This window comes from Chelon labrosus, assembly GCF_963514085.1.
Source record: "Chelon labrosus genome assembly, chromosome: 21".
In the NCBI taxonomy this organism is placed as follows: Eukaryota; Metazoa; Chordata; class Actinopteri; order Mugiliformes; family Mugilidae; genus Chelon; species Chelon labrosus.
The window spans coordinates 8,750,062-9,009,122 of NC_140354.1; the positions used below are offsets into that span (position 1 = coordinate 8,750,062).

General features: G+C 42.0%; 15 protein-coding genes across 23 annotated transcripts; 8 read left to right on the top strand and 7 right to left on the bottom strand.

The window, feature by feature from the left end:
* Positions 1-28,623: 28,623 nt before the first annotated feature.
* elac2 (elaC ribonuclease Z 2) lies at positions 28,624-36,984 on the bottom strand. 2 transcript variants are annotated; one of them, XM_084571155.1, is made up of 24 exons: positions 36,491-36,984; positions 35,833-35,883; positions 35,670-35,740; positions 35,274-35,338; positions 35,117-35,174; positions 34,955-35,023; positions 34,746-34,847; positions 34,320-34,375; positions 34,151-34,209; positions 33,969-34,041; positions 33,768-33,880; positions 33,557-33,655; positions 33,319-33,457; positions 33,017-33,102; positions 32,603-32,724; positions 32,398-32,494; positions 32,046-32,184; positions 31,922-31,960; positions 31,713-31,822; positions 30,574-30,673; positions 30,372-30,492; positions 29,843-29,921; positions 29,437-29,581; positions 28,624-29,059 (listed from the first exon to the last, which is right to left on the bottom strand). In XM_084571155.1, the coding sequence occupies exons 1-24, from the start codon at positions 36,829-36,831 to the stop codon at positions 28,793-28,795; spliced, it is 2,601 nt and encodes an 866-aa protein (XP_084427281.1). In that variant the 5' UTR covers positions 36,832-36,984; the 3' UTR covers positions 28,624-28,792. The 2 variants fall into 2 exon arrangements, with proteins under 2 accessions (XP_084427281.1, XP_084427280.1); XM_084571154.1 differs by having other exon boundaries at positions 34,734-34,847.
* A 1,009-nt stretch (positions 36,985-37,993) lies between these two features.
* On the bottom strand, positions 37,994-48,908 carry map2k4a (mitogen-activated protein kinase kinase 4a). Of its 2 annotated transcripts, XM_084571351.1 has the most exons (13): positions 48,397-48,908; positions 47,499-47,534; positions 46,662-46,694; positions 44,161-44,263; positions 43,897-44,071; positions 43,689-43,808; positions 43,488-43,607; positions 43,335-43,386; positions 43,126-43,253; positions 40,872-40,949; positions 39,024-39,172; positions 38,858-38,903; positions 37,994-38,774 (listed from the first exon to the last, which is right to left on the bottom strand). In XM_084571351.1, the coding sequence occupies exons 1-13, from the start codon at positions 48,533-48,535 to the stop codon at positions 38,661-38,663; spliced, it is 1,293 nt and encodes a 430-aa protein (XP_084427477.1). In that variant the 5' UTR covers positions 48,536-48,908; the 3' UTR covers positions 37,994-38,660. The 2 variants fall into 2 exon arrangements, with proteins under 2 accessions (XP_084427477.1, XP_084427478.1); XM_084571352.1 differs by lacking the exon at positions 46,662-46,694 and having other exon boundaries at positions 48,397-48,906.
* Positions 48,909-49,543: 635 nt separating this feature from the next.
* tmem220 (transmembrane protein 220) lies at positions 49,544-51,120 on the top strand. The gene is made up of 6 exons (XM_084570152.1): positions 49,544-49,714; positions 49,791-49,820; positions 49,902-49,962; positions 50,262-50,385; positions 50,546-50,605; positions 50,740-51,120. Exons 1-6 carry the CDS (start codon positions 49,613-49,615, stop codon positions 50,870-50,872), a joined length of 510 nt encoding a protein of 169 aa, XP_084426278.1. The 5' UTR covers positions 49,544-49,612; the 3' UTR covers positions 50,873-51,120.
* Positions 51,121-51,132: 12 nt separating this feature from the next.
* On the top strand, positions 51,133-54,265 carry sco1 (synthesis of cytochrome C oxidase 1). The gene is made up of 7 exons (XM_084570151.1): positions 51,133-51,597; positions 52,080-52,190; positions 52,473-52,563; positions 52,701-52,898; positions 52,980-53,072; positions 53,161-53,276; positions 53,370-54,265. Exons 1-7 carry the CDS (start codon positions 51,445-51,447, stop codon positions 53,502-53,504), a joined length of 897 nt encoding a protein of 298 aa, XP_084426277.1. The 5' UTR covers positions 51,133-51,444; the 3' UTR covers positions 53,505-54,265.
* Positions 54,266-58,720: 4,455 nt separating this feature from the next.
* LOC311506703 (myosin heavy chain, fast skeletal muscle-like) lies at positions 58,721-90,085 on the top strand. Of its 3 annotated transcripts, XM_084570764.1 has the most exons (39): positions 77,570-77,826; positions 78,039-78,182; positions 78,254-78,410; positions 79,039-79,066; positions 79,163-79,265; positions 79,360-79,452; positions 79,571-79,634; positions 79,713-79,811; positions 79,892-79,995; positions 80,072-80,210; positions 80,285-80,403; positions 81,278-81,427; positions 81,516-81,686; positions 81,772-82,081; positions 82,176-82,264; positions 82,401-82,488; positions 82,584-82,701; positions 82,795-82,918; positions 83,006-83,142; positions 83,231-83,486; positions 83,561-83,803; positions 84,602-84,778; positions 84,855-85,000; positions 85,084-85,174; positions 85,258-85,647; positions 85,726-85,852; positions 85,954-86,072; positions 86,163-86,359; positions 86,761-86,944; positions 87,035-87,200; positions 87,279-87,403; positions 87,490-87,798; positions 87,931-88,134; positions 88,209-88,334; positions 88,415-88,585; positions 89,333-89,437; positions 89,525-89,620; positions 89,700-89,834; positions 90,011-90,085. In XM_084570764.1, exons 1-39 carry the CDS (start codon positions 77,623-77,625, stop codon positions 90,032-90,034), a joined length of 5,832 nt encoding a protein of 1,943 aa, XP_084426890.1. In that variant the 5' UTR covers positions 77,570-77,622; the 3' UTR covers positions 90,035-90,085. The 3 variants fall into 3 exon arrangements, with proteins under 3 accessions (XP_084426888.1, XP_084426889.1, XP_084426890.1); XM_084570762.1 differs by lacking the exons at positions 77,570-77,826; positions 78,039-78,182; positions 78,254-78,410; ... (34 more) ...; positions 89,700-89,834; positions 90,011-90,085 and adding exons at positions 58,721-59,483; positions 59,570-59,713; positions 59,806-59,962; ... (33 more) ...; positions 73,273-73,368; positions 73,448-73,654; XM_084570763.1 differs by lacking the exons at positions 77,570-77,826; positions 78,039-78,182; positions 78,254-78,410; ... (34 more) ...; positions 89,700-89,834; positions 90,011-90,085 and adding exons at positions 58,721-59,483; positions 59,570-59,713; positions 59,806-59,962; ... (33 more) ...; positions 73,273-73,368; positions 73,448-73,654.
* Positions 90,086-104,788: 14,703 nt separating this feature from the next.
* Positions 104,789-125,960, top strand: gas7a (growth arrest-specific 7a). Of its 4 annotated transcripts, XM_084570898.1 has the most exons (11): positions 104,789-105,117; positions 107,224-107,286; positions 111,500-111,589; positions 113,175-113,290; positions 115,260-115,334; positions 116,628-116,706; positions 118,204-118,335; positions 119,756-119,879; positions 122,081-122,160; positions 122,265-122,363; positions 124,188-125,960. In XM_084570898.1, exons 1-11 carry the CDS (start codon positions 104,974-104,976, stop codon positions 124,299-124,301), a joined length of 1,116 nt encoding a protein of 371 aa, XP_084427024.1. In that variant the 5' UTR covers positions 104,789-104,973; the 3' UTR covers positions 124,302-125,960. The 4 variants fall into 4 exon arrangements, with proteins under 4 accessions (XP_084427024.1, XP_084427023.1, XP_084427021.1 ...); XM_084570897.1 differs by having other exon boundaries at positions 122,081-122,363; XM_084570895.1 differs by lacking the exon at positions 124,188-125,960 and having other exon boundaries at positions 122,265-122,959.
* Positions 125,961-128,455: 2,495 nt separating this feature from the next.
* On the bottom strand, positions 128,456-129,778 carry rcvrna (recoverin a). The gene is made up of 3 exons (XM_084570381.1): positions 129,385-129,778; positions 128,799-128,910; positions 128,456-128,690 (listed from the first exon to the last, which is right to left on the bottom strand). The coding sequence occupies exons 1-3, from the start codon at positions 129,763-129,765 to the stop codon at positions 128,572-128,574; spliced, it is 612 nt and encodes a 203-aa protein (XP_084426507.1). The 5' UTR covers positions 129,766-129,778; the 3' UTR covers positions 128,456-128,571.
* Positions 129,779-133,396: 3,618 nt separating this feature from the next.
* gsg1l2a (gsg1-like 2a) lies at positions 133,397-138,133 on the top strand (the record flags this gene model as incomplete). Its single annotated transcript, XM_084571434.1, has 5 exons — positions 133,397-133,700; positions 134,915-134,962; positions 135,825-135,977; positions 137,321-137,432; positions 137,736-138,133. The coding sequence occupies 5 exons, from the start codon at positions 133,397-133,399 to the stop codon at positions 138,037-138,039; spliced, it is 921 nt and encodes a 306-aa protein (XP_084427560.1). The 3' UTR covers positions 138,040-138,133.
* A 1,494-nt stretch (positions 138,134-139,627) lies between these two features.
* LOC311507282 (protein NATD1-like) lies at positions 139,628-141,420 on the bottom strand. Its single transcript, XM_084571574.1, has 3 exons — positions 141,218-141,420; positions 140,413-140,531; positions 139,628-140,328 (listed from the first exon to the last, which is right to left on the bottom strand). The coding sequence occupies exons 1-3, from the start codon at positions 141,363-141,365 to the stop codon at positions 140,203-140,205; spliced, it is 393 nt and encodes a 130-aa protein (XP_084427700.1). The 5' UTR covers positions 141,366-141,420; the 3' UTR covers positions 139,628-140,202.
* Positions 141,421-160,157: 18,737 nt separating this feature from the next.
* LOC311506768 (dehydrogenase/reductase SDR family member 7C-B-like) lies at positions 160,158-163,355 on the bottom strand. The gene is made up of 7 exons (XM_084570834.1): positions 163,201-163,355; positions 162,456-162,630; positions 162,267-162,379; positions 161,634-161,844; positions 161,462-161,554; positions 160,510-160,659; positions 160,158-160,429 (listed from the first exon to the last, which is right to left on the bottom strand). The coding sequence occupies exons 1-7, from the start codon at positions 163,252-163,254 to the stop codon at positions 160,224-160,226; spliced, it is 1,002 nt and encodes a 333-aa protein (XP_084426960.1). The 5' UTR covers positions 163,255-163,355; the 3' UTR covers positions 160,158-160,223.
* Positions 163,356-166,998: 3,643 nt separating this feature from the next.
* On the top strand, positions 166,999-175,772 carry LOC311507078 (splicing factor U2AF 65 kDa subunit-like; the record flags this gene model as incomplete). Its single annotated transcript, XM_084571282.1, is given in 14 exon segments — positions 166,999-167,047; positions 168,596-168,770; positions 168,963-169,066; positions 169,452-169,603; positions 169,687-169,803; positions 170,778-170,916; positions 171,006-171,085; positions 172,505-172,526; positions 172,529-172,570; positions 172,573-172,595; positions 173,236-173,358; positions 173,444-173,530; positions 175,016-175,258; positions 175,341-175,772. Coding segments are annotated over 14 exon segments (1,488 nt in total). The 3' UTR covers positions 175,473-175,772.
* A 2,381-nt stretch (positions 175,773-178,153) lies between these two features.
* Positions 178,154-190,946, top strand: iqck (IQ motif containing K; the record flags this gene model as incomplete). Its single annotated transcript, XM_084570022.1, has 9 exons — positions 178,154-178,208; positions 178,300-178,382; positions 178,470-178,620; positions 178,702-178,799; positions 179,341-179,393; positions 179,490-179,567; positions 179,866-179,950; positions 186,616-186,727; positions 190,726-190,946. 9 exons carry the CDS (start codon positions 178,154-178,156, stop codon positions 190,944-190,946), a joined length of 936 nt encoding a protein of 311 aa, XP_084426148.1.
* Positions 190,947-199,091: 8,145 nt separating this feature from the next.
* gprc5ba (G protein-coupled receptor, class C, group 5, member Ba) lies at positions 199,092-210,997 on the bottom strand. Of its 2 annotated transcripts, XM_084571184.1 has the most exons (4): positions 210,110-210,997; positions 201,444-202,478; positions 201,099-201,220; positions 199,092-199,391 (listed from the first exon to the last, which is right to left on the bottom strand). In XM_084571184.1, the coding sequence occupies exons 2-4, from the start codon at positions 202,474-202,476 to the stop codon at positions 199,347-199,349; spliced, it is 1,200 nt and encodes a 399-aa protein (XP_084427310.1). In that variant the 5' UTR covers positions 202,477-202,478; positions 210,110-210,997; the 3' UTR covers positions 199,092-199,346. The 2 variants fall into 2 exon arrangements, with proteins under 2 accessions (XP_084427310.1, XP_084427309.1); XM_084571183.1 differs by lacking the exon at positions 199,092-199,391 and having other exon boundaries at positions 200,138-201,220.
* Positions 210,998-219,375: 8,378 nt separating this feature from the next.
* proza (protein Z, vitamin K-dependent plasma glycoprotein a) lies at positions 219,376-224,638 on the bottom strand. Its single transcript, XM_084571156.1, has 9 exons — positions 224,334-224,638; positions 222,934-223,079; positions 222,645-222,802; positions 222,515-222,539; positions 222,321-222,434; positions 222,093-222,227; positions 221,194-221,309; positions 220,978-221,095; positions 219,376-220,708 (listed from the first exon to the last, which is right to left on the bottom strand). The coding sequence occupies exons 2-9, from the start codon at positions 223,010-223,012 to the stop codon at positions 220,170-220,172; spliced, it is 1,284 nt and encodes a 427-aa protein (XP_084427282.1). The 5' UTR covers positions 223,013-223,079; positions 224,334-224,638; the 3' UTR covers positions 219,376-220,169.
* An 11,599-nt stretch (positions 224,639-236,237) lies between these two features.
* gpr139 (G protein-coupled receptor 139) lies at positions 236,238-247,634 on the top strand (the record flags this gene model as incomplete). Its single annotated transcript, XM_084571157.1, has 2 exons — positions 236,238-236,385; positions 246,553-247,634. The coding sequence occupies 2 exons, from the start codon at positions 236,238-236,240 to the stop codon at positions 247,536-247,538; spliced, it is 1,134 nt and encodes a 377-aa protein (XP_084427283.1). The 3' UTR covers positions 247,539-247,634.
* Between the last annotated feature and the right edge of the window lie 11,427 nt (positions 247,635-259,061).

Sequence of the window (259,061 nt, forward strand, 5' to 3'; positions counted from 1 at the left end):
AATTCACTAGATCCCACTAACAACATTCTGTTGCCAGACACCACAGGACACCCTCAGAAGGCCTATGTCCATTCTCTGGTGAGTCGCAACCGTTTTGGAGGCACAATATTAGGAAGGTGGTCATAATGTTATGCCTTATCAGTGTATTTTATATCATTATACTCAAGAACATTTGGTTGTTTCTGTTTCTTTAAACTCTGAAGTGACATAAGGACATCACAACATGATTTGTCAGTCACTGGGGGTAAACATCGGTAGAGGGGTGTGGAAGTGGTGGGTCAGAAGTGGCTCAGACACCCTGGACAGATCGCCACTTCATCACGTGGCTAACAACAGAGATGATTGTGGGAAGAAGCCATGGTGGAAACCCATGTAGGAAGAGGGAGAACTTGAAACAGCAAACTCCTCACACAAAGGCCCCAGCCAGCCTGCAGGTTCAAACCCTGACCAGAAACGAATATTAATGTTTTAAATATAATGCAATATAAATTAACTCTGACAAATGTTTAATTATACAGTTCAAAGCACAATAACTGTACATATGCTCAGATATGTGTTATGTGTTTGCACAAATAACTGTATTAATTCAGTATTGGATTGCCCTGCAGGGCATCATGCACACCCTGACTTTAACGAACTTTAATAAATTAATACACTTCACAGTGTAAGACTAAATACTTTAAAGTTGTCCTGTATAATGTTTAAGACTGAGTGGGAAAATGTAAGTCAGAAGATTTGTTTGTGTTGTTTTCTATTACAGCCATATTTCCCATTAACGTCATATAATTAAACCATTTCTTTACACGCCTGTTGACTGTGCTTTTTTATTTCTACAACCATTTGCTGATAACCCTGTGTAATGAGTTGCTTCAGTGGATCACTTTATTTCCTTATCCTCTTGTAGCATTTACAACACTTTATTTGTTGAAATTTCATGTTCCTCCATGCAGCCTGGCATGTCTCCATGTAGTTAATTGCTTTAAAACCACAGAGAGCCGAACGACTTTCCTTGCCAGCAATTCGTTTTACATTCCTACAGTTTCAGCACCTCTTGTCTGCACTCCCGTTGTTCTCCTCCTCCTCCTCCTTCTCCTCCTCCTCCTCTTGTTCCGACGGCTTGCATGATGAAGTTAAACCTGAGAATCTGGGTAATAAATCAAGGCACCTTGGTTGTCCACTTGATAACAGCTGATACTCAGCAATTATCTGCTGAATCCGACTGGTCACCGGTCAAGTCTAGGGAGCCATAAATCTGCGACACCTTCTGATCCCTCAGATAGATCCAAGGGAAATGAGTGCAGAGAGGAAGCTGCTGACTTGTCACTGTTTTTTTTTTTCCATTCAGGAGTGAACACCTAAAGGAAATTCCAGCTGAATCAAAAGTTAAAGGTGGCTTCCCGAAAAGTCAGAGTAGAAAGTTTCCACATTGAGGATCGCCACAAAATGTTACACCTTCAGGTAACACGTTAATTAAAACCACTGTGTGCAAATTGGTCTCATTTAGGAGCAGTAACATTGGGGCCAAGGTGTTAACTAGGATATTAAGGTTCTTTTTTCTGGAGTAAAATAATAGACGACAGTAGAAAATCCCACCGTTTCCTTAACAGCGCAATTAACTAAGAACCTGTTCTTCAAATTACAGTGACAGTTCAGCCAGCTCTTCCATTACCCCCACGTCTGACTCATAACCTCCATTTGAATTGCAAGTCACAGTTCCCCCCGTAGCCGAGCACTTCAGAGCACCGGCCCGGTGCAGTTGTTTTTGTGACAAAGCGCTCCCGAGCCCACCTCCTCTATTTCACCACTGCATGGCTCAGTGGTGCAGTTAGAGGTGATAAATGATTTATTTTCTTCGGCGTTCACCACAGTTGCTCAACTTTGCCCGAGTTGTTTCCACCCATAACGCTGTGTGATTTATGTGGGAACATTCAACCTTCTAACTTTTCTATAATGCTCTGCTGCGTGGACTGGAGCAGATGGTACAATATAAATCTGCAGAAGTCACACAAAAACAAGGCCGCAGTGAATGCGTCGCGCCTCATGAATAATGCAGGTCTACTCTAGAGGTCAATCTAACAAGTGCTGAACCTTGATTTCTGATGGACAACCGGTACAATCAGAGTGATTCTTGAAGTATTAGGCTGCCATGGAAGGATTATTTCATTATCTTTGGTGAAAACTGGAACAGGAAATTGGACTATAAATATATATATTAAAAAAAAAAAATCCAACTGAGCTAGCAGAAGATCAATGGCGTCTTCTAAAGCGCAGTTTATACTTCTGCGGGATATAGACGCCGTAACCTGCGCACGTAGCCTGACACAGAGGTATTAACCTCTTCACCTCGGCTAGGGTAACTTTGACATGTTAGCATGCTGCTAATGCTGTCAACACAAAGTTAGGAATCATTTATTAAGACAACATGTACCGGAGGACTGACCATCAAATTTCGGCCGCAAAACAACAACAGATCATTCATAGGTGCTGCAGTGCAGACATGGAACTGACCATTAAGTTCAAATGGTTATCGAGTTTCCAGCACAGGCTCCGTTCTTTGATTGAGCTGACAAAGAATCTGAGGAGCAGCGAGGATTATGTTGGAAAACTAATCAATCCCTCTAACACATCATGGTACAGGAGACATCGATTGTGTTTCAGTCATTTGTACTCATGAAAAGTGAAGAGTGAGGAAAGAATGAGAGAGAGAGAGAGAGAGAGAGAGAGAGAAGTCAATCCCCGTTTCCAGTCTCGACTCCTCACACCTGCCCAGTCACAGCTGAGGTGGATGAGCTTGACTCCATTTTTGGCACTGAGAAAGGTTTCCCCTAGTCAGGATAATGATGAGGCAACCACATGTTTAAAGTTAGGTTAGCTTAAAACAAGTAGAGCAGTATAACAACAAGCTGCTGTTAAGGTTAGAAAATGAATAGTATGTTTTTGTTTTTTATCATTAAATGACATTTATTGTTGAAGTATGCCCATCTATCAGCCCCGACCTCCTCCCTCCCTTGGCACCACTGACTTTGCTCCTATAATTCAAATCACCTGACTGTGGTCAACCGAAATCTGCAGTTTACTTGATGCGACCATGGTCTTGTGCTAAACCAGGAAAAACGTTAGGCCCTTTACAGTCTGCTTTTTTTACTGGATTTGTGAATCAGTCACACACAAGATCTGTCCCTTGTTGTCCGTACACAGATAAAATCCCTGGTGGGACCGTGTGTGGATTGTGGCGGCCAAATATCCCAAACTTCCTGCAGTGTAGTACTTGAATACAGGGTTATCGTAAAGCTAACATACTGTATTTAATACTTTGATATAATAATTTGGTGTCAGCGGTAGAGTTGGTTTAATGTGTATTCAGTGCTGCCTCTGTGGACTTTCCCTTTATTATATATATGCGGATATCACAGTCTTTGTGTCTAACAGTATTTTGTCACAGCACACTCAGGTGCAGCTCTATTGTGTAATTATCAAGGCTGAGTTAAGCTGCTTCTGTCAGCAGGAACGCTGCCGTTCAATTGCAAATGTTCCTCCCCGAGCTCCAGAGTGTGAAGTTGCCAGGTTTGAGCTCGCCCAGTACAGTTAGTCTGGACTCTCTAATGAAAATATAATGTTTCTGAATGAGCAAATATATTACACTGGCGCAATTTCTACTAATACGTTGACCAGCTGGAGTGGGAAAATTATGCACAATCCACAGAACAGTTGCTGTGCCTGTGCGTTCCTCCAGTCTGGAGTCTATTAAACTGGTGTGCAGCTGAGACAAGACGTTAGTTTCCTCAGTTAGCTCCTATTACAGATCAGCGAGAATCAAAACCAGACAGGATATTCCTGCTGCAAGTTTCATTTCCCTTCTCTCCACACAAACACAATCTCTCTGATGAAGCTGACGCCGCCTCCTCCTCCTCCTCCTCCTCGTGACATTTGTTTCTTGTGTTTCTGCCTGAACTCCACAAATCTTGTTGCTGTCAGCGTCGATGTTCTCTTTGGTTCTTGTCTTCTCCTCATTATGCATGACCTCCTCCCCGTTCGCCTGCACCTGCCCTTGCATCCTGCCCTCCTCTGGCTGTCACACAGCATAATCATATTCACACAGTGGAAATCACATTACATATTAGCTGCCACTGTGGAAGGGTTCAGGGCGGCCGCTGGACAAGCCTAATGAATGCCTAACCATCAAAATGACAGCGATAATGGCATGAAAGGAGTTACCCAAAATATCCACAGCTCCCCTCTACCTGTCCTCCCTTTTTTTCCCCCGCTCCTGTGGGTGGTGGCTAACACACACTTGCGGTCACACTATTACCCTCGTCCCACGTAGTCACTACAGAGTTGAAACTGTACATCACTCAGAGTCTGATGCTATGTGATTAGACCTTTACGATGACATGTGATAATTGCAGTTTGCTTTTTTCCATTCAAGCAAATTCTTAGCTTGCGAGTTTGTGAGTTTATACACGTTTTTCCTTCTATCAGGTATTTGCTTGACAAATGCAACAGGTCCTCTGCACACACTATTTGCTTGCACGCAACCAAAGCCTGCAGAAATGAGATTAGTCAGTACTACTCAGAATACAAACAGACATCTGAAATTCCTGGAACTCTCGTCCTTTGTCTTCTGATTTTGCTTACCTACACAAAACCAAAGCTCATAAGCAACTACTGTCATGTCATCATGGCATGCACATTGGCTTTTTTCCTCTGAACACTTTCCATCACTTCTGAGTCCTCAACACCAATCAGCCACAACATTAAAGTTGTAGTGACAGGAAAAGTAAATAAAAGTTTTGTACCTGGCATTCGTGTGGATGTTACTTAGACATGTACCACCCACCTAGACCAGACCAGGCACCCCCACCCCATAGCAATGACACTCCTTGATGGCAGCAGCCATCCCCAGCAGGATGCAGCCTGACACAGGCACACACAGGCCTGGCATAGGCTGCATCCTGCTCGCCTCCAAGTTCACTAGATCCCAAACTGATCAAGTATCTGTGGGATGATCCACAGAGGCCCCTCCCCTCAACCCATAGGACCCAAAGGCCCCCACTAACAACATTCTGTTGGCAGACACCACAGGACACCCTCAGAAGGCCCATGTCCATTCTCTGATGAGTCACAACTGTTTTGGAGGCACAAGGGAAATATATAGAATATTAGGAAAGCGGTCATAATGTTATGCCTTATCAGTGTATTTTATATCATTATACTCAAGAACATTTGATTGATTCTGTTTCTATAAACTCTGAAGTGACATCAGGACATCACAACATGATTTGTCAGTCATTGAGGGTAAACATCGGTATCTTTTAATCAAACCTGGCAAATCACCTAAAAGGCTTTTCATTTCAGAAAAGGCACACACACAGAATGGTTTAGGAAGAACTCAAAAAACATGACAAGATGTTGATCTGGCCTCCAAATTCACCAGATCCCAAACTGATCAAGTATTTGTGAGATGCACTGGAACAAGCCAGATCCACAGAGGCTCCTCCCCTCAACCCATTAACAACAAGCACCCAATAACAACATCCTGTTGGCAGACACCACAGGACACCCTCAGAAGGCCCATGTCCATTCTCTGATGACTCACAACTGTTTTGGAGGCACAAGGGAGACCTACACAATATTAGGACGGTGGTCATAATGTTATGCCTCTGTATGTTTTCACATGAAAAAAAAATATCTTATATCTGCATAAATGAAAAGCTTATTCAGGTGGAATTTCTCACCGTCACAGAATCACATTGCAATAAATACGATTCCGATTTTTGGCTCCTGGATCTAGACTAAGCTGCTAATCTGAGAACACTTTTCATAACAAATGCTCAAGCATAGAGGAACAACGTTCATCTGTTTGTTCCAAACACACTTAATGAGAGCAGCATTTGTTTTGCCAAGTAGACCAACTTGTCGTTATGGCAAAAAGAGAGAAATGCTGGCTGCTGCTACGAGACAGTGTACAAGCTGTGGAGTCCTATGTGAAAACAAAACTAACTATCCACCCAAACATCTTCCCATGAGATGTTTTGCTATTTCTTCATCCTCCCCTGCTTAGAGAGCAGAGGTGCTCTCAAGAGGTCATAAACAAGTCTGAACAAGAAACCAAATCAGCTTCATAGCTAAACAAGATTTCACCAGAAATGTCTTTGCCTTTAAGATGTCGATGTTTGGTGCTCAATACCACTGCATTGATCCGTTTTGAAGGTAAACTTACTCCGCGTCGGCCTCCTGAAACTCACATTAGTCTGAATCAAAGTGTCAGTACGGTGCAGATCAATTAAGTCAAAAGGTCTTCGGTGTGTGCTGAGCTGATGAGCAAAGGGAAGTCGGAGTCTGATGGGGTCAGTGTGATAACTAAAGCAAAGCTCACATCACCCAGACGATCCAAAGCCAAGTGAATATTCATTAAATCCCCCACAATAAGAGAGAATTTAATCTGCCATTTTAATTATGAGGCCAGCGCACAGGAAGGCTGTGGTCTAGATTCTGTTTCCTCAGGAGATTCGCCCTCTATCCCCGACTCCCACAATGAAAAAGAGATAGAGAGGAAGAAGGTGCAGCCTTTTGACCGGCAATGAAGGGAGACCTGGCCCTTAATGGTGCTGCACATACCCAAGGAGGAATAATGAGGATGAGAGGAGAATGAATGCAACTATACAGCAGTGTGGCCATTATTCCTCTGCAAGGCCTATTATACTGAGAAAACAAGCAATATCCCCACACCCCAAATTAGGACACCAGAGAAGAGGGAGTCACTGAGGATGATGTCTCTGAGCAGGATGCAGCATCAGTAATAGCTTTCAAATAGACTTTTTGCAACACGGCTTCCCAGCTCCTCTTTTCTTACTCTGTAATGTGGAGTGAATGATTCTGATAAGAAGCAGGGCTGAATCTGAGGCCGGGACCAGCGGGGACTGAAATACTGATATTTGAGAACATGAGGACAAACAGATTTGCACCACAGCAGTCTGTTTTGTTAAGTTTTCTGCACATAAAACCAACGTAACAAGAGTCAACACTTGGAACTTTAGGAAATATCTGGCGGATCAGACTAAATGGAACTGGGGTTAGCTTTGTAAACACAGCTGAAACATGGAGGGAAACTACAGCCTTCTTCCACGTACAGCCCCTCTGAAGTCATTAAATCACTTTGTGGAGAGATTTCAGTTGGTAGAATACGCAACGTTGAGTGATACGTCACCAGATGTTGTTGTAACATTTTACAGGGCATTTACTGAGATTGCAGGACAAAAATAGAAAAGGTGAACAAGCTGAAAATGCCACTAAAATAAGAAAGCAATGGTAATTCACCCAAAAAATTACTCAGCCCCTGTTTCATGCATCCTAATAAAATACAAAAAGAATCCCCAATGGCAATGAGGTGATGCCTGCGGCGACTCGAAGATTATGGATAGATAGATAGACAGATAGATAGATAGATAGATAGATAGATAGATAGATAGATACTTTATTAATCCCGAGGGAAATTCAAGCATCCAGTAGCAGTTACAAACATTGAACATAAAATACAAAAGCTATATAAAAAATAGAAAGTGACTAGAAATAAAATGTTTATACAACTATAAACTATGTTAAAAATATAAAGTGACCTGTTAGAAATATAAATATAAAGTGACCTGTTAGAAATATAAAGTGACCAGTAGAAGTAGAAGGTTTTTTTTTTTTTTTTTTTTTTATAAATATGAGAGCTACAAATGGGAAAAAATGAATGAAAATCACAGTCACCAGATGTAGCAGAGGTAGACAGACATGGTAAATGACAGAGTGTCCAGTAAGTAGGTGCAAAAGATTTGTCCATTGTCTATTGTGTCTCCTGCCATCACTGAGGCCATAAATGTAAAGCAGTAGTGATGTTCTTTCATTCATTCATTCATTTTCTGTAACCACTTGTCATCTGGAGGGTTGCGGGGGGAGGCTGGAGCCCAGCTGTCACTGGGCGAGAGGGACCCTGGACAGGTAGTGATGTTCTTCTTAATCCTAATAAAGAAATGTTTCCTCAGTAAAGTCAGATTATAAATGAGAAAATTCTGAAACTCTAAAGCAACCCCCCCCCCCCCCACCATTTAAATGACTCCACAAGAGAGAAACGCAGTAAATTAACTGTAAACACCTCTCCTGTTGTGTAAACCATCTGAGTAACTGTAGGAAAGGCTGAGCACATCAATCACACGCATGGGAACTGAAACTGAAATATAATTTTCTGTGACTTTGTACTTCCTTACATCATCATCACACCATTTAGTGAGCTTGACATGAATTTGAAATACGCAGAAGATACATTTGTCGAGGTGCTAATGTTAGTTTAAGATTGTATTTGAATAACATAGCTGTGGATTTTGATATTTTGCTTTAGAGATTAGTTGTGAGAATACAAGGGAATATTGACATAGCTCTCCGAGGCTTTCATTTAGTCTCATTTTGTCAATGCCGGGGGAAAACAGAAAACCTTCAGCACATCAGCTTTATCCTTCCACGGTCATTTTATATATTTAAAAGAATATATAGTATATATTCAGTTCTCTAATGTACAAGCGACTGATATTTTATACATTTTTCAACAGAAAATACCTCTCTAGGTATGTCTGGGGTATTGTAGCCTAAGGCATCAACTAACACACACAAGTGTTATTTGACTGTCTTCCCAGTTGTTCACGATTGGACACACAGCAGCGTGTTACACCCAATAAACATCCCCATCTGCCAGGAGGCCAGTAAGTACAAACAGCCAAACTTTGTTCAAACTCGGAGTACTGTATTTTAAATTATAGCCCAAAGTTCTAAAAGAAACTTTATAATGCCAGGCAGGCTGCTGGAGAAATTCTAATAAATACATTTACAGTGTTTATTTATATGGCGCAGCCATAAAAAAACAGTCCAGAGCGTTTGGGATTTACATGAATAATGATCTCAAGACAAAACAGATCTTTTAGTGTCACAAAGCTACCTTAAAAAGGCCAGTCAACGCACAAACGCATCTCTCTTTTTCTGTTTATCTGTAATGCACCTGTCATATTCAGCCTCCAGTGCACAACTGGGCTTCTTGTGCTTTAAGACAGCTGCGATTACACTGGACAGGCAATACTCTGTGTGTCCCCAGCTCTGGATTGTGAGAGGAGAGAAGGAGACGTTTGCTGAGGGTGATGTACTTCAGTTGTCTGTATCTAGATTTATGAGGAACTCTGCCTTTGACTTGGCTGTGTACAGTATGCACTCTGCAGGAGCTCAGTGATTTTCATCAAAATCAAACACGTTGCATTGTTCTGTATAAGCATCCTCTTATCACAAGTATGCATCAAGCGGGGAATTTAAGTTGGGCCGAACTGCAGTGCTCAAGAAAGGTTGAACCGAGTAAAATTGCAGAGCACATTTAACAACTGACAAGTCCTTATACAGCAGCGAAGATAGAAATGTCGTATGTAGAAACACTTAAAAGCCCAAGGGTGGGGCATCTTTGACTGAACTTATCAGGTTCAGGTGAACTTCGGTGAAAGTCAAGAGACAATATACAGCTACATATTCTTTGTCGGGAGGAGGTTGGGGTGGATGGATGGGTGAAACATTGAGCTTTATTAAGGGTTGCAAGAAAACTGGAAACAGACAGCAGTGAAAATGATGCAAAATCTTGCCTTTTGTGTTTGTGATTATGTCAATGAAATTGTTGCCCTATTTTAAAGGGAAATTACAAATAATATCCTGGAACTAGGATGACTTGTTGCTACCCCTGTCAGATTCAGTTGCACACAAGCTTAAAAAGGGTGCCCTGTATAGTTTGACAATTCACTTCCTACACTGGATTCATACAACTGACGGACAGCCAACAAAGGAAGTCAATTATGACATCGTAGACGCACAGGGAGAGACAAGAAGCGATGTGGTGGCAGAGAGTTGTAGCGGTGACACGTGTACAAAAAGAAAAAAATTGCGATTTGAAATAGGCGGGTACCCAGTTGAAATAATCTCATCTTTGAGGTGACAACCTCAGCCTCCTTTGGGAGCGGCTGATGCAGCTGATTGACGTGATGCAAGCAGAGTTTCCTAAACCTTTACCGCAAGGAAACGCTGTTGACAGCTTTGGTTCCTACCCCCAAAGTCACCATGGTGACAGAGGGCTTGGAGCGCCGGGTGAACTCAGATGGAGTGGCAGTGCCGTTGAAAGCATTTTCTTTTCAAATAGAAAGCGGAGACAACGAGAAGAGCTAGCTCAGTCCGCACGCTTTTTGTTGCTGCTATTTTCACTTGGAAACATTTGGAGTGGGCAATATACAAGAATGTTACCTAAGCAACCAGCCTAGGAACACCCAGCAGTGACTAGGAGTCATCTACAAAGAGATGAACGACGATAGAATGACTTTATATGTAGACGGGGCTTTAGTGAGTAATTGACCAGTTAAATAAATGGACAGTGATTTAAGATGAAAATAGCGTTGCCACTTCTTTGGCTAAAAGCCAAACCCAGATTTAATATTTTACACAGCATCAAAAATCTGTGAGATATTACTTCTGTTTTGGAGACTGAATCCGGCCCATCTCATTCAAAATAAATCATTTAATCCGTCTTGTGCGTGTGAGAGGCCAGAGCTTTAAGAGAGTCTATTTCAGCTCATTTTAAGTCTTTACCGAACCTAAGCAGGGCAGCAGAGGAGCTAACGAGAAAAAAAGGAGCTCAGATCCCAAGACGCCCATGCTTCAAACTCAATGAGCACAAAACTGCAACGCTGCTGCTGTTGTACATCGGGGCTGTGATCCTGTGGTATATTTACAAGTGAGGGTGTTTTTTGCGTTGTGGTGGAAGATTTCGACAACCTCCAGTGCAGTCTGTGGCTCTGAGATCAAATGTAAAGATCTAATCCGGTGTCACAGAAGTATAAATAGAGCAACTGCGAGCTATGTAGGCCTACTGCAGGGAAATTAATGTCTCTGCTCGGACAGGCTCAGGTCCCCCAGGTCTCCGTCCACAGCGGAAAAGACCCGAAATAATTCAGAATAAAAGAAACTATACCAGATCTACACTTCACACTGATAGAATCCCGCTTAGAGGAAAGTAACAGTATGACCTACTGTGTCTTCTGGCTGTCTCGAGGGGGGATTACACAGATGAATCTCTCCTTAGTGTTATTTTTCCTCAATTTTAACAGCAAGAGTCGGATTTTGTTGCCAGCAGCTGAAAACAACTTCCTTCAAGAAGCTGGTGTCAGGCATCAGAGAGGAGGAAGAGTCAGTCCAAAGTTCAGGTCATCTCGCTTTCCTGGTTTTTAAAGGGATTCTGCTGCGCAGTGGATGTGCGATACGCCGCTTCAGGGGCAGCGAGGCCGTGGTTGCATCAGGAAGAAAAACAAAAACAAACAGGAGTGCAATATTAAGGCCCCGTGATTCGATTTGGATTGTGAGGCCGATGAGGCAAAACCGTTGTATTCACTCTGCAGGCTGTAGGGAAGAGTTTAATCAAATGAAAGGCAAGGAAAACAAGGAAAACATTTTTATAAAGCCTCAGAAAAGAACAAATATATACAGAACGGGAAAAAAAAGCCAATTTAAGGAATATCAATACTATATATAATATAATCTGATGTACTTCTCCTCCCATCCAGAAGGTTAAAATGTCTGTGTGTGATAATGTAAGTCAGGAGCTACCTCAACAAAAAGAGAGACACGGATGGTGGGTATGCAAAACACACGGCAACAACAACAGAGACTTTTGAGATCTTTGCAACTTGCTGAATACAAAAACTAATTTACTGTTGCAGTGATGTTCTACATAAAATATACTACATGTACATTTTGTCAAGGAAACCCAGTTGCAAGGTTTTCACCACAGTATGCACTGCAGTGTTACGCAACGCTTATCCCTGAGGTCATAGGTCAGGTTTTAATGAGCAGAGGAGGTGAAGTGGAGGGAGTTACAGTAGATTTCTGAGAGAACCCAGCAGAGAGGACAGAGAGCTCTGGATTGTGTTCAGACAGAGCAGCAAAGGTTTATGGACCTTCAGGTGGAAGACATTGATTGAGGACATACATGCTTGTAACATGTGACTACTGTAACATGACATCTGTGTCAGTTTGAGCCTTTGGGGGACAAAAGAAAAGAAGTTGTTGGACTTTGTCTCATTACAGAGTGACTGACGCGGCCTCAGGTGTCAGATGTCCAGAACATCTGGTTTCAAATACCGACACTTTTCTTCAAAACGTCAATTCTCAAGACAATTTTCAAAAACCAAGATAAGCCTTGTTGATTGCCCGGAGAAGGATCCATTATTTGACTTGACCACTGACCCCAGCAAATAAAGTGCAACTTCACAGATTAAAGCTGATGCTGGGCAACATTCTCAGCATTTCCAACCTGATCCAGTATCTCTTCATATCTGATTATATTCAGATATACATATATACATCTTCAGTATATAACTTTCCACATCTTAAGTCCAAATTGCTAATTTATACAATATATTGTGACAGTTGCGATGGTCTTTTTTCAGAGAATATTTCTGAGCTCTTCTGGTGTCATTACTGCTGCTCCTGGATGTTTTTGATCTCCCCTATTTAGCAGGATCGTCAGGTTTGATTTGAGTCAGTACTTCCCGTCAATCACACAAGCTAGTCCTGACAGCAGTGTTACGGCTGTGCGTACAATAGAAAATGAAGTGAATTCGGCGAAAAAAGACACACACACACACACTGCTTTTCTCATTAGTTCGGTGAAGTCATGCAGTAGAGTCCCACGTCACTTCGACTTGAGCAGAGATCAGAAGAACAAATAAAAACAATTGTTTGTGAGGCAGTTGTTTCAATTGAATAACTTAAGATAATACTGTAATTTGAGTGCTGCTATTTAACTTTACTGCATGATGCAAAATCGAGAATATACCAGAAAATGAGAATTAAGATGTCCATCATAAAATGCTGAAATAAAAAAGTTTGGTTAAAAAACAAAATTCTTATTCCCAGAGCACACATGGCAATTTTTGGAGTTCATCATTGTGCTCGAGGGCATTTAACAGATACTGCAGGCAGGTGAAATAACCAGACTGCCTCCATCTACGAGCCCACAGCTGAAGTAAAGTTGCCTGTTTGCCCCGGGGGCCTAAAGGTCTGTCAGGGTTTTGGTTGGCTGCATCTGCAGGTCATCCGGCAGCAGCGAGCAGATTAGAGCCAAACCTAATTTATATTTAAACAGCTCCGAGGTTTAGCTGAAACTTTGTACCTGGAAAAAAAAAAAAAAAAAAAAACATACTTCACATGGAGATGGTGTTATTTGAGAAACATGCAAATGTAAGGCCATGTCAGAGAAGTGGGTGCCGCGGTGATCAGAGGTGGAGACGGCGGTGACCGTTGTGGAAGGACGCTGTACACTTGTCAATTTCTAGACTCATTTTGTGGTCGGTTAAGGAAAAGTATAACTCCTGTTCTGTAGGTGCCTCCATGACAGCTTTGTACAGAGCAACTGTCAATCATGACAACATCCATCCATCCTCTTTATATCTAATCAAAAAACTCAAGTACTCATGGTGAAAAACATTTGGAGAATATTTGACGTGTACTCCTTCTAAGTCTCGATGTCACAGCATCCATTCATAAGAGATTTTATAAGAGATTTCCCTTTGTGGGAGTGCTCTTGTTGCTCGTCTTTATGTGCTATGGATGCAGGTATTCCATTAAGAATTTGAAAGGTCCTCATGAAACCACCTTAATCAGAACAGACTGGCCTGGTCAGAAGGTCACACTGAGAGGAGGTGTTTGAGAAGATGAACACGGCCAGAATCCATCTGGACAGCATTGCTAAAAACATCTTCAGTCATCCTCTTCTGTGGAATTAACTCAGTATTTTCAATAAAGGTGGGGAGAAAACTTCTGCTATATTTCCATAAAAATTAAGCCTCCACAGCAGTTATAAAAATTTCTATTGGGCATTTTTTATTATTATCTACTGGGCATCGTATCATTTCCAGAAGTAACAGTTACATCAAACTCTCTAATATGAATTATTTAAATTTGAAGAGAAATTCCAGTTGGAAATTTCACTTTAAAACAATGCCACGTTAGAAAAACCTCACCAACCGTGACCTCAACATTTAAGTCAGCAACTTCTGTCTGCTGACTGTCGTTGAGGTATTTATGTGTGCAAAATACGCAGTAATGGAAACAGCCTATGTGTCTAACATGTCTAATAGCAGCACCTTGACTTTTCAACTTTACCTGGAATGAAGTCCGTGCAAGATAAAAGCTGAACTCGTGGAGAAATTGCTGCACTTCCCATCCAGATCTCAGAACCACCTTGTGTCTCTGAGCCGCAGTAAAGTTTTTGTTGCATATAGTAAAATTTAAACCAAGGACACGGGCGGGGATTTATGGAAAGGCTGAGATTACATCACCGAGACTGTTCGATGATAATAAGCCCCCGCCAATTCATCACCACAGCCAAGAACCCTTACCTCAGCTAAAGTCCCCATTCATTTCTCCTGAATAGAAACAATCTCACATCCGATTTTTTTTTTATACATTCCAGATTCTTCCTCATGATAAATGAAAACTTCCCCGGCTCAGAAACAATTGGCCTCCCCTGTGGATTTGTGTGTCTGCTCAGAAGCATTTGACTCATTCATTTGTACCGTGAGCTGCCATTTCTTATTCAGCAGACTCGAGAAGCAAGCTTTGCAGTTTGTATCCATTTGTAAAAAATAAATAAAAATCTGAATGCGGTCTTCTGTGTATATTGAGTTCAGTGGACAGAGCATGGAGTTCAGCTTGTTATGTGAAGGTGAAGGCTGGAAGATGGGCTTCGGAAAACAGCTACGGTGCAGAATTTTCCTCAATCGCTGAGCAATATATTGTGGTGCCGTATCACAGCTCAGGGTGAGGACGAACAGCAGGCTGTATTATATTGATTTGAAAATAACATGAACAGATAACGTGAAGTCTGAGAGCTTGCCATTTGCAGATAGTTGAAAAGAAGAAATGCAACAGAGGTCGAACTGAGGCTAGCGAACTGAGAGGGCCTGTGAAACGGGCTGAGCATCAGTCAGGACAGGTGTCAGCTGTTCCCACTGATTTCACAATGACCAAGGTGAAAAATGTGTTCAGTACAAGTTGTTTTCCAGCAAAATCGTAGCTTGGCATTCACTAAATTTATTTTTATTGATGTCTCCATTTTTGTGTTCATTTTATGTCTCTCTGACCTTTTCAGTTCACGTTGAGTCCCTTTATGATTATGTTAAATCTCTTATTTTCCACCTTAAAGGGGAATTACTGTTTTTTACAACCTGGACCTTATTTCTGGCATAAAATATGATCGTTTACTCACCCGTATAACTTTGGTGTCATTTGGAGTCGTTCGGATGATATTGAGATCCACGTATATCCATATAGTGGGAGTGACTGGGGCACCGAAACGCAGCCTCTAAATAACGCATTATCTGCCGCGAAACTTGTTCATGTCACCAATATTGTGTTATGATACGCTAGTGCTATTCCCCGTTGAGTCCAGAGTTACCTGTTATCTATTCGGCGGACGTGCAGCGGTTTGTTGTTCTTTGGCCAGCTGTTCCTCTCTCTGCCTCCGCATCCTCCTTTTAACGAGCTCCTCATCCGTATACTCTGGCTCAAAACAGTAAGGACGTCCATCATAAACAAAGTCGTCGTCCACAACTTCAGAATCGGAAAAATATTCAGCCATGTTGCAAAAAACTAGCAGTAGCAAATTACAGGTAAACAAGTCGCACAGGGTGCATATGGAGCTCAGAGATGACATTATCTAGGTCAGAGGTTAGTAGGTCAATCTACAGACCCTGGAAGATGACAACAGGTAACTCTGGACTCAACGGGGAATAGCACTAGCGTATCATAAAATTTTTTTGCTGAAATGAACGAGTTTCGCGTTACTTAGAGGCTGCGTTTCGGTGCCCCAGTCACTCCCACTATATGGATATACACAGATCTAAATATCGTCCGAACAACTTCAAATGACACCAAAGTTATATGGGTGAGTAAACGATCGTATTTTATGCCAGAAATAAGGTCCAGGTTGTAAAAAACGGTAATTCCCCTTTAACGTCTATTGCCACTGGTCTTTATCTGATGAAGCTGTCTTTTGTGGTTGTTTTGCAAAGCTTTGTGGTCATACGTCTTTTTGCAGTTGTTTTACATTGGGATCATTAACGATTTTTTGCTATTACATTTATTGTTGTCACTTTGTTCTATATGTTACTTACTTTGCCATTTATTTTCACCCATTTATGTCACTGTACCTTTATGGGGTTGTTTTGCAAAGATTGTTCATTTTGTGTGTCTTTGTTGTCATTTTGTGCCTTTTCCCGGTCATTTTCTATTTCTTTGTGCTTGTTTGTGTTTTTTTTTTGTTTTTTTTACACTTTTATGTGATAAATCTTTATGCATTTGTCATTGGTCTTGTTCTGTTCTGGCCATTTTACATCCGTTTGCGGCCTTGTGATCATTTTACAGCTCTTTCTGATTGTTTTGAAAAGGTTTATGTCTCTCTTTGTGGTCACTTTGTGCTTCTACATGGTCACGCTGTGATCATTCCATATCTATTTGTGATCTCTGTGAGTTTTTGTGATGTTTCTTTGTCTTGTTTTATATCACTTTATGCTCCCTTGGAGCTTAGTTTTAGATTGTTTCACACATTTTCATGGTGGTTGTAAACATTTTGGGGTCACTTTGCATCTCTTGGCTATTTTGTATCCCGTTGTCATTTTGCACTTTTTTTCTGGCCATGTTTTGTCTCTTTTTTTTCTTACTCTGTGGCTGTTTTACGCTGCTTTCTGGTCTTTCTATGTGATTCTGTGGCTACGTTACGTGTCTTTGTGGCCACCATGCTTGTCTTTGTGGTTGTTGTGCACCTTTTTTTTGGGATTCTGAACAGCTCTGAATATTTTAAAGGTGGTAAACATGTCTTCATACCTTATTTCATGCTTTTTTACTTTAATCCATGCTGATTCGTGTCTTTTGTTATTGTACTGGATACTAAATTTTCAGGGGATCAACCTCTCAACCTACAAATAGTGATGCACACTGCGGAAATCTCTTTTAGCTTAAATACCGGCACAGAACCACAGATTTTATTTTGAAAGGGTGTGTCAAAGCAGATTTGCAGACCCACTCAAAACAAATTAAGCTGCAGAGAAGTGATCCAGAAGATAGGCATGCTACTTCACAGCGAATCAGAGGAAATCTATAAAGGTGGTGATGTTCAGTATTCTGGGACTCTGCTCTTTAATGTCCTGTCTGACACCAGGCTGAGGTCTTAATGATTTCAGGACTTCTTAAGTCAACCTTTCACGTATGTCACTGTTTAAGAAGATAAAGCAAATCCGTCTTTGTCTGCCTGCCGTTCCCCCAGAGGGGCCTGTGTTTATCTCCTCACAGCATCTCCATCCAGAAGCCACCGCAGAGTGTGATTATCCTTTTCTTCTCTGCACAGCGGTAAAGAAATGTTGTCACTCTCTTTCCCCGGCTTTACAGGCGACGAAAGGTTTGAGCTGCTCACTTCACCGCTGATTAGCATTTGTGAAAGAGAACGTGAATTCTCACAGTTCTCTTTCCGGAGAGCTTATTACCCAAGGACAGCATTTCATCTTGATTCATCAAAACAGAAGAATTCACAATCACGGCCCTCTTATTTCAGAGAGGTGGCGATGTTCCAGCACCTCAGGATAACAAGGACCCAGTGTGATGAGGCATGGGTTCCCTTTCAGCTTATTACAGGTGTGAAGCGACATCAAGAAGCGAGGGAAGCCTGCCTCTGAAGCTCAAATGCAGCAGGACTGCACTGTGGCCTGCAGAGAAATCAAAGCTGCGTAGGTGGACGTGGACGACGAGGAGATGCTTAGTGTGGGACCACCAGCGTGGGGTAATTGGAGCTCCTTAACAGACGTTCTGAAGGAAAGATGTCTACACCTGCTGATAGTGTTAATGACACCAACGATACTTGCTCCTCACGCAGAGTCTTGTCTGATTTATTTCAAAGATATGTTCGTTCTTCTCTTTGATACAGTTCAATATTTGATCTACAGATGCATCTTTTGATGTGTAATCCACTTGAATTTAACAGCACATCTCAAATAATGGATGGATTTATTTGAGATTGTTTTAATTACAATGACTTTTTAGAGCCATAATGACAGAAATTTGATTATTTAACCATGAAATTATGACAAAAATACAGTTCAATCCAACCTAATCACTGAAGTTTTTCTGAGCATGATAAGATTTTTGCAGGCCTAAAACAATTCATGTCGTGTAAAAATAGTTTTATCCTCAGTGTTATCCTCCTGTCTTCTCAATCGAGAAGAAGAGCAGGAAAACCTCCGTCTTTCTGCCTCCTACACACGCCATCAACTCAGACATCTTAAATCTTTTCTGCATTGCAGTGATTTCAGTAAGAGCAACTCTTGTTCAGCTTTCATCAGCTCCAACGTGAGCTGCTCAGTTGAAGCTGCCACAGTTTGAAGTACAACAGAGCAACTCTCGACTAGCCACGGACCAGAATTTTTCTGAAAACACGGACACACGGCGTAGGCACGGCATAGATCTCTTGCTGAAGTACACTGCCTGGCCAAAAAGAAGTCGCCACCTGGATTTAACTAAGCAAATAGGTAGGAGCCTCCTATTGGATAATTACTGCATGGGCAATTATCTTTCAGCTGGCAGCAAGTTATTTAACCCCAACTGATGCAAGTAGCTTCTCATTTCTCAAACAACCATGTTGAAAGACACATCCTGTGGTCGTGGAAAAGATGTTAGTCTGTTTGCATCAAGCAGAGACAACATCTAAGGAGCTTGTAGAAACTACTAAAACTGTGTTAAGAACTGTCCAATACATTATTAAAAACTGGAAGGATAGTGGGGACCATCGTCTTCTAGGAAGAAAAAAAAAAACCTGATTGATCGTGATCTGCCATCACTTAAATGTTTGGTGAAATCAAATCGAAGAAAAACAACATTAGAACTCAGGGCAGGGAAGTAAGAGCATTTCCACACGTACAATGTGAAGGGAACTCAAGGGATTGGGACTGAACAGCTGTGTAGCCTTAAGAAAACCACTAGTCAGTGAGGCTAACTGGACAAAAAGGCTTCAATTTGCTAGGGAGCATAAAGATTGGACTCTGGAGCAATGGAAGAAGGTCATGTGGTCTGATGAGTCCAGATTTTTAAGAAGAGAGGCAGATAAAGTGATGTACCCATCATGCCTAGTGCCTACTGTCCAAGCCTGTGGGGGCAGTGCTATGATCTGGGGTTGCTGCAGTTGCTCAGGTCTAGGTTCAGCAACATTATGTGCCCAAAGAATGAGGTCAGCTGACTACGTGAATACACTGAATGATCAGGTTATTCCATCAATAGATTTTTTTCTTCCCTGATTGCACGGGCATATTCCAAGATGACAATGCTAGGATTCATGGGGTTCAAATTGTGAAAGAGAGGTTCAGGGAGCATGAGACATCATTTTCACACATGGATTGGCCACCACAGAGTCCAGACCTTAACCCCATTGAGAATCTTTGGGATGTGCTGGAGAAGGCTTTGCGCAGTGGTCAGACTCTCCCATCATCAATACAAGATCTTGGTGAAAAATTAATACGACACTGGATGGAAATAAATCTGGTGACATTGCAGAAGCTTATTGGAACATAATGACACAGCGAATGAGTGCTGTAATCAAAGCTAAAGGCGGTCCAACAAAATATTAAAGTGTGTGACCCAGTGTATAAACCGAATGTTTGTTCCATGATCAGCGGATAAAAACTGCAGCACCCAACTGAACCGCGATGGTTACCATAATTACACAAACAGTCAAGCTGCGTGATGTCTAGATATCTTAGGTAGCTTAGTGTCATGTGAAACACGTCTCAAAGTGCTTAAGTCTTGGGCCAAATTCGATTCATTTAAAACACCTGTGTTAGTTCTTGCTAGCGAGACTGTGCACACACTGCCGGAGGCTGCTAGAGCAATGTCAAACAGTGAAACCAAACTGTTTAGAATACGAGATAATCTCATTTCGTTTGTCTGAAAACAGCAGAAGGTGCTGCATCCTGTCTCTGCTGACATGCCTGTTAAAGAACAAGCTTCTCTCCATGCTTATTCTCTGTTTGGATTATATTACAGAGTGTGGTGCAGTGAAGAAAACAGCAAGTTCTTTATTTATTTATTATTTTTAAACAAGCCCTGACAAAATTCTTACAGTCTCATCTGGGTTTTCCCTGCTGATCGGTTTACCTCCATGCACACAGCCCCACACAGACACAGTTATTTTTTATTATTTTTTAAAAAAAACAGCACACAAACACAAAATACCTCCCATATGACTCATTGCTGCCTGAGAGAACACAAAACTCAGGTGTTTCCTAATGAGTACAAAAGAAAAGCAATTCAGCTATTTGTCAGGCTAATAATACACAATGAAAAAGAAGGTGCTATTAAGAACACACAGAGGAATTGGTCACAAAACGTTTAGAAAACAGCAAAACTGTTTACTGCTACTCTCTCTTAGCGTGTGAACAAAGGCAGCAGTTAACCCTGTTTCCGCAGCACAGGGTGGGTTTGCTGTTCCTCGACTAACGAGAGCGATTTCAAGCACCTGCGTCGGTCCTCGAGAGCCCGGGCATGCGAGTTAATAAAAAGCACAGGAGAAAAGTTGGCGTCATTTTTTTTTGCTCCTGTCGGAAAGTGTTTGCACTCATAACCTTTCTGTTTGCAGGCTTAACATTTAGCGTTAACATTTAGTCCTGCTGCAGCTCTAATCTTCTTCAATGTGTCACCAACATGGACACATTTGGCTCTGTTTGAATAGTTTGTCACTAATATTAGAGTGAACACACATAACCACCGGAAACTGGATTTTTTAATTGTAGTATTTGAATTTGTATATTTCAAAAGCTGTATTTGGCACAGCAACTGTTTTCATAAGGAAGCCACAGAGGCTACCATCTTAGCAAACTAGCGAACAGGTACGAGATACCAGGGTATTTTGACAGACTTTTTCCTAGATAAATCGTAAACCAAAATTATCTTAGCATTCACTGCATATCAGCAAACACATCACATCATGTGAACTTGGACCTCACCGAAACATTCTGTTGGAGCCATTATATATTTTGCACTTCTCGTTCATTTAAATCACTGCGTTCATGTATTTACATGCAGTTCCGGGGTTTTACCTAGGGGGCGCACCAGTGTGGAAGTTACAGGTGGGGGAAATCAGGTGTGTGCGTTTGTGGGGGAAGCAAACTGTTTGTGGATTTGGGACAGTGCTGTGGTATTTTCAACGCATATTTCAACGAGAATTTTTTGTGACTGAAAATAAATCAATTTCAAGAATCTGAATATATGAAACGCATTGAACTCTGTTTATTGTTTATTGTCCCAGAACACGCGTCCAAACAAGTTCACCCGCACACCACCCCAGTGGCTTATTTAAGTTTGTTTAGCTTTTAGTTTTTAAGTCACTACACATTCCACTTACAAAGCAGCGAAAATAACAAGAGGGGGCCATTCGTATGACCTTTCCTCACGAACGCGGTAAACACAACCTCATTAAGTTGTGTCTGGAAAGCCAACGGGCGGAAAATCTGTAACTAAACCCTAAATGTTATGCAGTCATCGTATTGTTTTTCATTAGTTAAGCATGTGCTCTTCTTCCTTTGACAAGTCGTCATCTGCGCTGCAGAAAAAAAAAGCCCCATTCTCAAGTAATGTTTTTGCTCTGCAGATGCTTTCTCCGTTTTCCCTTCACTGGTGCCAGCAGCTCCCCTGAGACGGACATACTGACGTCTTTTGTTTTTCAGAACACCTGGATGGAGCGGAGATTGACTGAAGGTTTTGATGTGCAATTTGTTGTTATTCTTCTCCTGTCTCATTTCGGTTCACAGACACTCATCCACAATGCTCCAGTTAATTGCTACAAGCCAGTAGGCAGTCAGTCACGGGCAGCTGTGTGCAGCAATGTCTTCAACCCGGTGTCTGCTTCTGTGAAGCCGCAGCAACAAAATGCATCTCAGTCTGTTTTGTGTGTTCCGTATTCATTCCCTGTTCTCATAAGCGGTAACAAAAGACGTGAGTGAGGAGCAGCTGTCCTGAAGGAAGCTGCTGTTTCTCCATCACAGTGGTCAACTTTAGTTTTCAACTCACAGCCAACAGGGTGTGACGAAGATGTCACACATGACGGGACGACCTTCACACATACGCACCGCTGATTGTGACGCATGACATGACATCTTTTTGCTATATTTTCTTATTGCAGTTGTCTTTCGCTACCCTCTGATACCAGGAGACATGCCGTAAACAAAAACAAAGCAGCAGTCCTCCATGTTAAAGTGCAGTGTTTTGTTGACCCATCCATCCACCCCAGTCCATTCCAGCACAGACTTTGTGGCGCCATAAAAACACCACCTGACATCTGTCAGCTTGCGTTGTTGCGTGTTGTTTTCCATTTTATTTTGAAGAAACGGGAAACACACTTCTCTTTTTACTTCCCGTCTTCGTTCCTGCCTGTGTGATTGACTCTCATTAGTTTCACCTGATTCTCATTTCCCAGTTAGTTCTGAGTGATTTTCTTGTCCGTTTGTCTTCGTACCTTATTTTAGCCTTCAGGTTTTTTCAGTTTAGGCCTCATTTAGTCTCTTATACTTTTACTTTAACAGTCTGACTGTGAACTTCCTGCTTCAGAATTCATTAAAGCTTGCGTTTTGTTTTCTCTGCCCACCTGTGTGCCGCATTTTGGTTCCTCATTTTCCTGCGTACCAACTTGGTCTTGGGCTACAAACCTTCAACTTCCGCCACCATCTCATTATCCCTTTGAAGACATGTTGCCTGAGGATTATAATCCAGTATGATCCATTTATGCTATTCGTTTTGCTTTATTGATACAGATAATGGAGGCAAACAGGGAAAGAAGGTCAGCAAAGATCCTTGGTTTGTCTAAAGATAGATGGAGGGCCGACATGCTAATTCTATGGAACATGTGATATTATTATTATTATGGAAATTTGGACTGATGCACTAAACAAACCGGCTTTTAATTGCTCTTGAATGAGCCCGTATTCATTCAGTTCATTTAATGGGATTAACAAAGGACTTTATAATTCACTCTTACAGATTTTCATTAACAGATAAAGGAGTCCCACGTAGTTGTGAGGGTTTCCTGCAACAACATAGTGGCGCTAAAGCGATGAGTCACTGCAGTCAGGCTTAAATAGCATTTTACAGCAATTAAAATCTGACTGAGTGGCTGCAGGAGTATGTCACTGACGTCTTGTTTTTGAATAAACATCAATGCACGATACTCATTATAGTACAGATGGCTCAATGAATACAGTAAATGCAATCAAATGGATCAGCAGGGAGATTATATATGGTTTTGTTGTGAGGCACTCTGTAGGAAGGCTGTGGATAATACTGCAAAACCACTAAAACAGACTTAATGAAGGATGTGAGTATGTGCGTTTGAGGAGCGTAATGCACATAATATAATGATGACTTATAATCTGTTAAATGATTCCAGTCCCAACAGAAGTGGTCTCTTCTCCTCCATCTGCAGGGCAGGAGCAGCCGCTTATGGTTTGGTTTAAGACTCTAAAGTGTGCCATTAAATTAAAAAGTTTTTGTATCATACAGGACAGCCCGCAGTTGTCTTCTAACACTTGAAACGTGAAGCAGCACCTCACCTTCCCATCCCCTCTGTGGAGATGTTAAAGTATAATGCTCAAATTCACGAGTACTCCCCACAGACCGGACCACATACCACATCTGCGTCAGTCCTCAGATACTAAACCCGAGTGATGTTTCCCTTCTACGAACAAAGCATCCAAACATAAGAGGCTTGACCCAATAAATCTCCCGTATAATCCTCGGCTTGAGTGATATTTCAGGGAGAATTTCCCTCGATCCACACAATTCACACAAGAAACTCTCATGGGAACTTTATTTGAAAAGTGAGGAATAATGCATGGTGAGCATCTTTTACTGTTTCGGGCTCTGTAATCCTCAGCGAGTCTTTATCTGAATGTCAAAATCACAAACAAGCGAGAGAAAAAAAAAAAAAAGAAAGCCAAATCAATGTGTGTTTATCCAGCTCGCCGCGTTGAAACAAAGATTTTCAATGCCTCTTCGTTTCTGAACGAAGCAGCAAGCAGGTGTGATCTGCGCGGCGAGTGCTCGCGAATATCAAAACGGCTGATTGTTTTCTCGACTCACTTTATTCACATGCTGGACCAGGTGAGTGCCGGCGCTTTCCAAGCCTCCCGAGGTTTCTCTCTTCTCAGACACTCTGTTAATGCTGAGCTGCCACGCTGGGGCGGGGAGTGGGGCCAGCCCAGGCAGAACTACATGGAATATTAATGCCTTGTGTCGCCTCCGCTTTCCATGCACAAAAGATGTGTTTTTAAAAAAGAAAAAAGAAAAAAAAATTATTTTATTCTAAAAGTTATCAAAGCTCTGCCTTGGATCTTTGATCTCAATTTTGTTCTCGGTGGGTGATGATCTGGGCTTGTCCCCTCTGGCTTTGGAGCGCTTTAAAGGTGTCTGGATGAAGACCTAGATGTGAGATGACAGCTGATGGACAGTAAGGCGAGAATAGCCGGTCTGATCAGCAGGAATAGATCGTCTGCCCACAATTACCGACCTGTCCGTGTGACTGTGGTGTGCCGGCCATAGCCGTGACCTCCAATCTGAGCGGCTCCTGGCCCCGGTGGCTCCTCTTCTCTTTTTTTTCCCCCCCTGTTTCACAAGTCCCCTCAGATTACCTCACACTTTGATTTCTACCAGAGCAGAACGGGGCTCCTCTCTGAATCAGCAGCCAGGCAGAAAATGCGAGGAGAGGCGAGCAGGCTGCATAATTGACTTTGTATAGAAGCGGAGGATTCAGGTGGAGGAGGTGTATCTGATTGGTGGCGTCCCGCTCTGTTCAGTTCTGTCTCCCTCCATTCTACAGCAAATAAACGATGACAAACGTGAATAACGCAGGTGCCTCTTGGTTTGATGTTATATTTTAATGACTTCCACTCTCTCACATAAGCCGCGGGGCTAGGAGGTGAATCCAGGCATGGTTGTTAGGTTCCTACTGACTTTTATTAGCCTTAATTTCTTTTAAAAATGATCCCCTCAGGGACGCATAAATATCTGAAACCACCCAAAGTCCTGCAAGTGTGGCTTTTCCCAGGGAAAGATAATTCACCCTCATAGGGTTGGCTGCCTGCAGAGGCGACACGGGTGGTTCTCCCAAATTACAAAAACCATGAGTCACCTCAGTTGGTATGCAGCCAGGCAAATAGTTTAGGTTTTATTTGTCCAGGTTTTAAGATTTGCAGCACTCCGATACAATGGAGGTTAATAGAGTTTAATTTGTGGTGTGCAGGATAGAAAATTAACATTTTGTAAGGCACTTTTTTTTTGGATTTACTTTCTGTTGTAGTGATGTTCTCTGTGCTACACGTAGGAGTGAATCTTTAAGCCACTGAATCTGTGTTTTTTCTGATCAGAGATCGGTGGCTGGTGAATAAAAGCTGCAGTGTCAGCTCAGCTGTGACACACAACATCTTACTTTCCTCTTAAAAACGACTTAGAAACATCAGGATGTGACAGGTCTGCGAACACATGGAGCCAACATAAATATTACTGAAAAATCAAACCAATAAAAGACTGAACTTACCTATGAATTAAAGTGGAACATCATTGCAACATCCATCTATCATCTATAGCTGCTTATCCTGTAGGGGGTGGAGCTTATCCCAGCTGGCGTCGGGACAGGTCAGCAGTGTTAGCATCATCGTCATAGGGCTAACACAGAAATACAACCTACAAACTATGTAGAATCAGACATTAGCCTATCATGCATGAATTGGGACTGTGGGAGAAGAAAATGCAAACTTCTTTTACAGAAAGGGGTTCAAACCTTCTCACAGCGAGGCGACACCGCTAACCGCTGCACCACCGTGACGCCCTATGTGCACCTGATCTGCAAGAGATTAGAGAAAACTATTCCACATGGATATTCTCATTCAGTTACTTTCGTTGGTTGGACTCAGAAAGCAAACACTTAAAATGATTGATGTAATAATCAGGCTGTTTGAAAAGCTGCAGCGAGCTACAGCCACCCTGTTTTTTGTATTTTTCCCGGATCTCTGCAACGGAGATGGAGAGTGCAGTTCTGCATGGCTAGATATGCTAAGTGAGTTTGCATAGGTAAACCAAGCACACGTCCGTGTATGTAATCTAAAGCATTGTATGGAAAGCCCACGGACAGCGGTTGATGAATGGGAGACTGACTGAGACGCATCATTGAGAAATGGGCGTCTAGGGAGACTGGAAAACAGTTTCTGCTTCCACTTGGCCACCGTGGAGGGGGAGCCTTTGATGCCAGAAAGCTTCATTAACCGCCTACAAAATGCCTCCACGATCTTTGTTACTGATCTTTAAAATCCAAGGGAAGGTGGTGACATTGCTAGGGAGAGGTTTTAACGCATCCAAAATAACTGCTAATATCAGCCGAACACATGTTGTCACTCATCCGAGTAGCTTCGGCAGTTTTAAAAGACTGGTTTAGGTTTAAATAGGAACATCTGTGGGTGTTGCCAGTGGTAATCTTATGACCCATTAAAGGCCAGGGACTCCAGTCCAAAGAAAGAGGGTGAAACTTTTTGGAGACAGATGTAAATATTAAAAGTAAATGGTACCACTTCACTTCTTCAGAGAAGGATTATCCAATTTTACATAGATGGTTTCCTTTACTCCTTTTGGCTAAAATGTGGATGTTGTCCTTAATGGAAATTCCTTTGTCCTTCAGGTGTAGGTGGACAGCTGAATCCTGTCCTGAAGAGCTGGCTCTCCTACAAACACATTGCTTGCAAGTGGTTTTCTTAAATTTGTCAAGATGAATCCATTGAAACTGTGCCTTAAATACTCATCTGTGGTGGTCAGGAGATGATTAGCTCCATCCATCCTCCATGCTTATGTCAAAACCCATTTCTGCTTATCGCCCTGGTAAAAAAAAAAAAAACGGCCTCTGTGGCAAAGGCCTCTGAATGGACTCGGGAGCAATGCATCTTCATCTCAGAGCTTCACACTCCAGAAAACAGGCTAATCGCAGACCCACCGCATCTCTCACTAATCTCCGAACAACTCACATTTACTTCAGAGTTCTGCCACGTGTCTTGTCCGAGCAGAGAGGAGGGGATCCTCAGTGGGTGTTAGCTGTTCCGAATTCAACCTTGAATTTCGAGCAGAGCTCCGCTAATACTAAATTTGACCTTTCAAATCTAGACACAGAGTTAAAATGGAGAACAACAAGGTAAATGTTTACTCTGAGGGCGTCTCTGTAACCGAAAGGTCAAGTTTCTGACATCAAAGTTCACTCATGCCCGAAGATTGCATGCGGATGTGGCACGTGTCAAATCCAAAAGGCTTTTAAGACACCGAGCCAGTGAGTCAATATCTCCTAATGGTTTTTAACAATACACCTGACCCTTCTGATGGCTGCAGCCTTCTCGTCATTGTTGCTGTGAGCAGAGGAGTTTCCTGCAGCCACCACTCCCTCAAGTGGTAAACCAAACTCTTCATGAGCTCCATTACCGTGGTGGCTGATTTCTTTTCATTTGGGTAACAGGTTGGTGTAGTTCTGATGGCTCACTGGAGCCCCCTAGTGGAGCAGAGTGGACATGTTAGAATCACATCTCCAACCGGTCAGTTTTAGTTGAGTTTTATGTGTCCAAATAATGAAAAAAGATCATATTTAAATTTTGTAAGACAGTAAAGAAAGAGTTTTTGGAGCTCATCCTGAGGGATGTTACTCTGTCCTTATTTTATAGCCAATAGAGTGAAAATCTGATAAATCTGATTTGAAATTCATTGTGATAACAGAAGGAATATTATCTCCTACAATGTGGAGGTAACAAAACAGCCAGTTGTTCTAAAGTGTCTGAAGAGAGGAACAAAGCTGGAATCTACACCGATCAGGCATAACATTATGACCTAATATTGTGTAGGTCTCCCTTGTAACTCCGAAACAGTTCATAGACTCATCAGAGAATGGACATGGGTCTTCTGAGGGTGTCCTGTGGTGTCTGGCAACAGTATGTTGTTAGTGGGGGCCTCTGGGTTGAGGGGAGGGGCAGCTGTGGATCAGGCTTGTTCCAGTGCATCCCACAGATCAGTTTGGGATCTAGTGAATTTGGAGGCCAGGTCAACACCTTGTGCTGTTCTTCATGTTTTCTGAGTCGGTCCTAAAGTGTTTTTGTGTGTGTGCCTGTGTCAGGCTGCATCCTGCTGGGGATGGCTGCTGCCATCAAGGAGTGTCATTGCTATGGAGTAGGGGTGCCTGGTCTGGTCTAGGTGGGTGGTACATGTCTAAGTAACATCCACATGAATGCCAGGTCTAAAAGTTTCCCAGGAGAACATTGCATTGTCACAATGTTATGCTTGATCGGTGTGTATGGACAGCAAAGTTGAAAATAAGGCTCCATTTTGGTCATCTGTATTGTGATTGATGTTTTGGGGCTGTTGTAAAAGTTTGTAAAAGTCCTGATCAGAACGATTTCAGTCAAGTTGAAGAAATACTATGTAAATGTATTTCACAGATAACATGCATTAAACTACAGCCACTGTGGTATTTCTTTATTTTTGTTAAATGAAAAACAAACTATATTCAGAGCACAGTGCAATGCAAGATTCATCAATCAAACCATATGATCCAAATAAAAATCTCATGCTCATTTAAATAAAATAACTCAGGATGCCGTCATGTATGTTTTAACGAATCGCAGGTGAATCAGCTGCTTTTCAGTCTCTTCGTTCCTAGGTTTTGTGTCGCTGCCTCCTCCGTCTGTTCTCTCTTGGCACCCCGGCCATCCACAGGCCCCCCCGCCGCCGCCGCCGCCGTCGTCTTCAGCTCGTCAGCCACCTCGAAGCCGCTTCCTCTGGGATTTCTCAGCTCCCTCCTCTCCTTTCTTCCCTCCATCTCATCGAGCTCGTCGGCAAAGAGGGTTTTGAGTACGGGGATGAGTTTGGGAAGAATTTTAAAATCTCCAAAGCGAATCTGGAAGAAGGGGGAATTGACCCGACATCAACTTTTGCCGGAGCTTTGAAATCTGTTAATGTGACGTGTTTACAGATCTGCCTTTACTCGCTCATAGACTCATCAAAGTGTCTATAAGGACATGCAGGAGCTGACGGTGTTGTTGTTGAGTATTTTTAAACCTTGTAGGTTAACATTAGCTAGGATACTACTGACAGATAAAATCTTAATTTTCAGAAATCCTTTTCCTAATCTGCCTCAACAACCTAAGTCTTATCCAGTAGTGTATGTTGAATTATTTATTTTTGTAATATGTACAAGCTTGACATTAGAAAGAAGAGCATCTTTCCAATGTGGCTTCTGAATGACTGGACATCTTTACGTGGATTCCAACTCACTCTCATGTGGTCGAACGATATTCCCACTCTGTCGGTGAACTCTTCGTTGAAGAGAGGGATCTTGGCGTAACGCTGGCTGAAGTGGTTCAGCACGATGAAGTCGGCGTTCATTTCCATGCCGACGCCGATGGCCTGGGAGGTCGTGCTGTCAGAAAACAAGGAGCCAGAGATTTATATTCCTCTGCTTTTCCGAGAGTTTTTTTTTGAGGATCTAAAAGATGCTTTTGTGAAGACAGATGCCATAGAAAAGATGCAAAAAATCAATGTCAGTATCTGTGGAGAGTGAACAGTGCAATCATCAGAGAAAGAGTCTGAGCTGTGGTTTTCTTTTTTTCCCCCACAATCAATCTGTAAATGGGATTTACAGATTCCAGGAGTGCTTGAGGTCACGGCTTGTTGTACTAACCTATGCCTTTTCTCTACAGCTTCCTCTTCCAGCTCATCCTCCAGCGTGGCTTCGTGGATCACTAAGGTTGCATTCTTTCCTGCAACCAAAAAAAGATCAGAAGCCTGAATCGCAGAAACACCCTTCCTGTCTCTTAGGAAATCAATCAAGTCGTCGGCGTAATCAAGAACCGGCACGCCCTGTTTGTCCGGTGAGCTGAGCCATCTATAATGAACAGGCATGGGATATACACTCGCTGTCTCTAGGAGGCTGTGCTTGGACAGAATCCAGTCAAGCAATTTAAGGAGAGTCAATGAAGTGGGATCCCTTGGGAAGCATTAGAAGAAGCTGCCAGCTATGAGAGTGATCGAAAGCATTAAGAAATATCTGATAAATTATTCAGAGCAACCCGTGTAGTCAAGCCACAGTTAAGATGACCTTATAGGAGTCACTGAAATATTGAAAGCGTGCGCTCAGTTTGCTCTTGTGCGCATCTGTCTGGACACACTTCAGCGACACGTGGACTTTAATCACTGTGAGTGGTACTAACCGATGTTTACGAACGCGTCGCAGGGCATGGTGTCTCCGGAAAAGGCCAGTTTCCAGCCTGACTGATGGGTGAAGCTGCAGGCGTAGGCGTTCTTGCAGTGATACACCACGCAGGTCAGAAACTGGGAGCGAACAAGGAAACTAAATGAGTGACATTAAAAGCTCCATTAATGAAGAATGTGACGGTCAAGGCAGCTGCAGACCTTCTCTAGATCGTTCTTCTTCAGCATCCCTTGGATGAATGAGCTCGTCTGCTGCTTGGTCACCTCGGCGCCGTCACACAGAAATCTATTAGGGATGAGGCTGAAAAAGAACAACAGCTGTTATGAAGAGGAACGCCAGGCTCAGGGTACACGAAGGAAGGAGCTCCTCTTACTGGGTTTCTGGAGCATATCGTGGTCTTTAAAGTGGCTGGAGGCTCTAAAATAAAGTTCATGTCTGCAGTTTATTTCAGATAACATGTACCACAGTCAGCATCCTCTTTGTTAACTGAGAGCTGATTGTTAAAAATCTAAATTTGGCTGCTATGGCGCTTCCTGCAGCGCCCCCTGCTGTGTGGACGCCCGTACCTACACTTTGTTCACAAGTTGCTCTTTAATAAAAACTAAAAAAAATTTAAAAAAAAAAAACACATGAAAATCAAAATCACAGACAACTTTTAACTTACAAATATTTAGAAGTTTAAATTTGATATTATTGTTTTTCTAACTGTAATGAATTATAGCCAAGTACTCTCCAACCCCCTTCTGCTTCAATTACAACCAAATTCAACACATTACAAACCTTACAACTAGTATTGTTGTCGAGATATGTGATGTTTCTGTAAAGTAAAATGTGCATTTAGTGTTCTGCAGTATTGTTGATATATTGAGTATATTATGTAATTTATGCTCATGGGTTTTTAAATTATAATGGTCTACAATTCAAGCCCTAAACAGCCACTACAGGAAGGTCAACATGTCTACTATTAGCTATCTGGATGTTATTGCATCCTATTGGATACCAATTTTGTGGGTCAGAATCCATTTTGAATGACGGACCAATAAGTAGTTAAAGAAGCATCACTATAACCTTCTAACAACTAGCGAAAAAATGTTATTGTAAAAGAAAAAAAAAACAGATAACTTTAACAGTTGCACTTTTCATTTAAGACTAGGATCTAAGAAGGGTAATACAAAACATATGTCATATCATAAATATAACTATAAATACAAGAAAAAAAAAACAAGCCAAACCTGCTGCTTTTTCAACAACAGGCTAAACACCACTAACTAAAGTAGAGAGACTATTCGACTTGGTGCACAGAGGTGGTCCTTATGAGAAGAAGACTGTGTCCACATACTTGACGTGGCTGAGGATCTCCTCACAGTAGTCGTGATACTGGTTGAGCCAGGTCATAAGGTTCACCGGAGCGACGAGGTAGATGGGAGCGAACGGTTTTCCTAAAGTGGACTGGAGACACAAAAAAATTACACGAGTCATTTTGTAGTTCATGCACACGTAGCACATGCTGCTGTGTGCAAGAGCAAGCGCTATTTTTCTCTGACGTACCAGCGCCCTTTTCCTCTGGTACAGCAGCTGTAGCAGCCCCTAACACAAAAGGTTGAACATTTGGATTAGTATTTATCAAGTTGAGTTTGTTTCGATAAGTTAAACGTGGCGTATGGGTGCTTACTGTGTGATGGTCGGCATGCAGGTGTGAGATGAAGACTGTGGAGATCTTGGACAAAGCCTTATCCACGTCATCTCCGTAGTGTCTGCAGAGCTGCCCGAAGGTTCCCTCTCCACAGTCCAGCAGTAGAGACTGACTCGGGCTTCAAACACAAGACAGTTCATTAGAAACCAGCTCGACAGGAGGAAGACATGCACGGCAGAACAGAAAGCTACAGTTTGTTTTTGTTTCTCAGCATCATATTACAAGCTCTGACTGAAAACTGAAATTCCCTCTTTAGAAAGAAGACGTTTTCTTGTTACATTCTTGAGAAATCGTGCAAATATTGTTAATCTGTTGCGGTGATCAGTTGTACCTGATATTAACTAAAGTGCCGCTGACGTTTCTGATCTTCATGGGAAGAGCTGATCCTGTTCCCAGGAAAATCACCTCAGGGTGTTTTTCTCCTCGACCTGCAGCGGAAATCAAATTTGCACAATCAATGAGACTCCTGACGTGTGAAATGGCTGTTGACTTTACAGAAGCATCACCCTTCTGTGCGCCCGGTTCCCAGAACTGACCAGAAAGCACTGCAGCGTCAGTGGAGCAAATCTTCCTGCACTCGTCCACTTGTGCCAGAAAGTTCGGGACCTCAGAAGCTTCTTTCACGAACTCCTCAGAGTTGCAGGCGGGGATAGCATCCCTAACAAATGAGACACACACAGTCAAGAAGACACACACCGCTGCCTGCACAAAACGCTGCAGGGAAGAAGAGGCATTTCTTTCCACATCTGACCTTGATGCGCCGCTACAGTATTTGACAGAAACAGCGTAGACAAAGAAAAAAAAACCTGACACTTGGAAGACGAGGTTAAAAAAGAAGAAGAAAGCGTTTGAGAGCAGTCGTCCGTTCCAGATTGTTTTCTGTGACGAGGCAGCGCTCGGAGCTGCAGAGTAATGTCGGTTAAATTGGGGGGATTGAAGGACAAACTAACCTCTGCCACTCCATTACGGGTCTGAGCTGGAACTTGAGCAAACACTCGGCTCTGACGTTCGGGGTGTGTAAGGGGGCCTGAGGCTCCTGAGAGAAAACGCCAAAAGAAGAGCATGTTCAGGACGTTTTCTTAAAAATGCTACAGTGTATTAGTGAAAGACACTAGTGCGCGTAATTAGAGGTGAATGCAGACTTTTTGAATGATGGACTCCAGCAGCGAGTTTAATTTCATAAGCAGGTCCAGTCAGATTTCTCACCACGTAAATACGACGTATGTTTGACCAGACAATGTTTCGGTGTTACCTTTGTTTGGTAAGCCTTTAGCTGTGGAAAGATCTCCGGGTGGATCATGTTGAGCTGGGTCTGAATCTTGTGACTTCTGACGTTGTGGACTGTGCACGCTTGTTCGTTGATGATCAGGTGTTCTGTCGTGGATGGAAACCTGCAGGAACGCAAGCAGCCTTTAGCTTTAACGCATCCAACTCAACGGCAACAGGAGCAGTTTTACGGGAGTCTGGATTCAGAGTAAGAAAATGCCAACCTCCCCATCCACTCCCGGTATTCATCTGTTTTCAAAACAGACTCTGGAGTAATGTGGACCACCAGAGCAGCGGGAGCTTCTGACCCTCCTGTCTGGCACCTGAACGGGACGACAGGCTCAATTTAAATGCAGACTTTTCCCTTGTTAATACAAGTTAATATTCTTCATCTCTTTAAGTGTACACTAAAATCTCTGGTGTTTAAACTCCTACCTTCTCAGCTGCTGATTGCGGCAAACAGCTTCGGCGAACTCCTCAGACGGACACTCAACGATAATAAAGACGGGTCCTGGGTCAGTGGGAGTACAGACCTGCTCAGGTCGGATCTGCAAGTACGGTACACAACGACAGTAGCATCAGCAGGTATACGACCAGAGCTTCAGCCTTAGAATTGACAGGGAATTCTCACAGCACCTCTTTTCCTTCATACACGATGCTTTTCCCATTTTTCAGATCTGCAATGAGTGGGCCGATTTGTGCTGTGCCTCTGTGGGGGAACAGACCATAACATGTGAGTTGTAGAATTACTGTGAAAAAATAAAAATACTGCAAAAGAATCCAGATATAGGAGAGCTCTATGAGCACATAGCTCTTACATGGGCAGTCCAAGTTCCTTGGCTTGAGCCACTAAGAAGTTTCCTTTCCTGGGGTGAAGCTGCAAAAGCGTTTGACAGGTGGAGAAGAAAAATGTCAGAAACAATCCTCATTCAGACATTACACAAGCACACACACACAGGATGACAGATCGTTCTTACAGCGTCTTACCTTGCACACAAAGGCAACCACCAAAGACGTATCTCTAGTCGGTGCTTGTCTTTCACCTGAAAGATATTTGACACGTATAACTGAAGCGCAAGGCTGCACAATTAAACTCTGGTGTATAGAGCTGGTTATCGCTACAGATTCCTGAATCGGTTCAGTTCAGTTCAGTTAAATATCAATTAATTTAGAGATAATTCAGACGACGTCACATCATGAGGAGGATGCAGGAAAGAGCCGAGGGACACAAAATTAGTACACGCCCCCAAGTGCAGGATGAGTCGTCAAGATTTTTAAATCACTTTCCAGGAAGTCATCAAATTTAAAACAATTTATTTCATATTATTCATTTGTTTTTGTCATTCAGTTTTATTTCATTATTATTATGTTATTATTATTACATTAAGTTCCTCTGCTGACCTGCAGCCTCACCTGAATCTTCTCCATTGCTGTTGTCTCTCTTTGGGGAACTCTGAGAGGGGCTTCTTCGTCCCTGCCTGGGAGAGAGTTTTCCACCATCGTCGCTAGTTTTGGCTGCCCATACATATATATATAAAAAAAGAAAAAAAGTCAGTTTACAATAAAATCCCTTTGAGGAGCTGAGGAATCACAAAAAGCACAAATAACTCCTCCGAACTCACCGAAAATTGGCACCTGATAAACCGTCATGGTGTCGTCCGAGTGCATCTGTTCGGTGTACGGGCGAACCGCTGGGAGCACACGATACGGTGAATATCACGCATAAAGCAAAACCAAAAGCAATGAGCAACTTGTAATTCACCAATTGTAGAAATTCAACGTACACAGCTTGATGTCGTCCAGTGGTCCAGAAAAGGACTTGATGGCACACAGGTAGTTCTCCTGCGATCAGAAAAAGACAGACGGCAGATGTGCAATGTGTCCTTGTCACATTAAAAGCTCCTGCAGGCGTGTTTGTGTTGTGCAATTCAGTTTCCTCACCAGCTGTGGAGGTCCAAAGAGAACACATTCAGGGACGCCAGTGTCCCTCAAGGTTAAGATCATCCCTACAGCAGAGAGAGAAGTTCAGAAAAGAGCTTTGAGAAATGAATCACTGCCAGTTTTTAGAGCCCTTCTCTTTGGAATATTATTGAAGTTTCTGGTTTGCAGAGATGAACACATGCAGACGATTAGTGATTGATGATGACATTTAATTCCCATTAAGACTTCTGATTGTAAGAACATTACCGTGCAAATTAACTTGATGCGATATTAGGAGCGTAGACAGTGCTACTGTAGAGAATCAACGTGAGTGGCGCTAATTATTTTGGCAATAAGCCTCCCAATAACATTTCTTCCTGTGTAAAAAAAAAAAAAATAAAAAAATAAAAATTGGACCTGATAAACCGCCCACATTCTCCCAGCTCAGTCTGGTCAGGAAGATGTTGTCCAGTCGGGCGGCTTTCAGTCTGCCAGAATGAAAAATGTTCACGTTAATGGTGTTCTAATCTGAGACGGTGACAACGGGTTGCACAACGCTGCCATGCTCGAACCGGCTTACTTGTGTTCCTGCATGAGTCTCTGCGTTCCTTCGCCGCAGTTGAACAGGTACCTGGGGCAGGGAGGAGGGAAATGTAAGGAATTAAACTGTGCAAAAACAAAAAATACTTAGAGGAAGTATAATTAATTAATTAATAATTTAGAGGAACAGCCAAAAACAACAACAACAACAAAAATAATCTACGCTTCTACCAGACAGAGAAAGTTTGGCTCCACATACCAAAAGAGAAAATGGACTTCCCTATACAGTTTGCATTTTTTGATTTTTCTCTCAGTTTAAACAACCTTATGAATAAAGACTTACAGAAGAGTTGGGGCAAGATGATACTGTCCGCAAATATGATTTTAACATCCGTTTTCTACAATAGTGAGCTAAATATCTTCTGGTTTTGGACTACTTGTCTTGCAAAACTAAACTATTTTCTGATATTTTCTTTGTTAATAATTTAAACCCACCAGTGTTTAATTGAGTCATAAAGAAGCCAAACAACAGATGGATTTATAAAGATAATGAAAACACTGTCTGGGCCACTCCTGCTGTTCAGGGTGCATATATTATGATGCAATGTTTAAATACCTGTGTAAATGTATAACATGTTCAGCTGGATTTACAACACTATTCTTCTAAAAACAACATGTAACATGTCTGTATTCTGTACCTGTTGTACTCGGAGAAGACAAAAACGGACGAAGGACTGTCTCTGGTCCCAGCACCGACCACCTGCAGGTACACAGTGGACGGTCCGAGGCTATCTCCACGTTTGTTCCTGTTCTCTTTGTTTTTTACTTTCCGAAGCGGCTCCTTATGCTTCTTCGGTCCCAGCTGCTGCCTCGGCTCCGGGAAATTGTTTCTATTGGTCGCCATTGTCCTGAAAAACTGCAACACAGTCCTGTGGAGGCGAAAGTCACAGCGTGCGACTGTCGGAGGACCAGCAGAGAGAGCTCCGCTCTTCTTCAACAGCAAAGTAATGCTCCTGAGCTTGACATGCACCGTATTCATAATAAATACGCCACCCAAGCGATTAAATAAAAAAGAGCCAATCGACAAATCGAACCTGAACGCGCTCAGTTAATGTTACCCAAACATTTCATCATGCCGTTTTATTGATTCATTAGCTGTGTGCTCATTCCGTAGGACTTTAAAGGTTGGTTGACACATGTGACATTTCTTCCGGCATCTAATGATGACGTTGCCGGTTCTTAACGCTCATTGGTCTTTACGATTGCCTAACGGGTCTGTGGACCAATCACATCGACGCTCTCAGAAAGGGAGGCGGGGACAGAACGTAAACAAACTGCTACGAAATAAAAGTTACATTCTTATGAAATATGTGTAAAATAACCCAAAAACCTATTTCTCACTCAGTTTGGTGGTCAGTTAGTTTCAAAACATGTTTATTACTTTGAACATTTTTTGTTTTTATTACTGTATATATTTTATTTCTGTGAGCACCTTGGGTCAATTACATTGCGTTTAAGTGTGCTATATAAATAAAAGTGACTTGACTTGACTTATAATAATTAATACAAATAATATTTTTTTTCTTAATATTTGTAATATTATCAGAAAATACACAGTCACACCGGAAATTGTGCAATATGATGACTTGGGCAGGCAGTTACCGAATTAATGTGATAAACTGCAATAAAAACAAAACATCTTTATAGAATGTGCACCAAAAGTGACAATAATGTGATATAAGAAAACACCATTGTCATCTTACTATGTTAAAAAATTAGGTATGTACCCTGCAATACCAAATATCACACCCTTATGCTCACATACCGGCTTGTTTGTGTGTGCGCTTGTGTCCTGCCTTCCGTGGATTTCACTCGGCCCCTTGAAGTTGCAAATTGCAGTTTCTGTTTGGCCATTTTCTCTTTCAACACTATGCTCCCCATGTACAATGCCAGATCCACGAGGACAGGACTGGCATGCACAGACCACTAAATCATTAAAAAACTGGTGGGCTGTCTTATCACATTGGATGCAATAAATCCCTGTGGCCAAGAACTGAAACCATTAGAGCTGAGATTGTGTCCTCTGCAGATTCATAGTTTTTGTCTCGTTCATACTTATGTCTTTCCAATCCAGTTTAGGGCTGGTTTATCTTCTCTATGAAATTAGTTTTCATAATTAAATGGATTTTCTATATGAGTGATACATTTTCCACAAAGAATTATCAGAATCCACACATTCTGTATTTCGGTTCAGAAATAAAGTGACACAACACGCCTTTTCTCTTCTCTTTCTCTCTCTTTATTCATACAACAGCAAAGAGTCCACTGCAGTGAGGGCTGACTGCACTGCGGGTAACGACTCTGACGACCTACACTTAGCTCTAAACCCAGAGAAGCACACTTCCATTAAGATACCAAACACAATGCTTTCATTCACGTACATGGAAGAGGTGGGACAATTCACAAAGAGCATGATTCCAGTAGGTCTCCAAATCAAACATGATTCTGGTTCTATAAATACAAGTTCCAGGTTATTTTTTTTTTTCCTCTTTAAATCACTGTTACTAATCACTGAGATGCATTATGATTGATAGATTCAGCTGCTATTATACTTAAGTGACTGTGCGTCTGTGAACAAGAGAGAAACAGAAGTGTGTTAATATACTACACAGACATGACTGAAATGAACACCACGTTTACTGCAAGTGGTGTTTTTTTTCTTCTTTTTTTTTTTTCAGGCTTTACAATTCTCTTTTAACACGGCAATAAGGGGACCAAGCAAATTTACACAAGGATTCGTTTTGCTTATTTAGTTGTCTTTTGTTGTTGCAGAGTGGTGTATATTCAGTGATGGGTTTTGCCCTGCTATCAGTCCATATACATGGGGGAGCTGGGAGAAGCAGGCATCTGATCCATGATCCTGCAGACGTAACTGGCGACGTCGACCGAGCGCTCCTCGTACATCTGAATGAACGGGTCTCTCTGTAGAGAAAAAAAAGTGGCGCATCAATACAAACTCAAAATGAAACGTGAGAAGCCTTCGCCGTGTAGCAGCGTGAACTCACCAGTAGCTCTTTGTACTTTGGCCTTTTTGATTCATCCTTTGTAAGGCTGGAGAAAAGATGAAGAGTGCAGTTCAGCCATTTGTCCACCAAGGGGCAGAATAGCACACATAAAAAAACAAGCCTAATACTCTGGCATGAGTGAAATCATGGAAATATCTGCACTTACCACACGTTGACAAAGGCGATGAATTTGGGGGAAAAGCGCCTCTCCTCTGAGTTGCTGAGTTGCGGCGGGTCTCCTCTCACCACCTGCGTCAACTGGTCAAACACACTGTTCCACTTCGGGTAGGGAAACCGTCCTGTGGCCAGCTCGTACTGAAATAACATGATGTGTTTAAGGCAAACTGACAGATCAGGAGTGAAGAAGTAGAATGGATAGCTTTGTGCAGTGTTTTTAAAGTCTATACTGTAAACATTTTCAGAAAACAAATCCTTAATCTTCTTTACAAGAAACAGCAACTACTGCACACTTGTAATATTTATTCATTGATGTACTTCTGGTTTAACGCCATCTGCCACAAAGTAAAGTAAAGGGGCCTGAAGGTGGTTTACTGCATGTCTCTCTGAGCAAGATGCTTTCTAATAAATAAAACAGTAAACCTTCACTCTGCTATAATACAGGTTGAGTCAGCTCTGTAAGTTTTCTTCTTTGTCAGAGTCTGACACACTTTGCCTTTTGAGCACTTCAATGTGGTTACAGTATGCACATGTTTTAGTCCTATAGTTTATTTAAGATGGCATTTACAATATGTTGCACCAGCGAAATTGGCCGTGTTTCATCGTCAAAGCTCCAAATCAGCCGTCGGTGGATAAAACAGTCAAGTCAGGATAAACATGACATAGAGAAGATGTTGTGTAGGAAAGCAGCACAGCAGATTTGCAGTCAAGATGAATAGAGATCGTAAACATAAAGAGAATATAATATGGGAAGGCATCAAGCAATTTTCAGGTGCAGCCAACCAGATTAAAGGATCGTATTAGTCATAGACGACATTTGGTTCTAGACACGCTGAGAACCAACCTTCCCTTCCCTGCAGCTTTTCAGAAAATTGGTAGGTCTTAAACAACTGATTTCTATATTCTTTTTACTGAAAATGCAGGTTAGGCAAAACTAATTAAGATGGCAGCCATCATGCTGTTGCAAACTTTTAGTATGTTACTGTAAATATTTACTTCAGTCCAACAAAATTACATGAAGACGATAAGTGCATGCAAGACAAATGAGCGTTAAGTGTTTAGTAGCTTTTCACGTTTTGATGAAATGATGTGGTCACAGTTCAGGTTAAATTCTCAGTTCTTGAACCAGAATAGAAGCATCTGCTCTTGCAGCGACTACACGGCCAATGCTTCGGAGTGACAACCAAAGATTTTACCTGACATAACAACAGGGACTTACGTTTCAGACAGCTCAACATGACTGAGCGTAAAGGGGCCGTAAACTGATCGATGGGAATCAGGATCTGGAAGTCTCAGCTGCGGGATATGACACCTCACTTACCTGCTGAGGAAGCTTCTCGCAAGATTACAAGATCAGACTGGATTTGTTTTTTTTAGGGGTGAGAACAGCGAGAAGCAACGTTTTCCTTTTGCAGGCACATGACACATTGATAGCTAGCTTGTTGAATTTAGCCTCTAGCACTTGTCAAGCATTCTGTTTTTTGTTTTTTTAAAGGACCAACCCTTTTCCAAATACTTTCCAAGAACAACTTCTTAGGTGTTATTAGAAACCATCTGGTGTACCAGGTTGATAAATCTAGTAGAAAAAAAAAAAAAACACTGCAGCACTCCCACAATGTTTTATTAACTATTGCTCTGCCGTGTTTTGATCAATCAGATCGACTTCAGGTACACGCATGTACACACAACTTGAGATTTGCGAATTCTGTTTGCGCTTGCAGACGATCTGATCGACTGAAAGGTTGCAAAGCAAAATACTTAATAAAACATTGTGGGAGAACGTTCTCTCTACATCATTTCAGGATCTACAGAGAGCGAAGCAAAGTTAAAAACTCACCAGTGTGATTCCCAAGCTCCAAACATCTGAGCGGACGTCGTAACCTTGTCTGGACGCGCTGGGGTCTATTCTCTCCGGCTGAAAAGTAAACGGGCAACACATAAAAATCAGTAAACATGAATAAAACAGGCCTTAATAAGACGTTTATAGGTTTGCAGATAAAGAGAAAATATGGAAAAGGTGTTTTGGGTTCTGTCTTAAAGGGCTGCTGTGGATTTTACAAACCACCAGGGGTCACTGTGCTCGCTCCGTTTAAAGCCCCACAGCCTCAAATCTTTATGCAGCACGAACAGTAAGAAGCCCCCAAAGCTCTAAAAGGATATAACTGGGATTTTATGGTGAAATAAAAAAGGTTAAGCCAAAATTGATTCTAGTTTGTAAGATACAGGTGTTGCCTACGGAACAAGTTTGCCACTGAGAATATCAAAGCAGCTCATCACCTCTGGGCATGTTTTCACCTGCACAACAAGATGCCATCAGCTAACACCACACTCATTCCTGCCCCTCCAGGGCCACATCCGTCATTCACAACCTCCCTTCCCGCTTCATCGCAAAGCCTCGGAGGAGATGTGGTAACGAAGTGTGTCATAGTGCTGCAGCAGTCTCTCGCTGCTGCGCTGAGAGGAGGGAGCACCTCGCTGGCCCATTTACAGGCCCGAATTAGAGGCTGATGTCACCCAGCGGAGTGGGACTGCAGTTCTGACGGGGTTTTAGGGAGCAGCAGCTGACTGCTGCACAGAGCCGGCTCACATCTGCCAAGACTGGAAGAGTTTAGTCTCTAAAATCACCGCACATATAAACACCATTACTGAGGAAATGATTAATAACGTGTCAACTGTGACTGAATGAATAATATGTCAAATATTTAGCCTCCACAATGGGAAGAATTGCGCATCTTTTTAAAACGCCATGGAACAAAATAAGCAAGTTAAACCCTGAGGAAGCTTATGAGTTTGATCAACTACTAATGAATGAATAATTGTTATATAAGTTGTTACTTTAAGCCCTAAAAAAAGCCCTATTTATGCTCTGTTTTGCACATATTAAAAAAAATGAGCATAAATCACAGTAAATGAGACTGAAATTTACAACAAAAAATAAAAAGACTTCTGGAAAGTCTGAATTCCACATGCATCCAGCACCTGACTGCAGCCTGAGCTAAAGAGCATGTCGTCTGCACATATCTAAACAGTAAGTCAGGGCACCCAGCTGCACCGAGAGCCGTCCATCTACGTCACTGAGCCTGCAGGAACCAGCAGCACGCCGATCACGCACACCTGGAGCGCGCGCCAGCTGGAAACAAGAAACGGGAGCCGAGATTCCTGCACTCTGAGCTCACGGCAGCGGGAAGCTCCCGCTTCAAAGCCGAGAGTCATGAATGAAGCGCCCGGCCCCAGCCTTTGCAGAGGGCAGAGTGTGGGTGCTGATAGTGCCTAACCAAATTTAGAATGGAAAATGCACTGGAGACACCGAGGGGGGAGGGGGAGGAGGTGGGAGACGTGGGGGAGAAGGTGCTCCCAACTGATGTAACCACGCGACAAAAAATAACCTCGAGTGATGACGCCGCCGCAATGAGATCACTGCTTTCCACGGCCAAACGTTTGGCTGCTTACCAATACTACAGTCTCACGGAGAAGGAGGAAAGACGGTGAGAACCAATGCATCAGTGATGGTTTTCTAGATTAAATCATTGAGTGTTTGGTCTATTAAATGTTCAATTAACACGTTTGCATTATTTTTTTCCTTGTAAATGATCTATATATAATGTAAAAATGGCAAAATGACAAGAAAACCTGTGAATGTGTTTGTCCAAGTAGCTGGAACTGCAATGTAACTACATTTTTTATTGCTGCACAGAAAAATAAATAGTCAATCTGAAATTATATAAAACCATATACAGGACCTTTTATGGTCAAACACAACTTTTTATGCCAGGTCTTACTCAGTTCATTTGCATTGCTTCATCATGAGTCAGGAAACCCATCCTGATTCTTATCTGCCTCCTCTTTTACTGAATTATGTGATTCACTATGTAGAACAGTTGTAATCTATGACTCTCTCGCTCTCTCTCTCTGAGGTCATTTATGGTCAGGATACAAAAAAGGGAGGGACAAGACAGTCTTTTATTTTGGAGACTGATAAATATGTGATCTCAAATAAATGGAGCCTAACAACGAACCCTAAGTACAGTCACAACGCTGGGCTGAAGGCCGGCGGTCGGCGGACCGCGCTAAACTCCGACCGTGTGACTTACTGCCATGTATGGTCTGCAGCCGGCATCTCTGGTTTTGGCGATAGAGTCCACCAGCTGACCGCTGATGCCAAAGTCGCACAGCTTTATGTTGCCGTTCCTGTCCAGGAGGATGTTTGACGGTTTAATGTCTGGGCGAAGAGTGAAGAGACACAGCCGGTGAGTTGAGAGCACGCAAGCAATAAAATGTAAAGCGGCCGGTATCCACTTACCTCTGTGTATTATTTTCAAGTTTTCTTTTAAGTGGTTAAGTGCCTTCACAGTCTGTAAAAAAACAAAAAACAAGAAGGTTTAGAAATGGAAGTCGTCAATCAGACTTCTTTTATTTCTGAATGAAATTTGATAAAAACAAAAAACAAACTTACAGCTAATGTTATTTTTCCTAATATTTCCTCTGGAATCACGTCGTCTAGTGAGCAATATACAAATTTGTAAAATTTGTCAAACGAGGTAGCCATAAGTTCCATACAAATCCAACAGTCGCCCTGAAACACAAAGAAGTCAGTCACTTGCTGGGGCAACAACACCAACACAACATATGAAGTATTAATGTGACCAGGTTTCACCTCTCTGAACAGAGCACCATAAAACTGCACGATGTAAGGACAATCACTACTCCTCATGACCACGTCCAGGTCCATCAGCAGCTGCTTCTGCTCCTTCTCATCAACTGTAGAACGGATCCGCTGGAGAAAAGAAAAGAAAATGTTCTAGTGTAATGGACAATGTTCCCGTGTTTGTTTTGATCCCAGACAAGCACAGGTAAATGATCACCTTGACGGCCATGATCTGGTTACTTGGCTTGTGCACCATCTTGTTCACGGAGCCGTAAGCCCCTCGTCCGATCTCGCCCAGGTCTTTGAGATCTTCGGCCGTGAAGTCCCAGTGCTGCTCCGGGGAGATCTTCAGCTTTCCTGATGACTCGATGCTGTGCGTTCTCAGCCTCTCTCTATTGATAAAAAAGAAAAAAAGAAAAAGCTGAATACAAAGAAAATGGCCGGTTGTAGATTTGATTCGAACCCGGGAAAGCTCACTCACATGTGCGGGTTCTGAAAGGGCGGCCCGGCCGTGTTCAGCGTGAATCTAGTCGTGGGTTTGATCGGAGGGTTCGCAAAGTTCAGCTTCAGAGCTTTGCGTTTACCTGAGCGGGGGGAGAAACGTTAATCAGGTTAGAAAAACAACGGCGAGAGACGGAGCCAGTGCAAACTGATCCCACGTGAAAGGTCAGAATGATAAGTGAAAGCAACACAAACCATAAAATGGGACAACAAAGGGATTGAGGAGGAGACGAGCAGATGGATCCAAATTTACTCAAACTCATCTATGTCATGCTTTCCACTGAACAAGGGAAATGTCTGCATCGCCAAACGTCCGTCATATTTCCAACAAATACTCACCTACGAGCTTTAAGACATTTTGAAGGTCTATTAAAAGAATGAGGCGGTTGTTACTGTAAAGTTGTTTCACTGTCAGCAAATCTCATGAAGTACTATGAGTCTTATTCCTCCGTGCCATAGAGATCCACTGTGAGTTTAAAACACACCGTCCCGCTGCTACAGACGCTTACACCAGCACTAAATCAGGATTAATACGGCAGTCAAATTAGTCTACGACAAATGCACTCCAGTTCGAGTGAGATACAGTGGTCAGCTGTTTTTAGGACTTTTTTTTTTTTAAAGCAGTACTCATCATTCAAGAGGGAAAGCAGGAAGAGAAGCCATTAACCGGCAGGCCAGGAAGGTGGGACGTCCCAACACTGGAAAACGACCAACAATCAGCTTGGTGCGTCACGGCCTTACATGATGAACCATGGTCAGTTTAGGTGTTTATAAGGGATTTGATGGCAGTGAAAAAACAAACACATCTGTATTCTGCAACACCAACTCATCCTCAATGAGAAGATGATGTTACAGTACTCATCATTCAGTGATACAGTAGGTACACCTATATTATGTTATGACTACGTTCGATAAGCCAGTTAATTACAATACATATATGGACGACAGTACTAGATTGTCCATTTTAGCTCCTTTCGACCACCTTAAAGACAAACCTACTTCATCAAACTAGTGTAGGAAAGGTATTTAACGCTCAATTACCAGTTTATATACAACTATAACCTCCTGCTGTGAATTCCTCTAAATTAAGGTTATACTACCGGTTTATATTTTTGAGCTTCGGTACTGTGCTAAAGTTTCAGGCGCTCGAATTGAAGTAGTGATGCTTTAAGAGCGTACTAATGCCATAAGTAGTTTTCATTTATCACCTCCACTCAAAGTGCGTTTAAGGGCAGGTATGTTGTTGCAGCATCTTGGAGAACTTCCCACAGTTCTTCGGTGGATTTATTCTCTCAGCGTCTTCTCTCTCTCTTCTCTCTGCAGGACTCTTTGTTCATTTAGTGACTGACTATAAGGTCTTAAAGACTCAAGATCTGACGCATTGTCTTGGACACAAAGAGTTGCTTTTCAGCCGTTCCTGTCAATACGATGTAATACAAAGATACACAACCTTTGTTGTATTATGCAGGGTGCAGGCTTTTTCACATTTTTACAATCTCTATGGAGTTTGCAGCTCTGGTTCTTTAGTCAACACACGTTTGCCGTTGCAGAGAATGGTTATAGCTCTTACTTCAAAACATTCGTATGCAAAAGATGTATAAAGGAAGTTAAAAATACCCAAAGGTATGTTAACAGCGGACTCAAATTCCACCGTACTGTCAACATACTCCTCTCATTCTGATGCAGACACAAGATACGTAGCATGCTGCTGGAAACACCTACATTCATGATGCAGACACACAAACCCAAAGCTAAACACAACACAGGGAGGTAAAAAAAAAAAAAATGAAAAAAAGAAAGAAAGTATATATGTGGATGGAAACATGCTGCTCCTCGGGGCCAACTGCTTTGATTTCACCTTGAATCGAAGGACAGGCTCGCTCCACCCACAAACACCACAAGAATGCGCTGGAATTCCAAATAGGCTTCCGCGGAAAAAAGGCTCTTGAAATGACAACTTAAGTGTGTGTGTGTGTGTGTGTGTGTGCCTTGTCTCGACAAGAAAGTGCTACGCTAAAGTGCACCCATGCCAAAAAAACAAAAGACACACCAAGTGGGGAACAAAAGGCAATGTGATAACACTACAGGCACTACTTTTGATTGTTAGTTTCACACTGAAAAACGCCGAGGTAGAGCTTCCATTATTAATTCTTTACACAACGAGAAAGGGCAAGACGGAGTGACATCTGCTGAGAGGCTCTCGTGCCAAAACATCAATGGAAGCTCTGAATTTTTGGGCTTGTGCCGATGGGAACAGATACGCCTGCCTTTTAGCGCGGCACAGAAATGATAAACAAATGCGTATCCTGGCATCCGAGCGCCTTAAAAACGTCAGCTAGCGGCACAAGCCTCCTCAAACCCGTCAGAAGTTTTGACTTGGATTAGTTGAGAACAGCAGGACAGACTCCCCCATACCAGACTGTCAGGCGGAAACAAAGGGATGAGAACTGTTGGTGCTGAAGCAAAAGAGGTTTGGCTTACTTGGGGGAGCTCCAGACAGGTTTATCTGAAACCCTAGAGGTGAGAAGACAGCTTTTACTATTTTGTTATATTTCACCTTGTTAGGCCCTTCCTCAAGAGACTGCCCTGTCAGTTTGACTTCACTGACCCCCTCCCCCTCAAAAAAAAAAAAAAAAAAAAAAAAAAAGATCACAGAAATTGGCCTCGCTTTGCTGAGCTGTCAAATAACCTGGTGCATTCTATCACAGGTTAAATGCATTTCCCGGAGGTCAATGCATCAGCATGCACGCGCGTTTATGAAACAGCTACAAGCATGATGAAGTGTGAATCAATGGAAAATGACACGAAGGTTTAAAAATAAAAAGGGGGAATATAGATGTATGAATAACCATCATTACGAAAAGGCTGTGACGGAAAAACAGGTAAATGCTTATTGTTCTTAGGATAGCTCACCATCGATCAGCACCATGTCAGGAGTTAGGGATCATTAGTTAGAAGCATTAAAGGTAAAAGATGAAATACGGTCAGGGAAATGTGAATTAAAACATGGATACTATCAGAAAATTCTAAATATAAAGGCTAGGTGATCACTAATGTTGTGCTGGATCAAAACAGCATCTACTTCATTTAACCAGAAGTTACCAGGGATACATAATCAACATGCAACTTAGTTATATTGATTATTTGAATCTATTTCCAATACAAGTTATATTCTACATCATCATTCAGGACCTAAAACAGTAGCTTTAAAAAAATCACCAGAATCATAAGACAAGTGTGGAGATTGTGTTTCCTTTAGTACTTCAATTTGTCATAGAATCTGTTTAACTCTATTAAATCAATGAAGTGTGTAGCTACCTGTTTCACTCTGACATCTCCAGCAGGTGTTGGACTCTGAAAGTTGAAACGAGAAGAGCGTTTGTACAAAAACACAGCACTGTCATGAGCATTTGGTTCCGCTGGACGCCTGATTTAGACGTTTGGAGACAAAGCAGCTTCAGGTTTCACTACTCTACACAAACAGGAGGGTGATCTGCAACACCCCGTGCATATACAGATTTACTGCTAACAAGTGTATGGAAATGCACTGAAATACAAAGTTAAGCTTCGCCATTTAATTCGTTTTTCCACATTTCTAACCACCTACAGCCAATGTAATGTGACGTGATACAAATTCTTAATTGTGGAGGTGTCAACGTGAATTCGGCGTATATCTCATTAACGTGTCAAGTGTGAAATGGCTGTATTTACGTGGAAAACCTCTTGAATGAAAAGGGTGCTGCAATTCACATACACGAAGAGACAGTGAATTAATTAATATATGCGGAAAGGTGCGTCTTTTCGGTCAGTTCCTATTTAGGAAAAGACATTTTAAATCGGCTTCTCTGAGAAACTGAAACATTGCAGCGACCTAAAATTGACAGATTTCTGAATGGATTTTGGCGAGATTTTAGCAGGGCAACAGCGAAGGATAACGGGCTACAAAATGACAAACTGGTAACAATGACATTCAATGCGTTTCTCAAATTTATAAGAGGATAATTATTTTTCACAACTGATGAAAAACCGGACAATGAACGAGCCGTACGCCCCTCTTGGGAAATAGGGGAGTGCTGGTCCGTTCTCTTGGGAGTATTTTTCGGTCCTGGGAGTAGCCTGAGCCTCCCACGGCTAGCCCTGCTAACATTAACCTTCACTGCAGCAGACTGCGAGCCTCCAGATTCATGCGGATATTTTCTCTTGGCCTTCCACTTACCCTGCATGCTGCTCATCGTTGTGATGTGCTGGGACTGGGACTGGTGGTGGAGGAGCGCTGCAGACCCTGCGTTATTGCTGCCAGGTGTTGTTGGGTTGTTAGGGCTGGGAGTCGCCATTGTTGTGTGTTTGAATTCCATCAGCAGCGCCGGGCTGCAATGCAGAGACGCGGAGAGCAACTTCACTCCTTCCCTCCCTGCTGCAATAATTGCTACGGTTTCACTGACGGCAGGTTCGCGCCGCCAAACAAGCAGACAGCGACTGTAAAAAGATTTAAAATACGTTAAATGATTTACAGTTTTTAAAACGTCTGCGCCGCGTTAACAGCCGCCTGTGTAGTAACGCTGACAAAAACAAACATCCAGCTAAGCTAGGCTAACTAAACTGGCTAGCCAAGAGGCTTTACGACCCGCAATCAGCTGACCAAGTGACACTGACATGTCAACACCCACAGCGTCCCAAACAGCGACATGCTAGCAGCTGTTAGCCGAGGCTGAACCGGATGTTTTGCGGTGTTTATTTCAAAGTAAAAGAAAATACAGTTAGCTAGTTAATTAACTACGGCGTCTAGCTTTGTCAGCTGAGGTTTAGCTCTTTCTAAAAGACAAAAATCCATCATAGGCTATCTCCAGACCATCATGCATTTCGCAATTAATCTATTTGAGAGATTACAGCGATATGGATTTTATTTTTTAAAAAAATATATCGGAAGTTATGTCGCTGCCTTGTGCTCTTCTTCTGCAGTCTTTAGAATGTGCGCTCGTTTCATTGACCGAGGCGTCCATTGAAGAAATCAAACCAATATATCTTATTCACATACACGTTTATAAGCTTTTTTCAGCAACAGAAGATAACGATATCAAATAAAATATTAAAAGCATGACTGTAATAACATGACTGTGCCCTTGTTGACAATTAATCAACATTAAAGTGCAAAACTAATAGGAATCCTAATATAATGATGGTTTGCGGCCGTAAATCAATCCAAAATGGGCTTGTGGTGTTTTTATATGATAATAGTTTTAACAATAATAACATTAATCTGATAATAGTTGTTGATTCTTAAACAATTCAGTGAATCTTTAGGCTGACTTTGTTTATACCGAGCAAACTCTCACTGTTTTGTCAGACTAAAAGCTGATGGGTGAGTGCGCCTGCTTTCTGGAGTCTTGACGTCCCGCTGACACGGGCGGGGAAGTGAAAGGTTACAACCAACCATGGGAGAAGTTTGTAACGAGAAGAAGTCATGGCTTTGTGTCGTTTGGCAAATCTGCAACGTTTTAATGTCTTTGTTCTTCGCTCTCGCATCATATGTCCAGGTGAAGGTTTTATCTGCAAACACGTTCACGGCACACACTTGAACTCTGATCAGTAATTGTATGTATCTCATTGTAGATAAATGATCCAGACGCAGGTTTATGGATGGTAAGCTTGCGCTCATTTGACAAGTGATTTTCTAATCGGAGGTTGTGTTTTTGCATTAGTAACACCACGTTTCTGTTCCAGGTTGGCTATGGTGTTCCTGCAGTCCTGTGTGTATTTATTGGCTTGAAACCTCATGTGACTGGTAGGGAGACACGTGTGGCTCTGCATTGGTAGTTGATCAATGTCATTTTAGCAGATAATTAGCCTTTTAACAATTAAAAAATAATTGCAAGAAGGGATTCTTAACGTTTTAACTTGCATTGAGTTTACTTTCCTGTTTTCCACACTCCCTATAAAGTCGTTGAACTCACCTCCTGTGTATTTTAGCCAGTATTAATAGCGCCATCAAGTGGCTCTATCGTACATGTGCAGCTCACTTTAGTGCATTGCTTCCACATTTGACTAATTTGCATTGTTTGTTTGTTTAATTCAATTAAACAGAGACTTTGCCCTGGAGGCGTGTTGCTGATCTCCATGTGATGATTTCCAGCGCGTTTGTTTCCATGTTAGGATGGACACTTTACAAAGAGCGAATCACGCAGATCTTTCAGCAAGAGGAGGGCAGGTACACTACATCTCACCTGATCTGAAAAAAAAATATCTTTAATTTTAACAGATTTACCATCATATTTCAATTTTATTAAATTAATCTTTTTCTATTATAATGGAAGCGATAAAAGCGAAATGGAAAGTATTGTAAAAACATTTCTGTCAACTTTCTGCAGAGAATTTTCTGGTCTCTTGTTGACTGTTGTTTGGCTTCTCCTGTGTCGCCACTCTGGAAGGTAAGGTTAAAAATAAAACCAGAAAACTAATTTTATTTTTACGACCTTTTCCATTATAACCATTCCTTATTTATTTGATAAAATAGTTTTTATGTGTTATTTTTATTTATTTTATATTTTTACTTGTCAATCAGAGCTCCTGTTGGGATGCTCCGAGTCTCCACAGCTGTTGCCATCACGGTCTTCCCCTTTGTGGCCTGGCTTTACTACTACATCAATAAGGAGCTGAGATCAAACTGGCCTTCACATTGTAAAACTGCTATTTAAATGTCCACTTCCTGCCAGATAAAATGTCCATTTTTCTTTTGTTTTTTGACTGAAAATCTTCAACCGAGAATGCTGCCTTTGAAGAATTAATGAATTCATGTCATGTGCACTACAATTTGTCTGTTTTTTTTTTGTACATTATTTTCCGTACAATCAGTGTTATAAACTTTATTTTGGTATAAGTTGATCAAATGTGTAATTCTGAACTGTATTCTCCTATTGAATGTTTAAATGATGTAAAATATAATAAACAGACTGAATCATAAAACATTCTTGTTTTTATGTGTAATAAGATTTACTGCTCTCCAGGTGGCAGCAGAGAGCACACAAATGAATAGACAAGAGAAGAAGATGCTTTTGACGTCATTTCCTGTGTTTAACTGCGGCTTCTGCTTGACAGATCTGAGATCAGCCGTTTCAGTTTGAAATGGGCCATATTAACTACTGATGAATGTGGAGAACTGACCCCAGACCAGTAGTTTGTATGCCGTAGTTTCACTGAGTTATCACGTTTAGTAACCGAACTTGCGGCAGCTTCCTTGTTGCTGCACCGGTTCTGTCAAGGTCCGAAGATGTCTCTGTGTGTCTCATATCTCAGACCGGGTTGCCGGTTGTTTCATAAACAGGTCCTTCAGGCACAAAGCGTCAGACTCACACACAATGTTGTACGGAGAGAAACTGGCCTGACACACACGCTGTCACCGCGGAGAGTCCACTGCTACCTGGTAGGTCAAAGCTAGCAGCTACATCTCCACCAAACTCCATTTAGAAATTTGGCAAATTAAGAGTTCTCAGTATGTAACCCTTAGCTAGCTTAAATCCGACACGTGTAATGCTCAGTCGTCCGTTCAGCATACTTTTTAATTATCTTTTAAACACAATTTTATTATTTTTATCTCAATTATTTCATTTTTCGTGTACCACTGCACATTTTACAACTGAAGTCAACAACTAAACATTAATTACAGCCAATGACGTGGGTTGCTAATCGAAAAATACTTAATAATTTAAAAGCCATCTCTAGTTAGCCTACTCCAGCTGTCTCTCCACCTAACATCGCCTTTCTAAATTTCCAAATATGTGAATGGAGTTTGGCCTGATAACCATCAATTAGTTGTTGTACTGTTTTACAGAGAATAGAGGATAAACATTGTGATGTATTTATGTGTGAGTGCATGTCTTTTTTTCTGTGATCGCTCATCAACAGGCGAATGAAAGTCACACCTGCAGAACAACACAATGGCTGAACCAACACTGCTCCAGAACGCTCTCCTCAATGCCTCCACCGCCATCATCGGAGCAACCCAAGAAGTCAGGGGTAAGTGTCCAAACCATCCAAAGTACTGAAACTGTAACCTGCCATATCAGCTTGCACAAATTCTGTTTTAAGGTTTTCAGACTGTGTAAAGCATCTTGCACAGGCATCATCAGATAGAAATTTGAGGTGCGAGAAGCACTTCAGTGCAGCTATTAGTAGCATGAGAACATGATAACTAAAAGGTCTTGTTCAGGAAAATTCAATCAGTCACATAAAATCACACCGCTTATATAAAATATACATGACTGCCTGTTGTATACTTTGTTTTTCTTATCTCTAAAGCCTGTGACATGGAAATCTTTAGCAGTAACATTTACTATCGGAGGTGCTCTGCTGGGAGGGATGAAATATTTCAAGAAAGAAAAGGAAGAATGTGAGTATTCACTCTTTAATACGAGTACACAAGACAAGTTAGTGAATAAGGACATGTTTTCTATAAAATCTTTTGCGTTACATCGGGCGATAAAGTTGCTAAATAATAATAATAATAATGATGATTGTGAATTTTAGTGATTGAAAAAGAGAGGATCAAGTCGATCGGAAAGCCAGCGCTGGGCGGTCCGTTCTCTCTTGTCGATCACAACAAGAAGCCCACCAAGAGCGAGGACTTCCTCGGCCAGTGGATCCTCATCTACTTTGGGTTCACTCACTGCCCAGACATCTGTCCAGATGAACTGGAGAAAATGATTGAAGTGGTGGACGAAATAGGTGATAAACCCAGCTTTGTTATAAAATGCGTTAAATGTCCTCATTTGTCTAATCACCTGGTCTGTGTTTGTCTTTCCACAGACAACATAAAGACTCTTCCTAACCTGACTCCCCTGCTCATCACCATCGATCCTGACAGGGACACGCCAGAGGCCATGGCTGAATATGTGAAAGGTACGACCATGTCTGAATACACGTTTTGAGTTTATATATATATCACATTTGTATTTTATCTTGTCTAGACTAATTGCATGTCTTTCAGAGTTTTCCCCGAAGCTGATTGGTCTGACAGGGACTCTGGATCAGATTGAGCAGGTTTCCAGAGCTTACAGAGTTTATTACAGTCAAGGACCAAAGGATGAGGACAACGACTACATTGTGAGTTAAAACCTGCAAATCTCAACAATGGGAGGATGAGAAATCCAGAATTTCGAAATGTGTTCGTCCTAATCCTCCCTCTCTTGCCTTTAGGTCGACCACACGATCATCATGTACCTCGTGGGGCCCGATGGAGAGTTTGTGGACTATTTTGGGCAGAACAAGAGAAGCGCGGAGATCTCCGGCTCAATAGCAGCACACATGAGGAAGTTCAAGATGGGAAAATGAGCAGCAGCCCGTTGAACTCCCATCATGGACTGACAGATTCTCTCCTCAGGTGTTTCTGTTCACCACTGACCTCTTATATTGGCCTTTTATTTATTTTGGATATACTATCATATGAAGATGTATGTCTGCAGTGCACATTCCTTCTGCAGCTTATTGTTTCATATTCACTTCTCCTCGATTATACATAAGAATCATCACACTGCAGCTAAATGGACAGAAGTGCTTCTGGCTTGAAAACATTTTAAACAAACTCTAATCAGCTCAATATTTCTGATTTTGTGATAAAAGTCAAAAAACATTTATGGTATCCATGGGATTTATTTTGTGCTTTACAGGCATCCAAGTTTCGTTGAAATAATATAATTCTTTGTCTAAATGCACTAGCGATAAACGAAGAGTTAAGAATTTCAAAAAGGTCGTACTCTGGAGACCCCTAGTGGTAGGATCATAAGTGACACCACAGCTGACGGCACCAACATCCACCAGGATTCTTTAATTAGTCGAAAAGTAAATGACTCTTATGTTTGTATAATAATGTGACCGAGGCTCCCCATTCTGGCCACATTATTGGCTACATCTGTATATTAATACAAATATCTAATCAGCCATTCGCAATGCAGGGACTCGGTGCACAGTCTGCTGAAGTTAAAACCAAGTATCTGAATGCTCGGGGGGGAAAAAAAGTTGGGATTTTCACATCTCTAGGTTATCCAGAGAAAAAAATTGTCAGCACCAGTCAAATGTTTGGACACTACTATTCAATCTTAAGGGTTTTCCAATATTTTTATAAATTTTCCACTACTATAAAAGAAAAGGGCGGCTACAAGCTTTTTTTTTTTTCATGCTACGTGAATAATTCTCCTTTGGACTGATTAATTGCTGATGAAGATTTTCTTTCAAATGCTTCTGTTTTATCTTATTAGTCATCTGAATGAAAACTGAGCTCCTCCATAATGAGGAAGTGCTTTCAGACAGATACTATCATTATAAGCGTCGCTGCTCATTTCTGGTTGGTCCGGTCTGCCTGGTTATTTCCAGTGTATTTTAACAAAACTCTGATTATACAATTATTATTTAATGTAAAACACAGAGGCGCTGTGATCTTGCCAACAGCCAGAATTGATTCATAAATATATTTTCCGCCTGCGCACCTGTTTTGTTCCTCCGTTAGAAGTCGGATTAGAAAAGCAAACACGGCAGTCGGCAAGCTCTCCGCGGCCAGACATAGGGCTCATTCGTGGAGGAGCGAACCGATTTCTGGATTGATTTATTTAAAAAAAGAAACCTTAAAGAGTTTTTTTTTTGGTTCATTCCCAACTATTTTAGTCGCCTGGTGTGAATTTCACTTTCATGAACATTTCCAGATAATACTGATAATTTAATAGCTTTCTGCCACACTTTACATTTGGATCAGACAACATGTTCGACCACGTTAGTGATAAACCCTGGACTAAGGACATGGGGGCTGAACACGAATCAGAAATTCTAAAAAGGGATTTGAGGATTCATTGTACTAAAAAAAGGTGACAGAATCTAAGAAATTAACATTTATTCAGAGACTTACCACTTTAACATCTGAAAACCGGCAGTAAAGTAGCTTAGCTTAGCATAAAGTCTGGAATCAGTGCAAATAACACTAACAAAATCCTCTTTCCAACACCTCTAAAGCATGTTAAATCTAATTTCATTAGTCTGCGCAAAACCTGAAGACTAAAAGTGACAGATATGTAGATTTTGTAGGATATGTAGGTTTTATATCGTGAAACAGGCGACAGAGAGTCCGATACAGGCTATAACTCCACAGCCTTTGTATTGCAATAACACATGATTTTGACATTGAACAGAACTCGTCATTACTTGTACACGCTTTTATGTTTACTGCTATACCTAAACTGCAGCAACCATGAAAGTGCCTGTGGATTGACGGCGCGATTGATCTGCGAGGCCTCCAGACGCCTGCAGCTCCTGCCTCAGGCGGCCCACTCGCGGGCGGATCGATCACGCTGTCAATCTAAGCGTAGCTCGCCGCTTGCTTTCGCTGTTGTTGCAGCAGCAGCTTTGCCTCAGAAATGACACACGTAGGTGGATCTGCGAGGACTGCTGGGTTTATAACGGACAACGCTGACACATTAATCATCTTTCTCGTTTAACACATCCGCCTTTTGACTTGAAGACACATGACGAGATTGTTTTTTTTTGTACGTTCACCCTGTCTGTGGTTTGCAGTAGCTGTGCTCTCTTGTCTGGTCTCTCCTCCTGACCCCTCTAATCCTGTGTGGACGCACCTGTCGTCAGATCTATTTTCCACCAAAGTGAGTCTTCGGTCTCTGTCACACACAAGCAGCTGAAAGGGATTTTCTCCCTGGTTCGTCTTTCTTCTCCTGCGACCCAAGAATTGACATGTCGTTGCCTCATCACCGACGAACTTGCACACACACACACACACACACACACACACACACACACACACACACACACTTGCTGCTGTGTTGAAACACAACAGAGGGGTCCGTTTAATCTAAGTCCCCTGGCTGGTCGGCCTGCTCGGGCCGCACTCGTCTCCCCACAGACAATTATTCTTGCAGCTGTTGCCAGACCTTCAAGTGACATTACGAGGCTATTAAATCAGCACCAATTAGACTGTCTGCAATGCACTGCCTGACAAAATAACCCAGATTATACACATAATTCCTTGCTGTATTACCATAATTTCCACTGTGAGGAGGAGAAGATGTGGAAATTACAATTTGAGGTTTTATCCAAGGAACTATTTATTATGAAAAAGGAAGAGAAGGGATAGGCAAAATAAAAATACTTTTTTATTTTTTTTTTTATTTTACTTAGGTGAATCTGACATAGAAGAATAAATAAGGGTCTGTTTTCATGATCAAGATTTATGATCAAAAAGTCAAAATTAGGACATGGGAAACGTTTTCACAACATGATTGCACCTGAACCATGTCACAGTTCTTCAGAGTTATGTGTTACTGTGGAAAAGCTGACACCCTGTGTGACTCAAGACTATGAAAACAGAACCTCTGGGTCACTCATGCTGGACAGATTAAATGCCATAGTTTAAGTTCTGTTAACCAAATAGAAAAGGTGATACGTGGATAAAAGTAGTTCTTCAATAATCAGTTTTCTGTGGTTGCTTATTAATGAGAAAAAGAAATAAGGCAGCAGAACAAGAACAATCCCCGATAGTAAATCAGAATAAATGTGTTGTAACTGATTAGTCCAGTGATTAGTTCAGTGAATTGTGAATAATTTGCCATGGTGCAAGCTGACCTCTTCAAATGCCTTATTCTGTGTGACCAGAACGGTCCAAAAAGCCAGAGATAATCCATTTGTGCCGCTAGAAATAGAAGAAAAATCAAAGCTTCCAGTAAACCCTGTCTCCACGCTGCAGTCACACTCTTAACTAAACCACATATTGACTTTGGCGCTGGAGACACGCTAATAGAAACCCACTGTAAGGATCATAAAGTGTAGGACATCTTTCTACAGTCTATGATAAGGATTTAAAAATGGATTTATCATTAGTCTCGTTAGCCGGGATCTGGCTTCTCGTTGGCTTTGTGATTATGTGTCACATGTACTAAAGTCATGCGTCCTATTCAGCGGTTTATTAATTCTTCTTAATGGTTTAAATCCAGAGTCAGTGAGACATAACACAGAAAATAGAATATACAAAACATGCTACAAAGATGAAATATACTCCTTACACCTCAGATAATATACACTCAAAGCATGCATGAATCTGGCCAGAGGACAGCCATGATGAAAGATTAATTTTAGACATATGCATTATCACTATCCAAATTAAAGGGTTTGCTCAAAAGTATGGCGTACGTGTTGGACACGGAGATGCAGTTTGTCAGTGACAGCTATACCAAGTTTGGTTTAGGGTTAAGTCCGCCGTGGTTCTGCCAGTTTCTGCAGTGGTTTAGGGGGTCATTTGAATTTTCTTATCCCAGAATTAATTATTCAGAGTATTCAGTCATCACGTGAATGCATAATCCCATGTAGTGTATCGTAGTGGACGATTACGGACGACACCTTGCAACGTCCTGGCGTTTCTAGTATTTTTACCTTTTAGCATTTTTGCTTTTTAGCTATAAAAATTTTGCCGGACCCACATGTTTAACATGGCATATGTTGAGAAACCCAGACCTTCTCTTTTATCAACTATCGTCTTTATTAACTAATTTTTTTGTTTTTAGGTCAGGTCAGGTAGCCAGTATTTGGACTCTCTGGACATTATCTCATTTATTTTGTCTGTTTGGTGCGCAGCCGTGGCTTCTCTTATCAAGTTACGATTGGTTGGGGATCAACATTTGGTCGGATCGCCTAATATGGCACACTGAAAATAAGCAATCTGAACCTGGCATGGGTCTACAGCCATGCTAGCTGCTAGCCGTGTGCTAGTCAGCAAGCGAATATGCTCACTGGGAAAATGCTAATATGGTCATTTAGCTGAATTGTGCAAAAGAGTAGAAGAGATGTTTTAGAACTAACCCTAACCAACATGCTATGTGGATAGAAGATTATCAAAAGTCACTGCCATATGTTGTGGTTGTGGTTAAATCCAGTTAAGCCGGGGATACACTGCGATATTTTAAATCCTTTGATTCAGCTCCATCTCAAACTGCACGACTAGATCGCTAAGTTCAAAAGTTCGCAGCCCACGAATCATGTTCTCACACTATACGGCCCGATGCTCTGATGCGACTGACGATTTGTGATTGGGAGCTCGTCTTGAGGTGTTAATCTCTCCTCGTTACCCCACGTATACTGCACGAAGCACAACATGCGATTGAGCCGAAATTCAGCCCGATTCAAAAAATAGTCGCACGAGTGGCAAATCGGTTCAAAATGAGCCGACAATCGCACAGTGTATACCCGGCTTTAAACAATGTAGTTTGTTGCATTCCAGTGATTGTTTCAAATGTAGTCACGGTTCAGTCAAATACCTCATTTTATAGGAAGCTAAGCAGCCTATAAGAGGCACAGAAGAGTAAAACAATACATCAGACTACAGGTTTGTGGATCAAAATCATGTCCAGTTCATGTTATACCCGACAAACAAAGGTGAACTCAACATGTCCAGTTGCCTTTATTTTAGCTTTGTTTTTTTATACATATTTTTAGACAAATACCATTGCCTCATCTTTGGGTTAATTGATACAGGCCTCTGTCTGGAATGTGCTAAATGTTACCCACCAACCCCTGCTGCTCCACAACAACACAAACCCAAACGTCGGCTCCACTCTCCAGACAGCCAGTGTCAGAATTTCAGCGACGGCCTAACCAACCTAATCTCTGCCTGATCCCAGAAAATGAGGCCCGTCATGTCGGGGGCCTTAAGCCTTCTAAGCTGTCGCCCTTTGCGTTCATTGCTTTTTAATGGACCGTCTTAAGGATTACAATTGAAACCGTTTAAAAGTGACACAATACAGCTATACATAGTTTGAAATACAAAATGGACATGACTTTTACAACGTAGCGTAGAAGTCCAAATATAGGAGAAGACAGCTGTGAAGCAGGATAGAGCATACATATATATAAAGCTTCTAAAAGCTGTCACAGTCTTGTTAGGGTGAGGTATGTTAGCGGTGTAGAGTTGGGGAGTTTTATTCAAACACTTGAGAATCTTTTGACTTTTCTTCTACGGGTAAGTTTGATGCTATGAGCAGTTTATCAGTTCTCTTTTGCAGTTTTTTATTTAATGTGATCTTTGTAGTACATCTGGTTGTCCTTCTCATCCGGCCCAACAAAATGACTGACGCCGAGATGGAAGTGTTTGGGGTGGCAGCTCCGTACCTCCGCAAATCAAAGTGGGAAAGGATCGCAGCCCAGAATATGCCGTTTGATGCCAAAACGGCCGTCTTCGTGCCCGACCCGAGGCAGGAGTATGTCAAAGGCAAAATCAAAAGTCAGGACGGCTCCCAGGTCACTGTGGAGACCGAAGGGGGAAAGGTGGGCGTCGTTCGCAACATGTGTTTAATCCCGATGCTGTTCTTTGTCAATATCAATACACCTGATGATTTGAAATGAAACTACAGGTGGTCACAGTGCATCTGGACGACGTTCAGCCCATGAACCCTCCGAAGTTTGACAAAATCGAGGACATGGCCCTTCTGACGCATCTCCACGAACCAGCAGTGCTCTTTAACCTTAAGGAGCGCTACGCTGCCTGGATGATTTATGTAAGGACAAGAGTGTAATGTAGACATTTTTGACATCCAAAACCAACCATTTCCTCATTAACATTCATACGGATTCATTTGTTTCCTCACAGACGTACTCGGGACTCTTCTGTGTGACGGTGAATCCTTACAAGTGGCTTCCAGTCTACAACCCAGAGGTGGTGGCCGGCTACAAGGGAAAGAAACGTCAGGAGTCCCCTCCACACATCTACTCCATCTCTGATAACGCTTACCAGTACATGCTCACAGGTCTGGCCTGACTAATTTCAGTTGGCTCACGTTGGTAGTTTGTGTTTTTAAATTTGTTCCTTGACGTTATTCATTCAGCATGATCACATTTAGTTAAAACTGCTAATAATACAACTTGACATAAAAATTTCTATCAAAAATCAAATCAAATTTCGCAGCACTTCACAGCTGTCAGCTGTTAGTGGAAGGTTGTATAAATTTAGCATACTGTGTAACAGAAATGAAAATGAAAAAGGAACAAAGAAGATTATTAGGATTTTTTTTTATTTATTTAAACCGGACCAAGTTTGGTTCTTTCTTCGAAAAGTAAAAATAGAAAAAACATGTGTGAAACCAATCATTATCCAGAAATGAATGTCTTTAGTTTTTACCAGAATGACACTAAAATAATGGTGAAAAACACCTAAAACTAAGAGTTTTGTCAACAAAATAAGGCACAAATAATAATTAATAAAAATGTGGACCCTGGCAAATAAAATTAAAAGAAAAAGTAGATTAAAAAAAAAACAATTACAAACCTGAATTTACTTATTTTCTGCCTAAAACTACACCAGATTAAGATTTCGTCCAAAACAAAGCCAAATGATAAAGCCATGATTTAGAAAACTGAAACGACAAATGACAAATATTGTAACCCATAAATTGGCAAGATAAGTTTATTACACATTATTTTCTGAATCACAGTTTTGTTTTTGACCAAAACGGCACAAAAAGACAGAAAGTTTTGTCTCAACGAAGCAAAAGGCACAATTCTAAAAGTGCGTAGTGAGAAACTGGTTGTAATTCACCTTGACAAAAAATATAAATAAATAAAAGTGGGGCTAATATTTACATGAATTCTTCTGACTAAAACTAAACCAGATTTTTTTTTTTTTTTTTGATTAAAATAAAACATAATGAAATTGCTAAATACGCCACTAAAAGTAATAGTAAATGTAAGTGTGATTAAAAACCAAGACTGAAAACTAACCCAGATTAAGGTAACCCAGGTTGTTTCCTTTGAACAGATCGAGAGAACCAGTCCATCCTGATCACGTAAGTACATCTTTATTATTCGGTCAGACTGATTTTCACCCTCTGCCATAAATTGTATCCCCTCCTTATAACCAACTCTCTCTGTCCTACTGTCAAGTGTTTTAGTTTTTACATACTTCTGTTAATGTCTAATAACTCTGGACATTATGGAGAACCTTCTTCAATCATAGCAAAAGTTATAAATGCACCATTTATTTTATTTGGAATTTTATATGTTCTGTCATCATCATGCTTTTTTTTTTTGGTATTTAAATCAGTGGTGAATCTGGTGCCGGGAAGACAGTCAACACAAAGCGAGTCATCCAGTACTTTGCAATAATTGCATCGTTCGGAGACCTGAGCAAGAAAGAGCAGCTTTGCGGCAAAATGCAGGTTCAAAATCAAATCATCTGGAGATCAGAAACAAACTGACTGCCCATATTAAGAAAAAAAAAAACAACTCTTTCTACATGAGTTATGCGGCTTTGTTTCTTTAGGGGACTCTGGAGGATCAAATCATCCAAGCCAACCCGCTGCTGGAAGCTTTTGGCAATGCCAAGACCGTGCGGAATGACAACTCCTCTCGATTTGTGAGTTTAGTTCAGTCATGTCCCCATAGGTGTGGCCATGGTTGACACTCTAAAATGGCTACAGTGACAATAAACTACATCATTATATCTACTGTGTATAACAGTAGTAAGGATAAATAGATTTTCTGTGTTTTTCTGGTTGTCTTCAAATCCCATTTAAAGACCAAATTCAGCAATGAACCGTTATTTTCACTTTCCACTTCCTCTTTGGACAACTATGGTGCTCTGACTTTAAGGTTCAACAATGACACAAAAATAGACCGAGCTGAAAGATGTCTGGATAGAAAATGAGCTTTGGGCATGGCAGTTGATAAATAATTAACGAAAACGAATATAGAAGAATTTTCACTCGTTCAAAGCCATAAATTCACTGAATCATACTGGAATTGCCCAAAACAGACCTCCTGTTTCATTATTTTATCCATAAACTCACTGTTAAAGAAATAGCTACATAAAATTTCAAAACAAAAACAATTTTGTGACAGAAAACAGCAGAGGTATTTGAATTGCTGGCAGAGAAATAACACCTTTTTTACGACGGTAAAGTGTTTTTCTTGTAACCTGAAAGGGATAAAAGTCATTTTTCTGACATTCACTGTTCCGGAGAAGCAAACAAATACATAAAAGGAACTTTAGTTATTAATTCCTGACTTAATTTGTGACTTCAGTCTCCTAATTTGAACCAGTGTGCTTCCCATCAGACATAAATAATATATTGGCTGAACCTGTAGGATCAGTGCATACAGAAAATAGCATATTATACTAAAGTTATGCTTTAAAAGAGTAGGATTTTCAAATTAGCATTCTGTTCATTTGTTGCACTATTATTTACGAGCTGAACTTTTTCAGGGAAAATTCATCCGCATCCACTTTGGAACCAAGGGGAAGTTGGCGTCAGCTGATATTGAAACTTGTAAGTTTGCTTTCTCAGTATCCACATCATTAGCTATTAAAAAAAATTCTGCCGTATATAATATATAATATATAATTCATTATCTTATTTTATTCCAATATATTCTTAGACCTTTTGGAAAAATCCAGAGTGACTTTTCAGCTGCCGGCTGAGAGGAGCTACCACATCTTCTATCAGATCCTGTCCAACAAGAAGCCTGATTTAATTGGTGACCAGGCCGATCAGTGAGCTCTAAATGATTAAGATGAGCCCGCGCAGAGCTCTCAACAGTTTCTCTGCGTTTCATTTCAGAGATGCTGCTGATCACCAACAATCCTTACGACTACCCGTTCATCAGCCAGGGTGAAATCACTGTGCTGAGCATCAATGATACAGAAGAGCTGATGGCCACAGACGTAAGTGCTCATGGGTCGGAATACCGGTTGAAATCATTGTGAGCCTTTGCTTATCATTAATCTGGACTACAAAGTAACGCACAATTGAGGCAGCATTAATCCCAATATTTCTGTGTTTGTTGTTCAGAGTGCCATTGACATTCTGGGGTTTAACACGGAGGAAAAGGTGGGCATCTACAAGCTGACGGGCGCTGTGATGCATTTTGGGAATATGAAGTTCAAGCAGAAGCAGCGCGAGGAGCAGGCGGAGCCCGATGGCACTGAGGGTGAGATATCTGCAGTGGTGACTTAAGGGTTCCAAAAGTCTGAGTAAATTTCGTGATTATTTTATGATGAAAATATGTTACATTTTTAATTTGACCTGTCCCCCTGTTTAATACATACCACAGTGGCAGACAAAGTCGCCTATCTGATGGGTCTAAACTCTGCTGATTTGCTAAAAGCGCTGTGTAACCCTCGAGTGAAGGTCGGGAACGAGTATGTCACCAAAAGTCAGACCCCACAGCAGGTACAATACGCTTCTACAACTTTATTGGCTTCAGCATGGGCTTGTCTTTATCGCTCTCTGTTTGGAAGGGATTTAGGTGAATGCTATGTCGATTTTCAGGTGAACAATGCCATTGGCGCCCTGTCTAAAGCCGTGTACGAGAAGCTCTTCCTGTGGATGGTCACGAGGATCAACCAGCAGCTCGACACCAAACTTCCCCGGCAGCATTTCATCGGCGTCCTGGACATCGCGGGGTTTGAAATCTTTGAGGTGAGCGAGATATAAAATCTGATAAAGTGCTTTAAATCTCTTTCGTAGTTTAACGAGGGAAAGTTTGCTGTTTGATTCAGATGAACAGCCTGGAGCAGCTGTGCATCAACTTCACAAATGAGAAGCTTCAGCAGTTTTTCAACCACCACATGTTCGTGCTGGAGCAAGAGGAGTACAAAAAGGAAGGGATCGCGTGGGAGTTTATTGACTTTGGCATGGACTTGGCAGCGTGCATTGAGCTCATCGAGAAGGTCCATTAGCTTTTTATAACCTTAAATATTCATATAACCAGTTGCTGATGTGAACAAAACTCTAATCAGCTTTCCGTCCTGCAGCCGATGGGTATTTTGTCCATTCTTGAAGAGGAGTGCATGTTCCCAAAGGCGACAGACGCCTCCTTTAAAAACAAGCTGTACGACCAACACCTGGGGAAGAACAGCATCTTTCAGAAGCCCAAACCATCCAAAGGAAAGGCGGAGGCCCACTTCTCCCTGATGCACTACGCCGGCACCGTCGACTACAACATAAGCGGCTGGCTGGAGAAAAACAAAGACCCGCTGAATGACACCGTGGTGGCGCTTTTCCAAAAGGCTTCCATCAAACTGCTCTCTCACCTCTTCGCCACGTATTCTACCGCCGACGGTGAGGCCACACTTAAAGACAGATGTCAAACTATTCGAAGTTAGAATGAGATTATGTTTGTTTGCTTCACAATTTCACTGTTTATCTCATGCTTTTATCAGCTGCTGATAGAAGTAAGAAAAGTTCAAAAAGAAAGGGATCTTCTTTCCAAACAGTTTCTGCACTTTTTAGGGTAAGAGCCAATCTGTTATTTCATTTATTAATCTGTTCTGTAAACCTTTTTGATGCAGTAACCTTCACTAACATTCACCTAGATTTTTTTCCTCTTCTCAGATGGGACGAATGTGTCATTACTGATTCAAATATTTGCTTTTAAAATATTCTTTGGGCCTCAAATAATAGAGCAAACCAGTGACAAGGGTTTATAGGCTAAAATAAAATTTCCAGCTCACGAAAAAGTCTCATTAAAGGACACATAAACTTTGAATTATAGTATTGTCATCTGCACAAATGAGGCTACTTACTGACGTTCCAGACACCATATTAAAAGGAAAAAGGCAAAAGCTGCAATATTTTTTAAGCCACAATATGAACAAAGTTGTTATTTCTCATTTATTTCTGTTGAATGAACAAATGTAAGTGGTCACAACATTACCTGACCGACACTTTTCAGTTTCATCAGTGTCATCCTTGACCAGCGTCGGCAGTCGTTCTAACAAATCTTATTAGTCAGACCTGAAAGTAGTATCAATACATCTAACATGAGAAAAATATAACCTGTCCATTGCCTGCAGGATAACTTGAACAAACTGATGGCCAACCTCAGGTCCACACATCCACACTTTGTCAGATGCATCATCCCAAATGAAACCAAGACACCGGGTAAGAAATAAACAAACAAACAACATGTTGATAAATTTTTTTTCTTTTTGGTTAAGCTGAGAAGATATATTTCTCCATGTGCTGTAGGATCCATGGATCATCATCTGGTTCTTCACCAGCTGCGGTGTAACGGCGTGCTAGAAGGTATCCGGATCTGCAGGAAGGGATTCCCCAGTAGAATTCTTTACGGAGATTTCAGGCAGAGGTAACGCACCCCGCGTTTCTTTCTTTGTTTCTGTTGTACACCAAAAGTTTGAAACTAAATTTCTTTATGTGGGTGGCAGATACAGGATTCTGAACACAACTGCGATCCCTGAGGGGCAGTTTATCGACAGCAAGAAGGCCTCAGAGAAGCTACTGTCCTCCATTGACGTGGACCATACACAGTACAGATTTGGATACACAAAGGTATTCTTACTTTCTGCAAAACTAATGGCTGAATTTTGGCACAAACCATTTATGATGTCCGAAAGAATTTAAAAAAGGAGTTATCAATCAGCATCTACCAACGCAAATACAGGTGTTTTTCAAAGCCGGCCTTCTGGGTGTTCTGGAGGAGATGAGGGACGAGCGTCTAGCTGTGCTGATGACTCGAATCCAGGCTGTGGCCCGAGGTTACGTCAGCAGGCTAAGATTCAAGGAGATGTCGAAGAACAGGTCCTTCTATTCTATATAATAACTATGTTAAAAAATATCTTCTTAAAAGAGATCCTTCTTCCTTTCTTGATCTTGTCTTTTGTCTACACTATGCACAGCAAAAAAACTTGAATTCTTCATTCCATTCAAAGTTTAATCAAAAACTTTCACTGTTTGTCACTTCATCTCTGCAGAGAGTCCATTTTCATCATCCAGTACAACATCCGTTCATTCATGAATGTGAAGAACTGGCCTTGGATGAGGCTCTTCTTCAAGATAAAGCCTCTGCTGCGAAGTGCAGAGGCTGAAAAAGCAATGCAGACCATGAAAGAGGAGTTCTCCCGGCTCAAAGAGGAGCTGGCAAAGTCGGAAGCCAGGAGGAAGGAGCTGGAGGAGAAGATGGTCGCTCTTGTCCAGGAGAAAAATGACCTTTACCTTCAAATCCAAGCAGTATGTAAACACAAAGTGGTCTGTTTGTATTGATTTTGATGCGTTTGGCATAAAAAGATCAGATTAAAAGGCACTACATTATCAATAATGAGGAAAGATAAGCGGAAACATTATTGATCCCTGTGGGGAAACAGGACAACAACAAATACGAAGCTAGAAGACAAAGGCATTATACCAAACACTGAATATATTAATAGCAGAACAGATTCAAGAAAGACAAAAACCTGGACAAACCTTCTGATTCAAAGTTTTTCTGAAGACACTAAAACCATGAAATAGCACATGTGGGATCATGTGGTGAAAACTTTTAAACAAACCAAAATATATTTCAGATACAGGAAACTATTCAGTTACTGTACTAATCTATATTATGGCAAGAAGAGAGACAACAGTCCGTTTTTACTATAAGACATGAAGATTGGGCAGCCCAGATCATTTCAAGAAAGCCTCTTCTTTGTCTGTGATGAAAGTGTGTGGTGTTGAGGAACGCTCCAGGAAATGAAGACCAAGAGTTCCCTTTTGCTGCAGAGAATAAGTTTATTAGAAATCAACAAGATTAGAGCTCACATCAGTGCTTCCTAGAGTTAATTTAAACATCGATTGTTGGAGGAGACTATGTCAATAGAGAAGAGAGCAGCTCAGACCAAGAGACACAAGGAAGGTACATTAGACCACTGGAAATGTGGCTACTCCGACATCCTACAGAGACATTGGATCCCATATAGTTTCTCAGTAAGGAAATGAGCCATTACGCACCTCCAGGCTCTGTAAAGGCTATTGAACAAAGAGGCAGAGTGAACGAGTTCTGCCTCAGATGACCTGGCCTCCACAATCACCCACGTAAACCCAGATGAGATTATTTGGGATGAAGAAAAGCAACAAGTGCTTATTTATGTGGTGATGACTTCATGAGAGGATGCCCTCACTGAACTAGTTGAAATAAAAACAATAAAAAGAAAGAAAACTCCTTAGTAGAGAATGTTGTCCAAGCTTTTGATCTGTTTTTGCTGTTATCTAATAATCAACCATATGTCCTTGCTCCTTAGGAGAGGGAGAACCTGTGCGACGCCGAGGAGAGGTACGAAGGATTGATAAAGAGCAAGATCCACCTGGAGGCCAAAATCAAAGAGTTGTCCGAGAGGATGGAGGAAGAGGAGGAGATCAATGCTGAAATCACAGCCAAGAAGAGGAAGCTGGAGGATGAGTGTTCGGAGCTGAAACGAGATATTGACGACCTGGAACTTACCATCGCTAAAGTGGAAAAAGAGAAATATGCCACAGAACATAAGGTGAATCTGATGATTTGTCATGTCGAGCCCTTCACATTGGATGAGTATTTAACACATGCATTTAAAAATGCTTCTGTCCTTAGGTTAAGAATTTGGTAGAGGAGCTAACCACTGTGGAGGAAAACCTGTTGAAGTCAGCAAAGGAGATCAAAGCTTTGCAGGAGGCGCACCAGCAGACTTTAGACGACCTCCAGGCCGAGGAGGACAAAGTGAACTCTCTAATGAAAACGAAAGTCAAGTTGGAGCAACAGGTCGACGATGTGAGTATGGAACGGCCTAATGCGTCACAAAACAGAGTTGTCATGTCTCGATTTAAGTGATTTCCCACTCTTCTGTGGTTTACATTGACATGTGTTGCAGCTGGAGGGCTCGCTGGAGCAGGAGAAGAAGCTGCGTGCTGATACTGAGAGATTAAGAAGGAAGCTGGAGGGAGATCTGAAGCTGTCTCAGGAGACCATCATGGACCTGGAGAATGAAAGACAACAGGCGGAGGAACGACTGAAAAAGTAAGCTGATGTATCATAAAACATGGGACACAGTTAGGTTTAGGGTGACGAACAACACGTACATGAATTTGGATCAACTTGTTTAAAGGAATAGTTAAGGGATAGTTCTGCATTTTGGCTTTTTTTGTTTGTTTGTTGAACAACACAAGAAGGTTGCAGGCAGTTGGATTCCCCAGTGGCTAATTTATCTTAACATAACTACCACAAACATGGGCCTGGATCTATCCCAATTTCTGTTTATCTGTTCTTCTGAAGCTTGTGATTATTCTGTACAAAAACTAAAGAGCGAAAACAACCAGCCTCTAAAAATTCTATGCAATGTAATGCTCATAAAACAGAAAACTGTAAAGACTACATTTCAGCTAGCAAGATATAGCATATTAACCAGTGAGCTTCAAAGGTGCTTTCAGACACCAGCTTTGTAAGTGAGGAGGAAAAGCTTTTTATAGCTTTATGATTATTTGTAGTTTCGATTGAAAGCCACGATGATTTATTTTTAGTTTAACACTTCTTGGTGAGAGTTAGATGATTAATACCGCTCTCATGTGAGTAGCCTACTGTAATTGTGAATACACCTAATAACAGTTAGCTTAACTTAAGTTAGCTTAGCTCCTCCAATTTTCACTTATTAATTTGCTATTGTTTCTTTAATACTTACAAAAACGGTGGTGTAAAAGTGTTCTTAGGCTCTGCTTTTGTTTGGAATATACAAATACAATTTACAGATTTGAAATGTGTAGGTACATTTATTTTATTCAGTCTAGCAGTTTCCACCTGTTACTAGTGTTTCCGCTTCGCTAAGTAGCTGTTAGCCTAACTTAGCATAAAGACTGGAAACAGTGAGCCTGGTGCCTAGCAGCACAACGAAAGCTCACAAATGAACATTTCAACATGTTGTTGGTTGAAGAGTAAGTTGCTGTTTTCAGTGTTATGTTACAGACTACTTTGTTAAGTCATATTATCAACATATGGGTTGTTCAGGTTTTATCCAGAATAAACTCAATATAGCACATGCTTTAGAAGCGCTAATGAACAGACTTTATTGCGTCTAGTTCCAGGAGTTGTTTCCTAGCGTTTCCTCTCTTTATGAGCCTACTTATCTTTCTGCGCAGATATCAAAAAGTCTTGTACATTTTGCAGAAAAGTTATAATTATACCTTTTAAATAAAAAAATAAAATGCAAATGGAAATGACTGTTTACATCTTAACCAAAATGTTTCTGTTTTCAGAAAGGACTTTGAAATCAGCAGCCTGCAGTGCAAAATGGATGACGAACAAGCTCTGAGCATTCAGCTTCAAAAAAAGATTAAAGAGCTTCAGGTATAATAATCATAGGGTACCTTTGTGGCAGTGTTTTAGTTGATGTTCTGTAATATAATTTTATCTTATTTTTAATTAAACTGCACTGCAGGCTCACAGCGAAGAACTGGAGGAGCAGACTGAAGCCGAGCGCTCTGCCCGGGCGAAAGTGGAGATGCAGAGGTCAGATCTGTCCAGAGAGCTAGATGAGATCACAGAGAGGCTGGAGGAGGCCGGAGGAGACACCGCTGCACAGGCTGAGCTCAATAAGAAGCGCGAGGCAGAGTATCAGAGGCTGCGTCGTGACCTGGAAGAGGCCACCCTGCAGCATGAATCCATAACTGCCACTTTACGTAAGAAGCAGGCGGACAGCATTGCAGAACTTAGCGATCAGATCGACAACCTTCAGAGAGTCAAGCAGAAACTGGAGAAAGAGAAGAGCGAGCTGAAGATGGAGATCGATGACATGGCGTGCAACGTGGAGAGTGCTGTGAGAAGCAAGGTAAATGCCCACCATCAGAGCGGAATAAATGTCTTAAAATGTTAGTGCTTGATAACCGATCATCAATAATATTTCAGGCTAATCTGGAAAAACTGTGTAGAAGCTTTGAAGACCAAGTGAATGAATACAAGACGAAAGCAGAGGAAGCACAGAGATCTCTCAGTGATCACACAGCCCTCAGTGCTCGTCTACAAACGGAAAATGGTACGTCTCTCATTCTAAAAACTGAAAAAGAACATTTAGTGACAGATGAATACATTTATCTCCTGTTTGTCCGGAATAGGTGAACTTACACGTCAGCTGGAAGAGAAGGAGATGACTCTCTCCCAGCTGAACAGAGGGAAATCTGCGGGGAGTCAACAAATTGATGAGCTGAAGAGACTTTTGGACGAGGAAATTAAGGTCTGGAGGGCTCAGTAAGGCCTGATATGCAGCAGTGATTTAAACCTGAGCTAAAGAACGAAAAGCAGAACTTGATGTTAGAAGGCCTGAGGATGATTAGTTGATTGATAGAAAAGTTTGCTGTTTGGATGATCAGTTAAAACTAAACTTCTCCAAAAAGAGAATGTGATTATTTTATTTTCTACATCGCTTATAAATGAATTAGAAATTAGAAATTGCTCCGTACCTGCTGAACATGTAAAATTCTCTGTTTGCCAGCAGCGTGATAGTGTGGTCATATGTTAGTGTTATCCTGCAGCTTGTTTCTGTTGCTTCCAAGTGATAAAAAAAAAAAAATATTGTTTGCCTCATCAGACAAGAAACGCCTTCGCTCACAGTTTTCAGTCATCTCGTCACGACTGCGAGCTGCTCAGAGAGCAGTACGAGGAGGAACAGGAGGCGAAGGCTGAGCTGCACCGCTGCCTGTCCAAGGCCAACAGCGAGGTGGCACAGTGGAGAACCAAATACGAGACGGACGGCATCCAACGCACGGAGGAGCTCGAGGAGGCCAAGTAAATGCAGCACAGCATGTTTCTCAAGTCAGCAGCACCGACGGGCTTCTTCTGCTTTAACCCGGTTTATCTCTGGTTCAAAGGAAGAAGCTGGCCCAGCGGCTGCAGGAGTCTGAGGAGATGACAGAGGCCGCAAATGTCAAGTGTGCATCACTGGAGAAAACCAAGCATAGGCTGCAGGCGGAGGTTGAGGATCTCATGGTTGAGCTGGAAAGGTCAAATGCAGCCAGTGCCACCTTAGACAAGAAACAGAGGAACTTTGACAAGGTGGTTTTTTATTTATTCTCAGACCTCATGCCCTCATTTGCATCATGCTGAGGCTGATTTTCCACTGCTTTTAGGTTCTGGCTGAATGGAAACAGAAATATGAGGAGAGTCAGTCAGATCTTGAAGCCTCCCAGAGGGAGGCTAGACTGCTGAGTACAGAACTCTTCAAGCTGAAAAATTCATACGAAGAAGCCCTGGATCACCTTGAGACAATGAAAAGAGAGAATAAAAATCTCCAGCGTAAGTTTTCTGCTGGTCACAGTTTTGATGGTAAAAGACAGCAATTAATGTGTTATACCTATGAACATCACGCTTTTCTGTTAATTTCCAGAGGAGATCACAGATATTACTGAGCAAGTTGGACAGTCTTCTAAAATTATCCACGAGCTGGAAAAAGTCTCAAAGCAAGCTGAACAAGACAAGAGAGACGCCCAGGCAGCTCTAGAGGAAGTAGAGGTTTGTATAATTTTCATTATCTTTAAAATCCTATAAAATAAAACCAACTTTAAATGCCAATTTCTGTCTCTGAAGTCTTCCCTGGAACACGAGGAGGCCAAAATCCTGCACCTTCAGCTGGAGCTGAACCAGATCAAGTCGGAGGTGGACAGGAAGGTGGCGGAGAAAGACGAAGAAATCGAGCAGCTCAAGAGGAACCACCAGAGGACTGTGGACACTCTCCAGGGCGCGCTTGACGCCGAGACGCGCAGCAGAAACGACACCGTCCGTGCGAAGAAAAAGTTAGAGGGAGACCTTAATGAGATGGAAATCCAGCTGGGTCGCACCAGTCGGCAGGCGGCCGAGGCCACCAAACAACTGAGAAACCTGCAGACCCAGCTGAAGGTTTGTGTGTTCACGTACACAAAGGTTAGACCAGAACACTGTGATGATGTTCATGCTTTTAAAACCTCTCGCCTTCTGCCTCAGGACACGCAGGTCCATCTGGACGAGGCCCTCCACAGTCAGGAGGACCTGAAGGAGGAGCTTGCTATCTTAGAGCGCCGCAACAACCTGATGGCGGCCGAGACTGAGGAGGTAAGGGCGGCGCTGGAGCAGTCTGAGAGAAGTCGAAAGGTCTCTGAGCAGGAGCTGATGGACGTCAGCGACAGGATTCAGCTGCTGCACACTCAGGTGAGCACACACTTTAGAGGACATGCGTATGCAAACAATGCAGTTTGCATTTGTACCTAATATAATTTTACTGTACCAAGTGCAAATTGAAGGTATTTAAGTTGTTTTTCAGGTAAAATAACAATAATCAATAACTCATAACTCCAGCTTGATAATAATTCTGTGTGTCTTTTTAACTTTTTGATTCTTGATCAGCAAGATTATTGGCAATTATCGCAATTTTGTGAATGTTTCCTAAGCAAATTATCAATTAGTTAATCATTAAAACTAATATTGTTTAATAAAATGTATCATTAGTGACAGTTCAGTAAGACATAGAGAAAACTGGCTCCATTTCAACTGCTCCAATAGTCATAATTGTACTTTTACTTGTGTATTTACATTTTCATTTACACCTGAATACTTCCTCCACCTCTTCTTTTAATTAACATGTCATATTTAAATGTCACTTAACCACCAGAACACCAGCCTCTTGAACACTAAAAAGAAGGCGGAGGCTGATTTGACTCAGCTGCAGTCAGATATGGAGGAAACCATCCAGGAGGCGAGGAACGCCGATGAGAAGGCCAAGAAAGCCATTATGGACGTGAGTCTCCCCCTAAATCTAATTTACTGCATGTGAGTCAGCACTGCTGGGCTTTGAGGTTGGGTTCAGATCTCACCGTGACTTTGCATTTGCATACAGGCTGCCATGATGGTTGAGGAGCTGAAGAAGGAGCAGGACACCAACTCTCACTTGGAGAGGATGAAGAAGAACCTGGAGGCCTCTGTGAAGGACCTGCAGCAGCGCCTGAATGAAGCAGAGCAGTTGGCTCTGAAAGGAGGAAGGAAGGAGTTGCAGAAACTGGAGAAAAGGGTATAAATCAATACAGAATAAAGACAAATAAATGTGTGAAAAGAAACCTAAACTAAGGTTGTTTTTAAGGTCCGGGAGCTGGAAAATGAATTAGAGGCCGAACAGAAACGCAGCAGCGAGGCTACGAAAGGTGTGAGGAAATATGAAAGAAGAATGAAAGAGCTCACTTATCAGGTAACAAGTACATCCTATTATTTAACAACAGAGCTGCTATTTGACTATATATATATATATATATATATATATATATATTCAAAAAGAGAGACGTGAAAGTCACATATTAAATTCTAGGGTGAAGAAGAAAAGAAGAATGCCTCGAGACTGCAGGATCTGGTCAACAAGCTGCAGCTGAAAGTCAAAGCGTATAAGCGGCAGTGTGAGGAGGCGGTGAGTGAAAATACTTCAATGCTGTTTGCACTGTGTCTGAAATAGGCGTATTTTCTATACTGTTTCATGTGGCACACAGGAGGAAGAAACCGGGAGCCATTTGGCCAAAGTCCGGAAGCTGCAGCACGAGCTGGAGGAAGCTGAGGAGCGAGCTGACATCGCCGAGTCTCAGTTGAATAAATTAAGAGCAAAGAGCCGCGACGTTGTCGGTAAAGGGGAGTAAAAGTCTTCACAGGTTCACTCCAGTTTAGGAAAGGTAGCATTGTCACTGCCTGCTTAAAAACATGTACTTGGCTTTGTTTTCAACTTTGCATATTTCATATTATTAAAATTACTTAATTCCTCTAAAACTGACATTTCAGTAAAAAAAAAAAAAAGAATTGGAAAAAAATTGAACATTTGGACAAAATCCAATAATGGAATTTCACTCTTTACTCAATTTTGTACTGAAGTGTCATTTATCTGTTTTATTTTCATCCCACTACACGTCCCACAACATTTCTCATAACAAATGTCCATAAACTATTAAATGGTCGACAGCAGAAGCAAGTAGAGCTGACACAATTGATGCTAAAATATGCCAAATCAGATGGTTTCTCATTCTCAAATATGAACATTCGCTGTTGGTCCTATTGAATAATATCAGTTGATTGTTCATCATTTTGAAGTTTTGACCCAGAACTGCAGGCAACACTTTCCAGGTTATACTTACATACTTTACTTAACATAATACAGCTTGTAATTAAGGTTTTTACTACATGTTATCGGTACTTTAACTTAAATAAAAGATCTGAAGCCTATTATAATCTATATTAACATATTATATGGTTTGGCCAGAGGAACAAGTGGAATAAACCACCACAGCAAACATGTAACAGACCTTTCATTAACAAATGCTTGTAGATGATTTAAACTCATCATTTCGATACATGAAGTGGACGCTCTGACAGATCAGTTTACTCATCATTAACAGGTTGACTCAACCTGTGAAAAGAGTTGTAAAAAATCTTCCGTCATTTTGGAAGTAGCTTTCTAAAACCCAAAAGAGACTACACATTTACATATAAAAATAACAGTCAAGCCAGGGAAGGCTGAATGAAATATGTGATTAGTTTGCATCATGGGAAATGCAGGACTCACGTCCATATGTGTCATCCTTTACTGCTTTATGGATGTAGCATATTAATGTATCTCCAGAGTAGCCTAATAAGTGATAACATATTTAATCAATATAAAAGGATATCATGCAATTTATTGCATTTTATCACAGTATTTGTTCTTTGGTTTTACCTTTTCTCTTTTAAAAGCTTTTGTTTCTGTTCTCTGTGACTTGATTTTAGTATTAAAGGACAACATCTTTAATATAACTATGGTGCTAGACTAAGACACCACTAAACTCATGCCGATTCATCATCCAACCATTGTAAAGTCAACCTAAGACTAATCTTCGATCAATGAATGTCTAGCTGAGATGCTTCTGTTAGACAAATGGGTCCACTGATGAACATCGCCATTAACAGAGCTGCACAACTTAATCTATGACTTTGTGGTTTTTTATGACAATTGTATGTTTAAAAGGAAGAGCCTGGTCTCCATTCTGTTAGTTCGGGGATTAGACGGAGCTAGGTAAGCAGTGACAGCTTAACGTGTTCCAGGAATAATGTCTTCATCGCAGTTATTTATGACCTGAACTAAAACCCCATTATTAACAAGACACAAAATTGATCATGAGAAGATGACGACACATTATTAATGTTCATCAACTATTGTTTAGTCTCTACAACCAATAAACCAATCTGATGAATATTTCTTTTTTTCTTTTACTAACAAAAAAACAGATGGTGATTGTATTCTGAAGACATCATCAGATTATCACTTGTAACAGCACTATACACACAAGATAAAATTACGAAAAATTAAGGCATTAAAACAGCGTGGTTTCACTCAGATGCTGCAGACAGATTTTCCGTTTTAACTGAGGCACATGGCTGATAATGAAATCTTACTCATTAACACTACATTCAGTCACCAACCATATTCAGTGCTTGTACCCCTAACAGTGATTATAATAAAAATCTGAACACAAACAATAGGTTTCCAGCCATTTTCAGACCTTGCAGCCATAAAAATCCACATTAGTAGAAGCTCACAGCTTCAGCTGAACGCCCCAGGGATGAGACGAAATACTTAAATGAGTTGGCCTGTCATTGAGGCGTTGTAGAAAAGCATGCCACTTAAAATGAACCTAAGGAAAATCCACCTTACCCTCCTGTCAGCGCGCCATTAATCAGCAGCAGCTGGTATGTTTGTGACATGTGTTGAAGTCCTTATGGAGCAGGGTTAGAGTTACCCAACTGTTTGTGTGGCTGTCAGCAGGGTTACTACAAGTGCTGAAGGTAACCCCCAAGAGAGGAGAGAGTACATGGAGTCGAAGGTCTGGAGGAGCTGACAGGTTCTTGTTTGCATTAACAGAAACAGGACACCAAGTGACAGGGGACAAACTAGACATCATCTTGTCATTTTAAGTCACATTTCAGGGTCGTTCCCTCACCTCACATATGGTCGGATTACTAAGCAGACCTACATGGGACAGGCACAGTCATAGGGCTCTGGACCAGAGCCTCTGTATGAAGTGAGTGGTACACATTTCTTATTGGAAAGTCAATTATGTTGACGTTATTCTAATTGTTAAAACAGACACTATAGCCATACACTCTTCCATATTGATGGTACATTAAGAGACAATGTGATGTATTTCCAAGCGGACAAGCTGCTGTTCACACTTGCTTCCGTGCACATCTCTCCCTAATATGATTAGATATCAAGTTACAGACACTCTCCCAAGCTCATTCTAAATGTGGCACAAAGTGCTTGCTGTGTGTTTCCACCTGCCTGCCATGCTCACACAGCCTTGGGTGTAGCACAAACTGAACAACAGTTATGTGTTAATGTGCAAACAATGCAGACAAACCAGACAACTTTCCTCAAGGTGGCTGGCTATCACTGAAGCCCGGCATATATTATGAATATAATATATATTTAAATTCAAAAGCAGGATTGATAGTATATTCAAACATACCACAAGAAACTTCCTCTGACCAAAAAAAATTAAAATATCTAAATCCGTCTCTATTAGTTGTTTCACATTTTTTGTCCATCATATTTAATGGATGGAGTCCCACAGGGTTCAATTCTAGGCCCAGTTCTGTTCTCTCTTTTAGAAAAAGCCAGCCGTCGTTTAAACCTAAAATCAGGGAATAGTTAAAAGAATAAAACTGCCGAGCCTCATTTGAGATCAAAGTTAACTGTCAGGGAGAGCTTAAACAATAATATATGTAGCTGACTATTTTCTACACATGCAATAATAGGTCATAATTTACCTTAAGGAATTAAATTATTATTAATCCTAATTAAACAATAAAAGTTGGGCAAAGTCATAAGTTTTTGTTTCCAGTACAGAACAATTCCATGGATATTACTCGATTCTGTATTGATTCGTATGATATCTGACAAGTAGAAATAATAGTATTTTCATAATTATGTAATATTAACATTGTACTGACATCTGTCTCCAGTTTAAGCCCATTAATCCAAACAAAGTGCCTTGGAGGTGAATGAGCAGATGGTTCTTATGTCCGGGGGGGATGTAAAGGTCGTTAAGCATCAGTGTTTATATATGTCGTATACACATAAGAAAACACACAATAACAGATTCTGTCATTGTTAATCAACACTTTTACACTCAATGGATCAATTAAGTCATTCGTCATGCATTAAATGTGAGAGGTCGTCCTGCAGGAACATCATCAGCTCAAGACAGTTCTTGACATTGTGGAAGGCATGTAAAAATAGTGCTTGAGGATCATCACCTGTCGCTGCTGACATGTTTCTAAGACCACAGCGAGATCCCGTGCCAAATTTAAGTGTCAAGCGAGAGATCGATAATGCAGCTTGACTGACTTTTGAGCAGAGTGACATTGCCAAGTTTGGAGCATCCGGTTTTCCTCGTCTTGATAAAAGGATCGTCAGCCAGCTGCCGGTGTTCACTTAGAAGATCTGTACTTATGGTGTCGGTCAGCATTTGTGGCGGGAAGTTCCATTTTTTCTCTCTTTGTGACCTGCAGCACTGTGCATCCTTTAGTTCATCTGAACTGGGATCTGTAAGTAAAATGTTGTTGTTGTTGTTTTTTAAACCACATTCATTTGATAATTTGACTTGAATTTAAATGTGCTTTTTTATCTTGAGATATCAGCATGAGCTCTGATGCCGAGATGGCCCAGTTTGGGCCTGCGGCCATCTTTCTCCGCAAACCTGAGAGGGAGCGGGTCGAGGCCCAAAACCGGCCGTTCGATGCAAGAACAGCGTGCTTTGTGCCTGATGTCAAGGAGCTGTACATCAAAGGTGTCGTCCAGGCAAGAGAAGGTGACCAAGCCACCGTGAAGACTGAAGCGAATGAGGTCAGCTCCTTTACGGTGCAATACATACGACACAACCCGGGCAATATTTGATATAAATGGGCTTTAACACGCTCTTGTTTGTTGTTTAACTTTGCAGTATTTTGATTTCATATTCTAGTTGGTTCTCGCCACTTTTCTTCCCTTGTTGCTGAATCCCATCACTCATGTTCTACTATCCCCAATCGATATCTTCTCTCATTTCACTCTTCCAGGTCGTAACCGTTAAGGAGGAAGACTGCCATCCGATGAATCCCCCGAAGTACGACAAGATTGAAGATATGGCCATGATGACGCACCTCAACGAGCCCTCTGTGCTGTTTAACCTCAAAGATCGTTATGCAGCGTGGATGATTTATGTGAGTAATGATTCTCTCTGTTTGTCTCAGTGGTTCTTCCTCTTATGGCTCACATATATTCACCTCTGCAGACCTACTCCGGGCTCTTCTGTGTCACTGTAAACCCTTACAAGTGGCTGCCGGTTTACGAACCGCAAGTGGTGGCGGCCTACAGAGGGAAGAAGCGCATGGAGGCCCCGCCACATATTTTCTCTGTGTCTGATAATGCATACCAAAATATGCTTACAGGTTTGTACAGATAAGGTCGCAGTGAATGGTATACTAGGTAATACTAGCCACTTCTTAGACTAAGATCAGTCGTACATAATCTCAGTTTGCCCTAAATTTATCCATCAAATGTGGAGATTTGGGGACATAAAGCTTATAGTATTGCACAAAATGAATGACGCACCTCATTTTTTAATTATTTTCTACATGGAGTGATTTTTAGATTTGTTCAGCCTTCACCTCTGTCTATTTTTAACTTTAATTTGTTACATTTTATCTTATTTATCTCATCATACATTAAATTTCCCCTTGCAGATTTATAATAGTAGTCTAATAAAAGTCTTATAAAAGTCTTATCCTATCTTGTCTTATCTAAAAATTCAAAACTAAAATTTCTCACAGCTTCCTAACATGGGCGTCCCCATATCTAAATAATTAAAAAGTAGTTCAGATTATAAATGTATGTTTTCAGAAGGAATTGACCGAATCTTTGCATGGAAAATCCTACAAGCAAATGTTGCTTGTGCGAAGTTAAGAGCTTTAATTTAAAAACATTTTCTATGATAAATCTGGTAAAGTATGTTGAAGAAGTTGACTGACAAGAAAATAATGAAGCTGCAGCTTCTGCATATGTCTTTGTCATCACCAGATCGTGAGAACCAGTCTGTCCTGATCACGTGAGTCTGTCGCATCTAAACTAAAAACTGGTCCATGTAATTTAAAACCATAGATTATAAAATGTTTATGGTTTATCTTGTGGTCTGCATTCACAGTGGAGAATCTGGTGCAGGAAAGACCGTCAACACCAAGCGCGTCATCCAGTACTTTGCGACAATCGCAGTGGCTGGTGGTGACAAGAAGGAGCAGTCTGGAAAAGTACAGTTAATCTAAACATGAAAAGACTCAACTCCAACTTACAGTGTGACCCCTTTAACATATGATTCTGATGGAGCTGGGTTTGTTTTTCCAGGGTACGCTGGAAGATCAAATAATTTCTGCAAACCCTCTGCTGGAGGCCTTCGGGAATGCCAAGACCGTGAGGAATGACAACTCCTCCAGATTTGTGAGTCTTAAAATGGGAAAACTCCTTTAAAAGCCCACAAAATGCTACAAGAGGTAAACTTGCTTATTAATTCTCATCACATAGTGGTTTTCTTGATTTTTTTTGTCTCTTTTTACAGGGTAAATTCATCAGAATTCATTTTGGGACCTCAGGAAAACTGGCTTCTGCTGATATTGAGACTTGTAAGTTTGTATTTATTAGTGTTTATAATATCCATTATGAACTTGAAATTCTAAATCATTACTTGTACTTTCGTGTAGATTTGCTAGAAAAGTCAAGAGTGACTTTCCAGCTGTCTGAGGAGAGGAGCTACCACATCTTTTATCAGATACAGACGGGGCACAAGCCTGAGCTGATAGGTAAACTATATCTCCTAAAGCATAATGTATCTTTAAGACTACACTGAAATAAGATTGGTTCTGATTTTGCTCCTCTGCAGAAATGCTCCTCATAACGACAAACCCGTATGACTTCCCCATGATAAGTCAGGGGCAGATCACTGTGGCCAGCATCGACGACAAAGAAGAGCTGGTGGCCACCGACGTGAGCTAACTCTTTATTTCTAATCGCTTTTAAAAGCATACACACAAAGCTGATTATTGTTTTTCCTGTTTAACAGACGGCTACTGATGTCCTGGGCTTCACCAATGAAGAAAAACTCTCCATCTACAAGCTGACCGGCGCTGTGATGCATTACGGGAACATGAAGTTCAAGCAGAAGCAGCGGGAGGAGCAGGCCGAGCCTGACGGCACTGAGGGTGAGTCCTTCAGTCTTTACATTATCATTAGACATTCAGGTGATATTAATTAAGGAATCCTGTTTGTCTCTCAGTGGCAGACAAAGTCGCTTTCCTCATGGGGCTGAACTCTGCTGACTTGCTGAAAGGCCTTTGCTACCCCAGAGTGAAAGTAGGGAATGAGTACGTCACCAAGGGACAGACAGTTCCCCAGGTACAGTAACAGCTCAAAGGTTTCTGGATGAAAATAATGCACAAGCTGGATGAAGTGATACTCACTGCAGTTACAGTCTATGAAGACAGTTACCAAAGTTTTATTTGATTCATCGAGCTTCTAGGAAATTCTCACATTACCTGAAAACACCTCCAACCTCAATGATCTGTTGGTAAAATCCACAAGAACTTGAAAGCAGAGTCCAAGATGACACCCAGTCACTTTAACATAAATGAACATGATTGAAAATATATTGATAAAGAGTCATAATACAGAGTAATAACCGACTTTGCTTGCAGTTCAGTGTGTCCTGTCAACAGTTTTACACACCTGTTTATATATGTATTTTCTGTTTTTGTTGTTGCAATACCACTAGTGTCCACAGGGACAAAGTGTCAGTAAAGCTGAGTCTGTGCAGCTCGGTAAATACATTCATTACAATGTATGTCCTGGCTTCACCGCTTTTATCTATTCAGATGGTGTCTGTTGTGCCTAATGACAATTGTTTCCACTGGTATTAACAATCAGAGCTTAGCTGCAGAACTAAAAACAAACAAAAAATAATAGTAATTGCTGGCATTTTGCTTGTATTTTGGCGTAGAGAGAGGATGCTTAAACCATAAGCTACCAGGTGCCATTAAAAATGTAGACAATATCTATCTATGTAGCTTGCTAGCCACTTAAGTTGTAAAATTTAGCTTGGATAGTGGTAAGTATCAGTGACAGTCACAAGCCTGATGGATTTGGCATTGGTGATCTTTGTGCGTAGCTAGCTTACTATTATCATGAAAATAAGGTGTAAAGAAGTCACAAAAATGCCAACAAGCGTGGTTGAGATGGACGATAAGGATCTGTCTTTCAACTTTTTACGCAGGTCGCCAATGCAGTTGGCGCTCTGGCCAAATCCGTCTACGAGAAGATGTTCTTGTGGATGGTGGTTCGAATCAATGAGATGCTGGACACAAAGCAGCCGAGGCAGTTCTTCATCGGCGTGTTGGACATCGCCGGATTTGAGATATTTGACGTGAGTTTTAGTTAGTTTCTAACAGTCAGATAAACAGTTTTATGTTGTTTTTTGTTAGTTTTGTCCTGAGTTATTGTTCTTGTTGTAGTACAACAGCATGGAGCAACTCTGCATTAACTTCACCAACGAGAAGCTGCAACAGTTTTTCAACCACCACATGTTCGTACTGGAGCAAGAGGAGTACAAAAAGGAAGGGATTCAATGGGAATTTATCGACTTTGGTATGGATCTGGCAGCCTGCATTGAGCTCATTGAAAAGGTTAGATAAATCTACTGAACTCTGAATGGTCCTAACGTCGGTTTAGACATTGTGTCTCAAATGTTCACATGATGCATTCCAACAGCCAATGGGCATCTTCTCCATCCTTGAAGAGGAGTGTATGTTCCCCAAGGCCTCAGACACTTCTTTTAAGAACAAACTCTACGACCAGCATCTGGGAAAAACAAATGCTTTCCAGAAGCCAAAGGTTGTCAAAGGCAAGCCTGAGGCTCATTTCTCATTGGTGCACTATGCCGGCACCGTGGACTACAACATCAGCGGCTGGCTGGAGAAGAACAAAGACCCGCTGAACGAGTCGGTGGTGCAGCTTTACCAGAAGTCATCAATGAAACTGTTGGCTTTTTTGTATGCCTCATTTTCTGGTGCAGAAGCAGGTACCCTATTTACCGTTGAGTTTAAAATGATAAGCATCCAATAATGGACGCAGCAAAAGCTAATGTCAGCTATAACTCTGTTTCCTCTTTGTAGAATCAGGTGGTGATGCTGGAGGCAAAGGTGGAAAGAAAGCAGGGAAGAAGAAAGGCGGTTCGTTTCAGACAGTGTCTGCAGTTTTCAGGGTACAGACATGATAATCATCTGTCGCTTTATAATGATCCTTCGAGGTCATTTTAGATTATTACTCCAATAATCTCAGCCTATTCCAGCCTGTTATTCATTTCACATAAACTATGCCATCTTTTATTCTCTTTGTAGGAAAATCTTGGAAAACTAATGACCAACTTGAGGAGCACACATCCTCACTTTGTGCGATGCCTTATTCCAAATGAGGTTAAAACACCAGGTGCGCGCAAAAGCTTGTTGGTCCAATTCAAAATGGCTATGCCGAAATGTGCTCCTTTGTCTGATGCCAACCAATTTGTGTGGACCTTTCTGCAGGAATCATGGAAAACCACCTGGTTATCCACCAGCTCCGCTGTAATGGTGTGCTGGAGGGTATCAGGATCTGCACCAAGGGATTTCCCAGCAGGATTATTTATGCTGACTTCAAGCAGAGGTCAGACCATTAACATTCACACACTATATATCAAAGTAATTTATCAAATATATTTCATTTAGAGATAACCTATGTTTATCCCCATTCAAACAGATATAGAATCCTAAATGCGAGTGCCATCCCAGAGGGACAGTTCATCGATGGAAAGAAAGCCTCTGAGAAGCTTCTTGGTTCTATTGACATTGATCACACACAGTATCGATTTGGTGCTACAAAGGTGTGCAAGTGTCCCAGTGCTTCATAGAGTGGGGAAAAGTTCTGAAAGTGAAAATCCTTTACAAGCAGCATACTGATTTTGTTGCAGGTCTTCTTTAAAGCGGGCTTACTCGGCACCCTGGAAGAGCTGCGAGATGAAAAACTAGCCTCTCTCGTGACCCAGACTCAGGCTCTGTGTCGGGGTTATCTGATGAGGACAGAAATGTCCAAATTAACTGCACAAAAGTACGGCCATAATCAGTATCACTCCCCAAAGATGATTAAAAATGAATCTAATTAAACAGACTACAAACCTTTGCTGTGTGTCTTTCAGAGATTGCATCTGGATCCTGCAGTATAACCTGCGCTCGTTCATGAGTGTCAAACACTGGCCGTGGATGAAGCTGTTCTTTAAAATAAAGCCACTTCTAAAGAGCGCAGAAACTGAAAAGGAGATGGCGACCATGAAAGAGGACTTCATCAAAAGTAAAGACGATCTGGCAAAGTCAGAGGCCAAGAGGAAGGATCTTGAAGAGAAAATGGTCACTCTGTTGCAGGAGAAAAATAACCTCCTCCTGCAAGTCCAGTCTGTGAGTGTCGTGGCAACTTATTGTAATAAATGTCCAGGTGATCTTACGTTAAGGATGTCCTGTCGGTTTCCTAGGACTCAGAAAATCTGTGCGACACAGAGGAGAAATGTGAAGGCTTGATCAAAAGCAAAATCCTGCTCGAGGCCAAACTCAAAGAGGTGACCGAGAGACTGGAGGACGAGGAGGAAATTAACGCAGAGTTGACGGCTAGGAAGCGGAAGCTGGAAGACGAATGCTCTGAGCTCAAAAAAGACATTGATGACCTGGAGATTACTTTGGCCAAAGTGGAGAAGGAGAAACATGCCACTGAAAACAAGGTCTGTGGTGACAAAAGGACATTTTAGGACATATAGGAATATATGTGTTTTCAGCCTATCAGTTCTGTTTTAATGCAGATTAGGGTTAGCAGCCATGCTAACAGCTCTGTGCAGCTTACCGTAGGTGCAGTGGAGCTTAAAGCTAATAGCTAATGCTGATGTTAATTTATCTCAGTGCTAAACTTCTCATCCAAACGGCATCTCCATTTGATTCCTTTTTAAGAGGTCAAATTAGTGTTTTGGTGGTATACAACACAACTTATCAGCTACTTTCAATGCAGCCTTAAGATGTCTCATCAGACAGCTCAACACACATGACCCAACCCACTCAGCAAACCAAAGCACTAACAAGTAAGGAACCCTTTCAGAGGAGAGGGAAAACATTTTACAGACACTCATGCATGTTCAGTTACCTTGTTGTAGCACTTAGATCTACAACAACCCAGATGATAGAGGGTATTCACACATACCCTGAGCTTTAGAAGATATGGTGTTTACCATGTTCACCACATGCAAACATTTGTTAACCGAAGAACTGGAATTATTTTAGGTAACTGTGCAGCACATATAAATGTCTGTGGCACAGTTTACGTCAGTCCAATTATGTCAACCCCAGGCTGGTGCTACATCATCAGTCATTGGGATAAATGGGTTTGATAACATTTCTTGGCAGTCCATCAAAGATTTAAGCGTGGACCGGTGTGGAGGACCGGCCGACCAGCCTTTTCCCCGAGTATGTGTGTGTTCGATTATTTTCATTTTCATTCGAAATGTGTTTATTCGTATAACCTGCTGCAGGTTAAAAATGTAATGGAAGAGCTGGCTGCTCAGGACGAAAACATTGTCAAACTGAGCAAGGAGAAGAAAGCCCTTCAAGAGGCCCATCAGCAAACACTGGACGACCTTCAAGCAGAGGAGGACAAAGTCAACTCTCTGACCAAAGCCAAGTCGAAGCTTGAGCAGCAAGTGGATGACGTGAGTTCCTGTAATGCAGGCAATCGCTGTTGTTATTTAACGTCTCAATTAACTCGGTGCAATTTCCCTTTTAAAGCTTGAGGGTTCATTGGAGCAAGAAAAGAAGATCCGCATGGACCTGGAGAGGGCCAAGAGGAAGCTCGAGGGGGATTTGAAGCTGACGCAGGAGTCCCTGATGGATCTGGAAAATGACAAGCAGCAATCTGAGGAGAAAATTAAGAAGTAAGCTCATGCACTGAGCTTGTGGAATAAGGATGAGAGAACTCAAATTAACGTTAATTAAATATATCTTCTTGTCTTCACAGAAAAGAATTTGAAAACAACCAACTGCTCAGCAAAATCATGGATGAGCAAACAATAAACAACCAGCTTCAGAAGAAGATGAAGGAACTCCATGTAATAAAACTTGAAATCCTTAATAAATGAGATTGACAGTAATCAGCTGTCCTCTTGTGAGAGAAATGTTTTTCTGTTTTCAGGCGCGAATCGAAGAACTGGAGGAAGAAGTCGAGGCCGAGCGAGCAGTCCGCGCCAAGATCGAGAAGCAGCGCTCCGACCTCACCAGGGAGATCGAGGAGATCAGCGAGAGGCTGGAAGAGGCCGGAGGAGCCACCGCCGTTCAGATCGAGATGAACAAGAAGCGGGAGGCTGAGTTCCTCAAACTGCGGCGCGACCTGGAAGAGTCCACGCTGCACCACGAGGCCACGACCGCCGCGCTGCGCAAGAAGCAGGCGGACGGCATGGCCGAGCTGGGAGAGCAGATAGACAACCTCCAGAGAATCAAGCAGAAGCTGGAGAAGGAGAAGAGTGAACTGAAGATGGAGATTGATGACTTGTCCAGCAATATGGAAACAGTTGCAAAAGCAAAGGTGATATTTATAAAACTGTAATTAGATGCCGAGTAAATCAAACATTTCTTTATATAATGGAATTGTGTTGATTTGTAGGTAAACCTGGAGAAGACATGTCGCTCGCTTGAAGATCAGCTCATGGAGCTGAAGACGAAAAATGATGAAAACATGAGGCAAATCTCAGATGTCACCAATCAGAGAGCTCGTTTTCAAACTGAGAACGGTAATTCTCCTCATCCTTTTATTACATTTATTTTACTTTTATTATTATAAGGCTATAGAATGGTTGATAAAAATATATTTTCTCATTTTTCACTGTTGTAGCTGAATTTTCCCGACAAATGGAAGAGAGAGAAAGTCTCATTTCCCAGCTGACCAGAGGAAAGCAGGGATACACAACACAGATTGACGAGTTAAAGCGACTGATCGAGGAGGAGTCAAAGGTCATCAAAGTTCACGCTTATAAACACCATCACTTTTCCTCTTTATTTTTTTTATTGGTTCATGTTTCATATTCATATCCTCATCCACAGGCTAAGAATGCCTTGGCTCACAGTTTGCAGTCAGCTCGCCACGACTGCGATCTCCTTCGCGAGCACTATGAAGAGGAACAGGAGGCCAAAGCTGAGCTGCAGCGCAGTTTGTCAAAGGCGAACACTGAAGTGGCTCTCTGGAGGAACAAATACGAGACGGATGCCATCCAACGCACTGAAGAGCTGGAGGAGGCAAAGTTAGCTTTTTCACATTATATTACACACTTTACTTTGGTCAATATGAACAAAAGCAACAAAAAAAATGCAGTAACAAGAATTCAGTTCCACTTTATATAGGAATTTCCAATAATAATCAACAGCAGGTTACAATATGTACAATATATTTTTAAATGCTTCTCAAGAAATGCAAATGACTTGCCTTGGTATAATAATGCATTTTCATTCCAATGCAGAGGTCTGCATGTGAATTACTCGACTCTATGAATGAATAACTGAGTAACTGAGCTAGATGCTTTCATGCTAAGGAAGGCAGAGCATCTCTAAACATGTCTGCACAGTGAGCTGGAGAAGCCCTTGTGTTCCCACAAGTGTAAGGTTGTTTGTTGTTTACTCAAAAAGCGCTTTTCACCTGCGGCAGGAAGAAGCTCGTCCAGCGTCTCCAGGAGGCCGAAGAACAAATCGAAGCAGTGAATTCAAAGTGCGCCTCGCTGGAGAAAACTAAACTACGACTTCAGAATGAAATGGAGGACAAGATGGTTGACGTGGAAAGGTCCAACAGCATAGCTGCCACCCTTGATAAAAAGCAGAGAAACTTCGACAAGGTATTTTCTTTAATTGTTATTTTTAATAACACATACATTTCTTTATATGATGCCATTAGTCGTGACTAGTGGATGTGCCACTGAGTTCAGATTCTAGCCGAATGGAAGCAGAAGTACGAGGAGTGCCAGGCTGAGCTTGATGGGACTCAGAAAGAGTCTCGATCTCTGAGCACCGAGCTGTTCAAGCTAAAGAACTCGTACGAAGAAGCCCTGGATCACCTGGAGACGATGAAAAGGGAAAATAAAAACCTGCAACGTGAGCGGAATCTTATTTAGATATTTCAAATAACTTGTATTAAACCCTCCTTGTAATACCATTTTTTGAAATACACAGAGGAGATCTCAGATCTGACGGAACAACTCGGAGAGAGCGGAAAGACAATTCATGAACTGGAGAAATTCAAGAAGCAAGTGGAGACAGAGAAATATGACATGCAGACAGCACTGGAAGAAGCTGAGGTACCACTTATAAAATATTATTATATTAACACCGGAAAAACAAGACATCGAAGTAACCGTTTAAATGGAGCAAAAATGTTTTCAAGGCCTCTCGAGAGCAAGAGGAGTCAAAGATCCTGCGTGTACAAATGGACCTGAACCAGATGAAGGGTGATGTTGACCGAAGAGTAGCGGAGAGAGACGAGGAGATTGACCAGATGAAGAGGAACCACCAGAGAGTCATGGAGTCCATGCAGGCCATGCTGGATGCGGAGGTGCGGAGCAGAAATGACGCCCTGCGAGTGAAGAAGAAGATGGAAGCAGACCTGAATGAGATGGAGATCCAAATGAGCCACGCTAACCGGCAGGCGGCCGAGGCTCAGAAACAACTGAGGAACGTTCAGGGACAACTCAAGGTACAAACATGTATTGCTGATTTACACTTAACGTTCTTCATGTTAACCTGTTTTTATAAGCATTTTCAAATTGCAAAACATATTATTTTATGGAAAAAATAGTGTATTTACTCCAAATTATGGATTATCTAGGATGTCCAAATCCACCTGGACGACTCTGAGAGAGCACAGGATGATATGAAGGAGCAGGTAGCCATGATGGAGCGCAGAACGGCCCTGATCCAGGCTGAGATTGAAGAGCTCAGAGAAGCCGTAGAGCAGACAGAGCGTAGCCGCAAAACGGCCGAGCAGGAACTGGTTGATGCCAGCGAGCGCGCAGGACTTCTGCATTCTCAGGTAAGCCACATACCAGCGTCAACGCATCGAACAATCAATAATTTACAAGTCACGTCTTTTTTTATGTTTGGCAGAACACCAGTCTTCTGAACACCAAGAAGAAGCTGGAGGCGGATGTAACTCAACTTCAGAGTGAAATAGAGGAAGCTGTTCAAGAGGCTAGGAACGCAGATGAGAGGGCCAAGAAAGCCATTACTGATGTAAGGCACTCTTAGAGGTCTCTCATTGTTGTTGTCACAAGCTTGATGACATTAAAAGAATGCTGTTGTTGCACCTGTAGGCTGCCATGATGGTTGAAGAGCTAAGGAAGGAGCAGGACACAAGCGCTCACCTGGAGAGGATGAAGAAGAACCTGGAGGTCACGGTGAAAGACCTACAGCACCGCTTGGATGAGGCCGAAAACCTGGCCATGAAGGGCGGGAAGAGACAACTTCAGAAACTGGAGACCAGGGTGAGTATACTGGAACTGGCTTAACGGACATCCATATTTGGATTAGCTTTAAGAGCTTCAAAACCACTCTTTGGCAATGGTGTGGGTGAAGTCATGGACCGTTTGTCCATCTTTATATAAACTCACTGTTACTCCACACGGAAGAGTGTGCCGCAAAAAAAGGTTAAATCCATTTAAACACCTGTCAAACAAAAGATAGAATAATTATATTCAGCCTGGCGCGTCGGGGGGCCATGAAAGCTTTTCTGTATCATAATTTACATAGAGGATCTTGCAGTCAAACCTAATGTAGATAACCAGATACTTGAGATTCGCTGTTTTCATGGCATCATTTTTGACCAAAATAGGCAGCTGCTTTCAGTATAGAGCCTCTATACACATTTATTTAGTATCAGACGGCAGGCCGCAACAATTAAAGACCAACTGCTAGCGTATTTAGCAGCTAAAGTGTCATATATTTAACTTTGGAGGTGGTGGAGACCAAAAACAGAGCTAAAAGCAACCAGATTCTGGTACCCCATGGACAAAAACAATTGTTATTGTTAAAGTAACCACTAGAATACATACATTTACACCAACATGTATTTTAGGTGAAGAGGGATTGGCCACATTTACCAAATATACTGGACATGACACCATGCTAATATGCCTTCAAAGGCAGAATAAAATCAACTGTAGTTTCATAGAAGACTCACTGACACATTGAAATGCTTCAAAATCCTAAAAAGTCTCCTGACTTGTGGTCAGGTCCGCGAGCTGGAGAACGAGCTCGAAGCCGAGCAGAAACGTTCTTCCGAGGCAATCAAAGGAGTCCGTAAATATGAGAGGAAGATCAAAGAGCTGACCTATCAGGTAACTTTTTTTTTTAAACTTGTTGATTAAACCAGCATGCTTTTCTGCATCACATTATCCGACTGGGAGGTATTTGTCTCCTCACAGTCCGAGGAAGACAAGAAGAACAATGTCCGACTGCAGGATTTGGTGGACAAGCTCCAGATCAAAATGAAAGCCTACAAACAGCATGCTGAGGATGCTGTGAGTGAACTGCTGTCAGCACAAAAGAATTCAGGGATAGAGTGAAGTCACCAGTGCACTGACATCAAATGATTTCCAGGAGGAGCAGGCGAATGTGCACATGGCCAGACTGAGGAAGGTCCAGCACGAGTTGGAAGAGGCTGAGGAGAAAGCGGATATGGCTGAATCTCAGGCCAACAAGATGCGAGCCAAGAGCAGAGAAACAGGCACAAAGGTACTGAATTCTACAGAAACTATATTTACTGGTTTAACATTTACTGCCTACGTGTTTAGCATGCACATAGTGGTTGATAATAAAAAGGAGTTTTTTCAGTGAGTAGTCGTAATGTTTTGGCTTGTTGTAAAGTTATATATTAAAATAATTTTTGCATGAATACATTTGTTTTCCAGGCACAAGATGGACAGGGCGAGTAGGATGCACTTTACTGGTGGACACAAACATGTTGAGCTCAAAAATACAGATTGTAGTAGTTTATAGATTCTCCTATCAACATCACAGAGTGTTAAATCATAGTAAATCAAGTCAATTATAACGAAATACATGTTATACAATACAAGTTTCTGATGTGTATCTACATAACAATCTCAAAATAAAACTACTATTAACTACATTAATTGGAGTTAATGACTTAAGCTGAAGATTTAAACATTAAATATATAAATTTCTTTATTACAGTTTATTTACCTATCTGCACACTTGATGGCAATAAAAATAAAAGGGAGGCTGAAGTAACACCTATAAACTTCAGATTTTACACATTTGTAGCTCATAAGTTGCTAATAATAGCTTCTATGATACAGACATTAGTTTTGTTTAACGAGCAACTTGTTTCTCGTGTGAACAAACTGTAGATACTGGTGTCCACACAGCAGAGGGCACTGCAGAAACAGTTTGGGTGCACTTTAAATGTAGGGACACATCGAAGAACTACTGATGATGAAGACCGACTATGACGTTGCCTGTGTCTGGACCAAAAAGTTGCACTTGAACACACCACAACGACTGTAGCTTATGGCCAGCCTAGGGGCAGTAGTCTGTACTTGTCATTCAAAAGGGAAAACAGGATCCAACAAACCATCGTAAAGAGCTGTCCTGTTCTGAATCATGCCGATCAGTTGGTCTATAGTTAATTTATCCTAGATGATAGTATTTTTGCAAAAATATTTGTGTATTTGAATGTTCAGATTAGATTAAAATGAAAAACCGCATTCTCTGTGTGTTTTCTTGACTGAGCCAATGAGAGTGATCTCAGCGTGTTGTACTAACGGGCGTCTGACCAGTGTATGGTGGGGACACATAGCGTCAGATAACTAACTAAAACAAAACTTCTCCAAAAAATAGAAACTTGAACATGCATCAGCATTACAAACTACTTAAAATGCCAAAAATCATTCTTGAATTTTATTTATTTATATATATTTTTTTTAAATGTGTAATTGTGCTTGTACTTGTGTTTTAGTTTGGCTCAAGTCCCATCCACTAACATGGAAGGGTGTGGCTTATGACCTATACTGCAGCCAGCCACCAGGTGGAGCTCCACACTCTTTGGCTTCAATTTTGAGGAGCAGTCATGGCGTCCACTTTTACTACAGTCTGTGGTCACAGCCCTGACACCCATGACAGATAAGATTAAAAATTTATATGATAATGATCTTGTGCATTATGTTTTAGAAAGGCTGCGGAAACTCCCTCAGGGGCTTTACAGAGCAGGTATGTTTGCTATAGCAGACAAAAATACATGTGCATTCATGTGTTTGGTATGAATATCAACGTCATCCAAAAAGACATATTTCATCTAATAAAGAAGAAATCTTATCCTCTCCATTGTGAAACAGCACTAAATAATCTCACTTCAGTTTTTCCCACATTTTTTAATAAAATTATTGAGTCTAACATTGAACGTTTATTGAGTCCAAATTTCCTGTATGACAAACATAGATCATCCATGCTGCATATCGCTCCTTGAGGTTGAAGAGCACTGCAAGCTCATGGAGGTGTTCATTACCACGTCCTCAATCTTATCAAACTTGGGAGGGTTCATGAGAAACACTTGATCCTCCCTGATGGTTAAAATCTGGAAAACAGAAACATAAGCTTGAGTATTATCCTTAAAGTTTAGATCATTTTTCTGAGGCCAAGTAGCTGCATGGCGTCCATTGCCTTCACAAATTTAATAATGTGAACTCAGATTTTCGTGCATGGCATTACTTACTGTGGAAACTGAAGCAGCACTTAAGACCTTCAAGGGAATTTAAATGTCTGTGTTAAAAGCCAGACTGATAAAATACTGCAGGTTCTTTATTGCAGGTTTCAGGGCACCCTGAGCCTGCTTAAAACCCTTATACACCACAGATGAATTAAGTCCTCATCAGACAGCCAATATAGCGCAAAAGCAATATCCACTGACTGTGTTCAGTGTCTAATAAATTACTAGTTTACTAGTTCACTGAAACCCTTCAGTCCACCCACTCTGAGCCTTGACATATAGCTCTTTCTCTTTGTTGACTAGGCACACTGTCTCACTCAAACGGGCGGGGCCGAGCGTCTGTCCTCTTCTTTTCAGGCTTGCAAGGTACTGGATAGGCGGCCCAAAAGTTGACATTTCCACGTCTGACCTCACCTCCCCCCGAATCAAAAAAGAAAACACCTTCGGTCTTAACCTTCTTGTTAATTCTTTTACATCTGCGTAATGTTTGATATTGTATCCATCCCACTCACCTACTTTACCACACTGAAGAGCTGTTTCTGAAAAAATCCAAACACCAAAGGCCTCAACTTTAATCGAAATCCTGCGCAGAAGCTGTCACACACTGAGGGATTGTTACCCTGCAATAAAAAAACATAACCAGTCATTTTTTTTTTTGCTCAACTGTCCTTGGTGTGAAGCATTCTTTCTGCACATGGGCATGCACTGGTAGAGTTACAGACCTGCTGCTCATCATGGATGAGACAGATGGATAGATCATAAACCAAACAGTATTTAATACACTTTATGCAACACATGCATAAATCAACCAAGTTTATTTTGAGCAACTCTTGACAAAAGAAGATTAAATGGGCTTTAAGAGATAATGGGAACACAATCTGGAAACCCCATTCTCCATTGTATGGATGCTGGTTTCAACAATGAATCGCTGTTCAATAACACACACAAATACTTAAAGTCATAAGTGTTTTATAAGCTACTAATATGTGAAACTTTTGCCTCAATAACCGCCACTGTCGTTTTGTGTGAAAGCACTTTCAAAAAACATCTAAGCAATTATGTGACTGTTAAAAAATAAACGGAAAAATAGAAAAATCTTATGCATTACACTTTAAGTCATCTCAAGTAATGTTGTCAATAATTGCACTTGCACTTTTTTCTTTTTAACAGAAGAAAACATTTCGTAAATGGCTTTAAATAAGATACTCTGCTCCCTGAAATTTTGATTGTGTAGTTTTTTTTAAAAGAATAAGTGTCAACCAGACAACCAAGTCTTTTTTTTTTTCATCAAATTATGTTTTTAGGGCAGAATGTACTCTATTTTTTAAGTTGTCTTGAAAATGCAGAGATAATTATAGATAATTTAAAAAGTTAACACTATTAGACTCCACTGCAGCGTGCATTGTTCTATTGTATTTCATCTCACCAGCTTAACAAACATCAATACTTATACTATCTGTACAAGAAGTAAGCTGATTATTCCCCCCTTAAACTGCTATTTTGGTGGATAAAGCAGACTGAGGTGATTTGTGTCCGAACACGAGCAGGCAGACTACCTTTAATGGTGGATTTGAAGAGGATTGATTATCCTTTTAGAGGATTATTGCAGGCAGCTGGTGTGGAAATAAAGGCCATCAAAGCCTGAGTGGGATACAGTTGTTTTAACAATGGGACTCTGGATTTGGTCCAAACTAAACAATCCAGTGTGAAATGTGCATTGTTACTCTAGTCTGTGAGGGCACTCTGTGATCTTCAGTCAGCAGAAGGTGTAAGGTCACAGCAAGGTGAGGCAAGGGACAGAAAGGATTTTAGCATTGCATCTGGTTTCACTTCGACTGTATACTTGATGTCGGCTTGTTTTTGTTTTTCTTAGCAAAATGTCTAAAACTCATTTAACACCAAGGAACTCCTAAACCTTATAAACCATTAAAGGTTGAACATCACATAAAATCTCGATCATGTGTGGATGCGTTTTATTCAAGAAAGTGAAGAAGGAGGAAGGAAAGTTCTCTCTGATCTGCAAAATAAACCACGGATTAGACACGACCATGCTGGTTTGTGGTTATTTGGAGCCATTAGAGGGGATGTGGGATCCAAATGTCAAACATAAATGTGGGATGAAAGATGTGTAACTGAGGCATTTTGCATGGACACCCATGAATTAGGGAGATGAAATCCTTATTTTGTTTGAGTGACTGTTTATATTTTCCAAAACAGATTACAGTGTTATATTCATGAGGGATTTTCTGATGCAAAACAGCTGCAGTGTGGAATCTGATGAGGCCAAATACATCCAAAGTAACCGGTATTCCATGCATGCCAGTAAATTACGTGTTTCTTATTACAAATTTAAACTAAACTGAATCTAAACTAAGACCTAGTTAGAGCTAAGGTAGTAAACTAGCTGCTAATTTCTCCTGCCATTATTTTTTTTTTTACTTATGTAGCATTTAGCATAAATAATTGGAGCTAGCCTCTTTTGTACATTTTTTAGTAGTTTCAAACCTATGAAAAGAAGTCTTCATCTATGCTAGTATCTCTTTGAGGTAGGGTATTGCTTGAAGTTAAACACCAACTCATGCTAACTTTCGTGCAAGGATAACGCTAACAAGCATGTTGTTGTTTAGCAGGTCTAACTTTTAGCATGTTGGTTGTTGGTAACGAATCAAAGTATTGACTAATTAGAAGCAGTTGTCTTCACTCCCTGTATGTATTCTCACAATATGTCATTAAAGTCTGTACTGAATTGGGGAGAACTGCATTAAAGTATCCCCTTCCCTGAAGTGAGTAGCAAAATGTCCTTACGCGAATTTAAAGTGAAATTTAGCATGCTAGCAATTTTACCGTTAGCATCATGACGTTAGCATTTTGGTAAAAGCGGTTCAATCCGGTTTGGTTGAAGGTTAAGATGAAAGTTAATTTATCTTCTCATGGGAATTTGGGTGTAGTGGCCACAGTATATATCTCAAATTCTAGCTGCCGACTTTAACTTCAAAAGTTGTGTTTCTAGATGGTAACATGTGATAAGTAAATCCTTTTTCACCATAGTTTGCGGGACGATAGCCGTGACACTGAGCCTGAGTGGAAATCACAACCTCCTCGCTAACCCCTCATCTCCTCCAGTGCAAAGGTAAATGTTTTTCTCTCAATACTTTAAACTGTACCGTAAACTAAAACAAAATAAAACCATTCTGTATCCAAACCTGTACTGCAACATGCTAATCTTTAGCGTTTCAAACGTTCCATGTGTTCATTTAGCTTGCTAGCATGCTGACATTTGCTAATTAGCACTATGTTTAGATTAGGCTAAAAAATTTTTTTGAAAAAGTTAAATTCATACAGAGGGGAACATGAATATCATAAGGTTTATTTTCTGAATGTTTAGGCCAAATATTATCTTTCAGTGTGGACCAAAGTGGTGGACTAATCAACCAACAGACCAGCATTGCCATTAGAGCCGTCACTAGCACGTTTTAAAACAGCAAATTGGGCTTATGTATGGTATGGCAATAACATTATTATTGTTGCATAGCAGGTTATTATTTCATGTGACAGCTAGGGTGTGTACCAAAGAGGAAAAAGTTGGTTCCTCGATTTTGGTTTCAATAAAAAATAAATATATTATTATGATATGACTGCAAAATTGTCTTGCAGATGTACATCATCAACATATGCAATTTGCACTAAATCCATTTTATCAAATAAACAATGGTAAACATGGTAAACAATACAATCTGCCGTGCTGCTGTTTTTTCCCTGACCTGCAATTTATTCTGTGGTGAAAAGCTGTTACAGACCTGCACTCATGACAGCAGTTAATGTTCTTGCACATTTTCCTGATACACCCAAGAGAAAAGACCTTTGACCCTCATCATTTCACCATCAATGATGAGTGCTGTATGGCCTTGCTGTCAGTAGTGCCTGGTATAACAATGCAGTCTATTCAGCACTCTGAATTAATTTAATTTGGACCACTGAGCATGTAAAACCGTATGTTCTTCAAGATCTAATTCCCTCGCCTCACTTGTTTGTGTCTTGAAGATGTAAAAGACATGAGACATATCTTTTTAGATTTGGCTTTCGTTCTTCGGGCCTTTGATCTGCAATAACAAATGGACAATGTAATAAAAATAGCAATTGTTTTTCCCTTTTTTTCACTCGTTTATGTTAGATGAAGCTGCTCTGTACTCCAGTGACAGAATGAGGTGACAACAACCATTAGACAAATATGGTGAGTAAATTGTTTTTTTTTTTAAAAATGACTACAGGGAGGCGTTGCATAGTCTTATGGCCTGGGGTACAAACGACGTCCTCAACCTGTCTGTGGAGCAGCATGGAGACAGCAGCCTGTCACTGAACGAACTGAACGAACTTCTCTGCCTGAATATGCGTTCCTTTGTGACCTCTCAGACCACTATTATGCGGGTTGCTTTTAAATTGGATGAAATTGTTCCAGAATTTGGCGTTTGTGACATCTATAATACAAGTTATACACAGAAAGGCTACATTATATTAAATTTGGGGGCACCTTCGCAAAACAAGGACAAATGTGAGAAGTATAATTTCATCAGAAGGGGAGCAAAGATGATAGATCACGCACATTTCAAATTAAACTTCCTAAAATCTTGCCAGCTCTGAGCTGCACTTGTCCACAAGTGTCTTCATTCTCCTGAAAGAGACAGACCTTGACTGTGTTCACTGAGTATGAGCAGGCTGGCAATATATGCAGAGTCAATTTAATTTAACAGAAGAGAACAAGCTGGCAGGACAGAAAAGTCCTTGTTGTGTCCCAGCACTTCACGACTCTGTCTGACAGTGTCCGCTTTTGTGTTTCCTGACACAGACTGACAACTGCTGGACTTTTTTCTGCTCAACAAAGACTCATAGAAAATGTCTTGCACTGATCAACACCAAAGCATGTCTCTCTGCCAGGCCTTTTATTTCGTGCAAATGGAAAAAATACACTTAGTCTGAAAGATTTTCAGTGTCTCTTTCTGTTCCCTCTGTGTCCTGAGCTGTGACCCTGCAGGCTTTGGGTCATTTTGGACAGTAATGAGATCGTATAATCCTTTCTGTCTCTTCATTCATGTTTCCAGTGGCTGGTCGACTGACTACTGTTCGGCGTAACAGCATGGTAGGAACTTTATTTTAATTGTTATATATTCTGTATGCAGCAGATTTTAACATATAAGAGGAGATAAATTATGTAAGACTTTGTGTATAGTTTGCATCCTCACCATTGAATGAAGCCGAGATAAAACTGATGATTGCTTCTTTAAATATTTTCTGGATGTATTCATTTATTTATTTACAGAGAAGAAATGTAGATCTACTCTTGTATTACAACAGAAAACTCTGCTAATTAACCACACAGCTAAAGTCTGAGAGATATCTACAGCTAGCGTTTGTGCAGTTATTCAGCTAAGCTAATGCTGGCGGTTGCTATCTTAGCACAGCTAAGCAGCTGCCATCTTATTTTTTTCTAAACTATAGTGCATTAGATTTCATTTAGCAGTTAAGCTACATTGAAATGACATATTTAAAAGTATTCATTTGTAAATTAATACTTCAAGTTAGATATAGTATAAATATTCATAGCTCAGCGACATGGCAGCGTCACTTTAAATTTTAGTACATTCATTGCTTTTTAAGCTACCGAATTTGTCCAGTCTCGATGGGGCTTTAAAGCAGAGAGTTTGGGGAACTTTAGAGGAAAGCTCCCACACTTCTTGAGATTGTTGATGTGAATTTGCGTTTTCCACTTTCAGTTGAGCTGCACTTTGATTTTATATTGATTCGATTTATTCCAATTAGAACTATTGTCCCTAGCTGTAATTTGTTTTTCAGTGCTGATATGGAAAATGTTAGCATGCTAACTCGTTTAACAAAAATGGCGAGCCTTCAGTCAGTATAGCCATTAAGTGTGAGCATTGTACCTCTAAGCATGCAAGTAGACTGATGCCTTCATTTCACAAACAGCAACTTCTCATAAAATGTTCATATTCATAAAATATCCCATTGCAAAAGATGCCACAGGAATATAATTCAGCCTGACTAATACACCGCTATACTCATTTAGCCTCTGACAGAAAAAAAAAAGGTCTTATTGCTTTTTCTATGCCCTCTACTGCTTTTCTTTGATTCTTTTTTTTTTAATCAGCATCCTGTGTGGAGCGATGCTGACTCTTCTCCAAGGCTTCCTCTTGTGTTTTGTAATTGCTGCTGTTTGAAACTCTCTGCAGCTGCCTCAGGGCACGGAAACAAACCATGTGAAAAATGTATATTTTGTCGGAGCGGTCTAAAATTACAAGCAGACCTTTTTCCTTTTGATAATTTAAGATTGCACTGCCTTCAGATTAAGTGCCCAAAATAGATTTATGATTCTTCAAGCTTTTTGTGATAAGATGTCCTAATTTCATCTTATTTCTCCCCACATTTCCTGGGGAAGCTTTCCATAATATATTGCAGAAATGGTACACAAAAAAATGGCAATTGTCAGCATTAGCTCCTCTCTTTCACCGCTATAAGAAAGTTAAGATTCTTTAATCTCATTTTCCAGGTATAAAGGGCTCTAAATGCTGTCTTTCTTCCCCCTGTCAGTCCTCATCAGCCAGCAGAAGCTCAAGAAAGCAGTGAGAGGTCTAACACAGCCCGTCTTGTCAGTTTCTTCCTGAGAAAATTGTCCTAGCATGAGTGGAGTTCAAGTTCTAGTTTCAGGTTTGAAGTATCCCAGAGGCTTGCAGAATTTGGTAGGGATATCTTAAAGATCTGTGTGTGTATATTTTAAAGGGTTTCCATAAAAGCTGACATTTCATCGGGCCAGCCGGAGGACGTGTGAAATCGCTGCGAAAAGGAGATCAGTGTTTGATATCGTGATAAGAGTCTATCTTTAAACCTTGGGTTCGTTCAGTAACAATGCAGGGATTCTTTGATTCTGATCGCTCGTATCAGCATGCTTTTGAACTTGAGATTCATGTCTAATTTGTACACAGATACATGAATTGTTTGACATTCAAGTGAGCAAAATGTGCATGGGCTTATTACTCTAATTTACAGTTCTGATTAAGCTTAAAAATGTCAGTTTTTTAAATCTCACTCCGGCTTTGCAATGAGGACACAGAAAGGTATTGTATTTCCAAAGCACCCTGCACTCTTTATTTGAAAGGTCGTTTCTCAGGGGTTGTTTTTTTACGGGAGGACAGTCTTTACACTGCACGGGTCGCTGTTAACTGCCAGGAGGGATGTCACTTATCTTGTGTGTGCAGTAAACATCCGCTTGCTGTGAATTCAGCATCTTAAAAGCTGCGGAAAGCCACAGCAGAATCTATGTGCTTCTCTCGAGTCGAGGCAGAGATAGAAAAGAGCCAATGAGCCCCTTTAATATTACACATCAATCGACTTTATCCTCCCACTCTGCCCTGCTACCCATGTGAGCAAAGGAACATGATATGACTCCTTTATCATTCCGGTAATAATCTCCCCATTTATATTTCTGTCCGATCGCATCCGCCCACCTCCCCTCAGATGTCTGATTGGAGCGCACCATCTTGAAGTGCAGCAGTCCGTCTGTCAGATTCGGCAAACAGATGTGAGCAGGCCACGCACCGCTGCATCTGAAAATGAACAGCCAGCCAGCGATCTCTGCAGATTAAAAACGACTTTTCCCTTGTAAAGCACACTGCAGTCATTTCTGCGCTCAGAGTGTACCCTGAATAAAATGGCTTCGCTGTTGTAGAGACTCCTGGGGACTGCTGATAAGGTGGACCGAGCATTTCTCACTATTTATCCATTTAGTAGATCATATTTCACCATATGAATAACACCATTATTTAGCAAGTGAGAACTGCTGGAAGGCAAAATGGGAGTTTGATGATGATAACGTTGCATATGGCAGAGGCTGTCATATATCTGGTGTATGCAAGCTGGTGGAAATGTTGAAACTCTACGTAAATTTTAACGATGCAGCAGTAGCATCTCATTATAGAGTTTACTCAGTGTTCCCTTACTCAGGGTAAATTCAGCTATCCATTTGCACAGCCTTCAGGATCACCAACTGTTAATGCTCATGGTGTTATACCGAAGTGTAGGAGTTACTTCTTCTTCATTTGTGGACGCAGCTGCACGTGTTCTGAATTAATCTAGTAAATGAAGCTGTAACTGATAAGAACAGATTGTTCCCATTCAACACTCCTTCAAGGACGCAATTTGTAAGTTGATTGAAATTAAGGAGAGAAACCTGTTAATTATTTAAAATATTGTGTAATTAAATAGCTGGAGATACAGTGATCTAAAAGTTTAATTATAGCTTTGATTTCATGAAGTTTTTATGCCCCTATTTTAATGATACACCAGGGCATGTGCAGTAAAATGGATATTTCTCTGATGTAGAAGCCAGCGGCTGTTAGCTCTGCTGCACCCAGACAGGAGACTGACAGACGACCTCTTCCCCCTGGATGGAGTAGCTACAAGTCACCTGAGGGACTGAGGTATTACGTCAACAGCTGCAGTAAAGGTAAGAGACATGCTTGAAAACAAAGAGCAACACCAGCATGTGAGCTGGCAGTGGTAGTAATATTCTTCGGAATTCATGATCTGTAAATAAGCTTGTGTCAAACGGTTGCAGCTCTCTTGCGTTAAAGTTAAATTTCAGCTAGTTTTAATCGGATGCATTTCCCATTAATGGTTGTACTGTGTCTCTGGGTTATGCTAACCTCCCACAAACAGACAGGGAGACAGGAGTTGCACAAAAGACTGGGGTGAAAAGTGCAAACCCTGACTACATGTAAGCAGAGATGCATACAAGTAGAGCTTCATACAAGTTAACCTAATCACTGTCATATTTAATATATATGTAACTAAAACACAGGGCCCATAACCAGTAACAAATGGTTGGCAGTCAGTACTCAATGAGAAGGAACATAACTATTGTTCTTTGTTTTCACATATTGATCATCACTTCAAACAATCAAACTCTATTGTTATTGCCTTTGAGGAGTTCAATACGGTTTAGCTTAGACGTCACAGCCCTCAGCTCTCACCACCTTAACACTGTGAACTATGAGGACTCATTATCATTCCTCTCCATCGTCGCATCTCAGCCGTCCATTCAAGTGGAGACAGGCCTGCAGATTCGATCCACTTTAATCTGATTATCTTAAACGTGTGGCACTTCAGGCCGAGCAGCGCAGCCAGAATCTCAGCAATGAGATGTGCGTGTTCAGAGGTGGATGGATGTTTCTGTTGTTTGTCTTCTGCTCTAAAACGCTGCTCCCTAACAAGAGGCTGAGGTGTCGTTTTAATGCAGAGACTCGAAGGCAGGTGGCCTTTCTCAAACATCTGCTTTGGTGTGTGTGTGTTTTACACCTCATTTGGGAAGAAATCCAGGGGGATAGGACAGGCTCTCACGGGACAAACTGAGGCTGCATCAACAACAACAACTCTGGCAATGATTGCTCTTTGGCTCACAGAACAAACACACACAAACTGAGAAGGAAAAAAAATAATCAGCATTATATTTAGAAGCCATGTGATGCAACGGTCACTTTTTATTTTGTTCGAGTTTGTTGTTGTTTCATGTCTGAATATGGAACTTCAAGAAACTGGATTGCGTTTGTGAGAGTTATAGAGATATCACCATGCGTTACTGTGTTTATTAGAAAGGTGCTTGTTGTTTTCAGTCTGTCATTTAATTGAGGATCAGTTGAAATCTTTCCACTTAATCCCTTTGGAGCTGCAAATGTAACAGTGGGATTTGGAATGATAAGAAAGGTTTACTGGGAGCAGTCTTGAAAATGTGTTATTGTGCATGATGACATATCCAAAGACATTTTCTGAGACTGTCCTCCAAGACAAAGACAAATCCCCCAAAGCAACATACAGTTTAATTGTATTCAAGTCAAAGGCAAAGCCCTTTAGCAGCTATACTAATTATCACAGCAGCAAAAGACAAAGTCACATGAAATTATTATATTGCTATGTAAATTATATGTATAGCGACAACAAAATGTTACGCCATTTTTAGTTTATGAGACTCAGAAGGTAATAATGGTCACCTCAGGGATGCTAGTGACTAGCCAAATTGGTTACATATAGGATGCATTACCAAGGTAAGCAGAGGTTGGTCAGTACGTGATTTGTGATAAGGCAGTGAACCTGTCATCCCCTAAGTTTCCACAACCAGTTTCTATACTGAAAAATATAAATAATTACAAAGACACAAACAGTGCGTACAATTGTGGAGTTCTCCAAGGCTTTATTCTCGGGCCACTTCTTTTAAGTGTCTGCTAGCTCAGATTGTAGATTATAGAAAACGTGTTATATGTACATACATATATCTTCCAAAATTCTAACATTTAGCAGTATTTAGAGACTCAAGGGATTCAAATGTGCCTATTACAGTAACAGACTTTTGAGATTTCCATCCACACACATTTGGACATTTGGGTGCTGAGCTCTTGTCGCCACAGAAACAGCACTGCCAAATATTTCTACTGACCCACACTCCTGGAAGAAACAGCTTGATTGCACATAAGGACCCACAGAGGAACACCAATTCACCCACAGCTATAATTGCGTAAAGGACTTCTTGCTCTGCTAAGTGGAATGAATTGTGATAACTTGTGTGGGATAGACAGCTCAAATACAGGAAGCAAGCTGAAAATTGCCCAGGACAATTTTTTCACCCATGAGGTTCACATTCAGAAATGATCGTCACAGATGCTTCCCATTACTCTTCTTGTCCTCTTCACCGTGTACTTGTTTTATCTAAGCTAAAGAACAATTTAGAATAATTTGTTTTGAATATTTAAATGTTTATGAGTGACATAACTCTGATTACAAAGCAACCCAGAGACTATCCGAAGAAAACAGCTGTTTCTCAGGTACACATTGTTTTGTGGAATGAATACACTTTGACAGACGTTCTGTTTGGAAAATTTCTCTGAAATATCATCAAAGGAGAAAACAGTCCTGCCAAATTTACAAAACTTTCCTATGCAGGCATATCTGTTTCTACAGTCCCATTAACAGAGGCTTAAAGAGAAATTTTAACATGAAACTGTGCCACGTTATAGTTTTGTCCACTATCTTCCTTCCTGTTGTTTGTGTCGTTCCAGAAACAACATGGCGACGTCCTTCCTCGTCAGCTGAAGCCCCACAGGGACCGCTGGCACAACAGAACTCACCATATGGTAAAACTGGGCTTTTATCTTCTCAGCCATCCATTTTTGCACACAATGTCTTAAAGCGCAAAGAAAACAACAGCACAAATAAGCCCAAACAGAGAAAATAGAGGTTGAGGGGGATGACGTCTCTGTGGGTAGCAATAAGTGTAATTTGTTCGGTTTGCTGAAGATTGTTTCCATTTGGAGCTACAGGTCATGACTTAATTCTTCAACATTTATCCAGTCAGACAGATTTAGCCTTGTGGCTTTCATTCATCATCAGAACTAATCTGCTTAGTATGCAAAGACCAGATTTCTTCAGGTGTATTTGACACAATACAAATCATGTTGCCTTTCCAAGAGACTCTTTCCAAAAGGTCCTTAGAAAACCTTTGACAAATCCCTTGTAATGCATGTTTCTTACTGTACTATCATGACACTCACTACTGGAGGAAATCCTACACTTACTTAATGAGTGCCTTATTATGTTTCATAGCTACCAGCATTCTCACTAACAACATCACAGCAGATAGCAGATGGTTTTCTTCTTTCTGCTGGCATGTGGCCCAAGCACACTTAGAGGAAGAACGAGCAGGGAAACAGTCAGCTGCAGGGGTGTTTGTCTGCATTTAACCACACAACTGTGATCCTCCATAGAGAAGTTTAATCAAGGCCAGGTTTAGGTCTGAGCTGCCCGGATGTCTGCTTCAACCTCTGGACAGGAAGTCAGGGATCTGACTGGCTGGTCCAGGCAGAAAGAATAAAATATAGATAAACATGCAACTCTTAAGGGAAATTTTTAGGTCTTTAGCTCCTAAATGCTCCATTTTGTTAGAACTAGATTGTACACAGAGATTTTTCTATGATAATATCTGTATGAGGCATCTTAAAAGGACACTACTACACTAGACAGGTTTTGCTTCTACAACCAGGGCACCACCAAGCGGACAACAGAACTGTTGTGTTAACATAAAATGAATGTGAAGGGAATGTAAGTATGTGAAAACAAAGCAAGATTGCAGATGTCTTTCTTTGCATCTCAAATGTATATTTCAGTTCAGATGAGCCAGTTGTGCTAAGTACGTGTAGAATGACGCTGTCACAGTTTCATTTTTTTTTTAAACCAGAATAATTATTTAAAATTTTTCAGGTTCTTCAGACTCAGAATCTTTGGAATCGTCAGCTGATCCTTAGAGTGGCGCCCTTTAAATTCATCCTGTCATACAAAATTTAATTTGACTGTTACATAACATAGGAAGTATTTGTCTTCTCAAACCCTCTATTATAGCGTAGCAGAAAGCTTGCTAATTAACATGCTGTATCTCATTTGTTAAATTATCACTTAAGTGTAAAAATGCTGTTTCGAGTTGTTGTGCTAAGATAAGCTAGCTGGTTGTAGCTTCTACATTTAATTCATTTTCAATGAAAACTGATGAGCTTCATCTTCTTCCTAAAACCTACAACAGGCCAAAATCCTTATTCCCATAAGCGTTCTGATGGTCCACTGCTCTCTTTTGTACATAACTGCATGTATCAGAGACCTGTCAAAATTAAATTTTACTGATCGCTGACAGAGGTCGACAAGGGTTGCATATTTCTTAATGCCCCACCCACGCAAAGTGACCATCATCTCTATTTTTGGAGTTGCCTCCATGTCCTGAAGGTGGCCAGCTCTGACCAGCGTCCCCGGCTGTGACCTCGGGGATCTCATTTTGTCTGGCTCAGTGTTTACCTTCAGCTGGAGATGGGCTCATTTGATATTCAACGAGCTGACAGCTCATGAATCACAGACAATGAAGAACCATTATGGGCCTGTAGGATAAAACCAGTGACGTTACAAGAGAGTTGTGAACACCTGAGGGCCCAGCTGATTATTAATATATCTCAATATGCGTTTGTATGTGGACCTGAGGGAAATACATTGCACAAACCTGGAAACAATGTGTCCACTAATGACCTCTAATTTTTTGAAAAGCTGAATGAAATGGACATTTTTGCCTGGGGGGGTCTGAATATGTGCTCAATTATTTTTTTCTGTGTAGCCAGTGGATGCCCCAACAGCATAAAGCCCAGTCAGCCTACAGAGACAACTGATGTTTCTTTGAGGAAACCTACAATGTACAGACAGGTAAGCCAAGAGAGAATGCATAGTCGGACTGCTTGAAGTATTAGCTGTTAATTTGTTTCTTTGAATTTCTAAAGCAATCATCCAGTGAATCGATTTGTTGATCAGCTAACGAGTCTTTAAAATTAGACTACCATGATTTTAAACTGTTAGTTTTTAGATGAGTTAGGTTAGGCTGAGTTAAGACTGCGTTTCGCTTCTGGTGAGTGAATGCCAGCGTCTAAAGCTTGTTTTATACGAATACAGGTCTGAAATGGATTAGACATTATAATCTACAGGTATGCAGCATTAGATATTTGTACACTGTTGTAACTAATAAAAAGTACCCTCCAACTCTTGATTTAATTGGATTACTCTTGAGCACACCATGTGCACACTCAAGGCCTTTCTAGGGATTTTCTTTCATAAACAGCCTCCCATATTTATGTCCAATGTTTTGTCGATCCATCCATCCTCCCCAGCTTCCTCTTTGCTTGGATTTTAGGGCTCTAATATCCAGACCAGTATATAAGCTGTCCTGGGGCAAAAGAAAGTAGGAGGGCTGGAGCAAAAATTCCCTGTTCCTTGATTCACACAATGAGTATTGCTGTTTTTATCCATAATAATATGAAGAATAATCATTTGAAACAATCACTTGAAAGAATAGTTGATATCCCTCCAATCTCACCTCTAGTGTTTTTTACTGTAAAATTATCAAGAAACACTTTCTGTTCCCAGTAGCAGGAATAAAACTGCTGCGATCTGTCCACTGAAGCCAGGGCCGCTCCCGCAGCTCAGATGAACCTGGGCCAACACTGATTACATGCCAACCCACGTGACTAATTACGAGTCCGATTTGGGCATACCGTGTCATGATCACATAGGAGAGTATAGATGGACAGACAGTCGAGCCATATGGGCAGCTGAGATTTGGACTCCACATGTCAGTTTGTCCGAAAGGAGGCCAGCCAAGACAGCTCAGACTGTGAGCACTGGGGCCACGGATCACAAAACCTGGACTGTGGTGGTCGGAGCTGCCCGCCGCCATGTTTTGTACAGCAAAGGTGAGAAGATGGTTGTCGTACTCCTTCGTTCATGTTCCGGCTGTGATGGTGTTGATGGACCAGCGCAGGTGGATGTTGTGAGAAGGTGTGAGCACTGCAGTGATCACGTGTAGCTGCCCAGCTCTGCGCACAGCTTGTGTTTGATGCCTCGGGTGAAATGCTGTCATGTGAGAAAGATAATGGCTATGTAGCTGCTGCCGTCACACGTACTCCACTGTGAACGTGGATATTTTGGCCGAATCTGCCTCCTCAGCACACCTTTTTAACCCGTAAAGCTCGTTCCTAAACACACACACTGCATCCAACACATAGCCTGAGAGGCTGCGTCTCATTGGCTGGGTGTTTTCCCTCCTGCTCTCTCCTCTCTCCTCCCCCCTCTCCTCCCCCCTCTTCAGCATCCCTCCAAATTCTAATTAGTTTTTAAAGATCATCATTCAGCCATTTCCATCAAACCAACCCCCACTCCCACCGACTCCTGTTCTCCTCCCTCACTATTGGCTTTCTGAGGAAGGAGGTGCGGCATGAATCATGTAAATAAACCCCCTCCGGATGCTTCTACCCTGTCTCTGTATTTTTCTTTGTGTGTTTTTTCCCCTTGGCTTCAGTATCTCCATCTATGAACTGGTCCAGTGGTCTCTTTTTTTCTGAGGAGGGGGAGTGTAGGTGAGCTGTTGAAGGGGGCGGGAGGTGCAGCCTTCTCCTTGCAGCCTCCAACCTTAAAACTCATGTGACAGCAGCTTAACCGGAGGCTAGACTTCGTCACGCTCCCACAGCCGCCACCGATTCCTGCTACAACCCCCTCTCTTCACCCCGAACGCTACCTTCCCACTGCTCGCCACACTCCCCACTCCCCCCCCCCCTCCCCCCTCCCCACAACGCGACTCCTCTCCACTCACTCCGTAGCTTGTGAGAGCGAAGGCAGCCTCAGTGCGTGGAGGGAAAGAGAGAGAGGAGAGAGTGAGGCTTTCCCAGAATAGAGAAGCAGGAGGAGGTGAGAGGGATGATGATGGAAGCCAGCTTTGACACTGAGGAGAGTTTTGACGATCCTTCCTGTCTCGCCCCGCAGCCCCCCGGCTCTGTTTCGCCGGCCAGAAGGCAGATCAAGGAGGTCAAGGAGACCAAGATCACTGTGAGTATCCAGGAACTTAATCCTCTTCTTCTTCTGTTTGTCTCTTCATCCACCTCCTCTTCTCAGTGTCTGTGATGACACCAGAAACAACTTAATATGTCCTGTCCTCTTTCTGCCATCTGTTGACTGATTGTCTTAAAGCTCGCTGCTCAAATCATAATGCATCGTGGTTCCTCGTGGAGTAGTGTGGAGGGGTTCCCTGCATATTGTGTACCACATTAGTCTGAATGAAGAAGCCGTCCAGGAGTGTTGGGCTCCTTTCTGTTTCCGACTTGAGCGGTCTCAATCTATAATATTGATTAATGCCCGTCAAAGATAGATTCACGCTATGAAGATGCTTAAATGTTCATTTCAGATGTTATTGAAGTGGCTGTGAGGAGTTGATCTAGCTGCCTGCAGACTGCTGATGGTATTTTTAGAATCGTCTGTCAGTCAGATAAAGTGTCAGTGATCTCTGAGTGTTTCTGGCATCCAGTTGTTGCTCACTGTGGTGCTGCATTCCCTCTTTTTCCCCCTCAAAGAGCTCCACGTGTGATCACCAGAGCACAACCTGACCTCCCTCGCTGCTTCAAGCAGAATTTAGGCTCCCCTGTAGCAGGAGGAAGAATAAGATGACCATTAATGTTTCTGTGAAGTGTACCGTAGCTTTGTCTCAAGATGCCCAGACAATAACTGTGGTTATGTAATCTCTTCATCCATAATGATGGCTGGGGGAGGTGGGGGTATAGCGGTGTGGGTGCGTCGAACGTGTGGTGGTGGTGGTGATGGAGGAGGCAGACAGAGGTGGTTTTGTGTCTCTCAGGGGTTGATTTTAAGCTCGATGGGCTCGCTGACCTGCTGCAACCACAGGAGCCATCAGTCTGGCTATTGTGGAAAAGCCCCCCAGACCTGCAAGAGATGCAGCAAGTCCAGTTTCCATGGTGACAAAGGCAATAGCACTGATTAATGGGTGTTGAAATGGAAAATGGTGCCATAGGAGACGAACGGGAGCCATTCAGATATTCACAGAAGACGTAGTGTTTTGAAAGAAAAAGATTGTTTCCTCCTCTTCTTTTGCCTTTTTCATAGATGTGGACAATGTGCTTTGGCGTCATTAGCTGAATTCTTATGTAGAGCTGAGGAATTTTTCTATTTTATCACTTAGAACCTGGATTGCAGGAAAGTCTTGATGTCTGTGAATTTTCTTTTGCAGCATAAACAACGACCGTGCATGTTGAGCAATTCTGCTGCTGCCGGATTGAGAAAATCTGAAAAAAATACAGGTGATAACGACTGAATCAGTGACGTCGGGGCTTCAGGGGTGTCTTTTTGTTCGCTGTGGTGCACCTCACATTACACAACCCCTCCACAGTTGTCATGGAGACGCACACATCCATGACTGTTGGTGAAATGGACCCTCGCAGGGCTCCTGCACATCTGATAGGAAAAGCAGCCACTGTGCAACCTTGTTTTCACCTTCACACAAGCAAATTCCTGTTTTTCGGTTTTTAATCAGACATCTACTCACGTGCGGTTTGACTTGTTGCTATGCTCTGTGTGCTCAGCGGAGCGTCACCTGGCATCGTTGGCGGGACTCGGGCAGAACGATTGGATTGGTCGGCAAAGAAAAGGCATTAGCGAGAATAGAGAGGAAGTCTGAGATTGTTTTGTTATGAGGTGTGTGTGGATGGAAAGGGGGGTGGTCTTTTACAGCAAAAGTAATTTGTCGCTTAGCAACTTTGCCAGCGCATCCTACAGTTTCATCTGCTGAAATATGCTTCTCAGAAATGGATGTTAGCGGGAGAGAGGAAGTGTTTGAGTTGTTTGTTCGAGCCATTATTTTTAACGTCTCTCATGGGCCATTTGTTCTTCGACTGTGTCATGATTTTTTTCAGCTGTATTCAGCACAAAGAACAAAGAGGGGAAATAAATAAACACTAAAATACGGAATGAAACAAGCATTGTCTATAGCCTGGATACAAAACCCTCGTGAGGCTGACTGTTTATGAGTGAGGACAAAATGTCCCAATTCACTCGACAAATTTGCCCTCTTACATGTTGCTTGCAGCTTTTTATTTTTTACTTTTTGGTTCTCAAACATGAAAAGCATCCAGAGTCCGATGACTGGACTTCAAACGTTCTCCCAGGTTGCACATCCCTCAGAAGGATTTATTACACACTGTGTCCTAAAGGTAATCTATATTAATATTTGATTCTCAGCCTTGGAGTACCTCGGTAAGCAGCTATAAAAGAGAAGTAAGTTAGCCAGACAGGCTTCCTTTAGATGAATGGTCTCATTTTGTGCAGGATGTGAGAGGCAGATAAACAACGGTCATGATGAATGTGGAGCCAGTGTAATGGAAAATCTGGTGCCCATGACAATCAGTATGATCTCTGAGGCAGAAAATGAACAAAGTGACTGGTCGGCACACAGAGTAAATCACTCTCCTGCTCCTTTAGATTACAGCGCGGTGCTGAGAGTTAACGCCTCTCTGTTTATACACATTGTTTCCAGTTTTATCTCTTCGCTGTCGTAGCAGCGAGCTTCACTGGCAGCTAGCCTTATTAGCATTTCCTCGGACTTCTAGTGATTATATAAGAGGGAAAAGGAGTATTACTCATCTGCTTTTGAAGTTGTTTGTTGGAAGCTGTTCACATGAAGTGATGCGGTGGCAGAGCAGAGAATCAAGAGGTCAGCGTCCACTGCTTTTCTTCGGGCTTGATGACGTTTAAAGCTGCACGAGGCAAGAGTTCTCTGCAGCAGTACACTCATCAGAAGAGAGACTCTATTTCCCCCTTTTTTTTTTTTTTTTACAAATAATTACATTTGTCTGTGCTGATGTTGCAGAATACTATGCTATTTTTTGGCCTTTTATAACAAATGACTTGGGCCCATAGCAAAAGACACATGAGGGAGTTTACAGCAAAAGCTATAAATCTACTGTATATACAAGCCTAGAATAAGAGCTAATAAATATGACCTAATAACTATAAATTGTGTGTAACTTAGACACAATCAGGTTTCAGGCAACTGCAATGAGAGCACTCATAAACATTAAGAAGCAGATCTGTTACACTCAGCTCAACCTCAGCTTCACAGAGATTTATAGTGAGTTTTGGCTCATTCTTTTGCTGTGCAGCTTCAGTTTGACTGTTCTGGGTCATTCTCATTACTCTTATAGTGTCACGTTTTGGCCACAGCAAAATTGTGCACAACATGCTCAGCATCAAATAGCAAGCAGACGCAGAGATTTTACACTCCATGGATGGCAGAACCAGTTTGTTGTTAATACCTTGGGTCATATATTGTCAGATAATTTTATTTAGCGTCACTGTAAATAACAAATACCTCTTTGGTTTTGTTGTTTATATTTCATTTTTTCCTAGTTTGAGGCTTTTAATGTGAAAGACTTTGTTTTGAAATGTGCTATAATTACTTGCTGGTGTTGCTTTGCAGCTTTAACCTATATTGGTGCTTGCTATACCAATCTCTCCACACATTCTTAAACCTTGGAGCATCACTCTCCACCTGGGATGGTAAACTCGTGTACCCACGACTGATCTCAAGTTATTTAAATGGTTCAGAAGATCCGAGTCTTTAAACAGAGTAGAAAGAAGGAGTCAGCTCAGTTGTGCCGGCTGGTAGATCTTAATGTTTTTCCTCAGCCTGTGTGACAGCAGTACAGTGGAGAACTCATGCTGTAAACACTGTGAGTCAGTGTGTTTTTGTGTGTTTGTGGAGCCTCCTGTCTGGATGCCCATGCAGTTTGCAGCAGCGGCTGACATGGCACAGAGAGTATCTTGCAGTGCCAGGAGGGAGGGCTCACAGATGGTGAACATTACATAATTGCAGCCCAGAGAGTAATTGAAGACGCTGTGGACCATGGAGTCTCTATTCAAGCTGAGTGTTTATCTGCAACACTACACAAGTGTATAAAGTTCATTTGTTCCATTTTACAGAAGAAAAGGTTTCTCGTTGTTTTCCAGTGGACTGTGCTGTGTGTTATTTCTCTCCCCTGGAGCCCCATGGGTCACCTTCTGGACCGCCACATTCATATGTTTACTCATGTCTGACCTTTTCCCTCTCATCTGTATGATCCAGACGAAGCTCAGGCCTGTAACCTCACATATTTCACTTTCTTATTCCCTTCCTTCAGTGTTTGGCTCATAGTATTTTAGCAGCTCTGCTACAGTTCAGTCATTTGTGTTTGTTTGTTTTTTCTTTTTGCTTCAGATCAACTGTGTGACTTTCCCTCTTCCTGGAGAAGGTCCGGAGCAGCAGCTCCTCAAGCCCAACGAATGGAGCTACTGCGATTACTTCTGGGTGAGTTCCTAAAGCATAGTGCCTTATTTATGTATTTATGAGTCCTGACTTATCCTGACAACAAAAACAGAGAATTTTCCTGGGGATTTCACATTAGAGACCTTTGTGATCTGCAGCAGCAGTTTATTTTTTGCAATTTTCTAGTTGTTTTCAATGTTGTTTCAAACTTATTTTGATCTTTGGTCTAAACATTAAAGATATTTTTTAAAGAAAATGCCTTAAAATATGTTTCCCATGCACAAAAAGTAAAATAAATGTGTCTTTAACGTGTACAACAGGCAGTCAATATGACAACAAACAGCCAGTGCATGCATTTGATAATAGGGATTCAGTGTCGGTCTACTCTACAGAGATACCATACATCAGTATCAGCATCAATGTCTGTTCTGTTAAAACAAATCTGTCACCACAACAGCGAATTCTTACGTAACCAAAGCTGATGTTTTGGTATTTCAATAATTTAGTCCCTTTAACATGCAGAAACAATTAGAAATGTCCATCACAGACCATAAGTGAAAATCCATTTCCATCCATTAACAGTAAAGTAAAACCAAGGGAATCAGTGAACTATCATATCTGAGCCTGGAATCATTAAATTAGCTTAAAAACGTTATTCAGATGAATAACCACTTATCCGAGCTTAACGAAAAGATCAGTGTGAGTTTATTTTCTTTTGATGAACTAATCCATTACCTGTCATCAGTGCAGCTCTACACAAACCATGTCAAACTCACATTTAAATCCAATTAGTCTAGTTAGAACGCCCTGAAAATGTTTTGTTGCGAACCTCTCAGTAACTTACTCTCCTTATCTAAACCATAAAGTTCAAAACTTGAAACCATGAATGATTTTCCAGTTTCCAAAGATTCCCATCAACACATTTTGTTGACCTTTGGTGCAAATCTTTGCCGGCAGATGTGTAAAGCAGACAAACGCGTACACTGAATTACGTCCACTGACAGAAAGCAATCAATATGCTGATCAGCAGTCTCCTCCTCGTTTAACAAAAGATGTTATTCATGGTGCACTCTGAGGTACACAGGCTGATCGAATGGCGAACACGATGATCATTTCATGTCTCCCCAGTGGCTCCTGTAATATTCAGTTTCCATACATTTCCATTGTAAATTAGATTTGTATTGAAGAACCCTTCAGCCCGTGTAATTGACTGAAATCCGATCCTCGTTTCCTCCTGCTTTGCTGCTGTTTGCAGCTTGTCGTGTCACGTTGTGTTGCTTTGTTTTTCCGCTGACCTGCTGCTCAAACCTGCTGCGTGACTTAAATCTGACACTTCTGTTCCACATATGCTGTCACAAACAAGACACAATGCTGCACAACTCTGTTTGATATTCATGCGCTCAGAAACACACACGTCCACCCATCGGTGATTGACGCACACACACCAACGCATGCCCTCCTTGACATGCAAGCATGAGTCATTCATGCACACAGTTTGTGACTCACCGCTTTATTCTCACAAACCCCTACAATGCTCTCATATGTTAACAATTAAAAGGAAACGTTCTGTCCATGAACGCAGAGCTGGGGTTGTTTGTTCGTTGAATGATGTGCTCCTCTTCCTCAGGCCGACAAGAAAGACCCCCAGGGGACCACCTCTGTAGCGGGCTTCGAGGTCCTACTGCAGAAGCAGCTGAAAGGCAAACAGCTGCAGAAAGAGATGGCCGAGTTTATCCACGAGAGGTAACGACTCAGCACCACAGCGGAAATGCAGTTTGCTGTCAGTGGATTTAATTGATTAACTATGTCAGAAACAGAGCTGTGCTAGAGGGAGAAATATTCCCAGAGCAGGAGCCAGAAAAACAATTTTTTTAAAAGTTAATACTAGTTACATGAAGCTTGTGAAACAGAGAGTCACCAAGCTAATCATCAGTCATCTCACCTTGGGAAAAAGCTGGTGATGTGTCTTTCTCTTATTATTATTTCAACAAATAATGTCCTACTAACAAAGCCTGATATAGAGCTCCACTGTTTCTAAAAACACATCCCTGATCACACTCAGTCGCATAAACACCATGCTTCTGCAGGAAAAACACTCATCTAAAGTGGCTAAATCCACTGCAGAATATAGTACCTACAAATACACTATTTCCTGCTGTTTGAATAACATTTGCTAATAATTACAGGTCCGCTTTTTTATGAAATGCAGACTTTACTAAATTCAGTTTGACACCAACACATGGGTGGTCTTGCTATAACAATTAGGAAGACACAGACTAACAGCAGCGTTTATCTTTGCCAGCACATTTAAATTCAGCTCAGTTCGAGTCCCTAACAGCCCTGGCGTGTAAAACGCTGCCAAATGACACATGGAGTTAGTTTTACATTTTCACATCAGCATAGAGTGTAATGCTTAATGTCTGTTCACATGTGTCACATAAACATGAGTCTTGGTTGATCCGATCACAAGCTGACAGCTCTAAATATATTAGATACAGAGGAATGTCAAACATCAGTGAGTTTGAGTTTGTCTGCTATAAACAGTCCTAAGTACAAATGCTTTTAGAAAATTTTAGATTCAACACATGCACATGAGGTCAGAGTAATTAGTCGGTTCATTTTATCAGTGTTTAGATGAGAGTGGTCATCACAGTCTTCAGCGTCTCTGTGTTCTTCTGTCCTTGTGATGGCACTGTTGAAACTATAGATCAAAAACTAGTTTGGGGGAGAAAATTCAACGAACGATTTATGTTCACTCATACAAACGTATCTAAATGTCTGAGACCACATGGAAAATGTATTAGCATGTAAATCTGGAAATAATTAACACATTGATTCTGTGAGTTCTGACGTGTAAGAGAGGAAGAAGTTAGTCAGATTCTGCAGTATTCCTGGGTCATCAGTCAAGTATTTGTACGAAAACATCAGATTTTATTGAGCTGTACCACTACTTACTACATTTTCCATATAAATCCCACAAAAAGTTACATTTATAAATGAAATTGTAGGTTGAAAGGGACCCAACTTTGTATAGTTGTACCCTGCTGTTAAGGATCTATTGATATTAACAAAGGACCTCCCACTGAATCCGAATCCAAAATGCCAAAAGCACCACAAATAACTTTTACATCCGATCTCACGCCTCTCTATATAATTAGCTCCACCTTGCCCGACAAAAGCTCTGTTCGCATCCTGCTCCGAGTCGTGGGAAGTTAATGAAGATCCTCAAGAGGCCATAGCTTCCCAGATCCTCCGAGAAGACTTTCATTCACCGCTGACCTTTTTCGCAGTGTTTCACCCGGTTGCTCGGTGCCCGTGAGAATCTGACCATTAAGTCAAAGAACGTGTGACCTTCTTTAGGTGGCAGATTTACTCAGGTGTGGATGGTAAATGTGAGGCGGGTGGAGGAAGTGAATGTCACAGAGGCAAACATGGCTGGGTGAATGTTCCTCAGGGCCAATATGAGCATGGTTAATTCCTAAAATACAGACGGGAAAAGGGAGAAAATGAGCCGCTCTGTAAAATACAGCTGGAGAACAACAGCATTATTGCGTTATAGGAGGAACAGCTATGCGACACTTGGGTTTTCTCCTTTTCAGCAAATTATTGTCAAAGTTTTGTGTCGGGGAAGTGTATTGAAGCATTTCCTCCACTTCACTAAAGCAGCTTTTGTTCTCTCCGGACCTGACGGTTTCACATCTTGGTGTTTCAGGATAAAGATTGAAGAGGAATATGCCAAGAACCTCTCCAAGCTGTCTCTGAGCCCCCTGGCAGCACAGGAGGAAGGGTGAGTGCAGTAACCTCAGTAAACAGAAGCCGGAAGACGAATCCTGAAGCACAGCTAGAACAGCTCTCTCTGTATAACATTAGACCACTTCAATAATAACCACAACCATCTCTAAAGATAGGGTTTTTAAAATAGACATATTCCCATGCTGCTTTTGGTGTTTGATGCTTGTCTCAAAGAGCACCCTTCTCATCAACACAAAAACCTTTGAGCAGATCAGTAGACTGAATGGAAAAGGCTTGGCTCGAGGAACAGTGAACCAGATCTGGAAGTCCCACTGAGCATTTCTGTTTTAGTCGCAAAATTAAACAAATTCAAATGCAGGCTAGCATCCAGACATCAAGGAACTCACTGAAACTTGAACAAGTGTCCAAAATAATACGTAGCACTGGTTGGCATGAATATAAATAAGATGCAGATGATGTTGGAGGAGTTAACATTTCTGTTAATCATAGAGACTATCAATACGGCTTTATTAATCATAATATAGCCTCTGAAAATTAAAACATAAACTTGACTTATGAGTTAAATTCGCCTAAACTCATATAGCCTTCTAAACTATAAATCAGGGTTGTCGCTTTAAAAAGAAAAAAGAAAAGTTTGAACCACTGACTGCACATAAGACGGACAAACCCTTTATGAATTCACCCATATGTTTCCAGAAGAGTGGTTTTAAAGCTCAGTGTGGTGTCGCTGGCTGTCTCCATCTTGACTGAGACTGCTTATTCAAAACTAAGCAAAGAGCTAAAGTGTGGCTGAAGCGGGGCAGAAACCTAGCCACCTGTGAGGTCACTCAAAGCAGCCACAGCCTTAATTATACATAATTTTAAGCCTTGATGTAATTTAAACAGGTGAGAAATTACCTTTTCAAAACAAAACCTGTTTATTTCTGCTGTCAAGTTTAACATTTTAACATGGAGACTTCTGGGGATTGACTCGGTTTAGGGGCCGGCCTTAAGTGGACACACGAGGAACTGCAGTTTTTGTTACTTCCAGGTTAGCTTCATTCTTCAGCCTTGGAGTCTACCACTTGGTCTGTAATAGTACCATCCCAGAACAGTGAAATGCTCCCACTGCTCTCAGAAGTTTCACAGATGCTAGCAGCTCCTCCATTTCTTTATTGAGGGATCAATACAAACAGCAACAAATCCAGTTGATCCCATCTTGAAACGAGTGTTTGATATTTTAAATAAAACGTGACAACTCTTACTGTGGCAGAAAAGAATATTATGCATCATTTTATTACCTCAACTACAAAGTGCAAGAGTTTAACTGATTCTGATGTTTTGTCAGGACGCTTGGAGAGGCCTGGACTCAGCTGAAGAAGAGTCTCCACGATGAGGCAGAAGTTCACCTCAAGTTCTCCAACAAGGTAATGTCTGCTGAGGGCTTTCGTTGTTTAACTTTTAAAGCTGATTAATGCGTTAGTTTGACAGGATTGATGGATGACTGGCTTTTGTTAGACAAAATAATAAATCAAACTGCATAGGTTTTACATGAAAAAGCACCTTCTGAGGTATTTGGTTTGCGGATTTCTTCACATTTAGGTAAGATGTTTGTTTTTCCTAAGCTGCAGTAACGAATACCTGTTCTGACAACATTTGATTCCTTATTTACCTCAACGTTGTCAGTGCCAGCTGAAAAAAAAAAGACCCGTCCAAGACTCCAATTACCGAAGCAGAAACAGTGCACTGGCTTCAGAGGCGGCCTTAAATAAAGCAGAGGGAGCCTCCGAGCTTTTCATAACCCTCTGTTGTCTGATTAATTAGCTACGTGTTCTGATGAGCCCCCACTCTGTGCCATGCAGGCTTTCCTATGCTCCACCAGTGCTCGTGCCTCGTTTCTGTGGGTGGGGGTTATGCATGGTCAGGCGCTGGAAGCTGGAATGAGGAGTCTTATCAAGCCTGCAGAAGCCCCAATCCCATTTTCTCCTCCATTTTTATAATAAGCTACATTTCAGCTATGGTATTTCCACAAAAAAAATTGCATTCTGTATGGAGGGCCAGCACTGCTGACAGTAATCTTGTAGTTTATTCAAGTGTCTTTAAAAAAAAAAGTCAATTTTATTATTAGCGTTTGGTGCAAGAAAGAGAAGCAGAGACTGAAAATGTAATTTTCTCCATTTATGGTAATGGATCGGGCTTTACAGGACAGGACACAGACTTTATGAGCTGAGGTTTTCCACTGTCTTACTGTAATAAACCTCCAAATAAAATGTGTCAACAGATCTCGTGATTTTACAGAAAGGAAGAGGCTCAATAAACAAATTAAGATATTAACACTTGGTGTGTTAATAAACAGTACCATAACCATGATAGAAAAATGTAACAACAATATATCCTCCTGTAAAAAAAATCAGATAAATGCTTCACAAAGGAACATACTGATGGTGGCAACAGATATTTACAACGTATCCCATGAATTTTCCCTGCATTTTTAGCTTGACTTTGTCCAGCGAGAGGAGGCGGAAACGCCATGTCCATCTTTATATACAGTTATATCTATACACATTCATGCTCCACACACTCTCCCAACCCGCCTACTAGTACAGTGTACTGTATGTCAGTGTATAACACATTATTGTGTTTTATTTACTCATTTATTTTGCTGTGACCTCATTTTCAAAGCCAAATCATTGTTTCCATTTACTGCGTGTGAAATTAATTAACCAATAAAAACTCAGTGGCAGTATTTTATTTTATTTATATATATATAGTTTATTCCCTCATTGAATTGTGCAACCTAGTGCAGTCCGATTAAACAATACAGATTTTAAGCAGTTTTAAAACACATAAGGTATCCATGTATAAAACATATAAAGTGTTTCTTCAATCTCGCGCTACATTATATCAATGATTTGTTTTCATAGCTCCACTCGGAGGTGGAGAAACCCTTGCTGACATTCAGAGGTGACAACTTCAAGAAGGACCTGAAGAAGTACGACCATCACATTGCTGACCTCAGGAAGCAGCTGGCGAGCCGCTATGCCAGCGTGGAGAAGGTACGCGGAGCTTAACCTCTAAAATCTGTTTATAAAAACAAAGCTAGGAGGACTTTGTGTGTTTAGGCCAGAGGATGACATAATAATAACCAATAACTCCTACACTTGGTCCATCGCCGCACTGTGTTCTGCTGCAGCTTCCCACCTAATAAATCAGTTCATGAATGGTTGTTGTTTTATATTTGTGTCAGGCTGTGGTGGGTGGCCTTAATATGTGAATGCAGAGTTAGCACTAATAAAAAAAAGGCTAACATTAAACAGAGCCAGTAACATTTAGCAGCGACTTAATATTTTGCCAAATTTCCGATTCTGATTCCAATAGCTTTGTGCTTGTGATGTTTCGTAAATAAAACTGTAAAATATGGGAGTTAACTTCAACTAGCTAAGCCCAACATAAAGCAGGACATAGTTGTGTTAGCATAAATCCTTGCACAGTAGCATCTGGGACAACACCTCCTCACAGTATTTATTAACTGATTTGTTCAACATAACCTCTAACACCACAAAAAATGTTAATTAACATGCTAACTCCACGGAAATTGTTATACGTATGTAGTAGGCTAATTAGCCTCACATGCTAAACATTGCAGCTCATGTTAGCACAGATGTGCGGAGTTTACTTGCTACCTTACACTTTTGTTTTTGTATTTAATGTTTTGGAAATACAACGTATCGCCATTTTGACATATGACAAATCAAAGCTATGCCTATTAATTTTTGCTAAGATACCCTAGCTGTGGTAATTGTTGTTTTGTCAATAGTTTTAGCAAATAGTGTAAAATAGTTAAATAGTAAATAGTTAGTTGTGTTGCACATTGTCACACTTCTTCCTTCCTTCCTGTCACTTTATCACTGCTTTTCTTTACACCTACTATCTATTAATATATGAGGCTCTATATTAAAGCTACAGTGATTTGTTGATCAATCCATTATTTATTCCATACCATTTTATTGTTGTTTGTTTTTTTGGTAATTTCAGCCTGTAAAAGGTAAAAAATTGTATCGTATCTAGTTTGGGATTCACAGCGCTTGTGAATATTCTGTGTGTTTACTGTAAAGTTTTAAAAATGATTCACAGCCAAAAACAAACTCCATAGATCATGTGTTTTTGGTGTGTGTGTGTGATTTGTTGTTGCTGTTGTCAGTTTAAAAAGAGATTTCCACACGTCACCTTCACTTTACAGTATGTTTACCTTTCAAACACTATTACACCATGACCTTGGAGAGCTGCCTCCAAAAAGAATAAGAGAAAAGACTCAATGGTATTGATTAAAGAATGAGTCCAGGATCGGAGCGTGGATGTCGGTAACATGAAAAGGCTGTAATGACTCTGTAATGTAATAGATGTAGGTACAGTAAATCTGAGGATTATGATCAGTGACTCATTGTTTCTGTAATGTGTGTGTGGTGTGTGTCACAGGCCCGTAAAGCTCTGGCAGACCGGCAGAAGGATCTGGAGGTGAAGACCCAGCAGCTGGAGATCAAACTCAGCAACAAGACGGAGGAGGACATAAAGAAGGCCCGGCGGAAATCCACACAAGCAGGTCAGAATAAATGTCACCTGTTTGAATGTCACCAAATAACAAAGGAAAACGCAGGAAAGTTTGTTAGGTGAGAAAGATTACAGTGATCTGGCTCAAAATGCAGGTTTTCTGTGGGTAGTGAAGTAAAGATAACAAAGGTAGTTGTTTGCTGTTTTGGATGCCTCTCATCTGGTTTCTCATATTGTCAAATGTCTTAAAGAGAAGTAGACCAGAAGATTGATACCACTCTAATATCCTGTACAGTACACATTTAGCTTCATGCTGCATAGTTTAATGAGAAAAGACTTAAATAAATAAACAAGATTAGCACATTTATTTATGTCTTTTCTGGTTGTATATGTCAGATGGTCAAGGGGTCCTAACCTCATTCTAAAATTAAATTACTAGTAAATATATAAATATACTGAATATACTAAATTATTAAATCTGCATGACACAAACTAGCTATGCTTTCCATTTACTACAGGTTCAGACCTACTTATGTTATTAACATACAGAAATAAATAAATAAATAAAGATCTGTGGAAATACCGAAATACATTTATTTATTGTTATTATTAAGTCACCTTACGTCCTCCATGTAGACAGGAGGTGACACGTGGTGATGTAACATTTCACCTCTGAGTGAAACATCCTACAGGCAGTGTGGATACATGCCATGTTTGGTTTTATATTATTTTTATGAGCTTTAAGAGAAGAAACCAAAAAAAAAAAAGCTTAGCAAGGAAATCCTCCTTGAGACAGGTTGTGTGTGACATTTTATTAAGAAAAGTCTGCTCATGCTCGTCATCCCCTAATGTTCTCCAGGAACTAATCTTTCCCCTCAGTAGATTAGTCACAGTCCACAGCACTAATCAATAATGTTCATAAGACACAGTTAAATGATGTCAGCCTCGAGGTTGGGCCAGGTGTCACTACAGCTCGCTGCTCTCTGGCGAAGATGAGGATGGGGAGATGTTTCAGCTGGATGAATTTTAATAAGCCTCTTTTATGATCTGTGTTTATGGACAGTTGAAACAATCTGCAGTGTTTGGTTAGTAGTAAAAAAACAAAAGAGACTATTGGAGATCCACTGGAAGCTGGAACAACAATTTACAACCTAATTGATGGTTAGATGTAGCAGCTTTAGAGCGACCTACAGGTATGTTGCATGGGACTACAGTAAAACAAACTGCAGTAAAAATAGATAGATAAATAGATAATCCTTTAAATTGTAGTACAATGTGAAAATACAACACAGCCAAACGGCAACAGTCAATACACACAGCTCAATAAGTGCTTTGGTGTAAATAAAAGTCGGCAACATGCCTTTTGGACAAAGATTTTGTTCAGTAAACTATTAAAATACTGTTCCTTATTAAAAAATAAACAGAAAGTGGACAGTCTGTTTACAAGACAGAGTAAATGCGAAATGATTTATTCAGTTTAGTACTTTAACACAAACAAATGTGCACACTGCAGTGGATGATAATAACCAACGAAAATAAAAACATTTTCAAAATATATGTGGTCGCTTTAGGTTTTTCGCAGCGTTATATGTTCATCACATAAATGTGCAGCGTTGTGAAGAAGCACAATGACTATAGTTTAGCCTTTTCATTAAGGACAAACGTAATGGAAAAGAAAACAACAAATTAAACATTTATGACAGTTATTTTTTCTCTGCTGGCTCTTAACTTTAAGTCCTTTCAGTTTACATTCATTAGCAGTATATTAGCAGTTCGAGAATGGTACATAACACAATACTCTATAATGTATTGTGAGCAGATATTTGTTTTGATCAATGCCTGTGGACATCCCATGTAGATGCTACAAATGATAAAATATGAAATATGTCTTTACAGGAAATGTTATAGATGTTGACAGTTATTGTTCATTAAAATAGTTTATTATATAAAGATTGAGTTTAAACTGGTACATCTGACGTTAAACTAAGGTTCATGTTGGATGTCCTCTCACTGAGTTGTGATTTATGAGCGCCCCCTGCTGGTCGCGGTCAGTTTAGCATTACATGTGATGCGGAGTACATTTAAGAAGAACAAGAGTTGAAAAGTACCATAAAAAAGGACAAACAATCAGCATTAAGAAAAATGTTACTTATTTAAAACACACATTAGAAAATCAGCTCTCAAATTGAATTAAACAGTAATAAACATTAACTATTAAAAGCTGACTAGTTTGTTGCTGTTTATATTCTCCAGGAGACGACCTGATGCGCTGCGTCGACCTCTACAACCAAACCCAGTGCAAGTGGTTCGAAGAAATGGTCACCACCAGCATGGTAGGACGTCTCATGAGATGTTTGGAGATGCTCTTAAAGCTTAAATATCATATACACAAGTCCAGACGTTCTGTCTTTGAACATCTGTGTTGCTTCCCCTGCAGGAGCTGGAGAAACTGGAGGTTGAGCGGGTCGAGTGGATTCAGCAGCATTTACGCCAGTATACGACTCTGCGGCATGAAACAGACATGTTCAACCAGAGTGTGAGTTTGTGTTTCCCGTGTTCTTTTTTGTGTGTCTTCACTTTGTCTTGTTTTGCCACTTTTTGTTCTTATTTTTTCTCTTTGTATTATTTTTCTGGTGTATTTCTGATGGTTTTGTCTCTTTCTGTGGTCATTTTGCATTTTCTAGTAGTATATATGGATACAAGCAATATAATAAGCTTGCATCCATACAAACACTTTGGGAAAAAGCCAAATATCTGCAAATTTCAGCATCTCAAAAAGATTTGGATGCACATTTTTGCCATAAATCTTTGAATATTTATTATATTAATATATGCTCATGGAATCATTAGTCTGAGCCAAATAGCAGACAATCTCTTTAGCTCTTCCACTGACATAGCTGCTTTGACATGACTTGGGAGCTGTGGAGTAGTGGTTAAAGGTGTAGCTTGGGGCCGAGGCGTCCCAAGGTGTCCCAAGGGGTCCCAGGTTTGCCTCCCACCATGACCATGGCTGAGGTGCCCCGAGCAAGCATCTAACCCCCAAATTGCTCCCCGGGCGCAGTTCTTAAAAGCTGCTGCCCACTGCTCCAACTGTATTCCCCAGTGTGGGACAATTAAGGGTTAAAATTATTATTATTATGACTCGGACTTCAGCCGAGCCGGCCAGTAGAAAGTGTAGATGTTGTGACAGGCTGAGCCCTTTTTTTCTCCGGCACTCTGTCTGTGGTCGCTCGGTCCCTCGGAGAGAGGAGGAAGTGTAGAGTAAAGTCTCCGAATCTGATGAGACGTTTTACGTCAGCGTCGTAGGAATCTACTGTAACAAGCGTGCTTCTCTGTGTGTGAGCTGACGAGACGAATTCAACAGAGCTCACAAACACTACAGATGAACCCTGTACGATCTGCTAGCATATACATACAATGAAATGACTGCAGCATTACAGCCCTGTTATGCAAGAACTTGTGTTTTTGCACTCATACAGTTTTGGATTAGAAGTCACGTTTATAGCACTGCTGGAAGATGTCTAGCTAGCAGCTAATCTCCTGCTGAAACCACAATGCCACGACAACTGCAACATGACAACTAATATTACTGACCAGTCCCACGGCACGAATGCCAGCTCAGCGTCCTACTTACAGCCAGCGTCTAATAGCCAGTCCAGTCTGAGGTTTACTCTTGTCCTGTCATGTTGTCCAAACTGAAAATATTTAGCTAGCTTCTTCTTATAGCTAACTAAAGAACCATTGCATGTGGGAGACTGTACCCATTCAATCAGGTTACATAGAACAGACGTTAAGGGAATATGGAGGTCAGGTGAAAGAAGTGCTTGTACTACAAGGCAGTTTGCCATCAAAATGACTTTGAAGCTGTTATTTTAAGGTAAAATAGACACTTTATCTTTAAGACAAAGTGATACCAGCTTCTCATAGAGATCAAGTCAATATCTAATATGTTACTGGGACTGGGAAAGCAGGATTTGTCAAAAAGCCCCAGTTTATCAGACGTGATACGAAAAGAATTCCTGGAAAAAACAAGCGATGCATGGACGTCCCCCATCAGCCAGAGTACCTTACTGAAGGTAATATGCTAAAGTATTGCTACGCTGAACAAAGTATGTTTAACCCCATGATACACTTGGTTCAAATTACTTTCCTATGTAGTAGCCATTCATACCATTTTTAGCTAATAGTTTGCTTGCTAAGTAGTGAGACGTTATTTTAAGAAGTACAGCTAAATGTTGTCTTTCTTTTGTATTTTATTAATGTTTGTCGACCAAGACAGAAACATCAGCATCTTAAGATATTTGATGTGTACACGAAGGCTGCAGCTCAATGAGGTCCTATCGCTGTTAATGTATTTCAGATGGTGGAGCCGGTCGACCAACTGCTGCAGAACGTGGATCCAGCCAAAGACAGAGAGCTGTGGGTGAAAGAGAACAAAACCAGCGAGGTCCGACCTGTGGACATGGATATATAGACCGCCCTGACCGTGGATCGGCCGTCCTGTCTCAAGTATTAACACATCCACAAAGTCCCAGAACACGTCTGATAGCACTGATCAGGGGACGGTGCATGTTCAGACTCTCTGACTTGAACAGCTTGGAGGAAAGGTTCAAACTTAATACAGTCTGAGTCCAGGAAACAGTAATGGATCAAAGTACCAGCATGTTCCTTCTAAATTTTAACCCTATCATAATCAGCATTAGCTTATTGAATGCCATTTCACATATTCTGCTGTTTACCTGTTGTAAAGTTGAGACTATTAAAAAAAATATACGTATTTTAAATTGTTTAGTTTAGCTTCAATCAACACTTTTCCAGTTCCAAACAAAAAACTAAATAAGGAAAATGTCTAATTATTGATATTACCTTTATTTTAGATACTGAAGCTTATTGATATTGAACTTAGAATGAATATGATATATTTTCATATTTTGCTGGTTCATTTTGGTGGAAATGCATGTTTTGAATATGTTGCTTTTACTGTCTATGGAGAGCTGTGGAACCACAATGGTTGTTTTTGGTATAGTTCATTGAATTTACACAAGATATTCTATATCTTGTAATTAATTTAGGAGCTTTCTCATTAAAAAAATAAAATAAAACTTGTATAGCATCAATAAAATCCAGTAACCTCAGTTGTCCAAAAACACACAACAGTGTTTTTGGAATTCAATTATGCTCGCCACACGTCCCAACACGTGGTCGATCAGATTTAGGCCAGGGTCTATTTTGGATCAGTGCGGAGGTAAAAGATGGTCCAAGTCACACTGAAACACCTGTTAGTGCCTAACGGTTATATACCTGGAATGTTCTTGATATATTCTTCTCTGCATTAGTGTACATTTGTACATACTGGCTAGATGTATTTTGCTGTCGGATGTTCTAAGCGGTCGCAGACGTTCGGGCCGACGAGGTGTTTGCACTGTACAATGTTGTTCGTTTTATTTTTGGTAAATGTACAGAGAATATCTTTACGGTGGTGTTCAAGTGAAAGGGTCGACGTGCAGGAAGTGAAATTCACCATATTATTGGAAAAAAGAGAACTTTTATCAGAGACTGCATGTACAGTACGTGTCTGTGTTTACATGTGTGTCTGTCCGTCGTCCTTACATTTTGTCGTGGTCTGTTGTTCTGGATTTATTTGGGTTATCACCTTTTGGCTTTTTTTTTTTTTTGTAACGATGAAATAACAAAGATCTTGATCCAGCAGACAGGCACGACAAAAAAATAATAAAAAAATGCAATGAGAAAATAAATCTATGCTTAACAGCCTTATGAAAAACACACTGCTCATCTTGATTTGAATCAGATGAACTGCAGCACATCCAGACTTTGCTTTAAACGGCTTCACTAGTTTTGAATAGCGTATCTGTTGTAGAGGTTTTATCAGTGTGTGTCAATGTTGTGCACTAAGTGTTATATCGAGTTATTATGTTCTAAATGTTCTTGACAGGAACCGACGATGACGTAACGGTTGAGTTAACTGCCCCTCTGTGGTGAACGTTTTCATTAACGTGCATTAAATCCAATGTTCCCAATGTTTTAAGGATGTTTGATCATAGGTGACCTCTGTCCAGACTGTGTACTGAGGAATGCAGTGTCCAAAATAAATCTCCTCTTTGAAAATCAAATGCCATGCTGTGTGATTATGTAACTGCTCAGAGGTTGGGATTTCAGAGAGGAGGATAAAATCAATGTCTAGAAAATGGCAAAAAAACAACATTAAAAAGTTAATATGGAAGCCAATCACAAACATCTGAGCACATTGTGTTACCTTTAGCTAAAAGAAAAACCACATACTCTCCATCTTTCACAAACCTCATAACTCTCTACAAATTATGGATGCAGTGGAAGCTCAACAATGTATTTAAAGGTTACCCAGCAGTTGCAGTGTCTGTCATCCACCCCCGTTATTTCTTGTTCTATGTTCTAGAAAGTATACACCATTATTACATGTCACATGGAAAATATTCAAGCACTGTGTTGTCCACAGCGCCAATATGATCCTAACACTTGAGTAAGGAGGTTGTTTGTCTCATCTGACCTTCAGCCCCTAATAGGATTGGCTTACACAGACGGATTGTTAACCTGAGCCTAATTCCCCATCATAAGGAGCTCTCGCCTCGACTTTCTTGCTATCAACCTAATGAATGAATCCAAGTGTGAAAAAACAAGCTGCCAGTCATGAGAGAGTAAACTGGCCAGTCAGAAAAATCACTGAGGGCGGCGGGCAGAGCAGGTCAGGGTACAGAGGCTGTCGCACAAGGTCAGAAAGCAGCACAGACCGGTACACTGAACACAGAGGGAAAAAAAACGTTCAAAACACTTAGATACTACACTAATAACTACAGCAAACTAACGCAGTTGTGTCAATGTTTGTAATTTTTTAATTAAATACAATTCAACATGCATTTTAAAGACTTTACCACTTAAAATGATTGCCTAGTGTCTAGAGGCTGAAGAGAAATCTGTTAGCTAGGCTAGTTAGACACACAAGTTTATCTGTGGGTTTAATGCTGTTTTCCCTCAAAGTATTAGATGTAGTAGCCTGCTGGCATTTCTAAAGTAATGTAAGATGTCAAAAAGTTAGGTAAATAAAGTCCCTGCAACAGACAAATGTAGTTTCTTCAAATTTTTTTTTGAACTAATAAATATCTGATTTAAATTTAATTTAGCCTTCAATTTGTTCACTAGTCAGAGGCTGCAGAGACACACAGCTGTTATTCTACTAGCTAGGCTAGTCATGATTTAGCCAGGGTAGTTGGTTTAATTGTTTCTCCCCAATAAGATTTAAGATTTAGCAGTAAGTGAAAGCTATAACAAAGACAATTGTTAAGACGAGACCACGGGATAAATTATCTATCTATCTACCTATCTATATATCTAGATCAGAGGTTGTGCTAGACTTTTTCGTTGTTTGTCATTTTAACTGACAGGGTCATAAAAATCCTGTCATAATCTATTTTTACCCGTCACTTTAATTTTTTAAAATGATAGTAATGACATATTCAATAGCATTTAATTTTCATTCATTTAATTAATATTCAGTCCAAACAAGCTGCGATTAGAGAGAGCCGATTAATAACCTCACTCGCCACCAAGTGGTCAGGGGTTGAATTGCAATCTGTCAAAATAACAGATGGCCTTCAGATTTTTCCGTCACAGTTTAAAAAAAAAAAAAACAGTCAATGACGGAAAATATTTGGTTAACGCAACCCCTGATCTAGATTCAAATTTAGCGAACAGTGTGAATTAGCTTCGGTTAAAGCTCTTGTTTTAGCCAAAGTTAGCCTTTACTTCCTTAGCCTCAGCTACCCTGAATACAGTCACTGTGGCCTGGTTTTCTAGTTCTTATTACCTTTTCATGATCCCATAAATTATTCATGAAGAGATGTGAGGTTTGGTAACACATCGAAAAGTCACATTCCACTGTTTAGGCAGTTTAATGATGACAGTATGTTAAATACAAATCCACAGCTGGAAGAAGTTTGGAACATTAAAACATGACACTATTGCTGCCTTGTTGTGTTGCGTGTTCACGTCTAAAGAATGGCGAGCTCGTCATAACAAGAGAGGTCAAAGTTTACAAGTTTGAGATGATGTACAGCATTTTCTTTAAAATTTTATAACATGTCTGAGCAAAATGTTGATGTTCATGCATCCTAAATCTTTCTTCATGCCTTTACATTTTGTACACTGGGTTAGTTGCTCGTTAGCATGCTAAACTGTTAGCCTTAGAGCTTCTAGACCAGACATGACAGTTGCCTAGCAGCGTTGTTCTCACGACACCGTTGCTAAGGTGCTATTAAGCTAGCTAACGTCCTTTAATAAGTAACAAAACATTTTATTTATAATCTTTATATTTTCCCTGTGCCCTTTAGATTATCCAAACAAAGTGTACCATTTAAAGTAAGTGCAGGTAAAGTGTGTTTTTTTTTTTAGAATAATGCTGTTAACCCAGATCCATAATTTAACCACCAGTTTTCAAACTCCGAGCTTAGACTGCCTTTTCTAGCAACGCTCTGCTCCTCAAATGCTATTATTTTCTTGCTTTATGGGTGCAAAGACAAAAACAAGACATTGTTTGGCTATTAGTCAAAGCAGCCCCAAATATTAAATGAAGTAAAAAAGAGAGAACTCAGGTAAAGTGGACAAGCAGTCAGATGATGTAAACGCAAAAATGAAACAGTCTTGAAATCACATGAGGGAGGGCTTTCTTCTGCCCCCATCTTTTAGCCCATGCACTATTGCTTCTTCTCTTTCAGCTTGTCTTTGATTTTTTGCGGTTCATCATATTGTATCAAGCGCAGGATGTCCTTGTTGTCCATCACGCCCTGAATGAATTCTCCCTCCAAGATTTTATCTGTGAAGGAAGAGAAAACAGCACGTGTCAGAACAGCTTCGACGAATGCTTGTGAAGGTGAAAGAAAATCAGTTTTAAAATCAAAGAAAGAGATGAAGCGTAAATCACCGTTGTCCTTCTTCCCGAAAAATGCCCAGATTTTCTCAGCCCTCTTCTCCGGTGTGTTTTCATCTTCAGGGAGGTTCTTCTGATCATCCACAGGAATCATGTTGAATATTGACTGCAGGAAAGTAAGTAGGTTTTGTAAATAAATTCACTTTAGCCATGAAATGAAAAGTATTCACTTAGCCGAAAGATCTATCATCACACATTTGCAGGTTCCAGCTTCACAAATACGACATCAGTTTATGTGTTTGTTTAAAGTGTAAATATTTTGGGGTTTACGCTCCTTAAAAACTTTAGTCTGTGAAATTATGACAGGCAATTTACACATAGTTTTACAGACTGCAATATTATTCAGAAAAATAATTGCTAGATCTGTATTAAAATAGTCTCTGCTTGTTATACTGCTAATAAGGAATTAAAACCGTATGACAAACTGTACATTATGTAACCCTAATATTAGTTACTCAGCAAAGCAGCTTTGTTTCGAATCATGAGCCAAGCCCAAAGTAAATTAATTAAACCAATGTTTTAATGCAATTTACCATCTGTATTTTACAATTTACCCATAGAAAGAATAAAGCATAAGTACCCTAACAATCTCTAGGATTTCATTTTTGCTGATGGTTCCATTTCCGTCCACGTCATACAGGGCAAAGGCCCACTCCAGCTTCTGCAGAGTCTTTCCCCCGGAGGTGAGGTGTAGTGCGACAATGTACTCCTTAAAGTCTAAAGTGCCGTCGGCGTTGGTGTCAAAACTCCTGAATACATGCCGTGCGTACGCTGTGGGGTCTGCATCTGGGAAGAAGCTGGCGTAGATGCCTTCAAACTGCTGCTTGCTTATCTTCCCGCTGGGACACTCTTTCAGGAAGGACTGGTACCAGGTGCAGAGCTCGGCTTCAGAGTATTTGGTGTTGGATTTCAGGTCTTCCAGGAGCCCCTTCGACAAAGCGCTACTCTTCGTATTCCCCATCCTGCTCAAAAAAGGTAACCTTCTTCGTTCGTGTTGCTCTGCCTTGTGTTCACTCTGCAAGCCCCTCAAAGTGCCAAATGGGATTATTGTCATCACTATCTAGATCCAGACAGCTGTCTTGAAGATTAAGAGGATAACCACGTCACACAGCTATGACACCTTTTTTAAAGACACAGTTAAATACAGGAGGTGTAAGCAGAGGATTAAACGCAGCAGGTGGTTCTAAAGCTCAACATCTGTGTTTTACAGTGTAAACATACATATGTTATTTGGGTGATTCTTAGTTTAAGAGAAAGTTATGTGATAACTATGATTGATCATATGTTTTAACATAAAATGAAATCAAAAATGGTTCATTAAATTTAAACAAAACATCACTAGTTGGTGTACATAAAAGTATGTTAGTGTTTATATATTCTGAGTAACGTTGCCTCAAAATACATTTAAGAATTTGATCTGAGTTTGATACACCTCAAAATATAAAATCAGTGGACAGTCTTTCAAAGAAAAGACACATAACACACTCAGCTTTTTTATTTTACTTACCGAACACCAAAGGAGTTCCCCAAGAGTCTATTATGGGTCCTGTTCTGTTTATCATTCAGCTTTTTAATGTGATGCTCAAAGTACAAGCCTGGCTATTAACCCTATAACTGATGTTATAGGGTTACAATTAATTTGATACTTGTTTTAAACACAAACAAATTGAAATTTGTGTTTTATTCTAAAAGAAGACTTATATTCAGGTCATGTAGTTGCATGCCCTACTTTAAACATGAACGGAGGGAGACCATGATCCCAGTATTTGGGTATCTGGATGTGTTATAATACACATTTAAAGCACTATTTGACAAAATTTGATAGAAATTCAACTTCTTGTACTGAAATAAGGCTTATTTTACGTGGTTCCAGTAGTAAATACTGAGCTTAGAAAGCGCCAATCTCATAGAATAAACTACATTTAGTTTATAGAGCCACTTAGATTCAACTCTCAGATTTCTGTTAGTACGTCTTGACTTAGCTTCTTTAATCACTGCTATGACTGTTATATGTTGTCATTACTTTTTATTGGTTTTGTTTTATGGTTTTTGTTCCTCCATGTGTTCTTAACAAATGTTGTGGTATAAAGAGTCTTGATCTAAATCCAAATCACTAAAGGGAAGATATTCTGAAAACCAAGCCTAGATTTTGCCACTGCTCGGAGGACAGTGAGGGATTCAGACGAGACCGTCTGGGCGCCTGGGGTCGCCGTGCAGCCCCGTGTGGTGTCGGCTGCTCATCCACAATGGGATGAGATTATCTGTGTCTCCATTATAATAGCCTCAGGGAAGATTACAATACCATCTGCTGCAGTGGTGCCAAAACCACACCAGGTGAAAGGTAATTAAAAAAACAGGGTAAGTGGATAGAGTGATGGGATGGCTAAAAACAAAATCTGTAAACCCACATGAATGCATTGTGGATACGGACAGAACCATGTGAGAACTTTTAAGGTAGGATCAATTTAGATACATATAATCAATTCTTGATTTAGTTCTGTTTTATATCAACGTGTTATATAGATATAAGGTTATTTTTTAGATGACATTAGCATTAATCTGCAGTAATCCATAAGTGGCTCTCATGCGTCAGGGGCCAAGAGGCTGCTGCTCACATCTGACGCAACAGTAAACAAAGTGACGCAAATCTGATTGTCATCTTGAATTATCCTGTGCCGTGTCATACCAGATACGATGATTTACAAGGTAGGTAATACACATTCACTTAGAAAACTGAGATCGGATCTGGAGAGCATAGCTGGCTACCGTTTTATTTTTCTACTTAACGATGGAAAGTGATTCTCTGACTTTGTTTTCCTCTCCAACCACTGAGCATAATCTGGGTGCATCCATCTGCAACTCTGGATGTCTAACTTTGCAAATCAGATTAGGAAAACCCTAATCATTCTTTAACCTTTAAAAGATCATCTCATCCTTTTACATAATCCCTTAGGCTTTGTCATAAAATGGACAGAATGTTAAGCATCCCTATCTCAGGGGAAAAAAGGCATTCAGTCAAACCTCACATCTGTCACCTGTGTACGCCAGCAGGTATTATTACGTAAAAAGCAATGAGTCAAGGAAACATTCACTGTCCAACTGGCTTACCGCTTCATCAAATGTAACACTGGACTTACTCATCCTACATGGAAGCCAATGTTCAGAATAATCTCTTTATATTCCGTGGGAGTACTCGGGCCCTGTTCAGACCTTGCATCAACACCCGTCCTGGGCAAGCCGATCGCAAGTGGCCATCTGTGTTCACACTTGGCGTTAACATGGGTCTCCACACGCGTGTCCAGCTATGCTCTCCAGGTCCGATCTCAGTTTCGCACTCTGTATGCAAATTGAGTATTTTAAACAACTGATGTCTCTAATGGGTCTCTACCGTTGTTTCAGAACCATGAACATCGCTGTTTTTTGTGCGTGCATCATGACTTTGGCACACACGTTATTATTTATTGATCTCCAACCTGTCGTCAGTTATACCTGCACAAAACGCAAATATCTATTTAGACGCAAATGGGATATTTCATCCAACATGGCATCATCTCTAAATCTCCGAGGCCGTAGTGTAGCACAGTTTGGGTTGTCATGCACAAAACGAATTGTCCTTCCATGACATGGTCATGTCTGTTGACTTCAATCGGAATAAATCTAGACCAATGTTTCTCTTTAAGCTCTGATGTTTTAATTTGTGTGACTCATAAAACATTGGTTGCTATGATTGAGGAAACATTCATGCTCTGTGTCCAGGTTAAGAGAGCGTGAACGCTAAGGCATTCAATTTTTAAACAAGTTTTCCGCAGCACAAACCCAACGGTGACACGTTTGTTTCAGGAAGTCTGAGCTGCAGGAAATTATGACAAGACAAATTAAAGAGACGAAAAGACGAATATTTCAGATCAAAAACAGCAGATATTTCCTCCTAGCATCTGTCATCTCCTTCACACACTCCTGTAAGTAATATATCTTCATCTGTGTATGCCACATCAGCAAGTTATTGGACACGAAGAGATTTGTCTTGCATGCACACACACACACACACATCAACACACACACATTATGGATGGATTTTCATATGAGACTGTACACATTATGTCACGGATAACCGACTGTAAAACAGACGCTTGATCTTCTGCTTGTGGCTTTGCAAATACAGAAAAATCAGGGAAATATAAGAAAAGCCTTGTTATGGATTACAATCTAAGCCCTAATAGTAATCTTTTTTTTTCTTTGCTCCAAGGAAGTCTGGACTATAATTTGCCATTTGTAATGGATGATATTGAAGGCAAAGATTTGTAGAAGGGGAGGAGCGATGGACGAGCAGTAGAAAGAGTGAAATACTTCAAATGAAGCAGTGGAAAACAAAGACAGCCATGGGTTTCTATTGTTTCTGTAGAAGTGCAGAGAATGCACAGCAGCGCAGAGGCAGCAGAGGGATGTGCAGAATTCTCACCAGAGGAGAACCCAAACGCAACAAGATTATGAAGATTTGATATATCTGCTGGGAGGCAAAACACGGCGGCTACATATCGAAAAGCCAGGATTAGTTGCCTTTTCATTTCATTTCCTCTGGCCTGGCCTCGACCATGAGGTTAGAGCGAGGGCGGCGGGCTTCTCTGGCGCTCACCCTCAACTTTGTGGCGCTCGTCTTTGCCTTATCAGCGGTGACCACCAGCTACTGGTGCGAGGGGACCAGGAAAGTGCCCAAGCCCTTCTGCACGGGGCCGCCGGTGAAGGTGAAGCAGTCGTTCTGCATCCGCTTCAACAGCTCCAACATCAACGACAGCCGCCTGGTTCAGTACATCTTTGAGACGGGAGAGGATAAGTTTCTCATGCGGAAGTTCCACGCGGGAATATTTTACTCCTGTGAGCAGTCCGCCGACATGAACGGTAAGGACACTGTAAGCCCTTCAGCTCCAGGCTGAAACAGGAAGTGATGATGGAGGAAGTGGCAAAAAATGACTCTCTTATACATACAGAGGAAAGGTGGCAGAAGCATGAACGTGGTGTAAAGATAGAGAAATATTTTAAACTTCAGTGATTTACAGGAATAAGTAAGTTGGAATAAACTTTTTATTACTTTTTACTGGGCTCTGGAACATTCATTCAATATTTTTGGGTTTCCAGCCGCTTTACAATTTGATAAAACTACAAAATGTGAAGACTTGTTGCTGAGTTTGTAATAAAAAGGTACCCTGCTTGAGGGGAAGGGAAAACTTAAAAGGGACCGAACAAAACAAATGAAAAAGTGAATATATATCAAAGGCAGAGGATTCGTTCTGTATGCTGTATGCTATGTTATGTCAAAGCCTGGAGTTTCCACTTAAAGATAAATCCCATGAAACAAAACACATCACATTTACAGTGAGAATAATTAGGATACTGAAAGAACTCAAGTAGTAGCATCAAAGCATATTTGTAGTTTTATTTTAGCAAAGCTACCAGATTATAAGCGTTTCTCTACATTCAGTCATTCTTCCATGCGCCGCCCCGTTGGGTTTCATAAGCTCTGAGTAAAATAAGTTAGCATAAGGATTTGCATGCAGCTAAAAGACAAATTGTCAATCTAATCTACCGACTTCCACCAACATGGCCAGTGTATTTACATAACCAGTTTCTCAGAAAAGACCGGCCCCACAACGTATCATCTGATGCTACTCGGTCTCAGCGTCTCCACCTAAGTCCATGCTTTTTGTAAACAGATTTTTCTTAGAATATTACATAATTTTTTATTTAGTTTTTTGCAAAATGTTGCTTTTTTCCCTTGAATTCTGAAAAGATTCAATCCCTTTTCTCAAAATATAATCTTTGTAAAATTGTACGACCATTGCTTGAAATGTTGAGGTACGTTTTTATATTTATTACTTTGTATTACTCTCTTGAAATACTCACTTCTCAAAGTAGTAACCCTCGTTTTAAGTTCTATAATCAAAATCTGCGAATATGCAGAAGTATGACATTTGTTTACAGACAAACGCAGTTCCATGATTTATGCAAATGAATAGTTAATAGTTACTTGAATATTGTTGATCACAACTTTCAAGGATACTCTTTTTCTCCAGAATTAGAGCAACATTTCATTGCTTCATTTTTTTTTCTCACAGGGTTTGACTGTCGAGACTTCTTTGATATTGCACCTGAACACGAAAGAGGTTGGTAAAATGATATTTCATATAATGTGTTTGGTTTTATTTCATTTTTAATGTAAGAGAAATTGAAATTCGGTGAGATAGATTATTAAGTATCCCGAGCTGTCATCAAATCGAGCTGCAAACTGGGAGACGCTATTTCTGGAAGTAGTCCTCATTAGAAGTCATTCATTTTTTAAAAACGGCTCAGCCCTGACAATGTTACGTCACTCTGAGTCCTCAGTCTTCTACAGCTTAGATTAGCAGAAACTTCCTTGACTTCAGACTTTTCAAACTTCCAACTTACTGAGGTCGTTAACATGTTTCTTTACAGCTGAATTGTCACACCCAAATTAATTGATTTGGAAGAAACGTTTATTATGGAAATGGTGGAAATAAGCTTTCTGCGTATCTGAACTGTTTTGGTGTCATTAGGAGGTGTTTGGGGTGGATGTTGGGTCTACAAAACATTAAATTCTCACTCCAAAGATCAGGTTTGCATCGTGTCTGTAGTTTAGCCAGTGAAGGTGCTTTGGTTCAGGTTGGGGAAACGCGCTGTGTGCTTAACCATAACCGTTGTCAAGAAAACATATTACTGGTATAGTCAAGGTCATTTCATAAACATTACCTACATGACAACAAAACTCTCAGGTAATCAGGAACTCCTCCCATGGTGCCCGGCGATCTCACCTTTGCAAGCATAAGCAGCTGCTGTCCCAATTTTATAAACCCAGACAATGTGCTTCAGATCTGCAGACCTAAAAGGAGCAGACCTGTTGTACATCCGCCTTCAGAGAACGGGATTATTCATCAGGAACATGGTATTATGAGGACAACACAAGTCATTTCTGCCTCCCTTCATTTCTGTTTTCTGTGTGTTGCCCAGGGGTGCTGTGGTTGTGCATAGTGGCTGAGACTCTGTACCTCAGCCTGCTCTTCATGGGTGGAGCTCTGATGACTCTGGAGCAGTGCCCCTGCTTTAGTGTCATGAACAAGCTGAAGATCAGTGCCTTCGCTGCCGTGTGCACTGCACTGTCAGGTAATACCACTCATCAATACTTCTCACCCTCCATCAATGTATTCATTTGTATCTTATTCAATGCCAAGTTATATTTGTTGTTTTCTCTTTATATATCAGTGCTAAATAGAGCGAATCGAGGTAAAGTTATTTTAAAATCTGCACTGAGGTAACGCAGCTGTAGAGGAGCAGCAGGGCAGCAGGTCATGCTGGCCGAACGAAGTGAGGCTGACTGTCAGCGAGCATTCAGAGCAGCTAACTTCACTGTGTCCACTCACCGCCTCGGAGGATTTACTGGTTTGTGGACTAATCGGATTGAAGCCGGGGCCGCGGTTTTGCCCTGTGCCAAGACCTGCCCAGAGGAGCTCCCTCCCTACTCCTCTACTCCCCCATCCCCTAGCACCCATCCCCCCTGTTGTTAGGAGTTAATCCCAAGAAAAGCAGCTGTGGAGAGGCAGGCTGCTGGATGAGGGAGGGCCAAGATCGGACAGACCAGTTCACCTCACCCACAGTCTGCCCGAATACTACGTGTCTCAGGTTTTTCCTCTGCCACTGTACATAAAGTAATGTGTCAGTTCTGAACGATGTGTGTTCTAGCCAGAGAACAGCACAATCTGTAAAAGCAAACAGTTTTGAAATAAAAATGTATCAATAGGGAGATTTGCCATCTATAAACAATGTGACATATTTACACTAAAAAACATTACGACAAAATGCTGACATGAAAAAAGAGACATTGGCAATAAAAATATATATATATATATATATATATATAAAACTAGACTAAAAATCGACACCTTAGAATTAAAATAGCTAATGTTACCATAAAAACAACTACAATTAGCATACAAAATGGTGGCATAAGGACGAACAAGTATTTATGCAAAGTTATAAATAGCAAAAAAATACTAATATTAGCATAAAATGCTAACATGAAAGAAATCAGCATTACCATTTTTTATGCCGATAAAAAATCAGAATGTATGTTATGATAAAAAACAACTACCATAAACATAAAAATGGTAGCATAAATACCAACTAGCTTTTCTATACAACGTTAAAATTATCAAAAAAAAGTAATTCTAACATGTAAAAAGTAGCATTAGCACAAATAACTAACATGAATTTGAAATAATACTTAATGTGAAAAACAAAAATGCTAACAGTGACCGAAGCTAATGTTAGCATAAAAAACACTGTTAGCATAAATCCTAGATTTCCCAACGGAACCGCCTGTAATCAGTAGCAATGGGAAACAAAGTTACCAAGGTTACCCCTCAATTCATATATCACTAAACAAATAGGTCATTTGTGTAAGTGGAGAAAATGTACATCTCACTGCACTGATTTGCTCTTCTTCTCAGGCCTTTGTGGGATGGTGGCCCACATGATGTTTACCACCATATTCCAGCTGGCTGTTGCCATGGGGCCAGAAGACTGGAGGCCCAAGACCTGGGACTACAGCTGGTCGTATGTGTAAGCACCTTTTACATCTCAACAAAACCTTATATAACATTAGTGTTAGTCATGGGTTGTGTACTTATTATACAAGTGGGTATCAGCGCTACTTTTAACAGGCTGAGGAACATCCACATTCTGAGTGAAATACGAAGTTTATAGCAAGATAAATTTGCCCAAATGTTTAAAGCTGGTAAGGACCGATTTCTTAAATTATTAACCAAACACAACAAGCACTGAGTGTTCCCATGCGTTGCATAGAGTTATGATTTTAAGATAACAGTGACTTTAGTCTAATTCTGTTCTCAAACCTCTTCTCAGCTTAGCGTGGGGCTCCTTTGGCACCTGTATGGGCTCTGCAGTGACGGCGCTGAACAGGTACACAAAGACCATCATAGAGTTTAAGTATAAGCGGCGGAACATCGAGAAGAACATGATGATCAAGCAGAAGATGATTGACATGGACCTCCCCGATCAGATGTGGGACATGTACCTGACTGCCGTGCCCGCTGACGCAGAGACACCACCAGAGCTGCCGGCCAACGGCCACAAACCTTCCACAGGAACAACATACGTGGTGGAAATGGACAATGTACCAGAACAACAGGGAGAGGCGTATTGTTAAGAATGGAGTCATCATCTGTCCCTTCTGCGACCCACTGGACCAGTTTTTGGGGCCGATTTCTTCGTCCTAAATTGACTCTTGTTCCTGGATTTAAACATCTAATACGGGAGAATATTTGTTCCTCTCCACACATCCACTGTGTGTCTAGGAAGCCAGAGCCCAGATTCTTTCTGCAGAAATAATGCGACATCGTCGGCTTTGAGAAACAACATGCATTTAATCAAATCTTTCCATGCAATATTATCTGAGGGAGGAAGGGAAGGGAAGCCGCAGTTTCAGAGTCTTCACTCTGGGTTGTGGCAGTCTGCCAGACATGCGTGCTACAGCTGCATCCTTCTCATCTGCTTCAGCATCAGCAAAACTCGTCATTTCCACTCAATCTGCATAAAAGTACTCTGGTAGATGAGGCCAGGGGAGAGCAGTGACTTCCTTGATAACATAACTGTAGCATCACGGGTGTATCACCAAACAAGCCCATGAACGTGGCAACCACAACGGCACGTAACATGACCACGCAGAGATAATAAAATGACCTCAAAGACTAACAAACAACCACACAAAGTGGCATAAAGAGGTGCTAAATGACCACATTTCTTTCAGGTTTGAGGTCTTGCTCCTGTGTTGGATGAGTGGGTGGTCTCTAAATTGTCTCTGTCCAAGAGCTTGTTGTCTCATTGTGTGTCCATGTACAGCACAACCAATCAGAAGAGACTGAGACTAAGCAAAAAGTACATCTCAAATGTGTCTGGCGCCACAGTGGAGAGCATCACAGCCGAGACTGTAAACCAGGAACAAATGGGTTGAGCTGATTTTGTAGAGCAGCGTCCAGTGTCATGAGGTCACCACCTGGCATTTGATAGCATGTTTGCAAATAATGAGAGATTAAGTGAAAATACTTTATGTCCAGTGTTAAATCAGGAATTACTTTGTGTCATGTTTGACCAAAACAGCTGTTGTCCCAAGTTATAATTTATCTGATGTTTTGTTGTTACTGGTGACATACATATTATCTTATTTGAGTCATTAATCATACACCGGACTAACAGACGAGTGAAGGGAATCCTCTTTAATGGAGTAAGACTGACATCTGTTGGAAGTAGACAATACAAGCAGACCTTCCAGTTTATCTGTCTCTGACTCTCTGAAGCTGCAAAATAATATATGACTGTGCTTTTCACTGTGTTGGTTGCAAACAACTGAGAAAAACAAAAATCCATTTATAAACTTCATTATTGTTGAAAGAGGTCTATCTTTACCATCTGATTGCATTATTCTGTGGCGGTTGGGGGCAGTCTTTTTTTTTTTTGCCTTTCTTCCTTGCAGTTATAAAAAAAAACAGTCTAAAACAGGATTGGTCTGCTGGGGTGAACCAGATGATTCCATGACACAAGCTAACTATGCTAACCTTATTAACCACAGCCTAGGACCTCCTACCTTATCAACATACTATGGCCAAAATATATAATTTTTGTAATTATTCTTTTTTAAAATAACGTTTCTGTCCTCTGTAATTGACCAAATGTCGCATAAACGTCCCATCAGCCTCAGCTGCATTTTGTGTTTCAGGCTAATTAGCTTTGTTCCAAAATACAGCTAGCATGGCCGTAGAGATTGGTTTCACAAGCCATTAGGATTCATCGTCTGAAGACCACCGACATCTGTAATCAACTAGTCTACCAAATCATGACTGAGATATTTCAGTCTGGGCCAAAATGGTCATTTACGTCGACAAGACTTGTTGAGAGGCCAGGAAACGAGGAGCTCCAGGATGATCCGATTTGTGTCCATTTATTGCTCTGCAGACTTATTCTTCAGAAAATAGCTTTATTTTACTATAGCACAGGTAATCGACAGGAGAATACAAGCTCATATATCCTGACTTTCCCCTAAAATCAACGTACTTTGAGAAAAAAATTATCACGTTTTAATTCAATACATTTTCCAGAGAGAAATTTGTAACATTATAAATATCCAAGCATGACGCTTAGATTAAAAAGTACAATCTGCTACAGATTAATTTATTTTACTGAATCGTAGTTAACATTAAACTTGTGATTCTTTACATATGTACTGAATTACACTCAAACATTATAAATCATTTGGCACGTATGCGTGTTGTTAATTTGAGCCAGCAGTCCAGCAGTCCAGCTCATAGCGGACAAATCAGGAAGAATCGGGGACGATAAGGTCTTCATAATGTTTTTCTGGGTGCTCGTCAATGTATTTCTTTATGTACCAACAGGAGATGTGGGCCTTTAATTTTTCTTCAACCAGAAAGTCCATGGCGGCCTGAGAAAGAAGCATTAAACATGTTTCAAGACAAACTTCTCTTGTATGACAAGACACGAGCAGAGTGACGCCTGAAGCTCTTACCTGTGACAGCAGCGCAGCGACACCGTGACCCCGGCACGTCTCAGGTACAAATGTGGACATCAGATCCACCTCTTTCTCCCCGGTGAATTTGTACTGCAGCACCGCACACTCCTGGGGCCCTGGAGACAGAAGATAGTCACTAGTCACCACTTATAATATAACTCTGAACACTTTGGCAGAGTTAATGATCTACAGAGCCAGCTGCTAACAACAACATAAACATGTAAAAACAGTAACAACAGTAAATGTCTCTCTTGTTTAATTTTGATGGGTTAAAGCGTAATTTATTAGATTAAATTATTATTAGACATTATATTAACCACACAGGAAAATACTGTTTGTTAGAGATTGTCAACATACTGTACCAAAGTCCCTTCCAGAATGCCTCTATTTAGCTGCTAGCTACTTGCCTGCTAATATTATGCAACTGTAAACACAAGGTCAAACATGCATTAAAATACATTAGTTTTGCTTATAATAATTAGGCCGAACTCTTAGTCAAATTAAAACTAAAGGTGTTAAATATAAATAGTTGATGACGGTTATGGAGTGATTTACCCAAGTCAAATGTAACTCAAAATCACATATTTTTAAATGCAGTTCTCATCGCGAGATAGAAAAGTGAAATCTGTTCTACAATAAACAATCGCGCCATAAAACAGTATCACAGTATTCTTAACGGAGGTTAAATAAATTAATATAAAAATAAATAAATATTGTGCTTCACGAGGCCGCAAGTGGACGCCGGGCTCTCTTTCAGGACATAACCCGGGATCAGAGCTTCAGCCCCGGGCCGTGTGCTTACCGGCGCCGCTGCTTGGAATGACGGTGAAGCGCAGGTTGTGTCGGTCATGTTCCACCGTTAACCTGCTGCTCACTGAGCTGAAGGCGCTGCTGCAGGTCTCCACTCGTCGGGTTAATGCAGAGAGTCTGGAAATGATTTTAAAGGCCATTTGTGATAAAACAAACACGACACGGCAGCGTGTGGAGGACCGGGCAGTCGTTCTCTAGCATGCCCGATAGAGGGCGCCAGTCAGACGCTTTCACTTACGACTTGACTTTGACCTGTCCTATTAATAATTAATAATATTTATTTTGTTTGACTTTCATGAGAATATGCCTTATTTAAAACTGATTCCGATTTGTTTTACTGGTTACTTGTATAAAGTTAGTTAAGTTGTATTTAGTTTTCTGTTTGGGTACCACCAGGCGCAGTTTGTGCCCCTTGTGTATGTAAAACACTTAAAGTTGTTGCTGAATTAGATTGTCTGGATATTGTCTGGATTTAAAAAATAAATAAGCCATTGTATGATGAATAGTATTTTTAGCTGCCTTGTTGCTCCTCTTGAAATCAAAGAGTATTTCATACATTCAAAATAAAACTCAAGGTTTCAAGCAATCTGCAGGGTTTTTGGCAGTTTGGCAATAACTGAATAATTTGCATTGAAGGTTTTAAATAATTAATTGCAAGGAAAACTGTAAATGATTTAAAGTTTCCAGATAACTGAAAACATAAAGAGTAGATCACTAGTATGAAATCAAGCTCATTTAAAGAAAACAAATTTGCTTTCTTGTGCAATAAATGCATATTTTAAAATATAATTCACTATTCACTAATCTCAGTATAGTAATCCATTTCCAAACATACCAGACTCTTTAGCTGGAGGAACTATATGATTTCTAAGTTGTATTACAAACTAAAGATCTTTGGTTTCTGAAGGTTTAATGGAAAATTAGCAAGTAGTCACAAGTGGAATACTAATCCTAAAGCTAACAGTGAGGTGGAAGATTTATTGGACCAGACGGACTGCAGCTTCTGCACTTGTAGTAGCAGAATTATGAAAATACACAATTTTAACTCAATGTATTTCAACCAGGAGAGACTTTAAAGAGGAAAAACAGACTATAATATTATTTTAAGTATGCTTTATTTTACAAGGTAGAAACAGAATGATCTTTGGCTCTCGGACCCAGGCAGGATGAAGATCACCAGAGTAGAAGGAAGCTGATGGATCCAGATGGAGAGTGTGGCGGGAACTTGAGGGTTGTGGTAAACTGTCAGGTGCTGAGAAGGAGCAGGGTTTTGCTGTCGCTGTTGGCAGCAGAGGTGGAAGGAGAGCTGCTGTACTCAGCTGTTATATGCTGAAGGAGGCTGAGGACATTATGTTCGACACCGAGTTGGAAGATGGAGGTCTATGAGGTGAAGTTAGAGGTTTCACAGGTGGAAGGTTCGGTGCAAGAAGAGTTCTGTCACTCGTGTTCTGTCAGACTAGAAGAGCTGCAGGTTATGTGATTGGAAACGCAAAAGCTGCTCTGTAGGAAGAGTTGGTGGAGGCTTTAAAGAGTTTCTGGCAAACAGTGAGATGACTGAGGACTGAAGGCCATTATTTTCAAGTGTTTTAGAATTATATTTTAGCAGGACTGTAATCTCCCATTATTTTTTTGTGTGTGTGTGTGTGTGAAAAAGAGCAGGAAGTGTAATAACTAAACAAAACATTAGCAATTCACTTGCAACCACCTGGCAACCACTTGAAACTCTGAAGCTAAATCAGACAGCAGAGAGGGTGACTCGTTTTGTCAGCATACAGCACACCCATAAACATTTAAGCAACCTTTATCAAAGTCAGAGTCAATTCAGAGCATCCTGGATGGACTGAATGATTGCATTCTCGGTTAACTGAGTGCTGACTGTTTTTATTCTTAACTTCCCCTAACCCTGACATTAACTTAACTAGTTCTTGTAAGCCCTTTCCAGGCTGCTTAACCTGAACCAAACCTTAACCATGAGATGTGTAATTCATTTGTTATTGAACACTTGCTAACAGCCTGTATTATTGCTGTTCTCTGTTAACCCTTACCATGACATTTCCTATCCTTGACCTTTTCATCCAACCTTGTCTGAACTTTTTAAATTACATTTTCCTTACCTCTAACTCAAGCTTGATGGTCCTGCATGTCTGATATCCATGTACCAGGACCTAGTTTCATGTCCAGCTTTTATCAGTGTTTATTAAGATGCTGCTCCATCACCTGAAGACAGCTTAGTAAAGCTCAGTGATAGGGTGTCTCCCCAAGTCCCAAGTGTTAAAGAAATTCACCACTTCAGGCCAAAGCACAACTTCCTCAAAACTGCATCAATCTAATTAACTGTCTGTGCATCTCCTGTCAAACCATGTCCCGTGTTCCTTGGCATTTTACAAAAGCACAAGTCACAGGGTTCTCGCACACTGTACTTGCTCACAGTGGTGTCAAGGTCAAGCAATCATGGCTGCACCTGCCTTAGGTTGTCCCGAGGTTTAGCAGGGGGATCTTACCCGTCATTGGTTGACAGCCGTCCATGCTTGATCGTTGTAAGGAGTGGATTTGTTTAATTTTAACAAGCGGGATAAGATCAATCCAGCTTTAAGGAGGATCTCATTGTGCCTGACCTGACTGGTGTAAATCTAATACATATGGGACTGATGATCAAATCAAATTTTATTTATATACCACTTTTCATACTTAAAAGCAATACATAGTGCCTCACAGATTCTTCCCTCTCTGCTTACTTTACGTTCTCAATGGCCAGTGTGGCACTTTCAAGATGTCTAGACCTTGCTGCCACATATTCGGTCATGTATGTACCCATGGCCCATTTACAGTATTTGTACACGTCACATGCACTATTTCATAACTTTCTGTGTCTTGGTAAAGGACACATCAGTCTGCTAGGACATCAGCACATGAGGATAACAACTAATAACTTTTCTTAGGTGAGGTCAAGTTAGATTTGGTTGGGAAAGGTCATGGCAGGTTCTGGTTTCTAGATGGTTACTGAAATGTATTTATAAACAGATTAAATTAAATTATTTAGCCACAGTTTCCCCATTTGGGTTTTTATTTTCTCAGTGGTGCTGGATTCGGTTACAGCAGGTAAGGCTTGGTTAGGTTAATTTAGCTTTGGTTAGAGTAGATATGGTCAGGTTAGTTACGTTGAGGCTAGAAGTGTGCTGTTTAACTATCAAGTGGTTTGCCTTGGTATTTCCAGGTGGTTGCAGTGGTTTGTCTAATATTTCAGTTTTCTTTATCTAAATTTGGACAGGTTAGGAATCCATTGTTGTCTAAAATATCTCTATCTAAAAGAATGCAACTGGACTGGAGTTTCTCTGAGTTTCACTTCTCATCCAGAATACTTCCCAGTTGGACAACAGTAACAGGGTTGTTCACCCTCCACCCTCCCACCCACGGCCATCGTGTCAGTTGGTAATCTCAGCAGAGTTCAGGTTTAAATGTCTGTCAGATCATTTCCTCTTTCAGACAGTTTCATCTTGCTAAAATGTGTACACTTCAGAGTGTCCCTTGTCAACTAGATGTCATTTTACTCCTGACTAGGGCTCTGTGAAGCCGAGGTGAAGCTGTTGTTTTGTTTCCCCACAACACTGACCCCATTCACTCCTTGCATTAACAAACATCAATCTGATCGCAAGTACAGGTGTGAGCACACCCAGGATGCATTGAGGACACAAGTGAGTGATATTCAACCTCTGACCACATTAAGAGGTGGTCTAGGACCCCATCCAGACCTGGCATTAACATTCGTCCTGGGCAATCCAATCATAACTGTACAGCTTTAAGTACCTGTGGTCACACCTTCCATTAAAATGCATCTCCACATGTGTCCCCTGCTGATGGGAATTGATTATGGGGAAACTTTCTCCCCAACAGCCAGTTTGACAAGTGTAAGGGTACTGCGACCTGTAAGCAGGGTTGGCCGTGCTGTTCGTGCTGTCTGGGTAATTAGATGTACTCTGTATAGTAGTAGTATCTGCATAGTAGAGGTGCAGACACTATTGTCTGGCGTTCACCCGACGAGGGCTCTGTCCGGCATGCTCCGATTGTGGGAATCAAAGTGCGACCTGTAAGCAGGGTTGGCCGTGCTGTTCGTGTGCAGCGTCGTTGGGATCTTGAAGTGTGGCGTCTTCTCTCTGCCTTCACCGCGAGACAGTGACAGTTGGGCCGTGTGTTCAGCTCCCTTCGCTCGGCTGTTGAGACCACAGCTCGTGTCTCTTCCCTTCCTACTGCGTTCTGTGTGGGGCTGCACTGCGCAGCCCGGTGACGTGTGCTGCCACCTGGGCATGTCGAACGTCTATCCATGGATTCCAGCCTGATGCGGTCGCTCCATCTTGTGCTGCCAGCGTTCTACATGACCCCATTAACCGCACAGTAATTCCACCGTGTCCACACAGCTTCAGGTTCTCCATTAGCGGTGGAAAAAAGATTTGGGATCCGGCTCATTGAACCGGGAACAACAGAAGACTCAAGAATCATGAATCTAGACATCTACTGAACCGGCTCAGTTGAGTCCCACCACATTTGATTGATATGTAATCAGTAAACGTCACCATTCAAACATCTTACATCTCACTCGGCAGATAAACGAAATGTACTAACCGACTTGATCACTATCAAGAAGCGCAAACTAAGGCACTCAGCCACTCCAGGAGCGAATCCGCTGCAGATTCACTACTCATGAGTCCCTGCTCTCAGTTAAGCAGGGACTCATGAGTAGTGAATTTGCAGTGAACAGCCACTCAATCGGTCGGCAGAGAAACGAAACTTATTTATTCTCATCTCAGAGAAAACACAAATACTCTTAATCTGTTTCCGCCTATAGCCAGTCTAAAGACGGACAAAACTGACCATAAATTTAGACCATTAATCACAGACATTTGCTTAATTCGTGTGGATAATACAAATATACAAAGAAAACAAAGTAACATGTTAATAATGAAACAAACTTAACACCAAAAACTCAGCTGTGGGCGGGGGCCAGGAATAGTAATAAACCTACGAGCTAAAAGCAAACCCAACAGCTGGATATTAACCCAAATAAACGAACGAAAATTCGAGGCGGGGTCCACCCTGGACATGTCTTCAGTCTATCACAGGGCTAACACAGAGAGACAGACAACCATTCACACTCACATGCACACCTACAGCCAATTTAGAATCACCAATGAACCTAATGAGCACGTCTTTGGACGGTGGGAGGAAGCCGGAGTACCCGGAGGGAACCCATGCAGACAGAAAGGCCCAGTCGGCCCACGGAACCACGGATCCTTCTTGCTGTGAGACATCAGTGCTAACCACCACGCCACTGTGCCACCCCGCGAATGAAAATATTTAACCAAATATTTAACCCACACAGAAATAAACCAAATGAGCAACAAAAGAAAATATTTGACCCAAACAAATAAAGCAAATAAGCAAAAAAAATAAATAAATCAAACCGACAGGAGTTGTGGTGGGATGGAGAACCCGAAACTGTGTGGACACACAGTGGAATTACTGTGCAGTTAATGGGGTTATGTAGAACTCTGGCAGCAGAAGACCAGGTTCCCAGCAGAACATTATATTGTCACAAGATGGTCAGTGTTATTCACTTGACCTGTCAGTGGTTTTAATGTTATGGCTGATCAATGTATTTTTGCTTTCTTTCCTGTTATTAAACATTTAATACAATTTGATGTTTACACACATTGCTATTGGGCAGTGAACATCGTGACTGCAAAGCTCTCTGAGTACCAGTAGGTTGAAAAGACCATTTATTAATCGGCAAGAAGTCAAAACTTTGCAGGACTGAGACTGACAGTGTGTCCACACTACAAAAGCAATAGACTACAAATGATTTTAAATGGAAGTTGACACTGGCTGCTGATGAACGTGATGTGCAACAAATCAAAGTTGCTCCAGTGCTTTCTGTTCTTAAAATGTAAAACACACTGAAATAGCACACAGTAGTAGAGTCTTTAACTTGAAAACCTTGTCAAGGAGTCACTGCTTCCTGTGATATTTTGCATTTTATAATGGTTGCAATTAAAATAATGCAATTAAATAAATAAAACTGCTGATTTCAAACTCTCCTCTTAGTGACCTTGTATTATGCTGTAAAACAGGGGCGTCAAACATACCCCGCGGGCGAAAACCTGAGAACACCAGAGGATCTAATCTGGCCTGCGGCATGAACTCAACTGTAGATGAAATACTTATTCTCTTGTAACTTGTGTGATCATGACAGTTTGAAGCTGGATGAAACAAGCAACGCCACCTGCTTCTTAACTGAGCTTACGCCTAACCTTATAACAGGTTATTGCAATGTGCATTCATGAGTGGATTTAAATACTCTTGAGCAGTACTATTGTTTTATTATAATTCTTATCATTTTAATCATCATCACCCTGAGGCAGGATCCTCTGCATGGTGCTGTGATCCTCCTGCTGTGTTCACGATCACCTCTGAGGTTTTCTGGTTGTTGTGCATCTGGTCTGTCTCAGCACAACCCTTCACCAGCTGCTGGATCAGCCCCGTGATGGGCCATCTTGGTGCTGGTGAGGCCCTTCAGTGAGGTCTCCATGTGTGAACTCGATCATGTCTTTAGGAATACCGTCTTTAACAAGCTATGAACTGGATAGGGTTTAAATTTGGTAAGCGCCAAATTACATAGTAAACTTCATTCAAAATGAGGTGTGAGTTCGATAATTAAAATAAAAGATTAGAAAGACAAGTTCTAACAACAAAAACCATTAAAAACAGACAGCTGCATAATACTACTACATGGACACAAATAATTATTACAACTGTAAGGAAGTCCACAAATGCAAGAAGTGATGAACCCATTTAAGCATAATACCCATTTCTATGCAAATTCTGCATTACTTTATGAATGATAAACAGTAAACACAAAGAAATGTGTGTTTTTTTTTCTGCTGGGGAAATATATAAAACCATGTTTAACTACATAGATGCAGAAGGGGGTATTCTTTGGATGTGTTAACAACTTATGGATTTTATGGCAAACCATACGTTTACACAAAGTCCGAGATGTTTGTGAAGACAATGATGTTGTCAGCTGACACAACATTAATGAAAACACTTTATGGTAAGGCTACATGAATTCATGATAATTTGTGCATTAAATTATGCATGAATTATCAGGACTTCATATATTAATACATACACAGAACAACATATTAATTATTGGTACAACTACGGTATGGGAATCATCATGATTTATGAGTTATTAATGATGCTCATGATAGTAAAGTCTGTAGTAAAGGGATAAGCTAAAAGCTGACGAGTCAGAGCCAAATAAGATCATGATTAACTGCATTACTTTATCATGACCTTATTTAATTTGACCGTTTTTCTCAAAAATGAAACCCTAATATTGCAGAATGAATGATTATATTGTGCCATGGCTGAGAGATTAAAAAATGCGGCTATAATGGCAGTCAATGGGACATTTTTGTCCGCTAAGGTCTCAAGAGGATAATAAATTATAAATCTGATGCCACACAAAAACTAACAAGTCAATATTTTAGCTAATCTTGGTCATATCCATTATATGAATTTTTTTTTTGTTTTTTGTTTTTTGTTGTTTTGAAGCTTTATTTTGTCCTCAGAATATGGTGTCTTAAGTCTGCAGTAGAGCTGCTTCATAGCTGAGTTCAGGAACTGGTGATGTTATTTTCAGTTCCACTTTACTGGATAATCAGGTAGAATAAATGTATGTTACCACCAAGCAGACACATATTGTGTTGTTTTCACACAACGTGTTAAATCGACCACATCCTATTTCATCATCTCTTCTTTTGCGCCTAATTCTTGAAAACCAACGGTAATGGCTACCAGGCAGCTGGAAACTAAAGGTAAATGTCTTTGCACTTTATTTGCTTTAGCGAAAATAATAATAGTTGAATTGTATTTAATAATAGGTTAGGCTTTCTGTCATTCTGCTATGACTGTTTTGCTAACTAGGCTAGGCTCAGTGAGTGTGAAGTTTGGAGCTAGCTTCCTTATGCTAGGTGATGTGTGCTACCAATTGTCAAGCATAGACGCAAAAGTAGTGTTAAAATCATTTTATTCATTGTCTTCCTATAGGCTATAGCTTTTTATGTAATTATATCACTATGCAATGCTAAATAGCGCATAGTTTGGCCATTTCAATGTTAGGTTTTAGTTTTCCGTGGCTAATTTAATATGCTAACTTGATCAGCATTTTGTTTAGCTATTAAATCGTAACAGTGCAAGAAAGCAAAACCTGGCTCACAGTTTACCTTACAATAAAAACTTTAAAGTTATTTATTTTGTCATAGAGTTTCATCATGTTGAAGGGATAGACTGTGGTTGAAGCATTTTTTGTTTGTTTATTTATTAAGTCACCAAATATGTATGTAGCTAGCGTAGGGAGCTAACGCTATGCTAATGTCCGCCTATGTGTTTAAACATCATTTGTTGTAAGAAAAGGACACGGACCCGTCCAATTAAATGACGATGGCTCAATTAGCCCCGAACTGAATCCAGTCCACACTAACTAAAAAGGCGGACGTTAGCATAGAGCTACCAAGCTAACCAGCTACTGAGCGCGCCCGGCTAATTTGCTGTAGCCTGTTTAGCACCGAGCCGGGTTGAACGTGACTTAGAGAAGAGGACAGGAAAAGAATTATGGCAAATTGGTGTCTAATGGAACTTCCTCAGTATGATGCCATCTCAGCAACACACAGTGCGGAGCTCTGAGCAGCTCGTTTTCCAAACCACACTGGTTTTTCATTAATCATCTTTGGTTATACTGTCATACTACAGACCATCTACTGCCACCTATTCAGGACTTGGTTCATTTAAATATTAAAATGAAGACACAGAGAGGCAGCTGCATCAGAGCCAAAGCAGCACGTTTTTAAATAGATCATCAGTGTACGTTGTTGTTTATCTAATGAGTGTTGTGTTATTCTACCATTCAAAATCCTAAAAAATAAAATAATATTTTTTTAAAAAGCAGGTTGAGCTTATGCATAAAATGTTGATGTACAATAAATACAAAGCTTCAAAATGTTATGTCTGTTTATACTTAGGAATAGGATTAACACATTTTTAACACACTAATGTGCCCATATAAAGACTACAAATCAACACAGTACTTGTGTTAAAAGACACAAAATGTGTGGTCCTTATATAGACACATAGTGTGTCAGGAATTGACACAACTTGTGTTTGCCATTTTCAGAGGCCATCGACATCTGGTCGCTGGGCTGTGTAATTGCTGCCATGGTGTTTTGTGTTCAACTTTTGTGTTCAACTTTTGGAACCTTTTTTGGATAGACAATGTAACTTACTTCATTAAATGTGTATTTTCTTTTTTCCACACTCAGAGCACCGGAAATCATACTGGGGCTGCCATTTTCAGTGGCCATCGACATCTGAGGCCACCACCAGCCAGAAACAGATGGATGTAGGGACTCAAACTGAAGATAAGGAAGTGTAAATTCCTGCTTCATCAGGGTCATCATTAGACGGCTGCCTGTAGTGCAGGTGATCAACTGTATGTTTTCATTCAATAGAATAAGTGAGGCTCTGCCACCAAGTGTCATCTTGGTTCAGCCTGCTGACCCCAAGAACAGGATCCACTTCACACCTCATGAGGACACTGGCCTGAGGTTAAGGTAATGTTTCACTTGTTTCTCTAACTGTTGAGACGGTCCATGTTGTTGTTGTTTTTAATTCTGAGCGTGGCTGAAGTATTTTCATGTTTGCTGTTTTTCAGATGACAGCAAAGTCTCGAAGAAGAAAAATAAGAACTACTTCAGACGCTTCTTCTCTTGGGTGAAGAGGAGCTTCAGCTGCAAGGTTGACACGATGGAGTGAAGTAGAAGAAGACTACGGCTCCATGGATCCTAGTATGGGCACAAGGTGTGGAGAACTTGTATTTTACTTACTTCCTCTTGTAAATTTTTGAGGCAGACATCTCCTTCTGAAGTGGCAGGAAGTAAGTAAAGAGGCCTGGTCACGTGACCATTCAAACTAGTTACATGATATTGATATAATTTATGGGAGACAACCTATTATTTAATTTTAAACTTCAATTAGCTACCCAAAGTCAAACCAACACTTCAAAAGAATTGGTGCACCTTCTTAAGTCTACAGTAGAGCTGCTTCATACCAGAGTTATTATCAGTGGTAGAATATTAAGTTCCACTTTACTGGTTATTCAGGAATTAAAATAATTTTGTATTTTTGCCACATGTTGCTAGTGTACAATGACCACACCAGTGTTTGTTTACATTTAACTGACCCCCTGTTTCTTCAGAATTCTATGACAGAGGCCAGGAATGACATCACGATGACATCACAGAGATTCATTCTATTTTTCAGCCCAACTGGACCAAAATCAAGATCAGAATCAAGACGATCATCCACAGGAGAGTTAACCAGAGACGAATCGACGACACCGATCTTCAAACAAGTTCACTTCCACCATGAGCTTGCAACAACGGATAGTTTAACTGAGTGATTGATTGATTATTTGAATGAGGTTAAAAGTAAAATCTGACACAGAGTCTTTGTATAACAAGAGGGATATATATCAGTAATTTCAGTGGTATAGTGCATTAGTGGTATATATTCCTAAACAAAACTTGTAGTCTTGTAGATAGTTTATCAAATGTGTTTAACAGTAGTAGATGCGTAAAATGATGTTTCTTTCCAGCTGTTTGTGACAAAAGAAAAATGTTTCACTGGAGTTCTTCATCGAGTAGCTCCCTGGAGAGCGAGTCAAACTGCTGCTTCCCAATCCCAAAGGACTACCAGTTTGTGCGAGTCCTGGGACGAGGCACCTACGGGACAGTGGTGGCGTGTGTGAAGGAGGAAAGCGAGGAAGTCATGGCAATAAAGGTTTTTCCACAGAAGTTTTCCAGAAATGCGCAATGGGAGGTGAGACACTGTTCATTTTGACTGCACACAATCAGGACATGTTAAACGGGGGTTCAGGTCACACAGGGGTCTGGACATGGTTGGAGAAGTACTGTTTACTTCTAAGTTTCATGCTAATGAATCTGTACCAGATGTCTCCCCATTGCCTCACCCCTAGTCACCAGCCATCTAAAGAAACGACTATTTTAAAAACTGAGCATTGTACAACTGATACAAAAACTGAAATGTCATGTCTCCTCAGGCACGTATCATGGAAAACCTTATGCAGTACAACTTGGAGACGTCCAACATCATCAAATATCTGGGGACATATTCTGAAAACGAAACAACGTGCCTGATGTATGAGATGTTGGACATCAGCCTGGAGGACTACCTGAATATTTTAGGAGGACCAATGCGACTGGAGCACATCCGGATCGTTATTCAACAGGTTTGACAAACTCTGTCTTGCACTTATTTTCATCTTGTTCAATGCTAATACAATAAACCGATTTGCTGCTTGAAACACCTGTGTAACTTTAGCAAACAGTTCCTATGACTGGATCATCAGTATCAATAATCAATGTTGATGTAACCGCTGTTTCTTGCAGATGGCCGTAGCGTTCCGAGCCTTGAAGAGTGTTGGCGCGATCCACGCGGACCTGAAGATAGACAACATCATGATGGTGGATCACATGAGACAGCCCTTCAAGCTTAAACTTATTGACTTTGGTTTAACAGTTTTCAGGTGGCATGCAAAGCCAGGAGAGACTGTCCAGACAATTGATAACAGGTAACAGAGATCACATTGAAAGGAGGAGATTGACTCTTCAGTGTCAGTTTCAAACTTACTTCATTAAATGTGTATTTTCTTTTTTCCACACTCAGAGCACCGGAAATCCTACTGGGGCTGCCATTTTCAGAGGCCATCGACATCTGGTCGCTGGGCTCTGTGATGGCTGCCATGGTGTTTTTTGTTCAACTCTTTCCAGTGAGCAATGAATACAACGCAGTAAGTAATATACCATTCCAATTAACTCTTGGTTTTAAAATTAACTTTAGTGTTCCAAGATGTTTTGCCCTGAACAAAGCTTCATGACTAACATGGTGATGTGCTATGTGTGCAGCTCAGATTCATCACTGATCTCCTGGGTCCACCACCGCAGCATCTGCTTAGAATTGGGAAGAAGACGCGTCTGTTTTATAAGAAAACAGATGATCAGTGGCAGCTGAAGGTACAACACACAAGCCGTGACTTTTTTGACAGCTATTTTATCATTGACCTTTCTTTATCTAATTAGATAAAGGTTTTATAACTCAGTATTTCAAATATTTGGAATCTTGTCTTCGTTTAGACACCTGAGGAGTACCTCCAGGAGTGGGGCAAGGAGGATGGCTCAGCAGACAACCACAGACACGATATCCGCTCCCTGGACGAAATGAAAACGGTAAGTGTTTGATGAAGCTTTACCCATCAGCTGAAAAGGGATGTACATTAATTGTAGTTCATGCTTTAGGAAGGACTTGACCACAGTTGTGTTCTTCAAATGTTTCCTAAACCAGGTGCGTCTGGAGAAAGACAACCCAAGAGAAGCAGATGAGAGGCGGGAGTGTATCGAGCTGCTGAAGGCAATGCTCCAGTGGGATGAGAGGGACAGGATCACCCCCAGTGGTATCCTCAACCATCCTTTCATAACACAAAGCTACCTGAACAGCACCTCCAACCTCAGTGGACCCAACAGGTGATATATTTCTCATTTGGCTGATTGCATGTTTGCGTACTCTGCTTTTTTGGTCCTAAACTCAACATGTGAGCTTTATTTATTTTCTTGTAGTAATGAACCTGAAGCCAGCAGCAGCCAGATGCAGTTGGATGTAGGGACTCAAACTGAAAACAGGTAAGTGTAAATTCCTCCTTCATCAGGGTCATCATTAGACGGCTGTCTATAGTGCAGGTGATTAACTGTATGTTTTCATTCAATAGGATAAGTAAGGCTCTGCCACCAGGTGTCATCTTGGTTCAGTCTGCAGACCCCGAGAACAGGATCCACTTGGGAGATGAGCCTAGTGAGGACTCTAACCTGAGGTAAAGGTCTTTCTTCTAGAGAAACTTATGGCTCCACCAGAGGAGACAAACTGAGCCCCAAACAGGACTAACATACAGACTCAGTGTGTATTTGTGTATTTAGTCCACACACTAACGCAACATCATTCCTTACTTCTATAAGAAAAAACACTGTATGCTCCCATATCTAGTCAGATGCCTCTACTGCAAGTGATTAATCATATGTCTTCGTTCAACAGCACACATGAGGCTCTGCCACCAAGTGTCATCTCTGTTCAGCCTGCAGACCCCGAGAACAGGATCCACCTGGGAGATGAGCCTAGTGAGGACTCTAACCTGAGGTAAAGGTCTTTCTTCTAGAGAAACTTATGGCTCCACCAGAGGAGACAATCTGAACCTTAAACAGGACTAACATACAAACTCAGTGTGTATTTGTGTATTTAGTCCACACGCTAACGCAACATCATTCCTTGTCTTCATTCAACAGCACACATGAGGCTCTGCCACCAAGTGTCATCTCTGTTCAGCCTGCAGACCCCGAGAACAGGATCCACTTGGGAGATGAGCCTAGTGAGGACTCTAACTTGAGGTAAAGGTCTTTCTTCCAAAAAATCTATGGCTCCACCAGAGGAGACAAACTGAGCCTTAAACAGGACTAACATACAAACTCAGTGTGTATTTGTGTGTTTACGCTAATGCAACATCATTCCTTACTTCTATAAGAAAAAACATTGTATGCTCCCATATCTAGACAGCTGCCTCTACTGCAAGTGATTGATCATATGTCTTCATTCAACAGCACACATGAGGCTCTGCCACCAAGTGTCATCTCTGTTCAGCCTGCAGACCCCGAGAACACGCCTCATGAGGACACTGGCCAGAGGTAAAGGTCTTTCTTGTAATGTTTTAGAGACATTTATTCCTCCATCAGAGGAAACAAACCTAGCTCTAAACAGGACTAAGATACTAACTCAGAGTTCATTTGTGTGTTTAGTTCACATACTACACCATACCCTGCTTCAACCGTTTACACCACCAGCAACCTTGTGGACACAGACCCCCCGACCTTGGGTGAGAACAATTCATTTTCACTTGTTTCTCAAGCTGTCTCCACGTTGTTGTTGTTTTTAATTCTGAGCATGGCTGAAGTATTTCATGTTTGCTGTTTTTCAGATGACAGCAAAGTCCCAAAGAAGAAAAAGAAGAACTGCTTCAGACGGTTCTTCTCTTGGGTGAAGAGGACCTTCAGCTGCAAGGTTGACACGGTGGAGTGAGGAAGGAGAAGACTACGGATCCATGGATCCTAGGATGGGCCAAATGGTGGAACAATTTGCATGTTTGCAAGTTCTCCCCATGTGTGCATGCATGGGTTTTTCCCCGGGTGCTCCGGTTTTTTCCCATAGTCCACATGTGGACACTTTGTTTCAAATTTAAATTCTAAATTTCATTTCATTTAAATCCAATTCAAATCAATTCAAAAATTTGTCAAATTAAATTTTAAATATTAAATTTTAAATTTTAAATATTATTAAAATTAAACTTAACTCCAATTCAATTTAAATTCAACTCAATAAATATTAACTCAAACCTTTGCGTCACATGTCTTTTATATTTCTACAGTAACAACTGATTCATGATGAGTTTGAGACTTCAAGAATTAATTCATGACATGAAGAATTAAATTTCAATCTCTTTAACATGCTTGACCTTAATAGCTTATTATATTCGTTTTTGTAGTAGAAACAATAAAAAAAAAAAATGGATAATATATAAACTAGTGTAACTAACTATTTCTAGTTAAGTATTTCTATGATGAATGGGACATACCTTTAAGTAAAATGACTTAAATAGTAACAGCCATTTATTTGAACTTATTTGATTTATAAAGCACATTTCTTAAAACCCAGTGCAGTGAAGATGTATAGATCATTCTGTGTTGAGGTTACTGACCCATAAGTCCACATATCATTAGCCACGAATCAAAGCCACAGGAGGGACTCTTCTCTTCTGTTCTACCTCAGACACCAAACCTACGACAGAGAAAGTGAAATGGCCCCAAATAAACAACAGCACTGCATGGAACCAACTAGATGAGGACCTAGACAGATTTCTTGAAGCCACATTAGCAGGAGCAGCCGAGAGGAATATTGACAACATGACAACAATCATCTTCATCATGGCCAGAAAACGCTTTGGCACAGAAGAAAGGAAGGGCAGCAGCGGAACAACTGGAAACCAAACGAGATCTTGCAACTGAGGAGGGAGATCAAGACTCTCAATAAGCAGTTCAAAACAAGCAACAGCAGAAGAAAAGGAGGGCATTAAACATCTGACCAGTGGACTTTGAGGGCAGCTCTGCAGACTGAGAAGGGCACAAAGGTCTCTGAAACTGAGGAAGGAGAAGAAGGCCAAGCTCATCTCAAACGTCTCCGGGTCATTTGTCCTCATGTTTGATAACAGCCTGAATCAAACATCAAAAAAGAAACAACTTGATCTTTATGTGTGCTTCTGGGATGGCGACCTGGTACTCTCCAGATACCAGATGTGTATTTGTGTGGGGCATTCCACAGCCAAGGACTTCCTTAAAGAAGTCAAAGTAAGTAAATGTTTTATCATAATAATATATATAATAATTTGAGATTTATTTATGACATCTCATTATACTAGTATTATAGTACTAGTACTAGTACTAGTGATTATTAGGGATTTGGCTCCTCAGTTTTCCAGAATAGTACCCTGTAGGTGCTGTGTTTGAGTGAAGACATGTGTACGAGAACATCCGAGTGAGTGTTGTGTGTTAAAGACAGGGTGGTACACGCTTTTTGGTAAATATGCCATTTAAAGTACGTTGAGTATGTAATTTGAAAAGCTATGACTGATTATTACTTGAATTTGATGCAGAAAGCATGCAAATGTTGTGAATAGTACATATGTGTTCATATTTGATTGATTGATAGATAGATTGATTGAATGATTGATTGTTTGCTTGCTTGTTTGTTTACCTAAGGAATGTGCGGACCAACTGGATCTTAGCAGGCTTATCTCCATTTCAGTGGATGGGCCCAATGTGAATTTAAAATTTTTGACCTTTTTCAGTCTGGTTACGCAGCGCTCTGTGGGAAGCTGTGGACTGCACACCTTGCATAATGCCTTTAAAACGGGGTTCTCAATGTGGCAGGTAGACGTATACCTTGTTACACAACGTGCCAGCAAGGAGGGAAGACTATGTCAAAATCACCAGATCTACACTGTTCCCATTGTCATTCTGTGGTCATCGGTGGCTTGAAAATCTGCCGGTTGTCGAGAGAGCTCTGGAAGTCTGACCATCTCTTCTGTCGTATCTAAATGCTATGAAGACAAAAGAGCTGCCAAACCCTGGTACTGCAAGTTTTGATGTGATAGTAGCGGCTCAGATAGATCCACTGACTTTACCTAAGCTCCAGTTTTTTAGGAGTGTTGCCCAGTCATTTGATCCCTTTTTGAGGAAGTACCAGACCGAGGAGCCAGTGATGCCTTTCCTTGGAAAAGACCTGGTAGAACTGATCAAGGTAATAATTATATAATTATATCATAAGCACTACGTAATGCACAAAACTGATGATATTGTGCATATGTGCATTCCCACTATAGATGAGACCTCATGAATGTAAGCAGGGGTCAAAATTAACTTTTTGAAATGTAATATCTACCAGCCACTGATGGATAAATTAGTGACATATCTCCTCCCACCTGCTACCTCTGTCTTGGCAATAAACCGGTTAAATCACCACTACATCTGGGTTCTTGGTCTGTGACTGAATCTGTGCATCCTATCCCTGCAGACAGTCTTGACACAAACGCTTCTTCTCTTGGGTGAAAAGGAGCTTCAGCTGCATGGTTGACACGATGGAGTGAAGAAGAAGAAGACTAGGGCTCCATGGATCCTCGGATGGGCCACAAGGTGGAACAATTTGTTTGCACGTTCTCCCCATGTGTGCATGGGTTTTCACCGGGAACTACGGTTTTCTCCCATAGTCCTCATGTGGACACTTTAATTCAAATTAAATTAAATTAAATTAAAAATTCTGTCAAATTAATTTACATTAAAGGTATTAAAAATAATTAAAATTTAAATTCCAATTCAATTTAAACTCAATAAATATTAAATCAAACCTTTGCGTCACGTCTTTTGTTTTCTACAGTAACAACTGATTCATGATGAGTTTGCAAGTTCAAGAACAATGGTGCTTTTTTAGTATGTTTAATTCATGACATGAAGAATTAAATTACAAACTCTTTAACGTGTTTGGCCTTAAATTAATAGATTAATATATTCGTTATTGAAGTAGAAACAATTAAAAAAAAAGGATATGATATAAGCTGGAAACCATAGATAAATGTCTTTATTTGCTTTAGTGAAAATAAAAATAACAATAGTTGAATTGTATTTAATAATAGGTTAGGCTTTCTGTCATTCTGCTATGACTGTTATGCTAACTAGGCTAGTAGGCTCAGTGAGTGTGAAGTTTAGAGCTAGTTTCCTTATGCTAGATGATGTGTGCTACCAGTTGTCAAGTATAGACGCAAAAGTAGTGTCAAAATCAGTTTATTGAAGTTATTATGTCACAGTGCAATCCTAAATAGTGCATAGTTTGTCCATTTTCAATGTTAGGTTTTAGTTTGCAGGGCTAATTTAATATGCTAACTTGATAAGCATTTTGTTTAGCTATTAAATCGTAAACACGACAAAGCAAAACCTGGCTCACAGTCTACCTTACAATAAAAACTTTAAAGTTATTTATTTTGTCATAGGGTTTAATCATGTTGAAAGGATAGATTGTGGTTGAAGCATTTTTTGTTTATTTATTAAATCACCAAAGAGTTATGTAGCTAGCGTAGGGAGCTAACGCTATGCTAATGTCCGCTTATGTAGATCGATAGATAGATAGATAGATAGATAGATAACTTTATTAATATCTTTGGGAGGTCCCCGCAGGGAAAAAATGTGTTTAAATGTCGGACCCAGACCCGTCCAATTAAATAACGATGGCTCAATTAGCCCCGAACTGAATCCAGTCTACACTAACTAAAAAGGCGGACGTTAGCATAGAGCTACCAAGCTAACCAGCTATCGAGTGCGCCCGGCTAATTTGCTGTAGCCTGTGTAGCACCGAGCCGGGTTGAACGTGACTTAGAGAAGAGGACAGGAAAATAATTATGGCAAACTGATATGGAACTTCCTCAGTATGCTGCCATCTCATCAACACACAGCGCTGCTCTTAGCAGCTCGTTTTCAAACCACGCTGGTTTTTCATTAGTATAATCTTCTTTGGTTATACTGACATACTACAGACCATCGTTAGCTGTATTCAATTAACTCTTGGTATTAAAAATAACTTTAGCATTCCAAGATGTTTTGCCTTGAACAAAGCTAGTTATTGAACTAGAAATAATAACAAACAAATGGATATGATATAAACTTGTGTAACTATTTCTAGTTAGGTATTGCTATGGTGCATGGGACATCTCTTTAAGTAAAATTACTTAAATAGTAACAGTCATTTATTTGAACTTATGACACCAATAATAATTTGATTTATAAAGCACATTTCTTAAAACCCAGTGCAGTGAAGATGTATAGATCATTCTGTGTTGAGGTTACTGACCCATAAGTCCACATATCTTTAGAATAAATAGTAAAACTATGATCTTTGGTGATAAAATCTGCAAAAAGTGTATATTTTGTAAATCATTTTGCTAAAACAAGTACACTTTCATGTTGAGACATAAGCACACAATGTACTTCCGTCAACCCTGTCACCTTAGATTGGTAACAGGGTTGACATAAAATGTTTTTGGCAGTCATGAGTTCATGATAATTCATGTACCCTTACAATAAAGTGTTAGCACATTAATCACCCCAATCGTTCAAGCCCTCATTACTTTATATTTTTTTACACATTTATGACATTTTCTACACTGACATATCAGTGGATAATCGATGAAAACTTGTTATCAGAGATATCCTGTTATCACAGCATCTTTACGTTCTCTCGGCGGCGGCAACGTTGTTCACCCCTGCAGCCATCACAGAGAAGAACACGTTGGGGAAAAAGGACCTGGCGTAAATGGCCACCTTGGGGAGCGAGGGAGCAATTACCACCTCTTTCCTCTTGTTGTTTAAAGTCTTCACAATCTCTGTAGTTGCCTCATCTGGAGAAACGCCGAGGGGCTTCCTAGTGTACAGCACTGCAAAGGAGATTTATTTATTCAGAATTCAAAGCAACACATGCTTTCCACATGATACTAATTGCTCTTATTTAACTCACATGACCAGATGGACTTGGAGGACGCTGTCTCTGTTGCCTCAGAGCGGCTGATGAAGGTGTGGTTTATGGTGCTGACTGAGATGCCGTACTCTTCTACTTCAGCTCTCAGGCAGTCAAAGAAGGCCTGGACTGCATGTTTAGAGGCTGCATCTGGAATCCAGAGTTCATTTCTGACAACACTGTATCTTCACCCACGGACGTCTACATACCTCATTCTGACACACCAGTAAAAATAACAATCAACCCAAAAGTTTAACCTGATGATAGCGCTAAATGCAGGTCAAAGAAAATGATTAGATTTCTCATTGGGTGGAGGACAAGTGGAGGACTCAATACATGTGTTCTCAATTGACGGTCTAATCATCGGCAAGATCAGGAAGCAGAAAATGGGCCAAAATGTCAGGAAACTAACATGGTAAGCTGTTTTTATGCATGAAAACGGCAAATTATAACTTGCATTTTTTAAGCTAGCTATGAATTTGTATTTCTTACCGTGCTAGTGTTAGCTTTTAACCTTAAACTAGCTTTGAATTCCAATGTTAGCTTTTTATGCAAGAATAATTTTTTCAGTGTTAACTAAGCTAACTAATTTGTTTTACTTCTATGGTAAATTTAGTTTTTAATAGCGACACTAGCTTGTATGCTAATATTTGGGTTGAAACAAGCATTAAATGTCCAGCTAGTTTTTGCGCAACTTTTAGGTTTGTGTGCTTCAGAAATCTAAAATTAGCTTTTTATTTCCATGCTCACTTTAGCTTTTTATGCTTATTTTATATTGATATGCTAACTTTAATTTATTTGATGCTACAGTTAGTTTTAGTGTCAAAGTCAGTTTCTATGCTAACACTAGCTTTGAATGCTAACGTTAGTTAGAAAATAAGCTTAGACCGTTTCATGCAAAAAAGGCATATGTTTAGGTTTTAAGGGACACGTTTTCCCTTTATAAACTCACATGTAGAGCGAAAAGGCACGGCTAGTTTCCCTTGGATGCTGTTAATGAGGAGCAGGTGACCGCTCCTCCTGGAGATCATGGAGGGCAGCACACCTGAAACAGAAAGATCACCACAGCCGTTACACCTCTGCAGGCTTAAATGATGCCTCACGTTCTTCCATCGGCAGTGCACCTTTAGCCAGTGTGACCGGTCCGAAGTAGTTATTGTCCATCAGCAGCTTGTCCATCTCCAGAGACAGACTCTGTGCTGGAGCCTTGACCTTCATGCTGCTGTTGAAGATGAGAATATCCAGGCAGCCATAACAGTCCAGGATCTCTGCGATCGCCTCAGGCATGCTGTCCATATCTCCAAAGTCCAGGAGGACCAGCTTTGGAGGAAACGTCTGAGGACGGGAAACAGTGAAACCTTACACTTTCCTAAAGAAAACTGCCGACGGTATGCTCATGAACAGTTACATCAGTTTCATTTAGTAGTCTAGCTATTAAATGTATTCATTCGCTGTTTCAGTGCAAATACTGCAAAATACACCAAGTTTGATCTTTAATTAACCTTTCATAGTTGTCATAGTTGTCTATTCTATGTTGTCTGAAAGAGGCTCTGCTGCAAGTGTGTAGTTGTGACCATTAAGGTCTAAAGATTTAAAACGACTAAAACTGTCACCATAAACAAGACAAAACTGAAATTTGTCCAGTGACCCTTAGGAGGCCTCTGACCCTTCAGTTGGGAACCACTGGATTAAGTTGATGCATCAGTTTTATTCTGATAATGTCGCATACCGTAATACATCTGTTACATTTGACTTACGACTGTGGGATCAGAGACATTTGCCAAATCATCCGCAAGTTCCTCAAGTTTCTCCCAGCTTTTCCCGCAGAGGATGAGCCTCGCTCCGCCTTTGTGAAACACACCTGCGCATTCTTTGGACAAGACACACAGCACCTGTCAAGTTATGTCCAAAGAATCCATAGGAAATTTGTACTATGTTTGTGTTACCTTTGCCAAGCCCCGACAGAGCATCCGTTATAACCACCACCTTATTGCGCACTGATGTTTTGGACAACAGACCGACAATCACACCATAGAGGTAGAAAAATCCAGCAGTCAGCACGACCACGCAGGGGAGTAAGACGACAGTGGTGGCCCAGGAGTCCATGTTCTGGAAGATATGCTGAAAAGAGCATGTTGGTATATAATATCACAAGATATTAAATAGAAAATTCTACTTTTTATTTTTTAGTGAAAACATGCTTATCGATAGAAACAGAGACACCACTCTATGATAAACACAGGTTAGCTTTGTTCAGCTTAGCACAAAGACTGGAAATGGAAACAGTTGACTTGACTCCAACTGAATCAGCTCAGTAAATGACAGGTTTATCTCATACATTTGATCCATACAAAAATGTATCATGCCAAGATTGTGCTGATAACCCGCCATTAAAAGGCACATTTTCACACTTGAGTTATTGCCAAACAGTGTATGACCTTTTAATTAGCGAGCATTAAAGTCTTTGTATTAAGCCACACTGACTGACAAGACCATCAGAAAGACTAGAAAGAAAGAATGAACGATCAACAAAACCATCATAAACTGTCATTGTTATTATCATGACAGTCATGGTCATGTTAAGAATGTAAACATAATTTTTAAATGGACAGTAATTTTGATTTGGGGGCAATGCAAATGAGATGGGATGAGATTTCAATCATGATTTAAGATCTACAGAGCGTTTCATACCCAGAACCTCTCCGGCTCCGTTACATTGGACTCCATCTCACCCTCTACAACCATTTTTAGCTATAACTATGAGTTCTTATGATTCTGAAACAAAGACATAGAAGACATTTTTAACCATGTCGGTACGCCAGTGATCACAATAAAGACATAACGACATGCATATTTCAATATTTGTGTACATTCAGTAAATTCAGTAAATTAAAACCCCAATATCCCATAAATCTGAAGCATTTGCGGTCTGATTGGTAGCATTAGCATTCACAAAAGAACCATAAAGAAACACAAAACAGCTACAATGGACCACAAACAATTACATAAGACACAAAACAACTATAAAGAAACACGTACCAACTACATGAAGACATTAAACAGCCTAAACAAGACACAAAATAACTATAAAGAGACACATAACTACAATATTACACAAAACAACCACAAGAAAACACAAAACCACTATAAAGAAAAACATAACAACTACAAAAAGACACAAAACAACTATAAAGAAAAACGTAACAACTACATAAAGACACATAACTATAACAAAACACAAAAAAACTATAAAGTACTACAAAAATACACAAAACAACCACAAAGAGACACAAAACAGCCACAGAGAGACAAGAGGTTTATAGAACATACACAAAACAGTCACAAAAAGATGCATAGCAACTACAACAAGAAGCAAAACATCCACTAATAAAGACAAAATAACCATAAAGAGACACAAGACAACCACGAAGAGCTGCAAAACAACTGCACAGAGGCACAAAACAAGTCCAAAGAACAGCTGCAAAGAGATGAAAAATGACTGCACAAAGTTACTACAAAGAAACACAATTACATACAATGGCAAACTTGAAGTGACAACAAAGAAACATGAAATAACTACAAAGAGATATGAAATTACTTCAAAAGCATTCAGTCTGAATGGTGCTTCTTTAAAAGAGGTTTTGGGGGCACTTTACATTTCTTCGTTCAATGGCCCGTTGTCTCATAATCCATCCACCACCTCACAGTGTTATTTTCTTGACAGTGCCAATTTTCTCTCATCTGAGTGTAAAGAGAGACACTCACAAGTTGTGTCCAACTATGAGCTGGAAGATAACCTTTCAGTTTAGGTTTACCATGCCGAGCGCCGGTTGTTTGTCCAAGACGAGGCTTCTAATTATAAACTGCCCTAGAAACAGATAGTGGAGCTCTCACAATGGCTCACTGTCACAGAGCACACACGAAATCATTCCACAGCAGTGTGGAAGTAGCTGAACTCTTTTTTTTTTGTCACATTCTGCCTTCAGTCTCTGAAATTTAATCAAACATCATAAAGCAAAGTTTTCCCACTGGCTGTACTGCTCTGTCTTTGCTGGATTTGAGGAAGCAGTTAATTTCTGACTGACACATCCAGCTGACTCTACCCTCAACACTGCAAGAAATGAATTAGCAGCGCACCACTTACTGCTTCTTGGGCCTCTGCTGGTTTAATTCCTCTCTTGAGGAGCTGTAGCTGTACGCCTCAGCAGAGCTCCTGTGACATGACAGCCAGGCCGGCCTGCCACAGCAATACTTTTGGATTTGAGCTCTTTTAATAGCAGCACAGCTGAGTCAGTTATTTTCCATGCATGTTGTCAATGTGGTATGTTTAGAATGACAGATGGGAGGGGAGGGGCTTCCAGTGGCTGAAAGAGGGCTTCCTTAAGACCTGGTTCTTATTCTATATGATACATACAGTAATATATTCAAGACTTAACCTAAGGTAAACCATAAACAGTCTATGGTCTAAACTAATCACCTATATTCATTTAGATTTTATCAATAATATTCCTTTTTTGCATGAGCATGCCAAAGTGATAATCTTGTCTTTGGTTGTAGAAGTACAGTGTCCACTTTTGAACTATGTAAACGCACCAGGGCACATGGTTTGACGTGTATATGAATAAAAGATGATTTTTTTAAATGTGGCAGACCATATGTAACATACAGTATAATAAAAGTGAAATAAATAAGCCCTCATAAATAAATGAATGACTTCAGCCAGCATCTTCACTAACACTGGAACCCCACAGGGTTGTGTCCTCAGCCTCATCCTATACACCCTGTTTACCCACGACTGTGTTGCCTCCCACAAGGATAACACCTTCCTGAAGTTCCTGAAGTTCTTGTCCGTGTTGAGGACTCGGACAAGACCAAGGAGATGATAGTGGACATGAGGAAGGAGAGGAGCCATCATCATCCACTGTTTATGCAGGAATTTGAAGTGGAAAGGGTGGGCAAGACCTCACCTGGACACTGAACACCACACAGCTGGTCAAGAAGGCTCAACAGTGGCTGTACTTCATGAGGAGGCTGAGGCTAAGATCCTCTGCAACTTCTACAGCTGCATCATACAGAGCAGCTTGACCAGCTGCATCACCGTGTGGTACGGCAGCATTACCAAAAACGTCTGCAGAGAGTGGTGAAGACAGCTGAGAGGATCACCAGTACGCCACTCCCCTCTCTGCAGAGCATCTACAAGCATAGAGTCCGCAGGAGAGCTGCCTCCATCACTAAGGACCCCACCCACCCCCAACACAGACTGTTCACACTCCTACCCTCAGAACAGAGGTGCAGGAGTGTGAAATGTAGGACCTCGAGACAGCAGAAGTCCTTCTTGCCCACTGCCATCAGACTCCTTAACAGCTGACAGGAGTCTAGAATCATAGACTAAAATGATGGACTACTTCATGCCATATAACGCACTGTTCACTTTTTCAGCTTCTGTTTACATTTTTCAGTTCATTGTTTACATTCCCACTTGCACATCGATATTTGCACTAGTTATCTTCTAGTTTTGTATTATATGTATCTTTTATATTAGATTTTCATTGTACAGGGAAACATGTTTCTACACTTTGTACATGACAATCAACTCTTTGAATCTTGAATCTGGAGTCAAATAGTAGTGGCAGTATAGTGTAAAATAAACGCACTTATAAAGTAGCAGCAGCATGATAAAAAATTGTGACATTAAAACAGCAGCACATCAGAGTAGCAGCATGGTGAACAGTGGCATGGCTGGATACCAGATGTAGTCTTTGTCTTTAACTGAATTTGCATATTTATGTTTGATTCATACTACTACTAGTTTACGTATTTATTGATTGTTCCCATATTGTTTCATGTACAGTTGCTTTATATCCATGATAAGTGTTAAGTTGATCAGCTGTGAGTGATTCTCAATTAATTGTTTTAGTAAATTTTCTGACAAAATTGCAAAACATTTGGTGTTTGTCTCTAGGGCTTTAGGTGTTTGATAAAACTGAAGAGATTACCATAACCTTTTTAAACATTTAATCGACAAAATGGTTAGTTGATCAAATTGTTATATATGGCAGATTGTGAAAAATAATTATTAGCCGCATTCCTGTTAGCATATTTTTGCAGCCCATGTTTATTTTGTGGTGTTAATCTTATTTTATCTAGTTTACCTTCACTTTGCTTTTTTTTTATTCAGCTGAATGTAATATGATTTAATTTTACATGTAAAAATCACAAGCTGTAGAAAAACAGTACAGTCTATGGTAAAAATCGTTTCCTTTAAAAATATAATAATTAAATAAATAAATAAATGAATAAATAAAAACATCGTTTGGTACTTCCGGTTGGTATTATTTTGAAAGGTTAAGCGGATGTTGTGTGTTCAGGTTGACTCCGCGCAGGATTCAGAGGGTTTTGCGGCACTGAGGCACTGAGACAGCTGACAGGTTTATCTTTTCTCCTGAGAGACATCAGAGCTGCCGTATTTTCACACGCGTAACAGATATAATGTCTGATTTCGAGGAGTTTGAGAAGCAGCTGAGCGAGAATCGACAAGGTGAGTGTTAGCTGTCTGTGTCCCAGTTTGGTTTGCAAGCTAGCAGCGCCGCGCTGGCTGGTGCGCACCGTTAGCTCCCCAGATGAATTTATGAATGAATACTGCGACCTGAGCGCAACTTTAGCGTGCAGTTGTCCTCGCTGTGACTCAGCTTCTTTACGATGTTTGTGGCAGCTTAATTAACATCAGCTCCGTCCTCTCCACACAGCCAATACACAGCTGTAGCTAAACCTTACACACAGCACTGAACGCTGTCCGGACACCGGCGCGAGTTCGCAGAGGATTCACCTGCGGCTCGGCAGCACTGTCCGAAACTCCGTTAACTTTTTCCACCTTTTTATGATACCGCCTCCTCTGCCATGGTTCATATGGGTGGAAATTAATTACATGACATATATCTGAATAAAAATGATCAACTACTCAATTCGGCATCTTTTATTAAGTATTTCAAGTCATTAACAAAATTCATAAAATAAAAAAAAATCAATGATCAAATCCATAAAACTTGGATCGATGTAACATGACAAACAAAGAAACTGCCATTTATGTTCAGCAGGTATAATGGTAAGTTTTTATTAATCAGTCATTTTTAGAGTAATTGTACTATTTTTTTACATCAAAAATATAAAACACATTTTCAGCTTTTCCAGTGGAGATTTGCAGTTTCATTCAGTTGCTGTGTTCACTGCAGTCCTTTGCTTTTTAGTTTGACATTTTAAAGGACAAATTATTACTAATAACTGTATATAACACTTGTTACAATGGAAATAAATAGTAAACCGTAGTACATTGAGATAAAGCAGTGAATTCTGAAGTACAACCCAAACATACCACGTCTTAAAGTTGACATTTAATCAAAGCAGAGCTCCAGCTCCAGCTCCAGGTGTGTCAGATCTATTCAGAAACGTGGAGTACCTGTTATCGATCAGGTAAAAGGTCTTGAGTCATGACAAGAAGAAAGGCCACACTCAGCTGTTGGATTTCTCACAAAGATATCCCCAACACTGAGGAAACTGGAGCTTATCAGAGCTTGGAAATTATCCTGAGCTATTTCAGTTTGTGTGATATTAAGAAAATACATCAATGTAAGTAGCAGAGGTGATTTTTAAGAACAACAAAGGATGAAACAGGTAGATAAATTATCAAACAATGTGCCTTTTTTGTAATATCTTTTTATTTCTCAAAAGAAAGTCATTCAAATAACATACAGAAATACTGCTCCTCGGTCATACAGTTTACAGTTTTCCTTTGAGCATTATTCCCACCCCCCACCCTTAGAGGGATAACCCAACAAAACACACAAACGTAAAAGTACAAATATTACTGGAAATAAGAATGGAAGAAGGATAAAAAGAAAAAAATAATAATAATAATAAAAAAAGAAAATATGTGCCTTTTTAAAATAAAGACCAGTACCGACATTTTTACTAATCAGATTAGAATAAAATAATAAATCCTGGTGGAAACGCTTTCTCACATTAAATAGACTCAAATGCAACAGTTAACTTAAGCCATATTCAAATGTATTGCTTCTTTCTGACGGCACAGAGCGAGAAAGAGAGAGGCACAAAAAGAGGAGTCGCAGTGGATCTCCCGCCCGCGCAGACAAGCACCGTAGCTGGAGCAAAGACCGAGGGAGCCGCAGCCGAGAGAAGCGGAGCCGGAGCCGAGACCGGAAGAGCCGGGACCGACGGAGCTCCTCCCGGGACCACAAGAAGCACAGGTGACAGCTGGTGGACATGAACCACGAAGGATTTGGGGTTACTGAGTGTTGCTTGATGGTCAGAAAGTGTCTTCACATTGTTTACATTTTTATAAACAATTCAAAGGAAAACTATCCATTTATTTTTTAAAATCCTGCACATGTAGCATGATTTCACTGAGCTCTTATTTTGTCTATTATTTTGGCATCTAGCCACTCTCCAAGGCGAACCAGGAAGAAAAGGACCTGCAAATACTGGGATGTTCCTCCTCCTGGCTTTGAACACATCACACCAATGCAGTATAAAGCTATGCAAGGTACCCGTCATGTTCTTGTTGCCTGTTTAGCCGCTGAGTCAGAACCATACTGGCCTGTTCTTCTTCTTCTGCGTTTATATCTGGCCATGAGACATTTCCTGGTTGTGGACTGTTTTGTGTTAAATGACGCATCCAGTTCGTTTAAAGTTTTTTTTGTCAATTTTCATAGATAGAAAAATAGTTTCTTGTCTAGGGGAGGAAATAAACCAACCATGGACACTTCCAGGAACGTAGAAAACTGAATCATGCACAACTAATAAAAATGACAGCAGACGTTGCAAAAAGCCGTCACATCGTTCATAAAAACTAAATTCTTTATGCTGCATTCTAACTGTCCCGACTGTTTCCCCGTCAAGTAGAAGTTTGTCTGTCCATGTCCCCTCAGCGGCCGGCCAGATACCAACAATAGCTCTGCTGGCAACGTCCACCACCACTGGAGTGGCTGCGGCGCCGACGCAAGTGCCCATAGTTGGCAGTCAGATGACAAGACAAGCCAGGCGCCTCTATGTTGGAAATATCCCTTTTGGCGTAACCGAGGTAGCTTCATATCTGCACCAAACACTGATGTCTTTGTGTTGCAGTGTCTGCAGTCAATCTGTTTGGTTTTCTTTTTTCCTCAGGAGTCCATGGCAGAGTTCTTCAACGCTCAGATGCGTCTTGCCGGCCTCTCACAAGCCCCGAGCAATCCCGTTCTCGCTGTGCAGATTAATCAGGACAAGAACTTTGCTTTCTTAGAGGTGAGTGTTTTTTTTATTTCTCTCCAAAAGAGTCCACTGAAAGATCCCAATTCAGCCATTCTGAATATTTCAAATTAAGCGGGGCATAAATCAGATTCTTACTCACTGCTGAGCCATGCACTTTAAATTTGATTAGCCTTTATTGAATTGCTTGTGGACAAAGTGAGCAGTGAAGCTTGATTTTCCGCATTGTGGTCTGTTGAGCGTGAGCAGAGAAGTTGTTGCTTCTTGCTGCAGAATTAAACCATGTAGTGTGAATCACACACAAGATTCCTAAAAAGAAAAACACACAATATCTGCAGCTTTGAAGGCTAACACTGCCAGCATGCTGTAGCTGCTAGACAACAGTGGGTTTATAAAAATGTTGCATGTAAAAATGAGCTCTGGGGTTTCTATACCTCAACATATTACACCATTTGGGCATAATCAGGCATAACATTATGACCGCCTAATATTGTGTAGATCTCCCTTGTGCCTCCAGTTGTTGCAGACATTCATGTCCAGTCAGGATGAACTCACTAGGTTGAATTTAATTTATAATTATTTACCTGCAAAACTGTAAGCTGGTGTTTAGTACTGATCATCCAGTGTTAGCATTAGATCTGCTAAACATCAGCAGAGCATCACAGAGCTGCTAGCATGGCTGCAGGCTCTGAGTCTTGCTGCATATATATATATCTATCAGCTGAGAGCAGGACGTTGTCAGAGTCCATATCACTCCACTGCTCACATCGAGTTCTGGCTTCTGCGGCGATTCTTCTAAAAAGCAAACGTGACAGATGAGCCAGCGCTTTGAGCTCAGATGAGCTTTAACCTTAATGAAAACAGAAAGCAGCTAAAGGCAAACAGTACTACAGTATATATCCTCTCATTCACACAGGCTGTAAGTGTCTGTCAGCATCTCTATGATGGTTTATTTCCATCAGTGTAATCATCAAGATTTATCTCTTGTTCCCGACTTCTTCCTCTTCTAGTTTCGATCCGTGGATGAGACGACGCAGGCCATGGCCTTCGACGGAATCATTTTCCAGGGACAGTCGCTGAAGATCAGAAGACCCCACGACTATCGGCCTTTACCCGGCATCTCAGAGCAGCCCGCTTTCCACGTCCCAGGTTTGTTTCCAGCGCCACCTTTTCAGCTCTAAAAAAAAAAAAAAAAAAAGACCCGATCTGCCGCGTGACCTGACCGTTCTTTTCTGTAGGCGTCGTCTCCACCGTTGTCCCCGATTCTCCGCATAAACTGTTCATAGGAGGCCTGCCTAACTACCTTAACGACGACCAGGTAATTGACTGAAAACCGGCCGCACAGGCGCAGTCATGTCTCCTCACGTTTCTCTCACATGCTGAGGTTTTAGTCGCACTGAAACGTCCTCAGAATAGGTTTGAATTTCCTTTATGGATACCAGAATGCGTACGAAGGCTTCCTGTAGAAGTCAAAATAGCTTGCTCTGGGCCCCTGACTCCATGGTGCACAAAGACAAAAAACTACTATTGTGGATATGTATTTGACATTTTTAAATATTTCAAAATAATTGCACCTATTTTATTTTTTTTACTTTTTTGTTAAATCTGTGATACTAAACAAGCAGTGTGTCATTAATCATATATGAAAATTATAAGCCCATACCTTTCTCATGCTAAGCGTACTGCTTTAAGAGAGGTAAGCAAAGTTCAGTATGTTCACATAAAAGGCTAAAGATGAAGTGACGTGCAGTTATTTCTGTGGGGTGTTTTTCATTTGAGTCAAAGGAAAAGTCCACCTTAAGAAACGCTTGTGAGGAACAATAATCTGCCTTTCTGGATTGTTCTGTTGTTTGGTGGTTTTGGGTGTAGGGCAGTCCGTGAGCATCTGTTCAGACAAGTTCGTCAGCCTTTGTTTGAGCTTTATCTTTGACAAAACAAAGAATCTTAGTTTTGTGCAGGTCTAACTTAAGTCAGGATGGAGATCAGTTAATAATAACTCAACGTGTGTGCCAAAGTCGTGATGCAAACACATAAAATAGAGCTGTTCCCGTTCCTGAGATCCATTCGAGACTTTTAGAATATTCTACTGCACCCCAGATGATGTTGGGCTTTATTTGCATACAGACTGCAAAACTGAAATTGGATCTGGAGACACATCTGGAGAAGCGTGCCAGGCCTGAACACACGTATCTAAATCTGGCCGCTTGCCCAGGTCGGATCTTAATGCAAGGTCTGGACAGGCCCTTAACTGCATCTGGCTTTTGTAACAAACCAAACAGGACAGATGGTTAAAAACCTGAGCATGTGGAATGAGCGCCAGCAGTCCGCGAGGAATCTGTATGTTTATATCTGACGCAAAAAGAGGGAAGACTCGATCCACCATGCCGTCATGCCGTCTCTCAGTTGTTGTCGCATTGTTTGCAGCTTTAAGAGCAACAAAAAGTCACTAAACAACTCCAGAAATGCTTTTATAGTCAGAGATGAAGGGTGGACTTTTACTTTGACAAAGAGTACATATTTGCTTAATATTTGCTGTCGCTCTCAGGTGGGCAGATGGTGTACATTTTTTTTACGCAGAGAATTTAATTCTAACTGTCCATTCTGTCTCATTAACTCTTAACTAGTTTGCAGAGCACATGCAGCCTGATGTCTATTATTCACTGACTTATTTTCTTCAGCACTTGCAGTCGTTGATACTCACAGCTCTTTCATTTTTGTTCCCCCACTTTGTCCCCAGCTAGGGGCCTGTAAGATCGTTAAGTCTGCGCTCATAATTTGTTCAGTAGTACTCATCCACTGCTGCCATGCCAACATGTAACACAAGGCAAGTAAGACATTCTGGTCCTCACACGGATACACTGCGAGCCGGCAGGCTCCATTACTGGCTACTTTCTTTCTCCCATCATGCTTTTGGAGCGCGGCTAGGACTCGGGGATTTGAAGGGCTGATAGTTACGGTTGGGGGAAGCTGTTAGTGTAGGTGGTGTTGTTTTTGGGGGGGTGTATTTAGCGGTAAGAGCAGAATGTGTGACTGTTGTGGTCAGTTTAAATACGACCAGTTGTTTTTTTTTAATTTACTGCTCAGCTCGTCTTTTGAAATGAATATTATTATTCATATATTTTAATATGTGTTACTGTTTTATGTTTTATGACCTCCACAATTAATCTCTGGTAATAATCAAATAGCCTGCAGAATAATCCTCATATTTTAGCATCTCAATATATAATTTTCCACACTCCTATCTCCTTTTCTTCTCCTTACAAACAAGCGTATCGATACTAAATCTACACAATACAAATAAGCACACAGTGCATACTTAGCACATTGTTTTTAATTGCATACATTTTCTGTCCTTTCATTCATTTTTGAGTATCAAATGGACACTTAGAATTTACTCAGTAGAAGAACACATGAGCGTCCGCGGTGAATTCCCGGCCTCACGTCTCGCCGTTGGACTCCTGTTTGCAGGTGAAGGAGCTCCTGACGTCCTTCGGGCCGCTCAAAGCGTTCAATCTCGTGAAGGACAGTGCGACGTCACTGTCGAAAGGTTACGCCTTTTGTGAATACGTAGACGTCAGTGCCACTGATCAGGTAACATTAATACACTTTGTTGAGATCGCTAGTCAGCCGGTTAGTTGTTAGGCCTGTCGTTTAGAGCCTCTTTGTTCTTCATCAGGCAGTTGCTGGGCTCAATGGGATGCAACTGGGCGACAAAAAGCTGATCGTCCAGAGGGCGAGCGTGGGAGCTAAAAACGCTAATCCTGTGAGTACAAGTTCTTCTAGCTTCTTTAAAGATGCATAAAATACTAACATATTTACACTGCCTGGCCAAACAAAAAGTCACCACCAAAAAAAAAAGGTCACACACTCTAAGATTTTGTTGGACCGCCTTTAGATTTGCTTACAGCACACATTCGATGTGTCATTGTTTTGATAAGCTTCTGCAATGTCACAAGACTTATTTCCATCCAGTGTTGCATTCATTTTTCACCAAGATCTTGTATTGATGATGGGAGAGTCTGACCACTGCACAAAGCCTTCTCTAGCACATCCCAAAGATTCTCAATGGGGTTAAGGTCTGGACTCTGTGGTGGCCAATCCATGTGTGAAAATGATGTCTCATGCTCCCTGAACCACTCTTTCACAATTTGAGCCCCATGAATCCTGGCATTGTCATCTTGGAATATGCCCGTGCCATCAGGGAAGAAAAAAATCATCCATTGATAGAATAACCTGGTCATTCAGTATATTCAGGTAGTCAGCCGACCTCATTCTTTGGGCACATAATGTTGCTGAACCCAGACCTGACCAACTGCAGCAACCCCAGATCATAGCACTGCCCCCACAGGCTTGTACAGTAGGCACTAGGCATGATGGGTGCATCACTTCATCTGCCTCTCTTCTTACCCTGATGCCCCCATCATTCTGGAACAGGGTAAATCTGGACTCATCAGACCACATGACCTTCTTCCATTGCTCCAGAGTCCAATCTTTATACTTTCTAGCAAACTGAAGCCTTTTTTCCAGTTAACCTCACTGATTAATGGTTTTCTTAAGGCTACACAGCTGTTCAGTCCCAATCCCTCGAGTTCCCTTCACATTGTACGTGTTGAAATGCTCTTACTTTCACTATTAAACATAGCCCAGAGTTCTGCTGTTGTTTTTCTTTGATTTGATCAATCAGGATTTTTTTCCGACCACATATCTACCTCGAAGACGATGGTTCCCTACTATCCTTCCTTTAATAATGCATTGGACAGTTCTTAACCCAATTTTAGTAGTTTCTACAATCTCCTTAGATGTTTTCTCTGCTTGATGCATGCCAATGATTTGACTCTTCTCAAACAGACTAACATCTTTTCCACGACCGCGGGATGAGTCTTTCTACATGGTTGTTTAAGAAATGAGAAGCTATTCATTGCATCAGTTGGGGCTAAATAACTTGTTGCCAGCTGAAAGATAATCACCCATGCAGTAATTATCCAATAGGAGGCTCGTACCTATTTGCTTAGTTAAATCCAGGTGGTGACTTTTTTTTTTTTGGACAGGCAGTGTATATACATAGCTTTAAAATACTTTAGATATCTCAATTTATGTGTCCAATCAACCTGGATTAACGCTACCTAAAAGATAATGACATGACCTTATAAATCAGAGGTTCAGTTTGGATTTGGAGGGTAATTTTGAGAATATTAATCTGATCTACTTTTGCTTTGACATGTTGTTGCGATCCTTCCCCCACCTGCAGACCTCCATCATAGAGACCCCAGTGACGCTACAGGTGCCTGGGCTACAGAGGCTGCAGAACTCTGGCATGCCCACAGAGGTGCTGTGCCTTCTCAACATGGTGATGCCGGAGGAGCTGGTGGATGACGAGGACTACGAGGAGATCCTGGAAGACATCCGCGAGGAGTGCTGCAAGTACGGTAGCGTCCGCTCCATCGAGATCCCCCGGCCTGTCGACGGTGTGGAAGTGCCCGGCTGTGGAAAGGTGCGTCTGTACAGGTTTTGATTTTTGATCCATGCAGTGTTAGGATATGTACATCATGCGTATTCATTTGTCTTCTTCTCAGATCTTTGTGGAGTATGTGTCTGCTGCGGACTGTCAGAAAGCCATGCAAGCTCTCACCGGACGCAAGTTTGCCAACAGAGTGGTAGTCACCAAATACTATGATCCAGACATGTATCACAGACACGAGTTTTGAAAGCACAGACGAGTCCCTCATCCTCTCTGTTGGGCTTCTTTCCTACACTGAATGTTGTGAGTGTGTCCTGTAGAGACTAGACCTGGAAAACTTTTATTATCTTAACAAAATGGACTGAAGTGTCTCTTCAGCACTGAATAACTCCCAGCTTTAGCCTAATACCCACAAACAGTGAACTGAACTCATTCTGAATTAAAGAAATAAAATACTGTAGTATACATTACACTTCCAGTAGAATGAATGTGACGTGTATCTTACCTAAACTAATACTGCCTGACAATACCAGAGTAACTGTCTATGAAGTATGCACTATATGAGAAAAAAAAAATATTTAGATTTCCTCCTTGAGCACAAAGATTTATTTCTCTTTCAGATTTAAAAAGCCATCGGAGCCTTTGCTTGTGTGGCTATGAAGGGGAAAAGTGTAATTTATTTATTTATTTATTTTTCCAGAGTAAAATTTCCTGCTATATGCTTCACATATTAATGTTCCTTAAACATATACAATGCTATTACCTGTGCTGCTTACACCAAATGACTTGTTCGACTTGTTCTGTTTAAAGTGAGATGAAACATTTTGTCATTATAGACTGTATATAGACTGTATATTCTTTATACAGACTGCGTTATAGCCTCAAATGCGGTTTTGTAAATATGAAAATGAGCAGGGCTCGATAGAAGCTGTTTGAATTAAGTGATTGAAATTTCTCGGTTGGCAAATTTTGATCAAACAACGGGACAGTTGACCATTTCCTAAACTCCTCCCCCTGAGCAGCTATTGACCAACTGTGACAAGGCTCATATTCAACACTTCGTCTTTACCCCATGACTGGCCGGTCATAGCAACCGTAACTAGGGCTGGAGAAAAAGCAATACTCATTACACAGCGTGACTGACCAGTCATAGTTTATCAACCACAACAAGGCACTTAGCAACTGTATGAAGGGCGTGACACGTCTAGTAGTAAACAGGTTTTAGTTACATGGGTAATAAATGCATTATTAATACTAACCGACTGCATTCATTTTAAGGGGTTACAGCTATGGAGATTGGCTCATTCCCATCAAGCTGTGTGCTATTTAAAGGACCAGTGGTTACAACTAAGTGCCACCTAGGGGTGAGTTTAAGGATTGCACTAAACACTCCTCTCTCACCTCTTTGCTTTCCAAGTGTCCAGGAGAAACAATAGTGGCTAGATCTTGTTCCCAAAGTGAATATAAAGGGCTCAGGCTAACAGAAACACACAAAATCATAGTTACAAGTGATTTTATGCTAATAAATACTGCTAATAGATCCCTTTAAATATTTTACACTGGTCTTTTTCATTGGTCTTTCAAGCTAATGTTAGCTGCTCTGTCTGGCTCTTTATTGGATATGGGGATGTTTACCCTGCAATTTTATTGATATTTTTTTTAATCTTGTCAGCACTTCCCCACTGGACACATTAGCTGACAAGTAACTTACCGGGAATATGAAGATGCCTTTGTCTGTCTCTGTCTTTAATTAAGGTATATATTTTCTCAAAATACTTAAATCTTAATAAGGTGAGGGGGCTTAATAAATGGTCGCCTGTGTCCATCCAACCAGCAATACTGTATAAATTTAGGCCAAAATCAGAACAACAAAGCAGAATCAGCCTTTGTGGTCTCAAAAAATAAATCACATATGCACATGTTGAGAAAAGCACCTTTAAGTTTTGTGAATAGCAAACAGGTGTGTTCATTTTTAAAGCTTTATGCTTTCTGCACCGTCTGCATCTGATGAAGAAAATGTATAGAAATAAAGGATTAATTTATTATGATATATATTTAACCTGCTTGAAAAGTGTAGGTGAACACACAAATATAAATTGGAACGATAGCCTAGTTCGCATACGATCTGTTCTGTTACAAAGCAAACAAAATGTATTTTAAATAATAAGCAGAACATACCAAATGATAATAAATAACTACTGTATTTTATACATTTTTTGGATGGCCAAAAATTAAACAACATTTTTAGTTTGTACAATCCCTGCCACTGCCATTGCCTTGAATAAAAGCTTGCATTCACTGTCTGGCTTCTTATGAGAGGTTTATTTTGTCAGCATTATCTTTGACAAAGAGTAATTTATAACAGAAAATACTGATTTGCTTTTATTCTTTTTTTAACACTTGTCACTAATTATTAGATCAGTATAATTACTGTATAAACTGCACAAATGTGACTGTAGATAAGAGAAAACGCATCTTCCTCATTGGTTTTATTTTTAAACTTTTACTTTGAAGTCATAGTAATGTGAACTACGGTATGGATAGATCGTCAGGTATTTTATACATTTATTTCTCTAGAATTACAGTAGATTTTGTCCGGTTCAAAGGTAAGCATCATCTACTGACATCTAGTGGCGGATACGAGGAATATGCTGTCCTTTTTTCTTTTTTTTTTAAACACGCTACTAACAGCTTATAAGACAGAATTGTAAATTATATATGTGTATATATATTTTTTCCTGTCAATATTTAACATTAACCTGTGGAATTCCTAAAACAGACTCTCTATTAATACTATTAAAACTATTAACTATTAAAAATAAAATTCGACGCGTTCCCTTGTGGTCTTGTTGTGTTTACACCGGAAGTGTCGAGGTACTTCCTTAGCAACTAGAGCGCCCATGGCAACCTCTCGTGAACTCAGGAAGAATGACTGCGAAGACAACTGGCGTCGAAAAATCACTCTGGCAACAAGTGTGTGAAGGTAAGATGATAACTGCACTATCTGCTTAAGCTTTACTGACTTAGAAACAATAAATAAAAAAATAAAAAAATTGTTTGGTGTGTTTTTGAAGAGTTTGATGCTGAGCAGCCCAGTCCTCCCAGTCCTCCCAGTCCTCCACACTCCCCAGTTTTCTGCGGACTCACCACAGCCAAGGTGAGATGTATAAATACAAACTGTGTCTGTGTGGATTAATCTGAATTCTATCACCAGCATCTTCACAAATAATTGTGGTTTTATTAGGTGTCCGTGGATGATGATGAAGCTCTGAGAGAGTTTGACCCTATCCTTCGCCACCCTGCTCTCACTGACTACTCTGTGCTGGGAAATCATCCTCCAGACCAGAAGCGAACCTCAACAGCCGAAGCTACTTCGCTTCCACAAATCCATGAACGTAAGATGAGTTGCCACTTTGTGCAAATACCCCTGCTAACCTGGTTCATATGTAAATTCTACACGTCTGTGTTTGTGTCAGGTCATGTCACATGTTACCTGGAGAAGATGGTGTTTCCTGTGTTGATTCCTGGATTGGAGGCTTTGCTGAGGGAAGCCCAACAACACGACTGTTTTGAGGTCTGTATTTTTCCTGAAGACTACATGCAGCCAGAGACTAAAATGACCCCAGATTAATTTAAAAAAATGCAAATGATTTGTTTTGCACTGCACAAAATGTGAAAAATATGCCTTGCAAAATCTAAATACAAGGTTAAAACAAAGACAGATGGACTACCAGATTGTCTGAGCAATGTAGTTTATACAGTTCACTGCAGTGGGGTATGCACAGACTTGTGTTAACTGGAGGAAACAAAACAGCTCCTTACGCAAAACCATAACCCATGTTGTTGTCCAATTGTTTTCCACTGAGTGTTAGTCCCAGTGCGTTGGTGGTATGCAGTGGCATTGCTGTAAATATAACAAGTGGTACACACAAATCATGTGATCAGCTTATGAAATCTGGTTCAGTGTTACAATAAATTGCTCAGGAGGATTTGAGGTCAGTTGAACTTCTCCATGACTGGGGCCAAAATAGGCACTTTAAATACTATAGTTATTTTCTTAAATTTATTCAGCAGATATTTTGAATGAAACTTGCGACTTCTGTTTTGTGTCACAGAGGAAAGTAACAGCCTTTAACCCATGGGATTTCCTAACGGAGTGGCTTTACAAGTAAGAACCCTACTACACACAAACAACTCTCCACATTCTGTAGCACTCACATTGCAAAATCCTCTCAGATGCCATATTGCATTCTCTTTCTTTCAGCCAAAGCCCCTGTAGGCAAGGACAGGTCCCAGTGGAATTTCACAACATCCCCTTTGTCAAGGACTGGCTCAGCATGCAGTGAGTCTCCCCTCAACCTGCTGTGCACGCACACAAAACTTTGGATATATACATTCACTATCCAGTTCATTAAGTACACTAGTGAACATGAGTGCAAACAGCATGTAGGGAAAATAAATGCATTGTAATGTAACAGTCCTGCATTAAATCCCCCATCATGAAGCGAAGATTTAGTGTTATATTACAATGCATTTGTTTTCACTAGTGTTCCTAATGTTTTGATATGTAAGTCTATATAGTCTCGTAGCCTCCTGTCTTGTCTCATCATGCTTTCTTCTCATTGCTTCCCATCTTCTAGCCCCAGGTCTCCCCTCCCTCTGTTTCTGCGGCTGAGCGAGGATCAAGCTGCTCTGCTCATCCAGGCATTCTGGAGGGGATACAAGGTAAACTGGACCCGACTGCAAGCAAAATGCTGTTTACATGCGTCCGTCCTATTACAGCAAGTAGTTCAAAAGGCAAAGCAGGCAGGGTTTGTTCTTACACAGCTCTGAAAATGAATCTAAAAACACAAAGGCTTAAAAATCAGGGATGTTTTACATTAAAATCCAAGAAAAAGTGCAAAGATGTTGCTTAGCCATGGATATATATTACACTACAGTGTTTTCTTCACATTTACGCACCACTTTAGCCACGATTGCCTGCCAAACTTTTCAAATGAATAGTTACATTGTGGAAAAGAAGAAAGTCGGAAGAACTCCTGCAGTCACTTTTCAAGACCACAGTGGGGCTGTCTGCTTCTGTGTGCGTAATACAATAGGCACCCTTCTGCGCAAATGTGCAGTCTTGTTGTATAATCCCATCTGTCTTATAAAAAAAAAAAAAAAAAAAAAGCCCCTCTTCCACAGGGGTTACAATTTCATTCAGCAGCTTGATTATGTCATCAGTGATGCCAGGCTTTAATTTCTTCCTGTGTGGGTGCTGGAGTCTGTAGTGCTCGGCACTGCGATATAAATAGACACACGCAGACACCACCAGAGGCTAGCAACAGCAATTTCTCCACACAGATAAACAAAAATCTCCAGTGGACAAGCAAGGGTCATGTTTTGTTTTTCTGAACAAAAGCTCTTGTTTTCTAGCATATGCGCTCGTGGGAGGATTCTCATAAACCATTGAGAGAAAAATACACCAGCTGGACTGTCGTTTTACAATTACATTTTGTTTTTGCACATGTGGGCATGGATCTAAATTTGTGTGGGCGAGAAGAAAAGATGTATTGAATGAGTCCGCGTGTGCGTCCAGTTTTGGACTGGAGAGGGCAACATTTCCTCTTTTATTTTCCTTGACGACACAAAATCTAGATGGCTCCTGCTCGCACAAGGAGGCAGCAGTGAGCCAGCAGCCTCGCTGTGTTTACCCCGAACTAAGAGAGGTGCAGCAGGGCCACGGATAGTGCTGCAGACGGGCACCCCAAGGGATCTAGAGGAAGAGAGACGCACAGCCAGAAAGAAAATGATTGCCACTGGAGGGAGAGAGGGAGGATTTTATGGAAAGGAGAAGCTCAGTGTATGTTTGGAACATCTTTGGATGTGACAACATTTAAAAATATAATAGGCAAGCTGATGTTGCAAAATTGCCTCAGATTAGGGAAGGAGGAAGATTAGGGGAAATGCAGCTGTGCCAGAATTAGAGATAAATAGATGATTGAAGCATCTGAGAGCTACATGTGTGCCTGGGTCTGAACCTGCTGAACCGGCCTCTTGAAGAAACGGAAGATCATGAGTTATTTAAGATACACAGGGTGGAGATATTTTGGGTTGGCCGGACAAGAGTTTAAGTGTTTCTGCTTTTTACCTCGACTTGAGAGAAACAGCAGTTAACGACACACTGGTCAGCGGAGCAGAGACGAGAACAGCAGCGCAAACAGGGTCGACTGTGTAGCACTGTGAAGCTCCCACTGGGATGTGTGCTTATGGGTTTTCAAACAGCATGTGGCAGTGAATCATTAACACGTTAATGTCTCCTATTATAGTACAGAATTCCCCAGTCACGGCATCGTAGTTTACAGATCTCTTATCTGTGTACTCTGTCAACATATTTTGTAGTAAAATCTGACTCAATTTGAGATTTTCATGTACATCCATCGATACATTATCGATTACTGCCTATCTTGCAGAGGGTTACGGTGGCTGGAGCCTATCCCAGCTGTTAGTGGGTGAGAGGTGGGATAGGTGCACCCTGAACAAGTTGGCAGTTTGTCACAGGGCTAACACAAAGACAAACAACCCTTTACTCCAACATGCCATTTAGAAATCATCAATAAACCCAGCATGGATTCAGGTTTGAACCCAGAATCTCTGGATCTTTCCGTAGAAAGCATTTTAAATATAAGTTTATTATATGCTGTTCTGTTCATTTCCATCCACCCCAACACACACGCCCTCTTTCTTCCCCTCACACTTAGACTCTCGGCTGTTACATAACCTGCCTGACGCAGCGCTGACTGCATAGGGTGCGTGTATGAGTATTCGGCTAAGGAAGACAGACAGACTGATGGCCAGGAAGCAGGGATGGAGAGTATTCTCACAGAGAGGAGTTTTATCCCTCCGTTATTAATCTCTTTCATCAAAACACTGAGGACAGAAGAAGAGCAGCAGCAGCAGCAGCAGCAGTGCACACAGAGACGCACACGCTGACTCACATCTCTGACCCAGACAATGCGATTGTCTTTTGTTTCACTCACATATAACTATAAAGAGCTGCTGGGTCTAAACATATTACATAATCTTCTTTACACTGTGTGCCTTAACCCAGCTCTAATCCATTCATCCATGCCTGCCACTGTAATGCACACATATGTACACACACACACACACACCACACACACACTCTGATCACTAAGACTTCTCAGGATTGCTCGAGCGGAGTCAGCTGAGCTAGAGTAGTTGTGTACTGTTGTGCAAGATATTCTCATTACACTTGCCTGTCAGTGTTAGGGGCGTGCGGTCAAGCTGAGGAGCAGGCTTTTATCTTAATTATGTCCACATTGTCCATTTGAAGATTTATTAAGCTTACACACAAGCACTTGTGGCCGGCCATGTCCTGGCTACGGCACAGCCTTGTCCTGGAGAGCAAAACATTACCTATCATAATAAATCTCTCCACAGGCCAATCAAATTTAACTCGGATCAGTTAAATGTTTGTCAGGGATTATCTTATTTATGTGCATGATGTGTTGTCTTGTGTGATTTTGTCACATATTCAATATTTTGGGAAATACACTCTCATACAGAGTTATATAACTCTTTATGAGTAGATGGAAGGTCTGATATCACACATGCACAGTATATGTCTGATAAATATTAAAACAACAGCTAGAAGCTTGTAAGCTACTTCCATGGAAGCAGTCAGGAAGCCAGAGGAGGCTCCAGGCTGCTCTCAGCCTAGAAATAGTGCGCCGCATGACTCCTGATTTTGTACAGATTAAACTATGTCAAAGAAAACATTAATTGACCCTCTGTTGGCTTTCTGAATGGTCGGCTGACCGCCAACCAGAGGGCTCCCATCCTTTGTCAAGTCCAGGCTACTGTTGCTAGGTTAGACAAACAGTGGCAATGCAGGGGTCTGTTCCCATAGAAAAAACATTAAAAACATTAGTTAGCACTGAAACTCTTAACTGTGATTCTTACAAAACTAGAAAAAAAAACATACGGCCGACAAGTGTGAGTACAGCGGAGGAAATAAACATAAAACTGAAAACTGGAGAAAAGTCGTCTATCCAATGCCTTCCAACATTAGCACAGTTGCTAACCTCCACGTTAGCTCTAGTCTCTGTTGCTTTCAGTGCTTTTCTGTAGGAATGGTCTTCCATGTTGTAATTGTTTGTCAAGGCTGCAACAGTAAGGAACTGAAACAGCAGGAGCTCTAGCCTGGACAAAGGGTAGAGGGCCCAGTAGTTAGTGCACAGACGACCAATGAGAAGGTCAACATAGTGGAGTGAAAGAGTTTTTGTTAGATTTTGATGTGTCTTTCAATAAAGGAAAGCCAGCTGTTTCCCATTTTTCCATTTTTTTGTTTGCTAAGCTGACATTTTTTTTTAAGGTAGTATTTACTGCACAGACATCGGAGTGGGTGGATCTTCTCAACCTGTGCCCCACAGAAAATAATCATATGTCCTCAAATGCCAAACCTTTGCTTTAAAATCATATATTTATTCCATTTTCACGGGGATTAAGGTGATATTGACTCAAAATGTCAGTCCTTTCACTTCCCCTGCACGAGGGAAATTCAGAGCAAAGTCTTCTTGGACTAGCAGACCCAGTTATTGTTAAGAAATGGGGCACTGCGAGGGCTGATTGGTATTCCACTTGACGTGAACTAATGGAGCTGGTTGAAAGAATCGCGCGCACAAACAGACACAAACACACACACACACTCCCTCTCAGCAAGAGAACTGCAGAAGTAGGTCTGTGATTCCAGCTGAATGATCCGATGCAGCGATAGACGAATGGTTTGAATTGATGTTCGGTGTTAAGTCAGTGACGCACCACGTGCAGTGACACTCATGTGGAAAATATGTCACAGAACATTCAGTAGCTGATGTCCTTGCTTGGTCCTCACTGCACAGGGGCTGTCAGGTCATGCTCCAAAGTTAGGTGCACTGATCATAGGGTGAATAACCTATTACTTAGTCCTGTGATATCCATTGTCATCCGTAGTATAAAGAGTATTTTATATTGCGTTAAGCTTAAAGTGTTTTTGCAAAAGGAAGTGGGGTCACAAAGCGACCAGTTACTGTTCCTGAGACTACAGGGGCGTGAGTCAGGGCAGAGGTTGCTCACCTTGTTAAGCCTTGATGGAAACACTGGTCAACAAAACAGATGATGGATTGGTTGGGGGGATGGAGCGTGAAGGGTAGCTAGAGCAGACTGTGGCTGTGTCTTTATGTAACGTGTCAGTGTTGCTTGTGATATTGCAGCAGCCAGATCCTCCAAACAGAAGCTATTGTGCTGCCGCGGAGTGTGAGAGCGGGCGAGGGGCTCAGTCTCACAGGCAGCTTTGCACAAAAAGGAATGCGGCTTGAAAGGCTTTGCAGTGGGACTGCGTGAGAAGGAGCGTGCACGGTTTGTGTCACTGCACGAATGTATACAATTGGAGTTGCTGGGGAGAAAATGCCAAAACCACTTAAGATGGCATTCATTTTTTATTTATTTTTTAGTGATTTATATTACATTGCTGTGTCACTTTCAGCGTGTGTACGTGTGCGCCTGTGGTTTTGTTTTGCATTTCAAAGAATGCATGCGGATCTCTGTGACCTTGCAATGTCTTGGTAATTTTTCTAATCACTTTAATCCTAGCCGTCATGCAAACACACAGCATGAGGGGATGGACTCACATGCACACTAAACCAGACTCTGCCACGTGTGCAGTGACATGGATGATCGCAACTACAAGATCCTGCGTTGGCAAAGGCTCACACGGGAGAAGTATAGATACAAAAAAAAAAACACAATTTGGTTTCATGCACCAAAATGCAAATGTGCATAAGCTCACACGCATTATAAATAAACATACACAAAGTCCTCGACTGACTCCATCGGTCAAAATAATACCCTACCTCTGCTAATCAGACGTGCTGATGCACACAGACAGGCCTCAAAACACTTTACGCACACACACTCAGCTCAGCTCTTTGTCTCCCGCTGTCACACACAACACTGTCAGCACCCTGTGGAAAGCTTTTATATTCAAAAAGTCAGCTTTCTAAGAAGTATGATTGATTTTGTTGTGTGGCGCACGATGAAGCAGTGGTTCCAGGGCCATCAAATATTCCCTTGATTTAGAAGAAGCTGACAGAAATAGAAGCAGTAAAAAGGAGGTATGAGACGGGGTAGAAATGGCACACAGACCCAAGCAGAACACACAAGCGACGGTGAACAAACAGACTCCAACCCCCCAATCCTCGCTGACCCTCACCCCTCATTTCCATTTCTATGCTCCCATCAGCAGAGGGGCTGTTTGCCGCACTGTGACACCCAGTGAATTAACTATTGGCGCTCACATGTCTTACCCATTCCTAAATCCACTGCCTTATATAACAGGCCCACTTTCATGCCCACTAATAGCTAACAAGGCACTTGGGAGAAAGTTGGGGTCGAATGGAGCGGGGGGAAAACAAGAGAGAGGAGAGGTTGGAGAGAATGCAATGTAGAGAAAAGGTGGATGGAGGAAGAACAAACACTAGAAAATCAGGAGCGGCACACCTGGGAAGAAGGAGGACAGAGGGGATAGAGGAAGAAAATATGAAGAAGATGGAGGCCTGAGGAGGAGGAGGAGGAGGAGGAGGAGGGTGAGCTCTTCAGGGACGTTTTCTTTTCATCTAAAACAGCAAACCTGTTTGGTGATCTCTCAGGAAGCCAAGCAGCCCACACACAACCAACTACAGGGGCTTCCGCCGAGAACAAAAGCGCAATTCATGGCAACTACAGCCTGGACAGAGAGAAGAATCAAAGACGGCTTATTGACATTCAATGGGCCGCATGAATCTGCAGCAGAATTTCGCCAGTTGACGTATATGGCACACAAACACACTCACCCATCGATGCGCTTAATCGCTCTAAACAGTGGCGTTCTCTGAACAAAACAACGCAGAGCCTCGATCCATATACTTGCTACTTACAGTCATAATAACATTAATAAATCTTAATGATAGAAAGATGACATTTAAAATAATCTACAACAGTAGATTGTTTAACCGACCTATCTATACTACAGTTATGTCTTTTAAGAGTGCTGAGAAATAAAAAGAGTTATTTAAGCCAAACTAAGATAAAAGATTAAAAAAATAACACATGTAGAAGCTTAAGACTACGGGCAATAAAATGGCATGTTTTTGTTTAGTTGGTTCATCTTAGTGTGCGATAAAGTATGCAGGTTGTGGTGTTTCCAGCCACAGTGCACGAGCCACCATACAAGTCAATATATGATGGTAAATGGGCCACTTTGAACAATGCTTGCTTTTTATTTGGTTTGCAGCGTAATTAACCTATTGATTACTTTTGCTTATGTCAATCTATGCATGTGCTGCGTCCACACGTGTGCTGGGCTACAGGTCAGGGCGCGCCCAGATGTGCAGGAGCTGCGGCAGTGGCAGAAAGAACTGAGAGAAAGGCATGACATTGCCAAAACCGTTGAGCGGTTCTGGGCACAACAAGAGAGCCGAGGTGAGCGCACACACACACACCCACACACACACACTGTTCAAACACTCGCCTGGTATCACTGATTGCCAGGCCTTGGGCTTGGTGGCAACATAATACCATTGATCCTGAATTTTGCCCTGCGCCTGACAACAGCTGCTGACATGCAGGCAGGATGCCGCCACACGTTCATACGGACACGCTAGAACGCACAGATATCGCACTGATTTATACTATTCAGCGTTTACACATATATACACACACTGCGTGCTGCCTCAGCCCATGCACGATCGAGTTTCACACAAACTGCTGCAGTGATACGGAGTTCATCCCAGCACTGCTTTGATGTTAAAGCCAAAGGATGAAGATTGTGGGAGCAGTGACACACAGAGAGAATGAGGGCAGCGACGGAGATAAAGGAAGTGAGAGTAGATCACAAATGAAATGGAGAAAGAGAATGTCTGCAGGGCTCAAGCTGTGCTTGTTTTACAGAGATGGCAGAGGATGGGGGCTGGGGATGCATGTGAAGAAAGAGTTTGGAGTGGAGGGACAAAGGGAGGGAGAAGTATATAATGATATGTGTGTGTGTGTAGAGTAAATGTGCGTTTATGTGTGTGTGCGCACATGACGGACAGGGCAGAGCAGCTGAGAATGCAGAGCCATGTCCAGTGTGACTGACTGGCATTACAGCTCAAGGATAGTGACTAAACTTTGTCCTTGGATATACAAACAGGCACACTGCACAAGATATTTCTCCAACCCTTCACTCTTATAATACAAATGACCAAACAGAAGACTGAGCTCTGCTGAATGGAAAAATAAAATTTTAGCTTTATTACAAAGGGGACGAAATAAGCATGCAAGTAAGATAACATAACCGTTTGATGGATTGTGATGTAATTTTTTGCAAATGTCCATAATGCCCAATGATGAAGCTTTATGACATTTCCCCTAGCATCAGCCACGAGATTAACATTTTGGATTTCTATTGAATTCGATTAATGTCCCTATAACGAGGAACTGTAACCCAAGTGTTGGCTGTGCCAGCGCTTCCACTATATCCAGAGGAAATCCTGATAACAGGCAACAAATATTTGGGACAAGACTTACCGTTCTGCGCATCATTCAACATTTGAAGAACTCTGCTTGTGTCATATCATGTCAATCAACTGTTTCAGGCACCCCCATCGGACGTTCCTTCAAAGTTGATTAGTTCAGCATTTCTTACACTTCTTGATGCTACAGCTTGCTGAATTTCATCAACACTCCACGGCGTCATGCCATCAAATCACTGCTAGTGGCATCCTAGGTGTGAGAATGGTGTTGTAGTTGAAAGCAACAGTTTACACAGTTTAAAATGATTATGGCTGCTTTGTTTAAGGTATTTGCGGGGCGTCCGGCTACAGATATCTGCTTCATAATTAACTCACTTTCACACAAGCACCATCACCAGGTCAAAATGACAAACGTTCCCATACTTGGATATACTGTATGACCAAATACCTGCAAAACTAATTACATTGGCCTTTGCTGTAATTAGCAACTTACCATGCTAACATGCTGAACTAATGTAATGAACATTAAATCTGCTCATTATCACTAAGAGCATATTAACATGCTACCATTAGCGTTTACTTTAAAGCACTACTGTGTCCAAGTACAGCCTCAGAAAGGGTAGAGGCCTCAGACTAATGCTACTGGAGCTAAATTTACAGTCACAACAACTAGACAGCTAGTGTAGTGTGTTTACTGAAAGAGGAAAAAGGTTAACAGCACAGGGCACAAATTACAAATGAATGAGAAGTAGTTAGTCAGTGCACACATTAAAAATCAGAATGGAAAGCTAGAAATAACACATAAATTAGTAAAAAAATCCAGATTTTAGAACATCCATACACACACAAGACTAATGAGATAACCCCATGTCTCAGTTACAGATGAAAGCAGCATTTATTCCCCAACCAAAAATAAGAAGGATTTCATTTCACCTCCATACAGTATAAGTGCAATATCTCATTAGAGTGTGTTTCACTACTTTCTGTAATAAAAAAGAAGTTAAAATGAGGTCATTTGCAATTGCTTTATAAATTACTGTTTGTTTTTTTTATATTGGACGAGTTTAAACGGGAGCAATAAAAAATAATGATACACACATAAAAAAAGCAATACAATTAGTTTAAAATAAGCAACCCGCTGGCTGCAGTAGTGATGACACTGGCTGTAAAATAAAGTAAGATTTAACACATTCTGCGCCTCGTGCTTAACCGAGATAAATGATTATTTATTCATTGGGACGGGCCGTGGCGGTGTGTTATTACAAACATACACACTTCCAACATGCACCTCAGAGCCGGCCACGATTGTATCTCTGGGTTTTTTTCTTTAGCTCACAAACAATGAGCAACATCATCATAAGCGCAGGTTGTTTCCACACTGACACATTCCACTAAACAAAGGGCGCTCGCTGCGGCCGTGGCAGCGTGACGAACATTCTTCCACCCGGGTGTCACAGCAACACTGTGTTGCTGCTGCTGCTAGCTGATGCTACTGCTACTGCTGACCTGACATTTTAGTAGGGGGCCTGTGTGTGTGTGTATAAGAGTGTGGGAGTATACCCAGACTGCTGTCCCGAATAGAAACGATTTTCTGATCTCTTCAGCAGAATCTAAAATAGATAACTGGCGCGGGAGAAAAATAGAGAGAAGGAGGGAGTCAGAAGAATGGTTGCAGTTTGTTGGCAGGTTGTTGTGTTGACTTCAAGTAGGCGGAGGTGAACTCCGACAATGACAGATAGATGACCCTGTGTTTGGTTCAGGGACAGAGGTAGAGAGTGTGGGGGGGGGGGGTAGAGAGACTCCTACTGTATGCACGCTCTTTAAGTCGATCCGGCAACAGCTGCACTCGTCTCATTTGACCCTTGGAGACCAGCGTGCAATACCTCTTCTGCCGCATCGTGGTCTGAAATCAGCATTAGAGAGAAAACAATGAGGCCAAGAGCGGAGTCACACTGACGGGTCAAAAGGTGACAGCTCGCTGGACAGGTGTAGCTTTCAACAGCTCATAAATCACCACATGACTGTCCTTGACTGTAGCATGACACCATGACTTCATATCTGAGACAGGAAAACACATTTTTAGATGATTAAAAAAAGTAAAACAGGCTCCGTTAGTGCAAAACAGACCAGATAGGACCGATGGGCCTAAAAGAGCTCAAAACAACTGCAACCAGAATTCCAAACATTAGCTTGAAAATTGTTGGTGGCTCTTGTTTGAAGTGTAAATGGCTAAAATGTGGCATTTCATCAATCAAATATTTGCTTCCATAATGTCAAAGCCATTTTCTTGCACTAGCTGATGACAAAAGGCAACGGCGTTAGCTTTTGCAGCTGTCACAGTGAGAAAATGTCAGCTACTGCTTAAGTTGTGGTTTTGTTATACACCATTTTCTCAGCACAACGTCTCTACTGTCTTAATTCTGACAAAATAATTGGAAAATTACAAACAGTTCTCTCTAAAAAAAAAGAATTAGCTGCTATTAGCTGCTACATTTGGGTTTGAACTTAGCCCTGAAGCCCGACAAACTAACCTGTCGGTAACTGATTATGCTCTGGCAAAGATAAACCGGTCCAATCACGATGTTTACGGCTTTTTGCTGTGTTGGACATCATGTCATCTGAGAACCGTTGAGATGAATTTGAATACGACACAGATTGGTTATAGAGCTATCCAGCTGCATGCAGAGTTTTTTTTTTTTTCCTCTGAATTGGTTAAAACATGCCCCATAACGAAATCTCAATAGCTGTTACCAGACTCATATTCTGATAAGACCTGAGTGAGGCTATGTCGGTCTAGTTGAACCCAAATGTTGCGCAAAATCTAAAAAAAAAATATAACCTGACATGGAAAAGAAAAGCTGTGCGGGTTATGTTTTTCTTAGTCTTTTTAGTTCAAATCTGTTTTAAATTATAAATGTATTACAGTTTTTACTACGAAGAGATGCTTTTCTTTTGTTTTGTTTCCAGTGGGCTCAGTCATGACAGATTTTCCTGAAAGCCCTCAGCCCGAAAACTCCGACGTGTCCATCCAGGTGGTTTCCGCCACTCCCCTGAGCACTGCGCCGCACATGTCCCCCACCACCCAGATGACCCCAGAGGCTGGTGAGTGGCTGACCCCCAGCCACCCCCTGGCTCTATCCCTCTCTGCAGCATCTCCATCTTTACTAGGAGCTCACGACCTGAGCTAGACTGGTGGTAACTGAACTCATTAGCTCCGTGAACAAGGTTTCTCTGCTGTTTAGAGGCTATTAAACTCTGTTAGGTTGATATAACTGACCAAAGTGATCAGTCAAACAAGCCATTAAAATGCCTGTAACCAATTGAACATGGCCAGGCAAGGATTTATGGTCTGAGATCCGTGTCTAATTAGTTTATTGCTTTCATTGCCCTTTTGATGGATCACTTCCCTTCACGAGTCCAACGAATGAACAGCATATAGCACGGTTCACGTATTATAATGTCGTGAGTGAAACCTCACGTAACAGAGGTTATATTTCCTCTGGGCACCTCCAGCTGATTCCTCTGTGGAAGACAACCATATTTCCTTGATCTGTCTTTTCCATTTTCCTTGGCAATACATATCACTCCACAAAGGAGGTCATGGCGTTGCCATTCAAGCCAGGAAATGAGGCCAGAGTGAAAGGTGACTTGGCATACAGAGCAGCACTTCTCATTCTGTTTATCGGGAAAGGAAATTACCCTGTCAGGGAAAAAGAGAATAAACACGTTTTTAAATGTCACTGGGATCACTTGGGGATGATTGACAACTATCTGACAAGGCAGCAAAAGGTTACACTGACATTATGCTTAAAAGTAAATATATATGTTAGCGCTGACTACTATGTGGCATAAAACAACATCACAATAAACACACATGCAAGGATTTCACATTGTATGATGGTGTTCTTTGAATATTTCCATTTTTCTCATATGTTTTGTTGTGCCTCATGGTTGGGTATCTTCTCTCGCTGGGTCCGCCACCTTCAGCTATCTGTTTTTGCGGCAGGTAGCCATCAGACACCGTCTTAAATGCCACAGAGGCTTGGAAATTTCATGAAATTTAATTTTCCAAAAAATGAAAGGCTTGCACGCTACTCAGCTTACTCTGCAGGCCTTCTCTCTCCTTCAAGACAAACTGTCCGGGTTATAATCGTCTCCTCCTGACCGCGTGTCAACAATTAAACGGAGTGAATAAAGTGCACTCCTGGCATATTTCCATCTCTCCAACCAACTCGGCGTACCTGAGAGGACGCTGCTTGTTTCCCCTCCGTCTTGCACTATAGCAAAACTTGTGATGGACGGCTGTCTTGGCCATCTAGGTCGCTGACGCGCGCTGCCTCCTGGTGAGGCGTGAGGAGGGTCGTGTATCTCCCTTCGCAGGTATGCGGATGCATGGGAGACAGCTGCTGCTGGGCAATGTGATAAAACAGCCCATTTCATTCTGGGGACATCTGATAGTGCAGCCAGCTCCACGGAGTCTGGCGGCTTGTGGGCCCGACTGTAACTGGATAACACGGCAGCAGAAGGGAGTGGGCACCAAGCTGTCAGGGCCCAGCCATATAACTGCCGGCTCTGGGTTGCGATTCCAGGCTTAAGATGGAAGTATAGATTACGACTGAAACATTTCAGGTCTGTGTGGGTGAGAAATACACTGACAGCACGAAAACAGTTCGCCCAGCAACATCTAGATCATAGACTGTAAATTATCATCGACTTAAATTAAAAGTAGTTAAGCAAAGTTAAACGAGATCATGCCCGTGTGATAAATTTGAATCTAGGTTGTTTGGAAACGGCTAACCTTCAGCTGCTTCTGCTCCAACGCACATGAACAGCCCACTAATGAATGTGTTGCATCAAGTCCTTTTTGGACAGTTTCTCTGTTTCTTGTCTTTGTGCCAAGCTAAACTAAGTTGATTTGCTGTGGCTTTATATTTACTATGCAGACAAGAAAGTGGTGTTAGTCTTCTGCTGGTGGGAATTTAACCAGTGAGATTCATTAGGATAACACTTATCGCGTACAGTTAAAGGAACAGTATGTAGGATTGTGGCCAAAACTGGTACTGCAATCACTTTCAAAATACTGTAGAACGGTGTATCCCCTCCCCCTCCCCCCTGACTCGACGTTGCCAGCTAAGCTGCAGGATCCAGCAGGAACGTAGGCTGCTACAAGGAGCTTCCAATGGCAAGTGACGAGTCCTACACAGTAAGTTTTTTTTTCTGTTAATAAAGTTTTTGCTTCACGAGAGATGTTTTGCGAAGTAATTATGTATCGCAAAAATTTACTAATGGCGATTAGCCAAATATTTCGTAAAGATGTACTGTAATACCACATTTCAGTCGGAACATAGATTGTTTTCATACCCTGCTAGTGGTGCGATATCGCTTTTTATGAACGCATTTAGCACGGGCGACCATGGAAAATCCACTGTCTATATGTACGGAAGCACGGGGCTTTTAGCCTATACCAACAAACATGGTAGAATATAGCATCCAAAAGTCGAGGGTCAATTCCATGCCATTCCGGACTTTGTCACGACGTATTTCGGATTCATAACGAGGTCTTTTAGGTTTAGTAACGTTATACATGTTTTATCCAACACGTTCGTAGCTGCAGCTGCGGTAACTAGAGCAGAGCTGGCAACCCGGAAGACGAAACTCTACTGACTTCGTGATTAGTAGATAGGTGGAGGGTGGCGCCTCAGGCCAAAACACAACATGACAACAATAACATCAGTTGAGGGCTGCAACTTTCACTTTTAAATGACAATATCCTGGCCGGACCACTGTTGTCAGTGATATAAGTATTTGAAATGAACATGATTTCTTCATGTCTAGTGACATATCAGTGCCATTTTATGATTAATTGAAATACATTTCTTACATACTGTTCCTTTAAGTTTGCATATGTTTAGACACGGACACATTTTTTGTTATTCTGTGTGTTTTCTATACCTATTCAAGTAAACAATGTGGACTTTAAGTGCAGACTCTCAGCTTTAATTCATCATCTATTCATTCATCATCTATTATAGCAGTCCATTAGAACTCTGTATATCCACTAAACCTTTTTACAATTAATATTTTAAACGCTAGCTCTATCCATTCTTTTTTAATTCATTATCACTCTCTCATGTTTGATGCATCAGCTATATCTTGTAATCCTCCTTGTATCATGATTAGAGGCTATATATGTACTGGATGTATGACATATTTACAGTGTGTATCATCTTGTTCCACCTGCTGCTCTCTTCTCCTCCTGTCCTTTACTCTATTCTCTCACCTTTTCTGTCCCTACCCGGCCAGCCTAGTGCAGATGTGAATAGTATTGTTATTGACGCTGTATAAATCAAATTGAATTGAATCCAGATTGGAGGAAAGATTTAGGAATTGCAGCCAGTTTCATACACAGTCCCCTATTTTTCAGTGGCTCAATGTTATTGTACAGTTCACTCAAAGCCTCCTTAATGGACAGATGTGGGATATTACTTTAATATTTCTTCATCAATTAAGCGGGTAATAGGTCAGGAGTTGTACCCCAGAGTGTCATTTGCATTTAGAAGCACTTTAATCGACCTCATAATGTGTTGAGTTGTCGGTGTAAGTGAATGGGGCCATCCTGATAGGCGGTTTAGGCTTCAATTTGACGTAGCTACGGCGGCAGCCCAGACCATACACAGACCCTACGCAGACCCTAACGCCATAGCCTGACGTGCACCTCCCCAGAAATGTAACTACATGTCACGATGTCGCAGACCGCAAGAGTTGCGATCGATCCGCTTGGCAGCAGCGTGTTTCCGCTTTAGTATTGCCAGCTGCTTCTGCTTCTCCATCTCCGCAATTATTGAATTAATTGTTTTGGATCAATACAGATGGAACACATCGAGGAAAGGTTAACTGAGGTGGTTCAGACATGCAAACATTTGTATGACTTGTCTTCGGTGAAAGTTTCGGTCGCCATTGTTGAAAGTGAGGCGGGAAGTAGAAAATTTAACCCGACTGGCAAAAAAGACACAGCGCCGACTATCAATTGGGTGGCGTATTTACAGAGTGAGCCAGACTGACAAGCGCACAAGTATAAATGGCTCACAGGCGGTTTATACTTCTGCGTTAACTTGGCGCAGAGGCTACGGCGACAACGCAGTCCCCTATGTAGGACCTAGCGCCATAGCTGACGTGCACCTCCCCCAAAACGTAACTCTGCGGTAGTATCGTATGTCCGCTTTAGTATTTCCGGCTGCTTCTCCGTCTTCGCAATTTTCAAATTGATTGTTTTGGATCAATAAAGATGGAACACGTCGAGGAAAGGTTAACTGAGGAGGTTCGGAAATACAAACATTTGTATGACTCATCTTCTGCGAAATTCAGTCGCCGCTGTTAAAAGTGAAGCAGGAAGTGAAAAGTGAAACAGGAAGTAGAAACAAAAACTGATCCGGACTGGGAAAAAATACACAGCGCTGACTCGTTTGGGTGGCGCTGTTACAGAGTGAGCCAGACTGACGAGCGCACAAGTATAAATGGCTCACAGGCGGTTTATACTTCTGCGTTAACTTGGCGCAGAGGCTACGGCGACAACGCAGTCCCCTATGTAGGACCTAGCGCCATAGCTGACGTGCACCTCCCCCGAAATTTAACTCTGCGGTAGTATCGTATGTCCGCTTTAGTATTTCCGGCTGCTTCTCCGTCTCCGCAATTTTCAAACTGATTGTTTTGGATCAATAAAGATGGAACACATCGTGGAAGGGTTGACTGAGGAGGTTCGGAAATACAAACATTTGTATGACTCATCTTCTGCGAAATTCAGTCGCCACTGTTAAAAGTGAAGCAGGAAGTGAAAAGTGAAACAGGAAGTAGAAACAAAAACTGATCCGGACTGGGAAAAAAGACACAGCGCTGACTCGTTTGGGTGGCGCTGTTACAGAGTGAGCCAGACTGACGAGCGCACAAGTATAAATGGCTCACACCGGCGATGGCTATGTGTGTAGGTTACAGCGCCATTGACCCGCAGTACTATAAAAGTGCCTTCACACCAGCGTATGTTACGTGCATAGGTAATGGTGTCTATGTCCTGCAGTACCTTAAATGAGCCTTTAGCATTCAAAATGGTGTCAGTAGGAGGCCTTTACTTTGACGCTCACCAGAACAACCACTAAGAAAAAAAAACACCACTTCCAATTAAAAGTTAACTACAAACATGACACGTTTATTGAACTTTTTTTTCCTGAATCAGTTACAGAAACAAGAGAGTTAACAGTTTTTCTTTTTTCTGATCAGGGGAATCAAGTTCTATACATAGGCATGCTGCGTCACTGCACAGTCATAGCTGTGAAGACCAATATTACCCCTGTCAGCTGCCCCACTGGAACAGTCTGAAGGCAAGACAAATCAGGAGAGGACAGGCAAGGACATGTCAGCCCAGAGAGGATGGGTGTTTCAAATGGGCTGCCCGGGGGACGACGAACTCAACATTTAAGCTTTTGTGCAAATTTCACCACAGTCTATTTGATTTTAAACACAGAGACAATATCAGCCAGAAGATTCTTTTTTTTTTTTCTTTTTCTTTTTTAACCCTTGACTTTTCAAACCAATAGAGGAAGTTATTATCAGGTCCAGTGAGGATGGCATTGTGTTCCTCTTTGGGGACTCTTCTGGACCTTTTCCCCCTGCCTTTAATCTCTTTGCTTCTCACCAACCAGCTCTCTTTTGTGTTTAAGAAAGCACAGACATTGAGTGTGTCATCTGATATACACAGAAATAACGACTGCTGTCACATGACCTTTACATAAATAGAGTTAGTATTCAAAAGTACGTCTGAGAAAGGTCGTATATGTAGAAATGGTGATAAGCATGCACAGATAGGTAGTCGACAAGTGCAAAATCTACTAAGTCACATCATGTTATTTCTTCTTTTATTTATTTTTTTTGTACTCCACACTGAGTGAAAACATCACAAGAATTGAAACCTCTCCCCTCCCCAGCTCTTGAGTGTTGAGACTGTGTTGAGGAGCTTTGTCCCTTTACCACTGACCATCCAAAACCCTGAGGACAGCTCTTCTTGCATGGATCTGAGGCGTGTAGCCTGTTTCGGAGCGGGCCCAAACAGAGCCTGTGCATTGCATTACAAGCTCTCTTTGGGCATGAAGCTGGCCTGCAAGTACCAGTCCTATTTTAGAATAGCCAGTGTGTAAGACATAAACATACAGCAGCAGTCAAGGGTTGACCCCGGAGTCTTTACTTAGCCGAGGGTTGACATTAACATCAAAGCTCACCAAGCTGACTATTGGTGGGCTTTAAAATTAGTTTATCCTCCCCTCCCTGCTCTGCTTTTTATAGTTATCCCAAAGTATCACAGAATAAGTCACTGTTTACTGCATGAAGTGCCAAAATTATTCACAGCCATAGTCGTTTTTTTTTTTTTTTTTTCGTGAAAAGTTCAAAATAAGTGTGTTCTTGTCCCCTTTGACCACTGTCTTAACTGAGAATAGGAGCAACGTAAATCCTTGTGAATGACAAATCACGTCATTTCCCATTAATCGGTCAAACAAACGAAAAATAATAATCGTAAAAGCATATCTAGTGTTGGCAAAATATTTCCAAAATACTAGTTTAAAAAAAAAAAAAGACACCAGCAAGGAGAAAAATAAAAGCATAGTGTAACAACAAGCAAATGTACTGTGTGAACACAAAGCAAACCATAAAAAAAAAAAGAAAAAGAAATATAAATTCGGTTTGCAGTGATCAGTCCTCTGCGTTAAAATTAAAAATTAAGAAAAAAAAAATAAAGGACAGAAGTAAACAAGCAAGCAAAGCTTTACAGCACTACTATGTACACAGCTTCCTGGGTGAAAGAGAGAGAGCTGGTGTCATGGTGAAGGGCGTGAAGCGGAGACGCCGGTGAAACTAGAGTCCAAGTTGGCACGGGGGACTTGAGCTAAAGCTGACCACAGAGACAGGAGGAGGAGGAGGAGGAGGAGGAGGAGGCCAGATAAAGAAGACGACCACACAGAGCCGAGTGACACGGCCGTCCTCCGCAGGGAGACCAGGGAGACATTTCCTCACATAGATTGGAGACCGACTAAAGGAAGTCGCAGATAATTCACTGTGCTATCTACTGCCTCCGCCGCACCTCCGTCTCTTCCCTTTTCCATTCGATCCTCCTCTTCCTACCTTGCACTGTAAATCTGATCTCTCTAAGGCTCTCGGATATCTCCACACACCAGCCGCAGCTCTATATATACTCTGTCACTCACAGTTTGACTACGATATCTATACAAGTGTTTTTTTTCCTGCACTTCTGTGCCTCACTGGAGAGAGAGAGAGAGAAGAGAGAGAGTTGCGTGGAGGAATATTTAGCACCAGAATGCAACATGAACTTTGATTTTCCTCCCCCCCCCAAACCCATCATGAAATCACAGCCCTCGCATACTCTCCCACGGACAGAGATGGAGGAAGTAAGAGAAGGGAGGCCGTTTCATATCCTCGCTCCGTTTCCTGCTGATACAAAGTGACAGTTTTTCTCCTGGCTGGTTCAAACCGCCAGTGGCCACCGGAGATGTGGGAGAGCACAGCAGTCTGACCTAGATTCGTGGAGCGGAGACCCACCCCGCCGGTGACTGGCGCTCTCCTCGTCCAATCGCAATCCACTCCCGTTCCCGTCGCCTGTCTCAACGGCGGCTCGTTGGCAGCGTGCGATCCGTCCGTACGGGTGCTCCAGGCTGCCTTTTTGTTGCGTCTGCGGTCGCCGGGAACGTCCGGCAGTTCAGGCTTCACAGTTTGTGTTTGCAAGGTGTCCATGCAGGTGGTAGGATGACGCAAGGTGAGAAGATTGTTGTATTCACAGACAGTGCAGAGAAAGAAGAAGAGGGAGGAGGTAACAGTCTGGAGAAGGAGGGTTTGTAGGTAGAGTTGTAGGGAACACACATACACACATACACACTTTCCTCTCAGATACTGTACTTACACACCCACAGAGGCTAGATTTGTATTTATTTTTTTTTTAAGGGGGCTGCACAGTTGCCCGTGTGCTCGGTCTTCGCCTACAGTGTGGATGGATGGATGGAGGACAGAGCCAAATCTTTCCTTTTGAGGGCCAGTGTTGTGAAGAGCAGCAGAAAAAGACATCCTGCCTGACAGGAAGAGAAACAGAGCAGGAAAAGATTTCACAGTTTTCAAGGATGCCTACATGGCTTGTTAGTGTCAGAGGATCAAATCACCCCCCCCCCCCCCCCCCCCACCCCTCAAAAAAAGGAATACTGACGGTCGTTATTTTCAGATCTGAGTTGTCTTGTTTTGCTATTTGCTGGTCACATTTCTTCTGTAGAGATTTGTGTGCCAGAAAGACTTTAGCTCTGTCCTCCATGAACCGCTCTCTCTCTCGGGCTCGCACACATTCATACAGGAGCTGATTGGCACACAGTCAGTGTTGAAGTCTGTACACAGAGTAAGAGGGCCCCGTGGGCCTCCGCGCTTTTTAAGTCCAGTCCAACGAGATGCGGCCCCTCGTCTCGGACCCCTCCCCTCCCCTCCTCGCCGTCTCCGTCCTCTTCTTCTCTTCATTTTCTATCGCACGTTCCTCTTTCCAGACCTCTCGCTCACCACAGCTGCCTCCCCGTGTAGGTGGGCGGGGCAGAGGGCACCTGTAGGTGGGGAGAATCACATTTGTAAGTGACAGACAGCATCAGTAGCAGCATAGATTGTAACGTACACACATAGAGTCTACGCCATTCATGCTTTGGCACTTTACTCCAGTGTAATTTGGCCTTTTTAGCCTTTTTGCCGCCACTAAAATGTCTGTACTCAGGATTTTCAGGCTGTCAAGCTGCGAAAAATGCTGATATTTTGTACATCCCACTTTCAAATAGTACTGGTATTCACAGTAATTGAGCCTAGAGGACTTTCTTTTTTTTCTGGCCTCTCAGGCAGTATGGAAGGTTTCCCACAGCCTGTATTCTGGGCTGTAAAAATGTTTTTCTGATTCATCATTTATAGTCAAGTATACACCATCAAAATGCTACTGAACATAAAACATTTGTCATTAAATATTAGGTCTACATTAGTGGAAACCTTTAGGTTCTTTTAGTTCCTGTTATTGCATGTTAAAACAGTAACTCTTGCATCACGAGTCCCCACGTCTGAAACCAAACCTGTATTCCCCTCTCAGTCTGACTCTTTCATTTTGATATCAAATCTTTCTGTGTGTCATCATCTTCTGATAGCTGTCAAAGTGTCACAGATTTGTAGAGAAAAAGCAACAAACTTCAGACTCTTGCGAACTTCGCAAGAATCGCTTTTAACTGCAGAGTCTGACATTTTTGGGAAACAATGAAACATGTTTTTCCAATAATTAGATCAGATGGCAGTGTAGTAAATATGTCTCATGAGCCGGCAGCTCATTAGCTGATTAGCTGAGCTCAGTAAAAAGTCAAACTATTAACTTAATCTAACCATTTGCCATCGTAATTCTTAGCGCTTTCATCTTTTTAAGAATTAAACATTTTATCATATTTATCTTTCACTGGGTAACATAAGAACCGTCTGATCTTCCTTAGACTCGGCTGAGGTATCGGCGGGGACTTGAGGAAGTGTTGAGTTTGAAGGTTTAGCTGAGAAACGTCTAAAAGCAGCTATTGAAGGATTTGCACAAGAAATAAATCCCTAAAAGGCAAACTGGAGAATGGCACAGATTGCCGACATTAGAGTTTAACCACTGACAGTTACCAACTTTGAAAAAGATGCACAGAAACACTAAGTTATGCAAATTAATGGTATTCTGCACAAATCAGCTTATGATCAGCTTTATCGGTTAAATCAGGAAGCCTAGCTGTGATCTCTAGGAACAGGGACTACAGATGATCTTGATAGTGTCGCTTCAGTACGTTGCCTCCTCTAATATGGAGCTACTGTGATGGTGTGTGGCAGGCTTAATTCAAAGCACAGAGGCTGGAGAGCAGTTCACCTGTGCCAGCCACAGTTACCATTCATCTTGCGCAGTGAAGGACGTGACAGGCCGTGACAAGCCGGCTGACATTCACATCACTCAGTGGACAGATAAGAGTTTGCAGGTCATCTACACACACAGGAGCACATGGAAACTCTCTCGCGATGACCCGTACGCAAACCGATGCCAGATGAGTGACCATTTGTGACAACCCCCTCCATGCACGTGACCACCAAATACGATAGATACAGGCGCGTGAGCATGCACGCACTCACACCTCTCCCTCATTCTTGTGCAATGGCATGTGGTCCAGGACGCACAGATGTGCATGCAGTCTCGTCGGCGCGGTCGAATGAGAGAGCGGCGTGTAAGCGGCGTGTACCTGTGCCTGGGCGGATGTACTCACCGCTCCCCCGTTCAGGATCATGGTCATCTCGGTGGGCTGGTAGACGTTGCTGCGGAAAGGAGCGCTGGGCCGGGCGGCGGTGTTGCTGTTGTGTTGCCCGGCGGCGCCACTGCTCCTCAAGCCTGGAACAGACGGAGATTACTCATCGTGACTCACCACATCACCGTCGATCATGATGAAAGAAGGAAACATTTCCTGTGCCACGCTTCTCTATCTTCTGTACTTATTCCTGGCTTCACATGCAATATTTCCTCATACTCGTTCTTCTCTTTGGCCTACATTCCTCCTACAATCTGCTCACACAGTTTATGCCTGTCTGCTCTAAAACACCAGATCGTGCTGTACCTGCAGCGTTCTCGTCGCTGTATCCGTAGCCCTGGTTCTCCACAAACTGCCGGTGAGACAAGGGGATGTCCTCGTCGAAGCTCGTCTCCCTCATCCGTGTTGAGTTCTGGGATGTGTCGAAGTAATCTGGGGCCGTGGGTTGTGGCGGGGGTCTCAGGCAGATGTGGGCTTCGGGAATGGCGTGGAAGATCAGCAGCAGCCAGCCCTGAGCCACTAAAGCTATCGCCAGCGCCGGGTCATTCCAAGCTGGGGACCTGCCGAGCCAGTCGTTGCCGTACAGGTAGAAACCCACCCAGGCCACCCACAGGAGCAGCGACATCAGGCAGCTGACGAGCAGCCAGATGGCATTGCAGCGCCACTGACGCGTCTTCCCACACAGGGCCAGGGAAGCCGCCGTCAGCGCGGCTAGCAGGAGCGCTAGCACGTAGCTGCATGCTAGTGAGAAGTCCAGAGGCAGGTACTGACAGGCAGCTCTTCCCTCCCTCAGCACAGTCAGAAGCAGCCACTCGGCAGCGATGATGCCCTGAACGGCGCTCAGGCCCAGCGCCAGGCCTGTCAGGGCGCAACCGCCAGGGCTCCGCCGTTCCCGGCCCAGTCTGCGCAGGCGTACACCCTGAACCAGCAGGCAGGAGAAGCAAAGAGCGAAAAGGAGACCCCAGAGGGCCCTGCGGAGTAGACACAGTGACTCATCCTGCTCAATAAGGTAAGCAAAGCTCAGGCCGAACAAGCCAAGGATCCCGAGGAGCAGCAGGAGGATGGGTCCCACGCCGCTCCGCTTCTCGGCCTCACTGATGTGGCGCAAGCGGCACAGCAGGACCAGGGCGAGCAAGACGGCAGCCAGCGCCCCACCGGCAGCCACCGATTCAACAGCCACACCCCATATGGAGTCCAGGTCACAGAGGAGGGTGTAGGGGCGCACCAAGCCCCATCCGCAGCCTCTCGGGAGAGTCTCTGGGTCACCCTGATTTTGCCCGCTGGCACGGTGAGCAACAGTTAGCAGCAGCAGGAGGAGGAGGACTGGTGGGGACGCCATCGCTGAGAGAAGAGAAGAGGCAAGTGAGTCATTCTGGTCATAAACATTTAGAGAGCTATAGAGCAGTCAGTCATTCTCACAGCAATCATCTGTCTGGTTGACAATACAGACAATCGGCCACTGCTGTGTTTTAGGAAGGGAACAAAAGACAGCAGTTCATTCATGGTGAATGACTGAAGCCTTTACAAACACACACACATCCTCTTTCACCAGTAGCTGCCGTATAGCCTAGCTTTCTTTTTAAGGATTTACTTGTTTTTGTCAACCTACGCACAAGATACGCCTACAAAATTAAAGGAGCCCGGATTGTCCGCGAGTTTATTCACGATGCGAGTTTAAAGGCTGCGATTTGTCTCGTCTCATCCGACGAACGAGCCCCGGGGAGCACTGACAGGAGAGCTGCGGGATCGTGCATATTTTCGTGACGAAAACAGAGATACGGAGAAAGGAAGTAGCGCGTACAAGAAGCGCGGCTCGCTATCAGGCATCTGAGGGCATCTAGGTGTGAGACGATGCATAATACACAGTCGCCTGCAAACATTTGTGTACTTTACCCCGGTGGAATAAAAAGGAAAACACATCAGCATTATGTGTAAAATCAATACTGTCTACCTTTTTCTTTATTCATCACAGCAGCCAGACAGCACCACACACACACACATGGAAACACACATTCTTTTGCTTCATTTAAGGGCTTTGCCGGGATGATCAGCGCTGTCATTTCACCTGACATGCCGCGTGTTTTATGGGAGCTCGGTCTGTATTTAAAGCCGCCGCGACAACCGCACGCGCAAACACATCCTCTTGCCAGTTTGCTGTCACCGTGCTTTCAGACATTCCTTCCACGCCGGCTCACAGCGCACATCAGCGCGTTAAACAATCTGCTTTCGCGAAGCACTTTTCAATCCGCTCGGCGGGTTGTTTATGCCTGAACCTCGCTGTAATTTTGTCATTGCAAAAAAAATAAATTAAAAAAAATCTCACGGTGTCCGCGAATAGACTGCACCATAATATTTGCATACCACATAAAGGACACTCAATATCCCCAGCTTCACATTCCTTTTCCATTCCCGCAAGTCAGTGAGAGAATAACAGGTTTAAATAAGCAACAACCTGGTCACACGGTGTAGTTTATTAAGTAGGGTGGACTGCAGGAGGGAGACAGACGCTGGCTATTTTTTATTTTAACCCAAGGAACAAAGGGGCAGAATTGGTGGCAAGTCAAATGTATCGCCAGCTAACAAGCTAGACCTGCCTTCTTCTTATTTTATGATATGACTTTCCTGCGAGGCAAAAACGTGAAAATGTGAAAGCAACGGCTCACAGTGATGAACCTACACACATTTAAATCTTAAACCTGTGGCTCCCCCCGGCTTTACGAGGCTTTATAGTGAGTTTCGGCTCATTGTTTGGCTGTCTGGCTGCAACTTTACTGGTCTGGTTCGCTTTCACGGCTCAACCTGCGACTAGCCGATGAGAGGCTGTTGCCCCGGCTGGACGTATATCCGGTCGTAAAGTATAGAATGCACTTGAAACCTCTTTGTAGAAATAATACCTATTGCACAATCCAGGCGAAGGCGCGTCTAATGTACAGGCTACACAATCAGCAGACATTCAGGCATGAAAGGGAGACGAGAGACTGCAACAATCCGCTTGATATACATGGAGATGGAACTGACTGCGAGATCACAAGCCTGTTTGTAGCCGAGCCCGATGCAGGGCTTACACCCAACTTTTTATTCCACGTCCAGCTGGTGCAACCCGCCTGTTGAAGCGTTAACAGGAGCCAGATATGTCATATCAGGGGGAGGGAGGAGACCGAAACGGAGCTAAAGGGAGAGTTTGGAATGACTAGACGTGCGAAAATGCTGCCTTTGGCGAAGACGTTTGCCATATCAACTTGCCAGAAGGTGCAATGTGTCCGCAAACTGTTTCAGATTTTGCTTATTTGGGATGACTTTGCACGAGGAAGGCGTTATCACTCCAGCATCATTAAGAAACTGAGCTCACATCCAGTTAGATCATCCATATCCAGAGAACGTGACTATTCAAAGAGGTAGTTTTTACCAGAGCAAGTGGTTTATAATTGTTTCTAACTCTCATGCACACACACATACTCTGCATGCACATGACGATCCATGCATTCAAGCTTGTGGTGCATCTGTCCTTTTTATCCATTTTAATGTTATTTAGGACAGCAGTTGTTTACAACGTTGTGAAATATTATATACTTACTCCCAGAGTGCATCAGAGTGAATGGTGCGTGTGCAACTACACAGCACTCGGGTGTTTTTTGTGCATACTCATTTATTTGGAGCTCTTTCATGTACCCCTCTGAGATTTACACCCTCCGAAATTCCTCTTCCCGCCTCCTCATTACTAAAATTCTTCACTTATTTCCAGACTTTTTCATTTTTTTTGTTTATTTTTTTCCTAGTTGCGTCCGTCCTTCCTTGCTGCAGCAGCTCACACTGGCCCCTGGTTACTGTTGGTCAACATTTTCATCAGTCACTCCTCACGCAGGGATGAGTCACCGGGGTCTTTATACACAAACACAAACACCTGATATTAACACGCATACATCAGCAAAGTGCTTTCCCCCCCCCCAACAACATGTTGTTTTTCCAGTGAGCGTCTGATAACCGCGGTTACGCCCCATCTCCAAATTACTGGAATAAAACACGACGGAGAGGAGACAAAGAGTGAAAAGCTCGCTCGCTCATCCTCAACGTGCCGAGCAGACCGCTCCTCCTCCGTCCTTTTTTTAGTCGTTCTTCTGCATGTTCTTTGTCACGTTCTGATGACAGAGACAGCGAAGTCAAGACGCGGGGAGGCTGGAGCCCGTGTCCTGCACACTAGTGACTTTTTGACTCGCTCACCCTCCCACCCAGTCCCTCCCTCGTGCACAGATGGTTGCTCTGGCTGCTTTTTGAGTGTGACTTGGCAGACTGGTGAGCTGAATGCTGGAGGGATGAGTGCACGGGGCTGCCACACACACGCACATGTACGGAGGCAGCCAGAGATGTATAACGCACACCTACAATCGCACATGCCACACACTGGAGCCCTCTTCTTTCGTACGTATTAATGCGAGGCATGTGAAAAGGGAGCGAGCTAGAGCCTCTGGCCTTCTGCTTTGTGCAGCAGCACAGAGGATGCTGCAGCCGCCTCATCCTTCCCTCCCCTCTATCTCTCTAGACGTGTTTCTCTCTCTGTCACTCCCCGCTCCATGCAGCCATTTCTGTCCTCCCCTCCATTTAAAAATTTCTGTGGGATTTCAATGCCACCTTCTCCTCCACAGCGGCCACAGCAGTCTCAGCCCTCTGCTACATTCGTAGATGTGCTGTGAAAGATGTGCACCTCGTACACTTTCATCCTCACTGTCCTAACGCCAGACACACCCCTCTTCCTTCCATTTTTGTTATTTCTCTCTTCCCTCCATGCGCCCCTTCCTCCTCCTCCTTTTCTCGCCCCCACCTCCTTCCCTTCCTTCCCCTTTGCCTCTATTCTCGCTGTGTATCTTATGTAACCGGGGGACGGATCCAGCTCCTGCCAGTTCTGCTGCATGGCTACTGTTTCTCAGGCATCATCCTCCTCGGTGCCAAGCAGCCTGCTGGCAAACTGAGGTCCATCTTAGCTCTGTATTCTGCATGCAGCAGGGGCACATGCATTCATGCATGCATGCATGTGCCCCTCTCACGTACGTGTGCTGGCACAATGTGTCGCCGATGTGAGCTGCCTCTATATACATGTAAATGTAACATTCATATTTGCGTTGCATTATGCATGTGCGCGCGAAGGCAATGCATTCTTACGCAAAGCTCGACGTGGGAAGCATGCACAGCGCATTGCAAGGCTGTGAACACACAACAAGCGTGAGAGGGCAAATGTGCAGCACTGCAGTCATTCAGATCTGCTCCAGGCTGCATAGGCAGGGACCAGGGAAATGTAGCAAGTCACCCTGTACAATTACAAAGTCCTATAATTATCTGACATAGCACACAACCAGATGCTGTCTAATTACTGTGGCGATAATTGGGTGGATTATCACATTTTGATGACTTGCTTCAGTTCTCTTTTTTTTTCTCCTACTGTTTTATTTGGACTATTTGCACAGTCATGTGAAAAGTGTGTCTTCTCGTTTTTATCACGTTATGGGGGCCAAACTCTTGCGGAATACTAAAGTTGTTTGAGGGGATGTTGTGTCTGGGCCTGACAACTTAAAACTTGGTTTTAGCGTAAGGATAACAGGCGGTTATAACAGCTATGGGGACAGCGCAGACTCCTACGTAGAGCCTGCGAAGACCCTAGCGCCGTAACTGACGTGCACCTCCCCAGGCATGTAACTTGTAACTGCTTGGCAGTAGGGTATTTCCAGCTGCTTCTTCATCGCCGCAATTTTCAAATTGATTGTTTTGGGTCAATAAAGATGGAACACATCGAGGAAAGGTTAACTGAGGAGGTTCGGAGATACAAACATTTGTATGACTCGTCTTCAGCGAAATTTCTTGTGAATGTTCCGGTCGTCACTGTTGAAAGTGAAGCAGGAAGTAGAAACAAAACTGAACCCGACTGACAAAGTAGACACAGCGCTGACTAGCATTTGGGTGGTGTTCTCTGTTTTTACAGAGCCAGTCAGACTGATGGGCGGTATAAGCCGGACAGTATAAGCCTGCGCAGGCTACGAGCGTTGGTTACTGCATCTACTGTATGCCCTACAGAGGTATAGACTCTGCTTAAGAGTAAGGGGTTAGGGAATGATCACATCCATGGAAAGGCCTCTCAAATATCCTACTGGGAACACACTGATCACACTGATCCAGCCGTGGTGGTGAGCAGCAGGTCCTGCGCTTGCATCAGTTTGCAGGTAATAATAGCATTCGTTACACCCACTCTTGTCCACAATAGATCTTTTCTTTTGACAGAGCGTGCAGTTAGATCCGACATTAGTAGCTGGGATTGCGTAACACATTACATATCAGTTAAACACAGGGCGTCTGGTGACCTTTGTCTAAAGCTCATCTGTGTCTAAAAAGAGAATAACTGCGGTAGCATTTAAAGCCTTGGTCTGGAACTAAATTTGAGCTGTTGAGTTCATCCATCTGTCTTTCTTCTTCACTGATTTGATTAATGATTCTTTTTTTTTTGAGAAGACAGTTCATAGAGGAAAGAAATGGGATAGCTGAACATTTCTGATTTAAGTCTTCCTTTAATGCTTTACTGTATCACGTCTACATGCCGTTAATATTTCTAGTTTTGATTCTGTTCCCTCTAAGGGTTTATACAAAGAATGAGAACAGTGATGTAAATGTATGTACTGTGATGAAACCAGGTCTACTTAGAAATTTCCTTCAGCACTAAAACTGTATTTGCGGTTTATGTAACTTTTGGCTGCGGAAAAATACAGTTTAAGTGTGGATGGTGAAGTGAAACTGAGACAGGACATGGACATGTGGACATGCTCTCATCCAGTGCAGGGAGGAGCTTCTTTCTTACTCACTCATGGACACTTTGACAAGACACTTCTCTGAGGCAATCCCTGAACTTTTAACCTTCCAGACATGACATAGCCGGCGCCGCACTCAACTAGAGTCTGAGACCAGAAAACCACGAAGACGTGGACAGTTTACATGAGATATTTAAGTCTTATCAGAGAGCACAGCTGATGAAGAAAGTATCAATATGTGACATGGGCAAGTCTTTGGGAAAAAATAGATTAACAGAAGACAAAGCAGGGCTAAGGGGAGATAATGTTGAATGGTGAGACTGAAAATGAGGAGGTCCTTTCACTGCACCAACCTCCCGGGTGCCATCACGAAAAAAAAAAAAACAGACAGTGGAAGTATTTTCCCCTGTCTCTTCAGACATCCCCAGCCACCCTAATTAGGCCTCATTACCATGTGACTGGGCTCACAGCAAGACCATATGCTAATTGACTTGGCAATTAACAGCGCCAGCGTTTAATCTCAACCCCTCGCTCCCCTCCCTCTGCTCCATTTCCCCCCCTCGGTCCAACATTAACAACATGTAGGAGGTGATCGGTCAGATCGGAAGCCGTCCAGAATCTCAAAATGTACCGTGATGCCGGAGCCGCAGACCTCCAGCGTCATGTGTTTTGCTTCCATGTGATGTGATGGTAGATAAAATGATGGGATCTGCTGTGAATGGAGGTTTGATCACAGGCAGGGGGGGATCAGATTTGGTTAGAGAGTGTGTGGCGGTGGTGATCAGAGCAGCAAGAGAAACAAGGAACAGCCGGATGTGCAGAGGAAGAATTGGAGCGAGCTTTGTGCCTAGAGCGTGTGTGTGTGTGTGTGTGTGTGTGTGTGTGTGTGTGTGTATGTCGGGGAGGAGGGGTGAGTGCGTGAGCGCAAACGCACGTACGAAACGAGCAGCAGAGGGAAGTTTCTCGCGGATGTGACGGTCGCACCCCGCCTCACACACCCAGCTGTGTCATGTGAGCGTAGAGAAGCTCAACACACACACACACACACAGAGCCATCCAAACAAGGTGCATATGGCACAAGCCCCGGAGGAGATACTGTAGCTTGGTCTTCTCCCAAGAGGAGGCTAACTAACTCATGGGTCTGAGAATAAACAGCTCCACTCTACTGAATATTGATTAATGATGGAAAACAGAACACTCTGAAGTAGGCCCTGGAGCTTTCTGGGTACACAAACTATGCTCTGACATTGGCTCGGGATTCATATATCATCTACCCACTGACTGACACTAAATCAATCCACATAGTGACATGAATTTCCACGCACTTCCTTTACACTCAAGTGGGAATTTAAATGCAATTTCATGTAGACTACCTATCCAGGGCCCTGCCTCTCGTTTACGGTGCCAGCGTGGGAGTCCTCTGAAGGGGACACCCTCGGTTTTGGCTTATCTAAAGAACAGCTTCATGCAAACACACATATTGAGAATGCTCTTTTTTCTTTTCTTTTCTTTTTTTCCCAGCACACCCCCTCTCAGGCCACAACAATGCTGGCCACATTGGGTGGGTCCCCCGGGGGGGGGGGGGGGGTTCCAGAAGAGTGTGTTTGTTTGAGGGACATCACTAAGACTATTGTTTCTGAGGTCTGTGCCTCTGAGTGTGTGTGTGTGTGTGTGTGAGATCCAAAAATAAAGAATGACATCTAACCTCGAAACCAAAGAACGGAGAAGTGATTGGCACTGTTTATTGTGAGATGGAATAGAGGCGCAGCTACTAAAAGAAGCCAGTGTTTTGCTTTGTTTTTTAATCCTGCTAAGAAAATTGTGCAAGTTTCACAAGGTCACGGCCATATGCGCCAAACCCTGCGCGTAAATATACGTTTTTTTGTAATGTGCCTGTGTGCCCTCTCCTTCACACCTATGCATTTTTTTTGGTGCAACGACATCGCCTCTCTCCCAGGGCTGTCAGTGATGCAACTTCCACCTCAGTGCTGATAAACCCCGAAACACAGTCTTTTTGCAATACGGGCACAGATGCATTCAAATGCACGTCGGCCCCCTGTGGGATTTTCAGCCACACACTCGTGCCTCTATATTACGCTCGCAATACAGAGGCTCGTCCACTGTCCCCCTGCCCCCCCCCCGTTTCAATTCATCGGTAGGTTATTCTACATGGTGAGCAGCACGTACCTTGATCGATGTAAACAAATGGGATCTAGAATGAAGACGGATGCACAGTAGCCAGGTTTGAAAGGAGACAGGACCGAAGGGAAATGTCACATTTCGGAATGAGCTCCGCTCGCTGCGTTTGCGTATTCTCTCTCCATCCACATGGACTTGTATGCGATCCGTCCAGATGATTCCTCACGCTCCGGGTTTCAGCCCGTGTCCGTCGTCCTCAAAGGCAGGACGGGCATGAATGCAAGAGCAAGCGCAGGGAGACGAAACGCAACGGGCTGTAAGGATTAAAATATGACGTTTCTTTATCGTTTTTCCCTAAATCCTTTGTTCAGCGGTGCGCATCTCTGACTTTCACTCGACGGAGCATTCGTCAAAAATGAATAGAACGCACAGCGGGTCGAAATCCTGCGATGCGCAGAAACGCTGTCCCCATAACAACCGGGTTGTCCCCTTCTCCGGTCAGAGCGCTGATTATGCCGCTGAATGCCCGGGTTGACGCTCACCGCTGCCGGCTGCGCCTCTCTCCACTGAACGCATCACCAAAACTGCGCTCCCGCACCGCGTGCGTAATGATAATCCTTCTGCGCACCCACACATGTACGCACGGAGAGGGGAAAATGACAGCTCCGCGAGAGACACCGCGGTCCCCGAGGACTCCTCTCTGTCTTCCCTCGCTTTAACAGTTTCCCCGATAAATTAACTGATCCCTGAAATGCCTGAGATCCTAGACGCACGGCGAGCCTCAGGCGCCAGTACACACCTCCTAAACCTATTGGCTTGATGTCACTGGCCCAGGCTGTGGGCACAGTTTGGACTCTCCTGTGTCCAGTTGGTGCGGTACTGTTTTCTCTCGTTGACTGAGCTGAAAGTCGTAGAAAACATGCGGACACACCGTCAAGTTGAGCGACTATTGTCCAGTTTCCGGTTAAACCTTTCAGAATAAAACAAGGTCGCTGCTTTTCCAATAATAATAAAAAAAAATCATAACTGTTGTGAACATATGGAGGCCATTTGTTTTCAAAATGTCTCAGTGAATAGCATTTAATATTTGAACCACAGCTTATTATTTGCTCGGCCGTAAACATACAGTTCAAGGTGTTATCTAAGAAGACTTTGACAGAAAAGTCTTGGTGATCAAACCATCAACCATGTACTTAAATAACAGCCCCCTTCGCCTTTGAACTACTGCTGCCTGCAACAAAACCCACAGCTGTCATGAACTTTCCGAACTATTAGTCATTTGCAAAGGTCAAGTGTCGTGACATTCTTCCACTTTTTTCCTGTTTCGCTGCGTTCAACTCTCTAACCCGTCTCTACCTCTTCTTTTTTCTTCCCTACGCTCGTTTTTTTTTTTTGCAAGTGACTCTTTTATTTTGAAAATAATCCGCTCTCTTTTCCGGTGTTACCTCAGGCGGCTTGACAAAGCTCCAAAGTGCAGTGATGCTTATTATTCCTCGCTGTCATCACATGCTTGTTGCCTCAGCTGCTCCACTCCATCTTCCCGGGAGGCTTTCAATGGCGGAATCTCCGCTCCTGCAACCGCCACCGCCACCTCCTCCATCTCCTCCTCCTCCTCCTCCTCCTCCTCACCTTTATCTTGGTGCGAGATGCGAGTCAGTAAAAGTGATTTGTTGCACCTCTGTCACCGTTTTGCACTCTTAAGGGGGCAGACAAGAAGGGGCAGCCGTGACACCTCTGATCAGGTGACCATAATGCTGCTGCTAGTGTAAAAAAAATATAAAAATCCATTCACAGAGAGGGTTAGATTTATGGGATTGTAAGAATCAGTAATGGACAACACAGGGAGACATTGGCAACAAACAAGCAATAGGAGAATCTTAACACATACACATTTTGCACTGAATTGCCCTCTCATTGTCTCTGCCCCCGCCACTTTCCCCCTTTCACATGCACAAAAAACTCATAAATTCATGCAAAGTGAAATGACATGCAGGCTTCTGGGCAGCAAGGAGGCGTATCATATGGAGTGGCAGCTGAGGATGTGAGACTAATCTGACAGGTGCAGCCTGAGAGAGTGACAGCATGGGAAGAGGGGGTGGAGGGGGGAGGAGGAGGGGGAGGGGGGTCACTGCTCAATACAGGAGGACTGATGAGATTAACGGCCCTCTCCCTTCTCTATCAGCAGACAGGCCCGTGCAGTACATCGTCAGCCTTTTCACGCCGTCTTCACACGTCGCATGAGCAATAACAGGTTGTGAAGGGGATTACTATGCTATCACAGTAAAAAGAACATAAAGAACGTCCCATCAGGTTAGAGTGATGGGGTAATTAAGAGGCTGATTACCATTTAATTACTTAGCGTGTCTCTCATGTCTGCTAAATAACAAGAAGCTAGGGCTAGCTTTCACCGAAGACTGGAAGCAGGGGGGAGACGGTTAGTCCGGCTTCGTCCAAAGTGAATGAAATCAGCCTGCGTGCTATAATTCATTTGTTTACTTGGTACAGTAGGCCACTACTTGGTGAGGTTGCCTCACAGCCATCGGTGACTCCATGTACGTTCTTGTCCTGGTCAAGAAATAGTCCAACAGATAAGCCTCTTATCACTCTGTAAAATTAAACGTACTAGCGTTAGAGGTACCAGTGGTGATCCCAAGTTCTCTGGGGCCTCAAGCAAAGACATGCAGTGACCCCGGTCCAAACTAGAAAAATCTGTTATAGGGTAGATAGAAGGGGCTGCCTGTGGGGCGGTTGTGGAGTATTGATTGTGGATGCACTGTGGATGCACGGGTTTCATTGGTTTAAGGAGGTTTATGGTTATCATTGCAAAATATGCAAAAAGTTGGACATCTACTGGCCTAATTTCTCATATTTTTCCAGCAGGCCCCAAATAAGTGCTTGGTTTGCTTATCCTGAGAGCTACTAGTAAGTTGATTTGATTACTATACATGCTTAATTTCTATATTACTCTTATTTGTTTTTCTCTTAGTTGAGTCAACCCTAAAAACCATGAATCCCGGTCACAAGATCACTTTGCTTTGTGAGTTCTTTTCAGAAACTCTGGGAACTTGAAGTGCTAGTTACTCCATATTATACCCGTCACTCTATTACAAAACAACAGCTGATGTTTTTTCCTGTTCCTCTCAGATATCTGGATAGCATGTTGTTGTGATGTCTGTATGTGGCCTGTCTCTTGCAAAGGAGATCTTGACTTCCTGAACAGATTGTAACAGAATATGTGTATTTATGTTTACAGTATGATGCTCAGATGAAAATAGCCAGTCTGGAACTTATGCTTCAGTATTTATAGAGGGTGACACGGTAACGCTGGATCAGTGTGACCATGTGTGAGGCTGAGTGGCCGACTAGTATCACTTTACTGACAGGCAGTAGGCTAACTGTTGCTCTGCATGGTGAGTTATTGTCGTTCGCGAGGAGAGCCCACGCTCTTAAAGAGCCTGCTGGAACAACAGAATCACAGGTGCTGTCTGTTGTGCTTCCCTTTGGTTTATGTGTCACGTTGTCTTGTGTATAGAAATCTATTTTTACGTCTCTGTTGCTTTCCTTTAGCGGTTATCTCAATCATGCTTTCCAAAAAGTATTTGCAACTTCAAAGACGTTTTGCTTCTCTTCATATTCCCTCTCTCTCACCCTTCCTTCATTGCCGCCGGAGGTCGCCTCGTCTCGTCAAGGCCCCTCTTGGCTCCGAACGACGCAAACTGCGCAGCAACAGCAGGGTGGCCAACACGCAACATGCACCGCATCTGTTTCCAGCGACGAGCATCCGGACGAGGGCCGCGTGACCTCACAGGATGCATCGACTATGAGAGGATGCAGGTGTCCAAAATTAGCGGGAAGAGGGTCTAATTTTAAAGAGCACTTGGTTTCCCAAATAAAACAGACTGCAGCGTGTTTCTAACGGAGACAGAGGATGTGGAGTGTGAGCGTTGGAAAAAGGAGGAAAAAGCTTCAGCTGTGCGATCACTTCTGTACAAAAAAGAATCACTAATACAAAAACAGACTTGAATGAATAATAACAATGAATACTGGGGAGTATAAAGGAAAGTATGCCGTAACAAGCAGCTGTGTAAGGCGTTCCATTGTTCTGGATGAGGCCTACTTAAAGGGGAATTACCATTTTTTACAACCTGGACCTTATTTCTGGCATAAAATACGATTATTTACTCACCCATAAAATGTTGGTGTCATTTGGAGTCGTTCGGACGATATTTAGATCCGCGTATATCCATATAGTGGGAGTGACTGGGGCACCGAAACGCAGACTCTAAATAATGCAATATCATTTCACCAATATTTTGTTATGATACGCTAGTGCTATTCCCCGTTGAGTCCGTAGTTACCTGTCATCATCATCCGGGGTCTGTAGATTGACCTACTAACCTCTGACCTGGATGATGTCATCTCTGAGCGCTGTAGGCACCTCGCACGGCTTGTTTACCTGTCATTTGCTACTGCTAGTTTTTTGCAACATGGCTGAATATTTTTCCCATTCGGAGGTTGTGGACGACAACTTTATTTATGATGGGCGTCACGGATGAGGAGCTCGTTGAAAGGAGGATGTGGAAGCAGAGAGAGGAACAGCTGGCCAAAGAACAACAATCATAACAAAATATTGGTGAAATGAACGAGTTTCGCGGCAGATAATGCGTTATTTAGAGGCTGTGTTTCGGTGCCCCAGTCACTCCCACTATATGGATATACGTGGATCTAAATATCGTCCAAACGACTCCAAATGACACCAAAGTTATATGGGTAAGTAAACAATCATATTTTATGCCAGAAATAAGTTCCAGGTTGTAAAAAAACGGTAGTTCCCCTTTAAGGTGAGTTGAGACAAACAACTCATCTTTCTCTGTTTTCCCTCTCATTTTTGTATGTTTAAGGGATTTAACTGTTCCCTCTTATGTCATTCAGTCAAATTAGTGCACCAGGACAAAAGTACTCTTGACTTTAGTATTGTGATTTTGGGCTTAGAAATGGAAATGTTTCTGTTGGATTCTTTTGGATCCAGTTTTAGGCGTTCGACCAATTCTTGGAGCTAAATCTCAAGATATCTGAAGCCCTCTTGTGAGTGCCCTAACTTTATGAAAGTCACTGATGAACCCAGTATTCATACTTTGCGCTGTAGTGAAGTGTGTGTCACAGGATAATGCAGACCTCATCTGTCCATGCTCAGAATCATAAAAACCCACAGAGGCCACGACATCCTGAAGCTGCATAGCCCAGCGCAAGGAGGATTGATGTTAAAGTTCATCCCAGTGTCACTAAATCAGGTCAATTTAAAACAGCCCAGAGTAGATTTGCACGTTCTGGTGAACACATACACAGAAGCGCCAATACACACACACAGACACACAAACCTGGTCTTATCTGGCCTCTTCAGAGACCAAAACACGGATCGCTGCCCACTTGTTTTCTTTCACTGAGCACCGGTGACCTTTCTGTCAGCTCCTCAGGTTTCTCAATGGCTCTAAACAGGATTTAACCCGTGGAAGGTCAAGACGAGGTCAGCGGAATAAAGGCAGCTCCAGGATTTACCTTCCTCCTCTAACATCCAGTCACTGCGTCCGCATGCCGAAAGTGACATATTGTTTTTGAAGCCTGCCTCAAGGACCAGGCCTGGTTTTGGTCAAAGGTTAGTAAGGGATGCTCTTTTATTTTATTTATTTATTTATTTTTTCTTCAGCAGAGCAGAAATGCCCAAGGAGACAGAAAAAAAAAAAGCAGGTGAAATACAAGAATATCACTGAAGAGATGAGGGAGAGGATTGTCTGTTTGAGGTTGTCTTGGGTTAGGTGATTTCTAGCCATGCTAGCAGTGTAGCTCTACGGATAGCGAGTCAGGAACCTGTACCCAGACTGAAATCTACATCTATTGGCTGGTTTACAATGAAATGGGGTACATGCATTTGTATCCCCCTCAAGATGAATTGCAATAGCTTCAGGTGGGATCTATTACTGTGCAGTGATCATGTAATGGAAAAAGTGATAGCGTTTTCATCTTACTCAGTAACACTTTGTGTTTAGGCTGCATCCAGGATGCACCAAGGACTGGGAAACTTTATGCTATTTTACTTTTTACTTTTATTATTTTGTTCAGTTTTTGCTTATGCATGTAAAGTAGAAATACTGACCACATTACAAGTAGTTCCTTGACAATTCTATGGTACTTTTCACTGAGTGGGAGCTGTCAAACATTCCTGTTGTCTCCAACAGAAAACTACAAGCGTTGTTTTTTTCCCCTGCTCATAATTTTGGTACTGTCAATATGATGTCAATATGGTGTGGCAATATGTTAGCATAGTTAACATGCCAAAAAACAAAGAGCAGATCATGGTATGCATCATTTCTGCACAACAACATAGTCACTCTGCACACAACCTCACAGAGCCACTACTGGCTGCAGACTCGTGTTGCCAAACAGCTAGCAGGGAGAAATCAGACTACAGCACAGTTATATAAAAGTCTACAGCCTGTCTCATTCTTTCTCTTTCAACCACTTCTTCCAGCCCAAGCTGTAGCCTCTGGAGGTCTTGCGTTACCTCCACCCTTCTGCACAATTAGCCAACGAAGTAGAAGCTGCTCTGTCTTGCATGGGCCAGAGTTTGCGACGGGGCAGGGCGTGGTGACGTCGGCTGGAGGGGAGAGGCTTTGCTCGTCTTTCTGGCTGGAGAGCCCCGTCTCCGTGGGGGTCCTGAAGAGATGAAAGATTGGGGACGTGCGTTCTGGGAAGGGGTGTCGAGCAAGATCATGGGCATGCCTTTACGGATACCAGAGTGCCCTTCAGATTTTAACTTCGTCAATCAGCTTTCATCACTAAGACATGCTGCTAAACCCCTGCGTGGAATCAGACACCACACAGACAGATAATCCTTTGCCAAAATCCGTCATTCGATGTTGCCCACCTCCCCCAAATAAACGTGCATACGTACATGCATGTAGACACACATAGGGAGGATTTGAGGCCACAGAATGAAGCTGTTTTGGGGGTCTGGGGAGAGTTGAGGATTATTGATTTAGTAGGACACTGGCCAGATGTACCCACACACACAGCTGACACATTGTAGTGTATCAACACAGTAACAGTGAATTTACAAAGGGTGAAAGCTTTGGCGTTGAATGCTTTCACTTCTCTCCATTAGTAATGGCCTTGTAATGTTTCTCTCTGAGGCCATTTCATTTCTGTCTGACATAGTGCAGGTCCGTCTTTCCCTCCACACAACGACCGACTTCTCCACTGTGTCGTCTCTTGGTCTGTTGCTGCTCTTCATCTATAAACCATTTTCCATCTTTTTTTATCTCAGCACTTTGCTTTCTCGTTCTGTCAAACATCCCTCACTCGAACCTCTTATCCCATCTATTATTTTTTTTCCCCTCTCTGCATTCACATCACGTCCTCGTCTCCCCGTTTGCTCAGATTTTAGGATTGCTTGATTCATGAGACAAATTGAAACCCACGCAGTGACTGTTTGAAGTGACACATTTAACAGTCTGAATTCAGCGTTTCAGAGCAGACAAAAAAGTTTAGGTTTAGCTACACCTAGCTCAGTGTGTGTTTTTGTGTCCCCCTGTTAGCTTGATCTTCTAAATGGAACTGGCAGGAACCGAGAGCAGGACCAGACTCAGGAAGGAAGGAGCTCCACTCAAATTAATCTCCACTGGACGGGCCCAGTGAAGGAGCACAGCCATTTTTGGGAGCAAGGAGCCATCTCCTTGGTGAGTACCATGGCAACAGCCAACGTGGGCCCCAGCTCTCCGAGCTGTCCTTTTCAAGCCACCGATCAAAAGTGGCAGGCCAGGTTTTTTTGTTGCGTGGCATCTCTTACTCTCTCGCTTGGGCTTTCTTCTGCCTCTTCTTTTCTCTGCCGTATGACATGGTCCTGGCCTCATTCACCAGAGAGGCTGTGAGAAGACTGCAGAGCGTCTGTGGGAAAATGTTGCCAGACAACACAGGGGTATGTGACAGCAAGGGCCAGCTAATATTATCTACATGGGGCAAAAGGGGATAGTTGTAACCAAATCATTCAAATTCTTTCTGATTTGATGCTTTAACTTTTTTTTTGTCCAATGTCTGCATGTTTTTACTGTCATTTATTTTAAATATAAACATTTTCACTCCAGCCATGCTAGCTGCGCAGATCCAAGAAATGGGTAATAACATTCTCATCAGCATCACCTGGTCTCTGTGCTAGTTAATTAGTGCTAGTTAATATTAGCATTTGCTAATTAGCATATACAAAGGACAAAGTGGTCTTTAGTTTATAATCTAGAATATCTTGCCTCACTTATATCTATTAACTCCACGATTATGTGCTTATGTTTCTATGGACATTCATGGTCCCCAGAGGATGGAGTGTACTAGTGTGGTGGTCCCTTGGCTTTTCCTTTCGTCCCTCCCACCACTAAATGATTTTGTTCTACTTTGGTCTCTCACCAAATAGCAGTAAAACAAACTTTAGCATCAGAATCAGCTGGTCTCTGTGGTTAGTGCTAATTAGCAAATGTTAGCACGCTGGTACACTCATTTAGGAATGAACTAGATTCTACCTGCTAAATACAAAGCATAAATGAGATTTTGAATCTAGAATAATTTGCTTAACTCACTCACACTTAACAAAAAATTGAGTGTCATGATTTTTTTCTGCGTACTAATGTGGGAGGGTCTCTTAACTTTTACTCTAGTGCCACCACTAAGCACATTTTTTGTTTCTTAAACAGTATTGCATAGCATGAAATATGGTATGGGCGCTAATGTTTCGACCATAATGAACTGATCTGATCTGCACTATTATCATTTCAAACTAATTGTTTTGGTCCATAATGACATTACCATCAGCTGGTCTCCATGGTTACTGCCACTTGTCAAATGTTAGCATGCTAATATGCTCGGTTAAGATGGGAAATGATACCTGATAAACATAAAACTTAAACGGATTAGCCTTTACTTTTAGATGTAAAACAACTAACTACAAGATTTTGTGCTTGTTTATCTACAACATTCTTTTTCTTAATTTTGCTTCATCTATATTTTTAGCCATGCTTGCAGCAGCCTTGGGATCAGAACCACCTATTAGTTCCAAGAATGACATCACCACATATCAGTGTTATTCATGGTCCCCAAAGGATGATTGAGAAGGGTAATACTGGTTTGGTGGGCTCTCAAGTTTTCTTTAGTGCCACCATTTATCACTTTTGATCATTTATTTATTTTTTAAATTTTGGAATGGCATAAAATTTGATACAGAAATGAATGTTTCCGTCATAACAAACAGTAAAAACTGAATCAGATCTCTCATCTATCGCCCTGCTATCATTTCAACAATGAATTAGTTCTCCTTTGTTCTCTGATCAAATATCTACCAAACTAATAGCATTTCTTTTAGCAGTTTCATGTGGCTGAAGCTTGTGGGAGAACTATAGTGGGTGTAGCGATGATTTTTATATTGCGCTGTTCATTTATTATTTAGGCCTGTGATTTTATTCCCCGCTTATGTTTGCGTGTTTGATGATCCAAAAGAAGACGGCGCATCCCAAGCTTGCCTTCAGAAATAAAATTCTTAAACACAAATTAGTCTCATCCACGCGCACGTTGTCCGTGTCCGTGTCCAATTACTACTTTAATTCCTAAAGCAATGACAGAAGTGACGTTAGGTGTGGTGATAGTGTTTATTACATTCAGGGAACAGTGATTACCTTATGAGGCGTTTAAGGTGCACGTCAACCGGTACAGTCGATGCTAAAATAACATCACTTAAGGGTTATTAAAAGGTACAGCCGCATCACAAAACACATGCTGAATAATTCACATCTTGCTGCTTCTGACTCTCGTGCCTTGTGTATTTATCCGTTTAGGGACACAGAGAGCCACCTTGTGGATAAATGAGGAAGTCCACAGAGAAAGAAGCAATCGCCTAGACAGAGACTACAGTGTATATACTGTCAGGATGGTTATTGATATTCTTAAAAGACAGACAGACAAAGCTAATGAAGAGTATGAGCTACAAGGAAGGAAATATTATGTTAGAAAGTTATGAAGTCAGGTTCCTTCTTTTAGTATTTAGTTACCTGCATTGTCCTTAATCCCTAATCATCTAGCGTGTACCCATGAATGACTGCAGCCAGCCCAGGTGGCGCGACACTTTCTGGAAGATGTAACCCTGCATGCAGTCAGCCCCTGGCGGCTGGTTCACCACTCCGGTGAGGAAGAACACATCCTTGTACAGGGTGAGCAGGGGGCTGCCGGATCCCATGGCGCAGTCGGCATTGTTACGGGCAGCGGTGCAGCCCATTTTATTGGTCACCACCACGTTGGGGTGAGCCTCCTGACACTGAGGCAGCCGCTTGTACTCGAGGTGGTTAAGGGTGAGCGGGCCCTGGAAAGCGGATTCCTGTTCGGATTCCTTCCAGCCGGTAATCACCGCTTGGGACTCTCCCGCCATCAAGACGCTCTCAGCAAAGTCTCTCTCTGGCAGACAGGCGGCGATCACGTTTCTCTTAAATACGATGCGGTCGCGCAGCTCGACCACGGCCAGGTCATTCTCAGGCTGACCCTCCACGTAGCGCGGGTGGACGTGAATCGTTTTCACATACAGCGTCTGGTCTCCCATTTCAGACTGCGTTCTGCGCTTGCCTGAGGAGGTGCAGATTAGGAAAGATCGAGTTAAATTTGCTCGTGGAGAAAATACATTTACTCTAGTCGTGTACTTAAGCACAATTTCAAGGACTACTCACATTTTTCTGTACGGTACTGTGTAAAGTGTAAAGACAATAAATGTATGATAAAGAATGTCAAGCTTTTTATGTGGTATACTGAAAGTATCATAGTGGACCTGAATAAGAACAACGCAAAGTCTGTTTTTATTTATAAGAAAGGTATTATTGTGTCTTTTATTCACTCACCAACAGCCACCTGGAAGGACGGGTATTTGTTGGCACACTGAGCTGAAGTCAAGACCAGGTTCTCCTTCAGTATGACTCCGCCGCAGAAACCTGCTGACTCTGAACTTTTCAGAAGAGCCTGCAAACACACACACAAAAAGACCCCGTGGATAAAAAACAGACACCTACTGGGAGCGCCTGCAACGTGTCATAGTGTGAGTAGTGTTGTCTTCTCACCTGCCAGGGACACTCCATAGTAGTACAGGCGAGTCCCTCGTAGTTGCTGCGGACGTTGGTGGATTGTCTTTCATTCCAATGGCTCAGACTGTTCACCTTACCGCAGGGGTAGGAGCCTGAGGGAAGGAGACGATTATGATTACTTTCTCTCAATGACGTATTTGTTTTTCTCTCTCATATTTGGTCAGCGGTTTATGCAGTCAGCTCAGCCGGCTGGAGTCGTGTTCATATCTATGTTTCAGGAGCTGGACAAAGTGGACAGAAGTGGCAGTTCTTACAGTATTTATCATAGACAGTATAAAAATGGACGCCGGAACTGCTCCTCAAAAGTGAATCCAAAGCAAGTAGAGCTCCCCCTGGTGACTGGCAGCAGTATAGGTCATAAGCTCCACCCCTTCCATGTTAGCGGATGGGACTTTTTGGGACTAAAACACTAAAATACACATCAAATATTTTTTTTAAGGATGGTTTCTGTCATTTTAGGTAGTTAATATAATGTTGATGAATGTTCAAGTGTCATTTTTTGTGTCACAATGTGACATAATGGCAACCACCAGTTGCTAACAGTTGCATGTTAGCAAGTAGCCCAGACAGTCCAACTATTTTCTGTTTAATACATTCAAGCACCTCATTACTGACCTCAGACACAGAGCCCCCAACTAAATATCCCAGTAAATATCACAAATGCATCTATACATATTTCAGAGTCATTTTAATTTCTTGGCATAAATTCAATATAAATCCAGACCACTGCAGCTGAGTAAAAACCAGCAGTCAACCGACAGAATACAAGTTGATCCATCAGTCTGGAGACTCATAGACACATATGCTGCAGAAGAACATCCCAACGCAGTGTAAAGAAGAGTTCAAAACTGCAGCCTGGTTCGAAACAGACATACCTACAGGCTCGCACTTTTCCTTGTTCGTGCGGCTGAGCTTCCACCCACGGGCGCAAGAGCACTTGTAGGACACGTAGTCTGGTTTGCAGAACTGGGAGCAGCCCTTGTTCTTGTCCACGACGCACAGAGTCTCGTCTGCAACACAGACGGGGGAAGTTGGGGAAACTCTCACAACGCGTGAAAAGAAAGTTAACCATCAGACACATCATACCGACGTCTCCCTCTCACCTTTGTCACAGTGGACCCCGGAGAAGCCAGATTTGCAAACGCAATCGTAGCCTCCCACGCTGTCTGAGCACATGGCTCCATTCTTGCAGGGGTTCTCGGCACACTGATCTCCATCTGGGAAGATAAAGCGAGTTTAATGCAGCGCTAGTGAGCGTGTGGCAGTGACGGCGGATCGTTTTTAAAGGGGCACTTACCGACGTAGACCGACCAGAAGATATCCTGGAAGAGAAATTGCACAAGATAAGTGAAGAGCTGAAGTTGTATAGTAGTTTTTTTTTAGAAAGAAAGAAAGAAAGAAAAGGAAGGGATTAACAGCGAGCTCACTGTGCGGTATGAGTCCTGGAAGAACTTTCTGGCCTCCTCGTAGTTGCACACCCTCTCCATGCAAGCCTGCTCCAGTGTGGCGTACGAACCCGGGTTACTGCCGGTGCTCCTCTTCTGACGGGAGATCAGCGAGCTCGCCTGCTGCTTGTCCAGAAACACTAGGGGAAAGCAGTAGGGCAGATTCTGACACATTACACTAGGCCTGCTGCCGTATTGCCTCTAAATGTCAGTTCAGACTCAACCTTTTTGTGCTCTACAGCATCACCAGCCACCATGCTGGCCCTCTCACCTGCCGGGGGAGTCTGCATAGCCGCCACAGCTCCAGCTAGCAGACACAGAAGAGCGGCAGATGCGGTCGAGGAGTGCATGGCGGCGATGAACGGGTAGCCCACTTTTGAGGTGTCGGTTTGGCAGGGTGAGTTGGCACGTGTGCTCCTAGAAACACGATGAGCAGATTATACACATGATCCGCAGTGAATAAATGAAGAAAAAAAACAACAAAGCGGTAAGGGGACATGCAGCCGAGGAAGCAGTTGTTCATTATCTCGCAAAGGCTGAACTTATAAAGGAGGAGAATCTGCCAGTTGTTATGGAGGAGTAGTACTTGTAAGTGCATTTATTGAGATGACACGCAGTTATTGTCTTTTCTTGGCCGCAGCTGGCTCACTGGTTGCTTATGAAATTAGTGGTTTCACTGAGGGAGCTCGTTGTTGTAAGGATGCATCAGCACTACTGTGCAGCTAGAGAGACCATTGCCTCTCTATTTCCTTCCTTAAACATTACTGTCTTTTACAGAATATCTCCTGTACGTTAGGTTTTTAGTTACTTTTAAGACCACGCCAGGTTTATAAAAACATTCGTCATCAGAGGGAATGGATATTTTACAAATATTCCTATAAATAAGATACCAGTTCCACCTTTGTAGATGCTAATGTCTTGATACAACAGAAACGACGTCACTGATCTGTTGATTTCTTGATTTTGCCTGAGGAAATCTGGTCAGCCCGCTGTGTGCTTTTAATCTCTACTTAAAACGCACTTTTATCTGAGACTTTCCTGGTTTTAATTGAGATTTTAATTAAGTTTTAAATATTTTTTGTGTGTTTTATAGTTAGTTTTTTTAAATTAACTTTGTTTTATGTGCCAATTTTAAAATGGCAGATTTTGCAGTGTCATTTCTTTAATGCTGCTATAGGCCTAGGCTGCTGGGGGGGGGGGCTTCCTATGATGCACTGACCATCTGTCTATTTAAATACAAACAGGGTTTCAAGCTTTAGGTTGTATATAATATAAAGTGGAAGGGACACAACGTTCATTATTTAGGGTGTAGTTTGTTGACAATGCATGAACAAATAGGCCCACCAGCACTGTCACAATTAGATTTGATTAATTTAGTCCCAATGACAATCTGCATTGTTGTCCACATTAGCCTTTGGTTGCATTGTAGCATTAGCTCATGCGATGTTACACAACGGAGATGGAGACAAATCAGCATCATCTGATCTGAGCCGCTTTAACAACCAGGATGCTGCGCTGCTACAGCGAAACTCTTCCGAAACAGAGAAATAGGAAACGATTCGTCACTGTTTTCAGGGCGGGTCGCCCGAGCAGGCCAGAGCTGTAACGTGACGGACACAACAAACAAAAACAACAACAACACTACAAGTAGTAGTCATGCTCCGTACATACCGTCCCAGGCAGAATCACAGTACCGGATCGGTCTAGTTCCCTCTCCCCGCTGGTCCTGAAACACGCCGCTGCCTCCTGGACGGATCGGGCCTGTAGATCTAGAAATAAAGGGCGATGATCACATCCTACACAGCCCGTTAACTCACTGTTTACTGCGAGAGGGGACTGTACCGACGAAGACGCGCCACCAGAGGGCGCTAGAGGACTGCGCCACACACCGCAGTGTAAATCCAGTCAATTCATGCAGCTATAATGAGGAATATTATAAACGTATATGCGTGAGATACCAGCAAAATGACACACCTTATACAAGGATACAAGGTAGCCTGCTTCACTCGACCCACGCAAATGTTCACAAAAACATTACAGAATAAAATGATGGAGTAAAAAAAAATGACTGAAATGAATGAATCTGAAAACACCGGATAGACTCAGACATTTTAATATTTGGTAGTGTTTAATCAGAGCCAATTTATTTTCCCATCACAGCATCATTGATATTCTCAGTTCACTGGTCCCCGGCCTTCGGGACAGGACTACCAATGGCACAATAGTATAATGAATTAATATGATTAAATGAAGACACAGTATTGCTTTTCTCTAATTTATGGTTCTCTGGCCACTAACAGCATTCTAATGAATCAATCACTCTCTGACTGTTGGCAACTTTCACCAATCATCCACAACATTATGACCACCGACAGGTAAAGTAAACAGCATTGACCATCTTGTGACAATACGATGTTCTGCTGGGAAACGTTTGGACCTGGCATTCATTGGTGTGGATGTTACTTAGACATGTAGCACCCACCTAGACAAGACCAGGCACCCCCACCCCATAGCAATGATGGCAGCAGCCATCCCCAGCAGGATAAGAATAAGAATAAGAATAAGAAAAACCTTTATTAGTCCCGCAATGGGGAAATTGCAGTTCACAACAGCTTACAGAAAATGCAGAATAAAAAATAACAAGAGCAAAGAGAGTAACTATAAAAGATAAATAATGAAACAGAATCGGATATAAATATTACACAGATTGAATTGTAAAATATTACATAGACTGATGTCAAGCTGTTGTTTGGAGTTTTTACACTTATGGTGTAATACTATTGCACATATGATGTAGTAATATTGAACATATTAAGAGTGTTCGTTGTGGAGCCTAACAGCAGCAGGAAGGAAAGACCTTCTGTATCTTTCCTTCACACATCGAGGGTGAAGCAGTCTGTCACTGAAGGTGCTCCTCAGTCCTGTCAGATCACCATGCAGGGGGTGGGACTCATTGTTCAGCATGGAGGACAGTTTAGCCAGGACTCTCCTGTCACCCACCTCCCCCACTGAGTCCAGAGGGCAGCCCAGGACAGAGCTGGACTGATGATCTTATCCAGCTTCTGTGATGCCACTGTTCCAGCAGACCACTCCGTACAGGATGGCTGATGCCACTACAGAGACAAAGAAGGTCTTCAGGAGTGCCCCTTTCACTCCAAAAGACAGAAGGTAGAGCCTGCTCTGTCCCTTCCTGTAGAGTGCGTCAGTGTGGTGAGTCCAGTCCAGTTTGGTGTTGAGGTAAACACCCAGGTACTTATAAGAGTCCACTTGCTCAATGTCCATTCCCTGGATGTTCACTGGTGAGGGGAGGGCAGAACGACATCTACAGAAATCCACCACCATCTCCTTGGTCTTCCCCGCGTTGATCAGGAGGTGGTTTCGTTGACACCATTCCACAAAGTTCCCCGTCAGTCCTCTGTACTCTGCCAGTACCACGCACGAGGTCTTCCAAAGGATGCAGCCTGACACAGGCACGCACACAAAAACAGTTTAGGGAGAACTCGAAAAACAGCACAAGGTGTTGACCAGGCTTGCAAATTCTCCAGATCCCAAACTGATTATCTGATTATCTATCTATCTACTGAGTATCTGTGGGATGATCCACAGAGGCCCCTCCCCTCCACCCATAGGACCCAAAGGCCCCCACTAACAACATCCTGTTGCCAGACACCACAGGACACCCTCAGAAGGCCCATGTCCATTCTCTGATGAGTCACAACTGTTTTGGCAGCAAACATAATATTAGGAAGGTGGTCATAATGTTATGCCTGGTGTGTAGTGGATATTCACAATAATGCTGATGCAAAAGCAAAAGCACTGCAGCATCAGTCTGACACACAAAAAGAAAGACCCTCACTGCTACTCTGTTCTGTGTTCAGAATGAAAAACTCCCCTAACGTGTGCTCGCTTGATCAAACAAAATTGGATGCAATCTGCTGTGATCAATATGGAGAGGCCTAACTGCAAACAAACACACATCAGTAATAGCAAACAGCCAAAGACCAGATTGTGGCTCTACACAAATCAAGTGAAGCAGACAAGCGGAAATCAAAGTGGATTGAATGATCAGATTGAAACAGTTGAGATGCTGACAGCGTGGAGCGGGGGTCTTCAGTGTTTTTCAGGCCAAGGGCCCCCAATCTGTGATGGAGCAGGGACCCCCTGCTATATGTATTGTATAAAATTGGGTTTTATATTAAACTGGACCTACTGCCATGTATAAACGTACCTAGTTATTGTGCATTAAATACTAAGCTATTCAAATAACACATATATTCATATATTTGTGTTTTTATTTTATACATGTGCACGATACAGTTACAAAATCCATTGTGGCTTACAACAATGTCTATATGCTTGGCATAATAATATACTGGCCTCAATAGTTAGCTGTTGTGAGCTGCAGTGTTTTAGTCAGGAAGATCTTGCAAAAATGAGTGCAAGGTATCTTATTTTCAAATAATACTGCAGCATGCATCCTTGTGTCATGGGTCTTAGTCAGCTGGGGACTGAACAGGCTCTCGGTCAATCAAGGGGAACCTGACAGAGCCAGTGTGTAACATGGCCTCATGATTGGCCACATTAGTGATAGGGGCGGGCCCTCATTTTCGTGTGCAGGAGGCTTGGAGGGACACGTCCATGGTAGTCTCGTGCTGTGAGTGGAGCGAACAGGTGCTGGAGATTTGGCATGTGGATCGCTGAATGTGTGCATTTCTGACTCTGCCTCCATTTATCCATTCGCTACAACATGTTGGATTCATGATAGACATTTACATTACGACCGTTTGCAGTACCCCCGCGGACTCCATAAGGGTAGCGGACCCACTGTTGAAGACCTAGAGGATGAGAAGTGTTTTAGACAAAGTGCCTCATGAATACCAGTCTCATACGTTACTGCAGCAGCAAGACTTGTAAAATGTTTTGTTCATTAAAGGGGAGCTGTGAGGTAGTATTTTAAGTTCCTGCATATTTAATGTCAAATTTAGTGCTTAGAAATACTTAGTGACGATGATCAAACACAGTGAAGAGATCCTCTAAAAAGTAGGCCACCGAGGCCATGTATTACAGAACTGAAAGTCCCTCTTCAGTGGCCTTATTTCAATGGGATTGTTTGTGAGAGCAATGTAATTTACAGACAGGGCCGTGGGGCTTTAGTCTCAGCTGCAGCCGTGTTAAATGTCTCCATTTCCCAAGTCTAATAACGGAGGTATTATAAGAGCCTGCTCAGACCAGCTGGTCCATGGTGCTGGACGGGGCAGGAGCTGGTGTGCCCAGTCCGGGGAGACCCACCCAGGGTTGGTGAAAGTGGAAGGACAGCCTGCTCAGGCGTGCCTTGCTGCAGCTAGATGTGTAAATGATTAGGGTGGTGGTGATTTCCCTGGTGACTGTGGTCTGAGGTGAAGCGTAAAGTTGTTGCCGTGCACATGTACTGTGCACATGTATGGCCACGTGTGTGAATATACTGTATTCATGTGTAGTATCATACACTACATGTTGCCTCTGTGCACGTGTGTGTTCAGTACTGTATATATCCGCTGGCCTGCAAGCAGTAGTAGTGGAAAGCTTGCACCACCATCCATCTCTGTGTTATGTTTTATTCAGCATCCCCCTTTTGCATTGTCTCTCCCCCCTTTTCTCTCTCTCGCTCTCTCGCTCTCACCGCTGCTCCCATTTCTTCTCACTCCCCTCATTATTCTTTGAAGGCTGCCTCTAAATTGGAGTGTAGCGGGAACGAAAGAGCGGCATGGCGCTCACGTGTGACCCCGTTGACCCATTCCTCTTCAAATCCAGGGTCCAATCTTGCAGGCACACAAAACAAACACCGCAGGCATCACAGAAGGCATCTATAATTAATGTCACCTGATACCTGACAACTTTTTGATGGATTTAATGGGCTGTGAGACGAAATCCCCAGAACTCCCCTGCCTCTTTCCTCCTGTACCTTCCATCCCTTGCTTGTTGTGCTAGCAGCGTTGCCCATTTTGACTGACGCATATCTACAGTTGTTAAATGAGTACCTGTGAAACGTTGCACGGATATACATTTTCATAATGTCAAGACGAAAATAACAACTTCAAATGAGACAAGGGATGCTTCTGAATTTGGCGATCCCCTGACTTCTCCCTCGGCACATGTCAAAATTGTCCTTTCCCCTATGAAATATCTAATATCTAATAGCTACACCATGGGCTGGCACAAAAATGTGCTCAGACGTTCACTACATAATTCCTAAAATGGATGGAATGTTATGACTTTGGCGATCCCTGATTTTTCTCTCTAAAGCCATTATCGGCTCACATTTACATTCCCATCAGCCTCAGCTGTACTTAGTTCTGGGCTGATTAGCATAATAAAATGGCTCGAGTCCCTTTCATCACTGTCCTCACATTCTTGTCTCCTCCTTTTCACATTTTTAGGCTTTACGCAGAGAATCACTAAGAGGGCTAACATCAGCGTGGGCAGAGACGATCCTACGTTCTGGGGACACCAGGCTAAGATGTACATTCGAGTCCCATTAACAAGTGTCTTTGGCTGCAACAAGTGGTCAACTATTTAAATACTGCGATTTGCACTGAATGTTTACTAAACCCAAATGTTAAAGTAAGGAAATTCATGATTGAGACACTTGTCGATGTTAATACATTCATCCTGCAGAGGGCAGTAATACGACCGGTAACTCAAAATTGCCAAAACCCCTAAAGAAGAGAAAGTGGTTGCACACTCACTAAAAGTTAAACTGCTCCCGACTGTAGCTGAGCAGCTGCAGATTTGAACTATTACATTGAATTTCATCTGATGGTTGGTTGGTGGTCAGAGCCTGGGAGTTGACGTTGTGTCCCCAATAAGTTTTGTTTGAGATTCAAGAGCAGAGGCTAACCACTAGCATGGCAGCGCTGCTTTCCAGTGCATTCTCAAGCTGTAAGGAGTTTGTTTCTGCACATATACAGTAGCCCTATAAAACTAAACTACATAGATTTCAATTAACGTTACACTCTCAGCAGTGTTGCCAGATATACAATAATTATCATACAATAGTTTCGGGGCCAATACGATATAAAAGGGCAAATATACGAAAGCTTGCCATTTGACTGCTAATGAATAATAATAATAATAATAATAATAATAATACATTTTATTTATAACGCACTTTACATCAAAGCAATGACCTCAAAGTGCTACAATGCACATAAAACAACATAAAGACTTTAAAACTAGCATAAAGCAGTTGTTTCTTTCAAACGGCCAAGCCTCTGTGTTTATTCCTTAGGTTATTGCAGTTGCATGCACATAGAATAGCTTTGATTTTAAATGCACTGACCTTTCTCAAGTTGTTTCAGTACACACGATAGTTTGGGTCAAAATACGATAATTTTAAAGCAACAGTCATTTCCCATCTGACAACACTGACTCTCAGCGTAAGCATAAGGAACCTTTAGAAGTGGTTTGGGTTACAGAATGAAGGGTCTGGGTTCTAACCTGTGGGACAACTGAGGCCTTTTTAGTTGGCATGCATGCTGGGTTAATGTGAGTAGGAATGGTGACATGATACAGATGCATTTCCAATTACAATCATGTTAAATCATATGATACAACACTATGTACGCCAATTAATGACAGAATATGGAAAAAACAGGTTTCCCAATTACACTCACACACTAGTATCACGTGGTGGAACTTCAAGTTTGAACGTATCTGTGATGTTTGGATACATTATTAAGAAAAGTTCTGTTATATTTTAGTAGTTAACCAGAAGATTAATTGATGATTCAGAAAATAGTCGATACATTAATTGATAGGTTGGTGGATGTAGCCATCTGGTGTCCCCCTTTACTAATTTTTTTTGACCCAAACAATTGCTCGGTTTAGCTTTTTTTGACGGTGTGCCACTGCTAACATCAGCACAGCACTGCGATTATGAGCATGATAGCATCATGAAGCTGGAATTTCGCTAAAACAACAGACTATGATTACTTGTTGTCATAGTTAATGTGCTCCATCCAGATAATCAGTGATCACACTCACCATGTGAACAATAAACGACGTCACAAGCATTTTGGATACGTTTTGCTCGGCTTAGCCCCTAACCATGGAAGTCAACGTGACACACACAGACAAGAGTTCTCCAGTGCTATCACGACGTTGGTTTTGCACGTTTGTGCTTGTCTGTACGCCATGCTTCAGTCCAGTGAGGATGTTGACAGTGCGAGGTCCCCAGACAATGTGCGTAACGATGATGTAATGAGTTAATAACCCACACGAGCAATAATACCTGCAGAGACCTGTCCTACCACTGACCTCACACACATACATCTCCGCAGGAAATATCGAGGTCAGTTATGACCACGCTGCACTACTGACAACAATCATGTGCCCTGGTTTGGTTTTGAAGAATAGCGCCACATTTTAGCTGCACATCATAAATACCCTCACTCATACAGTATATGCTGCTGTATCAGATGTCCTGTATCAAGTCCAGCGGCAAACAACAACCCACACGCAACACAATCATGTCTATATCAAAGCACCCGAAAATTGCATATAATCGAGTTTGTGTGACAAGGACCTATGATGATGCTGTATTAACTACTGGAAATCAGGAGGGCGCTACCCCTGTGGGGGTCTTTCACAGCCGCGCTGGCAACTCTTGAAGAATCGCCTTCCTCTGTCCCACATTTCTCTGTGATCAATTCACGTCAGCTGGCCATATTTTATTTAACACTTAATCGCTGCGCTCGCCTCCCTTTCGTCGCCCACGGGTCATTTGTCCACACGAAGGAGAAAAGAATTAAGAGCACGTGATTCCCCCTTTCCGCTCCTTTCAGCTCTCCCTTCCTGGTTTCAAGTGACATTCAACAGAAACAGGTCAGCCGTTATTAGACAGTTTCTATAATCAATTCTTCTTTTTCAGTGCCCAGCATCTGTGTAGAAAGAGGCCCAAACTGCCATAAATGAAGCTCCAAGCAGGTACAAAATGGCCCTGATCCTCTTTTGTCATCCCCTTGCATTCGACGAGCTCAAATGAATCATTTTCTTCCACAAAAAACCTCTTTCTTCCTCGCTTTCTTTGTGTAAGACTCTTTAATCTCATCTGCCCCCGGGTCCTTATCGCGCCAGCTTTTAAATTATATACTGTATCTCGCTCAGACAGCGAGGATGAGCAGAGTGTGGCCGTGCTTCCCCTGACCTGTGGAGAGGGGGCGTGGGCCCTGATTGTGCTGAAGAGGCACAGAGACCGAGCTGACAGCCCTCTAAATGGACATGATGTTTCACTGTACTCAAGCCAGAGCTGCTCTGATTTCTGCTTTCTGTGCATGTAGCAACTCCTGAAAGCCTGCAGGAGTCTGTGCTGTAAATCACTGATAATGAGTGCTATGCATTCACAATAATGAATACACTCAGAGCAACTGTTCAGTGTTGGGTGTGGGTGGGGGGGGCTTCATCTTTACATCATGGCTCATGTATTGAGAAACAATGTGGCAAAGGACAGGAATTAATCAGTGATCCTTCACTTAATCTCACTCTGCAGTTTATGTAGCACATCTGACTATAACTGATGCAAATAGACGCTTTTTTAAAAAGCTTTTTAGGTGTTAATTCGATTGCATGGATGCAGTTTGTGGTGCTATTATATTGTATAGTGTTATACTACTCCACTGCAAATCTGCTTGCAGCTAACTTTAACTGGTTTGTGGGAGGAAGTAATTAAACCAGTCTTTATTCTTTGTCGGTTTTGTTTTTGTGACATTTCAGTTTGTTTCCTGCTTTACATGTCCCGTTCTTTTTGTTAGTCGTGCTTCCCATCTTTGTATACACTCGCCTGCCTTGTTTTGAATCTTGTCTGGAATCCCCCATTAGTTTCGCCTGTGTCTTGTATCCATATTATCTCTGCGTGTGCATATATAGTCCTGCCTCAGCGTTCCTCAGTGCTTTGGAAGGAGCACTGGATTTATTGGATTTATTCTGTTTTCTATGCAGGGTTACGGAAGGTCTGGATTAGGTCTGGATCTCCTTGCCCTGAGAGTGCAGCGCCTTCTGTTAAGTTTCATTCTTTCGTTTCCTGTTCCTGCCTCCTCCCGTGTCTGCATTTGGATCCTACATCCCCGCTACACATTTGACACTAATGGAGTAAAAAGTTAAACTTCCTGCTTAAATGTAGTGAAGTAAAGGTAAGGGCATAAAGCCAAACTAGAGTGCTGACATAGACTAAGTAGCTCTACATGCCTGGACACATATATTTCCATCAAGAGGCGTTGAGACAGTCGACCAAAATGCAGAACACAGGAGGAAATGACTTTAATGACACTAGCAGTAACAAAAACAGGTGCACCCAAAACATGAGTCCAGCCAAGGCCGGATTAACCATATGGGCAACTGGGCAATTGCCCAGGGGCCCACGACCTCTAAAGGGCCCAGGGCAGTGAGGGCACAAGCAAAATATCTGGTTATATCTCGCTTATATGTCAAACTGTCAGCCGGAGCCGTTGCGCTGAATTTATACGGTCTATGCGCTGCACCGTGAACTGAGACTCTCCTCATTGGTCAGCCCGTATGAGGCAGGTCAAGGTGACGCCGATCAATGTGCACTGAGCAGGTCGCGTGACGTCAAGCGCCGCTACACAACACAACTCAAAAAATGCAAACATGGAGAAGCTAAGTGGGAGCGCTAAACGGAAAATTAAAAAAGGAGAAGGACATCAGGAACGCAGAAAATTTAAAATATATACCGAAAACAGGGAATTTCTTCACGCTAGTCAACGTTAGCAACCGTTCTGCTAAGGCAGCATCCGTCAACGAGGACAGCTCAGCTAGCCAGGACATTTCTTCACTGCCGGCGCTAGCTAATGTTAGCCCTGAGAGCGAAGAGCCCCCGGCAGCATCTTCAACCGGCGGCCCGGATTCTGCTGCGAGTGCGACCGTTGAGGGAAGCGGTGATGGGTCTCGAGTCTCACCGCCATCTGAACCGCTCGTCGAGTCTGCGAGTAGCCCCTGCACCTCAACGCCTCTACTCCCAGGGGATCCTGCACTGTGGGGGCCGGTTACGAAGCCGCTCCGGGAAGAGGCGATCTTCCGAGGGCCTGCATTTATACTTTCCAGAACCGGGCTGCCAAGTATCTTGCATCGGTGAGGGAGTCCGGACTTGGGAGTAGGACACGCTCCCTCACCAACGATCTGCTTGCGACATTTTGAATGCTTTTAAAGTGGTTGCTTCCTTCCCTCTCTACGTAGTGGGTCAATTTTGCTAGATTATACTGATGCCGATGTGTTTTGTTTTCATAACATCATAAGTGAGTGAGTGGCCTTGACAAAAGAACATAGTGTTGCATTTGTAGTTCTATGAGCATTTGCACATCTGTACATCAAAATGCACTTGATGACAGTTAGTTATTGAAGTATTGAGTATATCTACTGTATATTACTGTAATTTATTCTGTATTTTGCCAGATTATGGTGATCCTGGGGTCGTGATGATGGGGCCCTTGAATATTGTTGCCCAGGGTACAGTAAAGTGTTAATCTGGCCCTGAGTCCAGCAAAGAACAAATAATGGAGGCAAAAGTAGCTGAACAGGCGAACAGCAGGTAAGGATGAACTAACAGGAGAGGCAGAACAATGTAAACAGCAGCGCCGTGCGGTGAGGTTTGTGGGTGGTGAGACGCTGACATTTTCAGAGTCAGATCTAATTTCACCACTCAGTTGGCTGCTTCCACACTAACTGATTATGTTTCATACCTTTACGCACATATAGGAACAAATATTTGAATTTAAAACCAAATCCAAAATATCGAGTCATTAAAGCGGTGTATTCTGATGATTTGATCAATTTTTAATACAGACTGTTCAACAAAAGCTCTTTGATTATTTACCACCTTCTGTTAAGTCCGGCTTTGAACATTTATTTTTTAAGCTTAGATATACAACCTTCCATTTTTGGCAGGCAGTCAGAGAAAAAAAAATACAAGCAAATGGACTGCGACCGCGCACTTGACTCAGCTCGCTGCTGCCTCAGTTCACGTCTCTCCTCTGCATTTGAACGGGGAATACGCGAATGCAGCAACTTTGACGAAATCGCACAGAAATTATAGCACAGACCAAAAGGACACATATTATAATTTATTTTATTTTATCACTATTACTCTGATACACAGAACAAAAACATGGAACAAGACACAGGTGAGAGAGGAGGACAGAATGGGCATTTCTCTTCTCGTTCTTGAGGACTTGTGATACATAATCAGCCTCTGCCCTTGTACTGTTCCAATTCAAAGTATGCATTTTACTACGAACAAATTCCCTGGATGTGTTCTCGCCCTGCCCGTTTTATCGAGGATGCATTGGGAGGTAACTTGCACGGACTTGGAACAACAGCTATGTCGCCTCATTTGTGCGCGGTTAAATCGATGCACTGTAGCTGGAACTGTCCGGCGGAATTAACATATCATTTTGCACACAAAACAACTGGAGAGTGATTTGTAGAAACTGACAGGCGAAATGAAAACAAGTGGCGCTCCCAGCCCTGCTGTCAACCTCAAAAATATACGTGTAAACCAGAAATCATCAGAAGGAACACTTGTGTGTTTCAGCCCAGAGTTCATTAGCACATTTTGGCTGGAGATTCAAACTGTTCACACTGCATGGCAAATAAGATTGAGCAGCCAATCCCAACCAACTCCCCCCCATCTCCCACCATACACACACACACACACGTGTCTGGTCACATGTGGTTATGCTGTATGTGGCATCGTGATGCACAAAAAGGATTAGGGATGCAATACCTTTCAAAGATTGATGGAACATCTTATGATCTAAAGCAAATGTGAAGTAATTCAATATCCATAGGCAAACATCTGCAGAAAGATGCATTAGAGAAAATAGAAAATAAACCACATGACGAGGGCGATTGTCCTTTTTCACTTTCCAGTTAACCCTCCATTTATCTTTCCTCATCTGTCACTTCTGTCCCCACATCATTTTTATTATCTCTTTCCGCCCTCTGTCCTTTAATGAGTCTTTCTCTGTCTAAGCATCCTTCCATCTCCCCTCAGCCTCCCCCCCCGTGCCGCCTCCACTCTCAAGTCTCCGTCTCTCCCTCCTGTTCCGCTCTCCACCGTGCCCTTTCTCTCCCTCTCCCTTCCCCTTCCCTTCCTTCTTTCTCTCCCTCTCTCCTCCCCTTTCCTCCTCCTGCCGCTGTGCTCCCGACTCACTCTCACTCCCCCTCGCTCTCACACACTCAGGCTGCATCCTCCCCTCTCCACTTCTACCTTCACGCTCACCTCTTCACGCCTCACTCTCAGCCTCCTCTCACCGCCTTCCTCTCCCGTCACCTACTAACACATTTCATCTCTCGCATCTCCCCCGTCTGTCCTCCCCCTCTCCTCCCATCTCTTCCCATTCTTTCCCGGCTTCTCCCACACTCAACCTTGCTGTCTTGCAGCAAATGCATGGGCACTCACACTCATGCTGATTGGCACCCAAGGACAGAGCACCCTCTCTCCCAAACCGGCAGCCAGACGGCTTGATCGTGTGGTCCGGCTTCTTGACACTGAGCTCAGCTGAGGAAGAGGATAAGGAAGAGGCCATGGAGCACAGCCACATCTTCCCCGTTTTTCCCCCAAACGGGAGCACCTGGAGCGCGGGGCAGAATCCCTCTGAGGTTGCCCAGGGATGCCCTCTCGGACCGTTGCCTGTAATCTACTACAGCATCCTGCTCTGCCTAGGCCTGCCGGGTAAGAGATGTGCACGAGTTGGAATGTTATGTGTTTGCGTCCAGTGCACCTGTGTGTCTAATTTGCTCACATTTTTCATTAAAGCCTGCATCGGTGGTTTGCGGGAGTTGTGCTCTGCATCTTGATTTGTTGTGCACTTGTCTGCGGGATTGAGTGAGTGTGTCATGCACAGCTGCTCCTGAGTGTCACTCTATGCACACACACACACACACACACACACACACACACTGTTGATTTGTCATACTGACCTTGTGGCCGTCACTTGTGCATGCACATGTACTTTTATTTGTCTGCGCTTGTGTGTTTCTTGAGTTGGATTTGCACCTTTCTTGCAAATATTCGAGCACACCACATTCAAATCATAAGTCTTCTGAAATTTTTGCAGATTTTTGGTCTCACCTATTTTTTTTTTTTCCTCTTATAGTCTGGAGTTAGTGTACGTGTGAATGTTTGCACGACAAATTATGTGATTCTGGCTTGACCTCGGAGACAGATGTGTTACGTGGCTCCACTCGATGACCTAAATTAATGACGCCTCCTTCTTGCGTCTCTGCCGTTGAACGATTAGTCCATTCACAGTCACTGTCGGACGCATTTACTGCCTGCGTCCCGCTGCGTGATCTATGAACGCTGACCTAGACTCACACGGGGAGGCAAAGTGGTGTGTGAACGCCAGTGTGTGTGTGTGTGCGCGTGTTCGTGTGAAGCAGGGAGACGGCGAGAGGGACAGACACAAACAGAAAACCTGGAGGTCAGTTGAAAGAGGAAAAGTCCCGATGCTTATCAGAGACCGGGAAGCCCAAAATGTTGAAAGCCCACTGGACTGTCAGATACAAATCTTGTCTGATCAAACCCACCTCTCTAAATCAATAAACTGACAATTTAAAGTTTTTAATTGTACATTTAGGAGTGATTTGATTGGAAATGAACCCACCATTTTTGCATTTGGTGTCTACAAGCAGGGACTTTTAATGTCCTTTCTTGTCCTTAAGGTTAACAAATCTTCCTAAGCTCTGAGCCCCTTTTCCTTTATAAAGATTGGAAGTGAGATGTCATCAACAACCTAAGCGGTTTTGCTTCAAAACAAATCTGCATTGCATAGCGAAAAGCTTCTGTGTGCCAAGACTGCGGTTGCTACAGAGATTTTCTGTCTCGTAAAAGTAAAAGTCTTTCTTCCTGATCAAATCTCGCCTAATCGTTTCTCCCGGATGGCAGAACGCAGCCTTACACGAGCTTACACTCTGTTTTATTCAATTCTGCTGCTGGGCCGTCTTTGCAAAAAAAGCAATTGAGGCAGTTTAATCGCAGAGCAACAATAACCTGCGACTGTAAGACAATGTTTCGGTGGTTCGATGAATAAGAGTGGAGAGGGGCCCGCTGATACTTTGCGGGTGCGACTTATTCAATTATTATGACACCTCGTTCCACTCAAGCTCAATCATGAATGTTTCATGAGCGCAGCGTGTGCGGGTAGTAGCACCGTGACCTACAGACCCAGACATATTGAACCCTTCGATAAAATGGAAGCTTTTATTTTTATGTTATTAACAGTCATTCATTACTTAACAGCAACAGGGCGTCACTGAAGATGCTGTTATGTCCGTACGTTTGTCACAGACTCACTTTGACCTGCATGCAGCAGGCGGAGAGGGGTCACATCAAGAGCACAGATTTGAAGGGGGTGGGGGGGGAGGATGAGAGGAAGAAAGGTGATGAGAAAAGGGATTACGCAAGTCAAGTGGTTGGAAAAGATTATAGGGTGACCTAGGGAAACGATGAAGTGAAAACAGCACAAAAAGCAGATGATTAGGGAGCGACTGGAAAGAAAGAAGACAAGGACACCCAGAAGAAGAACAGTGGAGTTAAGAGAGAGGGATCAGAGCACTAATAGAGAGGGAGAGATTAATAACAGCCGAGCCAGCGAAGTAGCACCTCTGAGCGCTGAGTGGGGGTGCTGCAGACGACGGAGCTGAAACGAATTGCCACATTTTTAATTAATCGCCACCTCGCTAGTCTCTCTTTCCCTCCTTACACCACACTGAACAGGCATGCGCCGGCATGGGAAAGAGCACAGTTTAAGGAGTCGGACCTTTGCCTCAGTTCTTGGCATGCCGGGATTTCAGAGGGGAAGCCTCAAGTACAGAGCAACACGTCCCGACAAGCGTTCCCTGCCAAGAGGCGAACTGTATAGCGGGAACTGCTGATGAACACTGATGCAGGATGATGAAGTGAGGATGCTGCGAACGTCTGAGCCAAGACAGATGTCAAACGTTTCTCCGCACGGCGCGTTCTTTCTGGGAAGGCGCTCGCCGACGTTTTGCCTCCACAGACGCGTTTCAAGTCTCCTCTTCCTCAGGTGGTTCATCAGTCTCCAGACAGCAGGCCAATTTGCCGTCGACGCCCGAATTTTGCCTCATTTGAATAATTTGCAGAACATGGTAATAAAACGTCTGCGTTCCAAGATAGAGCGGCACGGCACACAAAGCCACTAAGGGGATTCAATTAATATTCCAAAGTTTCTATTGCATTCAATAATTAACAATTTGTAAACTTTGCTCGGTCATTAGGCGGCCGTAAAAGGGAAGTTTAATAAAAAACAAACAAAGGGAAAGTGCTGATTTAATTAATTGTGGATGAACCGACTAAATGTTTTATTAATGGGATGAGCCTTTCGGGATGCATCAAATATTTTCTTTGACTCATACATTAGTTTTGGTTCCGGTTGGGCATTTACTAACTGTGAACTCAACGATAATACAGAAGGTAAATTTTTGATTAGTATTTTTGATGACTGAGAAGCGAGCTGTTTAGAGTCCATTGTCGCGTCTGTTGTAAAAGATATTGACATTGACAGCCAAGAGTACCTTAATCGCTTGATGTCATACTTTGTCACCCCCATTGGACGATCCAATTGTGTGTTCTATATCGGTTGAAACATGCCTCGTAATTAAATCAAAATGGCGCGTTACCAAACTCATATTCATATAAGAAGTGAGTTTTATCAGACATTGTCAGGCATTGACTGTCATCCCATGAACAAAGGAAACAGCAGTTGTCCCAGCAGATTCCCAGAAAAGCATGCAACTGAGTCTTGCGCTTTGCAGACTTTAGTCAAATAGTCTAAATAAATGCAAATATTAGCAACAGCATATTTTATTTTATTTTCATTTGCTGAATAAACCTAGGCGTCATTATATGTGCAACGTTACAGGAACAGATGAGGGACAAGTTGTTGTTTGGTTGGGAAACATGTGCAGACTGTGTGAGAATAAATCTCTCAGTGGGTCCCTCCTGCACCCGTGCACAAAAATGTGTGCGCCCTCACATACTGCACGCCACTTCCCTGTCCCCTCGAGCTGCACGCGGTTTGTGTGGCTGCTCGGCAGTCGGCGGTGTGACTGCTGCACGTGTGAGTTGGAAAGCCTCTCCTCCCACTCCCACTCTTCCGCCCGACCAAGGGGAAAAGGTCGGGAATGTTCGCCGCTAACAACCCCTTCTTCCACGCTGCAGAGCCGGCCAGGTGTCAGCTTGATGAAGAGATGGGCCCCATCGATTTTCATTTTGAGCAATCGATTCGTCAATCTGCGCCGGCGACAGGGCATCTGTGGCGGTTTGGGGGTTTGTTAATAGATACTATCAAGCTGAATGTGGAGTTTGAGATTGGGTGCGGTAAACTGGAATGAGAAGGAAGGGATGTGAAGGTTTGTGCTGCGGCGAGAACAGGGTGGGGAAATCAGGTGGAAGCTTCAGTTTGAAGTCCAGTCTTTCAATTTAAGAAAAGAGAAGAAAGGGAAGGGAAGGGGAGAAATGGCAAGCATGTCAGCTTGTCAGGGGGGAGACAAGGGAGGGAGGGCATGGGAGGGCAGAGGAGGCAAGAGAGGAGGGAGGTGTAGTTTGAGGCAATAAATCAGAGTTGTGCGGTGACTTTGTTTGACCAGCAATCTGCATCTCTGCATGTCGCTCTGTTGGACTAAAAAACATAAACACAGTGCTGTGATTTGGTCATCATTTAACGTTTCGCTTCTCTCATCTCCTATCCACCTGCTTCTCTCTACCTCTCCACTATACCCTATCTCATTTCGCCTTTATTGCTGTTTCAAAGCTGATAATTCATCGAAGAGGATCCGAGGGCACGCGATAACTGTAAGCATTGTTTACGGAGCCTTTAAAACACGATAAGCAGGCTTCGCCGCGCGGCGCACAATACACCGCACCTTATCACCGGTGGCAGTTTTAGCCTTGATGTGAGGACAGTCATCTCCAAGCCCTGACTCACCGCGGCCTGTCTGCAAAACGAATGGCCGCTGAGGCGAGCAGGGCAGCAGAGCGCTGCAGTCGCATCGATATCATTAGCAGCACACCAGGCCTCTTTTTCTCTTCATCTTCCCATCAAACTTAAATATTCTATTTCAATACACACAGTATCTCTTTCTCTCCTTCTTGGTCTTGCTCCGTTTTTATTTAATATTTTTCTCTTTTGAGCTCCTTCTACAGTTCCCTATTAGCACCCAGCGTGCATCAGTCTTACACAATAAAATCTGCTTGACTGATAATATTGCATTTGCGTCCCATACTCAATGCAAATGAACGCAGATAAGGAATTTTGCATCAGAGCAACATCAGAGATTCTTCCTCATTTTGAAGTGAATTCAAGTTTTAAAATTTTAGTTTTTCTTTAATTTTCAATGTGTGCGTGATTTTTTTCTAGCGGCTCAGTACTGAGGATGTGCCCCTGGGTTTTGTTCGGGGGAATTAAGGAATCGCCCTGCTTCATGTCCGGTCTGACACTTGGAGAAGACAAAAGGGAAATGGTTGTCATCAGGAACAAAGTGCCTGTGACCTTTGAAGCAGGCTTTGATATCCTGTCCCTCGCCCCCCTTCCTTTCCTCCCGCCGCCTCTCCCCTATACCTCTCTGTGCGTCTCATTCGGTCTTTCTCTCTAATCCCACCCTCCATTCCCCCTCAATCACCTGCTCTCTTTTTAACTCTCTGTGACCTTCCTCAGACCGCATTTTCCTTCACCCTATTTTGCCATCCCTCTCTTCTGCTCTCCTCCACTCTTATTAGTCTCCAGATAAGCCTTCAAAGCCTAACCTCAATTTCCTGCAAACAACGAGAAAATAAAAATAAATAAAACCTCAATTGCAGTCCTGCAGTGCCTGTGGGCTTCTAAAGCTGTAAACAAATTTAAAGTATAAAAATATATTGCATTAAGCCATGCGGATGGTTACTTAAAATTTACATAGAATTTGCTGCCACAATGTTGTCTTGCCAAGGAATTTCAGCAATGTAGAATAAAAATACACTAAAAATAAAATATCCTGGACAAGTTGAGCCTGCTAGCTAGCTAATGCTAATTGCTACATGGATCATGTTGTAAAAAACTTGGTGGAACTGCTCCTCAAAAGTGAAGCCAAATCACGTAGAGCTCCCCCTGGTGTCCGGCTGCAGTAGAGGTCATAAGCTCCGCCCCCTCCATGTTAGTGGATGGGACTTGGGCCAAACTATAACACTAAAATACACGTCAAATTATTATTATTATTTTTTCTTTCAAGGATGGTTTCTGCCATTTTAGGTAGTTAATATAATGTTGATGCATGTTCAAGTGTAATTTTTCTTTCGTTTTAATTAGTTTAGGTAACTCTATAAAAACAGGATGTGACATAATGGTGACTACCAGTTGCCATGCCAACCGCTCCATAAAGCGGTCCTGTGAGATCGTGAGAGTTGAAAAAAAATAAATTAATCAATTAAAATAAGTACAGTGTACAATCCAACCATTTCAAAGTGAAATCCAATAATCAATGTGAGCATTAGTACTTACTCCAAGTGTTCAATCATTTTTATCATAAAGTAACAAGTTTTGCAGAGCCCTAAACAGTCTTAAGTCAATACTTCGTGTTATGGTGCATTATACATTGAAATTATGTCTTCAAATGTAATTTACTCACCTCTCTCCCCCCGAGCGTTCCCGAGGGGCTGGATCTTCTTTTTACAATATCCTGTCTGTTTACTGTATATGGGGCCCGTGAGAAGGCCTGACGACAAGTGTGCAAGAAATTGGCAGTATGTCATGTTTTATCTCTGCCATTTGAGGGGTTCGACTACTCAGTGTCGTTTTTTTCGACAGCCCATCTGAACATTTAGTGGCGGGATGAGTCAGCCTCGTTACACACCTCAGGGAGCACGCTGTGCCTTCTCTTTTCCCGCTAAACAACGTCAATGGCCCTGTCCCTCATTATATTAGAGGAGCAGGGGGGGAGCAGAGACACAAAGCACTCTCCCACACAAGCAGGCATGGGGGTCATGCATGCAAACGCACTCACAAACAAATAAAAGCAAATGTAGACCAAGGGAAAAACACACCGCAGACTGGTGTCAGGTGTCCTACAGGTTATTCTAATCCCTTCTCGGAAACAGTTATTGTTTTTTGCCAAAGATGGCAAAAAAAAAACTTGCATGCTTCTTTGTATGTTTGTATGTCTCTGTCTGTGTACGCATGACTGCGGCCCTCCCCACCTTGGCTTTCCCCATCCCCGCATGTGCCACCTCACACGCGTTGAATGCCGAGCAGATCCATCCCACTCCAGAGACAGACCTAAAGAGCATGGAGTCAATTGAAATGAATGGGCAACCCAGTGCGGGGTGGCCAGAGCTAAATGGAAATGTCAAGCTTGCAACGGATCTCTTTTGTTTGTCTGTAGAGGGGCCCTGCCTCACTGGGGAGCCCGAGCCGAATAATACCCAGCTGGTGACAGTCAACTCCTCACTGTTTCCATCTCTGTTCAGCAGTATGTGCAGAGAAACAGTGAGAGAGCTGATGGGGAGAGACACAATAGGGAGAGCCAGGAAGTGGATTAAAGTTGACGTCCATTGTGGTAGATATGTGAAGGACATCGCAGATAAATTAGTGCAACTGTGGCAGTGGTGCTGGGTGTCATGTGTACAGAGAAGTTTAAAAAAAATAGGATGAAAAAATGTGCAACATGACCAGAGACACTGGATTTTGGATTTTCCTACATTTCCCACAGTGCAGCTTGGCTGCTGCTACTTGGCCAGAGATTCCAGTTTCTTGCAGTCAAGGTTTTGATCAAACTAATAGTCATAAACACACTGAAATCATATGATTGGCCTGACCAGTAAAGCAATATATATATATTTTTCATTAGCAGAAGCAAAATAAATGAACATATTGTGAACAACCTGTAGCCAATACATTTAAAGGGATGGTTGCATTTCATATCCTTGAGTCTGAGGTTAACCTAGAATTTATACTGTGGATTATTTTGCCAAAAATGAAAATCAAAAAATGAGAAGAAACAGACCAAAAAAAGCCAAAGAAGATTCCACCATATTAACTGTGCAGAGGTAAGTGTGTTGTATAGACAGGATACAATTGATTATGTGATTATGTTGGGGGGCGGGGGGGTGTAGTGCTATAAATGCCCTCACATGTACACATATGCTTGTTGAGTCTTGCATCCACTTTGACATCTCATTTACGGTTATTGATAGATGTGATGTTAATGAATAGGCCGTCCCAAATGATCTGTGTGTTCGCGTGTGCATGTTCAGAGTCATGCTGTGTTAATGTGTGTCTGTCTCGCTCGCCTGCCGCACATCCTCCAGCCATGCAAGCGCATCTTTGGTCATTATCTGGAGCCGGCTTCGTAATTTGTAATCAGCTGATAGCGGCTGAGGCTGTGAAGTGTGATGTACCAGACTCCAAGCTGCCATATTTAATCCAATCCCGGATCTATTACTGCAGAGGGGGCACGGGATCAGCGAACACACACGCACACTACATGGACAGTGATGGCTACTAAGTGCATTGACGTCTGTGAAGCTGCGATGCAATGTCAGAAGTATCTTTGTCTGAGGAAACAGATTGGACATGACTTAATGCTGCACCAGCAGTTTTCTCTTGAAGGGGCTGGTTAGCCACAGCAAAGCACAGATACAGTGTGGTATTTGACTGTTAGGTGATTTAACTAGCACCACGTGAATTGGAAATCTTTGGATAAACTGGAATCAAGTGCCTCAAATAAGGCCTTTAAATTTTACGCTTCATGACATATGCACTGAATATGCACTATAATGGAATAACTTGTGCAACAGTCTTTCCTGTAGGATACAAATAGGTTTAAATACAATTTGAAATGTTGCAGTTCAGTTGCAAACATTTATTTCCTAAATGCCTGCATTAGCTTTTCAGGAACTAAGAAAAATAAGAAAAATAATTGTGTGCAAGTCAATAAGCTTCAACCCATTACGTTCCCATTACACTACACTGGCAGCACTCGCTGCAGCAATGTTGTAATGTGTAGTTCTCATTCATTCGTTAAAGCTATATCACCTCGCAAAATATAGATGTAAACAACATAAACTGAAAGAATCTCTTCCAGAATTGTCTTTAAATTAGTTTTTATGAGATAGGAAACACACTCATTAGACACGCCAGCGTTAAATGAATGCATTCTGATATTACGGTCCTCCATTAATCCCCCTTCGTGGCTGTTATTATGCTCAGTTAATGTGGAAACGGCGTAAGAAAAAGGGCTGTAATTCAGCTGTAGCACCGTTTTGGAGGATGTAGCTTGGGATGCTGTTAAACTGGGTTGAGCGTTTCTGTTATCCAGCCTAGTCCAAAATGAGAGAAACAAGTGTCGGGACAATTCAAAAGTACTACAAATAGTATGTTATTGATTCAACTGTTATTTTAAAGAAATGCTGAATACCATAAGCTTCATGACGCTAAGATTTGGTGCAGGATAGATAGATAGATAGATAGATAGATAGATAGATATTTTATTTATCCAGAGGTAAATTCAGTAGCTTCAGCCCATAAAAAAAAGTTTATAGCTCCTATAAAGAATTTGTTCTCATAGGGAGCCATTAAGTTGATAAATTCAATCCATTTTGATTTATTTTCCCCCAAGAAAAACTGAAATCATTTTAAATGATAACTTATCAAATTATATTAAAACCTTTCTCGCTTTCCCCGTATTTGGGAGCTCATGTTTTCAGTACGCCAATCCATCTGTGGGAATCCTAGTTTACTCCTTCCTTGTTTCCAGCTTTCACGTCTCACTGGTACCACAGTGTAAGCCAAGTCTGCTCCTTCTTTACTGCCTCCTCTAGGTCTGGGATGGTTTTAACTATACTCAGGACCTGTAAGCTTCACTGACACGATGGGAAGAATTTGGGAATAGCAATCAATGTTTGGTGATGGGGGGAAAAAAGAGGTGTGCAGGTCTACATTAGTAGGAGAATCGGTGTTGTACTCCCTTGCAGATGGACAGAGGCTGCGCTTTAATAAAAGCGGTAGTGGAATAAATCACACATGTCTCAATGTCCACAATTCATTTAATAAGAGATGATGGACCCCTCCTGGACTTTTTACCTGTCCTGTGTAGACTTAATAAATAACCAGCGAGAGACTCTTAATAACAGGAGAAGATATGATGGTGCATTGTGGGAGTAAAGATTGAAAAAGAGGGGAGATGGGGGCGTCCTTGTTCTTTGTTTTCTGGAGCTAAATTGCCAGCGGCTGGATGGCAGGCAGTAGTGTACACAGCAGATTGCCAAGGCTGCGATGCTGCACGTTGCCCTGTTTTTGTTGTGGCTTTGCACTTTACTAGAGATAACAATTTGGCCAAGGGCAGAGGCAGGTGCTGCTGGAAACACACAGCAGGTGTGAATGAAGGAGGAAAAGGGAAGGGAGCAATAAACGGGGGAATGACTACATGATAGGAGAGCTGGTTGAACACGGCAAACACTGCCTGGGAACCATGATAAAAATTTTATATTTTTTCATATAGTGGGCTGAAACTGGAAAGGAAAGGAAAATGTCACCAGGGCAATGAGTTCATCCAGAATATTCTTAGATCTGCTCCTAATTTAAATCCTCTTATTTTTGTTCATTGTATTGAGTGTATGTTAGCACCTACAGTACACATCTTGTCCTCGGCTGCACCTCTGTTGTTGCCTTGTTTGTTGATTCCTGGATGAGTCTTACCTTTTTCAATTACCTGCTCACTAACACTCAATTTTTCTGTTTCCTTCCCTGCCCTAACCCATCATCATACTTTTTCCTTTCCCATCACTTTCTCATTTCCTCTTTCTATCTACTTTCAATCACCCTTCCCGCATCCGTCCTCCTCCTAGCTAACATCCTGACTGTGGTTATCCTGTCCCAGCTGGTGCTGCGTCGTCAGAAGTCCTCCTACAACTATCTCCTGGCTCTGGCAGCCGCCGACATCCTAGTGCTGCTCCTCATTGTTTTTGTTGACTTCATACTGGAGGATTTCATTTTGGCGACACCGCTGCCGCCGTCATTGAACAGTGCGGTGCAGATCCTGGAGTTCTCCTCCATCCACACCTCCATCTGGATCACCGTGCCACTCACCATAGACCGCTACATCGCCGTCTGCCACCCCCTTCGCTACCACACGGTCTCTTATCCAGCCCGCACACGCAAGGTGATATTTGCTGTGTACATCGGATGCTTGCTCTCTGCAGCCCCTTATTACTGGTGGCCTGAGCTGTGGCACAGTCTGCCTGGGATTGCCGGCGGTGGTGGCGGAGGAGGGGAGAGCAACAGAAGAACGGCGGCTCAGCACATTCTGGTGTGGGCCCACTGTGCCACCGTCTACCTCCTCCCCTGCACGGTCTTCTTCTCTCTCAACGCCGTCATCGTTCGGAAGCTGCGCAGACGGCGCAGCTGCTTCCGTCTCCGCGGCTACTCCACCGGCAAGACCACCGCCATTCTCCTCGCCATCACCTCCATTTTTGCGGTTTTGTGGGCGCCACGCACCCTCATGATCCTCTACCACTTCTACTCGGCTCCCCCGGCTTCACAAAGCGCCGGCCGACTGCTCCACATGCTCACTGATCTGGCGAACATGCTAGCGCTGCTCAACACCGGAGTCAACTTTTTCCTCTACTGCTTCATCAGCAAGCGTTTCCGGGGCATGGCCGCCAACGTGCTGAGAGCCCTGGTGCACTGCCGGAAGCAGCCGCCGCCTTTTTACGCCAGCCACAATTTCTCCATCACAAGCAGTCCATGGATCTCACCAGCCAACTCCCATTGCATCAAGATGTTGGTGTATCAGTATGACAAAAACGGGAAGCCCATTTGTATTTCCTCTTGAGCTCTCAGCCACCAGCAGCTGTCCCCACCCTCAATCGTTGGGGAGCGTATTCAGCCTTTGTCTCTGTGGCGACGAGCTTTGCCCGCATGGGACTCCTTGAGGCTTGAAAATGTCAACACGCCCGGAGAGCACAGAGGTGACAGTTTAGCTAGCTTTGAGCGATAACAAAGTGGTCGGCTAGCAAGGTGGAAAAGCAAACAGCAGATCATGTTCAATACAGTATTCACAAAGCAGCCACCAGCATCTAATAGGTGTTGATTGTTTCCTCCATGCAAAAAAAAAAAAAAATACATCTGCTGTGAGTGACTGACTGATAAAGAGATATCACCACCATCATCTACCCCCTGAATAAAAGCAACCATTTGCGGCGTATAAACTGACAAAACAACGAGATGAATCCTTGGTGAATTTATAGTGGTTCTGTTAGGAGCGCTTGCTGCCAACAAGCTTTGAACAGCAACATCTGTTGGGAGTTGTTTCCAGAAAGCAAAGATGCAGCCTGGGCACTAAACATCTCACCTGAAGGGGTGAATCACTCAGGCAGAGCCAGTGAGAATGTGTCCACTCCCCACCGTCCTGACTGTCTCTCACGCCATGTAAAACCGCTCTGTCATATCCAGTTTAATATGCAGAGGAATCTCAAAGGCATGTCGAATGGAGCTTTTAAAAAATGAACAGCCTTTGCCGGCTTTCCTCGTGTGTGTCCGTCCCGGCAGCGCAGGTCACCTACGAAGTCTGCACTTGCTATGGAAGACCATCTCACATCCAAGTTCACAGGTCGTCATGGGACAAGTAGGCACAACACTGCTTGTTGCTGGTTAAATATTTATTAATGGTAGACTTGACTGTTACTGTAGCTTTGCAAAAATACAAGATAAAAAATGTGAATCGGAGCTGGTGCAGCTCCGTGGTGTCATTAGTTATCACATTTTCAATATCGGGGTGAGGAAATTTCTGCGCTCAGTAGATAGTCCTCTATTAACTATTAATGATCTTTGATGATGTACTGTTAGCCTTTATGAATATAATGAATGTAACTGAACATCTCTTGAACCCTTTAGCTTTGTAGGAGACTGAGAAAGAAAGAGAGAGACAGCGAGGACAGAAAAATCTGCTCTCCTTCCCTACAGATTGTTTTCCCCAACCATAATTTTCTGTCCCATGAGGGCCCATGTGACAGTGAATTTGGTCTCAGGGCCACGGTGACACATTCTGCTGCTGGCCAATGGCACTTCAGTAACATTTTACACCGAAACACAGTCACGTACATCAACTCTTGTCTCAGTGCCGCCTGGTAACAAACCATAGACGAGAACACACACATAGACTCTTTGCGCTGTGTTGCCTGCAGACAGAGCACATTGAGATCAATGCACATCCATTCTGCAGACACCTTGGGGCATTAGCAAGGTTCATCTATCTATAAAGAGCGAAGCTGTGCCAAAGGGCAGATTTCTGCTAATACCTGCCTGCAGGGATCAGACACATCAGGCCTTTAAACCTGATGAATCGTAGGTGTGTCTGTCATAGCTGATAAAGCCGTGCCCCCGACACTCTTGTTCGACACTCAAATGTCTGAGACACTTCAGGGGGTGATTGTCTGTGTGTAATTTCTTTTTCTTACACCATACTAAAGAAAAAGCTGGGTCACACACAAACAGGATCCAACCCCACATCATGTTTGAGCCATGCCGAAGCTTTGGGTCTACCCTGTAGGTCCTGGTGGCCGTCGCTCGTTCCTTGCCCCAAATGTATAGACCCTATCCCAGTGTATTTCTGTTAAAACTGGTAATTTGATTTAACAAAGCAGAAAGTCAGAGGGAGCAGGGAATATCTCATTCCACTTTACGATGTACAGCACAGCTCATGGGTGTGTTACAAGTAGTCCAAGTTATTGTTGACTGTGAGCGAGGCACTTTCCAGGCCTTTCTTCACATTTCTGCAGATTGGGACAAAAATTAAAGCTGCAGAGAGCACAAAAGCCTCGGTTTGTGAGTCTACACTCTGCAGAGGTGCGCTCACACATACAGTAGCTTTTCCCAACATAAAAAATCATCTTTCCCGTATTGAAACGCCCATTAGCTATTAATGCGACTCGGGCACATCTAAAAAATGTTCAGGTGTCACTGAATGTAATCCAGGATTTTATTGAAACATTAACAGACCTACCGATGTCCTGTTTGACGCCCAGAGCTGGCTGTGTTTCAGATTCTCTCTTTTGAATTTGATGAATACCGGCAATATCACACAGCAGCAGAAATGTTATTAACACAAGATCGGCCGGTGCTAAGTTATGTCCTCCCTTCGAACAGCAATCTGTTAGAGCAGTCATTATTATTATAACTCAGTTTTTTTTTTTATTCTCTTCTTTGGAGAACATGCAATCCCAGTAGAGAAGCAGCCTTGAGTGTATTTAAAATAAATATAAAAGATGCATCCAAATAACAAAATGCATAAAAATGAGCCGACCACTGAATCCAGGATTCATAGAGCCCATATGCAATGTTGCTGTATGTCACAGAGAACAACAGCATATAACATTTTTCCAACCGGCAGCTGGCCATTATGACATTTCAGTACTCCCAATGGCGGTGCAAATGCAACAGAATAAAAGCCCTCCAACATATGCCGCAATCAGGAAAGATCCCCACTGAGTAGTAACCCTCAAGGAATCTCCAGAGCTGTTTAATCTGAAAGCCTCCGTGGGGACAGCAGATGTCTTGTGTAGGCCTACGAATTTACGAATTTAAAATAACCAAAAAAAATAACTATTGAATATAAAGAAATGGAGCCAACACTGACCAGAAAGCCTCTCTGTAGCCTCCACAGCATTGCCAGACTAGGCTGCGTACCGCACAATGAGTTCGGGGCATTTAAACCCGGACTTAACAAATATGGTGCCATGTTGTGAATTCACATTATTTGTATCCATCACTTATTCAACCATCATCTTAAGATGAATGGAGGTGTATAGACTCTGAACTGTCACAAGGGAAATGACTGTTTCTGCATGACTATAGTTGATACATTTCTCTATAGGCATAATAAAATGTGCATATCATTTCTACATAAGTACCCAGACAGTATTGTAAAAGGCCTCAGCAACATAACAGTTGAGACGTCAGCCTAAATTACTGTCACTACTGTGTTCTTTGTGTTTGCTGGAGCCGCAGTTTATGAAAAAACATGTTTTTTCCTCGTGCTGTATTTGCACAGATGCCAACTGTTGGTGCGTAACGGCAGCTATTTCCTCAGTTCTTTTGCCGTCAGAGACGACTTTAACCGGGCTAAACCTAATTCTCCGACTTCAAACCTCCCTTTCCACTTACATACACAGACCATAACTCTGTTTCTTTGCTCCACACAAATTGATTTTCTTGAGGATCGCGAAGTGACTGTGGAAAACAGCGACAGCCATCTGCGTCTCACCTCCTTCTCTCCGTGCTCCTCCCACTCATCCCGCATTATGTCAAAAGCACTCGCGCAAAGTTAATTTCTCAAGTGTCCCCTTTACCTGTTAACTGACTCCCAGGGAGTCATAAATGCGAGGTGTGCATATCGCTTTGTCACTAGAAATTGACTGATGCAGTTGGGGACCTTAAGTTGAAGGATCTCAAGCGTTATTTGATGGATATAAATGGACAGGGGGTCAATAACTAGTAATCGCTCAAGCTACAGTCGTGCTCTGCAGGATGTGACATTTGATTGAATGTAAAGGCATTAAAATGTGTGCTTTAATTCTAATCGATGTTGCTTAATGACCAAAACGCAATCATGAAGAAGAATGTATAATTAAATAACAAAAGGAGAATAGTTTCTGCTTCAGCCCGCGGATCTCGTGCCAGATCAGTGCTGCCATGACATTCATTCCCTGTGTTAACCTCATCCAGTGCTTCACCCATGTTAATGTGACATTTGCGCGAGAACCAGCGACCCCTTGGCCACGGCCCCCAGGGACGGAGGCAGACATGCTGGGAAACCAAAGTGGAGGGATGAGTTGCGAGTGGAAAGCGTCTGTCACATGCAGGTGTCCCTTCAAATCCCACGTGAGGCACTCGGGAGGGAGAGGGAGACTGTGTGTGAGAGGGTGGGGGGGCGCGATGCCAAGAAATCCTCCCCACTATGAGGGAAGGGGAAAAAAAAAAAACACCCAGGATTTATATTTTCTTCAGCCTTATATTAAAAAGATAACCAAACATAAATCAATCACATTTCTCTCTCTCACCCATCGTGCTCTGCTCTGTTTCCTCTCTGTCTCTCTCTACCTGCTCAGCTCCACAGCGTGTGAGTGTGCACAAGTGTGTGTGTAAATAAAGTTTGTATTAGACAGAGAGAAGCTTTACAAAGTGTTTGTGCCATAGGACCTGTAATGTGTAAAATCAAACATGTATTTATACTCAGTCATGGTGAATATAATTACATACAGCACAGTATTATAACGATATATCCATGAATGTATTAGTGACGCTTCAGGCATTTTTGCTGGTATTTTTCTGATTGTGGTTTTCTACACGATGCATTTTTTTTTTAGCAGTCTTTTACCTCTCTCCATGGCAGTGTTTCAAAACTGTGTGTGTTTTTTTTTCATTGTATTGGGATAACTAGAGGCTTTCATTTCTTTTGTTTTATTTTTCTGCTAATGAATGTACACCGTAATAAGAGTATGTATTACTGTGCTGTGAGAAAGTATGCAGAAAAGTACTGGCTAATATTTTTGATTAAAGAAATAAAGAAACGTATGTCTAAAGATTGAAATACAGAGCTGCTGGTGAACTTGTGTTTTTTTGTCTGCAAACAGAATCACACCCTAGACTTTTCATTCCACATTTAAGACTCTTGTGAACATCAAGGACTACACACACAAAGTGTAGGTAGGTAAATTTAAACATATCTGCAAAAATTACACACTTTGATTGACTAGCTTAAGGAAAAGCAAACACATAATAGTTCTGTACTGATAAATGCAAGTTTTATTTCTCTATTTTTAGTACCACACCGTCAAGTTTCCAGCAATAAATACGTACTGAACACGTTTCATTTGCATTTTGAATTATGTTATTTCAAGGAAATGTGTATTTTTCAGATACATGTACACTCCTAGGCAGTCATTATACTTACTGACTACTTCAATTCAGTTCAATTCAATTTTATTCATGCTGCGGCAATAACAATCCTAATGGTCTCAAGTCATTTTACATAACCCACAGCCTGCCACTCACATACAGTAGAAAGCACTAGGGTGATGGTGGCAAAGCATCCTCGTTTTTAACAGGAAGAAACCTTGAGCAGAACCCCAGCCTGGCAGGTGTAGCAGCATGCAAATAAATTCACACATCTGGATAAAACATAAATGCATCATGTATACATGCTACAAACACGGATACATGATAATAGGTGTTGTAGAAAGGCTTAGTGACTTTACAGTTTATTTATAAAGATACTGGAGCAGGAGGCTGAAAACTATGTCAAGTGACAACGGTTATGAGTCGGCTGGCAACATTAAAACAATGTGAGCAGCTCAGCAGGATATTCCCCTTAGCCACGCGCCCTCCATCTACAGAAGATGAATGTTGATGGATCAGCGCTTGCACTGTGACCTGACCTCAAGCACATGGCAGAGCACTTACTATAGTGCTGGGTAGACATTAGCGTGATAACTGCTTTAGATGAGAAACTGTACGACGCTGTGATACCTGTCGCAGTCGAGGCCATTGGAAGGTCCTCACAAAGATAGAAACCTGAGTTTGTGTGTATGTGTGTGTTCTTGTGCAGCTATCTTTCTGAGGACCAGTTGTATGGCAATAACAGTGAGGACGTTTCTGCATAGTGAGGACATTTTGGCCGATCCTCACTTCTTAAGGCTGTTTGAGGGTTAACCTCGGGTTCAGAGCGTGTGTGTGTGTGTGTGTGTGCGTCTGCGTGCACCCAATTAAAGCCTTCTGACAACGGCAGTGACTCAGCCGACACTCAGCCCCGTCGATGTGAGGACAAGTGAGAATTGGAGCATATTGTGCACGAGAACAAATACACTAGAGGAGAACGGTATTTTCACCTCTCACGTCTGATTGGAGTTAAAGCAACGCGAGTGTGTCATCTCTCAAACTCCCCCTGGTTACATCCACAGGTACAGTCTTCATCTATTTCTTGCTCACATTCACGGGCTACCAATCGTCAGCAAGCAGCGCTCACAGCAAGTCAATTAACACCGCTCCAGCAAAATAACAATCATTGTTATTTCCCTGCATGACAGTTACCAGCAGCTGAACAAAGGGATCACTGTGTCTGCATTAGGGAGACAACCTGTAAGCACGGCCTCTTAATAAATCCACATGAGCTGAGGTCACTGTACTTTTCCTCTATACAGTGATAAGAAGCTGATCCATCTGACAAATGCCCTGTCAGCCCATAATCGTGTGAAGTTAATTTGGACTGTGACATGGAGAGGAAAGCAGGAAAAAAAGAGAGAATAAAAACAGAGAGAGATGCAAGGACACAGAGAAAAAAAAAAAAAAAACGTGTATCTTTACATGTGCGTGTGTTTTTACTGCCAAGTCTTACAAGCCTGTTGCAGCAATGATAAAGATGGATGAGGCTGTTGGACACGGCTGTGTCAGGGTCATGAGGCCTGTGCACACGTAAAGATTTTTCTTTCTTTCTTACTTTCCCACAACTCACATTCACATAACAGGTATCCAATGTAAATTAAGACAAATAGAGACAAGATTAATAATATTCATACCATGTCACATTATTTATCCAATTTTTCTGTCTGTCGCTTACTCATACTCATATGAGAATAGGAAAATATGGACATAATAAATAATAACTAAATAAATAATAATAAATAATAATAAATAATAATAATAAATAATAAATAATAAATAATAAAATAAATAATAATAAATAAAATAATAATAAATAAATAAATAAATTATACTATATTGATCCCACAAGGGGAAATTATCTCTCTGCATTTTGACCCATCCAGTCGTTCACAGTAGTGAACAGTCGGAGCAGTGGGCTGCAGCCTCTCAGGACCGCGCCCGGGGAGCAATTTTGGGGTTAGATGCTTGCTCAGGGCATCTCAGTCATGGACATGGTGGGGGTTGAGCCTGGGACCCCCCGGTCCCAAGCTGCGCCTCTAACCACTACTCCACAACTCCCCCCATATAGTGTAACAGATTTTAAATGACAGCATTAATGATCTAAATTCCACTTAACTGTTTCAGTTTCAGGAGCCTGGTGTTGTCTCATGTACATTGTTGTGGCTGATTGGAACACTTGAACAAAGGGTATTTTAACACCTGCATGTTTAGTAAATCTAAAACTCTGAGACATTTTGAATTAGATCTGAGTGATTGATGGTATCTCAAGCTGCTCTGAGATCAAGGAGAACCAGGACAGAGTGCTGCCCTGGTCTTACAAACGCCTGTTGTTGCTTAGACTGGAAGCCAGACTGCACATTTTCAAAGAACTCCTGACTGTCCATGCAAGGTTGCTTACATGCCGCTGGGGCTTGACTTTTTCAGTTATGAAGCAGCAAACTTGACCTCCAGAGTTGGGTGTTGAGGTTACACTAGAAACCCCTTTGCAGTAAAGTAGAAATTAGCTTAATGGAGTTTTTACAGTGAACTAGCAGAAGGCGAGCTCTAATGGTGGGGGATGATTTATTGATTCAAATAAAGCTCTGGGAGATATGGTGATTAGCATTTATATGCCGAGCAAAATAATTTGCTCTTCCAAATTTGACTGTATCACGAGGTCCTTCAGTTGCAGATGAAACACTTTTTTAGGTTAGTGCTATTCCAGAAGTGCTTGGTAGCCTCTGCTAGATGCACAAGCACGTCCACTTTACCTCAGCAGCACAAAATAAGCTTTTCAACGGTTCAAATTACAAACTGCTAATGTAATATGAATTACATTTACAAAAGGATGGACGCAGTAGCAATCAAACACAGCGACCCTGCAAAACAATGATTACTGTACAAACAAAGGTTTTGCAGGTTCTGCAGTTCAATTCATCCTAACAACAGTACATTGGTGTTTCTGATATTTTATTTACAATGATATTTACAGAGATAGTGGATTGGATTGAATTATACTGTATTATGTCTGCCCTGTAGCTGTTTGGGATGTAGGTGTCCATGTCTTGTGCTCCAGGGTCTCTCTGAAATACTCAGCTCATCTCTCTCACTGAGCAATAACTGCTGTATTTGTTCACCCAGACCAAATGTTCAAGACTGAAAAAAACCCAAAAACACAAGAGACAACAGCACTCTGTCTTGTGACTTATCTGACGAGGTGCAAGTTCTTCACACTGGAAAAAACGCAGAAACATTACAGAAAATAGACCCTCTGAACAGATCGGTGACATCGGTGACAATTTATACCTGCAGGAGTGTCTCACACCTGAGCTTCCTTCTGACTGGGAATACAGGTGGTGAAATATTACGCCACGATAGCGTCAAAACAGAACTCTGAGGTGCCGAAGTTTGATAAGGTTCTTTATCTGGAGATTTAACTTCAGTCAGTGACTCAACCTACAGGCTGATGCAGAATATTTAAAGCATGTGATGATGATCTAATGTATTTTTTTCAACTTTAAAGGCCTAGAAAATCAGTGTATCCTCAGGGTATTATGACTATTATGAATATACAAGTAGACAGCTCTGAATATTAGGGTTAGGGTTAGTGTTAAGACAGTTTTAAGGTCGTTGAATTTGCACTATAGATATCATGAGTAGTACAAATACTAACAGATGGGAGTATAGCTCTTGAGAAAAACAAATATTACAGTAAAGTGCTAATAATTACTTGATAAATAAGTACATTTCCCAAGATATATACAGATATATTGTCCACAGGATGTAGGTGGTCCTTTAGGTGTGGACGAAACCAAGATATGCTGATGTTAAAGAGTCTGTTTGGACTTCTTGTAGCGCTTTCTCTTACTCTGAGGGCGCTGCAGTTTCTGACTACAGGAGCCACCGAGGGTCCCAAAAGTCTCACAGAGGGGTCAAAAGGAGTTGTTGACGATGTTCGAGGATGTTTTTAGACCAGAGGACAGCCCAGGATGAAGCAGGCCTTCGTTTTTAGTTTGTCCAGGCTTTTCTTGTGCCTCTCTATGAGAAGCACAGAGGCTGTTGCTCAGGAGTGTCCTGCCCACCATTTGACTTTGACCCGTCTTGGACAGGACACCGATGCTGTGTGACCTGTCCAGTTTATTTGTGAAATGAACACCCAGGTCTTTGTTTCTATCCACTATATCAATGTCCAGTTTGTGTTATTTCAGTTGTGTCCGTTCATAGAGGTGGTGTAGTTGAGAAAGGTATTGTCACATGCTTTACCTATCTGGTGTTTGCAAGAAGGGATGTTTACATGCCCTGATACCAATCTCCCAATACCGATCTGTATATTTTAAAATGATCGGATCAGATCAGGTTTTGACTAGTGTCATTTTTTTGTTTTAGGTCTGCCATATACCAAAACCATGTCCCTATAGCGTCAAGAAGACTTAGGCAATTTGTAAATGGCGATGTGATGGAGATTGTCATTCAATAACCACCAACTTGATTCGATCAGAAAATGGAAGGCTGCACTTAAACAGCAACAATAAACTCTGAACGCTGCTTTTAAGAGAAAAGTAACCTTGAGATAGCGTCAAAGTGAAACATATTACGGAGAGGGTTACAGAGTTTACGTCACTGGAAGGCCAGCCCATTTCTGTAAAAGAGAACAAAGGATTGTGCCATCTCTTGTAGCTTCTGGAGGTACAAGCTACCCTCTTGACACTACATTACCGATTTATTGTACTTAATACATTAATACATTTCCCTAAAATGAACAACTCTTACTGCTCTCAGTTTAATGTTCAGTGTGCACTTATAAATACTGCCCTTAAGCGTCATCAAGCTTTCAGAGGTCAACTTCATTTTAAGGGGGTTCACCAAAGGGTTGAAACTTCAATCACGTCCTGACCAATCTCTTATACAGTCACGAACATGAGAGAGGAAATATTTTAGTACAGCTCTGCCCTGCTTATCCAAACCTCTGTCCCTTATATGCACTTTTAAAAGTGACAGTACGCTGTTGTCAAAATGTAATTGTCTGTGTGGGATTAAGGGAGGTATAAAAATGTCTACCATGAGTCATTGGTCAATTTCATTGTATTTCGTGCCAGCTAACAAAACCTGCTGAGCCCCTCTCCCAGAAAGAGAGTAGAGTAGTTTCATGTTGTACTCATGTCTTTTCTGTGATCGCGAATCATGAATCCATGCTAATCCCCCTTTCATCGCACCAAGTCCTTCTCCCCAGCTGCCTCGCTTCTGGCTGTGAATACCAGCCTGTTTAATGTCTTACCCACCGCGCAGCCCCTTTCATCTATCTAACCATGCCACCTTGATGTTGGAGTAGTGCTTAATTCGTGGTGGTTAGAGCATCAAACAAACTCCAAGTCCAAACAACTACAGAAACAAAAAGGTCACCTGTGAAGTTGGCACTGACGGTAGGCGTGCGTTTTTGTCCGTGCAATTGTGTGGGCGAAATATTATGCACACGCACCTGACAAATCTGTTTGCATCACAAAAGCTCTGTTTAAACACAGGAAGAGCGCAGGAGCACCGCTGCTTGATCAGAGGATATTCCGCCGTGTGCTGCACTGCAAAAACTCTGTAAAATAATAACAACTTAATCGCCTTTTCTTGCACAAAACCTGCCACACCAGTCTCTCCCCTAGGTTCAAAACAATCAAGCAGGTTTAATGAGCGAGTCAAGCAGCTAACATTAAAGCAGTGATGCATGGTCAGAAGAGTATCCCTGACTTCCCGAGGGACACATTGTGGAGTGATGGGAAATACAAAAGGATTGCCACGGGTTTAATGAGACAGAGGAACTCTTTTTGTGGCTCCACGTTGCCACCCCCATTCATTCGATCGCTCTTTACAGTACCCCCACCGTCTCTTTCTAGTCCCAAAGTCGGTCAAGAGTGGCACAAAGGTGCAGCAAATAATAGAAGTCGGTGTATTGCTCTGCCGTAACCTTTCTATAATGGTGACCTCTCCAAACCTTCCTCCTCTTCTTTTTATGTTCTCTCCTTTCTCAAGAGCTCTCACTAACGCTGCAGCAGCTTTTAGCCAGCTCCCTCCTTAATCATAATTCAAGCACTGTATCAAAATGCAAGAAGAAACGGCAGCGACAACAATCCATCAAAACGCCGGAGCTGAGAAAGAAACAGCACGTGTGACGAGGAGCAGAAACAACACGGAGCAACGACATGTTGCTGATCGGGTTCATTTTTCTTGCTTTTTTTTTTTTTTTTTACGATAGCGCAAACCCACTGACCCAGCTTTTGAAATATTCCATACTACTTTGTTATTCAGTGACACCTCATGGATTTTGCACGTAATTGATGAAAAGGTCTTGTTTCGTGATAGACTGCAGCAACAGCGTTCATTCATTACGATCGAATGCGGGGAAACCCGATGATTAAATGTTGCGGAGTCGGCCGCTGTCCGTGACGAAGCC

What these genes read in the sequence shown, in the direction of transcription:
- elac2 (XM_084571154.1), bottom strand. Translation starts at nt 36,831, where the DNA reads ATGAATACGGTGCATGTCAAGCTCAGGAGCATTACTTTGCTGTTGAAG. An exon ending in GTCTTCTCCGAGTACAACAG is followed by an intron (nt 35,884 to 36,490) that starts GTACAGAATACA and finishes TCCCTGCCCCAG; the next exon opens with GTACCTGTTCAACTGCGGCG. An exon ending in ACCAGAGGAAAAGGGCGCTG is followed by an intron (nt 31,823 to 31,921) that starts GTACGTCAGAGA and finishes TTGTGTCTCCAG; the next exon opens with TCCACTTTAGGAAAACCGTT.
- map2k4a (XM_084571351.1), bottom strand. Translation starts at nt 48,535, where the DNA reads ATGGAATTCAAACACACAACAATGGCGACTCCCAGCCCTAACAACCCA. An exon ending in GAGATGTCAGAGTGAAACAG is followed by an intron (nt 46,695 to 47,498) that starts GTAGCTACACAC and finishes TCTCACCTCTAG; the next exon opens with GGTTTCAGATAAACCTGTCT. An exon ending in CCCTTTCAGAACCCGCACAT is followed by an intron (nt 44,072 to 44,160) that starts GTGAGTGAGCTT and finishes TTTTATCAATAG; the next exon opens with AGAGAGGCTGAGAACGCACA.
- tmem220 (XM_084570152.1), top strand. Translation starts at nt 49,613, where the DNA reads ATGGGAGAAGTTTGTAACGAGAAGAAGTCATGGCTTTGTGTCGTTTGG. An exon ending in CTCTCGCATCATATGTCCAG is followed by an intron (nt 49,715 to 49,790) that starts GTGAAGGTTTTA and finishes ATCTCATTGTAG; the next exon opens with ATAAATGATCCAGACGCAGG. An exon ending in CTTGAAACCTCATGTGACTG is followed by an intron (nt 49,963 to 50,261) that starts GTAGGGAGACAC and finishes TCAATTAAACAG; the next exon opens with AGACTTTGCCCTGGAGGCGT.
- sco1 (XM_084570151.1), top strand. Translation starts at nt 51,445, where the DNA reads ATGTCTCTGTGTGTCTCATATCTCAGACCGGGTTGCCGGTTGTTTCAT. An exon ending in CATGGCTGAATATGTGAAAG is followed by an intron (nt 53,073 to 53,160) that starts GTACGACCATGT and finishes CATGTCTTTCAG; the next exon opens with AGTTTTCCCCGAAGCTGATT. An exon ending in ATGAGGACAACGACTACATT is followed by an intron (nt 53,277 to 53,369) that starts GTGAGTTAAAAC and finishes TCTTGCCTTTAG; the next exon opens with GTCGACCACACGATCATCAT.
- LOC311506703 (XM_084570762.1), top strand. Translation starts at nt 59,193, where the DNA reads ATGAGCAGTTTATCAGTTCTCTTTTGCAGTTTTTTATTTAATGTGATC. An exon ending in AAGAGCTGATGGCCACAGAC is followed by an intron (nt 62,875 to 63,001) that starts GTAAGTGCTCAT and finishes TTTGTTGTTCAG; the next exon opens with AGTGCCATTGACATTCTGGG. An exon ending in ACCTGCAGACCCAGCTGAAG is followed by an intron (nt 71,838 to 71,921) that starts GTTTGTGTGTTC and finishes CTTCTGCCTCAG; the next exon opens with GACACGCAGGTCCATCTGGA.
- gas7a (XM_084570895.1), top strand. Translation starts at nt 104,974, where the DNA reads ATGGACATTTTTGCCTGGGGGGGTCTGAATATGTGCTCAATTATTTTT. An exon ending in AACCTACAATGTACAGACAG is followed by an intron (nt 105,118 to 107,223) that starts GTAAGCCAAGAG and finishes CTCGCCCCGCAG; the next exon opens with CCCCCCGGCTCTGTTTCGCC. An exon ending in ACCTCAAGTTCTCCAACAAG is followed by an intron (nt 116,707 to 118,203) that starts GTAATGTCTGCT and finishes TTGTTTTCATAG; the next exon opens with CTCCACTCGGAGGTGGAGAA.
- rcvrna (XM_084570381.1), bottom strand. Translation starts at nt 129,765, where the DNA reads ATGGGGAATACGAAGAGTAGCGCTTTGTCGAAGGGGCTCCTGGAAGAC. An exon ending in AAATCCTAGAGATTGTTAGG is followed by an intron (nt 128,911 to 129,384) that starts GTACTTATGCTT and finishes ACTTTCCTGCAG; the next exon opens with TCAATATTCAACATGATTCC. An exon ending in TTTCGGGAAGAAGGACAACG is followed by an intron (nt 128,691 to 128,798) that starts GTGATTTACGCT and finishes CTTCCTTCACAG; the next exon opens with ATAAAATCTTGGAGGGAGAA.
- LOC311507282 (XM_084571574.1), bottom strand. Translation starts at nt 141,365, where the DNA reads ATGGCCTTTAAAATCATTTCCAGACTCTCTGCATTAACCCGACGAGTG. An exon ending in CATTCCAAGCAGCGGCGCCG is followed by an intron (nt 140,532 to 141,217) that starts GTAAGCACACGG and finishes TTCTGTCTCCAG; the next exon opens with GGCCCCAGGAGTGTGCGGTG. An exon ending in TCGCTGCGCTGCTGTCACAG is followed by an intron (nt 140,329 to 140,412) that starts GTAAGAGCTTCA and finishes CTTCTTTCTCAG; the next exon opens with GCCGCCATGGACTTTCTGGT.
- LOC311506768 (XM_084570834.1), bottom strand. Translation starts at nt 163,254, where the DNA reads ATGGTTGTAGAGGGTGAGATGGAGTCCAATGTAACGGAGCCGGAGAGG. An exon ending in ACCGGTCACACTGGCTAAAG is followed by an intron (nt 161,555 to 161,633) that starts GTGCACTGCCGA and finishes TTTCTGTTTCAG; the next exon opens with GTGTGCTGCCCTCCATGATC. An exon ending in CTCCAAGTCCATCTGGTCAT is followed by an intron (nt 160,430 to 160,509) that starts GTGAGTTAAATA and finishes TCTCCTTTGCAG; the next exon opens with TGCTGTACACTAGGAAGCCC.
- gprc5ba (XM_084571183.1), bottom strand. Translation starts at nt 202,476, where the DNA reads ATGGCGTCCCCACCAGTCCTCCTCCTCCTGCTGCTGCTAACTGTTGCT. An exon ending in CAGCGACGAGAACGCTGCAG is followed by an intron (nt 201,221 to 201,443) that starts GTACAGCACGAT and finishes CGTCTGTTCCAG; the next exon opens with GCTTGAGGAGCAGTGGCGCC.
- proza (XM_084571156.1), bottom strand. Translation starts at nt 223,012, where the DNA reads ATGCACTCCTCGACCGCATCTGCCGCTCTTCTGTGTCTGCTAGCTGGA. An exon ending in CTTCTGGTCGGTCTACGTCG is followed by an intron (nt 222,435 to 222,514) that starts GTAAGTGCCCCT and finishes TTATCTTCCCAG; the next exon opens with ATGGAGATCAGTGTGCCGAG. An exon ending in GTCCTTCCAGGTGGCTGTTG is followed by an intron (nt 220,709 to 220,977) that starts GTGAGTGAATAA and finishes GCACCTCCTCAG; the next exon opens with GCAAGCGCAGAACGCAGTCT.